Genomic DNA, 286318 nt, shown 5'->3' on the forward strand with positions numbered 1-286318 from the left:
TAACTTGTTAAAGTAAAAAACATAATACATAAGGAATATATTAGATACATTTAGCTTATGATCAACATTCAATAACATAATGCAATACTCACATTTCTTTCCCAATTTTTTTTTACACAACAATAAACTTGAAATTTAAGTATATCACAAAAATTGTTATATAAGTCCACAAAATGTGTTTTGAGAATTCCAAAATTATAAATTACCTTAGACTAGTTTGGTTCTTTTCTAAATTCATTTGAGACATTTAGCTCTCTTTAAATAGAGCTTGTAAAATAAATTTCCATGCCTACACGTAACCTACGTGCGTGTGTTAACTTTTTTTTTTTATGATAAAAAACCATTAAAAATATTATTGTTATAATTATAAAAATAAAGATAAATAATTTTTATAATTTTACTATAGATAATTTTTATTTATTTTGTAGGTAATTTTTTATTATAAAAAGTTATTCTAGTTTTAAAAAATGATAAAATTTAAAAAAAGTGATCAAATTAAAAAATGGTTAAATTTTAAAAAAATTACTTAAAACATATATTTAAGGACGAAAGATAAATGTGTACATCAAAATGAAGAATCACTTTATATATGAGAATGAATATATAAATTCATACATATTTAATGTTATTTACTAAATTTATTATCTTCTTAAATATGTCAATCGAGTCTTACATAAAAGCTAAATGAATATATTTCGAACTAATTCCAACAAGTTTTAATGCAATTATAATGAAGGTATTATTCGGTAAGAAAAAAAAAATAGTTTTCTGAAAATCTGAAATTAGAAATGCCTATTTTTGTTACTTTTTGTTTTTAAAGAAAATAATATTTAATCTGTAAACCAAAGTCGTCAACTTCAACGTCTTTAGCAGAATCCTAGAATAATGGACCAATCCCTTTGTATCAGCACAGCTCGCAAAATATAGGAGAAAGTATCGAAAACTTAAATTTGAGTTTGGATTTTTTATTATGTTTTTTTATCTGTTGTTTATCTGTTGTATTTTCAAATTACATTTATAAATATTAATTTTAAAATTTTAAGATATATTAAAATTATTTTTAAAATATCAAAACAATATACTTTTAATACTCAACAAACAACAGTAAAAATAAAAAAAAGTCAGCAAAGAAATCTTCCCTTTCCTTAAATCTTAGCTTTTTCAAGAACATATATCACTACTTCATTATTTTTGACAATTTTTTTTTTCTTTTAATAACAATATTTTTAAAATAATCATCATTAAAAATTATATTTATTTACAAAATTATCATCGTTGTTTACGACAATAACTCAAACTATTGTTAAAATGGAGTTCGCAAACAAATTTTGAATTAACATATGGCAAAAAGAGACCAATTCTACATTTTGTCGATAAAAACAAAAAACTTAAAGAAAAGTGCGTACGTTGATCGGCCAAAATAAAAAATTTTGCAAAATGGTGATTGATTGAACGCTTTGAATTGCCATTTATCAGCAAACTTGATCCAAACACAAGAGGACAAGGTTTTGTGGATTAAAATAAATGGCAGTAATTGGATTTAACGACATGATAGAGAAACAAATAGAATGATCTTGACTTGTTTTCGTGTATAAAAGGGTATTCAAGAACGCAAGAAAAGATGAAAAAAATTAAAGAGTTAGATTTGTTTGAAGCAAAAATGGTGACCAAAAGTTTGGCTAACTCAATGCTTGCGTTGAGGATAGTTGCTCTTGCAACTTCAGCTGCAACAATGGCCTTACTCGTTACTGACAACTACACATTTCAAAACGGTGCAGAGCTCAAATATCAAGATTTCAATTCATACAGGTAAAAAAAAATTCACCCAAACTATTTTTTTTTATGTATGATAGAAGTCACATCCTAAATAGATATCATAAATAGGTAAAACAATTTTATAGCATATAATGATATCTTTTTAATAAATATTTATGTTTGACTAAAAGAAAAAATGTTTGGTAAAAATACCAGAGCTTCGTGTATCTCATTGTTGTCATTGATATGTAAAATCTGCAGCCTTGTGGTGGCTATTGCAGCAATTTCGTGTGCATATTGTATAGTGCAGCTTCCGTTTTCCATATACTATGCAATGAGACAGAAGAGGCTCATAAACAATGGATTCTTGCCAGAATTTGACTTCTATGGAGACAAGGTATGGCTTTTTCATTATTATTTTATCACATAACATATATATGCTTAATAGTTCAATAATACAAATTAAAGAAGACTTTAGTATATGTATTAGGATTCAACTGTACTTTTGAGTTTTAAGTCTTTAAAGATTCCTTGTTGATCAGATATGAAACAAATTTATAGCGGTGTAAATCTTACTTTCGAGTTTGATAAGGATGAGTTAAATTTAAGATTAAATACGTTTTTATTCGTAAACTTGAACGTAAAATTGGATTTTTTATTTGTTTTTAACTTTGATATAGTTTAGTTATGTATATATATAATTTTTTAATTTAATTATGTGAAATTTTGTTGATATGTTAAATGACAATCAAAGATAACTTTTGAACTATTTGTATAATTTGAAACATTTAAATTAAAACACGTAAAAGAAATTGATGGCATTGAATTAAAATGATTAAATTCATTATTTTTAAATTCAAAAATAAATATATATGAAAGTTTAGGACAGAAGAAAAATTACAATATTTTGTAAAACTTTAGAAATTAAAAATGAATTTAACCCTTAAATTTGAAATCCTCTTCTTAAAATTGTATTAAAATCATTCAAAATCTATATTAACAAAATTTGTAAATTTGTTATTCGATAGATCTATGGTGTTATATATCTAACCATTAAGCTGACATGAACATTTAATTTCATAATCGAGACGTATCGACGTGAGAGAATGAAAGTGTATTTAAAATTAGAAAAATTGGAAGTATCTGATTGTTTTCCCTCGCTCTTGGACATTAATATATAATATGGATGTGAATTTTGCAGGTAATTAGTCTGTGTCTGGGCGTAGCCATTGGGAGTGGTTTTGCACTGTCTGTGGAATTAAAGAAGTTCATCGAGGATCATGTGAAAGCTTCGGATGATTTTAAGGGCACATACAACAAGATTTTGATTCGAGGATTCATTTCTTCTGCTTTTCTTCTCGTCACCTTCTTCTCCATGGCTTTCCTTTCATTCATTTCTTCCAACAATCGACCCAGAAAGCAACCCAACCCCTACTAAACCCTACCTATATATTGCTTCATCAATTTTTGCTGTCAAAATTAATATAAATCTACAATATTGATAAATGAACGAGACATATAGATAACCGGATAACTGCCACGTCATACAGATAATAAAAAAAATCTAATGACAAAAACTTAATTAAAAGTTATTGCTGACCCGTTCTTTTTTTTAAATTATTATTTTTTTTTAATTTTTATGATAAAACTTTTAATGATTAAAAATCGGAAAACTTTAAGAAGTTCATAAAATTAAGTAAAGACTTTGAGGAGTTGGATGATAAATTGATAATTCAACATTTTCATTATATTCATATTCATACTATGACATACACAATGTATTCTTTAAATTTTAGCACATTTAAAAATACATAATAGTTGTCTGTTCTAATTATACAAAAATTTAGAACGTTATTAAAAGAGTTCATAAAAAAATTAATTAATATATATAAGTACAAGTTTTTTTTATTATGCGAACTTGCGGACCGATCCACACGGACTGTAGATTAGTCTGCACGAACTATAGACTTATGCAGACCGGACCATTATAGATCTGCAGAGTCACTATCTTGACCTGTCCCGCATTTTTTTTGGGCCTGCGAGTCGACCTTCCCTAGGCCAAATACTAGTTCAATACAATAAGACAAAACAGTCGACCGATGTGTGAGGTCTTGCAAAATAGAAATTAATGAATCTCAGAAAACGATACCCATCAAGCCATGAACCTAATTTAATACAATAAGAAAAAACAGTTGACCTATCCAAAATTTCAGTGGTTGGAAATTTTCATGGTACCTACAACTCCTATTAAAATTAAATAATTTGATAAAATAATAAAATTTCAAAGATTTTGATGTGATTTTTTTTTGGCTTTTTACTCGTTTAGTTATACCCCTTTGGTACACCTTTGAAAAAAGGGATACATTCTTTATTAGATTATGGAGCTTTTCAATTTAAAAGGTCTATGAGTTTTTTTTTTTTTTCATTAGTAAATGCTATTTTTATGTGTACAGAATTTTGATTGAGAGAGAAATAAATACAATTATAATTATTTAAAAAGAAGAAATCATGCTTGAAGATATTTACTGAAATGAATTAAATTATTTATTTTAAATTGTGAATAATGATGTTGATATTTAAAACATTATTTTCACTCTATGTTAAAAGGTTATGAATGGTGAAAAGTTGAAGATACCAATGTCGAGAATAAGGTTGAGGAAAAAATATGTATCCAATCCAATACGGAGAAATCTGAAGTAAGTTTGACTTGGGTTGTACAAGGAGATAATGTTGATAAATAAAATCAAATAAAATAGATAATTATATTTCAACCCAAATTTATATTAATATTTATAAATTTATAAATTTATAAATTTATAAATATATTTTAAATTTTATGTTTAATATGATACTATTTTGTGAAAATTTAATTGTAATTTATATAAAATCATAGTTTATTATAATGATTATTATTAAAATGTGCATGTTATTTTTTAGTTAAAGATTTATTATATTTATATTATTTATTCAAAATAAAAAAAAATTATTTAAATTTTTTAATTTAATATAAATCTACAATCTTAATTCAATTAACTCGATAAATTAATATATGATCCAAACAACCTTAATTCAATTAACTCGATAAAATAAATGACTAAATATAAATTCAGATCAAATGGAAATAAATGGATTGAATTCGAATCCAAGTCAACACGACCACAACTCCCCAAGTGGATAAAACATAATTTAGTTTTATTTTGAAATGAAAATTATAAATAAAAAAAAAATTAGTATGTGTGGTCCTAAAGGAAGAAAAATGAATGGGGAGTGGTGAGGAAAATGAGATAGGTGCGTGATTGGGTTTGTCTGTAATGGAGTGTGGAAAAAATTGGTTCTAGAGATGTTGATGGCAGTAATTGGATTTAAGGAGATGATAGAGAAACAAATAGAATGATCTTGATTTGTTTTGTGTATAAAAGAAGATAGGAAGGAAAATTAAAGAGTTAGGTTTGTTTGAAGTAAAAATGGTGACCAAAAGTTTGGCTAACTCAATTCTTGCGTTGAGGATACTTGCTCTTGCAACTTCAGCTGTATCAATGGCCTTACTCGTTACTAACGACTACACATTTCAAAACGGTGCAGAGCTCAAATATTATGATTTCAGTTCATACAGGTAAAAGTAACCCATCCAAACTATTTTTTTAATGTATCCAATTAATTATTATACATTATATTTTGTTAAAAAATAAAAACAATAAATTTTGCGTATTCTTAGAAAAATTAAGAGGAACTAGTAAATTTGCTCTTAAAACCTTAATATTTATGCTTGACTAAGCTAATAGTTTGGTAAAAATGACGAGAGCTTCTTGGTATGTAAAATCTGCAGCTTTGTGGTAGGTATTGCAGCAATTACGTTCGTATATAGTGTAGTGCAGCTTCCATTTGCCGTATACTATGCAATTAAACGGAAGAGGGTCATAAACAATGAACTCTTGCGAAAATTTGACCTATATGGAGACAAGGTATGGCTTTTTCATTATTATGTTATCGCATAAAATATACTTAATAGTTCAAGTATAATTTTGAATTCTAAGTATGTATGAGAATAATTAAATTCAATTAAGAGTAATTTCAGTGTATTCTCATCTATTCTACTTAATATTTTATTATAATATTTAAATCTATATTTTTTTTTCTAAAGTAAACTTTCATGATATTATGAACTCTGACGTAGATTCTCAACACTAGTGCAAAAATGGTTTATAACATCACCTATTCCACGTCTGTTCAAGAAAAGTTCAACGTTAGAAATGATCGGTAACATTTTTGTAAATAAAATGTCAAAATTGATGTCGGTTGTCAGACTAACCAAAGTTAATTTAAAAAATAACATCGACCCCTCCACTTCCGAAATCAAGTAACATCGAGCGTTAGTGACAGATGTTGAGTAATGTCGGTCGGTGCACACAAGATCCGACGTCGAATTCAAGTTAAAAAAAAACATGAAACCCTTTTCTAGTTCCTATTCCTTCGCGCTCTCCTTCTTCCACAGTGACCCAACAGCGAGGACGAGTTTTCCACCACCGCAAAAGGTGATTTTTAGTTCGTTTAACTTGAATGAAACTTGATTAACACCTTTGGTTTACATTTTTTGACGTTTTCACCGATCGTTTTGGCCAAGATTCATGTGGCAGCAACGATGAGGTTCTACCGCTCCTCCGACGACTTCCAACAACAACAACAACAGACGAGCAACTCCTTCAACGACCACCCTAAAAACACTTTTCTCAAATGTTAGATCTTCGAATCTTCACCTGTCAACCCTTAGCTTCCAATTAGTAATGGTTTTCTTTTAGGGTTTCAATTTTTTTTTTCACTTTGCCGTTAATTTCTCACTTTGGCATCTTTGTTGTTTATTTTTATGAAGAGATTCAGTTTTAGGTGATGTGTTTCAAAATCTACAATGCATCTAAGACTGACTGCTTTGCCCATTCAATGGCCATGCCATACCCATTTCGGGTTTAGTTGATTATGGTTACTTCATAGTTGCTTCACGTGTTCAAACATAGCAGATTTTTTCCTTCTTTCAACGCAAAAATGCACGTTTGTTGTCCAATCCTCCGATGTTAATCGACGTCGGTATATATTTTCGACCTTAATTTTAACGTCATCCAATACGTTGTTGAAGTTTGAACAAACGTCAAAGGCCAAAAATATCATAAGTTAAAAGCTTTTTTTTTGTGTTAGTACAAGTTCGATAACTGAACTTTGGATTAATCCTTAAATTTAAAACCTAATTCTTATGATGTTAACAATATTGAATCTAGTGTGTTATCTCCTATTGAACTGTTACGTGATCACATTGATATTTAAGTTCATAATTGAGATGTACATATCATTTTATCTCGGTAGGAGGAAATGAAAATGCATTTAAAATATAGAAAAATAGAAAGTATTCGACATTAATATATATGGATGTGAATTTTGCAGGTAATTAGTCTGTGTCTGGGAGTAGCCATTGGGAGTGGTTTTGCACTGTCTGTGGAGTTAAAGGAGTTCATCAAGGATCATGTGAAGAAAGCTTCGGATGATTTTAAGGGCACATACAACAAGATTTTGATTCGAGGATTCATTTCTTCTGCTTTTCTTCTCGTCACCTTCCTCTCCGTGGTTGTTCTTTCATTCATTTCCTCCAACAATTGACCCAGAAGGCAACCCAACCCCTTCTAAACCCTACTTATATATTGCTTCATCAATTTTTGCTATCAAAATGTATATAAATGTAGAATACTATTATTGTCACATGTTCGGGCCAAAGGAACGGGTTCATATGGTATCCCTATATATCCACACCATAAAATAAATTTAAAAAATGATTAAATAAAAAAAATAATTTTAATCTTATTATCACTGTTTTCTTTCATTTAAATGTTGTTAAAAATTAAATATAATTAAATGTAAAGAAATCTCGTATAAACATAAAAGGCAATAAACAAAAAGAAAAGTGTTTGTTTTGGGTTTAGAATAGATAGTAAATATAAAAGACAAAAACGATTTTTTTTTTACATAATCTATTATATGAATTATACTATGTTTATCAGAGTTAATTATTTCAGATTTCAATATAAATGTATTGTAATTAAGGATCATTCTTTATACCTTAAACATGATCATAGATTTATGGATTTATATTATTAAGACATTGGTTAAGGATAATTAATCATATTGAATTTACAAATGTGTATAATTAAGTGTGATATTAAATGAAATCTGATCTAATAATCATTAACGCAAATTTATTTTATTTAAAGGACAAGAATGTCCAATATTATACAATTGTGTTTAATATTTTATTTAATGCTCACCCATCAAAATTAAAAAAACAATTAAATAATAAAATAACTATTTTTTAATGTTGTTAAAAATTAAAATATAATTAAACATAAACAAATTTAAATTAACACAAAAACTAATAAAAAATAATGTTAAACATCTAAAAAGTTTAAAACAAAAAATTAAAGTATTGAGTCTTCATTGAGTTTCTTTTCTCTTTTCTCTTACTTCTCAATAACCTTTTTAACAACATTTCTCGTAACTTAACAAAATCACTTGTATTAAAGAATAAATAGACAATATTTCAATATCTGAAATAATTAATTATAAATGCATAAAACTAGTAATATGTCATATATGTATTTTTTATTATTTTTTAATAGAGCTCTTAGAAATTTTAAAAATATTTGTTTTATATTATAGAGTTATTACTTAAAATTTTCAAAAAATATTTTTGTCTTTATAAATTTTAAAATTTGAAGATTAATAAAATCAATAGGCATTATTAGTTATTCTTTAATCAACCTGTGTCTTTAGGTTAGGACACTGGTTAAGGTATTATTAATAAACATAAAATTCATTGTTAAGTATGTTATTAAATGAATTTTGATTCTAATGATTATTAATGTAATTTTTATTTATTTAGAAAACAAAAATTTTCATAAATATTATAGTAATTGATAATTTATTTGATCTTATTTAATATATTGAAATAAAAGTTAAAATAATTAAATAATAATATAAGGTTAACTAGTTGTAGTGCAGTTAAATAAAATTATATTACAAATGTGAATATTATAACACCGATGTGGTTTAAGAGAATATAATACAATAATATTTAAATTAAATGTATAACTATATAATAATTTTTGTAATGAAAATTACTAATGCATAAATAATATAAAAATCATTAAATAATTTTATTGTGTATTGAAAATAGAATAGAAAGCTAAACTTTTGATGACATTAAATTTTATTATTTAAATTATTTTAATGTTACAACTATGTTAAAATTATTTTATTATTTTTTAATGTTTTTTTTTTGTGTATCAAAGAAATTATAGATGAGATCGTCTAATATTATGGGTAGGTTAGCAATATCCTATTTCAATTAATAGAGTTAATTATTTTATATTTTAAAAAATGTAATGAAACAAAAATCATTAATTATAATTAAACAGTACCTGTTAACGTTCCCCTATATTAAATTCTATTATTTACTACCGTTAAAGAATTTATATTATTGTTAATGATGTAATTAATATTGATAATATGATCAAATGTTATTTATATCAATATAAGGGAAGTTCATCCATTTAGATACATGTTTCTATTTTACTTTACTTAGAACTTTATAATGTGGAGGAGAGTCCAATTATGCTTCATAATGTGAAAGTATTGTGGCCCCATTAACGTTTTATTTAAATTTAAATTTTAGAAGAAACGTTATTTTATTTCAAAATATATAATATTAAAATTAATATAAATATTAAATTTGAACTTATTTAAAAAAAAACATGTTAAAAATGTAGAATAGTATTATGTTTAACATTTAATAAATATAATATATTTATCAAATTTAATAAATATAATGTTTTCTAAATTAAATGTACCTGTTTTTTCTTACCTCTAGAGATATTAAAAAGATAATAATTATTATAAATTTTATTCTTTTGGCTGTATGATATAATAAGACTTGAAATACTCTACTTCACTAAAATTACCTTACTTTAAGCATGATAAAACATAAAGAAACATAATTATATAAATATGTATTTAGAATCCTTCATGCGAAAATTTAAGTTAATACTTTCAAAATATCATTAAATTCTTTATCAACTGATCAATATCATAAAATACTGAGTTACTAATATATATATATATATATATATATATATATACACATTTTTTTTATTTTGAAATATATATTTTATTATCAAATAAAATATTAATGAAAAATAAAAGAGTTTTAGACCCTCATTAATAAAAATTGCAAAAATGTCTTAAGACTTAAATTACATGGAACATACAAAAATAAAATTAAGATCATATTTGTTTCCATAAAAAAAATGTAACATTAATGTATAATTAATAAATCATCAATTCTTCTAATTTAACTCATTATATGTATTTTGATATAAATGTTATTTATTACATACATAAAATATATACTCTCTCATTTTACTTTTACATCTATTTTCAAGTTTATTTTAAATAAATTCAAAATACAATAAATTTTATTGAAACAAATAAAGTAATTAGACACAATTTCATTTACTTAACTTTCTATATATTTGACGTAATAAATACATGTAAAAATTATTTTGAAAATATTATAAAGATTAAAGGTATAATAGAAAAGAACAATTTTATTTTTCAAAACTGAGATAGCTACAAAAATAATTGAAGTATTAATAAATACAGATTGTAACGCTTCATGGAAAGTAATTGTTTCATTGATTTTATATTAGCAATTCTTTAAAAGCAATAAATGTCATCCGTTTATATTAGAGTTTTAAAACTTTGTTTAAATGTTTAAAAATGTGTGATTAATTAATTAATGAATTTTGGTTTAATATTTACCGAAAGAAAATTAATTTAAAATTTAATAGTAATCGATATTAGAGATTAATTTAAACTTTAATTAACAAATTAATTGTAAATATTTATTAATAATAAAGACTATCATATGTATTAATAACTTTTAATTTTATAAATGATGTGTAAGTTAATTAATATAATAATTAATGATTTTATCTTTAAATTAATTACTTTTAATGATTTCTTTTCTGCCTTTGTTCAACTATATAATGTTCGATGGATCAGTGCTGATATATATATCAGTTCTGTCACCCATTTCTTTGTGTTATCTTCTGTTCTTGGAACAGATCGGGTTTAATTCAGTTTCATTAAGGTAACATTGTTTCACAGTTTCAATGATATCCTGTATTAGCCAAGAATAATAGAAACATATATTCTTCCTATGATTTGATCACTTTAAACCTGTTTTAATCTTCTGAAACTGTTTTCTTTGATTCCATTTCACAGTAACAATGGAGGCAAAGACAATCCCAGAAGTGGTGCTAAACTCAGGGCATAAGATTCCCAATTTAGGTTTTGGCACAGGAACAGTGCCCTTACCACCACCAGATGTGCTCATTCCTGCATTCATTGAAGCCATAAAAGTTGGCTACAGACACTTTGACACTGCAGCTTATTATGGTTCTGAGGGACCTCTTGGTGAAGCAATAGCACAAGCACTGGATCAAGGTCTCATTAAAAATCGTAGTGAGCTATTTATCACCACCAAACTCTGGTGCACGGAGGCTCATCCTGGTCTTGTTCTTCCAGCACTCAAGAGTTCATTACAGTAATTTTGTTACCCTTTTGTTTCATTGTTAAATTTTGATTTTTGAAATTCTCTATGTTTTGTTCATTGTATGTGTTGTTGGCTGATATGCACAATTGTCACTATTTCATTGTATGTGTTCATTGTTAATGATTTGAATGTTGCATTTTGGTAGGACACTGGGCCTAGAGTATGTGGATCTTTACCTGATCCATTTTCCAGTGAGGCTGAGGCAAGGAAGTAAGGGAATCAATTACGCCAAAGGCGACATTCTTCCTTTGGACATGAAAGGAACATGGGAAGACATGGAACAATGCTCTAAATTAGGTTTGGCCAAATCCATTGGTCTAAGCAATTTTGGGGTGAAAAAGATTTCTCAAATTCTTGAGAATGCTGTTATTCCTCCTGCTCTTGTTCAGGTACTCTCATGTTACTATCAACATTGATGAACTGCATAAATGAAACCTTCACACAATTTATTTTGTTCCTAGTCCTTTCATTTGAATCCCATGATTAAAAACTAGTTTATGTATGAAATTCTGTGTGTTTGTAAAATGCATCCTGTGCAGGTGGAGATGAACGCAGCATGGAAACAGGAAAATCTGAGAAAATTCTGCAAAGAGAGAGGAATTCATGTGACTGCATGGTCCCCTCTGGGAGCCAATGGAGCTGTGTGGGGTTCCCTTGCTGTTATGGACAGTCCTATTCTGAAGGACATTGCATTGAAATCAGGCAAGAGTGTGGCACAGGTGAGTTAAACGTAAAAGATGATAAACAATATATACATGGATTATGTGATGTGAAACTTAGTGGTTAGTGTGTGCAATTGCAGGTTGCACTGAGGTGGATAATAGAGGAAGGTGCAACTCCAATAGTGAAGAGCTTCAACAGTGAGAGAATGAGGAAAAATCTTCAGATTTTCGACTGGGAGCTGAGTGAGAGTGATTCAGAGAAGATTAAACAAATTCCACAGCACAGGGGTTTCAATGGTGAACGTTTTGTCACTGAGTTTAGCCATTTCAAAACTTTCGAAGATCTTTGGGAATGAGTGCACTTCAATCTCATCAATGCTGTTTCTGCTTTCTCATCCACTGTTTCATGTGGAAAACATTGTTTTGCTTTTTCTAAGATGTTTCCTTTCAAATAAACAAGGTCTTTTTTTTCTTAAATAATAGTTTGATGCTTATACATTTTTAAGGCAATATTCTTATATTATCAAGCAATTGAAAATTTGATAGATATAATTTGTTATATAATTATTATAAAATTGGTATATGAATGGATTAGGGTGGTAACCCAATCTAAAACTTCTTCCAAAGATGTTCCTTTTGCATCAGTCATAGAAAAATAATACATATATAATGTGTCTTTGTTTTAGGGTTTAGGAAACCTAGCTTCCTAAACAGTGTCAGAGAAATTTACGTAACATGCAACAAGAGAAGCAACTGTGGAAGAGGAATTCATGCACTGCCATCTTTTTCCCCCAGTTTAGTATCACCTCTGGCATTCGTTTTACTTCCATATTTTCTGTTGAGATATGTTATAGAATATAAGAAAAGTGTTATTCTAAGTGGTTTGAAGAAAACTAAAACGTAACTCATCAACTTTGGATTGCTAGGTGTACATGAATACAAATTCAATTTGTGTTACTTATCATGTCCGACACGTATTTGTGTCCGTCATATCCGTGTATAATACTTGAAGATACTTTACTAACACTTATCAATGAAAAATCTAATATATAAAACAGTAATACTTTTATTATACTAATAATTTATAAATTTTTTATATAGACAATTTTAATACATATGGTTTTGATTTGGATTTATACAATAATAATCATATATTTATGATGTTTTAAAGAATGATTGTACATTTTTCAATATACTGATATCACTGTGTTGTATCTTATTATTTTCAAAACCCAAAATTTTCACAATTATTTCACAACAAAAATTATGATATAATAACAATTTTAATATGACGATAGTTTAAAACAATCACTTCTTGCAATGCGACAAATTAAAAAATATCATATTTTATAAAATATGATGTTTTTATCCTAATAATGAATATATTAAAACTTTGGTCACTTCAAATCTAAACTTTCAAATTTTTTTTTATATTAAAAACAGTGCAGAAATGGTATTTGACATCGGTTATTTTTACTATTCTACCCTGGTTCTAGAACCGAGGCATATAAGGCCGAGGCAAAAAAGGATAACCTTTTGGCCTTGGGTGTTACCCGAGGCAGAAAACCCCATTTTTGCCTCAGTTTTGCAGAGAACCGAGGCCATATACCGCCTCTTTTTGCTACCATAACGCCACCATAACAGCCACCACTACCGTAAGAAATCCTTTAATAAAGGCGGTCTCGAAGACCAAGCCAGTCCTTTTTTATGGACCAAAACCAAGTCAATGGGCTCGAAAATCATGGAACCAACCTCCCCTAAAGTGACGTGCGTCGGTCTGATCAAGGTCCGACCCAAAATGACGACGTGTAGGAGCTGGCAATTAGTGATGGAAGAAATAGAAAAGTGGAACGCGTTTTCAAAACGAATAAAAAGGGGAACGAATTTTCAACTTACCCCTTGTGAGAAATGGCGACACGATGGTGGCTGGAAGTGGGGAAGAAGGTGCCGCAGAGGCTCGTCGAAGTAGTGGTCGTGTTCATCGGAGTAGAATGGTGGCACTATGGTGGATGCTAGTTTCAGAGAGAGAGAGAGAGAGAAAAGAGAGAATGGAAGTTGCAGGTGCGGGGAAGAAGAAGAGTGAAATGGGTTCACGATTTGAACCCTAATTAAAGGATATGGCCTCGGTTCAATTTTTAACCGAGGCATAAAAGCTTTTTGGCACCAGTTCAATTTCACCCGAGGCCAAACATCACCCTAATGGCATTTTTGAAATACTGGCCAATTTTTTGGTCTCGGTTCAATTTTTAACCGAGGTAAAAAATCCTTTTTGGCACTAGTTCAATTTCACCTGAGGCCAAATATCACCATAGTGACATTTTTGAAATAGTGGCCAACTTTTTGGCACCGATAACCTAAGCAAAAAGGCATTTTCTGCTTCGGATATATGCTGAACCGAGGCGTAAAACTTGGAAAAAATTACAAAAATGCCACTGCTTCATTTTATGCTTCGATTAAGCAACAACTAAGACCTATATCGCGAGTTAAAAAGCTAAAACTACACTAGTAAAATAAGTAAAAGGTTGCCTAAAAGAAAGAAGAAAAAAAAACTTAAGGAGAAAGTCATTGTAGCCTCCTTCTCATCTAACCAAAGAGACCAAAGAGGTATTGATTATAAGCGAAATCACAAAACAACAAATCCAAAACCTTCCATAAATTTATATATGTAAAAACTTCTTTATTAGTCTAAAAACAACAAATAACACAACTCATACTCCATAATATGGTTACCTTTACACAATATCTAATACATGTTGAGCTAAAATTCATTAGTGTAAATATTGTTATCCACGATGTTAATTAATGACACTTATAAGACTACCGTCATTAGAAAGTCATAGTGGTAATATTGTAATTATTGTGAAGTTTTTTAATGACGATTCTCATTCAATCATCGCTAAAAGTCTTGTCAATTTATACGACAACAATTCTATAGAGAACCATCATTAAAAGTCTTACATATGGCGATAGTTTTATAACCAACCGTTGTTAAAAGTCTTGCAAAGACATATGACGACAGTTATATGTCCAATCGTCGTTAAAAGTGTTATTTTTTAAAGAAATACTTGTTTTTTTTCATTTTTCATATTGAATATTTTGTTGTGAGCATTTTGTTAACTTATGTAACAACTTATGGTTGTAGACAAGTAGTTATTTTGTAAGGTGTTGTTTAGAACTATTTTTATTGAATTAATGTCTTGAATGATTATAAAATAAGTTAGTGAAAATTTATGCAATTGTGGTTTTCAAAAAAATCAATATGAATTAAAAAAAACACACACAATTGTTTACAAAAACCGTCATCGTTTCTCATTTTAACAACGATTGCTTACAATAATTATCGTCGTATTACAAGTAATTTTTGCCCTATTTTGAATGACGATTCTTATTGATCGTCGTTTATTTTAAGCTTTGACGATGGCTCCAATAATAATCATCATTAGTTTAAACTTTTAATGATGGCTAAAACAACAATGGTTTAAAAGTTGTTATTACAAGCTTATTTTAATTGTCCCTTGAAAGCTCAACCTGCAATAGAAATTCTTCATAATTATGCAGACCATGTTTATACTCAACACAAGAGAACTTAGTTTCAAAAAGATGTTATAATTACTTTTTAAAAATAATCCAATCTTATAAAGGGTTTATGGTTCTTGTTGATCGTCGTTGTTTTAAGCTTTGACGACGACTCTAATAATCATCATCATTAGTTTAAACTTTTAACAACAACAAAAACAACAATAGTTTAAAATTTGTTGTTACAAGATTGCTTGAAAGTCCAACCTACAATAGTGATTCTTCATAATTGTGAGGACCATATTTATACTATAGAGTACGGGTGATCATGGATTGGATTTTTAATGATCCAATCCACATCTATTTTGGATCCAAATAATTGGATTAAATTTTCGATCCAAATCCATTTTTTCAAAAAAAGTAGATTGGATTTTTTTAAAATCCAGATCCAAATATTTAGATCAAGTTTAAATCCATATCTAAATATTTGGATCAAGTTCAAAATCCAAAATCCATTTTTCATAAAATAAATTCAAATTAAATTTTTGTAGATTTTTTGTCAGGGCCAACGAGGTCAAATTTCAGCATGGGATGAACTTGGATGACTTTCGAACGAATTTCGGTCGGGGACGACGTGACCAAATTTGGACCAAAGTCGACTTGACAAAATTTCAGTCGAGATCGACTTGACTAGATTCGACTGAATTTCGACCAGGGCCGATTTTGCCTAATACGACCAAATTTTGGTCACAATCGACCTAGCCAAATATGACCACATTTGGGCTAGGACTTGGCTAGGACCTGATCAGTCAAATTTCGGTCAGGGTTGACTCCACTAAATTCGTCGACCGGGATCGACTTGACTGAATATGACCAATTTTCGATCACAACCGATTAAGTTGAATGTAGTCAAATTTCGTTCGGGACTTACTCGATCGAATACAGCTAAATTTGGGCTAGTACCGACTCGACCAAATTTTGGTCATGACCAACTCGACTGAATTTGGCCAAATTTAGGTCAGGACCGACTCGCCTAAATATGATCAAATTTCGGTCGCGATCGACTCTGCCGAATACGACCAAATTCATATTAGGACCAACTCAGTCAAATTTTGGTTGAGCCCAACACGACCGAATTTTGACCGGAGCCGACTCGACTGAATTCTGCCGAATTTCGATCGTGGCCGGCTCAGTTGAATATGACCAAATTTCGATCGTGACCGACTCATTTGAATACGGCCAAATTTCATCCTAGGTCGTCTTAGTCGAATACAACCAAATTTGGGTCAGGGCCGACTCGGCCAAATCTCAATCGGATCAACTCGAATTCGACCGAATTTTGACTGAAGCCAACTAGGCTAAATACAGCCAAATTTTGGTCGCGGTTCTCTCGGCCGAATACGGTGAAATTTTGTCTAGGTTGACTTAGCCCAATGCAGTCAAATTTGGGTGGGGGTGAACTCAACCGAATACTTCCAAATTTTGTCTAAGACCAACTAGGCCAAATTTCGGTCGGGACCGACTTGAAAGAATTTGGCCTAATTCAGCCAAATTTTGTATAGGGTCACGCCAACTCAATCAAATACGACTAAATTTGGACTAGTCCGTCTCAACCTTTAGCCTAACCTAACCAAAAATATAAACTGAAAATTTAGATTGGATATTTTAGATTATCCATTTTGAAAATCTAGATTTAGAGTATGGATATACAATCCATAAAATATATAAAATGTAGATCAGATTAATATCCAGATCCAATAAAATGGATTGGATTTTTAATAAAATGAATATTAAATGGATTGGATCATAGCAAAAATGGATTGGATCATGAAAATTAGATATTTTGCCTATCCTTAGTTTAACTTTTCAGATCATCCTCTGCTTCCTTCCGCTCATTTAAGAGTTCAATAAATATAAATTATCGTTGTTATCCTCATAAATTTTATTTTTAGGTGTTAAATAAACATTAATTATTACTTTTACCCTCATATTTTTATTCTTTCACTTTTATATGTATTTAATCTCTTTTTATTAATACATTTTTTTACAAGAATATAATTTAAATTTGTTAGTACAAATTTATGGATACATTAACAATTCTTTTATTAAACTTCTAAAATTTTTCATTAAATTGTAAGGTTTAAAGTTTATGAATATAAATTTCAAGATTTAGTGTTTACGGACGTCGTACGTCGCACGTCGCACGTCGCATATCTCACGTCTAACGTCTCATGTCTCTTGTCTCACGTCTCACGTCGCACGTTTCTCACGTCTCACGTCCCACGTCCCACGTCCCACGTCTCACGTCCCACGTCCTATGTCCCATATCCCACATCCCACATCCCACGTCCCACATCTCTCACATCTCACGTCCCACGTCCCACGTCCCACGTGTCATGTCTCACGTTTCACGTCTCACGTCCCTCGTCTCACGTCTCACGTCTCACGTCCCTCGTCTCACGTCTCACGTCTCACGTCCCACATCTCACGTCACACGTCTGACGTCTGACGTCCTACGTTCTACGTTTCACGTCTCACGTCCTACGTTTCACGTCTCACGTCCTACGTCTCACGTCTCACGTCCTACATCTGACATCTCACGTCGCACGTCCCACGTATCACGCCCACGTCTCACGTCCCACATCGCACGTCTCACATTATTGCACCGAAATACTTGATTCTTTCATAAAATAATGGTGCTTTAGTTTACTAGTTGCAGTATAACTAAGGTTCTTCTTTGTTTTTTATCCTTCTTTAGATAATAGCTTCTTATTGATCGAAAGAAGGAAGAGAAAGGACATTATTTTATCGAAAATAGGAAAGTTAACCTTATACAACAATAGTAATTTGAAGTTTTTGCAGATGTCTGCTATCATTACATGGATGATATTAGAAAAGTGTTTAGATGTCTGCAGACAATATTTTTTTATTGGTTTTCTGTTCTGACATTCAATATGCAAAGAGATGTGTCATAAAATTCTAATCAAGGGTGGGCAAAAAATCCATTTTTTATAATCCAATCTATTTTTTCTATGATCTAATCCATTTAATATCTATTTTATTAAAAATTCAATCTATTTAAAATCCATTTTATTGGATATGGATATCAATCTGATATATATTTTATGAATTGGATATTCATTCTTTAAATCTAGATTTTCAAAATGGATAATCCAAAATATCCAATCCAAATTTCCAGTTTATATTTTTGGTTAGGTTAGACTAAAAGTTGAGACTGACTAGTTCAAATTTAGTCGTATTTGATTGAGTTGGCGTGAACCTATACAAAATTTGGCCGAATTCTGTTAAGTCGGTCTCGATCGAAATTTGGCCTAGTTGGTCCAGGACAAAATTTGGAAGTATTCGGTTGAGTTCACCTCGACCCAAATTTGACTACATCGGGCTTAGTCGACCTAGACATAATTTGACTGTATTCGACCGAGACAACCGCAACCAAAATTTGGCTGTATTCAGCCTAGTTGGCTCCAGTCAAAATTCGGTCGAATTCAATCGAGTTGGCCCAGTTGAGATTTGGCCGAGTCGACCCTGGCCCAAATTTGGTCGTATTCGACGAAGATGGTCTAGGATGAAATTTGACTGTATTCAAATGAGTCGGTCACAATCGAAATTTGGTCGTATTCAACTAAGTACTCTATAGTATAATATAGAGTACTTAGTTTGAGAAAGAAATACGAGATATTATAATTACTTTTTAAAATCAATCAAATCTTACAAAGGTTGAATATTCAAAAAATATATATATATATAATTTAAAAAGAAAATTTGCATTTTTTTTCTAATAATTTCATTAATTAATAATTATTTTTAAATACTTTTGACATCTCAGTTTACCAATTATAAATCAAATTAACTGAAGTTGAGAAATTACAATAACAAAGTATTTAAAAATACGTAGAAATAGGTGGAATAGTGTTTGTATTTACCATAATGATAATAATAATATTAATCGATAAAAATCATTGGAAATAATAATAATAATAATAATATTAATACTAACAATAATTATTATTATAATAATAAAATTTTATTTTATATTAATTTTAACTATAAAAGTGTAATTTTAATATAAGAATTTTATCTATTAAAACATTCTTTTTATCTATAACACTCATCAAATTATTCTTAACACTACAAGTATAAAGTAAATGTCTCGTTAGTAACCAATTTTAATAACTAAAAGTTGTTAGTCACTATAGTGATCAATTTATAAAACAAAAAATTACTATTATAAATGAAAAATTATAAATAGTCTCTAAATTGGTTTTTAAAATTTAGCTACCAAGGTTTTAGATACAAAAGGAAGTTGGTCACTGAATATTAGTTACCTTAGTTTTTGTTACCAAAGGAATTGGTCTCTAAATTAGTCTCTAATTAATTAGTGACCAATTTAACGATCAATTATAATTTTTTACTCATAATAGTGACTATTTTAATAACCAATAATTTTTTTATTTTGTAAATTGGTATTTAAATTGATCACTATAGTGACTAACAATTTTTGGTTATTAAAATTAGTTACTTCTCTTATAAAGTAAATTTTAAAATATTTTACTTTGAAATCTCTTCACTCTCACCTCTTCATCTCTAACAATTAGGATGTCAACAGGACAGGTCAAGTACAGGTAGTAGCTTTCTTATACCCTACCCGCTAGATAAATGAATGTCTCGTACCTATTTTTGTATCCATGCAGATATCCATTATGCGGGTACCTACATATTTTATTAAAAAAATAAAATATTTAATAAAATATTTTGATAGTAAATTCAAATAAAATATAATACATAACATTCGTGAATTTCAAACAAAGTGTAAAAAACCTAGTTAAATATTATTGAATGATAGTTTATAAAGAAATTGAAATTTTTTAAAACCAATTGATAAAAAATAATTTATTCAAGATCAATATATTAATATTTTAATCATATTTTTTTTTTAATTTAAATTAGACTATAACAAATGTGAATATAAACAGATACGAATATTATGATATTTATACCCACCTTATTAATATATGGTATAAAAAATATTTACCAATAATTATTCATTTACATTTACACCATCTATTTTGTATTCATTGTACATTTTATCTGTGAATATTTATTGATACAAATTTTATTAATATCCCTAACAACAAACAACTTTCTTTCTTCCTTCTTTCGATATGCTCGATCTCTTTCAAATATATGTTTCAATAAATACATCACACGTAATTTCACCGCATCCCTAGGTATTTAAAACCATTTGACAATTTCAAGGCATTTACATTAATTAATAATTTTTGGTGCCCTCAATCTGAACACCATACAAACAATGTTGGAATTGGTCCCTCCCATTCTCCCATTCTCGGACAGAACATCAACATTTAAATCGGTCTTTAAAATATGCAGATAGTAAAATCATATATAATTCTTTGCAGATTCTCTGATTTCCTGATATTCCTGTTGTACTTCTATATGCTTCGGTAAAAAAGGGAAATATGACTTAAAGAAGGGGAAGAAAATAAATAGAAAAATTAATTTGATAAAAAAATAATGGAAAAATTACTTTTATTTATATTAATAATTTATTGATTAGTAATATTAGTTTTAATTATTTAATAAAATTATAATAAAAAGTAGGATATTATTATACCGTACTAATTAAGACATAACAAATATGTTATATATATTCTTCTTGTTTTTCTCAGAAAAGTTTATTTTCCCACTCTTAGCCTGTTTGCATTTTCAAATTGGGAGGCTTATCATCTTTCCTATCATCATAATGAAAAGTAGATGAAAAAAAAATCAGAACAGTTGTTATATCATTTTATTATAATAAATGAAGTATTAGTATTTATAATTCATCTTCATTACATATGTTTAATTCAAAGTAAAAAATTATAAAATATTTGTATGAATATTGAACTAAATCGTTAATTATATATTTTATAATTTATTCATTTGATTTCAATTAGAAGCCTACTCTAGCATATTTTCAATTAAGAACAGAGAATTATAGTAATGTATAGTTATTGAAGCAGAGAATCCTTTTGTAGGTTGAGGATTTTAGATTAAATTTTTGTACAAAAATGTTCATAAGATTATGCAAAGATCAAAGAGAAACATTATTTACTAGGAAAAAACTCTAAGAGTTTCTTGAAATAACTTTTTCTTAATTATAAAAATGATAATTTCTATAGAAGTATTGTTGAAATGATGATTAAAAGTATAATGTTTATTTTTTAACACGAACATATCTTATTTATCTACATGTTACAGCTTGTCTTAAACTTAAAAAACTACTTGATACCAAAGTTTAATAATTTTAAAATTTTCAAAATAAAATACAAATTAAATTTTTTCTACTCTAATTTAAGTTAAAAAAATTATAAACAACTATTCAGTTCGAAACATTCACTGATCTCTAAAACTTTCTAATTTTTATTTTTTAAGATATTACTCTTAATATTTTAAATAATTCGTTTACAGTTTTAATATGCTTATTAATTGTTCTGTTGAAATTGGACAGAACACCTGTATATCACTGCAATGTGAGACCACATTATGAGCTCTTGGATTAATAAAACATCAATGTCTTAACTGTTGACTGAAATATATTAAAAGTTGAGAAAGTCAACAATGTTTTGAGCCATTTGCTTATTTCAAGGCTGCTTTCATCTTTACCAATTGAAGTTCTTCATAGTTAATGTTATGACATTGTGAAGAAGAATTATAAAATATAATTTTTTTATGTTGTAATATATATTTTTATAGTTAAGCTTTAGTTGCATATAAAATGATAAATATACAAATATATAATAATTTAGGATTAATAAGGATTATAATTAGTGAATTTGTGTAAATGAAAGTGTGATTAAATTTGAAGAGTGATTCATTAGTTTTTTTTTTATGTAGTGAAATGAATTTTTTAAGGTTACAAGAAAGATGAGTTAAGTTTATGTTAAGATAACTATAGTTGAATCAATTGAGAAAATTGATGAGTGATAGTAAGAATTGAATGAAATAAATTCAGAGTTTAATTATATGATATGGGAGTAGTTTTATGTTGGTGTATTCATACAACGGGTTTAGATTAGGTGCATTGGTTATCAGTTCAACAATGTTTTATGTAATGTATTATTTTATATGATTGTAAATGTGGAGTAAATTTTATTTTGTAGGATTGCAATGACATGTTAATATGTGCTTGTTTGGAAACCTAGATGTATATTTGTGTGTGATGACTCGACGAAAGGTGGTGAAGAAACTTCATCGAGATTCTTAAGGAGAGTGATGAGAAGTGACACTTCTATATTTTATTGAAAAAATTCTAAAAAAAAATGATGAAAAGTGATATTTGTGTACCTTGGAGAAGCTCTCAAACAAAATAATAAAAAATAATACATGTATACTTTATCGAAAAAAATTTCGAGAAAAGTAATGGAAAACGAAAATAAGCTTAAAACAAACAAAAAATATCAAATATTAAAATTTAGATTTGTTACATTAATTAAATCTATAAATAAATAATATATATAATATTGGACCATTTATTGTCTATATTATGTTTGGATGTTTGAAAGTGGACCACTCCATTTATGTGTAGGTTTAGAGAGGGTATTATTATAAGTTATAAGAATATGGCACCAACAATATAGTTCAATTAACTTCTGAAACTATTTTCTTCAATTCCAATTCACAGGAGCAATGGAGGAGGAAAAAACAATACCAGAGGTGGTGCTGAACTCAGGACAGAAGATGCCGATGTTGGGTTTTGGCACAGGAACAGTGCCATTACCGCCACCGCATGTGCTCATTCCTGCATTCATGGAAGCCATAAAAGTTGGCTACAGACATTTTGACACTGCAGCTTATTACGGTTCCGAAGAGCCTCTTGGCGAAGCAATAGCGCAAGCACTGGATCAAGGTCTCATCAAGAGTCGCAGTGAGATCTTTGTCACTACTAAATTGTGGTGCACTGAAGCTCATTCTGGCCTTGTGCTCCCTGCACTCCACCGTTCATTACAGTAATTTTGTTATCCTTTTTATAAGATTGCTAAATTTTCTTTTTACTTTTCTTATTACTTGAGTTTGTTGATACTGATTGCTAGATTACTTTATAATTTTCTTCAGACCTACACTATTTCATTTATGTATAACAAAGCTGTATACATTTTTATTTCTAATATTTTTTATATCTTTTTTTATATATAATTTTTTTTATAAGATTGAAATATTATTATATTTTTTTATATTATAAAAAAAATTGTGAGATTTAGGTTACACATCTTCGATCTTTTATTATGTCTTTTCCATCCGTGTTCATAGGTAATAAATCATGCACAGTTATGAACATATACATCCGTGTTCAATCTTTTATTATGTCTTTTCTTCCTTTGTCCTTCGACACAACAAAGATTTTACGGTCACTTTTTTTTTCTTCTTAATTTAGTTTTAAATTTAGTTTATACTTTTAAGAGAATTACTTAAAAATTGTTTGCAAACTTGTATAATTTGTAAGAAGTTATTCCGTCGGAATGCAACAAACTTTTTAAGTTCACATAAGGTTTGAGTGTTTATTCTTTTTTAATAAAAAATAATTTGATTGTTTTGTATCATTAAAACATATCTTTTTACTTTCATTGTGATGAAATCATTTACAAACTTCTTATTTGTTCTTCTTATATATTTTTTCACGTTTTTAATTTAAATAATTTCATTTTTTATCATTTTCTTTTTTTTTATCTAAATAACTTTACTTTCTATTGTCATTTCTTTTTTCCTTCTTTCTCTTTAGTTTCATTCCATAATCTAAAGAAAAGTTGAGGTCTTTCAATAGCTTAGGATATAATTCATTTTTATAAAGAATTTGATAAAGTTATGTTTAAGGTCAATTGATGTTATTAGAGTACTATTGATTAATGTCACCAAGATTGTTTTTTTAGATGTCAATTAATTCTTTTATCAAAATTTAAATTTAAATTTATTATTAATTTATTTCAAATTATAACTTTTTTATAAATTGCTAAATTTTATTAATTTATTTTATTTTTCTTCTTAAATAAAATAAATTTATGTTAGTATTTTATTTGAAATTACATTTTATCAAAGTTAGTAGTGTCATTTAGTAAAAAATGTTGTATTTATTTGTGGTATGAGTATATTTTCAGTCATTTCACTGGCACTATTTGAATATATATATATATATATATATATATATATATATATATATATATATATATATATACTACATTTGTTTTTCAAATTTACTTTTAATTTTTTTTAACATTAAAATAGTTATTTAACAATTTTATTGTTTCTTTAAATTTAACTACTTTTTTTAACAGTCATTTTTCTAAATTTAACATTTTTTAAATTATAAAACTATTACTAATAAAAATTTTCATATTATATATTATACGAGATTTTTCTTGCAAATTTGTTAAACAAATTTGTAAGATAAAACTTTTTCTTGTTATTTTTTCTAAGAATCTTAAATGACATATATTTCTTCGTGGATAATTATTTCCTATAAAATTATATAATTCGTAAATATTTCTTACAAAATTTGTTGTAAAAATTTTTTTATACAAAATATTTTTTAAAAAAATTGACAGCAATTTCCTGCAAATTTTTTTCATAATAAAATCTATAAATATTTCTTACAAAAAAAATTTCAAAACAAAATTGACATGAAATATGAGGTTTTTTAGTAGTGTATCTATAAAATAAATAAAATTTATCTATAATAATTTATTTATATTTAATTTCATAATTATAATAATAATAATTATATTATTTTTGTTATCATAAAAAAATAAACACGCTAGTAATAAATAATAATTATTATTGCATATGATACTTTAGCACATAAAACATATATAATAAAGTTATATTATTTTTGTTTAAATAAAATATTAAAAAAATATTTTACAATTTAAGTATTTAAATTTAATATAATTAAATTTTTTAAAAATTATAATATTTTCTGTCCAAATCACATAAGATAAGAATATAGTGTGAAGTAATGATATAATTATAGTAACTAATACAAGTTAGTAAATAATCCTCAACTAACATTTTATTATCCAAATTAAAATTATTGACATCAAATATTATTTAAGGATGGTTACTGGTTCTTCAAATCACTTGTTATTGGATAATTCATAAATGTCTTGATATATAGATTTTACTTAACACTCAATAGATTCAGTTCTTGGTAAGAAATATAAGAATCTCTTATATATATTAGTATTGTGATAACAACGTATATAAATGAGGAATAGTTTTGATTCTTTTTACCTTTTCGTATCCTCTCAAATCCAAATTCTAAAGCTTATTGAGAAAAATTTCAATTTAATCAAAGAATAAAAGTTTATAATATTAGTCTTAGATAATTTAGTTTAGAATTCAGAAACTTCTTTTAGTCTTAGTTTAGTTCAAGTCAGATTTCTCCACAACTTGTAATGCTACTGCTGTTTCAGATTTTGCTTCAATACAAGTTAGATTGTGTTCAATTGAACTTCTTCTTTTACTTTATTTGTATTTTTCAATTCAGTTTCTGTCATCATTTTACTATCTCTGAACTTGTTAGTTTAGTGTAATTGCATTCAACCTAATTTTTGTAAGTCTGAGATGAAAGATATGAACTTGTAAGTCTTCTATTTTTTCATTTTTGCGTGTCACACTGCTGTGTTCTAGTGGTTTGATTGATCTTATTCTAAAAGTTCAAATGTTTTGACTTCTTATGAGTTCTGATGATGTGATTTATGCAAGATTCATCCAAAGACTAAAAGTGCAATGATTTGAATGTTACATTTTTTATAGGAGGTTGGGTCTAGAGTATGTGGATCTTTACCTAATCCATTTTCCAGTGAGACTGAGACAAGGAGCTAAAGGAACCAAGTATGGCAAAGAAGACATTCTTCCTTTGGACATGAAAGGAACATGGGAAGACATGGAACAATGCTCTAAATTGGGTTTGGCCAAATCCATTGGTGTAAGCAATTTTGGGGTCAAAAAGCTTTCACAACTTGTCCAGAATGCGATTATTACTCCTGCTCTTGTCCAGGTACTCTCATGTTATCAACTGCATAAATGAAACCTTCACAATCCATTTTGTTCTTAGACCTTTCAGTTGAAATCACATCCTTCTTCAATAGCAGTGTACAATGTTTTGAATTGTTGCCAAAGGAACTAGTTTGTGTATGAAATTTAGCTTATGTGTTTGTAAAAATGCATCCTCTGCAGGTGGAGATGAACGCAGCATGGCAACAGGAAAACCTGAGAAAATTCTGCAAAGAGAAAGGAATACATGTGAGTGCATGGTCTCCTCTGGGAGCCAATGGGGCTGTGTGGGGTTCCCTTGCTGTTGTGGACAGTCCTATTCTGAAGGACATTGCATTGAAATCAGGCAAGAGTGTGGCACAGGTGAGTTAAACATAAAACATGATAGACAATATACATGGATTATGTGATGTGAAACTTAGTGGTTAGTGTGTGCAATTGCAGGTTGCACTGAGGTGGATTATAGAGGAAGGTGCAACTCCAATAGTGAAGAGCTTCAACAGTGAGAGAATGAGGCAAAATCTTGAGATTTTCGATTGGGAGCTGAGTGAGAGTGATTCAGAGAAGATTAAACAAATTCCACAGCACAGGGGTTTCAAAGGTGAACGTTTTGTCTCTGAGTTTGGCCCTTTCAAAACTCTCGAAGATCTTTGGGAATGAATGCACATCAATCTCATCAATGCTGTTTCTGCTTTCTCATCCACTGTTTCCAAGTGGAAAACACTGTGTTTCGCTTGTTCTAAGACCTTTCCTTTCAAATAAACAAGCTTTTAAATAACAGTTTAATTCTCATTAGCATAATTTTAATTTATCAGTGTTGAGAACTAAATAGGCATGAATTTAGTATGCAGTAATATTCTAATAACCACACGTTTCTCAACCGTTGCCATCATTTTCATCATTCTCTCTACGTGGTAGCTGCTTTCTCCAAACGGTTGTAAGATAATGTTTTTTAAGGTACGTGTAATAACAAAATGCCAGTTATAGGCAAGGGAACTTCAGTTGAGAATGTTCCATCAAATGAGGCCCTTGCTTCTATCTTTGTTGATGCCATTGAGGTTGGTTATCGCCATTTTGACACTGCCTCTGTGTATGGAACAGAGGAAACCATTGGTGTAGCTATTGCAAAAGCCATAGATGAAGTTTTCATCACTTCAAAACCTTGGAACACAGATGCACACTGTGATCTTATTGTCCCAGCTCTCAAGACCACATTGAAGTAACCTTAATCTCCTCACTTTGTTACTAATGATCTTAGTAGAGTGTTTTAACATTTGATAGAAAACTTCTATTATCTAGATAACCTGGAGTACTAATGAAACTGCTTGAAAGTTTTATCACTTTTCTGACTATTAATGTTGCTTAAATACTTCATCTGCTACACAATGTTTGTTTAGAAAGCTGGGGATGGAGTATGTGGATCTTTATCTGATTCATTGGCCAGTGGGGTTGAGACATGATCCTGAAAATCCAACTTTTTTTCCAAGGAAGATTTGCTGCCCTTTGATATAGAAGGAACATGGAAAGCTATAGAAGAGTGATACAAGTTGGGATTAGCAAAGTCCATTGGGATTTGCAATTATGGTACCAAAAAACACACCAAAATCTTGGAAATAGCCACAATTTATCCTGCAGTGAATCAGGTGGCATAATGTGATTACACTAAGATGGTTTTGGATAGATTTTGGTTAATTGGCATTTTTGAAAAAATAAAATAATAATTCACAATATTTCTACAAACCTTTTTATTTAATATATAATCAGCCAAACCCCTTCTGAAGAAACTTGCAATCTCAATCATGCTTTGGTCATTAGAGGACAAATGAAACTCAATGATACAATAATATTATCTTGTGCTGGTCCAAGCTCTCAGTAATGCAGCCTGACGTATGGACATAATATAGCAACAACAACAACTCAAGTCTCAAAGTCAACTTGGTAGGCCTGCAATCTGCAGCATAACCTTATCACCAATTTCTCCAACCAATTTGTTATATGTTGAGGTTTTCTTAAAGTTTTGTGACACGTATTTAGTAAAGCTTACATACAACTGATACAAGAAACAACAAAAACAAGAAATGAAGTTGGGTACAAGCAACAAAACAAAGATTTTAGGGGAAAAAATAAGTTAATTTATGGCCGTGATATTTACATGTGTTTGTATTTATGTGGACCGGTTCATCCAAAGTTGATAAGTCTTATTTTCTTCGAAAGCCTTTGACTTATCACTTTTATATGGTCTATAGAACATTTCAAAACACATCAAAACCAGCAGAAAATATGGAAGAAAAAAGAATCCCAGAAGTGATACTAAACTCAGGGAAAAAGATGCCATTGATAGGCCTTGGAACCGCATCAATTCCTCTTCCACCACATGAAACTTTCACCTCCATACTTATTGATGCTTTTGAGGTTGGCTACAGACACTTTGATACTGCTTCTATGTACGGCAGTGAGGAGCCTCTGGGAAAAGCTGTGGAAAAGGCTTTGGAGTTAGGCATTGTAAAGAGCAGAGATGAAGTATTCATCACTTCAAAACTATGGCCATCTGATGCTCATCCTGACCTTGTTCTTCCAGCTCTCAAGACCTCACTGCAGTAAGTACACAGCAGCTTTGTCTACTCACTTGGATACGATATATATAAAAAGGTTTAATTACTCATTTGGTTTGTGTTCTCGTCCAAAAATGTTAAATTGGTCTTTCAGCTTTTTTCAGTTTCAATTTAGTTTCGATTTGTGAAAATTGATACAATTTGATCTTGACTTGTGAAAAATTGATGCAATTCAGTTCATCACGTTAAATTTATTGAAACGGATAAATGATTTTTCATCAATATTGACACTAGGATTATGATAATTATACCAACAAAACAAATCATCCTTATTAACAGCTTCAAATTTGATCAAAATTTTTTAATTCATTTCGAGAAATTTAAACGAAATGACTAAACTGCATCAATGTTTCACAAATCAGGACCAAACTACATCAATTTTCACAAATTAAAACTAAAAGGAAACTAAAGAACTGACTTGACATTTTTGAACGAAAACAGATACCAAATGACTAATTAAACCTTATACAAACTTCACTATTTGACTTTTACATCTGAAAACTATTGTTTTAATTGTTCCAATATACTTTTCAAAACCTTATATGATCATCCTCTTATCCAGTTTTGTTTCTCTTTATGCATGTTATGTAAATTTCCCTGAAACTGCTTAGGAAGTTGGGGTTGGAATATGTAGATCTGTATTTGATTCATTTTCCAGTGAGGATGAAACCTGAAGCCAAAGGGCCATATGATATATTAAAGGAGAATGTGATCCCCTCTTTTGACATGAAAGGAGTATGGGAAGCTATGGAAGAATGTTGCAGATTAGGCTTAGCAAAGTCTATTGGTGTCAGCAACTTTGGCATCAAAAAGCTCAACCAACTCTTGGAAAATGCAACCATCCCTCCTGCTGTCAATCAGGTATGAAGATTTAGCAACTACATGCAGATTTATATTCAAACAGTGATGAAACACTTGTTGATGTTGGTGATTGGTGATTCCTTCCTTTCATTGGTTTTAGGTGGAAATGAATCTCTCATGGCAACAGGCTAAACTCAGAGAATTTTGCAAACAGAAAGGAATCCATGTGAGTGCATGGTCACCACTGGGAGCATACAAAAGTGATTATGGTACAAATGCAGTTATGGAGAGCCCAATCCTTAAGGAAATCGCTTGTGCAAGACAGAAGACCATCGCTCAGGTTCTCTTACTATCTCAGACTTAAACTGTCACCACGTTACAGCTCTACTTTTGTGACCATGAAGTTCTAAATTTAGATAAAGAAAATACCCATGAGATCATTATATTTTCATCACAACTGGAGATATTTGATTTATTGGTATAACTTTGTCATCTTATACCGTAATTGTTGTAGTTATGATATTGTTGTTGATTTTTTAGAAGTCTAAGCAGTCATTAATCATTGAGTCTGATACTACCAATGAGGGATTGATAATATTTTTAACCAAAAACCTCAAGACTTTAGGTTTTGTGTTATTGTTGTTATGGTTATACTACTGTTATTTTTTTTACTCATTATTCCATTACCTTGAAGCATTGGGTTTATAGTCTTTCATCTTATATAGTATTTAACTTTGTTACTTTTAAGTGGAATTTTGACTCATTTGAATTATTTTCAAGAGTTTTGTGAGGGGCAATGACATGCATGGTGATGCAGATTGCTCTAAGATGGATATACGAGGAAGGGGCAAGTGCAATAGTGAGAAGCTTCAACAAGGAGAGAATGAAAGAGAACCTTGAGTTATTTGATTGGGAACTGAGTGAGGAAGAATCACAGAAATTCAGGCACATTCCCCAGCTTAGGATGTTTTCTGGAATAAACTTTGTATCAGAAAATGGACCTTACAAGAGCTTGGAAGAGTTTTGGGATGGAGACCCTTAAAATGTGTCTGTGTATACATATTTACCTATGCAACTCATGCCATAGATTCTTCATTGTTGTCGACCCAGTTTATAAAAATGTATTCTGGATTCATATTAACTTCTCCGAGACTTCAGTTAATAGGATCCATGTGGATCAAAATATTTCAAAGAAAAAGAATTCTTAGAGCATATTTTTCACTTTCTAAAATTTCAGTAGATGTAGGTGGATTAAATGTCCACTGCTACAAATCTTTATTTCTTTTAACTAGTTTATTTATGTTTATTTAATCATTTAACTTTCAAATAAACAAGCTTTTAAAGCCTTGGAACACAGATGCACACTGTGATGTTATTGTTCCAGCTCTCAAGACCACATTAAAGTAACCTTAATCTCCTCACTTTGTTACTAATGATCTTAGTAGAGTATTTTAACATTTGATAGAAAACTTTTATTATCTAGATAACCTAGAGTACTAATGAAACTGCTTGAAAATTTTATCACTAATGTTGCTTAAATACTTCATCTGCTACACAATGTTTGTTTAGAAAGCTGGGGATGGAGTATGTGGATCTTTATCTGATTCATTGGCCAGTGAGGTTGAGACATGATCTTGAAAATCCAACTTTTTTTCCAAGGAACATGGAAAACTATGGAAGAGTGTTACAAGTTGGGACTAGCAAAGTCTATTGGCATTTGCAATTATGGTACCAAAAAACTCACCAAAATCTTGGAAATAGCCACAATTTATCCTGTAGTGAATCAGATAGCATAATGTGATTACACTAAGATGGTTTTGGATAGATTTTGGTTAATTGGCATTTTTGAAAAAAGAAATAATTCGCAATATTTCTACAAACCTTGTCCAACTTTATTTAATATATAATCAGCCAAACCTCTTCTAAAGAAACATGTAATCAGCCAATAATGCTTTTATATGGTCATTAGACCATATCAAAGTGATAATTCAAACAAGAACAAAATTAAAGGTTTGAATTTAGACGATCAAGAAACAACAAAAACAAGATATGAAGTTGGGTACAAGCAACAAAAAAAGGATTTTAGGGGAAAAAATAAGTTATTTTATGGCCGTGATGTTTACATGTGTTTGTATTTATGTGGACCGGTTCATCCCAAGTTGATAAGTCTAGTTTTCTTCGAAAGACTTTGAATTATCACTTTTTTATGGTATATAAGAACATTTCAACACACATCAAACCCAACAGAAAATATGGAAGCAAAAAAAATCCCAGAAGTGATACTAAACTCAGGAAAAAAGATGCCAGTGATAGGCCTTGGAACCGCATCAATTCCTCCTACACCACATGAAACTCTCATCTCCATACTTATTGATGCCTTTGAGGTTGGCTACAGACACTTTGATACTGCTTCTTTTTATGGAAGTGAGGAGCCTCTAGGCAAAGCTGTGGAAAAGGCTTTGGAGTTAGGCCTTGTAAAGAACAGAGATGAAGTATTCATCACTTCAAAACTATGGCCATCTGATGCTCACCCTCACCTTGTTCTTCCAGCTCTCAAGACCTCACTGCAGTAAGTACACAGCAGCTTTGTCTACTCATTTTGTTCCTTCCAGTATTCATAAAATCTTTACCTTTTAATATTTTTCATCTGAAAACGGTCGAAGATCTCACATCGACTAGAGATAAGACAAGTTTATAGTATATAAATGGGTGCAAACTTCACCTTACAAGACAATTTTGTAGGGTTGAATTAGGCTTACAGTTCACGTTTTAACATGCTATCACTATCAAAGTCATGAGTTAGAAACTATCTTAACGAGATTTGTTGTTGTTCTGCCTATTGTGCCACCCCTATCGGGAGATTTATTGTTTGTTGGGCCTATCGTGTCACCTGCTATCAGACCGATATTGAAGTGTCAATTACACATCGACTAGATATAAGACAAGTTTAGTTATAAGTGAGTATAAACTTTACCTTACAAGCGGTTTTGTAGATTACACATCGACTAGAGATAAAACAAGTTTATTTATAAGTGGTTGCAAAGTTCACTGTTTAACAAAAACTATTGTTTAGATTGTTACAAAATATACTTTTTAAACCTTATATGATTATCCTCTTATTATCTAGTTTTGTTCTCTTGTTGCATGTTATGTAAATTTCCCTGAAACTGCTTAGGAAGTTGGGGTTGGAGTATGTAGATCTGTTTTTGATTCATTGGCCACTGAGTATGAAACCTGAAGCCAAAGGGCCAGCTGATATAGTAAAGGAGAATGTGATCCCCTTCTTTGACATGAAAGGAATATGGGAAGCTATGGAAGAGTGTTGCAGATTAGGCTTAGCAAAGTCTGTTGGTGTCAGCAACTTTGGCATCAAAAAGCTGAACCAGCTCTTGGAAAATGCAACCATCCCTCCTGCTGTCAATCAGGTATATAAAGATTTAGCAACTACATGCAGATTTATATTCAAACAGTGATGAAACACTTGTTGATGTTGGTGATTGGTGATTCCTTCCTTCCATTGGTCTTAGGTGGAAATGAGTCCCTCATGGCAACAGGCTAAACTCAGAGAATTTTGCAAACAGAAAGGAATTCATGTGAGTGCATGGTCACCACTGGGATCTTACAAAAATTTTTTTGGTACAAACGCAGTTATGGAGAGCCCAATCCTTAAGGAAATCGCTTGTGCAAGACAGAAGACCATCGCTCAGGTTCTCTTGCTATCTCAGACTTGAACTGTCACCACATTACAACCTACTTTTGTGACCATGAAGTTCTAAATTTAGATAAAGAAAATAATCAAGAGATCATTTTATTTTCACCAGAACTCGAGGCATTGGGTTGGGTTTATGGATCATCTTTTATGGTGAATAACTTTGTCATAGTTATACCATTATTGTTGTGATTATGGTATTATTGTATTTTTGTTGTTGTTATTATAACAGTTTAGTCTAAGTAGTCACTAACCATGATTCAGATACCTATGATCAATAAGAAATTGACATCAACTTGGAACTTAAACTTATATTTGGATTATTTTCGACGATTTTAGTCTTGCTCAATGAGAAAAATGTCTTCCAGAAATAGTTGATGGTTGAAAATGAAGCAAATTAAAAGTGTTTAATTTGTGAAGGGGCAATAATATGCATGCATGGTGATGCAGATTGCACTGAGATGGATATACGAGGAAGGGGCAATTGCAATTGTGAAAAGCTTCAACAAGGAGAGAATGAAAGAGAACCTTGAGCTATTTGAGTGGGAACTGAGCGAGGAAGAATCACAGAAATTCAGGGACATTCCCCAGCTTAGGATGTTTTCTGGAATAAACTTTGTATCAGAAAATGGACCTTACAAAACCTTGGAAGAGCTTTGGGATGGAGAGCCTTGAAATGTGTCTGTCTCTACATATTTTACCTATTATGCAATTCTTGCCATGGATTCTTCATTCTTATCAACCCAAAGGGTGTTAGGTAAACTTGTGTTGGGTAAACTTAGATAGAATAAAGTTATTGTTAATTAGTATACTAGTCGTTTATAGTCGTTGGGTGGTTAATTGGGTGATTAATGTATTAGCTGTCGAATAATTAATGTATTAATCATTAATCGTTAGATAGTTAATGTACTAATAGTTTATAATTATTGAAAGTGCAACAGATAAAAATTGTAAATTATATTGTTGATAACATGAATAACATGAAGAAAAAGAAAAAGTGAATAAGTTGTTCATCGAAGAACCTATTTATCCTAACAATGGAAAGACACACAAGATTTTATAAAAATGTATTCTGGACTCATATTAACTTCCCCAAGACTTCACTCAATAAATCCATGTGGATCACGATATTTCGATGAATAAGTATTCTTAGTTGAACCTACGCATATTTCACTTTCTAAAATTTCATTAAACAAATCTTTGTTTCTTTAAACTACTTTATTTATATTAATTTAATCATTTAACTTGATTCTTTTATATGTCCTTAAATGAAGATAAACTATAAACTTTTATATTATTGTTGAAGAATTTTTATTAAGATAGATGGAGGAGATTAATTACCTCTAAGGTATCAATTGCCAGATTTAATATCACAACGTAAAATCTTAAAATTCAAAGTTTTCGTGGATCTTTCTTTTTTTATATTTCACTTCACTTTCTTATAACTCATATTTAGATTCCTAATATTTGTTACTCTAAAAGAATTACCTCTTATGCTAATCAACAATTAGATCCATAAAAACATTAAGCTAAGAGATATGCTTATTGTTTCTTATGTTTAAATGGGTACATTAATTCGTTTATGATATATACAATTTTTTTATTCTATAAAATCAAGAAGATTAAAGAAAATTAATTTACATTGGTATTTTTAATTAGTGTGAAACTAGATTGAAATTGAGAAAAATATAAATTACTTAAAATAAATACTTTGGGTATAAATAACATAAAATAATAAACATCGTTTTTTAAAAGATTAAATATGTTTTACTCCTTAATTTTTGTTGTGAGATTGAAATTTGTTCTTTAACCTTATATGTAACAAAATTTAACGTAATTGACTTTAAATGAATATATTCATTAATTTTTAAAATTTAAAAATAAAAATATATTAAAATTTTAAAAAAGAAATAAATTCCAATTTCATGTAAAGATTTATAGACTAAAATCATATTTAAACTTTTTTAAATAATCTAAGTAAATCACGCATTTCATGTATTTATATATATTTTGATTTTTATAAAAAAATCGATCATTTTGTTTCTACAATATATATTTTTATTATTTTAGCTTCTTAATCATATTCATGTCATTGCTTAATGGCAAAACCTCGTTGCAGGGACAACTAAAATTTTATATTATAAGAAACTAAAGCAAAAGATAACAGGAATTGAAACGATAAATTACAATTGTTAGAGGACAACCAAGATATTCAAACCTTAATTTAATCATCTTAAATTTAGTATATATTGAAACAAGAGACAAAAAGATCTTGTTACTTCATTTATTTTCACTAAAAAGGACATAAATTTATCATTACTAATATATATATATATATATATATATATATATATATATATATATATATATATATATATAACCAATCTTTTATAGAAATTCATGTCTAATAGGGAAACAAAATAAGATAAACTTTAGTAGGAGCTTGCCATTTTATCCTTTTGTTAAATGCATATATGCATTGTGGAAAGCAAAGAAAGAACATCCCCATGGATATAATTTATAAATCTGCAGAATTTATTGAAAAAGAAATATTTTATTGACAAAATTGATAAAATTACTAAATAAAACAATTTTTTATTTTATTTATGAAAGTTACAAAAATAAAATAATAAAGTTTTAATTTTTTTTTATCAAAAGTAATAAGTTATCAAAGTTTGTCAGACAAAACTTTTTGAGAGTAGCATTCTTTTTATTTGTTTAATACATAGCCAGACAAACCTCTCTTATCTTGTGCTGGTCCTGCCTCTCAGATAGGCAGCCTAACGTATGGACATAATATAGCCACAACTCAAGTCTCAAACTCAACACATCATAATTGTAAACTGTGGAACAAAACAGAACATGGAACCAGTTTCTCCTACCAATTGGTTACATGTTAAGGTTTATTTAAGGTTTTGTAACACATATTTAGTAAAGGTTATATGCAACTGTCACAACAAAATACTTGTTACAAACTCCTTCATGCGTCACAGTTTGACATTTAATAGTGATAAGTCTAGTTTTCTTCGAAAGCCTTTGACTTATCACTTTTATATGGTCTATAAGAACATTTCAAAACTCATCAAAACCAGCAGAAAATATGGAAGAAAAAAGAATCCCAGAAGTGATACTAAACTCGGGGAAAAAGATGCCATTGATAGGCCTTGGAACCGCATCAATTCCTCTTCCACCACATCAAACTCTCACCTCCATACTTATTGATGCCTTTGAGGTTGGCTACAGACACTTTGATACTGCCTCTGTGTACGGAAGTGAGGAGCCTCTGGGCAATGCCGTGGAAAAGCCTTTGGAGTTAGGCATTGTAAAGAGCAGAGATGAAGTATTCATCACTTCAAAACTATGGCCATCTGATGCTCACCCTCACCTTGTTCTTCCAGCTCTCAGGACCTCACTGCAGTAAGTACACAGCAGCTTTGTCTACTCACTTGCTTCCAATATATATAAAAAGGTTTAACCAGTCATTTTGCTTTCTGTTATCGTTCAAAAATGTCAAGTTAATCCTTCTGGTTGTCTGGGTCTCAATTTGGTTCTGATTTTATGAAAAATGATACAATGTGGTCTTGATTTGTAAGAAATTGATGCAATGCGGTACCCACGTTAAATCTCTTAAAATGCGTCAATGATTTTTCATCAATGTTAACACTAGAATTATTGTTAATTACACCAACAAAATAAATCATTCTTATTAATCGCTTTACTTTTGATGAAAACCTTTAATCCATCTCAAGATATGTAAGCAAAATGACTAAATTGCATCAATGTTTCACAAACACGACCGAAATGCATCAATTTTCACAAATTGAAACTAAAATCAAACTAAAGAGCTGACTTAACATTTTTGAACGAAAACAGAGACCAAATGACTAATTAAACCTTATAAAAACTTTACTATTTGATTTTTACATCTGAAAACTATTGTTTTAATTGTTACAATCTACTTTTCAAAACCTTATATGATCATCCTCTTAACCAGTTTTGTTTCTCTTTATGCATGTTGTGTAAATTTCCCTGAAACTGCTTAGGAAGTTGGGGTTGGAGTATGTAGATCTGTATTTGATTCATTTTCCAGTGAGGCTGAAACCTGAAGCCAGAGGTCAAAATGATATGTTAAAGGAGAATGTGATCCCCTCTTTTGACATGAAAGGAATATGGGAAGCTATGGAAGAATCTTGCAGATTAGGCTTAGCAAAGTCTATTGGTGTCAGCAACTTTGGCATCAAAAAGCTGAACCAGCTCTTGGAAAATGCAACCATCCCTCCTGCTGTCAATCAGGTATATGAAGATTTAGCAACTACATGCAGATTTATATTCAAACAGTGATGAAACACTTGTTGATGTTGGTGATTGGTGATTCCTTCCTTCCATTGGTTTTAGGTGGAAATGAATCTCTCATGGCAACAGGCTAAACTCAGAGAATTTTGCAAACAGAAAGGAATTCATGTGAGTGCATGGTCACCACTGGGATCTTACAAAAGTGATTATGGTACAAATGCAGTTATGGAGAGCCCAATCCTTAAGGAAATCGCTTGTGCAAGACACAAGACCATCGCTCAGGTTCTCTTACTATCTCAGACTTAAACTGTCACCACGTTACAGCTCTACTTTTTTTACCATGAAGTTCTAAATTTAGATAAAGAAAATACCCAAGAGATCATTTTATTTTCATCACATCTGGAGGTATTGGATTTATTGGTATAACTTGGTCAGCTTATATCGTAATTGTTGTATTTTGTTGTTATTGATTTTATAACGATCTAAGCAGTTATTAACAACCGACTCTGATACCATGATAAATAAGGGATCGATAACACTTTTAACTTAAAACCTTCGCACTTTTGAGTTTTGTGTTATTGTTGTTATGGTTTTGTTATTGTTGTTTTTACTCATTAACTCATTACCTTGAAGCATTGGACTTATAGTCTTTCATCTTATACCGGTATAACTTTGTCATCTTTAAGTGAAACTTCGACTGATACTTGAATTATTTTCGAGAGTTTTGGTGTTAACAGAATAGAAAAATGTCTTTCACAAAAAAAGTTATCAAAAACCTCTTGTATGTTTGTGTGGCCAATTTTATTCCAATCCAGAAATAGTTGATGGTTGAAAATGAAGCAAATTAAAAGTGTTTTGTGAAGGGGCAATGACATGCATGGTGATGCAGATTGCTCTGAGATGGATATACGAGGAAGGGGCAAGTGCAATTGTGAGAAGCTTCAACAAGGAGAGAATGAAAGAGAACCTTGAGTTATTTGATTGGGAACTGAGTGAGGAAGAATCACAGAAATTCAGGCACATTCCCCAGCTTAGGTTGTTTTCTGGAATAAACTTTGTATCAGAAAATGGACCTTACAAAACCTTGGAAGAGTTTTGGGATTGAGACCCTTAAAATGTGTCTGTTTCTACATATTTACCTATGCAACTCATGCCATAGATTCTTCATTGTTATCGACCCAGTTTATAAAAATGTATTCTGGATTCATATTAACTTCTCCCAGACTTCAGTTAACAGGATCCATGTGGATCAAAATATTTCAATGAAAAAGAATTCTTAGAGCATATTTTCCACTTTCTAAAATTTCAGTAGATGTAGGTGGATTAAATGTCCACTACTAAGATATTCAAACCTTAATTTAATCATATTAATTTTAGTTTATATGGAAACAAGAGACAAGAATACTTTATTCCTTCATTTATTTCCACTAAAAAGTACACATAAATTTATTTACTAATAACGAACCAATCTTTTATAGAAAAATAATTTCTAATAAGGAAACAAAATAAGATAAACTCTAGTTGGAGTTTGCCATTTTATCTATAGTAGTGTAATGTAATTATAAATAACAAGGATACATTTTGGATATTTAAAGAAAAAAAAAATCAATAGACAAGGTTTACAAGTTAGATTTATTTTTACTAATACTCATAATATTTTAAGAAGTATAGTGCCTATTCTTTTAATTATTCAGATTTTAAAAATTGAAGTAAAAAGATAATAGAGTTTACTTTTTAATATAGTCCAAAGTTTTATAGTTTAAATAATTTAAATTAACTATTTTGTTAGTTCGTTTTATTAATACTTCCAACAACAAAATAAGGTGGAGGCTTTACATCAGGCTGAAAGATATAAAGGATAATAAAATATATTTATAATTAATTATTTCAACTTTTAAAATACTTGTTTAGAAAAATTCAATATTTTATTTAACTTAAATTTACAATAAATAGTATTTGTTAACATATAAATCATATTTTGAACTTATGATAAATAATTTATTTGGATGATATTTTTTTTGTTACACGCACCACACAACACATGATTACATAACATTCTCCATGAAAAGATGAAAACAAAATGAAGAAGTGCTTCCAGCAGCAGCGGTTACAACCGCTACCTTCATGTCAGATTCTACCTTTCTCCGGTGGCCTTCAGTTCCAACTTAGCTTCTCTGCGTTCAAAGCCAAGAAGCGCGTTTCGGTCCCCGAAGCAAAGCTCAATTACAAGCCTCAGCTTCGGGTTTCGAAGCGAGCTCCGAAGCAAAGTCGAGACCACCCGAAACTGCTCTCACCCGATGCTGACGTGGACTTCTCTTCCGAACTGAGCGCGGCGCAGTGCAACGCGATTCTGAAACGGCTGGAAGAGAACGCGGAGGACGACGCCAAAACGCTGTCGTTTTTCGAGAAGATGAGGGAAACCGGGAAGCTGGAACGCAACGCCGGCGCTTACAGTGTAATGCTTCGGGTGTTGAGCAGAAGAGGAGATTGGGAAGGCGCGGAGAAGCTGATTTCTGAAATGAAGGTGAGTTTCGGTTCCGAATTGAGCTTCAATGTGTTCAACACTGTTATATACGCATGCTGCAAACGGAACATGGTGAAATTGGGGACAAAGTGGTTCCGAATGATGTTGGATTGTGGCGTGGCGCCCAATGTGGCGACCATTGGGATGCTCATGGGTCTTTATCGGAAGGGATGGAACCTGGAGGAGGCGGAATTTGCGTTTTCCCAAATGAGAGGGTTTGGAATTGTTTGTGAATCTGCGTATTCTTCAATGATAACAATTTACACGCGTTTCAGGTTGTACGAGAAGGCCCTAGGCGTGATCGAGTTGATGAGGAAGGACGAGGTGGTGCCCAATTTGGAGAATTGGTTGGTGATGTTGAATGCTTATAGCCAGCAAGGAAAATTGGAGGATGCTGAGAGAGTGTTGGAGGCAATGCAAAAGGCAGGGTTTTCTGCTAATATCATTGCTTACAATACTATGATAACTGGTTATGGGAAGGCTGGTGAAATGGATTCTGCACAGAGGTTGTTCATGAGGATGCAACAGAGTCTACAGTTGGATCCGGATGAAACTACTTACAGATCCATGATTGAGGGTTGGGGTAGAGCTGATAATTATGAGTATGCCACGAGATATTATAAGGAGCTCAAAGAGTTGGGGTTCAAGCCCAGTTCCTCCAACTTGTTTACATTGATTAAGCTGGAAGCTAAATATGGAGATGATGAAGCTGTGGTAGAGATTCTTGATGATATGGTGGAGTGTGGATGCCAGTATTCATCTATAATTGGTACTCTTCTTCATGTGTATGAGAGTGCTGGAAAGGTTCATAAGGTGCCACATCTGCTGAAAGGTGTGTTTTATCAGCATGTGCTGGTCAACCAGAGTTCTTGTTCCACTCTGGTCATGGCTTATGTGAAGCATCGGCTGGTGGATGATGCCTTGAAAGTGTTGAATGACAAAAAGTGGCGAGATCCTAGATATGAGGATAACCTCTATCATCTTTTGATTTGCTCGGGCAAAGAGGCAGGTTTCCTGGACGATGCTGTGAAGATATACACTCAAATGCCCAAATGTGATGACAACCCAAACTTGCACATAGCGTGCACCATGATTGACATTTACAGTGTCATGGGCCTCTTCAAGGATGCAGAAGTGTTGTATCTGAAGTTGAAGTCTTCGGGAGTTGTATTGGATATGATTGCTTTCAGCATTGTTATAAGAATGTATGTCAAAGCTGGATCTTTGAATGATGCTTGCGCAGTTTTGGATGCTGTTCAGAAGCGATCAGATATTGTTCCAGACAAATTTTTGTTATGTGACATGCTGCGTATTTATCAAAGATGTAACATGGTGGATAAATTGTCTGATTTATACTACAAAATCTCGAAAAATCGAGAGGATTTTGACCAGGAACTATATAATTGTGTCATAAATTGCTGTGCTCAGGCTCTGCCAGTTGATGAGCTTTCTAGGCTTTTTGATGAGATGATACAGCGTGAATTTGTGCCGAGCACAATTACCTTTAATGTCATGCTTGATGTCTTGGGGAAAGCCAAGCTTTTCAAGAAGGTTCGAAGGCTGTACTTCATGGCTAAGAAAGAAGGCCTGGTTGATGTGATCACTTACAATACAATCATAGCTGCATATGGTAAAAACAAAGACTTCGACAACATGTCATTGACAGTTCAGAAAATGGAATTTGATGGATTTTCAGTTTCCCTTGAAGCATACAATTCAATGCTTGATGCTTATGGGAAAAATGGTCAAATGGAGACATTTAGATCTGTGCTGCAAAGGATGAAGGACTCAAATTGTGCCTCTGACCACTACACATACAACACTATGATCAATATCTATGGAGAACAAGGATGGATTGATGAAGTAGCTAACGTGCTTGCAGAATTGAAAGAATGCGGACTCAGACCTGATTTGTGCAGCTATAACACATTGATCAAGGCTTATGGGATTGCAGGAATGGTTGAAGAGGCTGTAGGTTTGATCAAGGAAATGAGAAAAAATGGAATCGAACCCGACAAGAAAACCTACACAAATCTTATCACTGCACTGCGACGAAATGATAATTTTTTAGAAGCAGTTAAATGGTCACTGTGGATGAAGCAGATGAAATTATGAACTTCATAAACTATGGCGTTCCTATAAGTGATTCTGGACCTTCTAACCCTCGTTCTTTGAAGAACAGTTACCTTAAAAGTCATACATGAGTACAGCCTCGGACCCATGGCTTTCTTGTAAGATTTCTCTGTATATCTTGTAGCAAAAATAAAACAAATAAACATTTTGTGTATGTGTAATCTCACAATAATATGATCAACAATATTTTGAAGCATTTTAGACTTGTAAATTATAGATAGGAATGTATTTAAATTATCTCTCTTATGTTGTATTCAACAATTCAAGATTGAAGTTCTTGACCATGATATTCTCTATCATTTATTTTTTCTAATTGCAATAAAGTATTGAATGAAAAATATTATTTAACGATTTCAAGTTAAACTTATATTATACGACTAACATAAAATATATTATATTATTTAATTCTTTGTTTTAATGTATTGCTGACGTAAAAAACTTAATACTATCCACTAATTATAAATTAAGATAATTATGACTACGAAAGTTTACGATAGGATGATAGTGTAAAAACTTATAAGCATAGAAAACTATTAAAACCTACATACATATTGTGTCAAGACTTTTAATTTTTAGACTCGTGAACCCAATTCGTTAACCCACTCATGATTTAATTTTAATCAAACATATATATATATAACTTAAATTATAAATAAACCAAATAAACATTCGCTCTGCACTTGATAACTATTCTGTCACTAGTCCTAATAATTCTACCATTGAAAGATGTAAAATTAACAATCTTGTTTCTTCACTCGTAACGACAAAAAGATACAATATATTCATAACAAACAAAGTACACTCAAAACAAATTTCTAATAAACACTGATTTAGAACTTTTCTAAAATAGATATTAATACCAACAATGCATGGGAATGGATCTAAAAGTGCATAGCAGTATTAACTAGTAACAGCAGAGTTTGCATAGCTACTATGAATGCCATGTTTAGATTGTTATTAATCTTCTCAGTTCCACCTCCTAAAGGTTCATCGCTTGAAACAAATTGAAGTCCTAATGGTGGTGGTGGTGGTGATGGAAGAACCTTACTTGGAGAATCACTTAGAGGTTGACAATACATTCCCGAGAGGCAATTATTTGTTGTGCTGAAATTAGGAAATGGAAGTCAGAAAATGCACACTACCATATTTGAAATGGCAGAAAAGCTGTTTGAAAAACCATAAAGAAGTTACATTCTAATGTTTATTCTCACTATCAAGAAAGCATAAAAAAAATCGACTTACACTAGTTCAATACTCTTATTCTTTAGAGATGTGGGTATGGAACCATTGAACCTGTTGTTAGACAAATTCCTGCACAATGAATTGGAAAAAAAATTTGCTTTCAATGTATAGAGTTCAAAGCACTGATGCATTGGTTGGAACATAATGTGTTCAACAATGAAACTTACAATGTTTTGAGATTAGGGAGAAGACCAAGGAAATCAGGAATGAGACCTTCTATGGTATTGTTTTGCAAATAACTGCAATTCATAGAGAAGTTTAACTAATGAATAGAAAGCTAATGTTTCAACGTAACAGATGCAACAAATTTTTTTCTGGATTTTGTGTCTCACATGATTTCAAGTGCATTCATGGAACTGAAATCAGGAAGTGTGCCTCGCAGATTATAACCAGTAAGATACCTATTTTTTTCCACCATATATATACAACAAAGTTAGCATTTATGCTGTGTATAATTTCTAAACATTGTTTTGATAAAAAAAAAATAAAAATCTAAACACTGTATGAAAGAAGGGTTATCGACTTACAATGCAGTTACTCTAGGTTTGACATCAGTGTTGCATTGTATCCAATCCCAGTTATATGGATATGGTAGACAAGGGTCACCACTCCACTCCACAAGCACTTCAAATGCCAACTGCAGTTGTAACAAACCTTCCACTAAATTGACAAAAGAAAACACAGACAAAAAATACCAAGTTAAAATAACTCATGCTAACTTGTAGAACTTCTAGTAAATTTGTATCAAACAACCATGTATGTAATCAAACAAAAGTTAGTGGTCAGAATCATTTTAAAAAGTAGTGTGCATTTGTTTAATCTTAACCACTTGGTTTGTATCAATAACTCTCATTTCTCATGATAGAGTTATCAAATTATGTGCTCCCTATAGAGATATGTACATATTTTTATAACACCAGAACACACTTACCATCTCTGCTATCAGTTCCTGCTGTTAATGCATCACTTAAGGTATAAACTTCAAGAGCATTGAGAACAGGAGGAAGGGTGGAAGTTTCTGAAGCCTGCAGAATAAATGAAGTCTTTGCTGAAGCTGTCATGTTGGTGATGAACACTTCTTTCACACTTCCAAAAGGAGGAACTATTGGACTTAAAAAGGGCTTGTTGTCTATGTACATCTGAATGGATCTTTTGCCAACTGCACTTTCATTCACTTCTGAGAAGTAAGCAGTGATGTAAATAGGAAGCTCCTTTGTGGATAGCCTATTGATGAACTGCATGTATTGTGTGGTGCTTGAGGAAATAATGGCATTTTCAAGTGCAGCTTGTGGTGGATGATCTTCAGCTGTACTAGTATCAATGCCTGAAGGCTCACTTTTCACTTCAGAAAGGCCTATACCATATGATGGCGCCCATATTCGATCAAAAACATCATATGGGTACCTACCATATTCCAGTTGATGCAACAATAACAATGTCAAACACCAGATCCAATAGCAAACATTTTTCTACTGGAAAGTGTATTACACAATAAAATAAAATGAAGTGATGCACCCAAATGTCATTTAATCTGATTCACCAATGTGAAGAGCTTTTATACTACTATTCAATTACAAATATCATACTGTATTTGTTAACTTTTGTAAATAGTAATTACAACTCTCAACTAACATTGCATTGGTCTCGGTCTACAATTTAAAAGTCTCTATATGAAGATTAAACTCTTCTTAAAGCTATATAAAAACTTTTGGAGTTAGTTCAACTCTGAAAAAAGAACTTTCAAGTCAACAGTTCAAGTTTACCATTCATCAAAATTTATTTAAGGGAAAGAGTGATGGGTCTTACAACGGAGAATTCACTGAAAAGATACAACACCAGACAATCCAACCTGCATAAGGCATTAACACCATCCTAACTCAAAATCTTAAGATAATGAATTTATAGGTCTTCTTCTTTATACAAAGTTCAACTTTCTCATTCTAACTCATACTTGAATTCCCAACAATAATGTTTCAGAACTCCCTGTAGTTAGAATAAGGAAATCCTTCTATGTACTATATAGAGTGAGGAAATTCAAACTTTGAGTTTAAATACCATAATATATACTTCTACTTACCATAGTTCATAAATCTACCATTAAGGGTGTGTGTATCAGTATTGTAATTCCTCATACCTTATAGTTTGATTTCCACCAAAAGCATATCTCCATTGCAAAATCAATGCATGATTGGGATCAACGTGACTGTACATTGTGGGGTCCAAGCTACGTACTTCAAGGGATGATATGAAAGGAAACTGATTAGGCTTTGTTTGAGCAACACATATGCTGGTGAAGTTTCCCTTTGCTACATATATTGCTTCATAATCAACATAATAGTAACTTGAGCTGTTCACAGTGGCCCAGTAGTTGCCATCAAACTGAAGATCAAACACTGGTGGAGAGAATTTGTCGTCATAATTGCCATAGTAAAAGCTTGCTCTTGTAAGAATTTTCTCTCCTTTTCCAACTCTGATGGAATAGCAATTCTTTTTTCTATCTGTGAACACCCTCAGAGTGCTCAATGGATTAGAACCAAGATAGACTTGATGAGACTCACCATGCTGAATGTAGTCATCATCTCCAATCCATCTTATGTTGTTTTCATCAGTGGAAGATTGTGAGGATCCACAATCAATGCTTACAAACACTGTGAGACAAGGTTCTGAGACCAACAGCACCCAAAGTGCTACTCCTAAAACAAAACTTTCTGGAGGGATTTTCATGGATGGTTGAGAAGAGGTTTATGAAAAGGATAAGCTGGTAACTGGTGTGGAGTTGTGTGTTTAGCCCAAGCATGTTGTGATTATATATATAATGATGCCATCATGGCTTCATTAGTGATATGCATGCATGTAGTGACCAGCCAGCGAAGTTTGAGAAGTAATTATTGGATATTCAACTGTTGGTTGTGTTTGCACTTAAAAGGTATTTTCTTGATGTTTGTTGTGTCTTCTTATTTGACTTATGATTTAGATATCATATGTTGAAAGTTATGTAGAGAGCAGCTTCAAAGTGATAATCACTAAAAAAACCATGGTGCAAGAAAAGTGGTGACCAATGTTTGATGGGTTAAGATGATCAATGTAAGAAGAAAAATTAAGAGACTAAATCATACTTGATAAATAATGTTGAGTTAAATATGTTTTTGGTCCCTTAACTTCTAGTGAAAACTAGAATTAGTTTCTCGTCAAAACTTTGACCTAATTTAATCGTCCAATTTTAGAAATGTGTGAATTTAATCCTTTTAACCAAATTTTGTTAAATTATTTGACGTTTCATAATAGCATTTGAGTTGTTTACACGGTTTGATATATTTTCACTTCAATGTTAACTTAGAAAGTGGTTGCAACGTTAAATAAACTTAACAAAATTTTATTAAAATGACTAAATCTACGCATTTTAAAGATAAGAGACTAAATTGGTCAAAAGTTTCGAAGAGAAACTAATTCCAATTTTTACTGAAAGTTGAAGAACCAAAAACATATTTAACCCAAAAATGTCTAAAGAAGTCTTGTAATCTTTCTTGGTTGAATTATTAGCATCACATGTTACTGGTCTTGTAATGTTTGAAGAACTCTTGTAAAGATACTTAATTAGTTGGTTCAAATCCTCGTTGGCATTGTCAACATCATAAAGAGGAAGAAACAAAAGTACTATTACATTATCAGAGAATAAATAACACTTTCATATCATAGTTCATGTCTTTCACATAGTCTCAAACATATCCAGATGTCATGAGCCAGTTAACAACATAATAACTATGGCTTTTTTGAAAAATAAAATAAAAATAGTTTCAACAGAAAATAGTTGTCATAAGATGTAGCATGTGATTCCCTGTTAAAATAATTAGACTACAAAAGTCATGGATGAGAGAAATATTTATTTTACATATATTTTAAGCAAATTAAAATTTTAATTATTGAAATATCTCTTCTAAGAACAAGTATATTAGTAAAGTCTGAAAATTTGTCAACACGCCATTTTTTATATGTAATGTTTTAATTTTTGTTAGTGTGGGGCCTATTTTAAAAATATAGTTCTAATTTGTATTTTTGTATCAAATAAGAGGATATACATTAGTAAATGTATTTTAGAGAAGAGACATATTTCTAACATAAAACATAATGTTGTCCATGTTTAATGCTGAATGAAATTAGAAAAATATATCTTAATACCTTTTTCCTCCCTTTTCGATTTTTTTAAAATGTTGTTGCTAATTTTTAAAATCTTGATATTTTAGCACGACTAGGAGCTTTACACGTGTTATATTTAGTCGTATGATTAGGATACACCTACCACATTATATTGGTGTTAAATTCTTTAAATGATACTTTAATTCATAAAAATAAATGATAATGTAAGCATTGAAAATGAATCAATTTATTTTTAGTCATTGTTTCCTTTTCAACTCCTTGTCATTGACCATTCAATCATTTTGTAATTGTTGTGTTAAAGAATGATTAACTTAATAAATAAATTGTTGCGTAATCCTAAACAATACGTGACGTGCATTAACTCTGCTGTACAACAACTGATTTAATATTTATTAATTGTGATAATATATAGTTTTTGAAAGGTAAATTATCAATTCAGTCTAGAGACAGACCTGTATCATATCAAATTTTATAAAAACCTAAGTTGTTAAAAGACCTTCTAAAAAAATTGGAAAGCTTATCGAAAATTTATGTTAAGTATAAATATTAATTTTTATAGTATTATTATACTAATTTTATAATATAATTGAACAAACATAAGCTAGCAACCTGATATTTAGTTTTTCTTTGAATTCCAATGTTTATTTACAAGTGCATTGCAACTTCAGATATACCCCTAAGTTTACACTTATACTACAATGGTATGAATTCCACAAGCTGTAACCATGCAAGTAAACTTAATCTAAAAAATGTACCAAATTCACACAATATTACAGAAGCACTGGGAGTGTAGATGTCATGAGTCTTGCAGAAGGATCTCATAGATGTCAGTTCTTAGATTCAGTTCCTTATCACGCATAACTTCCTGTAGATCAGATAGCTCTTTTGCAGTAAGGACAGAATTAAGCTTCTGAAAGCCATCCAACCATAACCTTTTTGACCTGGTATGCATATTAACATTAATAATGCCATAATAGTAATATAGTAAAAACAGGAACAAATGTGTATATACAGGACATGGAGGATATACACTAGAACAAATAAAAAGGAAACTAAAATAAATTAACTAAACCAGGACACAATTATACTATCATGAAAACTAACATTACTGCCAATGGATTAATTGTTTATTTTATGTTGCGTAAAGCACCAATCTGAAATATCATCACTATTTGGCGACCACAAATTAAAAACCAACTAAATATGAGTATTTGATGTCGCTAAAAGATTTACCAACTTCCTTATGGAATCGCCAACTAAAAAACCAACTCTTTCAACTTTCTCTATCACATTTCAGCAGGCTCTAAAGCCGTGTTGGCAGCTTGGACAGAGACAAGATTACAACCCTATACATTGCCATGTACTTTGGCGTAACCAAAAAATTCTCATGCAAATCACCTACTTTTGTTAAATGTTTCCCAACAACAATTTATCGGTCAATGCTTTTCTTCTTTCACCCTGTTTTCTACTTCTGGGCTAAACCACTGAGGTACACGACACTCCAAATCTAAAATCTCAAATGGATTGTTTTCAGCTTAGAATGTGGCAAACTCAATTTACTAAGGAAATAGCATTCAATCATTTAAAACATAGTTCTCACCAGGGGCAGGAATGGATAGCCCGGAAGAAGGCACGACGAGCTGCAGAAGGATCATTTGCAATCTCCATCTCAAACATGATGTAGCAACGCCACAGTACAACAGAGCTGCTAAGACTGTCATTACTCAATGCCTTTTCGAACAATCCACGGATTCTGTGTTGTGAACCACCTCTAAACATTTCGAATGACAACGAAAAAAGCCAGAGAACTACAGATGGTTTCCTGAGAATGTACACAAAAGAATAAATTATTTCTTAGTTGATATCCGAGAAAATCTGCAGAAACCAACTGAACATTCAAAATTACCATTCGTATCCTTGTGCGGAAACAGAAAACACGCGTAAAACTGTAACAGCGATAAAAAGGAAACAGGAATCTAAAATAACAGGATATAAAATATTTATTTCCTAGAAAAAAGTGACTTGTATGTCGAGAGTACAAAGCAAATATTACTGCTATTAAAAGAGGAGAAACAGATTACTTAAAACCAAAAACAAGGGGAGGGGGAATAATAGCTTAAGAGATAGGGGTCAATCATTTTCAGAAACAGGACTTTTGATGTACAAAAACCTTCGAAGTGTTTTTAAGCACCCCACTTGCACTCTTTACTACATCATAGTGTAATGCTCGGAAGTAAAAAACTAAAAATTTAACTAACAAACCGATTTCTTGATTTCGCCAAATGTTTTAGGCAGGGTGAGAGTAAAAGGACTGCGCTTTATATTTCCCATCAAGTTTCTGGAATAGTTTTTGAATGTCATTTTTATTTAAAAATTAAAAATTGTAAACATGCATCACACTATTAACATAAGTCTAATTTTAAGAATAAATTCACTGGTTGGATATATAGAAGTTACATTTTTCATTAATTGTCTATATCTTCCCCAAGAAATGACAATTAACTTGTGCCTGTTAACCCGGGCGAGCACGTTTCTGTCTAATCATTATCCACAACACCATTATCTTGAAATTTCTGTCTAATCAGATAATGACATACTTTGAAAAAATGGTGAAGTTACACGGGAAAGAAACATACTTGTAACAACAGTCATCTAGAATCCGCCGCAGTTTATTAGATGTGGTGTAATAATGGCCGATCTCTACTACATCTTTTAGAAGTTCAGGACTGAAGGGATATATCTGGAGGCCATGCAAGATGATTTCCCAAACTTTCATGAGACTTGATTCTCTCTGATGTCTTTGAAGAATCTTTATATGATAGTTAAACAAAAATTCAAGCTGATAACCTTGACTTCTTCTTTCTGCAGGTTGCAAGCATTAGATAAACATCATAAGTACCATTTATGAAGCAGCAAAGACAGGTGACAATACAAACTGCTTCTACAGGATACTATATCAGAGCAATTTAGTACATGGCATTGCACTTCCTCTGCGTTTCGGCCAATGGAAATATTATTTATTAAATACCATTTTTCAATTGCCTTCATGTTTAATTCTTTCCCATTGAAGATACAAAAAACGTCTATTCATGTATCTATAGGTCAAACTGAAATAACAACGTTTAGGAGGAATAGGCATGCAACAGAGCATCAAGATACAGCAAATATCAATTCCATGCAATCCTACCACCAAAAGTGAGCAACCTAAATTTTTTACTTAACTTTACAGATAACATCATGTTCAGGATGTAGACTTAGAAGTTTTGGATGTCTGAATAGTACAATTATAGTTTCTACCGGTTGCCAACAAATGACAAAGACCGTCATGGGGAAAATTATATAATGTTAAGAAAAGTTAAGATCGTCTACTTAAACTTTAAAATAAATCACACTTGTCTTAAATGTCTCATGTTTTCTAAAAAGATCCATTACTGAAGAGGCATAACCTGGAAGCACCATCGAAAAAGCTTGATTCAAAACTTCAATACCCGCATCCCATCCAGTGGTCAGCTCCTCAAACAGTGCAGCAGAACATATTAGAGCAACAGACTGGTCATTTATTACGCCACGAACCCAAGATGACCATACTGTTCTTAGTTTTTCTTTAAATCCTTGATGTGCTCTAAGCAGTTGCACACCTGATGCTTGACTTTTAAAGGGACTGTATTTTGTACCACTTCCTAAGCATGATAATATATGTATTGCACGACATGAAGATTCACTACCATCGGCAGTGTTATTTGCAACCTCCACCTCGGCATACCAGAAATATAGAAGAGGAGAATTGGACTGTAGTTCCTATTCCATTAAAGTGAAATGCAATCATCAAAAAAGATCCAAAACTCAGGCAGAATTGTGACATTAAAAATATGTATTGAAGCTATTTAATTAAAAAACAAAGAGACTGCTAGTTTGTGCTCTTCTTTTAAGTTTAATTATAAGATTTGCTTTAAAAATTTATAATAATCATGTTATGTAAGTTTTTAAAAAGATCAAAAACTTGTCTTAATGCTTTTCTCAAAAGCTAAAAATAGTTTATTCTTAAAAAACAACAACAAAAACTGTATCATATGATCCATTTTTTTGTGTAAAGTTAAACAAACAAACAAAAAATCTTAGGGACTACACACACATGCAAGTACAAATAAGAATGCTAGTGCTACAATTTTGTATGCACAAATGGACGTGACTGTACATATATGCACAGCATGCCTAACTATTTCACCTCTATGTGAAGGTTAGCATCCTCCATATCTTAATTGGATATTGTACCCACTCTTGTTTTAGTTCAAACTTCAAAGGTGGGGAAAAATTAGTAAATCATTATTATGCTGTTATAATAGATGAATGAAACCATTAAGCAGAAGTACTTAAAGTTCACACTAAAGATAATTTAGACAGTACAATCCAGGAACTTCAAGTATTTTCCCTCCCCTCCAAATTCTTCCAATATTGGAGAGGAGAAAAAAAGGGGAGGGGTACTGAATCCCTTGTTTCCCTTCCTTCCAACTTTTTGAACCAAACAATTTAATTTTAGAAAAAATCTTGCCCTACCTTGCTCCCTTTTCCCCTCCAACCAATCACAATGTAAAAGCAAACATCCACACTTCACGTATCTTTTTTTCCTTAAAAAGACTTGTTAATATAGACATAATATGAAAACGGGAAAAGAAGTCAGGAAATCCTACAGAAAAAACAGAAAACAATAGACGGAAAGAGATATTTGATAGATAAATCTTATTAAAAGGGTTATGTAACCAAAGGGTAGCATGCATTTCAAATTGCCACAAAAAAAAAAAAAGACTAGCAAAAAAGCTCTCTCCGAAAATAAAAAGTGACATTGAAGCAGTAAATATATACATACCCCAGGAAGTGCCTCAACAGACAACAATGCCATGTCAAACACTTTCCTTGCGTGATCAATGTTACCATAAGTAGCCTCTCTTCGTGCATATACACCACATAGCAATACATCCTACAGTGACCAAATAAAAAGAATAAAATAATCTGAGAAGCAAACATATCATGACAAAGAATAAGATTAATAGCATCATATGTAAATCTTAATCCGACAAAAATAGTTCTTCCGTCATTTCCTCATAAATGATAGCATAGCAGCAAGCTACCATTTAGTTCTAGTCACTAGATACCTCACTTGTATTTTGTGCTCATGCACAAAAAGTTGTCTATATAGGCACCTATTTCTCTTCTAAACATTAAAACCTGTACAATATCATTATATTCTCTCCATAAATACTTATTACGGGTCTCCAATAAGAATATGCTTATCTTTTATCCTATAAGGATTTATATCCCAAAACTACTCTAAAATATTATATAAAGTAAAATCATCACGACAAACTACACTTATTCCATTTGGCCCTCTCTTTTCCCTCCATGAGACCTTCTCGGCAATTTAAACCATCGGAACAGAAAAGAAATCGTATATTATTTTCAATTAAAATTTCAGAAATGTCAGTAAAGCACTTGCGAAGAAAATTTTGAGAAATATTGTGATATAATAAATGAAAATATCAATTTGGTTATATCACAACATTTCAATAGTTATAGTTGCTAAAAGCGCATTTATTTATCTTATAGATAAGGAGCAAGAGAGAGCAAAGAAAATCAATACCTGGCGATCACTTTTTAGAAGAGATTTTGCTAAAGATCGACACGGCGTAACCATACTGTTAGAAGAATTCATCTTTGTAACATATAGCTCTTCAGAAATAAGAACAGCTTCTTCCAACATGTAATTACGTGGAAAAACAGTTAAACAAAGTAAAACAGCATTCCGTATAAATTTCATGATATCAGCATTCCTTGAGAAACTGTCTGATAGGAATTCAAAACTAAAACCAGTTGGAGTGTTCTGTGTTTTAGTCAAAACTTCATGGATGCGTTTCAACTTCTCTAACACAGAATCTGGCAGATTCTCCAAACTACGGATATTGTATGCAATTGTTGGGCTGTTGGAGGAAAACCTACAAAAGAAAGAAGATACAAAAGCAATGTCATCAATTCAAATAACACAAATAAGTATAAGCCATAAATCACATTGGAAGGATTGAAGAACTAAAAGCATTTGTGACTCTAGCAACACACATTTGTGTTAACCAACTAATTTTGAACCTTTGTCCGCATGGCACATGGACTCCAAGCCAATTAGTATACTAGAACACATACTAATCCATCCTAACTTTTAAAAACTGATTCCTACCATCAACTAGGGTGCACAAAAGGTATCTACATTAGAAAACTCACAATTGAGGCATCTTCCCACCATAGAAGTCAATGAATTGGGACAACAAAGATAGTTGAGCCTCTGTTGTTCGTAGGGAGAATAGGTATTCATTCACATCTTCATACAATACAACTCTCAAAAGTTGGTCATCCTCATCTGTTTTCTGCGCCTCACTAGAGGTTGTATCTGTTCATGGTTAAGTAGCACACTTGTATAAATAGCTTGTTTGCAATGAAATTAAATTGTCTTCCAAAGCCATAAAGCAAAATCCAAGAAAAGCCGTAGACACACAAAAAGTACAGTTAGAGAGAAGAATATTAGTTAATGCAACAACAGATGGTCCTACCTGATTTCCTACGAACAGGCATCCACTGATCACAATCTCTAGAAGACTCTTCTTTTGACCATTTGATCCAAGTGGCAGCGTCATTAACTTCACCACCATCCCCATCATTGATATCAATACCCAGCATCTTCAGAAAATTCTCAGTATCAACTTCTGTCTCAACTTCATTATATTCCTCTTCATCTTGAGTATCCTCCATAACCACATCATTGTTGTCTTCATTTTCAACCATAGTAACATCCTCGTTATCCTTGGACCTAGGTTCTGACCAACCAGTCCAACCACCCCCATCGCTTTCACGTGAGAGTTCCTCGTTTATAACTTTTTGCCTAGTTTCCTCCTCTTTCTCCAACCACGTGGACCAACCAAGAGCCCCTTCTTCCCCAACTCTAGCACCACCACTGTTCCAAAAATGCTCAAACAGTCTGTGTTTACCCTGTTCAGTGAGCAGCAAAGGAGGACAAAACAAACTAAACTCTATTTCAGCCTGAAATAAAGCAGTGGCCAATTCTCTATAACCAGCCTGCCACTCAAATCTGCAAAGACTAAGAAATATATCCACAAGACCAAGTTCTAATTGAACAATTGCAGGATCTGATGAAGAAGAATCAGCACCTTGAAGGACCTGCTGAAAACAAATTCTACTTCCTTTTAGAACAATCTCAGGAGCTCACAAGAAGTTAAATTGAAAAGTGAAAACAGTCACGCAAGTTATGTCTAGTTGTTCGGTTCTAACATATTAACTACGTGACCTATGATTTTATACACATTCAAAATGAAATAAAAAATGGAAGGATTTTTCAACTTTTTTTTGTACAGACAGCACATAAAATGATTGTACATAAGTTTTATTATCAAACCATTAATTCCCTTGCCTTCAAATTCCAACCACTTTAAGAGGGAAGTAAAAAGTCAAAGAAAAGTAGCAGCTTTGTGAACAGGATCCCTCCTTCAGTTTTCTCTCTCGCAGTGCAACTAAATACGGAATCAGATTATTCACTAAACAGAAAATAACATCACATGTGCAAACAAGAAAATACATTATATAAACAGAAAAGATTCACTTCTGTGGACAAACCAAAAAAAGAGGATAAAGCATAAATGTTGAGAACCTGCCTAGAGTGCTTGCTGCATGAAGCAGATAGAGCTTCAATTGCATGAACGTACATCTTCCTGACCTCTGAAACCTTGAATCTGGAGAAATTTCTCTGAACTGTGAGCAAGAATTCTCTCCATAACTTACAACTACCATAGTGTTGCAAAAGTATCTTTTCCCATCTTGCAATTAGCACATCCGAGCTGTCTCTCATCTGATAAGATTTCAAAAGGCAAAGCAATATCTCTTCATTGTCTGGATTAAGCTCGACTGCCTTCTCCAAAATGCTAATCTTCTTCTCAAGAGTTTGCAATCGAGCAGCTTTCTGCCGTTGCATCCCTGCAACCTTATCTTGGAACTCCGCAAAAGCTAACCAAACTTTTTCATCATGGGGGTGCTCCCTTGTTAGTTTGTTGAACTCCCTAGTTTTGTTTAACATTTCATCTTCCCAAGATTCTTCAAGAGGTGCCAAAGTTTTTGAGACAGAATCACTGTCAACAGCTCCATGAGATGACCCAGCATCTGATTCAGATAAAGGTATAAACTCATCTTGCATAGTGACAGGAGACAATTTTGAAGCAACAAGATGAATACGCTTAAAGCTCTTATGTCTCTCCAAAGCCATATACTTTCCAGACCAGTAACGACCAGCAGACTTCAATTTAGCATCTAGTGCATCAACATCACCATCTCTATCCAACAGTGAACCGCTCCTATTCCACCAATACAAACCTCGAGTGTGTAACCCAGACAGTTTCAAGGGATTGTAAGGTTTGTATCGGGCAACATCCATTCTGCACAGTATTTACAAAGAATTGTCATTCATCGCTAATGAAACAAAAAATAATAACCATGAACCCACAATCAGTTTGTAAAGCCAATGAAGCAGGGAGAACCCGTGATCAAGATGTCAAAGTTTAAAAAGAACTAAACTCCCTTTTTTCTGCCACATCACTTAAATCCCTAAATTTTATAAGTCTAAGAACAACAACGACATTAATTGCCTACCCCGTTTCTTCCTCTACTTCAACAAGTAATTTTCTTTAATTTTTAGGCCACAATAACTCAAATTCTACCCAAACTTCCTCTTTAGTCCCAAATGAGGCACTGCAAAAACTCGCTAAATATAACGAAACATCAAATCTTCACAAATGCATATAAATAAATACAGGCCAAGCAATAACCGAGAAGCCATTAGTGTCCAACAACAACTAAATCATTAAATTCAATCCCATTTCAAAATATTCCATCTAAAATACCTATAGATGCATCCAAACGCCAGATTATCGCGATCTCCCTGAGAATCAAAGTAATAATCTTTGGTAACGTTGCTCTCTGAATCCGCCCAAACTCGAACACGCGACTTCCGCGAACCGAAACCGTCGAACCCGCCTCTCTCCGCAGATGAACCACGCCTCCGCTTCTTTTTCTTCTTCTTTTTCTTCCTCTCTCTATCCCTTCCGCCACCGTCGGACTCAGAAGATTCGAGAATCTCGTACCGAGAAGGGAGAGGATGCGCCTCAGCGCGATTTTCGTCGTCCTCATCATTTTGTGGCGGCGATAGCGTCGCTTCGCGGTGGAGTTGTGAGGCAACGGCGTCGTTTATTACGGAGATGTCGGTGGTGAAGCTAGAGTTGCAGAGCCATTGAGGATTCGAAGAAGTGGTGGTGGTTTGGAGAGACGAGGAGGCTGGGAACAGAGGGAATAAAGAAGGCTTTTGTTCGTCGGAGGACGGCGCCGCCGCCGCCGGCGACGGCGGGTTTTGCTCCATTTTGAATTTTTTAACGGCGGATATATGTGAAGAAATTATACTGTCCGAAACGTGATAGAAAGTAAAGCAGTGTATACTAGCAGGAGTGTTGGACTGGAAATGGGTTAATGGGTCGGACTCAATTTTGAATTGAATATCAGAAATTGTTTTACTGCACCTCTATATTTTCTTAATTACACTTGCCACTATTGAAATAATAACTTCGTCTTGCACCTCTATACACTCACATATAAATAAAATTCTGATTTATTGTTTGTGTAATCTGAATTAAAAAAAAATTTGGTTTATAAAATTTTTAAAAAAATGACTTTCGGATATTGCAATTTGAAAGCTAAATAATAACCTAACTAAGTAATATATAAGTTGTTTTTCTTTAACTTTTCCTATCTTAGAAGTCATTTTTACTTTCAGATTATATAATTTAGAAATTAATTTTAGTTTTTGAATCGTAGAATTTAAAAATTAAAAATAAATTAAATAACTTTTAGATTATGCAGGAAGTCAATTCAAGAGTCAAAAATAACTTTTGAACCGTACAATTTAAAATACATTGTCCAAAAAGTGCAAAATGAGAAGTACTTTTATATAGGTGCAAGGAAAATATATAGAAGTGCACAAAGAAACTATCATGGAGAGACATTGAGTTGGAGAATTTTCTCTTAAGAGAGATTCTTCTTGCACTTCCACAACTTTCTTCCTAATCCTCACAATTTTTTTTTCCTATTTTGCTTTTTTTGGGTTGTTTAATTTAGAAGTCATTCTAAAAATCTATATGTTAATTTAAAACTAATGTCAATTATTTATTTAAATAAGTATGTAAGGATGAAAATTATATGGCTTTCAAAAGATATATAACATATTCCATATAAATAGGGACTGATCATTTTTTTTAATGTCTTGCTCCTATTATTCCATGTTTTTTTATTCGCTTTCGATATTGAAGTAATGACTTGTTAATTTCAATATTAATAAAGGAGGTTCTAAATTAGATTAATGAAACATGATAGCCATGTTTAACGTCATTATGAGTTGTAGAAACATTAAAAAAAAAGTGAAATTTTAGTTTTGGATCAAAAGGTAAGTTTCCACCACATATTAGGATTCATGACGAATGATAAATACACATAATTTTGAAATTGTTTCTTTCATTTTATTTTATTTTTGTATATTATGAACAAGGGTTACTTTTCAAGAGAAAACAAACATTATACAGCAAAGTGAATATTTACAAAGAAAATAACGTTAAACAAAAACACGTAGGTCGGTGAAAAGAATGAATGATGGAACAAAAACAAAGGAACAGCAACTTCAGAAGTTGTGTTCCCATTCAGAAGTTGTGTTCCCAAAGGCACCAAAAATGCTTAACCACCACATTCATTCCTGAAGAAGAGATTCACAGATCACACTTTGTTGAACCCATTTGCTACCATTAAACCAAATGAAGCTTCACAACACCATCAAGATACACTTTAGTTGCTTCCAACACAAGAAGGTAAAGGAAAATTTGCATCTCAATTGCCACAAAAGCAAGTGTTCAAGTGAGTCTCGAGTCTCACATTGCCACCAGCTTTTCTTTTAACTGGTGCTTCAACTGTGGAATCAAAACTAATAAGTGCTATGTCAAAAACTGCGTGTTTGGAAACTCACGTGTAGAAGCTATAAGAACCAACTAGCTTCTGATCAACGTTAAAAAATCGCATCCGCAAAGTGAAACCAAATATGCTAAAAATACTACTAATGACTAAATGAATTGTCCCACGTCATGTACAATCAATATTTCAAGGATTCCCTTTTCAACAAGACCAAACAAGGAAAAGAAATCAACAGCATAATAACATTACATCTTACATGCTAAATTACATCATTGATGGGAAAGACAAGTATTGGCCACAAAATCAAACACCTTTCAATGCATCATCAATCATGCAGGAATGTGAGAGTGCACAACTCTTTCCATATCATCTCTAAAATAGATAATGAAAAGCGGCAAGCATGAATATGGTGGTGCCTTTCCCTTTCAGCAACTTAACTTACCCGGCTTAGGGTAATTGGACATTATCACCGAGAAGACAGAAAAACCTGCAAATTCTTTAAGATGATATTGGTTCATAAGGGTATGATAACCATGGGTGCTTCAGGGCCTCAGACGCAGACGGTCGCTTCTTTGGGTTAACCTCGAGCAAATGAGCAACAAAGTCGATGAAGCCTTGGTCTCCCATCGGTAATCTATGCCTCAATGATGTCTTTTTTGGAATCAGGTATTCTAACCTGTTGCTTTCCTGTGTATCATAAACAAATAGTACTGTCAAGTTATTTGAAGAAAGTAGAATGCAAAAGGAAGAGGATAAATAGTATGGTAGAAGTATTATACTAGGTGAGATCACCAAGGTGTGGATCACACGATATCATTTGGTTTAGTTAAAAGCCAAAGTTTCAGATGATAGAAAATACTTTGGTAGAAACATAGGAACCTCTCTCTAGTTTCAAAGACAAGCATAAGAGAAGGTACATTTCCTTAAGCATCAAGACTTCAGATTACTTACCACAAGTTTGTTTCAAATACTAAGAAAATTAGAAATAAAATTCTCACCTGATTCCGTTCATAAAGCATGTGATTTTTTGTGAAGTATTTATATGTATCCCGTCCTTTGGCAAGTAAACTTTGATCAACTGGGCCAATGATCCCGATCACCCGAGCAAGTAGTGTTGCAGGGGAATCATTTTGGAAGAGGACCTATATCACACATGGTTGAGTGAGGAAAGAGAGTAGTATGCATGTATTTGTATTTAGCAAAGAAAATGCACTTCAACAGAAGAGATAAAGTTTATATCAGGTTCCAAAGGTCCCATCATTAGGGAGATTTAGACGTATAGTTATTTGCATTGAGCACATGTGGGATATAATGTTTTGGGGAAAATAACCACTTTTTCTTTTCAAAAGCTCTCCTAAGAAACTAATAAATCAATTATTACTCCAAGAGCTGAACCAAACACCATAATGTGGTTGATTGCAGGGCAAACTCAACTTCGTCAAAATCTAGTACAAAACATTTTATACCTTTTTTATGCACTTCTCACAGGACATTTGGAACACTTTAATTAAGTATGAAAAACTTCATAGCATTTTGAAATGAGTAACATTATCCATATATTGATCTTACGTTGCCAGTACAAAGTTCTGCCAAGATGCATCCAAGTGACCAGATATCAATCTTCTTGTCATATGGAAGCCCCAAAATAACCTCAGGAGCACGATAAGACCTGGACTGAACATACGAGCAAAGGTGATCTGTCTCAAAACAACTACTCCCGAGATCAATAACCTTCACTTCACATCTGCTATAGCTTTTAACCAAAATATTCTCTGGCTTCAAGTCACAATGTATTAGTCCAAGACTATGCAAAAACTGAAGTGCCTCCAAACACTGAATGGTGATTGACTGCACACATAAGTTGAAATGTGTTTATGATGACAGTATTATACTAGCAGAAAGGATGAAAACCATAGATCATATTACAAACAGCACACCACAAACCTGCAACCTTGGCATCGTGAAATAAACTTCCCCCCCTGATTCTCGATTAAATTTGTGAAACTCGTATAGGTTGGCTTTGAGCAACTCACATACTATTAACAAATGTTCCTGCATTCCAAGGGATAGTAAAGTCAGATGATGAAAGATACTTCTCGACATCACTTTGACTATAGATTAAAAGGTTAGGCCCTCATAATGATTTAAATTATTAAAATTTGAAGACAGAGCAGATAGTTATACTAAACATCATATCCTGGAAAGCAATGCAACTTAGCAAAGCTACAAACATTAAGTTCGGAGGCTTTAGTTAAAAATGACAAATCAATAAATGTGTTATCGCTACATAGTGCTCAAAAATATGCAGAAAGTGGCAAATAAATACCATTAGAATCCACTATAAACTAAACCTATTCATGGGTGATGTATACTCTTTATAGTAGTAGAAAGTACCCAGAAATATGCAAATATGCATAAATCAACTATTGATTGAAAGAAAAATTTGATGATAATAAGTAAAAGAATAGCACATCCAAAATCACTTACTCTATAATAGAAATAATCATACAATCTTAGAAGGTGGAACTTGTCTGAAGGATCATGCTTATTGACATACTTAAGAAGCTTGATCTCGTCAAGGCTTTGGTCAAAGAAGTCTTTGTTGTTCTTTATAATCTTAACACAAACATCCATGCCTGTGTGCAGGTCATGAGCTTGTATAGCTTTACTAAATGCAGCAGATCCAAGATACTCAGTGACATGATAGCGCCCAGCTAATACGGAATTTAAAACAACATGGAAATTCTTGTCCTCCTCGAAGCCAGTTCTGAGCAATAATAATTGGGTTCAGATAGCATTTCAAAAGGTCAAAATGAACATGGAACAATGACAAGAAGAATGCTGACTTTGAAACATATTAATAGTATCCAAAATGACAATCTCATTGTGGCCTCATACCACAAAAATTATCACTTATAAAGCTCTGTATACATCAGCACATAACTTTCCATGGGAAGGGGGAAAGAATCTTACCATCTAAACAAAATGCTTGATAGAATTATCAAGACAAAGGCATGTATGTTGTATTGTATGCATAACAGGATTAAAACAACTTCAGGTATTTGCAACAATTATCAATAAGTCTAGAGCATGCAATTAAATGATCAAGCATAGCCAACTAAGAAGACAGCATTATTATACACAGACATTTTGACTGAGTTAATTGCATGACTACTCATGAAGGAACAAAGAGATGTGCACGACAAATAAAATGACAAATAATGCATTTTTTTTCACACAAATCATAAAATATATCCTGTTCCAAATTTTAACAAAGTGGTGGAGATTTCAAAAAGGAAATAGTAGATTTGTTGTCATGGTAATGTTTATTTTCCATTGTTAACAGAACCAAATGTTCACAAAATGTTGTTTGCATTTACTATTACGAATGTCCATGTGTCTAAAATTTCACAAAGATGTCTGTAATGTGACAAAAAAAATCAATTAATATAATAGGAACTCACCAGTGATGAGAGATAGAATGAATAGTTGTCAAGTTAAAAAATAAAATGGAACGATTCACAAAGCTAATAGCATACTTCAATACTTTTAAACTTCTATAATGTATATCATAAAAGAATCTATAGTGCTAATTTCCTCAACTACTTTGTGAGTTAACAAAAATAGTAAGAATGATATATTTAAAACATGCCTGTTTTTCCTGTGCACGATCTTTAGATTGAAGGTTTCAAATTCTTCCTCTTGAGCCTTTATTTGTCTTACCTGCTCTTGCACAGCAGCTGCCTCTTCATCCTCTAGTGATGCACCTATATCGTCTTCCCTTACAACACTTACCTTTTCATCCTTTTCTAGCTTGACATGCTCTCCATCAGTATACCCGTAATTTGAGACTGTAGTTGGAGAAGAGTTTCTGGATCTTACCACGAGAGCATTATTATCATCCCTAGAACTCTTAACAGGTGAAGAATCACTACTCTTCCGCCTCCAAGATGAAAGCATGTCATCAGAGCCCGCAAAGGCATTAAGACAGTCATCTGTTTCATCTACATTACCATTACTCGTCCATGGAGACTTACTGGAGCCAGCCTGAATCATCTGGCCATCTCTAAGAGATTGGGGAAATGAAAAGTTCCCATCAGTATGTGTTTTTATCTGCGAGCATGCATCTTTATTACTGTCTATGACATATTTATTTGATTCATTCTTGTCAGTTTTCTTGTTACTTTTAACTGATTTGTTACAAAAACTCTTGTCCAAATCCTGATGAGTGTGTTTGGTGCCACTGTGCATAGTATCATGATCACGAAAATATTCTAAATCCCCCTCACTACTACCACCAATCAAACTTCCATGCACTTCACTACCAATATCAGCAGCATCACTGTTGATCCCCACTCCAATTGATCTAACTGAACCATGCTGATCATCTTCCATGTCCTCAATTCGTGGCCTCGCACCATGATTCAGAACCCGCCCATCTCCCAGCATGATGAGATCATTTTGGTGAGTAACAAAGCCCTGCCTGACAGGTTCTATATGCATCAGATTCAGTTCTTCAACGTCCATCAGTTGTGTATCATATTGAGTCATTATATCGTTACCATTGGTTCTTCCATACATTTCGGTAATCGTTAGACCAATCGGATCATCTGAAGTGACCGGCTCAACATTTTTTGGTAGAATATATTGCTCACCAGAGAAATAAGAATCCTCCTCAGCAAAAGATTGATCATCCTCTTCATCTTTGGCTGGACTTCTTTCTTGAGGATCTGGAACACTTCCATGCCCCGTCCCCTTTTCATTATCACTGGGGTAATCAATTTCATGTGCCAAAAACCAGGCCTCATCCTCAATGGGTTGTCTCATGTACCCAACATCTTCATCATCATCATATTCATCAGAGTCCCAATATTCATTTGGATAATCAACAGATTCACTCAACCCATCCCCAATTGTTGCAAAACCTGATACAAGATCAGATGTATCTTCAGAAATCCCTTGACTTACAGACAGCCAGCTGCCCCCAATAGACTTCCTCACACCTGAAAATATATGAAAAAGTCAAATATTTGAATATGCACAAATTGTTGATATTAATTCTGGCAAAACAGCCCATGCAAAAGCATTAATGTCATTGCCATTTAGCAAAGAGGGAAAATCTTCCTATCTAAACAGATAAAGGACAAAGAAAAAGTTTCAGAAGATAAAATACGATAATATTGAATGCTTAAATTACTTTGTTCAAATCAATACATTTTGTAACAAGAACAAATGAAATCATTGACATTAAGGCCACTAATCATTTCCACAAGCTAAATATCATTGAAATAGGAGTCCAAATCACATGAACATATTCAAGAGAACTTAAATTTGCAGAAAGGATCCATAGCATGAATTGGACGAATCATCCATTGAATTAAGTCAAGTCAACACAAAGACCATAGCCACACCAAACATTAAATTTATCCTCTTTTAACAGCAGACAAAATGGTAAGGAATAGTCCAAAACCTGATGTGTCAACACTTGTCAAACATACAAACTTAATACCATAAAGAAGCCAAATAGGAACACTCTTAAAGGAACATATACAAGCCAAAAAAAAGACGAAAATTACCACTGAAGATGGAAAACTATCAGCATGATAAACAAACAAATGAAACAGAAAAATTGACTCAGTAAACAACTAATTGAAATGCCAAGAAAACTTATAAGTTAACAATGAATGTAAAATGCTAACCAGTAGTTTTAATGTCCTGTCCAATAGGGACATCCAAATATGACCCTATAAGAAAGGAGTTGTCTGCACCAGTGAGTTTCACAGCCAGTCCGTCAGACTCAAACTTATCTCCCCAGTTAAAAGTCAAGGGCTTATCTTCTGACTTGATTTTTACAGGAGGAAGCCTAGGAAACTCTTCCTTTGGATTCTCCAGATCAAGAGGAAAATTTAAGCTGCCAGAACTGCCTTGCAACTTTCCTAAGTAAAGAGCTCTTCCTACTTCATCCACTTGCTCTTTTATTGATGTCATAACATCACCGTTTTCTGCCCTTCTCTTCTCCTCTTGTCTGTCAGAAAAAGTTGAACCGTTGTAGCTTGTTGACATATCCCCCTTTGAGAAAGGGAAAACAGTCTTCACGGAACAATCTTTCCATAGATCTGTAGATGAATTCACATTCTCATCAGTTCTTGACAAGTGATTATCTGTCAAGTTCTCTTTAAGAGATGAAGCATTATAATTGAGCTGCATATCAAGTTCCTTAGGTTCTTTGTTATGCATAAGATCATACTTTGGTTCTGTAGAGGATCTACCACTACTTCCAAGCCACAAGGCTGTTTTTTCGGCAGGTATACTATTTACCTCCCCTTCCCCAGATTTCACATTACTGTTGGTTGCAGCAGGAACTTCACCAGTTTGATACTTTGATTGTTGAGATACCGGTGCCTTCAAAGCATTACTAGGCCTACTTCCACTATCATTTTGGTAAGGTTCAACAGGACCATTGGTGGGATTAAACTTCCATGAGTACAAATCAAGAACACTGTCCTCCGAACTCTTTGAGAAGGTAAAGTTTTTTTCACTCGTTCCAACCACTTCACTAGACTTATTCCTTTCCCCTGTGGGAGCAACAGTTTTCCACTTGCTTTCTTCTGCAGCATTTCTACCAGTCCCACATTCTATTTCCTTCACAATCAGTTCTTTAGAAACTTCAACCCCGTCACGAGAATTCAACCCATGATTTTCTACAACAGGCTTCCCCTTATCACTCTGCAACCCGCCACGCAAGTCCTTTTCTTCCAATGTAAGCTTTTGCAAGAAACCATTTACATCAGTGCAGTTACTGAGCTCACTACGCAAAGCCGCCTCAGCTCGGGTGAACCTATTCCTCCTCAGAAAATCCAAAATCACTTCAACTGAATTTGTGTCTGCCATTATCAAGCCCCTGCCAACCTAAACTCAACCCACCAAACAAAAACACACAAAAAGCTTCAGAAAAGGCAAAACCCAAAAGAGCTTTCATTCAAAACAAAGACTTCGAAAAAAACAAAAGGCAATACATATTTCCACTGCAACAAACAAAAGAAAAAAAAAATTGAACATGTTGAAGAGAAATCGAAAAGCTTACCTCGTATCAGGCATAACAAAGTGGTGGCATTATGCCACCTTTGTGTTTGTATTATACCTGAATAAAATAGAAAACCGAAACAAAACCGCAAGCATAAGTGTTTGTTTCCTCCAGAACAAAAAATCTTCAGCGACCAAAGCCAATAAATTTGTCAACTTTTTTTGTTCCTTGAAAACAACGAAACCTAGGAGAGATGTTCCCAGAAAATACCGCAAACACCAAAGCTTATCGAGATTTTCCCAATCACCGATCCAAAGCCACTGCAGAAAACCCCAAACACCCAGCACCAATCAACGAAAAGGGCAGCACTAATTTTCACCAAACAGAAGATAAAAACAAAAAAGAAAGGTTTTTGCAAAGTGGGAATTTTCAGAGGAAACCCCAATTGCCAATTGCCATCGAGATCTGGCATTTACGTCCCGGAACAAATTTCCAGGCTCTGCTGGAACGAAAGGGGCAAATGGGGTCCCATTAAAACGGCAAATGAATGAGAATTTAAAAAATAAAAATAAAAGCATAGAAAAAAACACCTGGGAACAGAGGGTGTGTGTTGTTTGTTGTTTTGCTCGTAAAGGGTTTAGAGGGTACGCTGCGTTCTCTTGTCCCTTCCTTCCCTGCTACCTCTGCTGATGAATTGAGGTGGTGAATGGTGATGGTGGACCAAAGCTCTATGTTTGTGTTGTGTTGCTTCTAAATATTTTATATCTTTCTTTTTTTTTCTCATCTCAACTCAATTTAACTTTTATGAGGTTAATTTAAGTTGTTAACCCAAATCTTGCATGCAAAAGGCATATTTGAATTTGTGTTTGTGCAGCCTGTACACATGTCCCACTGCTCCTCATGTGTATACTTTTTTTAATTTTCTTAATAATTTTATTATTCACTTTTCTTCTCCTAATTATCTTTTCAAAAGATTTAGCTTTTATTTAAAAAAATTGCAGATTTTTATTTCTTATGTGAATTTTAACACTTTTATGATGGAGTAAGGTTTTCTTTACTTTTTACCGAATATAATCTTTAAAATGGGTAATGTTTTAACTGTTATTTTGAAGATTGTAGATATTGCTTGTACAAAAGTGTATGAGAAATTATATGGGTGAAAAAGTGGAAGATAATTTATTTCTATTTTCAATGTTCAAACTGAAAGTTTTTATTAAATTCGAAAAAAAAAATCTTTGAGAATTGAAGTACATATTTAAATGTGCCTGGTTTTTATTGTATATCATGATTAGTATGTGATTTTTGTTGTGAATTTGGTTGTCACCATGGTTTTAATTTGAATTACAGTTATTTATTGGCGGTGTTCATACATAAAAATATGATAATGATAAGGTAAAATCTTTGTAAATGTTTTTTTTTAGCTTCAACTTTCGGATTTGATCAAAGTAGTAAAATATTTAAATTCATATGGTTTTCTACTTTCAGATAGAATTAATTAATTTATATTATTTTGAACTATTTACGGTAGCAGTTTGTTGAATTGAGTATTTAAAAATATGAAAAACGTAACTTTAATCTATATTATTGTTTCATTCGATTTCCTGGTTATATTTTTTAGTTTTTTTATTTTTTAATAACTATATTTCTTGTATGGTCACTTAAGTTTTAAAATCAAATTAGTTTACAAGTATTATGTACATAATTATAAAAATAATTATTATAAATTTTATAGTATTATTATAAAAAAGTATACGGAAAATACATCACATATAAGCATATGTATCTATTTATTTATCATGATAAAAATAAAAATATACATTAGTATACAAGAACATTTTTATATCGAATATTTTTGCTTTTTTGTTAGATAATACTATGCCATAAATGTAAATTAAAATTGGACATAAATCTCTTCTTAAATTTATATTGAATCTAAACAATTTTTTACATAGATTTTTTACTCAAACTAGCAATGTTTCTATATCTGAAGATGGCATTACAAGTTCCTAATGAAGTTGGGGCACCGATCATTCTTTAAAAGACATTGTTCTATATGTCTCTATAACACACATACATCACTAAAGATCTTTTCTTTCAATTATTGTATCTTGCTTGCTTTTGTCTCAATGATTTTTAAATTGTTTGGAAGTTTTGATGAACTAATAAAGTATTTGGTGCATATCAACTTAGTGTTATCAGTTCAACTCACTTTTGCGTTTCAGTTTTCTCTATGAATGACTCATAGTATCACTGATGTCAATGAAAGTTTATACAACTAATCTTAAAAAAAAATTACAGTATAATTTCAAAAACAAAATGAGATTATATCGCTAACCTCAATGAAGAATGTCATTGAAGAATAAAAGAAAAACTCTAAATTGTGAAGAAGAAGAAGAAATGTGTGCATATTTTATAAAGAAATATACGTTAGGCATTAATGAAATGTCTATAGTTAAGGGACATAAAACAAAAGTTATGCCTAGGAGGATACAAGAAGATTGGTCATCCTCTGACCATGCTAGTCCCAAGTGAAAATTCATGTGGGCTAAAGAGGATGTGAAGACCTAACCTAGGACTCTATGTGTGTAAATATTAGAATAAGATTTAATTTTGGACCTTGTGGGGCCTAGTAGTATAGAACTTTCTTTGGCCATGTATTTGGGCATTAGAGGATTTGTGGGCCTTAGAAGTAGTTTTGGACCAAGAATAGTTGGGCTACATGTTGGGCCTTGGAGTGGTGCACATCTCATATAGGGTTTTAACCCTAATTTGGGCCAAGCTTGGTGTGCAAGCTTCTCTAAGTAACGCACCGAAGCAAGGAGCATGTGTCTTGCATATGTGGCAACTCACACCTTGCAGATGCACTCTTTTTTACTTTGATTACAACATTTTAGACCATTTTTTTCTCTTTTTAGGCAATCTAACTCTCCTTTTCTCCTATAAATACATAGCTATAGGTTTTGTAAACTCATTCATGAATTTAGTATAGTTATGTTGTTGAAATGCATCCACATTACTCTCTCTTTGTAAATCAACTTAGTGTGTGTTTGGTTTCACTTTTTTCTAATGCAAAATTAATTTTTCACCACATAATCATTGTATGTTTGGTTTCAAAATTAATTTGAATGCCAAAATTTCACGTCTAAACAAAAGCATCTAATTATTGCTTCTCCATCAATAAATCGATTCAGCTCAAAATTAATTATCTGAAGCATAACCAAACACACTATTAGGCTAGATTTTTCTTTAGTAGTTTTTTCTAGCCTACTTCATTGACCGTTGGCTAAACCTCATTTGAGAGTATCTTACCCTCACCATAGCCGAACTACTTCTTCCTAATTCTATATAGCTTTCATGCATTGCATCCTTCTATGGAGTCTCCCATCATTTGTTCATAGATTTCAAGCTTGAAGATGGAATCATTAGACATCATACAACATAAATTTCAAAGTTTTAACAGTACTATAGGACATCTAATGTAAAAAATGTAAAAAAGTTACAAAAAAATACCATAATGATTTTTTACATAAGGTTCTTTCATATCATATGTTAAATTTGTTATGTAAATGGTTTTTTTTTTCCACGATAATTAAAAAGTTAAATATTATAATGATTATTGAAACAAAAATTCGTTATTAAAATTATAAGAAAAATTAATATAGACAAAATAATTCTAAAATCAAAATTTTTATTAACTTTTTATAACGTTTTAATTACAATTGATAATTTAATATATGTAATTCTTTTTATAAATGATAAAGTTAATGATAAGACTAATATTATTAACAAAATGATACTAGAATATTTTCATTAATAATTATAATCCAATACATTACATTGTTAAACAAATCATATATGTAGTGATACTTTTTTTAAAAATTGAAATGTACACGCATTCATTGTTAGTGTGGACATTTATACAGTGTAAACTAATAAAAAGAGTTAGTAGCATAATTTTCAAATAATTGTTATTAATTAAGAAGGGTAGCTCTAGATCATTTAGTATTTAGTGTGGTGGTGAAAATAATTTGAAATAGAAATGCAATCAGCATCAATTTAACGCCGGCCAAGAATTATAATGGTCCAATAATACTATAGTATATAGTAAGTTGAAATAGGGTTACATAATATACTTAATAATAAGGTCCAATGGATACGACAAAATCAAATTGTTTCCCATTTATTTGTTCTCCTATGTTATTATTTCTTACATCTGCCACACATGTGTTCAACTAGGGCTTGGTCCAGTCCCAGAGACACTGCAATTCATGTTTCAACCTTATAATTATTATAAGCTCATATCAAGTTGCAAATAAATATTGATGATTTAGTCTACAAAAAATTATCTATATGTTTATTTTTATTGATTTAGCGTTCTCATTTTCCAATTTTGTTAGTTCGAGTAGTATTCAGTCACTCTTCTTAAACAAAGTACTGAATTCAAACATAGTAAATTGTGACAACCTATAAAATGATTTTAGAGCAGCGCGTGATTTTTATATAAATATAACATGTAATATTTTAGTGTGGTTTTAAACCCATCTTTAATATCCTGCCACCCTTAAATTTTATCTTTTCACACATCTTTTTTTTTTTTAATCTCGCATTTCTGTTTTAATTTTATGTTACGAGTATCTATTGATGTTTACCGACCTCACACCTCTACCACACTTGTTTCATGTTTTACTTTGCATACTCCTTTTCTTTATCTCGCACCGCTATTTTAATTTTATGCTGTGAGTACTCCTGATGTTTACTAACCTCACACTCGTGCTACATTTGTTTCATGTTTTACTTTGCACATCACCATAATTGATAACCTTGCACCCCTGTTTATATTGATCTTGTTTTGGATGTAATTTGTATTTGCTGACTACACCCCAAATTTTCAGAATTTACACCCTCCTTGTATTTTTTAATCTATTTTTAGATTTTTACTCATCGCACCCCACTATGTTTTATGCCTACACCCTCCATGCACTTTTTTAATTATTATTATTATTATTTGTATTTTTTTACCTTCATTCTGAAAAAAACCAAAAAATATTTAAAAATCACAAAAATTACAAAAATAAAAAATCTAAAAATGAAAAATGTTTTCTACCACCTTATTGTGCCTAGAGATGGCAAATAAACCCGTGCCCGTGGGTATCACCCGAACCCGTCCCCGTTTTGACGGGGAATCCCCGCTTTGACTGGGTATGGGTATGGGTATGGGTAATACCCGAAATTTTCAACTGGGGATGGGGATGGGGATATATATATATATATACCCGCCCAAATACCCGTCCCCGCTTAAATTACTAAACTATTTATAATTTATTAAATAATCTAAAAATATATATAAATAAATAATATATTTACACATAAAATATAATATAATATAATATAATATAGTATATATACATATAAATAAAATATACTTTTATATATATATATATATATATATATATATATATATATATATTTACACATATACATGTAATATAATATAATATAATATAATATAATATACATATAATATATATACATAATAATATAATATAATATATATAATATATACGTATAAAACAAATTAATCATTTAACTAGTGAGATCTTTTATAAACAAATTTATAACATTACAAATTTATAAAAATTTAAAAGAAATATATATATATATATATATATATATATATATATATATATATATATATAAAAGCATAAAATATCTACGCATATACATATAATATATATACATAATAATATAATATATATTATTATATTTATATTATTATATAATATAATATAATATATACTTAAAATAAATATATATCTATAAATATATATATATATATATATATATATAAACATAAGATATCCACACATATAATATATATACATAGTAATAATAATATAATATATAATATAATATAATATATATAAATAATTATATATATATATATATATATATATATATATAAACATAAGATATCCACACATATAATATATATATACATAGTAATATAATATATAATATAATATAATATAATATATATATATATATATATATATATATATATATATATATATATAACATATTTCTCATTCTCTTTGTTTTTTGTTATATAACATATTGACAATTGCTTCAGTTTTAGATCCAAGGTACAAGATGGACATGTTAGAATATTATTTTTATAAATTGTATGGTAATGATTTTGATCTGAAACTTAGTAGGATTCGTCAAATGTGCTATGATTTGGTTTTGGAATATCAATCAAAAAAGAATGAAACTTCTTCTTATAGAGCTACATCATTGAAGTTGGGAAAGGATGTTGATAATGATGCGAATGAATTTTTAGAGTTTATGGCAAAAAAGAAAAAATCTAGAACTACAGTTATGAAAACAGAGTTGGATTATTACTTGGAAGAAGATAATTTGCCGGTTACACAAGAATTTGATATCCTATCATGGTGGAAAACAAATGGGTTAAAGTTTCCAACCCTTCAAGCAATTGCAAGGGATGTTTTAGCTATTCCAATAACAACTGTAGCTTCTGAATCTGCTTTTAGTACTGGTGGTCAGATATTAACTTCTCACCGTAGTCGACTTCATCATATTACTATAGAGGCTTTGATGTGTACAAGAAGTTGGATATGGAACTCAAACCATCTAGGTAAGTTACTCAAATTTATTAATATTTTTTGTTAGTATTTTTTGTGAATTCTCATCTAATATTCTACATTTGGTGTTTGTAGGTGTTAAAAAATTAAAAGGAAAAGATGTTCTCATGAGTGAAAATGAATCTGATGAAGAAGGTACATTATATTCTAGTAATTAAAATTTTCAATTTCAATTATTATATCATATCTAATTTTTCATTTTTTTTCTATGTGTAGGTGGATCGAATGCAAATGAAACCACTGATCATTTGTAAAATTAATAAATATTTTGGTTATTATAAAATTTTAGTAATGTGTAATTTTTTAGCTTTTATATAATTATTTGAATTTTATTTAGTTGTTATTTGATACTTTAATTTGAGATTTATACTATTATAATATTTTTCTTAATATTTGACATCATGAAAATCAAAAAGAGTATGCTATTTTAATATTGAATATTTTGATAGTATCATGATTCCGTTGGTGTGATTTTTAAATTTTTTTATAAAAAATATTTAATTGATATATGGAACAATAAAAAAATGGGTATGGGTATGGGTATAAGAAAATACCCGTTACCCGGTGGGGATGGGGATGGGTCAAAAGTTGTATACCCGTTGGGTTTGGGGATGGGGATGGGGATGAATTTTTATTATGGGGATGGGGATGGGATCATGATACCCGTACCCGCCCCGCCCCGTTGCCATCCCTAATTGTGCCTGTCCGGTCGCCTGCACCGTGTGATACTCAATCTTCAAAAATATCGAAAATAGTTTTCTCTTTCAATTTTTGGGTGTCTGTCCGACCACTCGCGTTGTGTGACACTATTTTTCAAATAATTAAAAAACATAAAAAAAAAATTCAAAATATAAAGATATCAACATTTCCAAACAAACAAGCTTCTTAAGAAGTACGTGATCCTTGATTTTTCAAGACGAGATACGTATGAGCAATGTCAGTCCTTATTAGGTTCACCTCAAAAACATTAAATCATTTTCTAAATAGTTTTTCAAATATCTTTAGACCATTGTTTCTCATTTTTAATGAGATAAGTAGGACCAAAAAAATCAAACAAATTTTTTGGTTTCTTTTTAGCACTATTTGTCTTATTATTTTTGGGGAAATTAATGTTTTGAAAACCACATTAACTTTGCGTGTTTAATTAAGGGCACTGCCCTTGGGCGGGTGCTAACACTTTCCCTTCACGTAAACGACTTCCGAACCCAAAAATTTGATTTTTTGCATACTTGTTTTATTTTCATGATTTTTCATAGTTTTCCAGAATAACTATGGTGATGACTCCAAATCTCATTTCAAACTCGTTTTTCTTTTTGGTTCGTCATCCCGTCTCACTTACAAGCCGATTTTGTGGGGTTGAATTAGGCTTAAAACCTACTTCCCGGTATCAAAGCCATTAGCTTATATGATATCTAACAATTTTCAAAACTATTCTTCTATTATATTGCTTGTATTTTAAGGACTCTAGTCTTCATTACATACCGACACATCATGTTTCTTTTTAATAAATGTTTACACACATATATATATATATATATATATATATATATATATATATATTCAAAACTATTCTTCTATTATATCACTTGTATTTTGAGAACTTTAGTCTTCCTTAAAATCATATACTCTTCCTCTACAATACTAAGAGTACTCAAATAAATCAAAATCACCAAAACAATGAATTTTTAAATGACTCCAAAAAGTATGAACTAGATCATCATGTTGATGTACATAACGATGTTTTTATATATATATATATATATATATATATATATATATATATATAACTAAAAGGTCAGTTGCCAAAAAAAAAAACTTGTTTCTTTGCATTGCAAAGGTAAATCAAACATAACATAAAACACAATTTTGTAATCCGACATTGAAAGAAATCTTCTACCGAACGTTCTCTTAATTTTGTTTAAAGCATTTAACATAATTGTGTACTATTTCTAACAATTTTCTTTTTAACATCTAGAAAAATAGCGAAAAACTAAAACAAAGAGAATCTTCCACCATTTTCTTACAAATTTGGTTATAATAATTAAAAAATTAAAAGTAAAAAACAAAATAGTGTATATGCATTCCATCTCTTTCTCACTCTTCTTTATTATATGTTTTTTTTTCTGCCGCATAAGCACTTATCTACACGCGGCTTCGGCAAAACGTGGATCCAAAATCAGATCTGGTTTGGTTCTAAATCACGTTTGTGGTCGTGCCCCAAGAAGTTGACTACGAATCCCACTCCATCACTCACTTTCCCATTTTTATACCTAAACTTTCGCGGTAAAATTCAATAACAATAATAATAAAATAATAAAATAATATAACAACCTTTTTTCTCCGGAGTTGTTTCTATTAATAATTAAAAATCAATTGATGAAAACAGAAGTTTATAATTTAGGTTATTTATTAATAATTAAAACGTAGCAACTAAAAGTAATTGAGTCATAGTGCCACCGAATTTGAGTGAGTGGGAAGCGAGTCAAAACAGATCAGAAAAACAAAGAGTGTACCAAACTGAGAACACAAACAATGGGTGGTTAAAGCAGCATTTGATCAAAGAAAATGAAAGAATGAAAATAAAGAAAAAAAAAAAATAGAAGAATGAATTGTGTGCGTGAGGTAAAACATCAAACGTTACAGTGTGGCGGTGAGTCTACGTCACTTCATACTCATTCGTTTTCCGTTTATTAGCACTCAAACCGCACCTCTTCTCCCTCGTCTCTTCTCTTCTTCGTCGGTGGGGTTGGGTTTTGAGATCCAAACCTCTTCCCAATGAAGAACCTCTTCTCTTCCTCTTCCTCCTTCTTCTGCCTCCTCCTCACCGCCTTCGCCGCGTTCTCCGCCGTCAGATCTGACTCCTCAGATCACCGCTACAAACAAGGCGACGTCGTCCCTCTCTACGCCAACAAAGTTGGCCCCTTCCACAACCCTAGGTACCGAGATCTCAAACCATTTCACTGCATTTCCTCTCGTTTTTTTTTCTCCTTCAATTGTTTATTGTTTTCGTTTTTCTTTTTCTCAGCGAAACCTACCGTTATTTCGACCTTCCTTTCTGTCCTCCAGGTTTGTTTCTCTCTCGTTTTTTTTTAATGCGTCATTTTTTTTTTTATGTAACCAGTTGACCTCGGGTCACTGGCTCGAATTCGGGAGTGCTGGTTACAGTGACTGGACTTTTCATTAAGCTGACTTGAATCTGAGACAATTAGTTTAAAAAAAAAACTTATTTCGATTTTGGTTAAGCTGATTTGAATTCATGACATCTGGTCAACATGACTCTAACTTGAGACCATTGGTTCAGATGTCTCAAATTCGTGACCGTTAGTTAAGCTGGCTTGAGTATGATACATTGGTAACTTGCTTAAGCTGATTCAAATTCATTACATCTGGTTAGGATGAGTCAAATTTTGTTGGATTGGAATAACCTTTGTTCGTTGATTCACTTGCTTGGTGGTATGTATGTATGTATGCATTTTTACTTCATTTGTTTATTAATTTATGATTTGTGATTACTTACCAGGTGATTTGAAAGAAAAAAAGGAGGCGCTTGGGGAGGTGCTGAATGGGGACCGTTTGGTTAGCGCGCCATACGTTTTAGAATTTCAACGGGACAAGGAGTCGGTTCCTGTTTGCAACACTAAGCTTTCGAAAGAGGATGTGGCGAGGTTCAGATCTGCTGTCCGTAAGGACTACTACTTCCAGATGTACTATGACGACCTTCCGATTTGGGGGTTCATTGGGAAGGTGGACAAGGAGGGGAAGGACCCTAGTGACTATAGGTATTACCTGTATAAGCACATTCACTTTGATGTGTTCTACAACAAGGACAGGGTCATCGAGATCAATGTACGCACTGATCCCAATGCCCTCGTGGATCTCACTGAGGATGCTGAGGTGAATGCCGAGTTTCTGTATACGGTGAAGTGGAAGGAGACCAACACGCCCTTTGAGAAGAGGATGGATAAGTACTCACAGTCGTCATCGCTCCCTCATCATTTGGAAATCCACTGGTTCTCAATTATCAACTCATGTGTCACGGTGCTACTCTTGACTGGGTTCCTCACCACCATTTTGATGAGGGTGCTCAAGAACGATTTTGTCAAGTACGTGATATTAGTTCTTTCTGTGTGTTGAGGTTTTAAATTGTAGTCACATTTTTGTCATGATATTTGTTATTGTATGAAACTCAAGACGAATTGTAGACAAATGCGACTACAGTTGTGGTTGCAATTTTGTTGCAATTCTTGTTGCATGAAATCGCAGCTACAATTGCTGTCACAGTTTTGTCCGTCTTGATATTGCTGGGAAGTATGGACAAATTGTTGGTTCAGTTGCATTTGTTGATATTGTGGACAATGCAACCAAAATTGCAGTCACAGTTTTATTGTGACGATGCTTAATATTGTAGGAAATTGCAGATGAATATTGCCACAATTGCTACTGCAATTTCGTTGCTATCCTTGACAATGTGGATAATTGTGGCTTCAATTGTAGTTTTGGAGACCTAAACAACTTTTACATGGCTAGGATTGTGGTTATGGACCTTTTTAAAACCTTGGTTTTTGGGGTTAATTATTAATTATGCATATTGCTTTTGTTGGAATTGCGAATAGGTATGCACATGATGAGGAGACTGCGGAGGATCAGGAAGAGACTGGCTGGAAATATATCCACGGGGATGTGTTTAGGTTTCCCAAGTTTAAGTCTGTATTCGCAGCTGCGCTTGGATCTGGCACTCAGTTGTTTACCCTGTGAGTTTGCACTGGCCTGTTTCAATTGTGTCTATCAGTGAAGGTTGTTTTAGGAAAACTAAATTGTGATAATTTATTATCTATCTGAACGAGTTGCAATTATGTGTGGTTTGCAGTACTGTGTTCATATTCATATTGGCACTTGTTGGCGTGTTTTATCCATACAATCGAGGGGCGTTATTTACTGCACTCGTTGTCATATATGCACTTACTTCCGGGATTGCTGGGTATACCGCAACTTCATTTTATTGTCAGCTGGAAGGAACAAACTGGGTATTTGCTTACGATTTTTTTTTCTCTTCTACTAGGTGCCATGTTCATAAAATTGCGTTTGTTTTCAGAGAATAATGGTTTTACTTTCTTGATTTTGTTCTGACAGGTTAGGAATCTGCTGTTGACTGGATGCCTTTTCTGTGGTCCTCTGTTTCTGACGTTCTGCTTTTTGAACACTGTTGCAATTGCTTACAATGCTACTGCTGCCCTCCCATTTGGAACAATTGTGGTTATAGTTCTCATATGGACACTTGTTACATCTCCTTTGCTTGTATTGGGAGGAATTGCTGGCAAGAACAGCAAGGCTGAATTTCAAGCTCCTGTTCGCACAACTAAATATCCAAGGGAGATTCCACCTCTGCCATGGTATCGTGGATCAGTTCCTCAGATGGCGATGGCAGGATTTTTGCCTTTTAGTGCTATATACATTGAACTTTACTATATATTTGCCAGTGTTTGGGGCCACAGAATTTATACCATCTACAGCATCTTGTTCATTGTCTTCATCATTCTCTTGATTGTTACTGCTTTCATTACTGTGGCATTGACATACTTTCAGCTTGCTGCTGAGGATCACGAGTGGTGGTGGAGGTATGAAATCACCGTTTATTACAATTTTCTTTCTTGTTTCTCATGGCTTGGTGTTTGTATTCCTTGTCGCTGGTTAGTGAATGAGATGTTAACTGACTTGAATTAGCTGCTAGAATCCTGGATGATTTAACTGATCTATAATGGTCGGTAATGGTTAATTAGGTACTTAATAAGTAAATGCTTATCATACAAACGTATTTTTATTAATTTCACTTTTAAGGTAAAATAGTTTATGAAATAAGCTAATTTATAAAGCTTAACTTTCCCAGACAGATATATTGGTAATATTGTTTTTGACAAGCTACTTCCAACTTTAGGACTTCATTTCTGAATTGGCTAATTCTTTATTGATGGTTTTTAAGCGTCTGACTCATGAGCAGGCATGGATAGATATTCTTACTTTCATGGTTTTATGTGTCTCTTTATATATTTATGTTGATGCTACTATTCTGTATTGGAATGAAAGGATTATGAGTAGTGCTGTTTGTTGACTATTATATTATTTCCACTTTATTTTTGGCTTTTAAGTCGCTTGACCTGTGTTGTTATTTTCCTTGCAGATCATTCCTATGTGGTGGTTCAACTGGGTTATTTATCTATGCCTACTGTCTGTATTACTACTACGCACGCTCCGACATGTCTGGATTCATGCAGACCTCATTTTTTTTCGGATACATGGCCTGCATATGCTATGGTTTCTTCTTGATGCTGGGAACTGTAGGATTCCGTGCTGCATTGCTCTTTGTCCGCCACATTTATCGATCCATCAAGTGTGAGTAGGCATTTTGTCCTCTCGAGTCCACTAGAGCTATTGTCTTCATTTCATAGGGCATTCTGTAGAAAATTATAGTAATTTTGCAGTTCTTTTGTGTACTATAAGGGAAGCTGGGTTGTGGGGGGTTTCTAGCTTCCAGAGCAACTTGTTAGATGGCAAAGGGGTCTTTTGGGGATAACGTCTGTGTACTACCATATCTTTAACCAAACTATTGCAATACTTTTTGGTCCTTTTGAACGAACGTTCTTCAAATTTTAAGTTTTCCATAGAGATTATGGTCAATCCATGTTGTAACACGTTTGGAACTTCTCTACATGAAAAGATTTAGAAATCTTATCAGAATTATCTGTGAGTACCTATTTTTGACAGAAAACGCTTATCATTCAATCATGAAATTCTTGCCGTAAACAGGTTCAGACTAAACAAATAATCTCTATCTGGTAAGAAGAGATAGAAAAACAAAAGATTAGATTACAATTTCGGGAAAGAAATAGGTAGCAAATATGCTAGCAAAAGAGGCAAGTCCGTGGGATGTGACTTGCACACCTGATAGAGTTATATGGGCGAGAAATAGCAATTTTAATTTACAAGTTTAAAATTATGGTTTGGCTAAAGGCCAAGAGAATAAGTGTCTGAACCTGAAAAGCTACACGTGCTTTGCATGGCATAGTAAAAGTTAACAGTAAATACAATGTTTTTGATATTTTAGAAAATAAATATAAATATTTTCTAAACAGGGCCAACACATTCTTTAATTTTATTATATTATTAATTGAGGGCATCCTAACTCATTCTTCACCGATTACCTTTAATTATTTTAAAAATTAATTATTTTATAAATAATTTACTTTTAATATTTTTTACAAATCTTTTTTTAAATTTTAATATTTTTTACAAATCTCTTTTTAATTCTCTTTTGTTTTAAATCATTATTTAAATTTTTTTTACATATTTATTTATTTCTAATATTATTTAAATATTGTTTTAAAACCTATTTTAAATATCTTATTTTTTTTAATATTGTTTAAATATTGTTTTAACAATTATTTTACATATCATTATTTAAATATTGTTTTAACAACTATTTTAAAATTTATATATTTATTATTAATTTTAAATTTTTTAAAAATTAAAAAATGCAAATACAGATTTAACGAATGACTGTTCACGAGTTAATTTAAAATGAATATTTTTTCTTATAATTTGTACCAGTAATTTAAAATGAATATTTTTTCAAATGTCTTCTTTTTCTATTTGAATTTCCCACTTCCATGATTATTAATTTAACACTGTTGCTCAATAAAAACTAAAACAATTAAAAGAGAAATATGAAAGATACAAAATAAAAAATGGAACGTTTGTTCAAGAAAACAAAATTTTCAGAAAATAGCGTAAAAATTACTCTTGAAAATTTTTGGCAATTTTGGTGATATCAATATTATGTTTTCCTTAAAAGAAAGAAAGACCGTTATATATGATGCTCCGTTCCATCTCCGAAGTTTGAAATAAAAGAGGTAGAGCGTGTTTTTGGCGCCTTGTAAATTAGCTCAGACTCCTTTTCTGCGGTTCTTGAATCCATTCTTTCACTCTCTTCCCATGGCTGCTCCATCCGAATCATCTCTCATTTCGAAGCTTCAGTCCTCCGATTCCTCCGGCATCCACGCCCTAGTCTCCGATTACCTCCGTCCCCTAGCAGATCTCAAAGCGACAAAGAAATCCAAACCCGACCCAACCCTAATTCGCTCCCTCGCCAAGCGCTTTCTCTCCTTCCTCAACTCTTCTCTATCCGTCCTCCCCAAACGCCTCCCGGAGCTTTCCAAGTCCAACGACGCCATTTTGCTACTCGAACTGCTCCGCGTTTACAGGCTCTGCCTCGATTGCTTGGACACTGTCGCTTCTCAGTTGGCTTCCAAGCCATTCTCAGTCGAATTCCAGAGACTTCGCTTCATGCACTGTCTCGAGTCCTGCGCACTCTTCGCCGAAGCTGAAGTCGAGGGTTTGGGAGTTCTTGAGAGGCTTCGACAGCCGAAGAGGAAGGGCAAGCTTCTCCCTGAAATAGACAAGGGCGGCGGAGGCAGTAAAGACTTATGTTCGTTGATAGTTGACATTGCCGTGAGCCTCGTGAGGTGTGCATCCGCGGGTTTGGCTAAAGAAGATGGCGATTTCAAGAAGGTGCTTCAGTTGATGTTTAGTTTTGTAATTATCATAATTTAATATGAAATAATAGGAAAAAGAATTGTTGACATTGAGAATTGATTATGAAATTAAGCAAATGAAGAAATTACAATTGAGATAAGATTTATGTAAGAAATATAAGTTTAAGTTTCGGACTACAACTTTATATCCACTATAAAAAATGTCCTTGCACACATGAAACACTAAAAAACGTAATTTTCTCCATAAAAGATAATTATTTAGATGCAATAAAGGAATTATAGCAATAAAGATGGCAACTGTTGTAATTAATGTATGAATTTATTTTTATTATTATATTTTATGCACTTTTTATTTATGGTGCAGATTGGTGGTCGGAATGCAATTTTATACTCTGAACATGATTTGTCCATCCTTGTTCGTGTGCTCCCACCCTCATTGGCATGACGTCTCATGGCTTCTCAGGGCAAAAAATTCCATCAATTACAGCAGCGGTGATTGATTATTGGTCTTATGTTGTTCTTATGTTTATTTGTTTCGAACCAATAATTGTCTAACCTTATATGAGTAATGTTGTTATGCTTAGGTGGTTGGTTATCGATAATGACCCCTAATGAAAGACTAGCGCATTTGTCCATTCTCAGTCTCTGTATATTGAGATGATTGACAATTTGTTTAGGTATCATGAGGTGTTGTGTGTTGTGCGTTGTGCGCCGTGTTTTGTGCGTTGTGAACAGAGCCCATTATCTATGTTTTAGGGGTTAGGGTTTCGATAATGGTGTCTAATACAAAAGTATATTACATCTATGTGTACATACTCAGTCTTTGTACATTGAGATGATTGACAATTTGGTTAGGGTTCATGGGGTGTGGTGGTGTGTGTTTTTCTTTTTTGCGTTGTGTATTGTGTGTTATGTGTTATTAATTGTGTTGTGTGCTGTGTGCTTTGTCGTGTGTTGTGCGTTCTTTATTATTAGTTGTGTGTTGTCTACTTTGTTGTGTTATGTTATGTTTTGTGTGTTGTGCGCAGAGCCTATGTGTCCATACTCAGTCTTTGTTCATTGAGATGATTGACAATTTGCTTAGGGTTCATGAGTTGTTGTGTTTTTGGTGTTATGGTGTGCGTTTTTCTATTTTACGTTGTGCATTGTGTGTTATGTGTTATTAGTTGTGTGCTCTGTGTTGTGTGCTTTGTCGTGTGTTGTGTGTTCTTTGCTATTAGTTATGTGTTGTTTGCTTTGTTGAGTTGTGTTATGTTTTGTTTTGTGTGTGTTATGTTTTGTTGCGTTGTGATGTGAGTTTTTCAGTTTTGAGTTTTGGGTTGTGTTGTTTGTTATTACTTGTGTGTTATTAATTGTGTTGTGTTCTTTCTCGTGTGTTGTGTGTTTTTTATTATTAGTTCTGTGTTGTCTGCTTTGTTGAGTTGTGTTATGTTTTGTGTGTGTTATTTTTTGTTGCGTTGTGGTGTTTTTCAATTTTGAGTTTTGTGTTGTTTTATATTACTTGTGGGTTGTGTGTTGTGTTTTGCGTGTTGCGTGTTATTAGCTATGTGTTGTGTGTTGTACATTGTGTGCTATGTGCAGTCTGCTGTGTTTTTTTCGTTGTGTCGACTTTTGTGTGTTATGCGTAGAGCGTATCATTAATGATTTATGAGTTAGCGGGATTTAGGGGGTTAGGGCTTTCAATAATGGTGCCTAATACAAAAGTATAGGACATCTATGTGTACATACTCAGTCTTTGTACATTGAGATGATTGACAATTTGCTTAGGTTTCATGGTGGTGTGTGTTTTTCTTTTTTGCATATGTGTATTGTGTGTTATGTGTTATTAATTGTGTTGTGTATTGTGTGCTTTGTCGTGTGTTGTGCGTTCTTTATTATTAGTTGTGTGTTGTCTACTTTGTTGTGTTATTGTTATGTTTTGTGTGTTGTGCACAGAGCCTATGTGTCCATACTCAATCTTTGTACATTGAGATGATTGACAATTATCTTAGGGTTCATGAGTTGTTGTGTTTGTGGTGTTATGATGTGCGTTTTTCTATTTTACATTGTGTATTGTGTTATGTGTTATTAGTTGTGTGCTCTGTGTTGTGTGTTGTGTGCTTTGTCGTCTGTTGTGTGTTCTTTGTTATTAGTTCTATGTTGTTTTCTTTGTTGAGTTGTGTTATATTTTGTGTGTCTTATGTTTTGTTTTGTTGTGGTGTGTGTTTTTCAGTTTTAAGTTTTGGGTTATGTGTTGTTTGTTATTAGTTGTGTATTGTGTGTTGTGTTTTGCATGTTGCGTCTTATTAGTTGTGTGTTGTTTGTTCTATGTTGTGTGTTGTGTTGTGTTGTCTGTTGGTTATGGGCTGACGCATGCTGCGTGTGCCGTCTGCTGTGTTTTTTTCGTTGTTTCAACTTTTGTCTGTTATGCGTAGAGTGTATCATCTGTGATGTATGAGTTATGGTTATTTAGGGGTTGAGGCATTTAGGGATTAGAAGGATTTATAAGTTAGGAGGATTTATGGTTTAGAAATTTAGGAGTTAGGGGTATTTAGGGGGTTACGACTTTCAATAATGGTGCCTAATACAAAAGTATAGGATATCTATGTGTACATACTCAGTCTTTGTACATTGAGTTGATTGACAATTTGCTTATGGTTCATGGGGTGTGGTGGTGTGTGTTTTTCTTTTTTGGGTTGTGTATTATGTGTTATGTGTTATTAATTGTGTTATGTGTTGTGTGGTTTGTCGTGTGTTGGGCGTTCTTTATTATTAGTTCTTTATTATTAGTTGTGTCTTATCTACTTTGTTGTGTTATGTTATGTTTTTTATGTTGTGCACAGAGCCTATAATATATGATATATGTGTTAGGGGTTAGGGATTTAGGGGTTACGGGTTAGTAGTTAGGCGTTATAGGTTTTCATTGTCATGTTTGTATTACTTTTGTTGTTTTCGGCATTTACTTGAAATAATTGTGGTTTTAAACCTAGACTTCGTAATTCTGTTATTTATATTGATTTTGGCTTTATTGACGTAAAATGTTAAATATTATAGGTTCTTAAGATACATTATCTTTTAATTGTTCGAGTATTATGTACAAGCAGAATTATATCATTTTTGATTTACTGGAGTAGAAGGTCAAGTTTTACGAGTTCGTAAGGTAAATTGTTTTTTTCATATGTGAGAACTATGTAGTTTTTGTCATGAACTATCATTCTTATTTATTTGTATATTTCTTTGTCTTACAAAAATTGTAATTTGAGATGTAGTTTCGCCTGTTGTTGTTATCACCATCGTGTTGAATTTGAAATTGCGTTTAGTTGCAGATTCGAGATGGGGAGGACTTCAATTCAAGAAACATGAGTTGAATTTTCAATAATAAGATGTTTAATTCAACTTTTGATCCAACTTTTTATGTCCTTTGTTCAATATTATGATTTTTTTTCTGAACTCTTTCTCTAGGCATTATTCTAGATAACAAAACATGAACAATGGTTTGTGATTAGCATTTTTCAAGGATGTGGTGTTCGAGGATTTGTAGATCTTCTGAATAGTGGTCGAAAGAAAGGAATTGTAAGATCCAGTATTACATGCTGACTTAGGGTATTATTTTCTTACTATAAATTGTAATTTGAGATGTAGTTTCGTTTGTTGTTCTTATCAAAGTTTTGTTGAATTTTGAAATTGCATTTAGTTGGAGAAGGGGAGGTTTTTTAGATCCAAGCAATGGAAGTTGGATTTTCAATAATAAGGTGTTTCATACAACTTCTGATCCAAAATTTTGTGTACTTTGTTAAAGATTATGATTTTTATTTTCGAACTCTTTCTTTTTGGTCAAGAAAACATTAAAAGTGGGTTGTGATTAGCATTTTTCAAGGATCTGTAGGAGATCTTCCGAACTGTGGTCGAAGGAAATGAATTGTAAGTTCCAAAATTACATGCTGACTCAAGTTATTATAATCTTACTACATTTTTCGTTTCTTCATTTTTATAGGTGATTGAACCATGTTGCAATATATTTGAAGATCTTTGCAAAAAAGCTTTCACACTTCAGGTTAGAATGGTGAAAGTTGAATTCATGGACTCTGAACTTCCTTGGATTTTGCATTTTGTTTCCTAATTCCTGAGACAAGAAATTTTGGTCTTTATTGTGAGTTTATTTTATTTTCATTGTGGAATTGTTCCAGTTCATTATTGCTGAAAATTAATTGAACTGATAAGGTCAGTGAAGAATAAGATACTTGCAGAAGTGGGAATTGTAACCTAGTGTTTGGCTCCACCATTGAATGTTCATAATCAATATTTTATTAATCTTTTGGTTGAAGATCATTCTTAAGGTATTATGTTACATTCAATAACGTATTTCTTGTAATATTATCAGTCGTATATGTTGTATTTGTCCTTTATGATAGATATTTCTTTATCATTTCATTATTTTTTATGTGGTGTAGCTTGGTGGCTTGAATTCAACACTACAAGGCAAACGTTGACTTTCTGTACTTGGTTTCTATGTTTCCACCAACATTATTGCCATGTTTGTATTGCTTTCGCTATTGCAGGCATTGAGTCGAAGCAGTTATGGTTCTCAACCTTTACTTAGTAATTATTCTATTTCTATTCATTTCTCACCATTGAATGGTAATAATCAATATTTTACTAATCTTTTGGTTGAAGATCATTCAGGTATTATGTTACATTCAATTACTTATTTCTTGTAATATTATCAGTCATATGTGTTGTATTTGTCTTTTATGATAGAGATTTCTTTATGATTTAATTATTTTTTATGTGGTGTAGCTTGGTTGCTTGAATTCAACACTACAAGGCAAACGTCAACTTTCTGTACTTGTTTCCTGTGTTTCCACCATCATTATTGCCATGTTTGTATTGTAGGCATTGAGTCGAAGCAATTATGGTTCTCAATCTCTACTTAGTAACTATTCTATTTCTATCCATTTCTCACCATTGAATGTTAATAATCAATATTTTACTAATCTTTTGGTTGAAGATCATTCTTAAGGTATTATGTTACATTCAATTACCTATTTCTTGTAATATTATCAGTCGTATATGTTGTATTTGTCCTTTATGATAGAGATTTCTTTATCATTTCATTATTTTTTATGTGGTGTAGCTTGGTGGCTTGAATTCAACACTACAAGACAAACGTTGACTTTCTATACTTGTTTCCTGTGTTTCCACCATCATTATTGCCATGTTTGTATTGCTTTTGTTATTGCAGGGATTGAGTCGAAGTAGATATGGTTCTCAACCTCTACTTATTAGTTATTCTATTTCTATCCATTTCTCACCATTGAATGTTAATAATCAATATTTTACTAATCTTTTGGTTGAAGATCATTCTTAAGGTATTATGTTACATTCAATTACCTATTTCTTGTAATATTATCAGTCGTATATGTTGTATTTGTCCTTTATGATAGAGATTTCTTTATCATTTCATTATTTTTTATGTGGTGTAACTTGGTGGCTTGAATTCAACACTACAAGACAAACGTCGACTTTCTATACTTGTTTCCTGTGTTTCCACCATCATTATTGCCATGTTTGTATTGCTTTTGTTATTGCAGGGATTGAGTCAAAGCAGATATGGTTCTCAACCTCTACTTATTAGTTATTCTATTTCTATCCATTTCTCACCATTGAATGTTAATAATCAATATTTTACTAATCTTTTGGTTGAAGATCATTCTTAAGGTATTATGTTACATTCAATTACCTATTTTTTGTAATATTATCAGTCATATATGTTGTATTTGTCCTTTATGATAGAAATTTTTTTATCATTTAATTATTTTTTATGTGATGTAGCTTGGTGGCTTGAATTCAACACTAGAAGGCAAATGTCGACTTTCTGTACTTGTTTCCTGTGTTTCCACCATCATTATTGCCATGCTTGTATTGCTTTTGTTATTGCAGGGATTGAGTCGAAGCAGTTATGGTTCTCAACCTCTACTTAGTAATTATTCTATTTCTATCTATTTTGACTTTACTGAAGTATAAGGTCAAGTATTATAAGCTCCTAAAGTAAATAGTTTTTAAAGTATTCGACTATTCTGTAAAATTTATCATGCACCACTAATCTTAACTATATTAATTTTTCGTTGTTTAAGAAAAATTGAAATTTGAGCCATAGTTTCGTTTGTTGTTATTAATGTTTTGTTCAATTTGAAATTATTTTTAGTTGGAGATATGAGAGGGAGAGGGCTTCAATCGAAGAAATGAGTGATGAAACTTCAATTATAAGGTGTTTAATTCATCATTTGATATAAATTTTTAAGTTCTTAGTTGAAAGATATGAGTTTTTATTGATTGGATTTATTCTCTAAACATTATCCAGTGGTTGATTTTTTGTTCGTATGTGATGTTTGAGGATTTATGAGATATCTTTTGAACTGTGGTCAAAGGAAATCAATTGTAAGTTTCCTTTAAATATAATTAGTTTTATATGTTATTTATGATGGAACTTTCTTTCTCGTATCGTTGTTTTTTTATTTAAGGTGTAGATTGGTGGCCTTAATGCATATTATACATTGAACGAGGTATTTCAAATGTTATTTTTTCATGTGCACCCACCCTTATTGGCATTGATGTCTCATGGCTCCCCAGGCAAACAATTTCTTCAATTGCAGCAATGAATGATTAGTCATCTAATGTTATTTTCATGTCAATTTGTTTCAAGTTAATAATTGTCTGACCTTATACGAGTAAGGTTATGCTTAGGTGGTTGGCTTACGATAAAGAAGCCTATTATAAAAGTATTGGGCATCTGTCCATGCTCAGTCTTTATACATTGAGATAACTTACAATTTGCTTAGGGTCCATGGGGTGTGTGCTTGGGGTGTTATGGTGTGTAATTTTGTGTTTTGAGTTGTGTGTTGTGTGTTGTGTTGAGTGTTATTACTTGTGTGTTGATTGTTATGTGTTATTAGTTGTGTGCTGATGTGTTGTGTTGTTGTACTGTTGTGTGCTGATGTGCTGTGTTATGCTGATGTGCTGTGTTGTTGTGCTGATGTGCTGCTTTCTTGTTGTGTTGCTTGTAGTTGTGTGTTGTGTGTTGTTGTGTGCTGCTGTGCTGTTGTGATGTGTGTTGTTTGTCGATAATGGCGCCTAATACAAAAGTATATGGCAAAAGTATATGACATCTATCTGTCCATTCTTATTCATTTTACATTTAGATGATTGACAATTTTCTTATGGTTCATGGGATGTTGTGGTGTGTAATTTTGTGTTTTGAGTTGTGTCATGTGTTGTGTATTATTATCTATATGTTATTAGTTGTTTGTTGTGTCCTTTGTTCAATTGCAGCAATGAATGATTAATTATCTAATGTTATTCTCATGTCAATTTGTATCAAATTAATAATTGTTTGACCTTATACGAGTAATGTTATGCTTAGGTGGTTGACTTTCGATTAAGAAGCCTAATATAAAAGTATTGTGCATCTTTCCATACTCGGTCTTTATATGTTGAGATGACTGACAATTTGCTTAGGGTTCATGGGGTGTCTGCTTGGGGTATTATGGTGTGTGATTTTGTGTTTTGAGTTGTGTATCGTGTGCTATTAGCTGTGTGTTGTGTGTTGTGCATTGTGCGTTGTGGTTGTGTTGTGCTAATGTGTTGTGCTGTTGTGTTCCTATGTGCTGTGTTGTGCTATTGTGCTACTCTCTTGTTGTGCTGCTTGTTGTTGTGTGCTGTTATGTGATATTGTGTTATGCTGTTATGCTGTGTTTTGTTTGTTGTCTATATGACAAAAGTATATGGCATCTATATGTCCATACTTATTCTTTTTACATTGAGATTGTTGACAATTTGCTTATGCTTCATGGGATGTTGTGGTGTGTATTTTTTTTTAGTTGTGTCGTGTGTCGTGTATTATTATCTGTGTTATTAATTGTTTGTTGTGTCCTTTGTAGCAGTGAATGATTAATTATCTAATGTTATTCTCATGTCAATTTGTTTCAAATTAATAATTGTCTGATCTTATACGAGTAATATTATGCTTAGGTGGTTGGCTTTCGATTAAGAAGCCTAATATAAAAGTATTGGGCATCTTTCCATACTCAGTCTTTATATGTTGAGATGATTGACAATTTGCTTAGGGTTCATGGGGTGTGTGCTTGGAGTGTTATGGTGTGTGATTTTGTGTTTTGAGTTGTGTGTCGTGTGTTGTTAGTTGTGTGGTGTGTTGTGTGTTGTGCGTTGTGCTTTTGTGTGCTAATGTGTGCAGTTGTGTTGTTGTGTTTTGATGTGTTGTTGTGTTGCTCTCTTGTTGTGTGCTATGTGTTGTTGTGTGATATTGTGTTGTTATGCTGTGTTTTGTTTGTCGGCTACGGACTGACGCATGTATCATCCATCGTGTCATATATGATTAGAGAGTTATGGTAATTTAGGGGTTAGGGGCATTCAGTGGTAGTTGTAGTGGTTAGGAATTAGGGGATGTAGGGGTTAGGGGGATTTAGGGGTGGGGGTTGCTAGAATTTAAGGGTTAGGAGGTGGGGAGAGGGGGATTTAGGAGTGGGGGGGTTCTTTGTTAAGGGGATTTAGGGGTTAGAGTGTGGGGGGTTAGGGGTGGGAGGGTTAGGGGGGATTTAAAGGTTGAGCAGTTATGGGAGTTTGGGGGGAGGGAGTGTTACGGGTAAGGGGGGATTTAAGTGTTAGGGTTTTCGATAATGGCGCCTAATACAAAAGTATAGGGCATTTTATCTGTCCATACTTATTCTTTTTACATTGAGATGATGGACAATTTGCTTATGGTTCATGGGGTGTTTTGGTGTGTATTTTTGTGTTTTGAGTTATGTGTTGTGTATTATTAGCTATGTGTTATTAATTGTTTGTTGTGTCCTTTGTTTTGTTGTGTGCGTTGTGTCATGTTTTAGGGGTCAGGGTTTTGGATAATGGCACCTAGTACAAGATTGTAGGGCTTCTATCTGTCCATGTCTTTGTACGTTGAGATTATTGACAATTTGCTCAGGATAATCGAAGTGTTGTGCTTAGGGTGTTGTGGTTTTTCAGTTTTGAGTTGTGTGTTGTGTTGTGGTATGTTGCTTTCATATTTTACTTTCTTAATTTGCATCGAATGTTGCTAGGTGTGACCTCCTTTCAGAGTGAATTTTTGAGGTTAATGGTTAATTTTTGGAATACTGATGGTCACAGGTTCAAGAACAGGTTTTTGTATAGTTAGGTGTGTTGTTCCACTTCGTGCTGCAGTTAGGGTTAAATTAGATTTGACCGATGGTGTGGTTGGTTTTAAAAGCAATTTTTTGATCCTGAAAGTGTTTTCAATTTAGATTTAGATTTAGTTTGTTGTTTTAGTTTTATTAACATGTTTACCGGCACATCTCCTTTTTATTAACTTTTCACTGACTTTCTACAATTTACTAACTAAACTAATACTTCACTTTTGTTTGATTTGGTTTTAAGTTTGATCATACAGGAGTTATAGGTTGATTCACGTAACTAATAGCAGTGCAGTCCAATTTTTGAAGACGATCCTTGTAGAGTTACATTATGGTTCTCTTTTCCTTTTTATTGAGATTTCCTATTTGCATATATGATGTTGCGATTTCCTTTGTATTTTGAGTAGGTAATCCTGGTTTTAGGTTCATTTTTTATGTTTTAAACTTGCTAGACAATTTGCTTAGTATTTCTTTTGCTGTTTAAAGTGCAGTTTTCATTTCTTACTCAAATCTTGAATGTTACTTGCAGATTCGTAGTAAGATTTTATTATTTTGTTGTTGTTTGTGGATATCTAACCTTGGTTTTAACTTTCTTTTGTTGTTACTTGCAGTTTCTTATTATTTTTTGTTGATTTATGTATAGCCTAAAGTTGTCCTGCTTTTACTTTCTTCACTGTTCTGTTTTACTCATTGTTTTTATTTGTGGTGTAGCTTGGTGTCTTAAATTCAACATTACAAGGTGAGTGATTAGTGGTTTTATATTATTTTTATGATTGTTTGTTTTGAACCAATAATTATTTAACCTTATTGGAGTAATGTTGTTTTATATTTGAGTAATCTTATTTATTTGTTTCTTTATTTTTTTTACTTAAACCTATTTTTAACCATATTTTGATTTTTTGTTCCAACTTGAATTACTTACATGCTGATCTTGGGTTTTAAGTCTACTTTTGACTTTCTTTTGTTGGTTTTAAGGTGAGTTTTAGTCTTTATTGTTGATTTGAGTTCAGGTTTTAGATTTTGAACTCCTTGTGCTGTTTTAAAACTTGTTACAATATGTTTGAGCCTTATTCTCGCTACCTAAGCTGATTTTACACATGGGTATAATGTTACATTGCCAACTTTCAAAGTTTGGATATTTCAAACTGTTTGATGCAATCATTCATTGTTAAGTATAGTAAATTTTTCATGATAACTTCAGTTCTAGATCAGTATGACATTTTTGACCTTGTCAGACTTGAGCCATATTGTTTCCTTAATGTGTGTGATGCGCTCATGATTTCTAGTTTTTGGCAAAACTTGAATTGACTCTAGTTGACATAGCTTGTTTTCAATTGCAACTCTTGAGATGATATTAGGCCATTGTTGTTTCTTTAGCCACTTGACCAAATAAAGCCTACCTTGAATCATTTACCATTGAACCCAATTTTTGAGCCTGTTTTGACCTGTTTTTGTGACTGACCTGCTCATTTCAAGCCCTTGGACCAGAAAAACTCTATGTACCTTGCTATTGAGCTGTGAAGGGGGCTTTGGAAGTGTTTTGGGAGATTTTGGTAAAATTCAAGTGTGTGGTGCAAGTTGCTGTAACATTGAGATTGTAACACCTCATTTAATTTATAAAGCTAATTAAAAGGGAATTTCACACGGTATAATATAAGAAGCAAGATCAACGGAGTATAATGCCACTCCTATAGATATCCCAAGGACGATAATAGAGGCACACCACGATGCCATATACAAAGTAATGTAAGAGAGTGATAATAATTTAAATAAATTCCAAGAGAAGACAATACATGGGCCTTAGCCCTAAATGGAAAGTCCAAAAACAGAAGCCAGTCCAGAGGCTAAGCTGGGGAACCATCACCTACCCCAAATCAGTTGGGCCTAGGGCTGGCCCAAAGGGAAACCAGACCCTAAGTCTGCCCTAACACACTCATTCTACTCACTTTCAGAAGCAACCCCCTCTTCCTTAGAGTTGTAGCCGTCTCTCTCTGCTAGGGTTTGGTACGTCAAGCAAGTTCAAATTCAGTTCATTTTTTCCACCTCCTTAAGTTGTTCCTTGAGCTGCCTTGCCCCACTGTCTAGAGTCGAGGTCCTATTCTAGCCATTTCCAGGTAAGGGAAGCTAGGGATCTTTTGTTTAAATCCGATTCTTGCCCATTTGCCACTGTTTTCATGATTGTATGGTTGTTGTGCTACTGTAAAATGTTGAATGGACGTGTATTGCTGTTTGGGGTATGATTGTATGGTGGCTGTTGCTTCAGTGGCGAGACCTGACGTTCTCGCCCAAGTGACCTAGTCTCACCTAGGCGAGACTTGCAGAAACAGGTCCGAGCTCGCGCTCGAGCTCTCGCTCAAGCAGAGTGCTCTCGTTTTGAGTGAGACACCATCTCGCTCAGGCGAGAGAGGCTCGCTTAAACGAGGACGCATGGGGCTTGAGGCACGTTGCTGCATGTGTAGCCCAGGCAAGCAATACACGTCCATTCAACATTTTACAGTAGCACAACAACCATACAATCATAAAAACAATGGCAAATGAGCAAGAATAGAATTTAAACAAAAAATCCTAGCTTCCCTTACCTGGAAATGGCTAGAATAGGACCTCGACTCTAGACAGTGGGGCAAGGCAGCTCAAGGAATAACTTAAGGAGTTGGAAAAATTAAAGGAACATTAGAGACATAAGTTACCCAAAGTAACAGTAGCAGGAAAAATGCCAGCACGGGATGAGGGAACAACTTATGTGGAAAAAATGAACTGAGTTCGAACTTGCTTGACGTACCAAACCCTAGCAGAGAGAGACGGCTGCGATTCTAAGGAAGAAGGGGTTGTTTCTGAAAATGAGTAGAATGAGTGTGTTAAGACAGACTTAGGGTCTGGTTTCCCTTTGGGCTAGCCCTATGCCCAACTGATTTTGGGTAGCCTTTTAAAATAAGGGCAGCAATGTAAGTGGGTCTTACAGAGATCATTTGTAATGTGCTGAAAAGTTTGAAAGTGGCTTGAGAAAGAAAAAAAAAAGAAAAATGAAAGAGAAAAATAAATTGTTTGATTGTACCTGAAAAGAGAGAAAAAAAATAGAGAATGAGAAGGGCAAAAATGAAAGTAAGAGAGTGATGTCTGAATCTGTGTGATGTCTTGAGGAGCATGACCTTACACTTGATTTTTTCAAATTTCTACCCATTGTTCCTTCACTTCTCTTTAGTGCTTAGCCTTGAATCTTTTTCCATATCTTACCCTTTACCTTGGCCACATTACAAGCTGAAAATAAGTCCTATTGATCTTGAGTTGTATTGATGATGAGTAGTGTGTTAGAGGCTCTTCAAGCCTATGCTAGAGCTAATTCGTGATGTGCTTTGCTGAGAGATAAACACTAGCCTGAAACACATGAGAGGATGAGTTATATACTGACTATGAGGTTGTTTGTGCTGATTTATAAACTGATGTTTGAATGAATACTGCTTGCTTGATATGTTTGACCTGTATTCAACATGTTTGGAGTTTTAAAGCTTTGATTGGTTCTTTTTTCTGGTTCATAACAGTAGCAGCTGGGTAGTGAGATAAGGATTCAATCCAAATCTGTAAATTGTTTCATAGTTTTTGTTTTCATTTGTGTTTGTCCAGGAGTGCAGAGGTTCTTTGAAATTTAAGCTGTCATTGTTTTGGTTATTAGTTGGTAATTCTATGTTATCTTGTTGCATAGTGGGGTTGATCGGTTCAAGAGACCGTTTGCACATCTTGAGGAGCATTATGGGAACAGTGAACGAAACACTCCATTGCAGAGACAACATGTCTTCTTACCTAGGCAAGTCTTGGTTAAACATTTGGTTCAAACTTGTCCAACATGTCCAAATACTGGATTACCAACTTACACATTAAACAGTATTTGTCTTGTTTTTTTGTTTTTTGGAGATTTCGTTGGTTTCATATTTGTTATTACTCATGGATTTTAATCTTATGTCCAGTTTATTAGTGTCTTTTCTTAGATGAGATTGGTAGACAAGTCTGTGAACCTTTTCTATGGTACTGTGGGAGTTATATGCAATTTCACTTTATGCAGAGAGAGAGTTTGTGCTCCCAAGGATGAAAGTAAACAACAGAACAATATTGAAAATGTTCCAGGGTCTGATGCGATAGGTTCTCAAAATGGAACCTCCAGATCAAACTACAGTACGCGTAGCTTGTTAAAAAGTGCTAGTATTAGTGCTTCCAAGTGTGTAGTGGTGAAACAAAATAAAGATCCAGAGGTAGTATCTAACTCTATCTTTTCAAATGCTTGGCTTTATTAAGTGAGAAATTGTTAAATGATTTAAAAACATGAGATTCCAACCAATCTTCAGTATACTACACACATGTAAACGCATTCTTCACTTTAGAATTGGAACCTCATGGTTTTGGACCTCATAATAGTTTCTTCCTAGTTAGATATTTTGAAATATATGGAATAATTGGTTGCAATTTGTGTCGTGAATAAAATATATTGATGTAATTGTGTATTTGTTTTGCATTAGCAAGAGGCAATCAAGGAGATAAATGATGAGACGATGGATGGAGTGACATGTTGCTGCCCTCCATGCTTGATTTTGATTTTGGTGTTGCTTCGTACCTTCTTCCATGCTCTGATTCTTTGAACAACGAGAGAGAGGTGGTGATGGTGGTTTGAAACACTGTTAGTGCTTCTATTGCCTTTATAATTTTATTTATAGGATGATTAGTTAAAGTTTTTGTCCTATATCTTCTATTGCACATTTTGAATGATATAGGCTTTTTTGTTTATTCGATATTACCTTTTAAAATACTTCATATTACTGCTTTAGTTATGGGTAGTAGCAATTTTTGTTTAGTGATGCTTAGTCCCGTCAGATTTTGATTTGGTGAGGAGGCAAACAAACTGTTATTGTCTTTTTCTGTTGTGGTTTCTACGTCCCTGAGCAGTCTGGATTGTTTGAAAAATGTTTATTTTCCACATTCATTCATTTCGCATTTGGAAGTTACTGATAACAAGATCTGATGTGTTGAATTTGAGAAGGTTGGAGTTCAGAAAGTTACTGAATTATTACATTGAGCATTTATCTTCATAACTAATAATATTGATTTCTGCATTTGTTACCATATAGGTTGTGTTTAGATCAGTTTTTCTTTGGGTGTATAAATTACTTTAAAGTTAAAGCTGAAAATAAGAGCTATGTTTATTTCTTTTAGGTTTTAAGAAGGCCAAGCAAAAGCTCCTTAACTCTGCACTCGTTTGACACATAAACCCATGCACGACACTTGAAGTGTTGCTTCACCTGGGTGCTGTTATAGACCTTTCGGGCAAGGGTGGTCTTCCCCAATCCCCCCATGCCAATGGTCGAGACAGCGTTACGATCTGAACCACCTTCCAGGAGTCGATTGATGACAACCTTGGATTCTTGGACAAAGCCAACCACGTCATCTTCCTCCACATTTCTTCTTAGCTTGTGCAGTGCTTTTGCTCTTTCCTTCTCCTCCTCTTCCTCTTCTTCTGCTGCAGATTGATTATTGGTTTCTTTGAAAGCATCATATTTGCTTTTGTTGTCGCGTATTTCGTTGAGAGTGGCTTTGATCTTGTCTATTTTTTCGGCTACGTCATGGAGCAACCTTGTTTGGCCAAAGCCAAGGAGCATCCTCCCCAGAATGGTTCTCCTCTTGAAAATGGAAACTTTGGCCACGAATATGTCGATGACATCCTCGGCTAAGTGGGACACATCTCTGATTTGGTTCAACACTGTATGTTCCATTCCCTTCTTGCTCTTTGTGCTACTGAGCAGCTCTTTCATCATTTGCCGTAGAATGTTTATATTTATGACAGTACCACCGTGTTCAGTTTATTTCCTCTTATTAGATGTGATAGAATCATTAATATATTTAAGTCAAAGACTCAGTGTTGAATGAAAACGAAATTGCTTCAACACCACATTCAAATATAGTGTGTGTTTCGCTGGGGCTTTACTTAGATATAAGAGGATCCAACCCCTTAATAATAACTTTCACCAAATATGTCCCACTCTAATACTTTTCTTTGATTTTTATGAAGAATTAAATTGCTAAAATTATGTTTTACGAATGCTAAAATAATGTTGTATATGAATTTTGATAATGTTAATATCTAGTAGGAAATCGTATTTATTATATATTTTTCGTAGAAGTAATAATTAAATAGGATTTTGATACTTTGAAAAAAAATTTGTTAACAAACTTTGACAAATCTTTCATCAAACATTTGTCTTCTCTTTTCAAACCATAATAAATTATTTAAAAAAAAAATATTGATCCAATTGAGTGGTTCATGTGGATATTGTTAAAACTTTGTCCAAAAATCTTTATCCAATTAAATGATAATATAAACCCTATATTAAGTATCAACAAATTTCGTCCCCACTTGGACAAATTCATTGTTGTCTATTTATTCCCGCCTGCATCATAATTTATCACCTACTAATATATTAACACACATATTTTAAAAATGTATATATACAGGCGTGATAGTCTCTATGTTTACACTACATAATAAACACATGCCCCTAACCACATAATAAATACTAGTATGAGACCCGTCCCTATGCACTGGTCATATTTTTTGTTTTGTTTTTTTTATTCGGATAAAAAATTTAATATAATAATTATTATATTTGAATAAATTATTTATTTATGTAATTATATTCTACTATTATATAATTAATATAATTATTGTTATATTAAAAATAATAAAATTAAAAAATAATAATTAAATATGATTTTATTTATTTTAAATCATAAAATAGACAGTAATTAATTAGTAATTTGTAATAAAGTTACATGATTAAAATTTAAATTATACGTTTGAGTTATATACTATATTAAAATAAAATGTGTATGCAAGGTCATTGTTAAAATAAAATGTAGATATATTGTGTAATATGTTCCCGTACAAAATAAATATAACATGAAATTGATGTTAAAATTTTTAAATAAAAATACATGTAGAATAAATACATGTATATTATATTAAAAGGAAATGCATATACACATGTTGTTAAGGTAAAATGTAGGCATAGTGTGTAATATAGTATCGTACAAAATAAATACAATATGGAATTGATGTTAAAATTTTTAAATAGAAACAGGATATACATATGCTTGTATGTTTTTATTAAAATAGAATGTGTATGCATGGATTATTGTTAGAGTAAAATGTATGCATATTATATAATATGATCTTGTACAACATAAATCCAACATGAAATTAATATTAGAAAAGTGAATACAAAGTTTAAGTTAAAAGTTGAACTCTTGTATCAATTCAAAGTGACGACTTATAAAAAAATTTAAACTAATAATAATAATAATAATGTTAATATCAATGCTAATAATAATAATAATAATAATAATGTTAATGTTAATAATAATAGTACTAACATTACTATTACTAATAATAATAATCTCAATAATAATGTTATTAATATTATTGCTCATATTAATTCAAATAATAAAATGATTATGTAGAAAATATGCACATAATCGAAATATGGTCCGTAAAAAATAAAAGTAACATGAAATTAATGTTAAAATTTATAAATAGAAACACATATAAATATCGACAAACACATACAAAAATATTAAAATATATTGATATATAAAATCAAACATAATAGTACTAACATTATTGTTACTAATAATAATAATAATAATGTTATTAATATTATTGCTCATATTAATTCAAATAATAATATAATCATGTAGAAAATATGCACAAAATCGAAATATGGTCTTATAAAAAATAAAAATAACATGAAATTAATGTTAAAATTTATAAATAAAAACACATGTAGATATCGACAAACACATACAAAGATATTAAAATATATTGATATATTAAATCACAGCTAATAGTACTAACATTACTACTAATTTATAATAAGAATGTTACTAATACTACTGCTATATTAATTAAAATAATAATATGATCATGTAAAAAATATGTACATGATCGAAATATGGTCCCGTAAAAAATAAAAATAACATGAAATTAATGTTAAAATTTATAAATAGAAACTCATACAAATATCGACAAACACATATAAAGATATTAAAATATATTGATATATAAAATCAAAGATAATAGTACTAACATTATTGCTACTAATAATAATAATCTCAATAATAATAATGTTCCTAATATTACTGTTTATATTAATTCAAATAATAATATGATCATATAGAAAATATGCACATAATCGAAATATGGTCCCGTACAAAATAAAAATAATGTAAAATTAATGTAACACATGTAGATATTGACAATACAAAAATATTAAAATATATTGATATATAAAATCAAAGGTATTATTTTTTTTAGATGATAAATATTAAAATTAAAAAGTAACAATTGAATCAACAGTTAAACAGTAAAATAGTTAAAATTAAATGCAAAACTACCACTATAAATCATTAGTTACTAATTTCTGGGTACCATATATGATTTCTGCTTTAAAGATATTGTTCCTTGTGGAGCCTTTTACTCAGAGAACTCTGAAAGGCAGTTTTATGCAAGTGAGAAGAGATATGATGTTGCGAGTGATCAGAACCTTGATGTCTTTTTACATTATTTTTTTACCTTTCCCATTTTACATGCTATTTGAATATTATAATGAACTTTTTTTTTTATATTTTAGGAATATGGATCTTTCTTATTGCGAGATTTACCATTTGATGACATAGAATTGTGCATTTATGAGCAGCTTGGTATTGGGTATAAATTAGCGGTAAGCTTGCAATTTGAAGTATCAATTGATTTTTATGAAATTTTATTAAAAGTTGTTTTTGATTTTAAACCATCTATTAAAAGATGAAGCTTTTGTTTCATGTAAAATTGTAAATCTCATTTTGAGATGAAGAAAAGAAGTGCATAAAATTAGTTATTATTGTAGTTAACTCAGGAATAAGGATTTCAAGCATATATATTAATACTATCGGAATTATTACAACCGGCTCTTTCTCTTTGCTTGAATGAGGTTACAACAAAAGGCTCGCTAGAGGTATTTTATTGTTCCTGAATTTTCGTTTCTTTACAGGCAAAAAGAGATCCTAATGATCCATAGAATGCTATGCTTGGGGCAGTGACTGATACTACATATCTCTTAAGGTTAAATATATTTTTTATCTCTCAAGTTTCAGCGAAATTTGAAATTAGTTTCTCATCAAAATTTATGACCAATTTAGTTATTCATCTCTCAAAATGCGTGAATTTAGTTTTTTTAACCAAATTTTGTTAAGTTTATCTGACGTTTCAAGCACATTTCATGATAGTATTTAAATTATTTACACTATTTGACACATTTTTTGATTCAATGTTAACTTAAATACTATCATGAAAGGTGCTTGAAACGTCAGATAAACTTAACAAAATTTTGGTTAAAAGGACTAAATTCATGCATTTTAAAAGATGAAATACTAAATTGATATAAAGTTTTGATGAGGGACTAATTCCAAAATTCACTGAAACTTGAGGGACCAAAAACATATTTAACCCTATCTCTTAAAACCTCTATGTTCTGCCGAACTTGATTTGTTTGAACTGAGAATGGTGAATTTGATACCTGATGACAAGTGCCATAACTGGAGCAGTCACAACTCCTCTTGATGTGGTAAAGACCAGATTGATGGTTCAGGTACACAAAGATACAACAATTTCATTAAGCTCATTTAAGAAATAAGTGATACAACAACCACCTCACCCCTTAATGGTTCAATGAAGCAAAATCCCACCTTTAGTTTTCTCCTCTACTTCCTTAACTTTTATTATTTATAAGCAAATTTATAATTTCCTCACAACTTTAAAAAAATTTAGGATCATATTTTATATTATCGGTTGTCCAAGTCAGATTCACCAACACCATTCAAGATCAACATCGTCTAGAATAAATTATAATACAATAATTTTACTACATACAAACTCTTCACTGATATGTAAAAATAACAAAGTAAAGCAAGACAAATGCCACCTCCTTCCAAAATGACTCAAGGCCAAAGTTTTGTAAACCTAACTATAATTCTATCTTTCCATTGTGGGACTCAATCCCATCACAAGTACATCTTACACATTGGCTATGAGTTGCAGATTTATTAACTAAAATCCAACCAAAATTTGAATGTCAAAATGATAATGAAAAAGTTTGTAGAATTCAAAGATATACAAATAAGTAATAATCATCATCTCATCGTTACAATCAATTGCGGTGTAAAGTATATTTCAATACCATGACTTACCTACAATGTCCCATGACTTAGACATTTGAAGCAGTTGCTCATCGATTTTGGAATTCTCCATGCTGAAAACACCAATAAGACTTCCATCTTGTGACAATCTGCGTATAAACATTATCTGTTGCATTACGAAGGAACATCAAAATCAGAAATCAAAACATAAAACTATGTGGATTGTAGAGAACAACATTCTTTGCAAAACATCTTTTTACATAAACTACTCACAAATTCTCATGATATTTCTTTCTGTTAAGTAATCACCTAGAGCCTTCACACATCTTCAGTTCGAAGTACTAAATAACATGCATTTCCTTCCGGACAATTTATTATATTGTATCAGTTTTAAATTTTCATCCTACATTACATTGGAAGCAAGTAGAAAAATAACCTAAGATTCTGAAATTTGCCATGTGCATTCTTAATTGCAATAGACCTTGCTTTCAAATGCAGAAAGATTCCCCTGATGCAATAAGGATCAAGCTTTTATAAGATAACAATAAGGATCAATTAATAATTGAAGCATTAATTTAAAAATATTAAGTTAACCATACTCATTGCATAACAAACTATCTAAATGAATCATGACTTCAACATATGAAAAAAGCAAAGTTAAAATCATGTCAACAGTGACAAAATTAAAAAACCAAATTTTAGGAAAGCAAAGAATGAAAATTGCAAATTTATAATCATCTATATCAATTACAATAAAAAAAATGAAGTTCAATAACAAATAGAAAGGGTCTTTACTTAAATTCCAATACCAAAAAACTCAAAGTTTGTTCAATATTAAAGTAGCCAAATGGCCTTGGATCTTAGATGATGAAACCTGGAACACCATAACCACAATAAACGAAGATGGGATAAATCACTCCCATAATATGTCCATGGGATGAAAAAGTTATTTCTTCAAATAAAATAATTGAAAAATGGACATGTTCTTTTTACAGAGTGCAAAGAAAGTTACAGGAGAAGATATATTACCTAGAAACATGCCCTAACAAATTCCCGCATCAAGATCGCAATCCTCACAAAAAGAAAAGGAAGCAGGATCCCGAGCACCACCAAGATTGGAGCCAACGCATGTTCTTGTCTTCGTCCTCGATATCACAACTTTCCTTGATATGTAGAACTTCTCCAAAAAAGCCCAATGAACCATGAAATAAAATCAAATAAGGAAACAAAACCTAGAAAACCTAAAAATAAAATCAAGCTTACCGTGAAGAATAAAACCTATTTGTGCAGGTGTTTATTTAAATTGCTGCAACATTTCACTTGAAATCACCAACAACATTTTACCAAAAATAAAATCACCTTACAAAAATTCCCATCAACAGAAAAAAAAAATTTACTTCAACAATCCCCTATGTCAATGGTGACTACAAAAGTTTAGAAAAGGGAAAAGATGAAAAGCATTTGAAGCATAAAAATAAAAATAAAAAAAGACTAAAAATCGAATTTTTTTAATTCCCTTCTACAAACCACCTTAAATCCTTACCTCCAAGCCTTGTTTTTCCAAACCTGAAAAATTCAAAACCAAAAGTTCCCAAAAAATTAACAGAAAACTTTCGGTTGAATCTGGGAAAAAACAAAAGCCCCAAACTTGAAAAATATTCCAACAATCTCCTCTGTCAACAACGACCTACAAAAGTTTAGAAAAAGGAAAAAATGAGAAGCATTTGAAACATAAAAGGAAAAAAAAAAGGCTAAAAATTGAATCTTTTTTAATTCCTTTTACAAATCACCTTAAATCCTTACCTCCAAGTCTTGTTTCTCCAAAGCTACAAAATTCAAAACCAAAAGTTCGTAAAAAATTAACACAAAAATTTTAACGGTTGAATCTGGGAAAAAACATAAATCCCAAACTTGAAGAAATTTGAAATTCGTAAGCCATCGTCGAAAGTCACAAAACCCAAAAGATGAGCGGGAAGGGAAGTTGAAAGGTTAAAAGAAGAGAATGACAAAAAAACCAAAAAATTGGACAGATGTCGAAAAATTAGATATGGGTATAAGAGTACCTTCCAGAGGTGTTTGTTTTCATATAATTTAGAAGAAGAGTTTGATTAACAATTAGAACATGATTTATGATCTCTTAGAGAGTAGAAAAGCCACATACAAGAATAAATTATATTGCTTCGAAAAAAATGGGTAAAAAATAAGTACTTTTAAAAATTAGAGCATGATTTTGTGTCTACTTTTAAAAATTGGCCTTACTTTTACAAACTTTTTATAAAATTGGATGTCTCTATTTCTTCTCTTTTTCTTTATTTATCAATGATTATTCTTTTATCTGTTTCGATATATTTTACTTTATTTTTAATAAATATAATTTTAATTTATATATTAACTTAATAACAATATAATATTATCATTTATAATATAATATCATATAATATCATACGTATTTAAAAAATACATACACATGCGCGATCACTTAACGTAATTCGATTAAGAGAATGTATTTCATATATTATATTACTAAAGTATATGAATGAGTTTTATATAAATTTTCTGATATTAATGGATTTCAATTTCGTATGTAAATTGAGAAATTAAAAATATATTTATTTTTTAATTAAAATAGTAAATAATTACGCCTGACTAAAATTGTACCACAATGAGAACATTCATTAATTTATAAAAATGTTTAGTAATGTTAACTAATAATAATTAAAAAAGTAGTCTGATAAATCATATCAAAAGACTCATCATTTAAAAAGTACACTTCTTATCGTTTAAATGTAAAAATTATATTGGATGTCCATAAAAAATATTCAAACAATAAATTTTGTTATTCATGGTAAATGAAACACGATGAAAACTTGATAAAAAGTTAGAAAAATCAAAATAAAGCTATATCACTGCGAATTCCAAGTAAAAGAGACACAATCAAAGGTAATATCATTCATTCTTTAGAATGTAATAAATAAACAATGAATAAAAATACCGAAAAAGGTAAAAATAATTAAATATGTGTTTTATAAATAATTTAATTCTATGATGTTAAGATTGAATTTTCTGATGAAAAGATAAAATACTTTGAAAACATGAATAAAAGAGAACACAAAAATATGAGTTTTTTAACAAAATAAAGGTTTTTCAAGTGAAAATAAATAAGACTTAAAAGAGAAGAAAAAAGATAAATTTTTTCTTTTATATTAATTAATAAACTAAACAAAGAGTTCATGTAAATTCAAATTAAGAGTGAAACATTTTAATTTAAAAAAAATAATAAATATTGAAATGGAATATAAATAATAATATGAGTGTCTATAAACAATTTGATTTAATAAAATGAAGGTTTGTATTTCTTAAAATATAATACATCGTCCGAACTTAGACAAAACTATGCAAATGAAAAAAAAATATATAATAAAGATTATAATGAGAGAAAAAACACCTCTAAAATTCGAGTGAATTTTATAAATATTTAACAAGTCAAAAAGAAATAAAGTAGACAAAACAATAATTCAAGATGAAACAAAAAATTATAATAAAAATAATTTTTCTAAGTTATCTTATAAACTATAAATATTTTAATAAATTTAAAATAAAATACAATAACCAAAATCGTATGCAAAGATATGATTTAATATATGTATAAAGTAATCTTTATTCTAATGCCCAATTTAAATAATACAATATTACGTAGATTCTTTGACAAACAGAAGACACCACTTGGACATAGGAATAGGGGAGGGGATGAGTTTCGCTATCTTATATCTATTCTCTTAAAAAGAATTATTCTCATCTACATACCCAAACTCAACGGATATCAAACTTAACAGGTATAATTAAAATGTCACGGGTCTCGTGCCCCTAACCCAATAAGTTTATGAATCGGGAGCATCCTAACTCATTCTTTAATTTTATTATTAGTTACTTCTTTAATTTTATTATTAGTTACTGCTCATAATAATATTGATAATAATATAAAATAATAATAATACTATTATTATTATTATTATGTATTATTAGTAATATATTATTAATTAAAATGATAATAATAAGGTTGTGGTTGGGTAAGTCAATTCATTTACTTTTTTATTTTAAATGTTGGGCTTTTAACTATTTTTATTTATTTTTGAAATTAATTGTAAAAAATGCGGACTAAACCGATACTAGTATTTTATTTTATGTAAAAAATGAAAAATACATGACGTATTGGTTGTCACGTCGGGTCGGATAAACTTGGATTCCATTAAAACAATAGGAACCAAAATTAATTCTTTTAAAAATCCAAGAACTAAACCGAACACAAGTTTTGACAAAGAATTATTTCAATTTTACGTATAAAAAACAATTTTTTTCCTAAAAAATAATATACAAGTTCGGTTTACCGATAAATAAGGATAAAACAAAAATATTGATTATTTTACTTTATAGATGCACCAAGACACAACTCCCATTTGCTTAATATGCTTGTCGGTGTTTCTGTGCTCTCAATTAAAATTTAAAGGGTTCTATATTAATATGATTTTTTTTTTCGTAAACTTTAATTATGAATGATTTTCCGTGAACAATTAATTTTGAGAGATAATATGAATAATGTTGACAAAAATCTAGTATTTTTCAAAAGCAGATGTGTTAAGAGAACTTAATATAACTAGTGTATAATTAAAATACAGGGAAGATATTTTTTAATACGTTTTCATTCATTAATTAGTGGTGAAAGAATAGACAACACTATTAAATTGCATTTAATGAAACAAACAACGACATTGAGTTTATTGAGGACTTTCTTCCAATTGGCCGATTGAACCAAACTCAGTGTAATTACAATGAAGAATATGATATTTTGACAAATTGATGAAGTTTATTTTTTAATATACATCAAACTTTTTTTTTTCTCTTTCCAAATTATATCACACTTTTCTTTTATTTATCGAGGTACTATCACGTGTATTTTTAAAAAAATTTCAACAAAATTTGTTAAAAATAATTTTTCATTCAAATTACAAGAAGAAATCCAAAGAATGCTTAAATTAGATTACACCAATCTAGAAATAAAAAGAGTTTGTTAAAATAAAAAGGTGTTTCTTTTTTATAAAAATAACATACATATTAGGGGAAATAGGAAATAAAATTATTTCCACATATTATTTTACTTCAAAATATTTTAGGATGAAATTGTATTCCTATTGATAGTGTATTTCTGACAAATACTTTTAATCGGTTTTATTTTTTTATTAATTACTTGAGAAACTTGTTTGATTTTGTTAATCTTTTGTTTAATAAGTTTCCAATACTTTGTAATAAATTTTTGAGACTTCATTTTAAGTCATTTTAGAAAAAAAAGAGTGTCTTACTTTTTTATGTTTATAGATTTTTTGTACACAAGGTAAAGTTGTTTTTTTACTGTTTATTTTAATAACTAATTGCACCATTTATATTATTCTATAGTTACTGGTTTTTTCTTTTACTTTTTTCAACCCTTCATTTCTATTTTTAATATTTAATCAGAACTATGTAGTTATATATTGTTATTATTATTAATCCAAAATTCGTACAATCACCAGCTGGTATAATATTCCCTTAGTATGTGTGTGTGTTTTTTTTTTAACTTTTACTGCTGGTATAATAGGACTTCTCTTCTTTATTAAGTTCATTAAAAACCATTAAAAATTGATTTTTGCCTTAATTTTTTGTTTTTATGATAACTTTATATTTATATATATATATATATATATATATATATATATATATATATATATATATATATATATATTTGATAGGGCAATTATTACATTTAATAGAATAGTCCTAGATTTTGAGATAAAAAAATTTTGTAAAGAAAAACTTTAAATGCTTCTAACTTTTGATAAGAAGCTCGGATTGAAACTCTTCATTTACTACTATTTTTTTTATTTTGTTTTTATATTTTAGTCTTTTAGTTGATATACCTATACTTATTAGAAAATTTAGAAAATTTTTGTGATGTGTTATTTTATTAAATAAAGATTTATCAAATATTTACATTTAAATATTTCATACTAAATAAAAATTGTGATGTGCAAAATTTACTATTTTCTATTTTCTCAATTTGTATTAAAGTATTACGAATTTAGTATGATTTCAGTTTATATCAAAATATACTGAAATTGTGTTATGCAAAAACAACTTAAATGAAAATAAATAAAAAAATTATAACACATCGAAATTGTACCAGGCAAGTACAACTTTAGTAAGTTAAAAGCCATGCTAAACTGGTACGACTTGTTCACAATAAAACTCTACAAAGTTGGCTTGACCTGTCCATTTTCGTTTTTTTTTAAATACGTTCATTTTCATAATTCAAAAATAATGCACCATTTGGTTTTTGTCCAATAAAATGATATAAATCATTATATATATATATATATATATATATATATATATATATATGTGTGTGTGTGTGTGTGTGTATCATTAAAAATTGTTGTTGATTAAATTCATACCTCAATTCCTTTAGCTAGATTTAAAGTTTGATATTAGGTTAAGAGATAGTTAATTATATATTTGACTAGTATCCAATATCCAACCCCACATGTTGTCCCTAACCCAATTCATAACATATAATCTTTGAAGATGCAAGCATCTATGGAACTTGTGATTTTCTTTCGGTTTACATGATGCAACATTTTGATGATTTTGATGCATGGAGCTTCTCATAAGCCTTTTTTTACATGTTATAAATGTACATGTCTCCTTAAATACGTTACTCTTTTGTGAATAATAGAGAAGGAAGTTACATGAATGGTTCTAAAGTCGAGATATTGTTCTCGATGGTCAGGCTGAAATGATGATAGGAGAATAATGGGTAATTAAGGTTGTCGCAGTTGTGTTAGCAGGTTCCAGAAGACAAAAAATCAATGAATGGAACACCAATGTTCTTCAGTTCCACACCATCTTCTTGACTCACTTCCTCTTCGTCTCTTCTGGCTATGTCTGTCACTTCACTTTTATTGGAATCGGTATTTACTTGAAGAAAATCATAGAACTCCACTGATTCACTCTTCTCTGCAACATTATCACATCAACATTCTCATCATTAACTCATCACCCCAATGCAAAATATCAGTATTCACTTCAATGCATGTTTGTTGCAAGAGAAATATTGTTATAGTACCCTAATAAGGACAAAGAATAAGACAACAAAAGAAAGTTGCATCGAAAACTATGATATTCTACTTGTCTGATTTCTAGTGTAATCTTCGAAGGAAACTTTATACTTAGAACAACCCTTGGATATAAATATATATCTTGCTTGGATATAAATATACAGAACATATTTTCATAGACTTCTTGTTTTATTGTATTGGTCAAGAGCAAATTTAAATACCCATTTTATTCAAAATTTTGAGGTGTCATTTGTGAAAGAGTTCTAAATTTTAAGAGGAATAATATATCGATTGATCCAAAAATGTTATCTTCTCGACTCATATATATAGTAAATATGTTATTAAAATAAGGGTTAAATATATTTTTGTCTCTCAAGTTTCAGTGAATTTTGGAATTAATCCTTCTTCAAAACTTTATACTAACTTAGTCATTCATCTTTAGAAATACGTAAATTTAGTCATTCTTACTAAATTTTGTTAGGTTTATTTAATATTTTAAACGCATTTTATGATAATATTTGAGTTAACATTAAAGCGAAAATGTGTCAAACTGTGTAAACAATTCAAATACTATCATGAAATACGCTTGAAACATCATATAAACTTAACAAAATTTGGTTAAAATGACTAAATTCACGCATTTTTAGAGATGAAGGACTAACTTGGTCAAAATTTTTGAAAAAAGACTAATTTCAAATTTAACTGGAAATTGAGGGACTTAAAAATATATTTAATCTTTAAAATAAATTTGTGAGCATTGTGAACTTAGTTGATAATTAATACTAATAGATAATTTTAGTTGCTACATTATATCAGAATCACAAATCTATACGTTTTTTCACGTAGTTTATGAACCGATTTGAATGAAGCAAATTTGTCTGACATATACGAGTTTATTTTGGTAATTTTAAACTTAATTTTATATATAAGCTATTTAAATGAGTAATCTCATAAACTATATTTTAAATATGTTTCTTCTAGTTTTCTATTTCTTAATTTATACAAAATTTAATTTTAATCTGTGAACAAACTAATAATTTTATTCTTATCCACTAGAAATTTTTAAAAAGAAGCTTCTCCGAAAAAAAAAAAACTTTCAACTCAATCAAATAGTCTACAAACAAACTTTTAAACTCTTGATGACATTTGTAAATCAGCTTTATCAACCACGTCCTCATTATAATATATACATCTTTTAATTTGATTTATATTTTCCCGAAGAAATGTTGAATGAAGTTGCAGAAAGCATACCTGGAGGCAGTGTGGAAGCAGAAGTTGGATCTTGAAAGTGAAACTTCTTGGGAAAGTGAAAAGGTGTGTGTGTGACACAAGGGTGGTGGTGGTGGTGGTGGTGATGACTGAACTTTTCATAATATTTCTCAACAAAAGAAGGGATAGAATCAGTCTGAAAATCGGTGTCAAGGTTTGGAGGGAAAAGTGGGTGTTTGGTGTTATAAACTTTGGACCTTTCTCTCCGAATCCTCGCCATCATCACATGCCAATGGTTTTTCACAGCGTTATCAGTTCTTCCTGGGAAGTGTCTTGCAATCACAGCCCATCTGTTCCCATGAATCCTGTGAGAAGCAAGAAGCCTCTCTTCTTCTTCCTCCGTAAAAGGACTTCTGTTTATTCTTGGATCCAATTGATTGAACCATCTCAACCTACAGCTTTTCCCTGCACAACAACAACAATTCATCATCTTTATCAATGTTAGTGTCTCACAGATCTTTAATCAACCCTAGAACATTCATCTTTTTTTCAATCACTCACAGTCTATTTGTGTTATAACCCTAATGGGTTTGTCAAACAGAATAATCTGAAGTTTAATAGACTAATAATGGTTGAAAGCTCATGACTAGATATAAGAAAATTTCATAATATATAAATCAGGTGAAAATTTTACCAGTTAGGTTGTGCTGTAACTTTTCTAATGAAGGTGTTTGATTTGGATGGATATGAAAAGTTGATTGAGCAAGAGGAAGATGACAAGGTGTTTAATACATGGCATGATTCTTTTACCTGATCTTCCTCGAAGCTTCTCAGCTATGGCGTTCCAATTATGAGGTCCATAGCGTTCCACCAATTCTCGGAGCTTCTCATCCTCAGCTGGCCTCCAATGGCCTCTACTGCACATATTACTTCTGTCTAGAAGCTAAAACACACAGAGAAGAACAGAAAGAGGGAAAAGAAAAACCCTAATTCAAGATTAGGGTATGTTTAATTTCTCTGTTGTGTGAAGATCTTTATATCTGAGTATGGAATATTGAAGGTATAAGAAAGAAAGAGAGAGAGATAAGAAAATAAGAATAAAGACAAGGAAGTAGAAAGAGACAGAAGAAGAGAATATATGGTGGGGGAAGATGGGAAAGTGTTTTCCGTTAGAGAGTTGGAGGGATTGGACAAACCTCTTACACCTGCGACTGATGCAAACGTTTTGGCTAACAAACCCTCTTATAAGTAACACTCAAACACACAAATAAACATAAATTATTATATACATATGAGAGGTTGCTTAGAGAAGCGAGTTTGGTTCTGCTTTCAACATCTTTCTAAGTTTCTAACCTACAACGTCTACTTATAACCCACCAATCGTGCTTATTTTTTTTTCTCCATATTTTATGTATTTGCTAATGGAATTACATTGACATTGGAATACGGTTTTCAATTTTCCACAAAATGGGCATGTCTTATATATGCGACAACAATCAAGATAAAACGTGAATCACTTTGCCATCCAGACTAAAAAGTGCTTTTGGAGAGAATTGTTGTAAGTCCTAGGTCATAAAATTTTATAATATACAAATAAGGTACAAATCTCACCTTACAATCCGATTTTGTAGGGTTGAGTTAGGTTTAAAATCCACTTTTAACATGTATCAGAACCAGGTTAGAACCTATCCTAGCGAATTTTCTTGGACATTTTGTTCCACCCGATATCGAACTACTAACGAATCACCCACTAACTTCTAATAAGAATAAAATTAATAATGGTTTAATAATTTAATAATTTTAGCCGTGCATGTACGTGGAAAAATTCAACTCAGGGGACAGATACATAGTATTCACCTAAGAAAAGTAGTTTTGACATATACAAATGACTAGGTTTTGTTTGTGTGACATGCAAAACAATAACAATTTGGAGGAATAGTTTATATTTTTACATGAAAGAAAAGATTAATCTTTGGGAGAGGTTGGTGTTATTGTTAGGCTATATTTGGAAGTTACATACATAGGGATGGATATGTTTTAGGTTTGATTTGATTAACTTTTGTGGGGCATAACTAACTACATTATTTTGCTTTGGAATCCTTTACATATATATACATGTGCACGTGTTGAAGATTATTCCATCATTTAATAATTAAAACTTTTTTTTTTCTTTTGAGTCAAACATCTGGTCTACCCTCTCTTGTCTCCTAACCCTATTCACATAAAAATATACAACAAATAATTATATCCGTCTCTCTACATATGAATGATTCAATTATCTTCTAGATAACTAATAAAAAAATTCTCTTGCTTTTCACCTACAAAAGATATTTCTAAGTTAACCTTTGTGAATATAATATTTATCTTGTGGAAATTATTTTTTTATTATATATATAATTATATTTTGTAACTAATTATTAGTAACAAAATAAAATAAATAGATCCTTAACTATTACTAACTTATATTAAGTTGAGTGTGAAGGACAAAAATATTGATTTTCAAATTTAAAAAAAGAAATTACAGACATATATATAAATACAAATTCATTCACTTACATGAGCTAAACTAAAAATAGAGTTTTTCAAATTTTAAAACGGTAAAAAAAAAAAAAAAAAAAAAAAAAAACTATAACTACCATACGAAAGTTTTTTTAATTTACAGAAATTTAAACCCCATCTAAATGACATATATTTGTGTTTATATATACATTTTATGTGTATTTATCAGAGCATTAAATTAAAATATTAATATAGATTTATATCAATATAATATAAATTTAGCTAAACCTAAACTATGATAAACGGTGAAATTAATTAATATAATAACTGTGTTTGTTAGTAAATAATATTTATATTTATGTTTGTAAACAAATTAGAAATCAATCTCTTTCTCTATGTAATTAAATATCACCGTGTAATTGCACGATGATGTCAAGCATTATTTTAGAGAAATTACATCATGTTTTATCCATTTTCTTTAAGAAGGGTACAAAAGTATGAAAATAACGACAGATATTTGAAATAAAATCACATTGACGTGAGGAATCATGCTTAATTATATGAGGGAGTAGTTATGCATTGACATTTACGTATAAATATTTCTATTCAGTTGATTTTTTTTTAAGGTTATTATATATTAAAAATCTAAAAATAATAGCAAAAATACATATATATCATTTGAAGTAAACACAACAAATTAATTTGCCTAACCAAATTTATTAATTAGAAAAAGCTTTATCGAATTGAATAAAAAAATGATAAAATTAATTTAAATTAAACTTCTAATGTCCTATAATAAAAGGTAACATTTCGTGATCGTAACCTCGTGATGACGTAGAACAAAAAAAAAAACGCAGTTGTGATGTGATAACCAGTTTGCTTAATAATAGTGTCACGTGTATTTTTATTAATTATAATTATTTTAAAAAAGGTAATATTCGCAAGTAAAATTAAGTTTTAGAGTCATAATTAAAAATTTTACTATCAACTTTGAATCGACCCTAATTGTATGTTGGTAAGAAAAAATGTAATAAATATAATAATAAAATAAACCTGTTTAGTCTTAGAAAAAATAAATAAAAAATAATCTGAAACTAGAAAAGAATAAAAATAAAATAGAAAATAATTTTTAAGCTTATGATAATTATCCGACAAAAGCATTGCCTATTATGTTACATATGCTTTTATGATAAAAAAATTGATTAAGTTAAATATATTTTATAAAATTTACATAAAGTGGTATTCATTTATAAATTATATTTGTGTAATCCATCTAATTTTTGAATATTTATTTATAATTATACTCAATCCAACAATCAAAATATTTCTCAACTTCAATATTTTTCCTTTCTTCTCCTCTTTTCCCCCTTACTTTATATGTTTCAAATACAGAATATATAAGAGACAAAAATTATGGAATTTAGATTCTTTTTTCTTTTTTCTTTTTCCAGAAATATGATTAGTAACTCTTAGAAACTCAAAATCTGAAAACATGTAAATTCTGATAACTTTTCAAGATCACTTTCTGCAAAATATTTTTATGTTTAAAACGTGTTACAAACACCAGGCCTATATCTTAACTTTTTCAATGTTTTTTATTTGCATAAACTTTTATAGTTTTCTTAAATGTATTAATAAAATGTGTGTGTGAGAGAGACTTCAAATACTACAGTTACACAGAGAAATTATGTAACTATATATGCTCTTAATCGTCATGTATATGTCACATTTGGTCTCTCATAAAAATATTTAAAAATAAACACATTTTTGTTAAGACAATGAAATCTTATTTTTCTGGTGTACAACAACTTGAAATTTTATTAATTAATATTCTGTCTTTCAAATTAATAAAATTATTTCCGGAACATATTCCCATCACTTATATTTTAAGCTAGCAAAATGATATATAAATAAAGAAATATTTTTGATGATGATAATTAACATTTGTTGGGGATAATTAAAGAAATATGCAATGCAAGGAAATGAAGTTCAAATTGGAACAGAAAATAATATAGGTGAAGTGTTTAACTAGGCAATTGCAAAGTGAAAGTGATGTGTGTGATAATAATAGTTTAATAACTAAATTGCTTGCAAGTGTAGCGTTATTATATCTAATTGTCAGATATTTTTTAATTATAAATTATTTTATGGCAGCCTTTTCAAATTTCAATTGCGACTTGTATGCTTGTGCTACATGTCGTCACGTCACAGAAAATATTTTCTAATGGTAAATAATTGACAATTTTAAACCTGTTTAAAGTGTTGTATTCAGCTGTAAAAAAAACATAAAATAGATACAATTAAAATACAAGGAACTATGTTTTTTTCTGAAAATTATAAATATAACCATTAAAATGGTATATTTTTTCTTTTTTTTATGTAAGTGATAAATACTCCATGATAAAAAAATTCATATTTCTTTCCAATTTTGTTTTGAAATTTTTTTCGTAGAAAATATTTACAAAATTTTGTTAAGAAAAAAATTTGCAAGAAATTACTACCAATTTTCTTGCAAAATATTTTGTATAAAACATTTTTTACAAAAAAATTTGTAAAAAATACTTGCAAATTTTATAATTTTATAGGAAATGATTATCCATGGATTAAAATTCTTAGAGAAATGACAGAAAAAAAAATTTCTTACAATTTCTTTTAACAAATTTACAATAAAAATCTTATATAATATGAGAATTTTATGTTAGTATTTGTTGAAAGGTGAATAATGTTCATTGATATTTGACATGTTGTCGGGTTCATAATCTTTGTCACACTTATTTTAATATATTAAACAAGTTTTTAATATATTTTAAAATATTAAAATTAACATATTTTGATAGCATAATAGAAGAAAACAGTATAAAAATTTAACCAAAATTTGAATTCCATGTCCGAATTGAATTGTATTGAATTTAAGATTGGATTATTTACATATTATTGCCAGCTCAAATATCTTTTTATTTTGTTGATATATATAGAAAAATATGAAAAAGAAAAAAGATAGTATATTAAAAAAAATCTATTTATATGGATAAAAACATGAAAAAGTAAAATTTTTTATATCAATGAAATAAAGATAAAGCTAAAAAAATAATATCTCTAATCTTGCTATAATTTTTTTTTTTCATTTTTAAACGTCCTTTCACTGTCTGGAGATCTATATTATTTGTTTATATTTCACTCCATGTTGCACAACCTATAAAGTGAGATATTTCAATATTTACTTGAAAAGAAACAAAAACTTAATTTAAGAAAGCTAATAGAAAAGTTATGTTACAAAACTTATTCGTGAAATTTGTTTAAAACATGTATCAACTGTACATGGATATCTGACCAATATATGGTGTAACCCACCATGGAAAATGATGTTTATTATATATATAGTTTAGAGAAAATTGAAAATGATTATATTTGATAAATAGGTGCCACAATTCGGTTAAGAAGTGATTGAGAATGTGTTAATTGACTAAATTAGTGTTCATAATTACTCCCTTTTCTTGATAAACAGGTTCCAACAACTCCTTAATATTTTATTTAAATTGCTTTTTAATTACAATTCTTTCTATATTCACACATAACATTGATCATGTTAATTAATCACTCATCACAATAATTAGTATGTTTTAAAGACACAACAAAGCGATAAAAACGAAATTTCCATAACAAATTTAGACTCATTAAAAGTATATTTAATCCATAGCACCTTTTATAATCAAATAGTAATATATATATAGATATCCAAGTAAAAAATTATGTTTACTAGTATATATATGTTTTAAAAAATTTAAAATTATCATAAGTTTTTTAGATCTATGAATATTTATTTTATTAAAATTTTTTGAAGGCATTTATGTATGCCGATGCTATTTGTAATAAAGTGTCTTCTAAAAGTAAAAGCTGAACTCATTTTTCTTGATTTTGGAAATAAATGTAGAATAGTAATTCAAAATTGAAATTAAAAGGTTTTTTCGCCAAAAACATTTTGCTTTAAAATTATATTGAAAATATAAAAAACTAAAAACCCACGTTCATTGATAGTGAATTGAATAAGTTTGTGGCTGATTAGCTAATTAATTAAAATTACCTGAGGTAATTAATATGTAGGGTAGTGTATATGTTGATTTTTAAGAGTCTACATATATTTTTTAAAAGAAAATAATTTGGGTAGAATAGAACAAGGGATCAAACTATATTACGGACACAAAAATCTCATATCCAAGTATTTTTCTCTAATAATAAAAATAGGTTATTTCTAGAGTAAATTTTGTAAGCAATTTATTTAAGCAAAATTTGTATTCAATCATAAATTTCGAACAAATATAGACAGCAGAGTTGATATGGAATTGGAAGTATGATAATTTCGTTATCAAACATATTTTTAATTAAAAAATAAATGTCATTGATGGGATCATTTTGGTTAATTCTTAATAAAAGCAGTATAAATCATCACAATATCAACATTATATTAACAATATAATACGAGAGGAAGTAAACAAGCTGATGAAATAAAAAAAATTATATCACCAATTAAGATAATATATATATATATATATATATATATATATATATAATAACAAAAATTCTATTAAAAATATACAAATTTTAAGTATGGAGATTAAAAATAATAATAATAAATGAATTAAAAATATCCAAATATGTCATGAATTAAAACTTAATTAAGCAATTTTATTTTTGTTTTCATAAATTTTGTGTAACAAGATGATAATATGAAAAATAGGAATGTGAATTATTTATTTGTTTTTTATGTTGTTTCTCTGCTGTGATTTTTTAAAATGGTCACTGATTTTAATTTTTGAAAATATATTAAAATAGTTTTTACCATACAATTTTTAACATAGGAAACAAAAAAAAAATTGAGTAGACAATCTGAATTTGAAAAATAATTATGGATAAGAGTTAAGTTATATTAATAATAATAATAATAAAATAATGTAAGATGTGATTTAGGGCACATACAAAAGACTTAAAGTGAAGGTAAACATTCCGTTATATTTAATGAGAGTTTTGACCGTTGGCCTAACTTTCCCTCTTCTTCCACAATTATTGCTTCTTTAAAAAGTGACCTAAATCTTTCACCCACCTTCTCTTCTCCAAAACATTTCTCTTTAGCCGTTTTCTTCAAATCTCAACAAAACCCTCTCTCTCTCTCTCTCTCTCTCTCTCATCACACACACTTCAACCTAATTTCTCTTCCTTCCACATAACAACATAACATTCTCTTCATAAAAACTTCATATAATTATAATCATTCTCAATTACATATTATCATGCTCATATAATTTCCTTCATCAACTTATAGTATTTACATCTGTATATATATAGATAGATATATAGATATACACATGGCAGAGTGATAGAGTATGTATATGGAATAGTCTGAACTTTCATGAAGAAAGTAGATTATTGACTGTTCACCTGTTTTACCTACTTTTTTTTTTTTTCCTTATAAAGTGTGGCAACTTTGCTGCTACATGGAATTGGTTTTGGTAGTACCAGAACTTCAATTCTGATGTACTTCCATGCTAATTTTAGAAATATCATTATAGGACTTTCTTCTGTCATTAGTCTCTCCTAACAAGGAACATAACTCATCAACAAACATAACAACCAAATGGAGACCAAATTAATAACTTTTCATCCTTCTTTTTTCATTCCAACCAATTAATTAACAAATCCCAAATTCAGGTCAATGTAGATTGTGATGCTTAAATGCTCAAGCTTCTGCTCAAAGATTATCCATGCCGGTTCATCAACTCAGAAAACTCTACAGTCATTCTTTGCTTTTTAGGAGAGAATATACTTCTCACCACTTCAATTTTTTATCAACCTTACATTGACATCACCTACCAAACCAGAACATAACTTCCTTGTCCCCTAAGAAATTTTTGTTAACTCAATTTTCTTAAACATTGCAGATATCTTCTTCAGATGACAATCTTCATTGAAATGAATCATACATAAAACTCACTCTTTCAATATTTAGATTATTATGTGTCAGCTTTTATGTAATATATTTGTTAAATCGACTTGTAAGATGATGTTTGCATTCACTTATATAGGTGACATGATAAATCTAACCGTTGCATGTGGCATTGATTGTCCCGTGACAGAGTCCAAATGGATTGGGTCACAATCAAATGAATCGTGACACTTGGACTTGTGTTACACTCTTAAGTAAAAAAAGTTGCGCTTTGACTAATGGCTAAATCCTAACACCAACAAACAAATTTCGTCATAATAGACTCTAACTCATGACATACCATATTAAAAAAATGGATTTTAAGCCTAATTTAACCTTACAAAACCGGTTTATAAGATAAGATTTAACTTGTCTTATCTCTGGTTAATGGTTAATGTGAAATCTCTAACAATATTAAAAGAAAATACATATAATTTTGAATAATAAAACAAAGAAAGTTACCCTTTGTAATTATCAAAGAAAACAAAAAAGATTAAGGGAAAAGAACACATTTTGTTGAACTAAAACTATGTTTCATTTTCCCTGCTTGGTTCAGATGTTTTGATTTGATGCAGTCACCTAAATGTAGAAGAAAGTGTTTCTGTTTTAGGAAGTTATATCCACCAACGAACTGTTTCTGAATGCTGAAAACTGAAAACCAACTTTCTAAATGTTGTAAGGAATTTCCTTTTTATCATGTCATGACCCAAGAATGGTGCACCCACCCATCATATAGTTGGACCTCAATTTTCCCACTTCCTACATCTCTAGTTCCATTTTTAACTTAGAAATATCACATGGTTGTCTCTTTCATCGTTATTTTGATTGATCTGCATTTAATTAACTAATAGTAAAAAAAAGCTTGCTAGTGAAATGAAGATTAAATGAATGCACTATATTGAGTGCAACTTACTTATAAGGTTATGGATATTAGGTATAGGACAGAGATATCAATGTCCATGTAGGACAGGTTTACATTCTATAGGTCTATACATCGACTGACGGGAATATAACACCTTTGTAATTTTAATCACTATATATATATATATATATATATATATATATATATATATATATATATATATATTTATTTATTTATTTATTTATTATAATGATATAAGCACACAGTGACGTGTAACAACCCAAATATGAGAAAAAGAACTGTTCCATTAAATAAGGAACTCCCACTGTTGTGTAAGATTTGTAGTTAACAGAAAGTAATGAAATTTATGAGTAGCATATAGAACATATAAACTCCATTATGACCATATCTTTAGCCTTAAGTGTTGAGTGATGAAATAACAGGTTTAGCATGATTGCAACAATTTCTTTGTAATATATATATTGGAGTCATAGAAAGCTCAATTTCTTTGTAACAACCCCACTAGGATAATCATGCTGATGTTAACATCAGATACAGTGTTGCAGTCACTGAATTTGTTCCACGAACTTGTTCACCAAACATTATTTTCCACATGTTAGGAACTTGAAATTGAATTCTATGCCATGTTGGAAAGCACAAAGGGAGAAATTATTGAAACCTAGAACGCAGATGAAGGAATGTTCACGGATTTATACTGTGATCCTGAGGGATATTTTTGTTCTGATATCATATAGCAGTCAAAGTTCAATAATACTAAATACAAAAGTTCTTACGCAGTGTATTGAAAATTTACTTTTGTGAGACTTGTCTGTAATTCCTATCATGCATGCACTGAAACAAAGCTTATATTCATCACATTATCTTTGACTACAAACTCATAGTGCAGTTTAATGATCCTAAGTGCTGTCAAACTGTACACCTCATCCGTTGCATCCAATATTTACTTTTTTGCGTTAAAATCTTCAAACGATAACATTATCTGATTAGATATTTTATCATATAATCTCTAACTAATAACTATTTTCTACCTTACAAATTGGAAGAAACCAAACGTGCACTCAACCGGGGATAACTCATTACTAAAAATTCTTATATTACATAGAATTTTTTTTATAAATCTGTTAAAAAAAATTGTAAGAAAAGATATTTTTTTGCTATTCTTTCTAAGAATTTGAATTAACAGGTAATTCTTTCATAGGTAACTATTTCTTACAAAATTATAAAATTCGTAGGTATTTTATACAAAATTTGTTACGAAAAGTGTTTTTATATAAAATATTTTACAAAAAAATTAATTTTTTTTCATAACAAAATTTATAAGTATTCCATATAAAAAAATTTTCAAAACAAAATTAGCAGAAAATATATATTTTTTAATAATGACTTATGTAACAAAAGTAGATCATAACGAAATGAGTCAGTAATAAGTGACAAATCTAAGATCTGTAAGGACAAATTAAGTGATGTATTTGTATACTCTTAAATACAAACATAAGTCTATTGTAGGATAGCGGTCAACAAGTTAAAATACATAAAATTAGAGAACAAAATATTTTTTTTCAGATACTCAATAATAATTTTAACAAAATCAAAAGTGATCTGTACACCTGATGTACACGTACATCCATCACTTGCCATATAAAACTGTTCTTTATTCATGGAGAATCACCAGTAGCTTTTGTTTTGTTGTGTTAAGATTGTTTAGTTATTGAATTAAATTTTGATTATTATGAGTCACAATAATTAAAATTTTAATCAGCGGTTGATTGACTTTTACCTGATGCTGAAGATATATGTTTAAAATGGGCTATGTAAAAGAATAGGTAGGTGATACTTCAGATTATTTTAGGTAACAGAAAATTTGGTAATAGATAACACAACATTGTTGGATGGTGTGACGTATTGTGTGGGTTCTTGAGTGTTGTGGCAAATGATAGAAAGAGGATTGAAATAAATGGAGTCACAGATGACAAACATAGCAAGCCCAACAAAGAAACATGGAGGCCCAAAAGAAATATTGTGTGGGCCTATAGGCCAGGTGCTGGTGGGGCCGCCCCAAATTGTCATCTTTAATTTTAATTTAAGACCGTTTCATTAGGACTCCTTTCTTTGCCGCAGGGAAGATAAAGGTTGTATTATATGAATCTCATTTCAAATTTTGACACAAAATTATTGGATATAGGTATGACGGAGAAAGAAAACAGAGAAAAAAAAAATTATTCATCAAATTTCAAAATAATAATTATTCTTAAAAAAAATGGTTAACAACAATTATACTATAAAGTTAAAATAGAAATATGAATTATTTTATACGCAAAAGAGAAGAATCCTATGTGATAACAGTCATTATATACATATTTATAAATAAAACTGAAATAATATCCCGACAATAATATATCGTGTTAAGATAATGATTAATTAATATTTTAAAAGAATTAGCCTTTTATTGAATATGATGAATGAATATGAATTTTAGCCTTTTATTTATCACAGCCAACATGGTTTTGTTGCAAATGATTCGTTCAAATATTTGTTTTGGTATTAATGCTTTTAAGAATTTACTTGATCAATCTAGCTTAGAGTTATTTGAAAAATGTAAAAGGTCTTGAAATATTGACAAGTCAGTGCCGATTGCATGTAATCAAAGTCTGAAGAACTCAGTCATTGATTTTGCAAACCTTCCTATTGATCTAGGATCTATTATTATTTAAAATATATTTAATAATTTTACTTGAATTTAATAAATCATATTTGATATGCTATTAAATATTTAAAAATGAACTTAAGGCATGTGTATATTTTCTAAATAAATACTACACACATATATATTTCGGAAATATTACTCTTACTTACACATGTAACATACGACAAAAGATTTCAAGAGTTATATTAGGAAAAAAAATTATAAGAAAGTGCAAAAAAAGAAACCTATTTCTAAATAAATGGTATGTGACCATTAAGCTTGTGCAAGTCATCTTCTTGTTCCTGAATTAGGGTTTTCAACAGTTATTTGGCTCCAATTCTCCCCCACTCGCCATGGTTCATTTTCTACCAGGTTGCGATTCGAACATTTCCGACAAGGTACGAATCTGGAAGTTTCGATTTTTATACCAGATACCTGTTGAAATTCCTTTTTCTCTTCTTTTTGTTGTTTAGGTTCTTAGGCACCTTTTCTTTCTTTCTTTTTTCTTTTCATTATATATTTTAATCAACTATAATTCTGGGAATTGGCAAGGGTCTAGGGTATTCGTTATACAGTAGTGACTATGAAATAGATTACTTTTGTTTTTTATTCATTCACCTATTGTGGAAGTGCTGTTATCGTGTTGATAATTGGCGTGTGCATTTTTGGTTAATTCATGTGATGTGTTGTCGTGATTATACTGTAAATTTGTGGGTAATTTCATTTTTTAAAGCTGTTTTAGATAACCCTTGTTAATTTCTAGGAAACGATGTTTTTTTTACCGAAAGAACGAGGTAAAAGTAGAAATTGATGCTACTGAAATTTGAAAGTTGATTTATTTAGCTTGTCATGAATATTTGACGAAGTTCTAAGTTGGTTGGGCACTTTATAGAGAGCCCTTTTCTTTTGTTGGTGGTTGTGATTGAATATTATGGCATGACATATGTTGAAAAATATATTTTTCTTTCATAGAATCGTGTATTGTTGTTTGATCTGTTCATGCAACCCTTCCTTGTGGAGTAAGGTTTGGTTTCCTCTGTTACAATTTATCTGGCTTAAGAATCTGTTGATAATCGTGGTAATGCCCTCCAAACACCATGACAGTATTCTGAATTTGGAACCTGTGTCTTTATATTTTGCATAAACTACTCCAGAAACACTTATAGGAGAAGAAAAATTGAAGTTAAAAACTAAAGTGGGTACATGCATTGCAAATATTCTATCACACTAACTTCTCCAGAAGTTGATTTTTAACATACGCATTTTTTTTTTTTCATGCAAGTGGTTTTGCAGAAGTTTATCTTAAAAGATCCTGTCTTCATTGAAACAAACCCAGAATTTATTGTTTGAGAATTAACTCTATTGTTTTGATCCATCCTTATCTAATTTTTTACAGATGCCCTACTTGAAGCATTTTCTTGGTGATGGAATTGAATTTCCAATACTGATTTTACATTACAAATTGCATTTTTCAGGTCTGACTTGTACCTCATCAGCCAAGTCTTTTTGTGGCATATCAAATTACATTTAAACTAACCAGACTGCAAACAAGCTATAACTGATTGACTCTGTTTGAACAAAATGACAGAAATCCTTAGCTACACGGCTTGCAGACAGTTATCTCAAATGTTCTTTGCAATTGTCTTCTTTCACAGTTCTGAGTATTTTCTAGCAGCTATCATTCATGGGAGATCAAATATAACTCTGAGGTCGCTTTTGCTTAGCAAACACTACGTTCTGGCGATGATCTTTTCGGTGCTTGAATACAGCATTGAGATTGTTTTGGTACCTGAGATGAAGGAACACTGGGTGATCAGTGACTTGGGTCTGGCACTGGTTGTGATTGGGGAGATTATAAGGAAGATGGGAATTTTGACAGCTTGGAAAGCTTTTACACATCTTATAAAGATATACCACGACAATGATCACAAGCTGATTACCCATGGTATATATGGATATATTCGTCATCCAGGGTACTGTGGGTTTCTAGTTTGGTCTGTTGGTACTCAAATAATGCTTTGCAATCCCATATCAACTATTGCATTTGCAGCTGTTGTCTGGCGTTTTTTCGCCAAGCGAATACCTTACGAAGAATTCTTTTTGAGGCAGTTTTTTGGAAGAGAGTATGAGCGATATGCTCAAAGAGTGGGGTCAGGGGTGCCATTTGTGAAATGAAGACTGGTAAATTCAGTGTGCCGAGCGATATTCTGTCACCATGTATTCCAAGTAATGAAGGAAGTTTGAACCATTTTTCTCTCGGAACAGTTTTGATCCTTGTTTCACATAGGTGGAGGTGTAAAGTGCTTGCTTTTCAGCTTGTGGCTATGGCAACATCCCCTTTCACTATATGCAGCTGTTCTTGTGTGCAGCATCTGAAAATGAAAGTCAGGATTGGGGTTAGATAGTGTTCCATAATAGGTTTTTCGTGGTCTGGACTAGATTGTTGCATGTTATTCATGGGGCTTTTTGCAAGCCTACTGATTTTATCGCTGGCAATGATTATGAGATTCTCTGGTCAGCATGTTCAATCAAATGTGTAAAATTTAGCTTAGCTACTACTTACAAAGGATTCTGTTTTTTAGGTATCGGCTTTTGACTGCGTCATGCTTCAACATTTGCAGTATTGCAAGGTGTCACTGCAACAAAAAGGCTAAAAGCTAGAGAAATAAATTGTCACTAATGAGCAGCAGTACTACCATTACATTGTATATCATGTATCCTCTGCTGCATCTCTTCTAGGATTTTCTTGCCACCAAAATCTCTTCCTGCAGTCACAATCTCGAATTACTGTCAAACTGTAAAACTAATCAATCAATTACTCGGAGGATTAAACTTGTTCAGAATACATTGATCTGATTAAAATTCAAAATATAAACGGAATGGTTTGTTCTAGAAAATAATACTCCATTAAGGGGTGATTTAACACGAAAAAAAACTATATTAAGTGTTGTGCTAAATTTTCAAAGAAACATTAAATTTATTATTTTTTTGTCTTAAATTATTCATTATGTGATAAAAATCAGTCCTCGGAATGAAGCTATGGGGGACTAGTTTCCCTTGTTGGTTTCTCTTAGGGGACAATTTTTCATAAGAACAATCCACCCTTTATTCTGATCCTTGTTATACGCATCTGATAGAGAATTATTCTTAATTTTAAGTAACGAAATACATTTATGATTTTTCTTGATTTAATAAAACGAAGATATTAAATTATTTTACTCGTCATAGACATGAATGCAAAACTCGGGAGTAATACTCACCGAAATTGTTAATTAGCATAACTTTGAAACTACTAATCAAAACAACCCGGAAAGCTTGAGAATTATCTTTTCATAGTGACGATGTTGATGGAAATTATGTCATGGTCGTCTACCTATTGGTATAACGTTCAAGCTGAAATTCATTTCACTAGGATTGAACCCAGACCACATGAGAATGATCAACTATTTAATTCAACCATTCTATAAAAATGCTCATTTTAAATATGTACGATAAACAAAATATACATTATCCAAGAGAACCTACAATTACTTAACCACGTCCAAATTGATCGGATTCGAATCCTAGTCTTGTCAATGAAAAATACAGCTGGAAAAAGAATATTCACCTTGTAATAATACTCAATACATGAGAACCCACGTGGCCTTCAAAGGAAAGAAGACGTAAGCTGGTAGCATCGCCATGTCCGAAAAAACTAGTGTAACAAAACAATTCATCGGAAGAATAATCAAAACTTTCAAACTAGGAATAAGAACATAACATGCATACTGGAAAGCTTGAAAATTATGAGGATGATGGAAATTGATGAGTCTGTTACCAAGCTATGCCTGTGAACAAATCATGAAATAATTGGTTGATAACTCAACAATTACATATCGTAGCTAAGTCTATATATATAAAACACATCTTCTGTAGTATGCACTAACAAGTAGTATCTATCTACATAAAAATTCACAGCTTCAACTAGATCTAGATTAGCAGACACCTACCATACAACAATTTTGCCTGGTTAACAATGTAATTTATATGATACAATAGAATTACAGCTTACGGCTGTGAATTCAATCTTCTCAAGTGGAAAAGGAAGCAATTCCAGATTTCCAGCTTTATTAATGGTTGTATGTCTCACGAAAGAATAGCAAAGCCCGCATGTCCGAGATGCTAATGATCAGAGGATGAGACCAACAATAACTATGCCAAGTTTACTACAAGGCTGACAATTCAACTTCTTGAGAGCAGGGACGATATGCCACAAACGTGCTGTCAATAGAGAAGGAACCAGTATTAAAACAAGTGATTCCTGTGTACTTGAATGCTTTCTGCTGACTTCTGTCACCCAAAACTATCTGGATCAAGATATCACAACCACACATAATCAGCATAAGAACATTCTTTTATGGCTTTGAGACAAATCAAGATAAAGTAAACCAGTCGTTTTTGAAAATGTCAGATTACGGTCAACATTTCTTGCTTTATTACGAATTATTTCAAGGTCTAGAGATGTGAGATGCGAAATGCCAAATAGAATAGACCAGTAAAGATATAAAAAAATTGTTAATACTTCCAGTTTTGGGGGGGTGAATTTTGGCTTTCCTCTCTCAAAACAACAAGAGTTTAACTATTCAAATATACTATTCCCTTAAGTTAAAAAATGTAGTGGCTCAAAGATAAACAGATATCCAGAATTTACCCACTGCATTCTAACAAATACCCCATGAAGAAAAAAAAATGAAAATGAGTTTAGAGATTCAGTATTGCATGCAAATTTGATCTACGACCTTTCATTTCCGACACTACCCAAAAACTGGAATATGCAGTCAGCTTGCAAAGTAGACTTGTATGTTCCTAACATGATTTAAATATCTTTGCCACAACAAAATTTCAAATATGAGCAGTACCGTGTGAGGAGTTGGATAAAGATAAAGACAATGGTCATAATTCCAAATGATAGGTTGAACAGTTAGGGGCAGTGGACAGAGATGACTTTGATGGGTTATGGTAGCAACAAGCTGCAATTTAAACCAAAATTTCGTGAGTTGGATTTTAGAAGCTAATATTGTAAAAAATTCCAGAAACTAAAACCTATAAGAAAATAAAGTAGAAAACACCCGAGTGAAAAACTACATGTTGGAAAAGATCATCAGTTTCTTCCGTAGAAGGAGACATCAGACATGAGCGACGCATTCTATGCAGCATATCCTGGCGGAAAAATACAATTTCTTGGGTATAAAATTTGACCCTGTAGCCAAACAGATGCAAGTTGTTAAAATCAGCTTCCCAAGCAACTATCGAGCCCAAAATGCACAATTAATGAATGTCTCATGAAATAATATTTAAATGTAACGTTAACCTGCAAGGGTTGCTTGAAAATATCGCATTGGGTATGTGCTTTTGGAGCTCTTCAGTTAAATATTTTGGTAGAGCGCACCTAGGAAGAGCAGTAGAAGGACCTGGAAGAAGTTGCTAAAAGTGATGAATAACGCATAAAGGAAATAGCGATGAGAGCAATAACTATCAACAATGTCAATACCTGCATCATCAGGACCTGGGATGAACAGGAATTTACTCTGCTCTTTCAGCCGTGTACGGGCAGCAATCATTTCCCCCAGCTTACCAAACTGCATTCTGCATATTAGTTTTCTAATTATTTATATCCTTACGTAATAATAAATATCCCTTTTTAAGTAGTAACAACAATGCTTTTATTAAAACTAATTATAATGACACATGACACATCAAATAATGTGATCTGCCTAACTATTCAACATCCTAATTCCCGACTTCTAGTTATCACTGTTACGGAATGAAATACAAACATAGGAAGTGAAATTCACCTGAGGCTCGAATAAGAATGAAATGAAAGGTTACATGGCCTAGAACAGAAGTTTCCCATGAAAACAAATAAGGAAGGAACCACTTCCACACTCTCAAAACCATCCAGAACAGTCTCTAGCTTTGTCAAAGCCTTCTCTAGGAAAAAAACCATCAAGATTACATCAAGTTTCATATTAATAACAAGATGCTAGAGGAAATGAAGAAAAGAAGAGAAACAAATCTACGTTGCAAAGTACCTCTTCATTGTCTAGCCAAACGTCAGAAAGTATGACAAACATGTCATTTACTGCTCTTTTCTCCATCTCTTCCAGTCTAATCTATTAAAAAGGTTTAGGAAAGATGCAATTTCATTGGAGTATGATACCATAAGAACTTCAAGTTTCATAATAATAATAATAAACTTGATGAATTGAATACAAGGAAGGCATCATAAGGATACAGTTTCCTCTTTCGTTAAAGTACCACCACAAAAAAAGTCATGCCCTGCAAGTACTTTCAGCGACTTATCTCTATCCTCCAGTGGAGGAAATCCACATGTTAAGACCTGCAGAGAAAAAAAATGCAATGATTATGCAGAAATCAGAGTGGAAATATCAGAAGTCAGAATAAATTGGTCTAAGTTCTCGTGATTAAAAAACTCAAACAAGCTCAGGAATTTAAGCAGTTTTTATCAAGATTTAAGTTAAATAGGCAACAATTTCCTAAGCCTCTTACATAGGTTTTGGAATGCCAGAACGGAAGTTAAAGTAACTAATTCCTTAGCTTTTAGCATCTTTCGAGTACAAAAACTATAATTTTTTCCTGTTTGATGTTTACCTAATATTTATATGCGAAGTTCTGTTTTCCTAAATATGACGAGTTTAAATTCTCCAAATAATAGATACAATTTACAAATCATTGCTTTCTTAGTTACAAAATAATTGATACATTAGTTTTACAAAATAAATATATCACGAAGCACATAATGAGAAGGGCGTGCTAACAAGAACCTGAAAAATACCCTCCACGAGCATCTCCCCTTCAACCACAACTATAGTGTTCTCTGAAAAGAGTCCTGTAGTTATCTTGTATTGCCAGTCAAAGAAACAGATGATTATAGATCCAAGCTCATGTAAAATTTGAGCTGTTATGAGTTATAGCATACAAAATCAGCAAAAAATTAATGAAAATATGACATTTATACTTTTAGCTCTTTGCACCAAGGTCCTTCGATTACTTAGATTTAAGCATCTCTCAAGGAAGAAAAATGCAATTTAGTTTAAAGCATTTAATGAAATTGTATAGCTCTTACAAAATATATACAAGAAAATATTGTCAAAACGCTAAAGGATATTGCACTGGACAAGTTAATTTTAACTGCAGCTGTAAGGTCTTCCAAATAGTAATGGCCATCTTCCAGCTGAGATATTACGCCCATCACCCATTTTCTACCTGTTTGCCCAACCAGAGATTGAATAGGAGATATCTGATGCAGCATAACAAAAAATCGCATGTTAATTCTCCTCAAAAAGAAAAACTGGATGTAAGAATTTGAAAACACAATTCTCAACCATGGATAAACTCTGACATACAGATTGATTTCATAGCCAATTGAAACACCCACAGTACCTCACAACTCCCGAAATGAGAAAATTCAGATTCAAAAGCAGGTTTGGAAAAATGCTGGTCACGAGAGAGCCTCTGGGACAACAACAGAAACCTATCCCTGTACAAAGCTGCTTTTGCAGATGCTTCTCCGTGAATAGACAAGGTGCCCGTGTGCCTGGAACAAAAACAAGAAACACAGAAGCATGGCCCTAATCAAGTCCAAGTGCAAGACAACAACCAACAAAAAAAACTTATAAATTGCTTAACTGTGGTCATCTAAAATATACAATCAAACTACAACATGCTCTGCAATAGGATGAAGATGATGAGTCGTACAATACACGATAGAACTCATCAACATGACATCTATTTCCCCAGCTTTTGGTTAAATATCCAACTTCTTTTTCCACCAAGCTTCCATTTTCTGGAATAAGAGTTCAATAAAACCAACAACCACCAAAGCTAGTACATTCCAATTCAATCACAAGGCAAATATAAAAGAAAACCCAGAAAAAAAAAAAAGAACATACCGAATTTTCAATAGTGCTTTTGCTGCGATTTTCTGTTATATTTTCAGTTTGCAATCAAATTATTAAACATTCTTATTTCACTTATCGATGTACCTTTAAATGTAAAGCTCTATTTCGCTTGTATGAAAACCGCAAATGCATCTTCAAATTTCTTTTAAAAAAATCACGTTAAAGGAACTTCCCGCCAACCTTCGATTCCTAAGAGCAAACCAAACAAGGAAAAACTAGAACGAAAAACCTTACTCGTAGAACTGCTTTCTGATAGTGTCGTATTTATACTTCGGGAAGTCAAACGCATCGACAACGCGCAAGGCGGAAGAAGTGCTGGTGCCAGGATCGGAGCTATCCTCCACGTCCGCCTCAACTTCCAGCAGTTGGCTCACCACACGGTGCACTGTCTCCTTGTCGATTATGGTGGATTTCACTGCAATTTGTTCAGCATTTCAGAAATAGAATCGAAATTGAATAAATAAGTTAGAGAGAGAGAGAGTGATTACGAGATTTTTCGAGCTCTTTGAGGAGGACATCGATTGCTTCGTCCTCGTTGCCTTCGAAGTGAGATGCGAAGGAGAGGATCTCGTCGAGAGCATCGACTTTGAGATTGTATCCTATTATCTTACACTTCCTTTGAACCTTTTTCCTCATTGAAGCATTCATTTCTCTGTCACACACTCTTTCTCTCTCTGGAATCCCAGTGTTGAACAGAAGAGGAGGGTTAGGTTTGGCGCTAGAAAATCCTTAGTTTGGAAGAAATGGGGGGAAAATGAAAGAAACGAATACTAGAAAGCCCATTTAAAGCCACGCGCGAGCCCATTTCAATTAACCTAACTAAATGTTTCGAGAATGGGAGAAAAATCTCTCACATCATCTATTTGCCTTTAAAATATTAAGTTATTTATAAGTTTATTGATTAAAATAAATAAATAAGTAATCAATTTAATTCTTGAATATGTAAAACATAGTAAATTTAATCCTTAATGTGTAAATCCTTAAATAATATAACCTAATAATACATGGTTTTAGTGAAAAAATAATGCTAAAATTACATTTTAATGATAAAATAGTTTCATTAAAAAACATATATTTGATGTTTTTAAATGTAAATTATATTTAATATATATTATTAAATAAAATATTTACATACTGTTCCCAGTATTTTTTTTTTCAACTTAAATACTTCATAAGTTCCTAGTATCGATCTCGACGACACCAAAAAAAAAAAATCCTAATGGTTTCACCAATGCACTCTTAGATTACATGAATAGTTTGTTTATTAAATTATAATTTGTTTATTTTTTAAATTTATTGTTTAATTGTGCTACTCATTTATGATTTTTTTTTACTAATACAAAATGTGTTTTTTTCAAAATAAAATAAGAAAAATGGTGCAGTTCAAACGCTCAAAATTGACGCAACTCAAATGAGTGTTAAATTTAATTAAATTTATAATTTTTTATTTTGAAAAAAACTAACAGCTGGGAAACAAATTTGTTCCTTAATATGACAATTTGGACAACTTTTTCCATAAGAACTTTTAGAAAACATAAAATAATTTTCTCTTAAAACATATTTTAAGAAACTTTTTAAAATATTATTGTTAAAAAACTATCTTCAACAAACATTCTCATTCAATAGAGAGAGCACATCATTGTCCCCATAGGTTAAAACACATCTATATCTCTTTGATTATCCTTATAACATTTTGAAATTGACATTGGATTACTGTGAAAATGTAAGAGCTAAATTAAGAATGGCTGCTACATATTAGCTTTCAACAAAGTTTACAACATGATAGAACGATTAACAATACATTCTAATGTACAACCATATCTTTGTGGTATGGTTTATAAACACTGAAAACATTCACAGAGAATGATCTTAATCTTAATCACATATATCAAATCACTGGCCAGACATGTTTTAACAAACTCCACCCTTTACCACCACTGGATCTTCAGCAAAACAAACAAGCCTCCTAGATGAAAGAAACATCAAAACAAACGGGGACAAGTATTATACAAGAAGAAAATAGAATGTTACAAATAATTTTACAAGACAATATCTTACGATTGTACTTTAAAAAGTCCAAGTAAACTATGGCTTCCCAAAATGCAATGTAAAATCTCATAATGGTATAATTTTTATGCTGAAGGTAATAAAGTTTACCACATCATGCAGAAGTGTAACCTTTGTCCTCAAATGTAACAATAAATACATACATGGATCTTCCATCTTTAGGCTGCATCAACTAACCAACATTGTTCAATAAAAAATGTGTCTGTGGCAGCTTCCATTGTTTCTCTAGATGAATTAAAAATGAGAGTAGAAAAGATAAAGAGACCTACAGTTCTTCGTGCAAAAATTATCGGTACCAAACAGCATGACCAATAGAATATGTTCAGAGATGCAACTAGTTATCACAATGAATGAGTCCAATATGTAATGCAAGGCAAGCTTTAAGGCAGTATCTGCAATAGTGAATGCTATTATAACTTGCCATGCTTGCAGAAAATCTTTGTCTGACCTATCATGAGAAGAACCCTCTTAATTTTGCCCCTTCAGTTCCTGACAGATAGCACAAACTCAAGAAAGAAAATTTTAACTATTATCTCCCTCTTAAACTCATGCTCTTGCGCTTCTGGCTTAGAGCATAACGTCTAGCCATGCCATGATTATAGAATTTCCTCATATGTTCTGAGAGCCTTTGAATCGCCTGGAGATCACCAATCACAGACAATTGCATCAAAAAGGAGTCAAACTTTTTATATGGCAACTTTATTCCCCTGTTTATCACTTCTTCCAAAAGAAAACAAGCATCTTCCATCTTATTGCAGCTAAATAGCCCTCGATCATCACACAGTATGTGTCACTGTCTGGTCTGCAACCCCTGTTATCCATTTCCTGCCAAGTCTCAAATGCCCCATCAGGATCATCCATCTTAAAAAACATTGAAATCAGCATATTGTAAGTCTGAACACTAGGAATGCAACTCGATTCAATCATTCTTCCATATAATTTAAGTGCTTCCTCAGATTTCTTATTGTCACAAAGGACCTTGAGAAAACAATTATAAGTAACAATATCAGGTCGATAACCTTTGTTTCCCATCTCTTCCAAGAACTTGTAAGCTTCATCTACCTTTCCACACACGCACATTCCCTCAATTATTTCCTTATATGTTGTGACATCAGGAAGACAACCACTGCACATCATATGCCCTATAAGTTTAAAACACTCCTCCATTCTATTATTTTGAGCAAGAGCCACAATTATAATCGTATAAGTCTTGGCAGTGGGGGAAGACATAGTTGAACCTTTTGTTCTCATGAACTCAAAAAGATCAACAGCCTCTGTTATCATACCAGCTTTGCAGTATGTATCAATGGCTGTGTTGTATGTGAAATTGTCAGGTCTATGACCCAGTTGAATCATTTCCTCCAGTAGTTGCATCCCTCTAGTTGGATTTCTAACCCTACACCACCCAAAAACCAATATATTATACGTTTCTGCATTAGGCTTGACCGTTTTCCTCATTTTCTTGTATAGAGCTTCAGCATCCCCAACCAAACAACACTTGCATAGAGCATCCAATAGCAAGTTAAATGCATTTATTTCCGGTTGTGTCTTCACCCTTATCCTCCTCTTCTTTGCAAACTTCTGCACATGAGTAAGATACTTCTCAGTATACTTTCTCAAAATAGTCATCAGAACTTCAACCGGAACAGTAATCTTGTCATTCCTTTTCATATATTCCAACATATCACAAACTATCCGAAACTGTTTCACCTTGTACCTAGTACTAGATAGGATGTCCATCATATCATTATAAGCACAAGGCTCGTGTGAATAATTCTCCTGATGACCAGCCCAAGTGAAGAACCTAAATGCAATTTTTTCATCATATCTAAGCTTATGCAGCACCCCAATGACCAAAGGAGTGGACAATGGGATCCCCAATTGGCCAAGAGCCTCCTCCAAATTGTTAAACCCAATTAAATTATCCATTATAGTGTTATAAACCTTATCAACATCACTTTCTATACCACTACCCTCCACCATCGTGCTATACACCTTGCCAACATCACTTTCTATACCACTACCCTCAACCATCGTGCTATACACCTTGCCAACATCACTTTCTAAACCACTACCCTCCACCATTGTGCTACACACCTGATCAATTTCACTCTCACAACAACTAAGATCCTGATTCATGGAAACAGTTTCTGCACAGTAATGACGTTTAGGGATATAACAAGCAATATGATAGTTCAAGGGCAATGAGTATTGAATGAAGCGCACACAAGAAGTTTTATTATCAGATAAAGATGGCCTTTGGCAATGAACAGAGAAATGACAGGGTGAAAACCTTGTTGAGTGAAGTGTGGATTCAACTTGTGCGAGAACTTTGTTTCTGAAGATGTGACGATAATGGTGGATGCACAGTGAAAATGAAGGGGTTTTCAGAGAATTTATGTACCTACGAAACATACCCATAATTGTAATCTTGGTGTGGGAGTTGAAGACAATGAAAGGAGAGTGAGAGGGGGTTCAGAAACAAGTAGTAGATGAAAAAGATGGAGTTTTTATATCTGGGTATGTGTGGAATTGCCGTTCAGTGATTATTAGGAGCAGAGGGAACGAGAGATAGCAGAGCCTACTGCGGAGGATGCTTGTTGATGCTTCAAAACGGCATCGCTTCCACGACAAGAAGGGGGCGACGGAAATGCAAGTGTTAGAGCAATGTTTTCTGACATTTTATTATTTTAATATAATTTTGATTTTGTACGTGAGTTTGTGATTTTTTTTAAATAAAGAAAAAATTAAATATGTTTTTATCAATTTTCACTAAATCAAAATTTCTTCTTATCTTAAATTTAGTATTTCATTTTTTTAAATATGTAAATTTAACTTTTTTTAATTAAATTTTTAAATTTATTTAAAATTTTAAATATATAATTTAGTTATTTTAATTAAATTTTATTAAAAATTAAAATTATACTTGGATCATATTTATTGTACACAGTAAAAAATGACTTACTCCATTCACCTATAATCAACTCAATTCAAGTTATGGATTATAGTTGAGTACAAGGAAAATTAATTTAATTTGAGTTTCTAAAACAAAAATATAGTCTTATAAATTTTTTTTTAATTTTTGCATATAATATATATTCACATGCCTAGACTCTAAAACTAAAGTATAGGGTGATTCTTTTACTTATTACTTTTGACATCACTAATTAGACTTTTTATAGAGAAAAAAAAACTCACAAAATAGCATACTCAATCTAAATTTTTAAATAATAAATTTATATTGTTTATAATATTTATCTTCATTCAATTTGAGATTTTGGAGCTATCTTAGATCTCTGAATATGAACATGTGTTATTACCTCTATATCTAAATATTTTCTTTGAACTAATATTTTTCATGCAAATTCTATTTTTTATTGCCTACACCTCACTTGTTAAATCTTAATGTATGTTTGGAATTTCGTTGACCATGGTCAGTTTTGTTGAATGCAACAAAAACGTAAAAATAAAAACATTGTTACTTCGAAGGTACAGACTATTTTAAACATTTTAACATTCAATGAAACAAATATTTTTATAACAAACAAATAGGTTTAACTTTTAAGACTTTTTAACTTATGTTTCAAATCTCAAACGGGAATCCAAAAACACCCTTAATCAATGGAGTCATTCGATTATTTTTTAAATAGGTTATTTTGTCTGATGATTATCATGCGAAGAAAAATTATGTTTTGACTCTCATTTTTTTATTTATATTTTTTGTTTTTTGAGATGACTTAATATGGGTTGTTAATTCTTTTAAAAGAATAAATATTAATATATTAATAAAGGACTCAAATTAAATCACGAAGTAAATAATGAGAGTTATCATTGTACGTGAAACTAGCCACATCTAACAAGAAATACAGTCTTGGAACAATGATAAGCACATTTGAGAGAGCAATTATTATTATGTTAAAAAGTGTATATAGACTTATAATAGTGGCATTTTATTATTAGAAAAGAGAAAGTTGTCTTAGGCAAGAACAACACAGACTATTAGAATATGTCATGCATTGACATTGCTTATTGTACATAGCCATTACACACTCAGAAACAACAAGAACATCGATAATAAATCACCACCTTAACTCACACCACATCAAAGTGGCCAAAAGTCTAGCATGCCCCAAGTTTCTTCCCCTCCACAAATCTCTTCCAGTAGACAGCAACTTCTCTCTGAGTCTCTTTTTCACTCTTCTTGACCTTCTCATTAGGCTCAGCGGGGATGGGTGTGACATGAGCAGCATTGGTTGTGTTGAGGCTAGGAAGTGTGTCTAAGAGCTTCACAACCCTGTCTATGTCTGCAGCAAGTCTCTCAGCCAAACCATGGTTGAAATCCTCCCTCACCACCACCCTCAGAATTGCAATCTTCTCTGCATCTGGTGGCATTGTGTAGGCTGGAACTATCCACCCATATTTTCTCAGCTCGTCTGATATCTCAAACACTGTGTGTTTGCTACTGTCTTTCAAGGAAAAGGCCAGCACTGGAACTCCTATGTCCTTGGAAATGATGTTGAACCTCCCTATTTTCTCAATTCCTTTCCTCAGAGTTCTCGCATTGGCCCAGCAATTTTCCATGATGTTTTTGTAACCCTTTTTTGTCAACAAGAATAACAAAAAGCATAAGACAAAATAGGATTCTTTTGCTTGAACTGCATAAAAAGATTCAGCACCAAGAGAATGATAACATGGTTACCTCAAAGCCAAGCCGAATAAATTGGTAATATTGAGCAATGATTTGACTGGATCCTGTTAAAAGAAACACACTCAAATGAGAAACACTACAGAAAAGAATATTACACTGAAACATTCAGCATTGAAAATCAAATAACTCACACTACCTTTGGAGAAATTCAATGTGAAAGTTGGCTGATCAGAACCAAGATAATTTATGTGAAAAATAAGTTCATCTGGCAAATCTTCCTTAGTCTTCCAGACAACCCAACCAACACCAGGGTACACAAGACCATACTTGTGGCCACTAACATTGATGCTTTTCACCAATGGCAAACGAAAATCCCACTCTAGATCAGGGTAGAGAAATGGGGCAATAAACCCCCCACTTGCAGCATCTACATGAATTTCGGTACCCCAACCTGTCTCCTTGTTCTTTTCTGTGAGAAGTTCATTGAGAAGTTTCACATCCTCAAACTCTCCGGTCATAGTTGACCCCAAAATGGCTGCAACACAGATAGTGTTCTCATCCACCAGTTCAACTGCTTTCACAGGGTCCATGACATAGTAATCCTCACTGAGTTTCACTTCCTTCAGCTCAACCTCAAAGTACCTTGCAAATTTTTCCCAACAAACCTGTGAAGAAAATTTCAAAGAACACACAGGATTACATATTTTTATGTGTGCCTGTTTCCCATGATATGATCATGCAGCTATCACAATTTAAAAGTTGTTTGAAAGTTCATAGCATCAACCCACCTGCACATTAGCCCCAGTAACTATGTTAGGCTTGTCATATGGTTTTCCTTCTGCTTTTCTCTTGGTCTGCCATTTTCTTTTGAAAGCCAAACCTGCTAACATTATTGCCTCTGATGATCCCACAGTTCCCACACCTACTGCAGTCTCTTGTTCACTTAGAGGAGCATGAAATAGATTTGCTATTATATTCACACACCGATTCTGCAGAATCCAACAAAACTTTTAGTGTACCAGTCATTGCAAAAGACTCCAAAAGCACTGATGTTGCAGTCCATTCAAGATTTTGGTTGCAGAACATATCTTAAAGAACAAAACTTTTAATGTACCATGAAGGCCAATGTGTTTTGATCACATGAAGGCACCAAATTACTAGGAAAAGTGACAGACCTGAAGCTCAGTGGTGACAGGGTACTCATCCATGTCAACATAGTTCTTGTTGAGTGAGGCCATGATGAGCTTTTCACACTCAGGCTCCATCCAAGTGGTGACAAACGAGGCCAAGTTGAGCCTCGGTAAGCCATCCAACATCAACTCATCGTTTATTAACTGATAAGCAGCATCCTTTGGTACAGAATTATCTGGCAGCTTGTACCTGCATTAAACATTTCCACCCCATCACAACAAAGAAACCTCGTCTAGTAGACACATACTAAATGCGAAGTTCCAAGAAAAAGACACATACCTGGGAATAGGTTGTCGCACATATCTGGAAGCAAACGTTGATGATAGACACTCATCTTGTTCATCTGGGTGTGTGGCAGCGGATGTGATAACCATTTTGATTCTGGTTTCTTCTTACACACTGAACTCTGAGAGATAGAATCTCCATTTATATTTGAAGCTGGGGATTTTCTCTTCTTTTTAGTTACTATTTACACGAGGATAAATTCCCTGCTGCTATCATGGTAAGATATTTTTCTTGCTTTAGTTGTACCTGTTCAACTTTGTGTGGTCCATGCACATCTACATATGTTTGTTTGCCACTTGAATACAGTACGATGATATTGCTGACCTTGTATTTTTCATCTAGCTTTAACTTAACCCTTTTTCTGTCTTTCTTATTACGTTATCTCATTTATTACATTTTCTACTTTTTCTTTTCTTGTTACCCTATCTCTTAGCAAGCATACACTATCACTATAAAAGTATCACTCTAACATATAATCTAATTTTCAACACGAAGCTGATCCTCTATCCTAATAGATTATTATTCACTTTGGCTTAAATTTCTATATCAAATTACATATATCTTGTGCATAAAATTGTATATTAATAAATGATTTGATAATCAGTGAATGACGAGTATAATGATATTCTCAATCAACATAAATTTTATTAGAATATATTTTAACAGATTGATATTATGTTAAAAAATAAATTTTAAGTTTCACTCAATTAAAAAAATTAACTTATTTTGTTTAAAACTTCTGACGCTTGAATGCAAATATAATATTTTAAATTATATAATTATATTTAATATTTCATGGTCAAAATACATGAGCCGTAGGTATACATGAGATATTTTAGGTTTTTTTTATTTGGGAGTTGATTTTAAGTCGAATTTGTAAAAAAGTTCCTTCTAATTTTTTTTTTGTGAAATAAGGTTAAGTCGTCACAAAAGACGATATTAAAGGTAAAGTCGTCCTTCATCCAACCGGTTTCTTATTTCTTTTTTTCTTAAAAAAATAAAGTCGTCATATAAATGTTTGGTTACTGTTCATGTGAACAGTGAAGTCATCATCATAAATGACGATTTCAATTTTAGGTTTTTTTTTTATTGGAACAATAAGTGGTAAAAATAAATTGGAATAAAAATAAAAATAAACATTAATATAGTATTAACAAAATTTTGTAAAAAATAAAAACTGTTAAAAAATTGAAAAATGAAAATTTTGAAAAAAAAATATAAATTTGCAACATTTAAAAACAACTTAAAAGTGAAGTCGTTATATAAGACGACGACTTCAGTTCACACTAATAGAAACTGTCCCCTACTTCGACAATTTTTTTTTTTTGAAAAAAATAAAAAGAGATCAACTGAGTGGATGACGACTTTACATTTAATATTATCATCCTTTTCATGATGACTTAACCCATTTTTACAATAAAATTTTCAAAGAATCCTATTTTATAAATGTATATTTTACAAATTTATGATCAAAATGACCCAGAAATAAAAAAAAAAAAGTCGATATTTTAAGTTCAGAAATATGGAGTTGAGTGAAAATACAGGAAAGTGAAGTTTGTGACTGATAATGTCGCTCATGATTAGTGTGAGTCATGGTGCATCATCTATTATGATAAAAACAAACGACATACAATTTACATGCGTTTATTGATTGGTGTTTTCTTGTTTCGATCCAGATATTTTTGAGTCGTGTGGATGAGAATAGTTCTTTTTCGCAGTAAGGTACTTTTCATCTATAAAAATGGTCCTTCTATTACAACTATTACAACCAAGTTTTTATAGCTTCCATAAATATTTTGATGTTATCTCTATGGAAGCAAGACTTATGTATATGGGTCAGTGTCGGTCCAATGGAACATTGTCCTTTATGACTTTATAACTTTATTATTGTTGATCACGTGCTTTTTGATCGAAACAATTGTGAATTCAGATTTTTTTTATTACATTTTTTTTATTATCTGTATTTTTTGTTTTTGAAATATATTAAAAAAATTAATATATTTTAAAATATTAAAGTTAGTGTTCATAGTTACATTTTGAAAGCATAATAGCAAAAGATATAAATTTTTTTAATGTACCTTGAGGAACTTTTTAGCCTAGAAGTATGTTGTTTAGTTTTTCTTTAACATTTACAAATTATAATTAAATAGTCACATAATTGTAATTTTTTATGTTAAAAAATATCTTATATTTACAATTAAATTTAGTTGATAAGTATTAAATTATTTATAAATTTAATACATCATTTATCTAATAAAACTCTTTTTGGGAAATACATGCATTCATAGTACCATTTTTTACGGTCTCATTTTAATCACATGTGTTTGGGAAATTGTTAAATTCATTATAATATTCATTACTAAAAATTCTTATATATAGACTTTTTCCTGCTATTTTTTTTTAAATCTTAATTGGCAGATAATTTTTTCGTGGGTAATTATTTCATACATAATTATAAAATTTATAAATATTTCCTACAAAATTTATTGCGATAAGTGTTTTAAACAAAATATTCTGCAAAAATATTGACAGCAATTTTTTTTTTCATAATAAAATTTGTAAGTATTTCTTGCAAAAAAAAAAAATCAAAACAAAATTGGTATGAAATATGAGTTTTTGTAGTAGTGATTCCTCATAGTAAACATTTATCATTTAAAGAATATAATATAAAAAAATCTTAAACCAATTTTTTAGTTTAATTTTTAATTAAAAAATGAGTTAGCAGTAGATTCTACTTTTGATTTGTCATATTAAAACTTGTATTACTAAAAAAACTCATATTTCCTATCAATTTTGTTTTGATTTTTTTTAGAAAATACTTATAAATTTTGTTATGAAAAAAAATTATAGAAAATTGCTATCATTTTTTTTACAAAATATTTTGTATAAAATATTTTTCATAATAAATTTTATAAAAAATACTTACAAATTTTATAATTTTATAAAAAATAATTATTCATAAAAAAAATTATCTATCAATTAAAATTCTTAGAAAAAATAAAAAAAAAATATTTTTTTAACAAATTTGTAAAAAAATTCTCCTCTAATATAAAAATTTTCAGTGAGATATTTATTCTTCGACGTATCCTAAATGCCCTTGTTTCGTAAAAAAACACAGTTGTATGGTATGAAACAGGTTTAAGGAGAATCTTTTGTGAAAGATAATGGTGTGCAATCAGATCACAAAGTTTCAATCAGAAAAAATATAGGATCAATAATCCCGAATTTATATGGTTATGAATTTAGAGAAATACTTGATAATTCTCAATAATTTAGGAAATAATTTAAAAAGCAAGAAAATAATTAAACCCTAATCTTAAAACATTTCAACCATATGAAAACTAGCGTAAAAAAGGTATATAAAGTTTGGTGTGAAAACGACATCAGAACTCTTTGTACCTCTGTTTCTTTCTTTCTCCACGTAAAGTTATTTTTAAGTATCCACTGCAGTGTTTACAAGTGGCAAGCTCAATGATTAACACTCAAAACCTACTTTCACTAAGCAAAACACTTCCGAAAAGATGTAGGGTAGAGATACATTTTTCAAAATTGATGGTCTTTCGAGTGAACCAAAGTAATTGAGATAGGGCTTCTCCCTCCACCTCCGAATACTTTTCCTAAAATTTATTTGAATTAATTAATAACATTTTTTTCCTCTCTTAACTAATTAATTTTCAATATTTTGTTATATGGATGTCAATATTCAATATTTTAATTCTTTTAAAGATTTTATTTGTTACGGATATCAATATTCAGCGTTATGTATTTTTTTTTTTCATCTAATATCAACATCTGATATTTAGTTTTGTTATATGAATGTCGTCGATACTTTATTTCTTTTGTTAATTTTTTTCATGTTACATATGTCAACACCTAGGATTGTATTTTTCTTTTTCATTTACGACGGTAAACATCCAATTCAAATACATATTAAAAGAATTCATACAGTTTTATATATATATATATATATATATATATATATATATATATGTATACATGTATTTTCTTCTTATTTAAATTTTTTCATTATTATTTTTTTTAACTGATTAATATTTTAATATATAATATAAGAATAAAATAAAATATTAATACATATTTATATAATATATTAAAACTAAATAATATTTTAAATAAATTAAATTTAAAAGAAAGAATATATATATATATATATATATATATATATATATATATATATATATATAATCTCAACATTCGTATATGAAAAAAAGACATAATACCAGATATCGATATTCGTAATATATCGATATTTGTAACAGTTAAAAACTTAAAAATAAAAAAAGTAAAATATTACGTTTGTAAAACAAATCAAGATATCGGATGTCGACATCTATTAAAAAATGGATCGGTTAGAGAGAAAAATAATATAATTACTTTTAATTAAGAGATAAAGTGAGAATCTTTTTTTGGAGAAGTGTTTGGAGGTCCAAGAAGAAGTCCTTAAGTTACGTAGAGTGGCAAATCACACTCGGTTTTGTCCGCTAGAAAATATTGGATTGGACTGACTTGCTATCCAAAAATGAGTCAAAATTACGATCTGTTTGATCACAGAATAGTTTGATAGGTTGACATGTTATTATTATTATTTTTATTTTTTAATTAATTTTTATTTATAAAATCTGTTTAGATATATAATTATAAATAAATATTCAAAACATATTTAATTAAATAAATATTTTTAAAATTTTTAATTGATCAATTAATATTCTTAATCAAATAAATTAAAATAAATGGACCGAACCAGTTAAGTTGACCGAACCAGGTGGGTTTGAAAATTCCAACATGTTCGGTCCTATTTTGGCGGGTTGTCCCGCGGTAAGATACGAGACCAATTTAGGATTCATAATATTTTTAATTTAAAATTTTTAAAAATCAAATTTATAGTTTTTTTCATATCTGATTAACTTTCTTAATTTTTAATTTAAAACTTAAAAAATATATAGTTTTTTTTATATCTAATTAACTTTCTCATTTTTTTCATAACATGAAACTTATATTTACATTTAGATACTCAATAACCTCTCATTCAAATGTAAGTTCCACAAAAACATTTCTGACTACGAATACTTATCTCTGTGTTGTCATCCATCTTAACAATATACTTGTTTGGCCCTTCATCAAAACAACTTCTGAAACAGGAACTCACCGTTACAACACTAACCATCACCATAAATGTCTTCACAGTTCTGATATTTCTCTTACTGTATTGTAACTATGAAAGATTCATCAGGTTCATAACTAAACACCATAATAAAAGTTAGCCACCTCTACAAGTGTCTGTTTCTAATAACTCTTTTTTATCTTACAAATTTTAATCCAAAATCTTATAGAGACTGTTCGTGCACTATTATGGTACAACAACTCTAATTTTAATCGGATAAAAGCACAAATATCATTCATAAAAAGTGTATATAAGTCTTGGTAAGAACAGATACAGAAAATCACCACCACCTCAAAAACCAGATAGAGAAAATTTTCTCAGACAAAAACAGCAATGACAATAAGAATCTGTCATGCATTGCCATTTCTTATTGCTACATAGCCATCACAATCACAAACACACATATGTACATAAATATGAAAGCACCACCACCATCACTCTCAACAGGGTTATCAAAAACCAAGATTTGGTAACCCTAGCATGCTCCAAGTTTCTTGCCATGCACAAGTTTCTTCCAGTACAAAACAATCTCTTTCTGAGTCTCTGTTGCACTCTTCTTTATCTTCTCACTAGTCTCATTGGTGATGGCTGTGACATGAGCAGTTTTGTTAGAGACAGTGCTTGGAAGTGAGGCCAAGAGCTTCATAACTTTTTCTATGTCAGAAACAAGTCTCTGAGCCAAGCCACAGCTGAAATCCTCCCTCACCACCACCCTGAGAACTGCAATGTGTTGTGCATCTGGTGGCATTGTGTAGGCTGGAACTATCCACCCAAATTTTCTCAGCTGGTCTGATATCTCAAACACTGAGTGTTGGCTACTGTCTTCTTTCAAAGAGAAGGCCAAAAGGGGCACCCCTATATCCTTGGAGATGATGTTAAACCTCCCTGTTCTCTCAATTCCCTCTTTCAGAACTCTTGTATTCTCCAAGCAATTTTCCATGATGTTTTTGTAACCCTTATGTTCACAAGGATAACCAAATGTAATGACAGAAAACAGAAAACAGATAATCCAAGAAGTTGCACTGAAGTACTAATTTAACATGAAGTGCATGATAATTCACATAATGAAGCAATTATAGGACATTGTTAATGTCATGTATTATCATGCAGTTGTTATTTCTGTAATTTTGTCTAGCAGTTTAATTGAGGAAACTTCTTGGTGATTTTTGAAACTCCTGTTCAAAGACATCTTCATTAGGACAAGAGAAAATGGAGAAACAACCAGGAAAACTGATACATCACTGCATGGATATAGAATATTGATGTTGATTTCTATATATACATAGAACCTCTTTTTTATGGTAAATTATGTCTTTGTATATGTCTTGGAACTTAAAGTAAAGATGCTGGACTAAGATTATAACATGTTCACCTCAAAGCCAAGCCGGATAAACTGGTAATATTGTGCAATAATTTGACTGGATCCTGTCAAAAGAAATACAAAGAAATGGGAGGGACAAAAGAAAAGAAAAGTATCATAAGATATTTAGATGATTGGAATAAGAACCAAATAACATTAATTGAGGTCCCAATGCTTATTATTACAAACATCTAATGATCAAAATACTTAAAGAATTGGATCAATGTACAGAACCAACATTAGCACTTTATCAAATTCAAAATTATCACATGCAACTTCATCAACAATTCCCTATATAGCATCATCTTTTTCAGACAGCAAGGGGTAATACTGAATCAGATACATAACATAACACTTAGCTGAATAAGGTAGTTGCTGCTCAATTCATTATACCTTTAGAGAAATTCAATGTGAAAGTTGGCTGATCAGAACCAAGATAATTTATGTGGAAAACAAGTTCATCTGGCAAATCATCCTTACTCCTCCAGACAACCCAACCAACACCAGGGTAGACAAGACCATACTTGTGGCCACTAACATTGATGCTTTTCACCAATGGCAAACGAAAATCCCATTCTAGATCAGGATAGAGAAATGGAGCAATAAACCCCCCACTGGCAGCATCTACATGAATTGGGGTATCCCAACCTGTCTCTTTGTTCTTTTCTGTGAGAAGTTCATTGAGAAGTTTCACATCCTCAAACTCTCCAGTCATAGTTGACCCCAAAATGGCTGCAACACAGATAGTGTTCTCATCCACCAGTTCAACTGCTTTCACAGGGTCCATCACATAGTATCCCTCACTGAGTTTCACTTCCTTCAGCTCTACCTCAAAGTACCTTGCAAATTTTTCCCAACAAACCTGTGAAGAAAATTTCAAAGAACACACAGGATTACATATTTATGTGTGCCTGTTTCCCATGATATGATCATGCAGCTATCACAATTTAAAAGTTGTTTGAAAGTTCTTAGCATCAACCTACCTGCACATTAGCCCCAGTAACTATGTTAGGCTTGTCATATGGTTTTCCTTCAGCTTTTCTCTTGGTCTGCCATTTCCTTTTAAAAGCCAAACCTGCTAACATTATTGCCTCTGATGACCCCACAGTTCCCACACCTACTGCAGTCTCATCTTCATTTATAGGAGCGTGGAATAGATTTGCTATTATATTTACACACCGGTTCTGCAGAATTTAACAAAATGAAACTAATCAGTCTTTAACTCTCACACTTCATCCCAAAAATAACCATGAAATGATACAGTATCTTCAAATTTATAGTGAACATCAGAAGCTCATAATATCCAATAAGTTGGCATCCGAGACACAAACTTTTCAGAAGAAAGGGCTATAAAAACAGTAGAATCTTATGTGGGGTACTCCTTTGTTTCTTAACATCCCTACACGTTCTTAGAAAAAATCCATTTTATCGAAAAGACAACTTGATCAGAGAATGATAATTTTAGGGAGCAAGGAAGAGTCATGATCGTGAAGATCCCAAAAACCTCAATATTGCAAGGAACACACAAACCTGGAGCTCAGTGGTGACAGGGTACTCATCCATGTCAACATAGTTCTTGTTAAGTGAAGCCATTATGAGCTTGTCACACTCAGGCTCCATCCATGTGGTCACAAATGAGGCCAAGTTGAGCCTTGGTGTGCCATCCAGCATCAACTCATCGTTTATTATCTGATAAGCAGCATCCTTTGGTATTGATTTCTCTGGCATCTTGAACCTGTTGAATTCATTTCCACCCCAAACCCATCAAAACAAAGAAACCTCAGAAATCAAAACCAAACCTTCCTATTTTCTTGTTCTCTATGTTTTCTCCCAACTAAACTAAGTGTGAAGTTCTAAGAAAAAGTAGGGAAGATATACCTGGGAATAGGTTCACGCACATATCTGGAAGCAAAGGTAGAAAATATACTCTGTGCTTGTTCATCTGGGTGTGTAGCAGTGGATGTGATCACCATTTTGGATGTTTTCTTCTGAGAAAATGCTCCTGTACAAAGTGTGAAATCAGAACTATAAAGAGATAGGATCACACCGCTTACAGTATAAAAGAGTGGAGTTTTCTCTCCTGTTTTAGTAACATTCAATAAATAAGGAAGAAAAGGCACTTTTAACAGTTCCATTTGAGTAAAATCTAGAAGGAGAAACTCCCTTCAATCATGGTAAAAAAAGTTTCTTGCTTTTAACATTACCCTATTTGCTATATGTCTGCCACTTTTCAACCATGTTGATGATATTCATTCTATATTTTCATGTAACTTTCACTACTTTTTTCACTCTTACCTCATTCATTCCATTTTCTACTTCTTTTCATTGCATGTTTTATTTATCTTTGAAATGCTGCTCAAAATATTTTGACTGTGAAATATAATATGCAGAACTTGCTGGTAGGTAACGAAACTGATTATATTATATTATATTCAAAAGATATCACACACTATTATGCAATGCATGTTGAATTCGGGATCAGAAATTGCACCTGTGAATTGAGGAAAGGACCCAGATGGGTGACAGGTGAACACATAGTTGTCACTTTTATGCATGATTTTGACCTTCAGGTTCATCTATTATTCTGACACATGTATGATGAGTTCTAAATTTAGAAAACAATTTTTTGGTAGTGGAGTAGATTTTCTTTTCTACAGAAGCAGTAATTAATAATTATTTTGTTCATAATGTGAGTCTTCAATCAATGAAAATTGAAAAAGATTTTGTTCTAAATACTGTTCAAGCAGAAGGATTAAAAACGAAAACATGAAAATTAAAATTAAAGTTACACGAATGAAGACAAGTTTTAGAAGATAAACTTTCTCTTATAAAATGAAAAAGAAGGTTAACAGTCAATTATATACGTAAACAATAATAATGTCAATAAAAAAATATTTAAAATATAATTAATTAGATAAAAAAATATTATCTTAATTATGTGTATAAAGTATAAGTATTGATATCCAAATTATATTTAAAAATTTTCTACATCAAATTATATTTAATTTTTTTTAATAAATATATTAACATATAAAATATTTTATTGCACCAATCACGTTAATTACAATTTTTTGCTTATTTTTCCTTTTTAATTCTCTTTCCTTTAATTTAAATAATTCATTTTTTTATTATTTTTCTTTTCTTCTTTCTTTCTAATCCAGTCCAAAGAAAATCCCCAATGCTGAGGTAGCAAGTTTCTTTCATGTATTTAGGATGTTCACATTTTTCCAAAACTTTAATTAAATCTACATCACATTAAGCAATTTATAATCAATATGTTTTTTAACTGATTTTTAGCCATTCCTTTCCAACTTTGTTATCTCTTTTGTGTAACGTCCCATTTAATTTAATACGTAAAATTAAAGGAAACGTCACGTGATAAAGGCATAATAACGCAGTCCAGGGTTCCTTAACATTACCCCTACGAAACTAGGCACACCACGATGCCGATAAAGGAAAGCTGAAATACGGGTACACGTAGAATGAAGTGTAGAAATACGGAAAGAAAATACATGGGCCGTGGCCCTGAATAAACACGAGGACACTCCAGCCCAGATGGCTAAGCTATTGGATCGCTGCTCCCTTGCTGACCACGAGGAACTCGCCCATCTGCTCCCATCAACCCGAGTTGATGATCATCGCAAGAAGAACAGCCACATACATCACAAACATACAACAAAACGGGTAAGCTAGAGCTAACAACATGCATCATGCAGTCAAACATATTTTCATCATCTCATATTCACACAGCAACCAAACATGTTATGACTCTTCATCCATTACACTACGACTCGACTCGACTCATCCGGATACGTATAACTTGGTCGGATTCAGCGGATGCTTGCACTTGTGTGGGTACCCCTGCTCGAACCTGAGCTGCTCGATCCTGAGCCATGTATTACCAGTGTTACAATAAATCAAATCTCTCCCACCACAAGGTTAGCCCTTAATGAGTTTCAGGCCTCCTGCTACTCCCACCACAAGAGTCAGTCCGCTCTAAGTGAGACTAACTGACTCCTCGGAGCGTCAGGATGCAACCTTACCTTGAATCCTTACCTAGTTATACAGATGGGGCACCACCATGAACACCCACTAACAGGGGCCATGGAATTACGTCCCGACCACTGAAGCGCAACCCCGGAGGTCTCACCTAGAGACCCCAAGGAATTATACGCTGACACGGACCAACGTTCATACATCAGCAATTTGCGAATATTAAATTATATTTTTCCAATTCCATCTCAACCTTTGAAGTTCAATCCTCATATCAATCCTCTCACAATCCCTACCTCTGATCATTACCACCCCGATGAGTCTGGGGCCTAGTTTCACATCAATATCATGTTCCTTTAATTTCAAACCACCCATTTTAATTCGCATGTTAAGCCTCATACCAACTCATTCTTCCACAATTCATGAATCATGCCAAACATATATTTCATACTCCATTATATACCCATACATCATCACACAATCATGCCCAATCAAAACAGATCACACGGGAAGCATTGAAAGTCCAAAACATAGCGCAGCCTCGCCCAGCATCTCGCCCAGGCTGAGGGGCCTCGCTCAGGCGAGATGTCTCGCTCAGGCGAGCCTCCCCTCGCCTAGGCGAGAGCACAAAAACAAGGGTGTGGCAATTACGGGATCTCGCTTAAGCGAGATCCCTCTCGCCTGGGCGAGTGGCCAGCTCGCTCAAAAGGTGAGCGAGTCGCCTGGGCGAGATTTCGTGCAGAGATCTCCCTGTTTCATCTCGCCTAGGCGAGATTGACTCGCTTGGGCGAGATCTACAGGTCTCGCCACTGTTCACCACTGTAACAGTCAAGTTTTCTGATCAAACAACGCATGCAAAGTATCTCCACACATCAAAACAACAGATCTAACCACGAAATCAACAAACGACGCATAAACAGTTCCAAAGGACTCGAAAACTAGAACCCTAACTTTCCGTACCTGAGATTCGAGCTAGCGAAACGTTCCGACACTCCCCCGACACCGAACACACGAGCACAGCAGCTCAAGGGGCGAATGGAACACTGAAAGGATAGAGAAACAGGAGCACAAATGGGTTATTTGGAAACTCTAACGGAAAGAAACGAGAAGGATCATGGAGACGAGGATGGCTAGCATAGTACTTACATGGGGTAGAGGATAGCTTCGAACGGCTCAACGACGGTGGGGGCGGAACCCTAGCAGAGGGTGTGGCGGCTGCGGCTCAAGGTAAGGGCAGGGTGTCCTTCTCTGAAGTGTAGGGTACCCTGGCTTAGGGCAGACCTAAGACTTATATACCCTGGGCCAACCCTTAGGCCCACTTAGGGGCAGCCCACTAATCTTTGTGGCTGGAAAAACACAACAAAAAAAAAAAAGAAAAACAGAAAATGGGCCTTACATTCTCCCCAACAAGAAAATTTTCGACCTCGAAAATAAGGACTTACCAGGTAAACAGATGTGGATGTGATTTTCTCATGTCCTCCTCTAACTCCCAAGTCGAGTCACCCGTCCTCCGATCCCAGATGACTTTGACAAGATTGACGGTCTTTCCACGACGTTCCTCCACCTTGCTATCCTCAAGAGCGATGGGTGGTACTTCCACTGTGAGATCTTCCCTGATCTGTATATCCTCAGCTTCCAACACGTGAGCCGGATCGAATACATACTTCCTCAGCTGTGACACATGAAACACTGGATGAAGGTTCGCCAACTGCGGGGGTAAGGCTATCTCATAAGCCACTGGTCCAATCCTCCTTGTGATCTGATACGGGCCAAGGAATTTGGGTGAAAGCTTCCTTGAGCGGAGAGCCCTTCCCACGCCCGTGGTTCGGGTCACCCTCAAGAACACATGATCTCCTGCTGCAAACTCCAACGGCCTCCTCCTGCGATCCGCATAAGCCTTCTGCCTGCTCTGCGAAGCCAACATCCTATCTCTCACCATCCTCACCTTCTCGGTGGTCTGTGCTAACAACTCCGGCCCAACCAACACTGCCTCTCCATCCTGATACCAACAGAGAGGAGTCCTACACCTCCTGCCATAAAGAGCCTCGTATGGCGCCATGCCAATGCTCGCATGAAAACTGTTGTTGTAGGTGAACTCTATCAAAGGCAACACTTCATCCCAAGCTCCCAGATGATCCAATATGCAAGTCCTCAACAAATCCTCTAACGACTGGATCGTCCTCTCAGACTGGCCATCTGTCTGAGGGTGATATGCTGAACTCATGGTGAGCTTGCTACCCATAGCACTCTGCAGCGTCTGCCAAAACCGGGATGTGAACCGTGGGTCTCTGTCGGAAACTATGCTCGAAGGTACTCCATGCAACCTCACAATCTCTTTGACGTACAGCTGGGCCAACTTGGCCATAGACATTCTCAAGTTCATCGCCAGAAAGTGTGCACTTTTGGTCAACCGATCCACTATCACCCAGATAGTGTCATGTCCTCTAAAAGTCCGTGGAAGATGAGTCACGAAATCCATGGAGATGCTGTCCCATTTCCACACTGGTACCTCTAACGACTGTAGAACGCCACCGGGTCGCTGATGCTCCACCTTCGCCTTCTGACACGTTAAACAAGCTGATACAAACTGAGCCACATCTTTCTTCATCCCCTGCCACCAGAAAGTTTCCTTGAGGTCCTGGTACATCTTAGTCATGCCAGGATGCAAGCTAAGACGACTCTTGTGTCCTTCCTCAAGGATCAACTTCCTCAACTCTGCGTCATCAGGTATGCATACTCTGCCTCGAAACCTCAGTATGCCATCATCACTCACAGCAAAGTCTCTAGCCTCATCTGATCCAAGCTGCTCTCTAACTCTGTTCAGACTAGCATCCAACAACTGTCTCTCTCTGACCGAGCCCAAGAAGTCACTAGATATAGTAAGGGTACTACACCTAATAGACTCGGACTCCAACTCCACCTGTAGTCTCATGTCTCTGAACTTCTCTAGTAGCTCTGCCTCTTTTATCATGAGATGTGCTGCGTGTACCGTCTTCCTACTCAAAGCATCTGCCACTACATTCGCCTTCCCTGGGTGATATAGGAGTTCAAAGTCGTAGTCCTTTAGGAATTCCATCCACCTCCTTTGCCTCATATTCAGCTCCTTCTGATCAAACAAGTACTTTAAACTTTTGTGGTCGCTGAACACCCGAAACTGAGCACCATACAGATAGTGCCTCCAGATCTTCAAGGCAAAAACTATCGCTGCCAACTCAAGGTCATGAGTGGGGTAATTACGCTCATGCACCTTAAGCTGTCGCGAAGCATATGCCACTGCCTTCCCTTCTTGCATCAAAACACATCCAAGTCCAAGGCGGGAGGCGTCACAGTAGACCTCAAACGGCTTTCCGACATCCGGGATCACAAGTATCGGTGCACTGGTCAGTCTCTTCTTTAGTTCCTGAAAACTCTCCTCACACTTATCCGTCCAGGTGAAGGGTTGGTCCTTCCGGGTAAGCAAAGTCAGAGGTGCCGCAATCTTGGAGAATCCCTCTATGAACCTCCTGTAGTATCCTGCTAACCCCACAAAGCTCCTGATCTCTGTGGCTGTTTTAGGACTTTCCCATCTTACCACTGCCTCGACCTTCGCTGGGTCCACTGCAATCCCCTGGGCGGATATCACATGCCCCAAAAACTGAACTTCGTCCAGCCAGAACTCACACTTGGACAGCTTGGCATACAGCTGCTTCTCTCTCAAAAAACCAAGCACCAATCTCAGGTGTTCTGCATGTTCCTCATGCGTCCTGGAGTAGATAAGGATGTCGTCTATGAAGACCACGACAAACTTATCTAGGAAAGGTCGGAAGATCCTGTTCATGTAGTCCATGAACACTGCCGGAGCGTTGGTCACACCAAACGGCATAACCACATACTTATAGTGGCCATACCTCGACCTGAAGGCTGTCTTCTGTACATCATCAGCCTTTACCAAAATCTGGTGATAACCCGATCGCAGATCTATCTTCGAGAACACCGATGACCCATGCAACTGATCCATCAAGTCATCAATCCTCGGGAGCGGGTACTTGTTCTTGATAGTCACCTTGTTCAGTTGCCTGTAATCCACACACAGGCGTGAACTCCCGTCCTTCTTCTTCACCAACAACACTGGTGCTCCCCAAGGTGAAGTGCTGGGTCGGATGAACTGTTTCTCCATCAGGTCTTCTATCTGTTTCTTGAGCTCTACTAACTCTGCTGGAGCCATACGATATGGGGCCATCGAGACTGGGCCTGTTCCTGGGACTAGATCAATGGAGAACTCCACTTCCCTACTGGGAGGCAACCCTGGTACCTCCTCCGGAAACACATCCACAAAGTCCTGGACGACTGGTATCACAGACGTCGTCTCTTCTCTCTCCACCTCCATGTGTGTGAAGATCACGTAGCACTGCGCACCGTCCTTTAGCTCTCTCATAACGTCCTGGGAGGATACCAACTCATGCTCCTCCGAGTCGGGAAACAACAGCTTCTTCTCCCGACAATCTATCAGAATGCGATTGGCAGAGAGCCAATCCATCCCTAAGATCACCTCCAACTCCTGTAGAGGTAGGCAGATTAAGTTCACCTTGTACCTGCGCCCCTCTACCTCCACTGGAAGCCTAGCACACAAGGACGACGTCCTGACCAAACCCGATGCCGGAGTAGACACCGCAAGCTCACACTGCAGCTCGCGCACCGGCAAACCCAACCGTTCAACACAAGCAAAAGACACAAAAGAGTGTGTCGCTCCAGAATCATACAACACACAGCAAGAAGAACCAGCTATCATGCAACTACCCATAACCAAGTTACCTGAGCCTGATGCCTCTGCCCCTGACATGGCGTACACTCTGCCCGTCACCTGAGGCCTGTTGCCTCTGTCTCTCCCCTGATGCTGCTGGGGTGCCTGAACTGGAGGTCGTGTCGCCGCCCTAGCAAGGTTGGGACAATCTCTCCCGAAGTGCCCTTCCTTGCCACAGTTATTGCACCGACGGTAACCCTCCCTACGCGGACACGCATACCTCGGGTGGGGTCCTCCACACGAGTAACACCGGACTCGACCCTGCTGCGGAGGAAAGCTCCTAGACTCCTGAGGCTGATGGTGTGGTCTATCATACGGTCTCCTCCGCTCCTCCTGTCTGGGCCTGGACCCAGATGGTCCACCAATCCTCTGGGGCGGCTGTGGCTGCTGTGGGCGCTGGCCTTCCACCTCGCGCTTCATCTTCTCCATCACCCTGGCCTTCTCTACCAGGGCGGCAAAGTCCTTGATGGACAAAGGGGCCACCATCAAGCGGATGTCACCGCGAAGTCCATTCTCGAACTTCCTGCATCGCCACTCCTCATCGAGCGGTAGGGTGTAGAAACGGCTGAGGTGTTTGAACCTCTCAGCATACTCTGCCACTGTCTTCCCTCCCTGGGTCAACTGGAGGAATTCCACCTCCTTGGCGTACCGAATGCTGTCTGGGAAGTACTCGGATAGAAACCTCTCCCTGAAGGTTTCCCATGTCACCGGCTCATCCCTCTCCTCCAGGATGGATCTGGTGCTGCTCCACCAATGCTCCGCCTCTCCCGTGAGCATATAGACCGAGAACGCCAACCTGTCCTCTGCAGGGCACATCTTGGCGTCGTAGATACGCTCCAGGTCCTTCAGCCATTGGTCTGCGGCGTCAGGACTAGCCTTCCCATCAAACTTCGCCGGGTGGTGTTTCAGAAAGTCCTCCAAGCTCCACTCCCTGACCGCAGGTCGTGGCTCAGGACCAAACACAGGTGTCGTCGTCCTGCTCTCCTCCATCTGGCGGAGGGCCTCCATATGCTGCCTATGAGCATCCTCAGCAGCTACCCTTGCAGCCTCCATCTGCTGCATCACTGCCTGCTGCTGCTCGAGCGACGCCGCCTGTCGCTGCATGGATGCCTCATGCTGCTGCATCATCACAGCACTCTGCTGCGTCATCGCTGCTACCATCGCCTCCATAGCTCTGGCGATATCTGATGTGTCCCCCTGGGATGACTGAGAAGTCCGGCGAGGAGGTGCCATAGTCCACTGGCACAGAGAAAATCACTTGGTTAGACTCGACAAAGGCAAGAATTTAACTAAGAATACTCAGAAGACACAGAGAAAGCTAAGCGGACATCCAAGTCCACAGACCTAAGGAATGACCGCTCTGATACCATAAATGTAACGTCCCATTTAATTTAATACGTAAAATTAAAGGAAACGTCACGTGATAAAGGCATAATAACGCAGTCCAGGGTTCCTTAACATTACCCCTACGAAACTAGGCACACCACGATGCCGATAAAGGAAAGCTGAAATACGGGTACACGTAGAATGAAGTGTAGAAATACGGAAAGAAAATACATGGGCCGTGGCCCTGAATAAACACGAGGACACTCCAGCCCAGATGGCTAAGCTATTGGATCGCTGCTCCCTTGCTGACCACGAGGAACTCGCCCATCTGCTCCCATCAACCCGAGTTGATGATCATCGCAAGAAGAACAGCCACATACATCACAAACATACAACAAAACGGGTAAGCTAGAGCTAACAACATGCATCATGCAGTCAAACATATTTTCATCATCTCATATTCACACAGCAACCAAACATGTTATGACTCTTCATCCATTACACTACGACTCGACTCGACTCATCCGGATACGTATAACTTGGTCGGATTCAGCGGATGCTTGCACTTGTGTGGGTACCCCTGCTCGAACCTGAGCTGCTCGATCCTGAGCCATGTATTACCAGTGTTACAATAAATCAAATCTCTCCCACCACAAGGTTAGCCCTTAATGAGTTTCAGGCCTCCTGCTACTCCCACCACAAGAGTCAGTCCGCTCTAAGTGAGACTAACTGACTCCTCGGAGCGTCAGGATGCAACCTTACCTTGAATCCTTACCTAGTTATACAGATGGGGCACCACCATGAACACCCACTAACAGGGGCCATGGAATTACGTCCCGACCACTGAAGCGCAACCCCGGAGGTCTCACCTAGAGACCCCAAGGAATTATACGCTGACACGGACCAACGTTCATACATCAGCAATTTGCGAATATTAAATTATATTTTTCCAATTCCATCTCAACCTTTGAAGTTCAATCCTCATATCAATCCTCTCACAATCCCTACCTCTGATCATTACCACCCCGATGAGTCTGGGGCCTAGTTTCACATCAATATCATGTTCCTTTAATTTCAAACCACCCATTTTAATTCGCATGTTAAGCCTCATACCAACTCATTCTTCCACAATTCATGAATCATGCCAAACATATATTTCATACTCCATTATATACCCATACATCATCACACAATCATGCCCAATCAAAACAGATCACACGGGAAGCATTGAAAGTCCAAAACATAGCGCAGCCTCGCCCAGCATCTCGCCCAGGCTGAGGGGCCTCGCTCAGGCGAGATGTCTCGCTCAGGCGAGCCTCCCCTCGCCTAGGCGAGAGCACAAAAACAAGGGTGTGGCAATTACGGGATCTCGCTTAAGCGAGATCCCTCTCGCCTGGGCGAGTGGCCAGCTCGCTCAAAAGGTGAGCGAGTCGCCTGGGCGAGATTTCGTGCAGAGATCTCCCTGTTTCATCTCGCCTAGGCGAGATTGACTCGCTTGGGCGAGATCTACAGGTCTCGCCACTGTTCACCACTGTAACAGTCAAGTTTTCTGATCAAACAACGCATGCAAAGTATCTCCACACATCAAAACAACAGATCTAACCACGAAATCAACAAACGACGCATAAACAGTTCCAAAGGACTCGAAAACTAGAACCCTAACTTCCCGTACCTGAGATTCGAGCTAGCGAAACGTTCCGACACTCCCCCGACACCGAACACACGAGCACAGCAGCTCAAGGGGCGAATGGAACACTGAAAGGATAGAGAAACAGGAGCACAAATGGGTTATTTGGAAACTCTAACGGAAAGAAACGAGAAGGATCATGGAGACGAGGATGGCTAGCATAGTACTTACATGGGGTAGAGGATAGCTTCGAACGGCTCAACGACGGTGGGGGCGGAACCCTAGCAGAGGGTGTGGCGGCTGCGGCTCAAGGTAAGGGCAGGGTGTCCTTCTCTGAAGTGTAGGGTACCCTGGCTTAGGGCAGACCTAAGACTTATATACCCTGGGCCAACCCTTAGGCCCACTTAGGGGCAGCCCACTAATCTTTGTGGCTGGAAAAACACAACAAAAAAAAAAAAGAAAAACAGAAAATGGGCCTTACATTTTGCACTGGATAATTTTGTCCTAATTTGTTTCATCACAGAAGAAAAATACAAAACAGTTTAGTAATTATTTTTAAAAATTAAATTTTAATATCATTACAAAATAATAATGAGCTGTATAAAATAAAATAAAAATGGGATGTCAGTTACCATTATCATCTTACAACCTGCTTGGACTTTAAAAGTAGACAGACCTGAGTAGCATAATTTAGGATTCCCAAAGAAACTTTAATGCAATGCATACCATATTAATAGATGAAAATTATATAAATTTAAATATGAGTTAAAAAATTTAATACGGGTAGAAATAAGAAAGTTAAATATTTGATAAACATAAAGTGGTTGTGTTAGAAATTATGTAAAAAATCTTTTATATAGGCAATTTATGTTTTAAAAAGTTTAATCTTCCAAATTTATTTAAGGAAAAACTTTCTTATCAATATATTAAAATTATTTGTTTTTATGTCTAACTGATACGAAAACAAGCATATCATAAGATTCAAATGCTGTATAAGAAAAACAAGATACATAAGCATTAAGCATCTCTTATTATGAACAATTTATATGTTAGAAGTTGTCAATTTTTCCTTTTATCCCAGTAAAAAATTAATATTGTTTAAAAAATAATAAATAGTTATCTCGTTAAACTAATATGTATGAATGTTGAAAATTTAACCGATCATAGTTAAAAAAATTAAAATTAAATTTTAAGGTTTTAATTTGAAAATAATATCTAATTTTTTACGTAAACAACTTATATATTAGAGGTGATTAATCTTAATAAAAAAAATTCCAACAATGTTATTAAAACCAACGATTTATCTCGTTTTCCGACTCAGGTAGAGATAATAATGTTACATTAGGGTAAGACTCGATCATTATATAAGAAAAATCAAGATCAATAAATATTAAATCTAAAAAAATTATGTTATAAGTGGGGTCGAGTATCTTATTTGAATAAAATAGTGAATCTTTTAACCTATTCCTCTAATTATACATATAGATTATTTGATTATAAATAATAAATAGTTATTTCATATGAAAATTTAGCCAATTTAGTTGAAAATAAATAAACAAAAGTTAGTAAGTTAAGTGTTGTGTAAGCCGAACACATAGTTTGTGTATTTATTGTTGCTAAATACAAGAAAAATTAATTTATTATGATTAAATTTGAATGAGTTTTATTTTATACAAGATGTAGATATTTGCATTAATAAATTCAATTCATTCTCAATATTACTTTTATTAAAAATGTAATATCATATTCTTGTCGTTGACCTTTTAAGTTCGAAAACTTTAAATCAATGTGGTATAGAATTAATTAATTTTTAAGTCACTGAACTTTTTAACTAGTGTAGTATATAATTAATTGAACTTTTGAGTCTGATTATTTTATTGCGAATATAAATATTTTTTCAACAAATAATATCAAACAAACCTATTTCAAAATTATAAAATTCAAACTAACGGCAAAATTTTGTTACAAGTGTTTCTTCTATTGTTTTGGATAATTTTTAATTCAAAATCGAACTGAATCACGTGATCAATACCTCTTTTAATTCGTGTATGGATTTAATCTTATATAAAATGAGCAAAGATCTCAATTAAGTATTTCATCTCTCTCCGATGCATATTAATATTTGATTCTTTTAAGTACATAGTATTATAATCAACATGTTATAGTTTGTATTTATTGTCGTTAAATATGTTTAAACGTTTATTTTTATCATTAATATCTAAATCATTCAAGCACATAATATTTAGGAAAACTATTCATCCATTTGATCTTTCGATCAATGGATGTAAATTTTTTTATTGAAATTGTTGCCTTATCATTCAATGTTTGTATCCTTTATTTAATTTTGGAAACTAAACACATCATAATTAAGTTAGAAAAGAAAATCAATTTTAACTAATTTTACACAACTTTGACAGAAACTAAATATTAGAGGTGACAAAAAAAATGGACCCAATCCAATTTTGCTCCGATCCAATCCATTTAAAATACATTTTATTAAAAATTCAATTTATTTAAAATTTATTTGAATAGATATGGATTTCAATCTAATCTACATTTTATATATTTTGTGGATTGAGTATTCATTCTATAAATCAAAAATTTCAAATATGGATAATCCAAAAAATTCAAAATTTCAATTTAAATTTTTAGTTGGGTTAGACTAAAGGTTGAGATGGACTAGGCTAAATTTAGACTCGGATGGGCCTTGCTCGATGACCTGTATAGACAAGACAGGCCCGACGACCCTGAAGGGTCAGGCGGGCTTGACAACCAAAACGGGTTGGGCGGACCTAAAGACATGAACAGGTTAGGCGGGAACGACAAATCTAATCCATGCCCACCCCTACTAAACACGCACATTTTTTATGTAAGTAAATCACATTATCAAAAATAATTTGTAACTCAACTTAGTCATGAAAGACCAAAAGGCAAGAAAATAGTAATTAAAAGTAATTACACAATAAAAACATGATTAAAATATGCTTATAATGAGTGATTATTAAGAGAAAATGTTAGCTTTTTAGTACAGTTAAATTATCTACCAAAAAGGAAGTAAAGAAAATAATTAGAGTTATTTAAATAAAAAATAAAATAAAATAAATTATGTTGTTTAGGTAAACATAATAATAATATTTTTACGTTACTAAAATAAAGTGATAAAGGTTGAATAAACCCAAACCCTCTTCCCCTTTTGCCATGAGCATGTCATCGAATATTTGATCAGACATCACTGAGAAGAGTGAGTGAGTGAGGGTGCTATGTTCCACGTCCTCTCACAATGTCTGTCGTCTCCGACGGCCACCCTGTCGCAGGCGCGTCAAGCCCACGCCTTGATCCTCAAACTGAACCTCTTCTCCGACACCCACCTCACCACCACCCTCCTCTCTCTCTACGCCAACACCCACTCTCTCTCCACCCCCCAACTCTCCCTCACCCTCTCCTCCCACCTCCCCCACCCCACCCTCTTCTCCTTCTCCTCACTCATCCAAGCCTTCGCCCGCTCTTCCCACTTCCCCCACGTCCTCACCGCATTCTCCCACCTCGCCCCCCGCGGCCTCGTCTCCGATGCCTTCCTCCTCCCCACCACCATTAAGTCATGCGCCATCCTCCGCGCCCTCAACCAGGGCCAACAGGTCCACGCCTTCGCCCTCGCATCTGGGTTTCTCTCGGATTCCATCGTCGCCTCCTCGTTGATCCAGATGTACCTCAAATGTGATCGCATTCTCGATGCAAGGAAACTGTTCGACAGAATGCCTGAGAGAGATGTCGTTGTCTGGAGTGCCATGATCGCTGGCTACTCGCGCCTTGGACTTGTGGATGAGGCCAGAGGGCTTTTTGGTGAGATGAGGAGTTCTGGGGTGGAGCCCAATTTGGTGACGTGGAATGGCATGCTTGCTGGGCTTAGTAATAATGGGTTGTATGACGAGGCGGTGGGGATGTTTCGGGTGATGTTGTTGGAAGGGTTTTTGCCTGACGGGAGTACTGTTTCGTGTGTGCTTCCTTCTGTGGGGTGCTTGGAGGATGTGGTGATGGGATCTCAGGTTCATGGTTATGTGATCAAGCAGGGGCTGTTATGTGACAAGTTTGTGGTTAGTGCTATGCTTGATATGTATGGGAAATGTGGCTGTGTGAAGGAGATGAGTAGGGTGTTTGATGAAGTGGAGGAAATGGAAATCGGGTCTTTGAATGCTTTTCTTACTGGCTTGTCGCGGAATGGTATGGTTGACGCCGCGTTGGAGGTGTTTAACAGGTTAAAGGACCAGAAAATGGAGTTGAATGTTGTGACATGGACTTCGGTAATTGCTAGCTGTTCCCAGAATGGCAAGGATTTCGAGGCTTTGGAGCTTTTTAGAGATATGCAGGCTTATGGGGTGGAGCCTAATGCTGTGACAATCCCAAGCTTGATTCCTGCTTGTGGGAATATTTCAGCCTTGACACACGGGAAGGAAATTCATTGCTTTTCTCTTAGAAAGGGGATTTTTGATGACGTATATGTAGGTAGTGCGTTGATAGATATGTATGCCAAATGTGGGAGAATTCAGTTGTCCCGGCGTTGTTTTGACAATATGTTGGCCCCAAATTTGGTTTCGTGGAATGCTGTTATGAGTGGATATGCAATGCATGGAAAGGCTAAGGAAACAATGGAGATGTTTCATATGATGCAGCAGAGTGGCCAGAAGCCGGATTCGATTACATTTACGTGTGTTTTATCAGCATGTGCGCAAAATGGCTTGACTGAAGAAGGATGGCATTATTATAATAGTATGTCCAAAGAACATGGCATTGAGCCTAAAATGGAACATTATGCTTGCATGGTGACTCTGCTCAGTCGTGTTGGAAAACTTGAAGAGGCTTACTCTATCATTAAGGAAATGCCATTTGAACCTGATGCTTGTGTATGGGGAGCCCTGCTAAGTTCTTGCAGAGTTCACAATAATTTGAGTTTAGGTGAAATTGCTGCAGAGAAGCTTTTTCCGTTAGAACCAGCAAACCCTGGGAACTACGTTCTTTTGTCCAATATCTATGCTTCAAAGGGCTTGTGGGAGGAAGAAAATAGAATACGTGAAATGATGAAAAGTAAGGGATTGAGGAAAAACCCTGGATATAGTTGGATTGAAGTTGGACACAAAGTGCACATGCTTCTTGCCGGTGACCAATCACATCCACAGATGAAAGATATCTTGGAGAAGTTGGATAAATTGAATATGGAGATGAAGAAGTCTGGTTACCTCCCCAAGACTAACTTTGTGCTGCAAGATGTGGAGGAACAGGATAAGGAGCAAATATTGTGCGGGCACAGTGAGAAGTTAGCTGTAGTATTAGGGCTACTCAACACAAGTCCAGGACAACCTCTTCAAGTAATTAAAAACCTGAGAATATGTGATGACTGCCATGCTGTGATAAAAGCAATAAGCAGATTGGAAGGAAGAGAAATTTATATAAGGGACACAAATCGTTTTCACCATATCAAAGACGGTGTTTGTTCATGTGGAGATTTTTGGTAAATGGCCATGGTTTTATCGGAACTTATATTCAAGAGGGGTCAAAATTCTGCCGTGGATCCACCCTGTGGATGAGAGAATGTATTATAATCATGATTATTTGCAGCCAAGAATTTGATGCCATCCATGTAGTTAAGCATCTCGAGAATGAAGACACGTGTGCTTCATCTTTTGGTGGCTGGAAGCTGAATAATTCTCAGTTGTTTTCAACTGGTAAAAATTTATCTTCTCTTCCCTTTGTTATTGTAATCAAGATTTATAGTAGCCGGATGGAGAGGAGACAACTTTCAGGACTCAGGATGCAACTATGCGAGCAGAAAATTTGAGGAACTCTAACATTATAACTGCCTAATTATATATTTTTCTATTATTTGAAGTCTCTTATGGTTTGAGACTTGAACATCTGTAAAGCTATTGACATGTTAATGCAGATGGCTCTCTTCCTTTGACACGGGCCCTCCTTTTCAAGGCTTAATATGTTTTTATCAGCTAGATCGAGGAAACAGGTGATGAAGAAGAATTCCAAGAAAACTGTATACGGAATTGTCAAACAGATCATCTAGGATTTTTTCTGACAACTCGTGGTCTGATTCCCTAGACTTTCCTTTGCAAGGGTCGCTGTGTCCATGTCAGTGGTAAATACCTGATTTCACATCAATTAGTAGATTCAAACACATGTTGATTTGTGATACTTCTCAGAGTCTTCATAGGCTCAAGACCCCCTTCCAGAATGTTTTTTTCTCTGGAGCAGAGCATATATTTCTTCTGTTTACGTTAGGTTCTTGTGACATTGGACTAAAATATTTATCATAATAAATGCGGGTTCTTTAAGTGTCTGTAATTTTATGTGGGTATGAAGGCACCTTTTACGGATGCCTTGTGAATTTTGGAGACGTGATTCCTTAACTTCTGCTGCATGACAATTTCTGGAGATTTTGTTCATTTTTTTACTGAATCTTTTCACCTGCTTGGCTGCAGTTGATTTTTGGGCTTTGATTATTCATTATGCGGTTTATTAGTAACACTACTCTTGACTAGTATAAGATTCTGCATTCAAGAAGCATACTTGTTTTTTCAAGAACTAAGGCTAATAATGCAGGTGCATTTTTTCCATGTAAAACTTCTAAGTTATGGTGTCTAAGAGTGTGATAAGGCCAAAATGTCTCTAAACCTACTTGGTAAAGGATTTTTCTTCCTTCATCCCTATAATTTCTAGTTGCACCCGATAGTTTTTAAATAACCATTTTATCCTCCGTAATTTCAATATTGGTCAAAATTCAGAAAATATTGAAGCAATTAGCAATTAACGTTTTGTTGAATTGTGCATGCATTAAAAGAATCATCTGCAGTTGGCAAAAAGCATTTCCCACAAAACTGATACCTCATTATAATTCAGAACAAAAATTATGGATGATTAAAAATGAAATTACCAGAAAAAATTAAAATTAAGGATTTCATAAAATATAGAAACAAAAAATATAATTAAGCCGATAATAAAAAAAAAAATCATAGTATCAAAAAGCACTGTAGATATGGTTTCCAATCAAAGTAAAAAATGTATTTTCATAATTTACACTTTTTTACTTCCAAAAATCCTCAAACCAACCCTTCTACTTCAGTGTTTTGAAAGGATAATTGGAAATGAAAATTATATTTCAAATAATCACTTTTACAAAGAAAGAAGTTGTTGTTTGAATACACAATGTCACTTTAATTTATTGCAAAAAGAACATATAATTGAAAGAGAAAAAATAATAATAAATAAAACAACTAAAATATGCAATTGAAATGCACGTAGTTGTCGATAATAGATAATGGAGACTATGATGATATTGACAACAAAGGTTATCCCATGTAAACAAGTTTTCTTGGTAAATTAATTAAGATGTCAATTAAATTCATCGGATTTTAGTGACAAAGTTTTCAAAGTATAACCTTCAAAAGAATTCTTCTTATAAATAAGAATAGACTTGTAAAGTTCGTTTTTATATAATGAAAGTTGTCAATGGTGCACTTCCAACAACCTTAAAAAGATAAGGTTATTTAGATTTTTTTATTTTTTCTTTGTGACGGAACATTTGTCGCAAGCGAGTGTAATCTTGCGGATATTATCTTTAGAAAATTTAATAATAGGACTGATATTGAATAGGAATTATTTATGAACTAGTGTGTTGCACGTTTAATTTTGTTACAAAGTTAACATGATATAAATTTTTATTCATTGCTCTTTATTCATTTTTCGTTGTGGTCCTTTATTGGTTTAAAACATATTGTCATATAAGAAATGTTTTGCTTATTTTTTTTTTAATCAAGGTAGCGTTTTTTTCTTTTTAATTTATCAAAATGGACAACTTTTAAAAGAAAGATGATATTTTCGGATTTAAAAAAAGACCTTTAATTTTTATTTGTTCAAAATGTAGTCTTCTAATTTTTAAAAATGTTCAATTTGTTCTTTTTTTAGATTGACATTAACGTCATGTCTGTATATTTTTACGTGTCATATTATTGTTATATGATAATGTTTGTTTTCAATTTAGTCTTCTTATTTATAATTTTGATTTAATTTGATTTTTTTTAAATGAAGCAATTTGGTCTCTCTCAAATTTGAGATCAAATTAGTAATTAAACTTAATTACAACTTATATAAACATGTTAAAATATTTTTAATGTGACAAGTGTCACTTTATATTTATATTTTTAATATTTTTAAAATATTATAAGTTTAAATAGGGATTTTTTATGTACAAATGTAAAAAAAAAAAGTAATTTGAATATGTTGGAGTGATTTGCTATATATATATATATATATATATATATATATTTTTTTTTTAAATTTAACATGAATATATAAATATATGTATAAGTTGTAATTAAGTTTAATTACTAATTTGGTATCAAATTTGAGAGGGGCTAAATTGCTTCATTTTAAAAGAAAAAAATATTAAATTGAATCAAAATTATAAATAAGGGGACTAAATTAAAAACTAGTCCAACGAAAATGATCAAATTGAATATTTTGAAAAGATTGAAAAACTAAATTAAACAAATAAAAAACTAAAGATTTTTTTAAAAATTCAAAGAAAATTAGAAGACTAAATTTGATATTAAACTTATAAACATGAATAAGTTATGCCAAGAACCAAGATAATACAATTTCTGAAGAAGTTTTGTTACATGAACAATAATGATATTATCATGGTACAACTTTAATTTAAATACACTAAATTAAAGTCAAAAGTCGTATTACCATAACACAACTTCAACTTAAAATGTTCTGTACTAAAATTGTATATTGTAATAAAGTGATACAACTTCTCTACGATCAAATCATTTCAAAGTAAAATAGATTTATTTATATCTAATAGGATTGTGTAGGATGAGAAACATGGACCAAACACATGTAGATGCCATATCCATCTTCCATTTTCTTCTTAGAACAATGTTATAATTACTTACCTCAATGAAATGAGAAATCTTCATAAGGAAGACTTGACTTTAAACGTCACAAGGAAAGGAAATGTTTGAACGTATGAATCATGATTCATGAATCCCCACAATTATTTATTATGTTCTACCAAATTTTGGGACAATTTCTTGGAACAGAACCCCTTTTTGACTTATGGACATTATTCTTGTCAAATGTAAACACACCAAAGTCAAAGATTGTGTATCTTTTGACACAAACAAAATAAATAAATGTGTACCTCTTCTATAATGAAAACAAAAGAAATAAATTAGTTTCGAAATAAAGATAAATTATATTTGAATAATTAAACGATACTAACAAATCATCTTTAATTAGAGACTTGATTTTGTTTTTATATTTGAGATAGAAGAAAATAATTACATGCAAAGTAAATAATATCGTAAAGTAAAATAGTTTCACATCTCATCAAATTATGTACATTTATTATAAGATAGATTTATTAACTTTTTCCATAATATATTGTACTGTATGTCCCATCGGTTAATCGGCCAAAGTCAATCCTCAGGCCATCGGACAAGATTGGAAAAACTCATATATAAAACACCATCGGTCGAACGGCCTGGTCAATAAATTGCGTATGACCATCGGTCAATCGGTTCTACAAACAAACCATCTAGCAACGTTAGGAGACCATCGGTCGAACGACCTGGTGAACAAGTTGTAAGACCATCGGTGAAACAGTTATACAAATAAGTCACTATATCGTCAGAAGCAATCGGTTTATCGGTTTCGCAAACCACGTTCAGGCCTATCGGTCAATCGGTAACGCACAAACGAGTGACATTCTGGTCCCCAATGTGACATCGGTCGATCAGCCCCACACGAACAACACCTTAACCTAATAAAGGACAATCAGTCGATCAACCATCGGGTCGATCGGTCGATCAATCTCTTTAGATTCGCGTAGTCCTTTACATACGTCCATCGGTCGATCAGCCATACACGAATCGTTCACTTGTTAAAAACAGGGTATAACTAATCCAGTCAAGCGGCCATCGGTCGCACGGTCAAACAACCAGTCAGCCGGGTTAATTAACGTTAAACAAGTCAGTAATCTTGATTAAAGGATTATTGGGCCGTAATTAAGGAACCCTAATCATAGGCCCACACCGTAGGACCCAAAGGTAGGTTGGTGAGAATCTTAATTTCGCATTTATTACAGCAGTTACACTGATATACCGATCCGTCCTTTACTGACTTAAGCATCGGAGCCCCTTAGACACGTACCCCGATCGTCATCCCAGCCGATCGAGCTAAGGAGTGGATTTTCTTGGAGAAGTTACAGTTGTCGTGAAAAGTGGAATAAGCTTAAAGAGGTTCTTTAGTAGGCTCTTGGTCCCTATACCCGAAACACATATTAACGTATTCCTATTAAATTCAAAAATTTTACATTATTAAGCTATGAAAAATAACTATCAATACCATTTTTTTTAAATACTTGTCCTGAATATAATCTAGGAATTGTAGATTAGTTTTACACAAGTAAGTGTAAATTACATTTTTTTTTTCTTATATTTAAAATGAATGAGAGTAATTATCAAACTAATTTATAGTTTGTTCTCTTTTTAACTTGTATTCATTACCCTCTTACTTTTTATGTCATTTTGTTTATCTATTTTAACAAAATTATGACTTTAATACAATTCTCAATTTAATAATTAATAATAAAAAGTAACAAAACACTGTCAGCTTTTATAACAGTAAAATAAATACACCGCGTTAGCGTTAGACTGTGTAAGGACAAGTATGTTATGAAAAGCCATGTGTCTTCTTCACGTTACTTTGACCATTTCAGAGGATGGAACCCACATGAAAAATTATTAAATAAATATAAATTTAAATATACATACATATATATATATATATATATATATATATATATATATATATATATATATATATATAAAAGTAATGATATGGTTGTATTTTAAGCTTTTTAAAATTAAATAATTTTTATCTAGGTTAAATACTAATTTGCTTCAGTTTTTGTTGAGTTTGTTTAATTCAACTTTATTATTTTACTTATAGTTTTAATTTTTTTTCCAATTTTTAATTTAGTTCTTTTATTCTTTTTAAAATTTTCTTAATTTAAAGTATGGTTATGTATGAATGTACTATCAAATTAATTTAATTTTTATATTTATTATTTTTATTTAATTCAGTCTATTTTTTTAAATAGAATATTTAATAATAATATTATTCATATAGTTAGAGAGGATAACAACGTTTTTAAATTTTAATATTAACATTTAAATTTTTCGTGAATAAATAATTAATACTAATATTATTAAAAATACAAAAACATATTTTTATTAATAATTATACGATTAACAGCGGTCTAAAATTACTTAATTACAATAATAGTGTTGGAGTCACCGTAACTAGTTTATATGTAAAAAATAATAATTATAATATTTAATAATACTATATAAAATTTTCCTAATTAGTAAAATTAATGTATTTAAAATTAATTCATTTTACTTAAAAATATGATGAATTAAAAAAACCTTAGAATAAATAAATTAGAAACCTAATTATTTAACTTATAATAATTATTCTATATATAATACTTAAAAAATATAATTAATACTGTAAACTATTTACCCTACAAAAATTACTCTCATTTAATCATAACTACTTTCATCTTTGTTAATGACAATTGTGCGAAAAAAAAGTACTAAATCTAAAATAAATAAAAAATTGGATATGCAAAATGTTAGATGTTACTCTAAGCAAGAGCGATAGTTAGTAATACAATAAAAAGAAAAATAATTAATAATAAAAATTCTTTTATGATCTTACTTGATTAGTGTAGATTTATTTACAGGATTAATCATAAACTAACCATGGTGGTTCTTAAGGTAATATGTGAAAAAATACGTACAACTTTTAGTTCTGGAAACTATAATTAGTAGTAAAAAAATATTAAAATTAACGGTTAAGTATATTTTTAATCTCTGAATTTTGGTTAAGAATTGAGATTCGTTCCTAGTCGAAACTTTAATAAATTTTGATCCCTAAAATTTAAAAATGAATGAATATACTACTTTTAACCCAATTTTATTGACTTTTTTCAACCCGTGAAATGTGTTTCATGTTAATAGTGGAGTTATTTACGCCATTTGACACATTCTCGACTCAATATTACTGAGAAATACATTCAAAACCTAAGAAAATATTAACAAAATTGAGTTAAAAGGACTATATTCATTTTTAAAGTTTAAGGACCAAAAATTATCAAAGTTTCGACCATGGACATTTAGGGACAAAAATATACTTAATTCTAAAATTAAACTTTAAAAGTATATATATATATATATATATATATATATATTTTTTTTTTTTTGGTATTCAATCAAATACACTTTTTAATACTAACATCTTACCTTACCGAAATTAACAAACTTTCTCGTGATATTTGATTTTGATTTGACAAAAATATTAGGTTGTTTTAGAACTAAGTAGTTGGAGAAATAGGATATCATTAAAAATCGTTATCTAGATTTTGTCGGAAAACTTAACAAGGTCGTAGCCAAAGGTGCAAACTTGTTCAAAGGAGCAAATAGGAAAGTGTGTGGGAAAAACACACACCAAACAACACTATGCTTGTTTATTTTCTACTTTCTGCTACCTTGGTTCACACCGTTCTTTCCTCAGAGTTGCCTCAAAGACTAAAACTCAGTCACCTTTTCTCTCTCTTTCTCACTCATGACTCTTATTTATACCAGTGAGAATCTTCTTCTCCTCTCCTCTCCTCTTGTGCCATTCCGTATTTTTCAAATGGCTGCATTGTGACATTGTCAACAGTTAGTGGGGTTCTGACTTCTGAGTATTCTGATACCTTAAACAGGTCTCACCCTTAGTTTTGTTGCTATTCTATACTTGGAAAAATCAATCTTTTATTCATTTACTTCTTCATACCCTTTTGCTTGCTTTGGTCACCCTTTACTATATCATGTATGGATTCTTCCTGGAGTAGTGCCAGTTACCATGTTCCCTTTGTGTTTGATGAAAGAACAGTGTTTGAGTGCTTTTCTTACCTCTCTGTATGTTTTGTTTCCTTTTCACTTATTCATTGTTTTCTGCATATGTTGGATTCGTTTTGACTTTGATATCACTGTTTTGACATAGAAATCGAGATGATGAATTTTCCTTTCTAATTTGCAGACCACATGGCTAATTTTGAGAGAGATGATGTGGCAATTCTATCAGATTGTCATCCCCAAGTATCAGTTGAAGTCGTTGATTCTGGATTCCCAAGGCATGTATCTAGGACTCGAAGTGTATCAATTTCTATTCCCGCGACACTCACAGAGCCATATGAAAGAGATACTAATCTTGTGGGATACACTGGTCCCTTACGGATTCAGAGAATAACTCCATTTAATCAGATGAGTGGTCCATTGCATGCTACTAATAGACCTGGAAACCTTTCTCGGCAGAATAAAGTGGCACCCGAGTCACAAGCAGAAGAAAGTAAGACAGAAAATTTTTCTTCATGCTGTGGCGTCATGGGTGAAAATGATTTGCAGAACTATGCTTGCAAGAATGAACATTTAGTTAGGTCTGGTCCACTGGGAATGTGCAGTGATCCATATTGTACAACGTGCCCAACTTACTTCAAGGCTATTCAGAAAAGTAGTTCAAATGCTTCGGGTATATTTAAACATGAGGTATAAATAAATTATAGTTTCCTTTCTCTTAAGAAGCTTATGACTGCTACATGTTGAAGTTTCCTTAGATTACATTTTGTGTCAAGGTTCTTTACTTTTTGCATCTATCATAATCAAGAATTTTATACATGTGTATGCCTCTGCTATAGAGTTTAATTATAAGAATTGCTTATGATTTAATATGATGATTTTCTAATGATGCCTAGGTAATCGTTTGAAACTACAACTTCTGAATCAGACAACGTTTTCTATGTTTATACATAATATCATGGTGTATTTTCTTCTTATTGTGGACTACTTTGTTGTTTCCATAAAATATTTTTTCAGTTGTTACTGCAGTTGGACCTAAAATGGAATTACATGCTATTTTGTGATGCATGTATATGCATAAAAAATATATGTTGCGGTTCTAATTATGGTCTATTTTTTGGTTGTGTAGGCAATAATCTTTCACATTTTGAAATCTCTTTTGCCATTTGTGGACATTTGATCTTATGAATCACTTTGACAATATTAGCTTCATTTACTCAACGATTTTCAACTCTTAATGCTTTCAGTTTCGGAATACTCTTTACGAGGATGCCAAGAATTGGGCGAGAAGACTTTTTACTTTCTTGATTCCCCATGTTCCTAGAGTTATGAATCCTCACAATAAACTTGTACAACAATGGAATCAATTTTTTGCAATATGTTGCTTGGTGGCAATTTTTGTGGATCCGTTATTTTTCTTCTTGCTCTCTGTGCAGAAGGTATGGTTTAAGCCCTTTATTATGATTCAAAATATTGCTTGCTGTACTATTTCCAATGTGATTCTTGTTATCTCTATGAAGTGTCTAACGTGCTCTAAGTTTTCTGTCTTTCTTATGCAGAAAAATAAATGTATTGTTATAAACTGGGGTTTTACAAAACTTCTTGTTGCACTTAGAAGCATGAATGATTTCATACACTTCCTAAACATTATTCTTCAGGTAACTTTTAAGGCTTTTCTAACGGTTGTTTATTTCTTTGTTGTTTAACTAGTTTTCTTATATTAAGTCGGAGTAATATATTGTTACTTTGAGACATGTATTTTCAAGTTTTCTCTCTGTAAGAGACTAAGAGGATATAACATAATCTGCTGAATGCAACAGAACTCAATTAATTCTTTCGCATTGATTCTCCGCAGTTTAGGTTGGCTTATGTGGCTCCTGAGTCTAGGGTGGTTGGTGCTGGGGAGTTAGTTGATCATCCAAAGAAAATAGCTCTTCATTACTTTAAGACATCTTTCTTCATTGACTTATTTGTTGTTCTTCCACTTCCTCAGGTAAATTTCTCTCCATTTCCCTTTCTGCTTATTTTCACAGCAGTATCCTTTGCATCTAATGTGATTTTTTCTTGATCAAGTATACAATCTACACCATGTTTTCATTCCTTGTCTCTAACTTTGGGTTTATACCATTTTATGAAGATGAAAGCAATTTTGGGTGAATAATGGTATAATTCTGTGAAATACTTGCAGATATTCATATTGTTTGTCCTACCAACGCACTTAGGGACAGGGTCAACAGGAGCAAACTATGCAAATAACCTTTTGCGTATTGTGATTCTCGTTCAGCATATCCCTAGACTATGTAGATTTCTTCCTATGATATTTTCTCCAGCTGGATTTGTATTTGAGTCTCCGTGGGCAAATTTCTTTATAAATCTTTTCACCTTTGTACTGTCTGGCCATGTTGTTGGATCCTGGTGGTACCTCTTCAGTTTGCAGGTAGGTTAAGGCCTTTCCTTTACATACCAACTAATAATGAAATGATGATGAGAGATTCAATTAAAAGTTGGGAAATTTCAGTTAGGTGGCTACATCAAGTAAAGGTTCATATATTCAGTTATTAATTTCTGCATTCTCTCTATATCTTCTCCCAGAGGGTTATTCAGTGTCTACGAGACGCCTGTGGAAACACACATATTCCTGGATGCACAAAATTCATTGATTGTGGACATGGAAAAACTGAAGCATATCAAAATAATGAAAGTTGGAGAAATTGGACAAACAATGCTGTTGCAAGTGCTTGTTTTACTGAAGATGGTTTTCGTGATGGTTATGGTATCTTTCTCAAAGCTGTCAACCTTACCGCACATCCTAATCTGTCTACTAGATATTTCTATTCATCGTTTTGGGGATTTCAGGTAACTGTGTTCATTGTCTTCAAGTTTATCATGTTACCAGTATATTTGTGAGGTGTGTTTTTGTTAGAACTTAGGAGACATAAAGCTTTCCCAGTGTTGAAAATTGAGGCAAGATAGCATGCACATTGCTGTCTTCTAGAGCAAGAAATTCTAAAAATGAATATCCATGAATCTGGAAAAGCCTCATTGAAATTATATTGGCAACAAGATACTTTGTTTTGCATATAAATGGCATGCCTTTTAATTCAATATTTGATTTTTCAAATACATGAAATCCTACTAATGCTCTATGCCTGTGTTTTCTGCAGCAAATTAGTACACTGACTGGGAATTTAGTCCCTAGCTATTTTGTTCCCGAAATTCTTTTTACTAAGGCCATTCTTGGGTCAGGACTGTTGCTGTTTGCTCTTCTCATTGGAAACATACAGAACATTCTTCAGGCTCTTGGACGCAGGTAGAATGCCATGCTTCATATATGGAAAACCTCTTGAGTTTACACCTAAAACACAGCATAATGACTAACAAGCGTTGTTTGAGGACGTCATTGTCTTCTCTCCTCTTCTCTTAAATAAGTGTTCTTTTAGAGTTCCTTTAAGGAATAGTTTACAAAGTTATCTAATGATCTACCTTGAATACTGAAGGATTTGTGAGCTTCATAGAGGGAAATAAGTTGCACTGCTTTCTCTCCCCTGTATCTAGTTGGGTTAATACAGAATTTTCTGAAGTTGTTGCCTTTACTTTGATCTAAATGTAACTGAATATAAGTCCATCACCGGTTTCATGATTTTGGAATTGGGACTTTTTGGGGTTGATGGTTTTAACTATGATTTCTGGACTCCAAAGAGCCCTTGTATATTATATTCTAGTAGTTTTTCTAGAGTAATTATGGCTAATAAATTTGCCACTTGTTATATATTAAATATTTAACAACATACATATATATTTATGTATATTTCATCTTCTTACTTTCTCTTAAAGGAACCTAGAGATGTCACTTAGACGACGTGATGTTGAGAAATGGATGAGCCACCGGCGCTTAGGAGACAATCTAAGAAGGTACAATTCTTTCCCATTATGGTCAGACTTGTATTTCTCTCATAAATTGGTTAAAATTTTCTTTTTATATCTCTACTCCTTTCCAAAGCACCATTTTTGGCAATGTATATATTAACTTCAAGTAGAAAATATTACTACTCCACAGGTCAAAATAGATGGACTCAAGTTAACAACTATTAGAGAATCTTTTACTGAGTGACCTATGATAGTTTGTTTTTCTTTTTTACCCGGATAATTTTAATTTTCTTGAATCTCCATATATGTGTTTCTTATGCTTCCACCTGAATGCATGTTTTGTTTTGCTAAAAAGCATTATGCAGTGTCTAGGAAAAGAGTGTTGATGGAAAAGGGTTATCTACAAAAAAGAGACTACTTACCAACCTTAGTACTAGTGTATATAGTATAGAACTGCCATACACTTTTGCATGATTATTTTTCCAGAAGCCTAATTCCTTCCTCTGAATTAATGTCATGCCTCCACCAATGTGGAATATGATCAAAGAAAACTATGAGAAGCTACTAATCATTGCCACACTATAGGAGGCTATTGCATGTTTGTTTGAGCTAATGCTTAAAATGGTTTCACAATCTGTCACTTTTATACAGGCACTGAAATCATATGATTTGTTTGCATGATATAAAGGAAGAGAGATTCCATTCCACTTATATGTTTGGTCTGTCATGTAGGAGAGTGCGACAGGCTGAACGATATAACTGGGCTGCAACAAGGGGGGTGAATGAAGAAATGCTCCTGGAGAATTTGCCAGAAGACCTCCAAAGGGAAATTAGACGTCATCTCTTCACATTTATTAAGAAAGTTAGTGGTTATATAGATTTTGCAAGTGATATACTTCTATTTTCATGAGCTCTAGAATTTGATCCTTATTATTTTCATATATGATGGACAGGATACGTGTATCGGATAGAATACACTATAAATTATTGTTATCATAAAAGTGTTGCTATATATATTAGATACTTTATTAATGAGTATCGGTAAATATCATAAAGTATCGGACACAAATACGCAAATCGGTTGAGTTTTATTACAAGATAAGGTGATTTTGTGCATTGTCCACACTTCAAGCTTAAATGGATCTTACATTGTTTTTCATATGCTGCAGGTTCGAATTTTTGCCTTATTGGATGAGCCTATCTTGGATGCCATATGTGAGAGGCTAAGACAGAAAACATATATCAAAGGAAGCAAAATTTTGTATGATGGTGGTTTGGTAGAGAAGATGGTTTTTATTGTGCGTGGAAAATTGGAGAGCGTTGGCGAAGATGGAATCAGTGCTCCCCTTTATGAAGGGAGTGTCTGTGGCGAAGAACTTCTGACATGGTGTCTTGAGCATCCCTTAACAAGCAAAGGTACATTTCATTTCTAGAAAGCAAACATTAGAAAAGTAAGAACTGCTCTAAGGTACTGTTTGATATAAAAGTACAAACTGTCATGAAAAATTGGAACTATTTATCATATGGAATATACAATAATCATTCAATGCTTACATTTTTACCTACTTTGAACTATTCAGCCTTATTTGGACTTTTGATATCTTTTCCTATCATCATTTTGCAAGTTTTTGGTCCATGTAACTTTCACTATTAATAAGAATGTTGACTTGTCAGCATGAATGTGTTGATATAGCAAACAATAGTTGACTTGACTTAAGGTTCTCATTGGCAATATCATTTATAGAATAGGGGCATGTTCCATGGTTAGAGTAGTGGCATGCTCAACTTGTTTGAAATTTGTCTTGCAGGTTGCAGAAAAGCAAGGATTCCAAGGCAAAAGCTGGTTAGTAACAGAAGAGTAATTTGCTTAACAAATGTGGAGGCATTTTCTCTCAGAGCAGCAGACCTTGAAGAAGTTACAGGCCTATTTGCAAGATTCTTTAGGAGTCCCCGTGTTCGAGGAGCCATAAGGTTATCATCTTCTCCTGTTTTATATCTGATTTTTTGTTTCTTCGTACATTTGTTTATGAATAATGATATTTTAATCTATTTTTAACTTATTACTTCGATCATAGATCATTTACTTTTATAATATTGCTGTCGACCCTTTATATGTTTATAAAATCTGGTTCATTCTGAATTAGTCTTTCTGTGGAAAAAAAGTTTTGACAGAATAAAAGTAAATTGTCCAGTGTAGTGCAGTCTTTCATGTTTGAATTTTGATTTCACAAAGTCCAACATATTAAACTTGTTCCCCTTGTCCATGAACTTTGTCAAAAGTCACTATAGAACTAAAATGATATAAAACACAAATAAAAGATTACATAATAAAGGGGAAAGACCTAGGCTTAAATTCTTACTAAAATAAATGTTTATATTTAATGTCTTTTCATACCTCCTATTTTAAAATTGATAGTGAGGAAAAAAATGTGGAAGAACATAAAGTATAAACACTTTTTACATACTTTTATTATTTTGCAAATTTATGTAACTCTTATTAAATAATTTATGTACTTATCATTTAATAATATAAAAATGTATTTATCAGTAACAATATATATAAAAAAAACTGTCAGTGTTAACATTTTTCATACTATAAACAATCAATAGCTATAATAGTAATCGTCTTTTTTATAAAAATTAGTCAATTGTCTTAAAAGCCATATAATGATGAATGCTACAGCTATTAGCTTATGAAAATCACTCCAAGAAATTAAACCTTTTTTTTTTTTTTATTTCTTATAGTTTTTCCCTTTTTTCTTGTTTTAAGCTATTTTTTTATCGTTAAATGCCATTATTTTTTATGCCCTAACATAAAAATAAAATGTTTGATAATGTTAGTCCGTATTAAATAATGGGAATTAGATAGATTTCCCTAAACATGCATTTAATTATGAAATTAATTATTCTGTATTGTTGATTATATGATGATAGGTATGAGTCACCTTATTGGAGATGCTTTGCAGCAACAAGCATTCAGGTTGCATGGAAATACAGAATGAAATGTCTTCGTCGTTCTAAAACTGCATAATCAAATGAAGTATGAACATTTAGATTTTAATGTAATGTATAAGGTGCATTATATTTGTTTTATTTTCTTGTTTTTTAGTTTTTAAAAGTTGTTGTAAATTAAAATTTAATAAAATTACTCCACCACTGATCTTATCTCACTCCACCAAAAACTCACTTAATACAAAACTATATTAAAATATAATAATAATAATAATAATAATAATAATAAGTAATAATGACAATAAATATTGATCATAAAAGCTATAAAATGGTAAACGTATGTCACGTGAGCAATTGTGACAACATTATAATAATAAATGTAATGTTTAAATTTCTATTTAGTTCTATTTAGAAAAATTACACATTAATAAATTGTAAAAATATTAATAGAATAACATATTCTTTCATTAATACTATAAAGTGTAATGATGGTGGGAGACAGGCACCGGTGAAAAAGTCGTTACATATTTTTTAAGAATTAAAGTCAAATTACAAATATTTTGCTTTTTTTTGTTTTATCGAAAACAGATATTCATAATGCTTTTTAAACTAAAATCCTATAATTCAAAGGACAGTTAATTTTACATCGGGATATTTTCCTTTTGATTTGGGATACGACAATTATAACTAGCGAAATCGTGATTTATCTAGTGGTGAAAATTTCAGGCCACCTTCCTAAATATTGGGATATCTAGATATTTATGCTAGAGTATGGGCTTATGAGCTGAGGTTGGGTTTTGTTGTGTGATTTTCATATGTTTCGGCCTTCGTTATGAATGCATTTTGGCTAGTCTCATCTTCTAGTCGAGGTGCTCTCCCGACGCTTCATCTCTTTGAGGTTGACCTTGTCTTTTCGACGGACTGTTCCCTAGTTATTTCACCTCGTGTCTAGGATGAATACCTCATCCTTTGGATGAGCTACTCCTCAGATGCCTCACCTTGTCACTAGGATGAAAACCTCATCCTCTGGATGAGCTGTTTCCCAGAAGGCCTCATCCTCTGGATGAGCTGCTTCATAGGTGCCTCACCTTGTCTCTAGGATGAAGACCTCATCCTTTGGATGACCTGCTTTCCAAGTGCCTCACCTTGTCATTAGGATGAAGACCTCGTCATTAGGAGGAAGACCTCATCCTTTGGATGAGCTGCTTCCCAGGTGTTTCACCTCGTCTCTAGGGTGTATATGAAGTATGCGATCAAATTGGGAGATTGTGTGGTGAACGTTGTCATGGTCAAGTAAAGACTGAGAGGTAAAATGTAAGTGAATGGAAGAGAAGGAAGAATGATTGGGAAGTAAAGGAAGAAACTCGGAAATGGAAGAAGAAAGACAAATCATTCTTTGTGAGATTGACATATGCAAGAAGACGAGTGCAAAGGGAGGATAAGTAACGTTCCAAGACGAGTGCCTGTGTTTCCAAGAGACCTACTCGTCCTTGCTAGGGCTGGGCAAAAATAACTTAATTGTACTGTACTTAAGTTAACTGCACTGTTTTAAACTAAAAATAACTGAATTATTAATAGTAAAATTAAACTGTACTACTTTTAAGTTAAAGTTTAAAATACTGTACTGAAAACAGTTAACTGTTTAGACCAGTACAGTTAACTGTGGTTTCATTTCTCTTAGAATCTCATTCGATCCCTTGAATCAAATTGGGTCCACAAGCAGAGTGACGCACATTGATTCGATCACCACCGAGACAGATCTTGCCTCGCCGCCGTCGAAGGTCGCCGTTGAAGGTTGTGCCGCCGCCGTCGAAGGTTGCGTCGTCCTTCCTGAGATATCTCTTGTTGCTGTTCATCTCTTTCTGGCTTTAGGTTTTCATTTCACTTCTCTTTTTTCTCCAATTCGATTTTTCCCTTCAACCATTCTGTATAATTTTGACCCATCAATGAACAAATTTGATTTTTGTGTGTACACACAGAATTGTGAAGCATCAAAAGTTGTGAAAAATTGAGCTTGATCTGAAAGTTTAATGTTAGGGTGATGGTGATTAAAGGGATTGATTACAAGCAATTCCACTTTATGTATATGTGAATGGAAAATGGATAAGAATGTCTTTTTGTTGTCTTGTACACCTACCCAGAGACAAGAATGTTTGATTGCTAGTATGATGATGTTTAATGATGCAGGGATTTGAGTGGGACTTTGGTGTGTTTTCTGGTCTTGAAGGCGTTGAGAAACCAAACCCAAAAATTTATGAGATTGCACTTGAGAGGTCTGGAAACATTGCACCTGAACAAACTTTGCATATTTTACTATAATAGGTGAGGTAAGATAAAGTAGGGTAGGTGAGATATGTTATCCTGTTTTGTCATTGCAATTATAGGCTTGTTATTTATTTGGTGTTGTTGGTTTAGTTCCCTGATCGTGGTTTTGCTTTTGTTCAAGTTTTGGTGTGATTCTTTGTGTCTGTTCTGGAGATGTTTTGTTCAAGTTTTGTTCAAGTTCTCAGAAACTTATATATTTGGAGAACTATTGGAGACAGGTGAAGTGGATTTATGTTTAGATTGGCAGGCAAAGCTTGTTTGGGTAACTGTTTGCAGAGCTGAAAATACAATGAAAGTATGTAGGATGAAGGAAACTCTTGGTTACTTTTGAGTTAAAAATAATTCTAGCAGTGTTGAAATAGTTATTCAAATATAGACCAAATCTTCCTTATGCTGCTGGGAAAATTACCGTATCCAGCATTGCGGAATGGGATGATATTAATAGATGTCATATACTTGGCTTATAAGGGAGCATTTTTTTTTTGAAGGTTTCAAGTCATGTTTGACTAGGGTGTTATTTCTTCCCTTTTACTTCTAACATCTGCTGGTGTTATTTCTCCACACACTGTTGAAAGGTTGGTGTTCGCATTTGAGTTGGATCTGATAATGCTTATGCAATGGCCGGTATTTATTAGTCAGTATGTTTCCTTCTTTGACAGGCATTGGGAAATGAACATCTTTGTACTGCTTTCTCAGATACCCTACTAGACTCCCGAGAGGTTATCTTTCTCTGCAGGTTATTGTCAAATATTAAACCAAAGTTTGTCAAAGTCTGCATAAAAGAATGCATATCAGACACTAACTTCACCAGCTTTTGTGAATCATGATAGAAATCAAGGGTTCCACGACCTTGAAAACCTAGCTAGAATCAGGTTCACATATATACTTGCATCTCATTCCTCACGTATGAATCATCCATCTTAGCTATATTAATTACCATTGACCAATCCTCACGAGACTTACCTTTCCAACATGATCAGAAGACACTAAGTTTAGTTAGAACATAAAAGAAAATTATTTGCTTATAACCGAAACAAGCAATAATATTCACTGTGCCTTTGAGTGAGTCCATGTGCCAACATAAAAGTCCAATTTCTCGAAAAGAGTTGGTGTTTGATTATCCTAGTGGTTTTGCTGCTGCATGTTTCTGGTTTCTGCACCTTTTCTATTCCCTCCTAGTTTTACAGTGCTGAACGATGAACCTTTTATGACCCAGCATTTTACTATACACCAGACCCTTTTCCATTGACTCTGAAAGCAACCTAACATCCAAACAAGAAAACAACCTTCACCATAAACCCCCCGAGCCTGAACCAGTTAATCTTGCCGTGGAGACTTCTGTTAAGAAGAATACTCAAACCCCCAGAAAAAGTGAACATGTGAAGATAGAACGTGAATCAAAAATCGGTTATTTTCATAAAAGTGACGGTTCTTCCAAAAACCAGCTTCGGTCTAAGTTACGCCTTGTTCGTGTGGGTTCAAAATTTTCGCATTCAGTACCGTTGGCACCTTCTTCTTTTGCTAGGTCAACGGTAAAGTCTGATAACACTCAGAGAATCCCTGCTGAACATGAAAGCATTGAAGTCCAAGGCAGAGGATGCAAAAGGAGGTTTTTTGGTAACTTAATTGTTGTTTTGGTGTAAATTTGGTTACTTGTATCGATAACTAGGCTCACTTTGGCATGTAATTCATTTTCTTTTCAGAACAGAAAGAGGCTGAGGAAGTGATACCGTTGATATGTAAAAGTTCTTCACCAGAATCAGTGCTTTATCAAGCAAGCAATCACTTCTCTAGTCAACACAAGAGGAGAGTGCGATGTATTGCTGTGTGTCCTGTAAATGATCACCAATTTGTCACCAGGTTTAAAATAATATCATTCTTCGTGAAAGCATTTTGCACATGTTTTTCATTTGATTATGGTTTTTTCATTTAATGAAACTACTATGTGATATGTTAAGAGAGAAAGAAATGAAATTGACATGTAGAAGTTCTCTAGTTAATAGAGAAGTCAATTTATTTTTTTCTTCCTATTTTTTTATCTCTTAAAAGTTTGTATAGAGCTCCTTAATGGAATCATAACTTTTTGTCATTTCTTTATCATCTGTTTAACATTTTTCTTGGTAAAAACAAGTCTGTTACATAATTTGATGCTTGCTTCTTTTTTTTTGTGAATGATTGCAGTGCTTTGGATGGAGTGGTCAACTTGTGGGAAATTCATTCGTCACAGTATGTCTTCGTTTTTCTTTTGAGCCTTTTTGTTTTAAAATTGTTCTTGTATTGTTATAGCTACATAGTTGTCGACTATCACAAATCAAATAATCTTGTATTGTTCCATTCTATATATGAAGTTTTGTCGGAATTTTGTAGGTCTGGAGCTTGTCTTCTCCGAAGTACAAATTGTATATCCCCACAGCAGAGATGGCCAGAAGACATAGTTTGGCACCCAGACGGAAACACCTTGCTCTCGGTATATAGTGCTGATGGTCGAGACTCTCAAATATCAGTTACGGATTTCGGTAGAGTAAAAACTGACGGGGTAAGAAATTTGGATTCTCTATTTAGTTGTTCTGTACTGTTACCGTATAGGACATAACCCAGTAACTTAGTTTAGAAATATCAATTTAGAATTTTGTTTTCATAGAGATTGTTGATGTTATGCAAAACATGGATGTAATTGACAGAGAGCGAACCATGTAAGTTTCTTAGAGGACAAACCTCACGTGACGGGTGTCATAAATAGCATTGCTTTTCTGCCTTGGGAGGAGAATACCAGTTTTGTAACCGGAGGAACAGACCATGCTGTCGTATTGTGGCGTGACTATCTAGCCCGTTAGAAATATCATGTTTCATAGCCTTGCCCAGATTTCACTAGTAATTGTGTGTTTTACTTGAGTGGATGGGTCTCTTGGAATATTTTTTTTACTGATATAAATATGTAATCAGGTTGGAGAACAAAACAGTCAAGTTTATAAGCTGCAATCTTGGATCAGATGGATTTTACATTGCCAGAAACTGTCGAAACTCTTACACCAGCTACTTCTGGGATTGATCCTTTACCTCCTTACATGGCTACATCATCAACTGAGCATAGTAAAGGTCGGTCAGATGTGTGGGAGCATTTTACCAAACAAGATCCTTATTCTGAGAAGAAGGCTAAGTGCAATTACTGTGGTGATTTGATTAAATATTTGGCTGGAACAAGTGGGATGAGGAATCATTTGATAAGATGCAAGGAAAATCCAAATAGAGAAGCATTCAAAAGGAAAAAAATGTCATCATCAACTACAGAAGGGGCTAGTGCTGGCCCTTCACCAACAATTTCTAAGTTTGACCAAAATGCATCTCGAATGAAGTTGGTGAAGATGTTTGTGAAGTCCGAGCTTCCTTTTTGATTTGTGGAAGATGAAGACTTCCGTGACTTTGTACGATCCTTGCAGCCACGGTTTGAGGTCCCATCCCGCACTACATTGAGGCGTGAAATGTGGGAACTCTATGAAGAGGAAAAAGCAAAGTTAAAAATTTTTCTATCAAAGCAGTGTGGGAGGGTTTGCTTAACTACATACACATGGACTTCAATCCAAAACCTAAACTACATGAGTTTAACAGCTCACTTTATTGATGAAGATTGGAAGCTTCATAAGAAAATTTTGAATTTTTCTCAAACAACAGGTCATTCAGGGGAGCTCATTGCTAAACATGTTGAGGCTTGTTTAAATAACTGGGAGTTGAAGCGAGTCCTTAGTGTCACTGTGGATAATGCTACAGCAAATGATGTTGGGGTCCAATACCTCAAAAGAAGGATGTTATCATGGAATTGTCTTGTCTTAAAGGGAGAATATGTTCATATGCGTTGTTGCGCACATATATTAAGTTTGATTGTGAAGGATGGGTTAAAAGAGATAAAAGATTCAATTTCAAAAATTCGAAGTGCAGTTAAATATGTCAAATCTTCTCCAGCTCGATTTGCTAGATTCAAGGCCTGTGTTGAACAAGAGGGAATTTCTTATAGAGGTCTTGTCTGCCTTGATGTTGAAACCAGATGGAATTCAACTTATCTAATGTTAGAGGCAAGCTTGAAGTACAAAGATGCCTTTGTCTTGCTAGATATGCAAGATAAGAAGTTTGGTGCTGAAATGGCCAAAAGTAGTGGTGTGCCACTAGAAGAGGATTGGGAATATGCGAGGTCTGTTCTACCATTCTTAAAGATGTTTTATGACTCTACCATGCGGATTTCTGGTTCTTCTTACGTCACTAGTCATATGTATATGAAGGAAGTGTTTGGAATTGGTAAAAAGATTCGACAATATTCTGAGAGTAGTGATGTGAGCATAAAATTGATGGCAATGAGGATGAAGGGTAAGTATGGCAAATATTGGGGAAATCCCAATGGAATTAATATCTTATTATTGATTGCTGTTGTGCTTGACCCAAGGAGTAAGTTGGATTTTGTTAATTACTTCATTGACTATATATTTGAACCTAGCATGGCCAGTGGATTGAAATCAAAATTATTGTCATCTTTAAAAACACTTTATGATCAATATCAAGGGGTTGAGGAGGGTTCTCAAAGTAGCCAACAAGAATCCCAACTAGATGATGAAGATGATGATCCTCATGGCATGAGCTTCTACCTAAGAGCTACAGGACGTAAATTTGATTATATATCAGAGCTTGATAAATATTTGAGAGAGGATCCTGAACCTTATACAAAGTCAGTTGAGCTTGATGTTTTACATTGGTGGAAGGTCAACTCAACTAGATTTCCTATCCTTGCAAACATGGCTCGAGAGGTGTTAGCCATTCCCATCTCTACCGTAGCATCAGAGTGTGCATTCAGTACAGGAGGAAGGGTGGTTAATCCTTATCGTAGTTGCCTAACGCCTAAAATAGTGGAAGTACTTGTTTGCACACAAGATTGGTTAAGAGGAACACCTTTCTCTATACTTTTTAATGAGGATCCTAAAGAGCTTGATGAATTTGAGCAAGGTGAGTTTATATGAAAACTTTATATACTTTTTAGTTGATACTTTATATGAAAGCCTAAAATATTTTTTTTTTGTAGATATAACTTCTCAAGACGAAGTGGGACCTTCAAGTGCAATTAATTTAGATGATTGAAGATGTATTAAGATGTATTAACATTTTGATGTTGTTTATGGGAGAACCTACTGGAGAACCTATGTATTAAAATGTATAAATATTTGATTTTGGTGTATTGAAGTATGAGGCTTATTTCAAGTATTATTTTCTAAGCACTTTCAAATTATAAACTTTATATTATTATTGCGTATTACAATCATATGTAATTAGTGCAATTCGGTTCAAAATAATGTAATTCAGTTCAAAAACAATGCAATTCAGTTCAAAAATAGTGCAATTCAGTTCAAAATCAGTGCAATTCGGTTCAAAAATAGTACAATTCGGTTCAAAAATAGTGAAGTTTATTCAAAATCAGTGCAATTCGATTCAAAAACGGTTCAAAAATAGTGTAGTTAAGTTAAAAATTAATGCAGTTCAATTCAAGAATAGTGCAGTTCAGTAAAAAATAGTGCAGTTCAGTTAAAAAATAGTGCAGTTCAGTTCTGATATAGTGCAGTTCATAAAACAGTTCAGTTCATAACAGTTCAGTACAGTTCATATTATAGTGCAGTGCAGTTCAGTACAGTGCAGTTCAGTCCAGTTTATTTTTCAGAAAAACAGTTCAGTTCAGTTCTTCCGAATTGTTTTTCAGTTCAGTGCAGTTCATACGAACTGTTTTTTAGTTCAGTGCAGTTTTTGGTAGTTCAGTACAGTGCAGTTATTTTTGCCCAGCCCTAGTCCTTGCCTTGAGCTTCATATGGCTCTCCCAGGAGACCTGGTCGTCCCTACGCCGAGCTTCCTATCTTTACTCCAAGATATATGCTCATCCTTACACCGAGATTCTGTGGCTCTTCGAAGGGACCTGTACACCCATATGACGAGCTGTTTGTCTTCTTTACGAGGCTTTTTGTCCCTGAGGTTTCAACACGTCCTGTGACCTATGTTTAGGGTGAGACGGTATATATATATATATATATATATATATATATATATATATATATATATATATATATATATATATATATATATATATATATATAATGAAACATCTTATTAAAAATACTTATTAAAAATACAAGTTAATAGTGATATCATAATAATTTAGTTATACGAGTTCATAACTAAAGCAGTTGTATATTTCAAATTAATTGTTATAGTTTCTTTTTAGATTATTTGAATCATTACCATTACATTTTTATCACAATAGAGATTTTATCTTAATATTTCCACACTCTTAATCATGTAAACTATCTATATTTAGATTTAGGTTGATCTACCATAATACCTTTTTTAGTTCCACCACATTTAATATCCATATATTAAGAACGAGAAACAAATCTTTTAGAAATCATTGAAAAATACATATACAACTCTTTAATACTTCTATTAATATTTTATAGGGTTTATTTAACAAGAATTTTGAAACATTTTAAAATATGATTGACAACTTAAAGCATCGAAGTGAGTTATAAATAAACCCACTATGTTTTAATGTTTTAACTTAAATTCAATAGTTTATATTATTTTTTATGAATGACATATGTATTGTTACATATATGTTGACATACGTTACTATTGAGTTTAATATTTATTTAACCATAAAGATATTAAATTAATAAACGACAACATGCAATTAAAAATATTAGTTATGTGTCCTATATGAGTTTGGTGAATGTGAAAACAAAACATCATATTTATTTGGAAGGGAATTTTCTTTGCCAACTGTCATTTTTTTTTTATATATTCTTTTTCTTTATTCTGTGGGGGAAAGCCAATTAGAAAACAATCGCATGCTGTAAAAGTATAGTAGAAATATCACAAAATTTTGTACAATTGATAGATAATTAAGCTCAGTGTTATAATCAAATATTGAATAAATGTATCTATTATTTTATTTTGTAAATAGTTATAACCTGGATAATTTCTTAAAACATTAACAGAAAAACAAAATAATAATTTTTTATAAAGTAAATTTAGTTTATAAATAACTAACTTGCAGACACAATTTTTTTAAAAGTTGATTTTTAAACTATATAAAAATTAATTTTGCAGTATTTTTGTTTATGATGATTTACTATTCATGTGGATACAAAATAGATAAAATAAAATTGAAAATAAAAAAGAAAATAATGTTGAACAATAAACTTTCCATCCTACAAATTCCGATTCAAGATTATATTTTTATTATTATTTATTTAATTTTTTATGATAATAGAAAATAATAAAATTATTATTATTATTATAATTATAAAAGATAATTTAAATGATTTTTATAATTTTATTTTAGGTATTGTTTTTCTTTTTTATATTTTTTATTATAATAACTATTTTAGTTTAAAAAATAATTAAATTTTAGAAAAAAAATATCAAATTGAAAAATATAGTTAAATTAAAATTTGTTATCTTTATAGTGAAATAAAAATTAATAAAATGATTAAGGTTAAAAGAGCGGTTAAATAAAAATGACTAAATTAAAAAAATTACATTTAAAGGATAAAATTAATAAAATAATTATTTTAATCAAAAAAAATTATTCAACCGATAAAATTGAAAAAAAAATATGGACATGAAAAGAAAAATATCCTTCATAGTATAATAAATATTTATCTATATTAAATTATAAAATATTTTTTCAATAATTATATTATTGATATATTATAATATTATGTATTAAAATATAGAAGTATAACTTTTCTTCTACTATAGAAATATACTAAAAATGTAAATGCAAATATAAATATGAAAATAATAAAAAAATAAAATAGTTTAAAATTTGATATTTTGCAAATAATTTATTTAATATATTATTAGTTTAAAATATAATTTTTACTGAGATTTGATAATATTTTTTTAATTATAATTTATATTTTTAAAATGATTTTTTTACATTAAGCCATTTAAAAAAAATATTATATATATATATATATATATATATAAGTTTTTTTTTATTTCAATAAAATTGACTAATTTACCTACTACTCTGTGTATAACAACATACCTTAACTCTAACTCGTTGCTTTGTTGGTAGGCAAGTTCTAGGAAAAGAACCAAAGAATCAAAGAACCAAAGACAAAGCAATAAAGTAGAAAGTTTGGTGCTGGATTTTGATAGAATGTGTATAATAAGGTAAAAGATTCTACTTTCATTGGGATTGCTGTACAAAGGAAGTCTCAATTTATATCAGTTTTTAACTTTATACTTGGTAGAATCTTAGTAATACTTATTTTATTTTGTTGATTTCCTTATTTTCTAAATTATGTTTAATCATCTTTATTAGAAACTTTCTTCATATTTAAATATACAAATATTGTATACAGATAAATAAAAGTTAAAGTTAAAGTTAACGAGAAAAGGAAAATCAATGTGTTCTGGGAGAACACATTTGAAAAAGATAGAACTTTGACATGTTTCTTTGCCGTAGCGCACATTCCAAGGACTAATAAACAAATCTGAAATAAAATCAAAGAAAGCCATCCCTCTCACAAATGACTGTCCAATTTCATTTCCAACTCTAACTTCAACTTTCAATTCTTCATCACACACTGCTCACTTCACATCAAACTCACATTTTCAGTCTTACACCTCTCAGTTTGGTGTTTACCTCTGTTCATTTCTCGTTTTATCCTTAAACTGATTTCACCCTTTTGTGAGAATCTCCTCTCCGGTGCCCCCCATGATGAAGAGGCTCTCAAAAGTTAAATCTTTCTCTTAATTGGATGCAAAAAAGCTGGTGGGTGTTTTGGGTTTTGACTCTTCACCGGGAAATTCGCTCCTCACCAGGTGGTGTCTGACTCTGATCAGTGTTGTTTTCCTTGATTATTGCTTGATCATTGCCTTTGCACAATGTTGTTGGCCTCGTTTCATTGTGCTAGAATTCTTCTACTGATTCCAAAGCTATTGCTATTTTTCAATGCTGTATATTACAGTATGTATATGTATGCTAAGTTTTTGGAATGCATGTAGAGGTTGCTGATTCATGCATCACTGTTTTTGTATCATTGGTTTTGGTCAATGGTTCATTATCTAGTTCCTTTCAAGCTCCAGAGGATTTTAGATGAGGGAGTTGATTATTTTTATCTTGAATAAATAAATTTTCTATTTCTAGTGAGTTAGGGGGAGATATAAATTCATAACTAGATTTCACTAGTTGTTTTCGTAAGTTGCAACACTAGATTAATTACCCCTTTTAATCGCTGTTTGATCACACGACTTTATCATCTTGTTGCTGTTTAATAGTCCTGAAATGAAGTCTTCTTCTGGAAAATGAATTGCAGCCTACTGAGTTTTGTTAAAGAATCAATGTGGAATATAAATGCAAGGGAAAGTTAATACTGGTACCCTTATGCTGCACTAAATCACTTTTCAGTTTTACATTCCCCCTTTTCACATTTCAAGTTAAATTGCAGTATTTGATTTAGAGTTGCTGATATGATGCAGAAACATATATGTATTGGATGTTTTGCTAACATTGTAATAAAATGCAGAACTATCAAAACATGGCTAATTTTGAGAATGACAAGCGCCCAATGCTGTCAGATACAGATGCACAATCATACGATGAACCCTTGGATTCTAAATTCCGAAGGATGGTATCCAGGACTCAAAGCGCTTCAATTTCTATTCCTATGAGCTCCTTCGAGTCATATGAGAAAGAAACTAGCCTTGTGGGACATACTGGTCCACTTCAGAGCAAGAGAAAAACACCCTTTATGCATATGAGTGGTCCATTATATGCTACCACTGGAACTGGAAATCTTTTGCAGAAGCATGTTGTATCGGGAAACAAAGCAGATGACAGAAAGACAGATAATTTTGCTACTCTCCATGGCTCAAGTTCAAATTACCAAAATGGTGACTACGATAGAAAAAATGAACACTTACTAAGGTCTGGGCAACTGGGAATGTGCAATGATCCTTATTGTACTACTTGCCCTACTTACTTCAATGCTTCGCAGCAAAGAAATCCAAAATCTTCTGCTAGATGGGATCCAAAGGTTTTTATCCTTCATCCTAAAACAGATTATAATTTCAGTTGCTTTCAATTATTTAGTGCATAGACAAACATTTTACTTTAGATGCTTGTTTTCATGTTGTAGACCTTTATTTTGGCAATGATCAGGAGGTCACTATGGTATAATAATAATTTGTAGGTATTTGGTTCAGTTTTACTAATGCAATTTCTAAGTAGGCTGTTAATAGATAGACCTGTAGTTAAACAGGTCTACTTTAGGAAGAAGGGGAATGGGCCAGGAGCTACCAAGGACCAAACCAATGTAGCACAAGAGTCAGTTTAGCTATTGGTAGTAGTAATTAGAAGTTTAGGTCAGAATTAGCAGCAGTTGCTATTTGTATTTGTTGGGAAACATCACTTAATATCAATTGGTTTTGAGATGACTTTTTCATGGTATCAGATCCTATAGCACATCTTGGTCAATTACTTATTCTAATAAGCATCTATGGAAGGGGGGTGTCAGGAAGTTTCACATTGTTTGTGTCAATTCTTGGAGTGCTACTTACATATCTGTTGGAGAACTTAAAATCAATTGGTTTTAAGTTGAACTCTGGCAAAGTATCACAGCATATAATCCATCTTGATAAATCAGTCATTCTGGTAGGCTAGCCTATTCTGACAAAAATCTGTGGAGGGAGTGTTAGGAAGTTCCACATATGTCTGTCTCAATTTTTGGGTGTTGCTTATATATTTGTTGGACAACTTCACTTAATGCCACTTGGTTCTAAGCCCATCTCAGTCAATCACCTATTCTGGTAGAGTATTCTGTTCTGGCGGACATATATGTGGCAGGGGTGGGTGTTGGAAACTCCTGAATAATTGTGATTTACTAATTTGTGGTGCCTTACACTGACAATTGGTATATTTATAGTATACTATCATATGATCCTTATATCCTTTTAATCTGGGTACATTGCAAGAAACCACTCTCGCAATCCTCAAGCTTGTCCTTATTACTATACTTTTAACAAAATTCTTATTTTCAAGCTATGTCAATGAACATTGTTTTGCTACCACTTAGGCTATTACTATTTGTCCTGGTTCACTTTGAGGGGCAATCAAAGTATTGCCAATTAGCAACTTTAAGTTGTCTCATTATTTATCCAATACTTGTTATTTGCTACAAGCTTTACTGTATCATTATCATTAATCTTATTGTTACATTTTCCATTTCTTTTGTATACATTCGTCATTGACAATTTTCTCATAATTAAGTCTACTTTTGTTCATATTTTGAATGCAGTTCCATAATGCTCTTTATGGGGATGCCAAGAGTTTTGTGAGGAAACTTCTTTCTTTCTTTTCTTCTTATGTTCCTGGAGTTATGAACCCTCATGCTAAAATTGTACAAAAGTGGAACAAATTTTTGGCCATTTTTTGCTTAATTGGTATTTTTGTGGACCCATTGTTTTTCTTTTTACTATATGTGGAGAAGGTACGCTTATTTTCTACCATTAACTACAAAGTAGCAAGTTCTAGATGTCACTCTTTCTATTTACAAATTTACTCTTCATTTTTCCTGTTCTTTATGCAGGATAATAAATGCATTGTTATCAACTGGCCATTGGCAACAGCACTTGCTTTATTTAGATGCGTGAATGATTTTGTTTATTTCCTTAACATTCTTCTCCAGGTATCTCTCATTAATTACCTTTTCGTAAACCCTTTTTCCTACCCCCTGAATTTTAATTTGTTCAAATCCTTTTCCTCATATAATGGTCAAACTCTGTCATTGATGCCATGTTTTTATTAATCTTTGTTCTTAGTTTTAAGAAGGTATATATTCTGATGGTCCTTCAGCATAAAAACAGAGTTTAGTTTCATATAAGCCAACTTAAAGGAAGTTTATTCTATTCAAATAAGATGTTACTATCTCATTCTGCAAGTATGTCTACATCCTGTTTGGTTACCTATCCGTAATTTCACTTAACCACACCCCGTTTAAGACAATTGCTCCATATATCTATCAGGTATAGAGCCTTGTTCTTGCATTTTCCAAATCCAATAGTATATATATTATTTGATGTTGAATAAACCATACAGTGTCATGATAGCCATGAGGAATCTAAGAGATAAGCAGAAACATGCTAAGAATCAAAGCATGGAGGAAAAGTTTCAACTCATACCATATTGGAGCGAGAGAAAAGAATGTGGTGAATTTTATTGATCAAACTAAGGTTTTATATACAACTGTAACAAACAGAAAACTATCTCAACTAGTGATTACAACAGAAATGTAATAGAATTATTTATCTCTAATAATACTAGATGAGAATAAAAAAATTTGAAATGATTAAAAGGCACAAATGCTAAATAGACTTTACTGTGTCCTTGTTGATAGTGTAAGGTACTCGCATGTGTCTTGTACTTTGTTGTCTATTAGTTAAGTTCAAAAGGAAAAACAAATAAAAATAGCACTGTCCTGAATCTTAAACATGGTTAAGTTTTTAGCCTAGTTTGTTTCGTTTTCAAAATTTAAAGCTTCAATAACTCTATGAAGTTGCCTGTTTACAGTTTAGGTTAGCTTATGTTTCTCGTGAGTCGAGGGTGGTTGGTGCTGGAGATTTAGTTGACCATCCAAAGAAAATTGCTCTTCATTACCTAAAGGGTTATTTCCTCATTGACTTATTTGTTGTATTTCCTCTTCCTCAGGTAAAGTTCTTCCTGTTTTTGCTTTTTCCCTATGGAATTTGTTTTCATTTTCTTTTTGTTTCCTCTGAGTTTGCTCGTCTAGATTTAGTATATCACACATTCATTGTAAAGGCCACAAAACTTTTATTTTGAATTACATGGTAGTATACTAGCCTAGCATCCGAATATGAAGATTTACTCGTTTTTTCTTTCCTTTTCCTGGCAATCATCAAATTCTGTTTTCTAGTCATCTCGTGAGATTTATGCTTTTGCCAGATCTAAATTTTCAGTTGTCATACAATAAGGGAAAACTGGAGGGTCTTCGGTGTCTGGAGCCATTTTACCTATATTATCTGTTTAGATTGGGATTTTGTAAATAAAATTCTGCACTCAGAGAATTCAAGCATTAGGTTGTCCGTATAAATTTGAGTTTTCAATTCTATCTTAAGACATGAATTATTATATGTTAAATAAGGGATCTGGGTAAAATGCTATTAGGGTTTTCTATGATTGTGTCATTGTACTTATTGTTGTCACGAGCCAATTCTTTTTACAGACGTGCCATAGTCCCATTTATCTCTTCACAGTTCACAATTATTCAAAGCTGACACCTTCTAATCAATTAACCTAAAAGCTTGAACTTCTAGTTACATTTGAATTATAAATGATTCTTATCATTAGATTTATATCGTCTCGTTTCTATCTTTATGCTTAGTGTTCTAAAATCATGAAGCTGGTTTGGTTGTAAATCTGGTTTCGGCCACTATGGATGTGAACCAGTCAAATTATGCCCAATGGTCACAGTTCAAACCCGTTGAAATCAATCTAATTGAACAATGTTAAATAAGGTGTCAAGCATAGGTCTCCCAAAGCACAACTGTCTCCACATCAACCAACTATTGTTGGTTGTTTTGGCAGTGCTAACCTTTTACATTATACTAAATTATGTATTAATTATTTTTAATTAAGAAACATTTAAATGTATAATATTAAGATAATATCAATATATATTTCATTACTATAATTAATTGATACTTTATTTTAATAATCGTACTGTAAAAAGAAATGATTTTCACTTTCTCTTGATATTATATTCAATTTCATGCTTTATATGCTATAATAGCCTGCTGTTATTCTATATGTTAATAGAATCAGTATTATGGTTTTAAATTAATAAAAAACTTGCTTAAAATGTTAAAATACTGTCTATAAGGATTCATGATAACATTATGTACAAAAAGTAGCATGATAAGTTTAACACATTCACTCATTAATTATGCACTGTGTCAACAATATTCAACTATTAAACTTTGAATCCAATTTCACCGATCGAATTACTGGTCTTACATCAGAAGCTTGTCTTTGTTATTAAACTTCTCGGTTTTTATGATATCATGTGTGATTGGCTTGGAGTTGACCAAAATGGTTTCTCCTTTCTCTGTGTCTTCCTGAGGAATCATCTGCTATGGATATTAGCACGTGCATGGCATTACAAATGAAGAGCTTTCAATCTGCAAAACAAGATAAACCTATTAGGAGCTTGTGTACTCACCAAATTCCTTGACATATGTGGTAAAATATGTGCAGATAATGTTATTATTCGTCCTACCAAATTCTTTGGGGGGAGCAAATTATGCCAAGAATCTTCTGCGTGCAGCGATATTAGTGCAATATTTTCCCAAGTTATTCAGGTTTCTGCCACTCCTGATCGGCCAATCTCCAACAGGATTCATTTTTGAGTCAGCCTGGGCAAATTTTATTATCAATCTTCTCATTTTTATGCTTGCCAGTCATGTTGTTGGCTCTTGCTGGTACCTCTTCGGTCTTCAGGTGAGGGACATAGCATTGAACTTTCTTTTTAAAAAATATTGAATTTTGTCCTCAGTATATGATAATGTAATGTCCATTAAATTCTCACCTTTCCTTGGAGAGGAGCCATCTCCCCAATGATGTTGTTAATGAGTAGCATAGGCTACAAATTGCATGCCTGCCCTCGGAACATGATAAGAGCAAAAGGAAAAGGCAGAAGAAATAAAACTCGATTCACTTGAATGCATATTTCAATGTGGTTGTGTATTAATATAAAACAATAATAACAATAATCATAACCATAAATATTATTATTATTATATGCTATGAGATTTATCAAAACATATCAATATAAATATGACATCCTTCTATTGTTATTGCAATATCTGAAATGAAATTGATCTACAAAATATATTATGTCTCCTAGGATGCTTTAAAGTGGCTGGTTCAATTAGAATCAGGAATTTAATTTCGTAAATGAAAGTTAGCATTCAATTTACTTTCTGCTTTTCTTCCTCTTTCTTCTTCCAGAGGGTTAATCAGTGTTTGCGGAATGCCTGCCATAGTTCTAATATACCTGGATGCATGAAGTTCATTGATTGTGGACGTGGCCATACTGACTTCACATCAGATCTGTGGATCAACAATACTGATGCTGGTGCTTGTATGGATTCCTCTGGTTTCACTTATGGGATTTATCAGAATGCTGTACCACTTACTATAGAAACTAGTGTAGTCAACAAATACGTGTATTCTCTTTTTTGGGGATTCCAGGTTTGCATCTCTCTCTCTCTCTCTCTCTCTCTCTCTCTCTCTCTCCCTTGCGTAGAAATTATACAAAAAGTTGAACTCCTTGCTAAATAGGTCACAGAAACTCTAATTTGTACTGATACTCCTAAATACTAAAGCAGCCACATCAATGATTTAATATCTAATCTAATAGTTATGCCCTGGATGTTCTTGATACAGCAAATCAGTACTCTGGCTGGTAATCTAAATCCTAGCTATTTTGTATGGGAAGTCCTTTTTACTATGGCCATCATAGGATCGGGACTCTTACTCTTTGCAATTCTCATTGGTAACATACAGAACTTTCTACAGGCTCTTGGACGGAGGTAGAACTTACCTAATGCTGCAAGATTAATCTTTGATAGTTAGTTCTATTGCTTTTATTATTGTAATATGTTTGATATGTTTTCTTTTATTCATTTCACAGGAAACTGGAAATGCAACTTAGAGGCCGTGATGTTGAGCAATGGATGAGCCATCGGCGGTTACCTGAAGATCTGAGAAGGTGCAAAATTTTCTCATTCTTATTATGAATTATGACAGCAGTGCCAAAAGGTGTATTTGTCAATTATTTAAGTCACTGCTTGGTTGCTATTTTCCATCCTCTTCCAGCCAATTATTGAAATTTTAAACGTCTCTGTTGCACATTTTCAAAGATACAAAGGCTCTTCTACCTGCCAAAGTTAAGTTAGCAGGTTCAGAAGGATTTTAAAGAGACACAATGGAAATTTGGAATTTTTTGTATCTGTCTGTATCTGTTCTTAATATGTGTTTATTAGATATTATTATTCTGTACATTAGTAGTACATGTAATCTTGCAGAATAGGTAAAGTCTGAACATGTTATTGGGTATCCTGTTGAATTATGTGGTGATTTAGACCGTCAATCAGTATAATATATAAAAGGAGAACATGGTTTATAAATTCTACGAAGTGGTAACTTTTGACACTAGTGTCTTCCCAAAATTTTGACACATCTCAGTTTTCCTGTGCCATGCCTAATAATTATTCCAAAAATATTAAAAGTTTGAAATTATATTATTGTCTTATTACAAACAATTCAAAATTCGAATACATCAGTATCTTGGCAGAAAGAACTCATCAACATCTTATTACTTAATGTAGATTTAAATTTAAATAATTTATAATTTTGATTTAATGTCTTTCTGATGGAAATAATTCATTAATATAATACATAATTTAAATTTTTAAATATCAAATTCTTTTTTTAATATAATATAACTCAGTGCAGCACATGAATGTTAATCCAGCATGCATATATGTGGAAGCAACCAATTTTCTTATAGTATTACATGTATATAGGCTTCAATGCTTAGAAAAATAGTATGTGCACTACTTTCATTTTTATTCAGGTATCATGTGTATCTTGGGACTTGAAATTATGGATCATATCTTGTGCGCAGGAGAGTAAGACAGGCTGAACGGTACAGTTGGGCTGCAACAAGGGGGGTGAATGAAGAAATGCTTATGGAGAATTTACCAGAAGATCTGCAGAGAGACATAAGACGCCATCTCTTCAAATTTGTTAAGAAAGTATGCGCACCTATGTCTTAAATGAGTGATAACTACTCTATTTTATCATTCTTGCACTTCTAGTATATTATAATTTTGAGGTTTAAATGTAATGCAAACTTCATAATGTCAGTCACTGATTTATTTAAATTTTAGTTTCCATTAGGTCTCTACGTGTAAGCTGCTAGTTCTGGGTAATAGTTTGAATGGAAAGCCAGTTTAAAGGAAAAGTTTTATGCATCTTCATCATGAAATTCAATCCATGAATAGCAAAAGCCAAACCATGTCAACCAAGTTCATTATAGTGATGGTTTAATTTTCTTTTAGATTTTGCACCAATTTGAATCCATAATCTGAGGATCTGAATTATCTGCAGATTCGGCTTTTTGCTCTGATGGATGAGCCTATATTAGATGCCATTTGTGAGAGACTAAGACAAAAGACACACATCAAAGGAAGTAAAATTCTAAGTCATGGTGGTCTGGTAGAAAAGATGGTATTCGTGGTGCGTGGTAAATTGGAGAGCATTGGAGAAGATGGAACAAGAATTCCTCTATCTGAAGGTGATGCTTGTGGTGAGGAACTTCTGACATGGTATCTTGAACATTCTTCAGTCAGCACAGGTATATCAATAAGCTATGTCATAATCCCTGTTAATATTTGAAAGTAGACCAGAAGGATTGGCAACAATCAACAACCTAGGCCTGTACTAAATAAGAAACTGAATGGTTCAACGATTGATCTCTCTTGCAGATGGTAGAAAAGTAAGGCTTCCAGGACAGAGATTGGTCAGCAACAGGACAGTAAGGTGCTTAACAAATGTGGAGTCATTTTCACTCTCTGCTTCAGACCTTGAAGAAGTCACAATCCTTTTCACAAGATTCTTGCGGAGTCCATGCGTCCAAGGAGCCCTAAGGTGAATCACTCCCTTGTCTTCTTGTATCTATATGGATTTATGGTTCAACTTCATCTTCTTAACTTTTTTTGGCTAACAAAAATGAGAGTAACCAAACCAGTTATAGTAATTGCACACATTTTATACTCACAAATCCTTCACAATCTTTGTGATTAAAAAAGTTATTTAAACCACATGTAGCAAGTAGTAACATCAAACAAGTTTGTGATTTTCAACCATAAAAGGTTCAATATCTGTTTTCAAATCAAGGAATTTCTTAATCGTTTGAAATTGTGTTACATTAGGTATGAGTCACCTTATTGGAGATCCCTTGCTGCAACCCGCATTCAAGTTGCATGGAGATACAGGAAGAAACGTCTAAGTCGTGTTAATTCCTCCCCAGCAGATTGAACATTGAGGTTTTGGGTCCACTTTTATGTTTCATTTCATAGAGTTTTTATGATCTTCAACCCAATATAGTAGTTTCACTAGGCTGTTACCTCATACAGGGGCCTCATTTTTCATTAAAGCAACGAAAGTGTAAATTAATTTCACCTCCAAGTTTATTGTGTATACACTCAATACATTGTATTTTGAAAAAGAGAAATGTGTTGTTAATCACAAATAGATATAGCACATTTGCACTAGGGGATTTTGGAATTTGAATTTTCTGTTTGATTGTTCTGTATTGTTCTTTTGCTGTATCTTTAAAATAGATTGATAGATACTAACTTTAATGTTTTTAAATATATTAAAAAGAATTTTAAAATATTAATATCGGTGTATTTTGAAACCACATAGGATAACAAAAAAATTTAATAAAGAATCTGAGCTCGAAATGATGTAAATGAGATAAGGAGAAGGAACCATTTTATTCTTTGTAAAAGTGGCTTTTAAATAATTTATTCTGAAATACTTTTGGAATTTTCAGAAAATGATTTTCATTATGAGATTTCCAGAATGAAATTTTTGAAACACATGAAGTATATTTGAAAACAAGCTTTTTGGAAAATGCTTTTCAGAATGTATACAATATCTTCTAAAATGAATTTTCTGGAACTGACTTTCTGAAATATTCAAAATACATTTCAGAAAGAATTTTTTAGAATGAGATTTTCTCCACAAAGAATTCTCTTTTTTCTTCTGTATAACGTTCTCCTTTGTCTTCGAGGACAATAATGACAGCAGTGATGCGATAATGAGAAAGGGTATTTTAGTTTTTTCACTATTATAGGAGTGAAGTTAATAATAATAGGGTGCAGGAAGCAAAAGCCATTATTAAACTGGATTTAAGACTCAATTTTTTTTAATGTTTTTAATAAATTTTGTTCAATAAAAAAAATATGTGTTCAAATAAATATTTTAATATGTTCCTAACTCTTTCTTGTTTACATATTTATATGGATTAAATAGTATCAAACATGCTCACCCTTCAATCTAACACAGCTTGCATTTATATGATAAAATAACAAGCATCAGTAATTAAAATTAAAATTGATTTAGAAAGTGAAATGGAAATAAAAAAAAAAAATTATTTTTAAGAAATTGTAATTATAACGTAAGTTGTGTAAGTGATCCAGGTATTAGCTGATACGGTTTCATTCGGTCAGGCATACATATAAAGTGTTTGTCCATAAAGCTTTGCACCAATAATCACGATGGTTAAACATATTTTTATTTCTTGCAAAAATATTTTTAAATATAAATCAGGATACTTTTTAATAATTTTTTTAGTTCTTATTCTTATATATAATTAATTTAATGTTTAAAATGATTAAATTTTTTCTTTAAAACATAAATTATTCAAACAGTATAAATTTTTACCGAGAATAAAAACGAAAGTATGCGTTAAATATACTTTTAACTTTTGAATTTTGACGTAAAATTAAAATTTATTTATATGAAAAAATTTAATATATTTTGTTCTCAAACTTTAAAAATAATATATATTTTTTTAATTCAATTACGTTAATTTATGTTCAATGTATTTCAAATTTGTATTTAAATTTTTGATATAAATAAATACTTTCTCGCTTCGACATTAACCGAAACAACCACCCTTTGCTCCAAAATATACAATCTTTCCTTCTTCTACGTTACTTCTATCAAATCTTTAGAGAGAACAAAACAAAGTTAGACAAATAGAAAAATTATAAAGTAAACTAAAAGCTTTCATGTTGAGTTTTTAAATTCAAAACAATCCACACTAATGCTGCAAGTTTGAACACATAATCTATTCCAACTCCCTTTCATTATCCTTCACAATCTCATGTCAGAACTGACATTTTCAAACTCTTCAACTCTCATCTCCAATGCAAGGGTTGCTATTTTACTTTATCCGAGTACCATTATATCACATCATTTGAAAGACCCTTTTATAATTCTTTTCCCACAGTTCTACAAAACTCATGTCATAATAATCATTTATTCAAACTTCAAGTTTTCAAAAACTCAAAGAATAGTTTTTTATTCATTTGACGCAACGATTTTATTGAATATCTGAGATCTTAAATTTTATGGTATATTAGCATGCCCTAAGGTAAGGTGTCTTGTAAAATTGTGTTGACTTTGAGAAATGCATGCTGTAATGTAACCTTGACGGGATCAAGGTGTTGACTTTTCACTTAGAAAGCTTCAAACTGGTCTTACCACTGTTTTTTGCTGTTCCTTTGTTATTTTTCTTGGTTATATTTAGTTTAAACACCACCTTGTTGATAAAATTGTGTTCTATAGTTTTGAATAGGCGAGTTCATTATCAGCAAAAATGTTAGCAGTAAATTTTAGAAATGGTTCAAGAATCTTAGTTCCCTTATGTTGTATTAAAATCTATCAGTCTTTGTAACAGTTGTAGAGTTTTTGGCTTGCTGAACTATGTAGTTACAGACTTATAGTTTGTATTCTCCTCTTTCAAGTTTCTAGCTGAATTGCATTATTAGATTTTAAAATTGTTATTGTTCATAATATATATACTGAATGTAAGAAAATTACAGAATTGTCAAGGAAGCATGGCTAGTTTTGAAAATGGTGAGCTGCAGAAGATATCAGAAGAAACTGATGTACAACCATATCATGAAACTTTGCATTCTAAATTTCAAAGGCTTTTAAGTGCATCAGTTTCTATTCCCATGGAGTCATATGAGATAGAAACTAGTCTTGTGGGAGATAGTGGTTCATTGTATGCTACACCAGAAACTGATAATCTTATGCAGCATAGTATAGTTGTAACAGGAAACAAAACAGAGGAGAGCACAGATGAAAGCTATGATAGCATAAATGAACATTTACTGAGATCTGGGAAACTGGGAATTTGTAATGATCCTTATTGTACTACTTGTCCTTCTTACTTCAAGTCTTCTCAGCTAAGAAATCCAAAAGCTTTGAATATACCTGATCCGAAGGTGTCTGTCTTTCTTCCTATAATAAATTATTGTTTCAATTGCCTTTGATTACATGAAACATAGTAAAAGAATTTCCTCTAGATGTTGGTCTTTGTGCTTTATATCTTACTTTCTTACCTTTCTTTGAGTTCATTACAAAGATACCACTCTATGCACTCCCTACTTTCGTTAGTATTATAATCTTATCAAAATTATTAAGTTCTTTAGAGCATTTCATTCACTTTACTGCTAAAATTTGTATACTTTTCCATTTTCCTTTGTAGACATATATCATTTGCTATCATTTTCACATTACCAATTGTACTTCAGTTTTCAATGTTTACGGTTTCAGAATGCTCTTAATGGGGATGCCAAAGGATTCACCAGAAAATTTTACTCTCTATGTTCATCTTTTGTTCCTGGAGTTATGAATCCTCACTCTAAATTCATACAACATTGGAACAAGGTTCTTGCCAGTTTTTGCTTGGTTGCAATTTTTGTGGATCCATTATTTTTCTTCTTACTCTATGTTCGGCAGGTATGAGTTATATAACTATTTTCCTTTCATTTAATTACACAAATTTTATAAGTTCTAATGACATATCTTTCCCTGCAACTGTGAAAATAAAATTTGCATTTCTCTGGTGCAGGATCATAATTGTATAGTTATCAACTGGAAATTGACAAAAGCACTTGTTATAGTTAGAAGCATGAACGACTTCATATATTTCCTTCACATTCTTCTCCAGGTAACTTCCCAATAAGCATCTTTTTAGAAGTTCCCCTTCTCTAACTTTTTTCATATCCATATATTCATAGAATAACAGTTCTTAGTTTGAAAAACATTTTCTGTTAGTCAATGTTATTGGCTTTTGCATGAATGAATATTCTGATAAATGAGTCAGAAGAGTTTTCTATATTAGGACTTTCTCAGTTTTTTTACCAGGCATCACAATAGTTATTAAGTTAGTTTTCTTCCTTTGCAAAATTTCAGGCTAAATAACTCTACCAAGTTGCCTTGTCACAGTTTAGGTTGGCTTTTGTTTCTCCTGAGTCAAGGGTGGTTGGTGCTGGAGATTTAGTTGATCATCCAAAGGAAATTGCATTTCATTACCTGAAGGGTTATTTTCTTATTGACTTGTTTGTTGTATTTCCTCTTCCTCAGGTAAATTTGAGGTTTCAATTTCCTTTCTTGTGTATTTTGAGATATCAGTTATTCAGTTATGATATGCTTCTTCTAATGAAAAAAGCTGATACTATGACAGAATCTGCAGCAACTACTGTTAATTGTTAAAAACTTATAGCTATAACGCACACACTTGAATAACTTCTATCTCTCTCAAAATAAATGCAGATAATGTTATTGTCTGTACTACCAAAATCATTGAGGGGAGCAAATTATGCTAAGAATGTTCTGCGTGCAGCGATCCTAGTGCAGTATATTCCCAGATTATTCAGATTTCTGCCTATGCTGTTTGGTCAATCTCCAGCAGGATTCATATTTGAGTCAGCATGGGCAAATTTCATTATAAATCTTCTCATTTTCATTCTAGCTAGCCATGTTGTTGGCTCTATCTGGTACCTATTTGCTCTACAGGTGAGTGATTCAATCAGAATCAAGGATTTTGATACAGTAAATGGAGGTTAACATTTGACTTGGTATGATTCTTCTTCTTCCAGAGGGTTAATCAATGTTTTCGAAATGCGTGCCAAAGTTCTAATATCCCTGGATGTCTGGCATTCATTGATTGTGGACATAGCCATGTTGGGGAAAATCAGCTTGGCTTATCATCAAACCAGTGGAACAACAATGCAGATGCTATTGCATGTTGGAATTCCTCTTCCACAGGTTCTTTTGCTTATGGGATTTATAACAATGCTGTTCCTCTTACTACACAAACAGACATCGTCACCAAATACATATATGCTCTATTTTGGGGGTTACAGGTATGCACTTCTTTTTATTCAGCTATGTAACTCAATGTAGAAATCTCAAATGCATATAAATGGTTTACTAACTCAATATCAAACTAGTGAATGCATATGAATGGTTTAATATGTATAGAAATTATACCCAATTGATCTTTATGCAGCAAATCAGTACTCTGGCTGGTAACCAAACACCAAGCGACTTTGTGTATGAAACCCTTTTTACTATAGCCATCATAGGAATGGGACTTTTGCTTTTTGCGCTTCTCATTGGAAACATTCAGAACTTTCTTCAAGGTCTTGGACGGAGGTAAAACTTACCTTATACTGCAACTTTTAAGCAAACCTTGATGATCAAGTGCTAATGTGTTTGGTGTTGAATCATGCTTGATTTTTTTTTTCTTCATTCTCTTTTATAGGAGGCTAGAAATGCAACTTAGACGCGGTGATGTTGAGCAATGGATGAGTCATAGGCGCTTACCAGAATACCTCAGAAGGTATAATATTTTCCCATTTTTCTTTGGGTTAAATATGTTTTTGGTCCTTCAAGTTTTTGTGAAATTTGGAATTGGTCCTTCTTTGAAACTTTTGACCAATTTAGTTCTTCTTCTTTAGAAATGTATCGATTTAGTCCTTTTAACCAGATTTTGTTAAGTTTATTTAATGTTTCAAGGACATTTTATGATAGTATTGAATTGTTACCCATTTTCGCTTAAATACTAACTCAAATATTATCATAAAACGCGTTTAAAACTTCAAATAAATTTAACAAAATTTGATTAAAAGGACTAAATCCACGCATTTCTATAGATGAAAGACTAAATTGGTCAAAAGTTTTGATGAGAGACTAATTCCAAATTTCACTGAAACTTGAGGGACCAAAAACATATTTAACCCTTTTTCTTTTCATGAATCACTTCAACATTATCAATGGACTATTTGTCTATTTTTTGTTTCAAGTCATTGGTTGTTAACTCCCACCCCCTCCCACAACTCCCTTCTTGGCAATGTCTCATGACCCAAAATCTAAGTTGTTAAAAGTTAAACAAACTGAAAAACATCACAGTTCTATGATGTAGAATGTCTATAGGCCAAAATTTCAGATGGTGTAACCTACTGTTGTCATTTTAGTATGTTTTAAGAATCCAAGTGTCAGTCTTGAGTTTCATGTGAAAAAAAAGAAGGTTGAGCAACATACAACAAACTTAAGGTTTTGAATTGAATGTGGTGTTATTCTCTTATGTGGTTTGGCTTGAGTATCATTAGTGTTGTGTCTCTCTAGTGAATCTTCCTATCCATCATTGTCATATGAAATAATGATCAAAGGAATGTAAAAGTGAATAAAAGATATGTTTGTCACGCAGGAGAGTACGAGAGGCTGAACGGTATAGTTGGACTGCAACAAGAGGGGTGAATGAAGCAACACTAATGGAGAACTTTCCAGAAGACCTCCAAATGGATATAAGACGCCATCTCTTCAAATTTGTTAAGAAAGTAAGCACTAGAATATCTGTTTCATAGATGACTAGGTATCATGCTTACACTTGAATGGTTTGCAATATGTAGTTTAGAACAATTTTGATGGAAAACATTATGCCCTCATGATGAATCCATGTATTGAGGCAATTGTGTGAACAATCATGAAAGCTTTTGAAGATGGTATATTTACATTCTTACTCTAACAATTTTGTAACCATGACATGAGGATCTAAATCTTCAGGTTCGAATATTTGCTCTGATGGATGAACCTGTCTTAGATGCCATTTGTGCGAGACTGAGACAAGCTACTTACATTAAAGGAAGTAGAATTTTGAGTCAAGGTAGTGTGGTAGAGAAGATGGTATTCGTGGTGCGTGGCAAATTGGAGAGCATTGGAGAAGATGGTATTAGAATTCCTTTATCTGAAGGAGATGTTTGTGGTGAAGAACTTCTGACATGGTATCTTGAGCATTCTTCTGTCAGCGCAGGTATAACAATATATATCAATATACCTTCTTTCTTTTGTTTTTCACCTGGATCCTCCTTCAGAAACTACTCTGTTAGAGACATGTTGTAGCATTACTTGGTGCAATGGTAATGTGCTTGATGACTTAACATTCTAAATCAGAGATCAAAAGTATAGACAACAAACTCTACATTATGAAAAAACTTGATTCAACTCTGGTTGTTTATGCAATCACAAATACAATTTATAGACTCACATGTTTGTTTCTGACCGTCGAACTCAAAACATATAAAAACAGCTATAAACTGGTTAATTCATTAACTATCCACAACAGTTAATACATTTATCACACTCAGCGGATAACCTACAACGGCTAATACATTAACTACTCATAGTTAAATCATTTAAGTTTATTCAAAATCCAACAAAAAGTTTTATAAGAGCATAGTTCATCAATTTGAGTATGCAGATGGCAGAAGAGTAAGGCTTCCAGGACAGAAGTTGCTTAGCAACAGAACAGTAAGATGCTTAACAAATGTAGAAGTACTTTCACTGAGAGCAGAAAACCTTGAAGAAGTCACAATCCTTTTCACAAGATTCTTGCGTAGTTTGCGTGTTCAAGGAGCCTTAAGGTCATTCCCTTCTCCTATATCTATGTTTGTGATTCAGCATAGTCTTCTCAACTTTTCTTTTCAGAACAATTAGTACATTATGTGCATTATGAAGTTTTAAGTCTGGCTCAGTGTTTGTACTTCATAAGTTTGAAGTGTATGACTAACATATCTTTGATAATTGTGTTATTTTAGGTATGAATCACCTTATTGGAGATCCCTTGCAGCAATCCGTATTCAGGTTGCATGGAGATACAGAAAGAAACGATTAAGCCATGTTAATTCAGACTTTCAAAATAAACATTGAGATGATTGTGGATTAATATTAGATTAGATGGAGATATGTGGGAAACTGGATGTGTGAATAAACGATAAATATGATAACATGATTCTTTAGCACTTTCTCCCCAAATTTGCAAAGGTTAAATTGGATTGGCTATTTCTTGCTAAATTTATCATATTTCAGAGATGAATAATGCTGATTTGGTTTCCATTAACAGCACAAAAATACTACAATTATTTTTTTGAATAATTTTTATCTCTCACTATTCTCATATGATTGAACTCCTTTGTTTTATTTCAATTGAATAATATTATGTCATCTTATTTATTTATAATAAATACAATATACGTGATGAGCAACAGTAAAACATTCTTATTCTTGACCATTCCTTACATTAAAACATTAATCTATTTATGGAAGTAGAAATAATTCAAGTCACCAAATAATAAATCTCTTTCTTGATTTTAACTTCTTAAACCAATTAGTATCTGTATAGTTTTGCTTTGCAATGTCAATGGTGAAAGCAACAATTGAATTCAATGATGGAAAGATAGTCATAGGTGTTCACAATCCAGTCACTTAAAAAAAAATCGAAAATTAATAATCGATTAAAAGTGAAGTTTTTTCGGATTGATTTAGATATTTCTTTCATTCTAGCATCGAGAAGTTTGGATCCCGGTTTGAAAATTTCAAACTAATTTAAATCAAATCGAACTAAAATCGGCTATTTAAATATTATCATATTATTCTATTATTTCACTTTGTTGGGTTTTTTATATTTTTTTCATATGAATTATAGTCAAATTGGTTATATATATATATATATATATATATATATATATATATATATATATATATATATATATTGTACTGTATGATCTATCGACATCTCTAGCTAGACCATCGGTCAGGCAACCAAGAATAAGCGGTCGAAGACTGCTCACTACAGGCGGACAATTCCTTGGGTTGTTGATGTGTCAATCTTTCCATAGTGCTTTAAAGGAGGTCGATTGAATGGTCTCCGCGTTCATTCCAATTGAACTTTGTCTCCACAATTATGGGAACCTCCGCTAGGACGTATGACCCTCCGGTCAGGCGGCCGCACCAAAACTGAATCAGTAAATTAAAGTAATACAAGTCAGTAATCAAGTTTAAAAAGCAATTGGACCATGATTAAGAAAACCCTAATCACGGGCCCATGTCAAAAACGATAAATAAGAGCCCAAGGTAAGTTGGTGAGGACTTTTTCTTCGCATTTATTACAACATTAATTGTACTTACTCGAACGGACTTGAACTGACTTAAGTATCAGAACCTTATAGACAGGTACCCCGATCGTCTGGACAACTGAGCGGGTGAAAGCTAGAAGAAATCGAACGAGAGAAAGGAGGAGCGATCGAACGGTGGAAAGTTGTACAAAAGACTTAAGGATAATTTAAGTGTTGGAGATAGGTGCTTGGCCCCTATACCCAAAAAATTTTGGCGCCCACCATGGGGCCGAACAGTTATTGATAAACAACATACACATATAACATGACAAGCAACGTTGAAGGAAGAGGAATGGCCAACGATCAAGTAGATACCAGGGAGATGATTAAGATGCTACAACAGAGGATGAATGATATGTAGAGGAATTATGAAGTGCAATTGCGTATCGTGCAAGAAGAAAACTTCACTCTTAGGCAAAAAGGGATCCCATTCCTTCAACCCCAACCATGTCAGATCCCGCTCGACTGAGCCGGGTGCAATCGAGAGTGGAAGAGGAGCATCAGGTGAGTCGCCTTCATCTTACTAGGATCGACTGATCCAACGGCCGCAAGTGGAGAAAACCTTAGTTTCTCGGGGAATCTCAATCCCCACCGTAGTAGAAAGCTTTAGAGCCAGGGCGGGCACTCGTCTCGGGTGGTAGTGCATGCAGAAGGTCGTTTCCCCTTCACTCCATTCATCCTTGAAACCTCACTGCCCGATCGATGGAAGGTGCCGACTTTTGACAAGTACGATGGGACAACCAACTCGAATAATCATCTACGGACTTTCACCTATCAGATGATGTTTCATTCGGTGAGCGACCCAATCTGGTGCCACATTTTCTCATCGTCCCTGACAGGGGAAGCGTTGGAGTGGTTCTCTGAGTTACCACCCAACATCATCGATTGTTTCGCTACGCTGAAAGCAAGGTTCAACACCCAGTTTGCCCCGCTCCGACCGGCCACTCTCATGCCGGAGGGCCTAGTTAACATCTGTTAGGAGGACGACGAATCCTTAAGGAGATATCTGGATCGATATAACTGAATGTCAGTCAAAATCAAAGACCTTAGCGACGAGATCACCCGACACCACTTCTCTTATGGCCTGCAGCCCGGTGTCTTCGCAAATAAGATAAGTTGCAAGAAGCCGAAGACCATGAAGGAGTTGAGGGAACGAACGACATAGTTTATCCAGATGGAGGATATGCAAAACTTTAGGGCCCGAAATAAGGAAATGGAGTACACGATCGTCGAGAAGAATGCCCCGAGGCCAAGCAAACCGACTGCCACACCAGCCGAACGAAAGGGCCCTAAATTCACCACTTATACGCCGCTAGCCGTTCCTAGAGATAAAATATTACAAGAAGCATTCAACATTGATTCTCTTTCACCTCCAAGAAAGAAACCACCACCTTTGGACGCCGATGGTAGCAAGCATTGCCAGTACCATCGAATGATCGGTCACACGACGGAGGAATGTCACACCCTCAGGGACAAAATAGAGGAGCTTATCCAGCAGGACAGTTGAAAAAATATGTCAAGCAGGACCGCTCTAAGCGTAGCCTGGAGAGGAAGAATAGTCCAATACGAGCGTCCTTTTGGTCAAGCAGGAATGACTGACCAAGGAGAGAGTCCGAGCAGAAGAGGGAGAGTTCCTCTAGAAGACGACACCGCAGTCGGAGCAGAAGCAAGAACAGAAGTCGAGACAAACCTCTGTGAGGGTACATTAACACGATCTTTGGAGGATTCGTCAAAGGAGGATCCAGCTCATCCACCCGGAAGAGACATGTCCGAGCGTTGAAGTCTCTACACTTGATGGAGAAGAAAGTGCGATCCATGCCGCTAATCACCTTCACCGACGATGACTTCAAGGCGCCTGATCCGGACCATGATGACCTGATGGTTATCTCCATCGAGGTGGTGGAGTACGAAATAGGGAAGGTTCTGGTGGACCAGGGAAGCTCCGTCAACATCTTATATTAGAAAACTTTCCAGAAGATAATCATATCCGAGGATCTGATCGTCCCCTACAACGAGCAAATCGTTGACTTTTCGGGCAAACGGGTGGACACACAAGGATACTTAGATCTACACACCAGAATCAATTCGAGGCACGACGACCGAGAGGTAAGAGTCTGATACCTGTTGGTTGAGGCTAACACCTCCTATAATGTTTTGTTAGGAAGGCCGCGTCTGAACGCCTTTGGAGCCATCATCTCCACTTTGCACCTGACAATGAAGTTCCCATCCGATAAGGAGACCATCTGCACAGTACATGCCGATCAATAGATCATGAGAGGATGCTATGCGACCGAATTGAAGGTTGTCCCATACACCCGACCGAGGAAGCATCACCGATTGGAAGTCGCGATGACTGATCTGGACCAGCGGACCAATACGGGAAACTAAGGATCTGTCGATTGGAACGAAAGCGGAGCAGGCAACAAAGTTGGGTAGTCAGTTGAATCTTGACGAGGAGAAGCTCCTAGCCGACGTGATCTACAGAAATAAGAATCTATTCGCTTGGACAGCCGCATATATGTCGAGCATCCATCCGGATGTTATGTCCCACAAACTGACAATCTTCAAAGAAGCTCGACCGGTGGCTCGGAAGAAAATGAAGATGGGCGAGGAGCGAAGGCAGATGATGGAAGGAGAAGTGAAGAAGCTCTTGGAGGTAGGCTTCATCTGGGAAATCAAGTACACCACCTAGTTATCCAATGTGGTGATGGTGAAGAAATCTAGTGGGAAGTGGAGAATGTGCACAAACTTCACAGACCTCAAAAGGCGTGCTCGAAGGATGCCTACCTGTTGCCGAGCATCGATCGATTGGTCAATGGGGCTTCTAGGCACAATTTTCTAAGTTTTATGGATGCCTACTCGGGATACAACCAGATCCCAATGTATGCCCCTTATTGATCCAAAACCGCGTTCATCACCGATCAGGTGAACTACTTCTACGATGTAATATTGTTCGGTCTAAAGAACGCAGGGGCCACCTATAAAGTCTCATGGATCGGATCTTCAACGATCAGATTAGTCGGATCATGGAAGTCTATGTTGATGACATGGTGGTAAAATCTTAGACAATCGGCGAGCATGCCCGCAACCTAGAGGAAATCTTCCACCAAGTTCGAAAATACAACATGCGGCTGAATCCAGAGAAGTGCGTGTTTAGGGTGCTAGCCGAAAAGTTCCTCGGGTTTATGCTCACCGCTCGAGGGATAGAAGTCAATCCTAAAACGTGCATAACCATTATAGACATGAGGAGCCCGAAAAACCTCAAGGAGATCCAGCGATTAATCGGTCGATTCACGTCGCTCGCCCGTTTCCTACCCAGGCTGACAGAGTGGATTAAGCTTATCCTTAAGATGATGAAGAAGCAAACAACTGACAAATGGGACGAACAATGTGAGAACGCGTTTCAAGAAATCAAAGCCATGATTGTCAGCCCTCCATTATGTGTCGATCGGTCGCCAATCTCCCTTTGTAGCTATACCTATCGGTGTCGGATGACATCATTAGTGCATCATTGGTACAAGAAAACCCAGACCAACGACCACTGTACTTCATCAACTGGATGTTGCAGGACTTGGAGACAAGGTACCAACTTGTAGAAAAAATTGCACTGTCCTTGCTGACGGTCGCTCGACGTCTCTGCCAATATTTCCAAAGTCATCATATCGTCGTCCGAACCGATCATCCTATTGCTAAAATCCTTAGAAAACCCAATCTGGCGAGAAGGATATTAGCCTAGTCGGTGGATCTCTCAAAGTTTGGCCTAAAATATGAGCTACGCGGGTCTATAAAGGGTCAACACGGACAACGAATGTCAGTTCATCGATAAAAAGCTGAGAGACTTCTATAAACAAGTGTGAATCAGACACTTGACAAGCTTGATCGAGCATCCTCATACGAACGGCCAGGCGGAAGCCATGAATAAAATCATCGTGGCAGAATTGAAAAAGAGGTTAGGAAAAGCGAAAAGAGCATGGGTTGACGAACTACCGCACGTACTATGGGCTTATCGTTGCACATCGCACTACACAACGAGAGAATCTCCATTCAATCGCACGTACGGAATAGATGCCATGCTACTGGTCGAAGTAGGAGAGGAAACAATAAGGCGGGGAATACAGGATATGGACGTCAACTCCAAGCAAATAAGGCAAGAGCTGGACCTGCTGGTCGAGCGACTGTACGTGCAGAGGCTTGCAAAAGAATGGTGGCAAGGAGGTACAACGAGAAGGTCAAGCCAAGGAGCTTCGCTAAAGGAGTTTTGGTGTGGAGAAAGACCAACGGTGCGAGGAAGAAATTCGCCCACAGGAAGTTGGCCCCCAACTGGGAAAGACCATACCAAGTGACCGAGGACCTGAGCAATGGAGCCTATTGGTTGGAGTACCTGAGCGGGAAGGACATATCAAACACTTGAAATGCCACGCACCTGAAAATGTATTATAGTTGATGTTGTAACCAAGCTATTCGAATCAATAAACGAGGGTATTTCTTCCAATTGACTCACACATTTAATTTGAAGTACAATGAAAGATAGGCCGAACAAGGGTCTCTATGGGACCTCACCAAATAAGCCTATTCAATCAAAGGGTGAGCTTCCCCGAAAGCCCTGGTCGAATAACACACACCCGAGCGGTCAAAACCCTGATAGGGTACAATAGTGACACGCGCTGTCAAACTAACGCCTCTATTGGGCTTCGAAAAAAACTTAGCCAAAAACATCGGCACTCGAGTATAGTTTATATTGAGCCGTTCGAGTGGCTAAGGTACCAATAACACCGAAAAACGAGTGGTCCAACGACTAAATATCTAAAGCGCAAATTGAGGTTTGGAAGGTTTGGAAGGGCCCGTCTAGGTCGTCGAGCACGTCGGGTCGTCGGGTCGTCCGGGCCATCAAGACCGTCCGGGTCGTTGGGCCTGTACGAGTTGTCAAGTTCGTCCGTGTCGTCGAGACTGACGACCCGGATAGTCTCGATGCTCCGGACGAACTCGACACCGAGGACAGGCCCGACGACTCAGACGGGCCCGACGACCAAGATGGGCCAAACGATCCATACATGCCTAACAACCCTGACGTGCTCGATGACCCTGACGTGCTCGACGACCCTGACGTGCTCGACGACCTAGACGGGCCCGACGACCCGAACGGTCCCAACGAGTCGGACGAACACAACATCCTGGATGGACACGACGGCCCAGATGGGTCAGAGGATCCAAACCGGTTCGACGACCTAAACGGGTTCGATGATCTGTACAGGCTGGACGACGTGGATAGGACACACAACCCGAACGGACCTGACTACTCGAACGATCTCGACAACCAAAACGAGCCCGACGATCGATACGGGCGTAACGACCCCGACGACCTAGACAGGCCCAAAAACCAGGACGGTCCTGTCGACCCGGACATGTCTGAAGACTCATACGGGCCAAACTATCCAAACGGGCCGTAAGGTTTGGAGTCTCCCGTCAAGGACTTCGGGCCCATCAGGGTCATCAAGACCGTCGGGGTCGTTGGGCTCGTACGAGTTGTCGAGTTTGTTCGTGTCGTCGGGACTGTCCGAGTCGTCATTCCCGTCTAGGTCGTCGGGCCCGTTCAGGTCGTCGGACCCGTTTGGATTGTCGGGCCCGCCCGGATCATTTGGACTGTCTGGATAGTCTCTCCCGTCATGGTCATCAAGGTCGTCCGAGTCGTAAGGACCATCCTTTTCGTCGAGGTCGTCGTGCCCGTCTGGGTCATCGGCCGCTTCCAAGTTGTTGGGTTGTCCTGGTCGTTATGCTTGTCCGGGTCGTCGAGCCTATTCGGGTCATCAGACCCGTGTGGATTGTCGGACCCGTTTGAATCATTAGGCTCGTCCAAACCGTCGAGCCCGTCTGGGTAGTCGCGCTTGTCAAGGTCATCGGGGTCGTTCGGATCATTAGTCCCGTTCGGGTCGTCATGCCCATCCACATCATCCGGTTGTCAAATCCGTTCGGGTTTTCGGGCTAATCCGTGTCGTTGGGCATGTCGAGATAATTAAGGTCTTCTGGATCGTCGGGCCTGTCGTTGTCATCAGCACGTCTAGGTCTTCAGACCCGTCCAGTTTGTTGGGTAGATTTAGGTCTCTGGGCCTATTCGGGCCTTAGGGCCCGTTCGGGTCATCGAGCCCATCTAGGGCTTCAGACTTGTCTGAGTGATTGGACATGTTTGGCTCATCGGGCTTGTTTGAGTCTTCAGACCCGTTCGGGTCGCTCGGCTCGACTTGATCTTTGACTCTGACTTATTGTAGCATTATTTGAGGGGACATCACCAGATAAGCCTATTCAATTAAAGGGTGAGCTTCCCCGAAAGCCCTGGTCGAATAGCACACACCCGAGCGGACAAAACCCTGATAGGGTACAATAGTGACACGCACTGTCAAACTAACGCCTCTATTGGGCTTCGAAAAAAACATAGCCAAAAACACCGACACTCGAGTATAGGTTATATTGAGCCGCTCGAGTGGCTAAGGTAACAATAACACTGAAAAACGAGTGGTCCAACGACTAAATATCTAAAGCGCAAATTGAGGTTTGGAAGGTTTGGAAGGGCTCGTCTAGGTCGCTGAGCACATCGGATCGTCGGGTCTTCCGGATCATCAAGATCGTCCGGTTCGTTGGGCCTGTACGAGTTGTCGAGTCCATCCGTGTCATCAAAACCGACGACCCGGATAGTCCTGACGCTCTGGACGAACCTGACACCCAGGACAGGCCCGACAACCCGGACGTGCCTGACGATCCAAACGGGCCCGACGACCAAGATGGGCCAGACGATCCATAAATGCCTAACAACTCTGACGTGCCCGACGACCCGAACGGTCCCAACGAGCCGGACGAACCCAACATCCTAGATGGACACGACGACCCGAATGGGTCAGACGATCCAAACCGGTTCAACGACCCAAACGAGTCTGATGATCTGTACAGGCCCGACGACGTGGATAGGACACACAACCCGAACGAACCCGACTACTCGAACGATCTCGACAACCAAGACGAGCCCGACGATCGATATGGGCGTAAAATCCCGACGGTCCCGACGACCTAGACGGGCTCGAAAATCCGGACGGTTATGTTGACCCGGACATGTCTGACGACTCATAGGGGCCAGACTATCCAAATGGGCCATCCGGGTCATCAAAACCGTCGGGGTCGTTGGGCTCGTACGTGTTGTCGAGTTTGTCGGTGTCGTCGGGACCGTCTGAGTCATCGTTCCCATCTAGGTCGTCGGGCCCGTTCAGGTCGTCGGACTTGTTCAGGTCGTCGGACCCATTTGGATTGTCGGGCCCGCCCAGATCATTGGGACCATTTGGATAGTCTCTCCTGTCAGGGTCATCATGCTCGTCCGAGTCGTAAGGACCATCCTTTTCGTCGGGCTCGTCGGGGACGTCGTGCACGTCTTGGTCATCGGCCCCTTCCAAGTCGTTGGGCCTGTCCTGGTCATCATGCTTGTTCGGGTCGTCGAACCTATTCTGGTCATCAGGCCCGTCTGTATCGTCAGGCCCATTTAGGTCATCAGACCCGTCTTGATTGTCGGGCCCATACGAGTTGTCGAGTTCGTCCGTGTCGTCGAAACCGAAGACCCGGATAGTCCCAACGCTCCGGACGAACCCGAGACCCAGGACAAGCCTGACGATCTGGACGGGTCCGACGATCCAAACGAACCTGACGACCAAGATGGGTCAGACGATCCATACATGCCTAACAACCCTGACCTGCTCGACGACCTAGATGGGCCCGACGACACGAACGGTCCCAACGATCCGAACGAAACCGACATCCTAGACGGACACGACGACCCAAATGGGTCCGACGATCCAAACCGGTTTGATGACCCAAAGCGGTCCGATGATCCGTACAAGCCCGATGACGAGGACAAGACCAACGACCCGAACGGCCCTAATTACCCGAACGATCTCGACAACAAAGACGAGCCCAACAACCCGGATCATTGGGACCATCTATATAGTCTCTCCCGTCAGGGTCATCAAGCTCGTCCGAGACGTAAGGCCCGTCCTTTTCGTCGGGCCCGTCGGGGTCGTCGTGCCCGTCCGAGTCATCGGCCCCTTCCTGGTTGTCATGCTTGTCCGGGTCGTCGAGCCTATTCGGGTCATCAGGCCCTTCTGTATCGTCGGACCCATTCGGGTTATCAGACTCGTCTGGATTGTCAATCCCGTCTGAATCATTGGCCCCGTCCAAACCGTTGAGCCCGTCCAAACCGTCGAGCCCATCTGGGTAGTCGTGCTTGTTAGGGTCATCGAGGTCGTTCGGATCATTAGGCCCGTTCGGGTTGTCGTGCCCATCCGGATCATCCGGTTGTCGGGCTGATCCGTGTCATTGGCCATGTGGGGATCATTGAGGTCTTCTAGATCGTCGGGTCTGCCGTTGTCATCAGGCACGTCTAGGTCTTCAGACCCGTCCATTTTGTTGGGCAGATTTGGGTCTTTGGGCAACTTCGGGCCTTAGGGCCCGTTCGGGTCATTGAGCCCGTCTGGGGCTTCAAACTTGTTCGGGTGATTGGGCATGTTTGGGTCTTCGAACCCGTTCGGGTCGCTCGACTTGATCTTTGACTCTTACTTATTCTAACATTTGGGGGGACCAAGCTATTCGAATCAATAAACGAGGGTATTTTCTCCAATTGACTGACACATTTAATTTGAAGTACAGTGAAAGATAGGCCGAACAAAGGTCTCTACGGGACCTCACCAGATAAGCCTATTCAATCAAAGGGTGAGCTTCCCCGAAAGCACTGGTTGAATAGCACACACCCGAGTGGTCAAAACCCTGATAGGGTACAATAGTGACAAGCGCTATCAAACTAACGCCTCTATTGGGCTTCGAAAAACACTTAGCCAAACACCGACACTCGAGTATAGTTTATATTGAGCCACTCGAGTGGCTAAGGTAACAATAACACCGAAAAACGAGTGGTCCAACGACTAAATATCTAAAGCGCAAATTGAGGTTTGGAAGGGCCGGTCTAGGTCGTCGAGCACATCGAGTCCTCGGGTCGTCCGGGTCATCAAGATCGTCCGGGTCGTTGGGCCCAGACGAGTTGTCGAGTTCGTCCGTGTCGTCCAAACCGACGACCCGGATAGTCCCGACGCTCCGGACGAACCCGACACCGAAGACAGGCCTGACGACCCGAACGGGCCCGACGATCCAAACAAGACCAACGACCAAGATGGGCCAGACGATCCATACATGCCTAACAACCCTGTCGTGCCCGACGACCCAGACGCGCTAGAAGACCTAGACGGGCCCGACGACCCGCACGGTCCCAACGATCCGGACGAACCCGACATCCTGGACGGACACGACGGCCCGAATGGGTCCGACGATCCAAATCGGTTCAACGACCCAAACCGGTCCGATGATTCGTACAAGCCCGATGACGCGGACAGAACCAACGACCCGAACGGTCTCGACAACAAAGACGAGCTCGAAGATCTATATGGGCGTAACGACCCCGACGGTCTCGACAACCTAGACGGACCCGACAACCCGGACGGTCGCATCGACCCGAACATGTCTGATGACTCATACGGGCCAGACTATCCAAACGGGTCGTAAGGTTTGGAAGCTCTTGTCTAGGACGTCGGGCCCATCTGTGTAATCAAGACCGTCGGGGTCGTCGGGCTCGTTCGAGTTGTCGAGTTTGTCCATGTCGTCGGGACCATCCGAGTCGTCGTTCCCGTCTAGGTCGTCGGACCTGTTCAGGTCGTCGGAGCCGTTTGGATTGTCGGACCCGTCCAAATCATTGGGACTGTTTGGATAGTCTCTCCCGTCAGGGTCATTAGGCTCGTCCGAGACGTAAGGCCCATCCTTTCGTCGGGCCCGTCGGGCTCATAGTGCCCGTCCGGGTCATCGGCCCCTTCCAAGTCGTTGGGCTCGTCCTGGTCGTCATGCTTGTCTGGGTCGTCGAGTCTATTCGGGTCATTAGGCCCTTCTGTATCGTCTGGCCCATTCAGGTCATCAGACCCGTCTGGATTGTCGGGCCCTTCTGAATCATTTGGCCCATCCAAATCGTCGAGCCCGTCTGGGTAGTCGTGCTTGTTAGGGTCATTGGGGTCGTTCGGATCATTATGCCCGTTCGGGTCGTCGTGCCCATCCGCATTATCCGGTTGTCGGATCCGTTCGGGTTTTTGTTCTCATCCGTGTCGTTGGGCATGTGGGGATCATTGAGGTCTTCTAGATCGTCGGGTCTGTCGTTGTCATCAGGCACGTCTAGGTCTTCAGACCCGTCCATTTTGTTCGGCAGATTTGGGTCTTTGGGCCTGTTCAGGCCTTAGGGCCCGTGCGGGTCATCGAGCCCGTCTGGGGCTTCAGACTTGTCCGGGTGATTGGACATATTTGGCTCGTCGGGCATGTTTGGGTCTTCGGGCCCGTCCGGGTCGCTCGATTTGATCTTTGACTCTGACTTATTGTAGCATCATTTAGGGGGACCAAGCTATTCGAATCAATAAACGAGGGTATTTCTTCCAATTGACTGACACATTTAATTTGAAGTGCAGTAAAAGATAGGCTGAACAATGGTCTCTACGGGACCTCACTAGATAAGCATATTCAATCAAAGGGCGAGCTTCCCCAAAAGCCCTGGTCGAATAGCACACACCCGAGCGGTCAAAACCCTAATAGGTTACAATAGTGACACGCGCTGTCAGACTAACGCCTCTATTGGGTTTCGAAAAAAACTTAGCCAAAAACACCGACACTCGAGTATACTTTATATTGAGCCGCTCGAGTGGCTAAGGTAACAATAACACCGAAAAACGAGTGGTCCAACGACTAAATATCTAAAGCGGAAATTGAGGTTTGGAAGGGCCCGTCTAGGTCGTCGAGCACATCGGGTCGTCGGGGTCGTCCGGGTCATCAAGACCGTCCGGGTCGTTGGGCCCGTACGACTTGTCGAGTCCGTTCGTGTCGTCGAAACCGAAGACCCGGATAGTCCCGACGCTCCGGACGAACCTGACACCTAGGATAGGCACGACAAATCGGACGGGCCCGATGACCTAGACGCGCTCGACGACCTAGACGGGCCTGACGACCCGAACGGTCCCAACGATCCAGACGAACCCGACATCCTGGACGGACTCGATGGCCCGAATGGGTCCGACGATTCAAACCGGTTCGACGACCCAAATTGGTTCGATAATCCGTACAAGCCCGACGACGCGGACAAGACCAACGACCGGAACGGGCCTCACTACCCGAACGGTCTCGACAACCATGACGAGCCCGACGATCAATACGGGCGTAACGACCCCGACGGTCCCGACGACCTAGACGGGGCCTACAATCCGAACGGTCCCGTCGACCCGGACATGTCTGACGACTCATACGGGCAAGACTATCCAAACGGGCCGTAAGGTATTTAGTCGTTCCCGTCTAGGTCGTCGTTCCCGTCTAGTTCGTCGGGCCCGTTCAGGTCGTCGAACCCGTTTGGATTGTCGGGCCCGTCCGGATCATTGGGACTGTCCGGATAGTCTCTCCGGTCAGGGTCATCAAGCTCATCCGAGTCGTAAGGCCCGTCCTTTTCGTCGGGCCCGTCGGGGTCGTCATGCCCGTCCGGGTCATCGGCTCCTTCCAATTCGTTGGACCTGTCATGGTCGTCATGGTTGTCCGGGTCGTCGAGCCTATTCGGGTCATTAGGCCCTTTTGTATCGTCGAGCCCATTCAGGTCATCAGACCCGTCTGGATTGTCGGGCCCGTCTAAATCATTGGGTCATTGGGGTCGTTCGGATCATTAGGCCCGTTCGGGTCGTCGTGCCCATCCGGATCATCCGATTGTCGGATCCGTTCGGGTTTGCGGGCTCATCCGTGTCGTTGGGCATGTCGGGATCATTGAGGTCTTCTGGATCGTCGGGCCTTTCGTTGTCATCGAGCCCATCTAGGGCTTCAGACTTGTCTGAGTGATTGGACATGTTTGGCTCGTCGGGCATGTTTGGGTCTTCGGATCCGTCCGGATTGCTCCACTTGATCTCTGACTCTGACTTATTGTAGCATTATTTGGGGGGCCTAACCCACCTAGCCCTAACCCACTAGAGAGGGGGCTTCGGGGGTTGGGGCTTTTTCTTGGCCCCCTCATTTGAACCCCCTAAAAGAGGAGTTTATGAAGAGTGTACCAGAGCTGACCTATGGGCTAGGGACCAAATTGACACCTCTAATCCCCATACCAATTTGCATCTGAGTATCCAACCATTTCTTCATTTCCCCTTAACAGCAAAACTCCAAAAGTTTCTGTCCCATGTAAGTATCTAAAGATTCGTTTCACAGCTGTGAGATGTGAGACCTTGTGATCTTGCATGAATCTACTAGCTACACCAACACTAAATCTTAAATCAGGCATTGTGTTACACAATTACCTTAAGCTACCAACCATGCTTATGTACATGACAAGGTCAACACCCTCTTCTTCAGAGTTGCTTTCCAACTTTAAACCAGATTTAACAGGAGTGGTGGCAGTGTTGCTATGCTGCATATTGTATTTTTTGAGCAAGTCACGCGCATATTTAGTTTGATGCATAACCACTCCGCTATGCTGCATATTGTATTTTTTGAGCAAGTCACGCGCATATTAAGTTTGGTGCATAACCACTCCACTTGATATTTCAGTGAATTCAATGCCTAGAAAATAATTCAGTTTTCCAAGGTCATTCATTTCAAACTCCTTCATCAGCTCCTCCTTGCACTCTTTTATTAAACCCTCATTGTTCCCCGTGATCAAAAGATCATCAACACAGAGACATATGATGACTCTTCAATCAACTATGTTGTTCTCATAGTTTTTCACATATAACCCATATTTTGACATGCATTTCAAAAACCCAACTTTCTCAAGAAACCCATCAATCCGCTTGTTCCAAGCCCTTGGGCTTGCTTCAACCCATATAAGGCCTTTTTTAGCCTATACACTTTATGTTTTCCAACTTCGTTCACAAAGCCACTAGGTTGGTGAACATACACCTCCTCTTGTAGTGGACCGTTCAAAAACACAGATTTTACATCTAATTGATGTAAAATCCAACTCTCATTCGTTGCCATAGCCACAACTAATCTCACAGTTTCGATTATGGCCACAGGCGCATAGACTTCACCGTAATTTACACCAGCTTTCTGCATGAAGCCTTTGGCCACAAGCCTGGCTTTATGCCTCACCACAATGCAGATTTTACATCTAATTGATGTAAAATCAAACTCTCATTTGTTGCCATAGCCACAACTAATAATCTCACAGTTTCGATTATGGCCACAGGCGCATAGACTTCACCGTAATTTACACCAGCTTTCTGCATGAAGCCTTTGGCCACAAGCCTGGCTTTGTGCCTCACCACATCACCATTTGCGTGCACTTTGACTTTGTAAATCCATTTGAGTAATGGGCTTCCTGTTTGGTGGAAGCTCCACTAACTCCCAAGTTTGATTCCTTTTGATAGAATCAATTTCCTCCTCCATAGCTTTCCACCAATGACCATATCTTGCTGCTTCTTTGAATGAAATGGGTTTAGATTTTGCAATTAGTGCAAAGTGAACAAGGTTTCCCTCTGTTGTTACCGTTGCATCATGAGACATGTCATAATCACGAAGATAAGAGGGAAGTTGTCATACCTTCCCTGATTTTCTCGTGGTCTGCGTAGTGGAGTTATCTTGACCTGCCGAACTTTCTTCTTCCATCATGATTTTTGAACCACTCACTTCTTCTATGTTAGTTCTCTAACTCCAGCCTGATGACTCATCAATGTAAACATCCCTACTTGCTGACACCTGCTTCAAAATGGGGTCATATACCTCGTAGCCACCTGTCTCATGATAGCCAATCATAATTTGCAGTTTGCTTCTGTCATCTAGCTTTTTCCTCTACTGTTCGGGTACGTGTTTGAAGCATAAAGAACCAAAGATCCTTAGGTGTGCAACATCTGGTTTTTCTCCTGACCACGTCTCTTCATGAGTCATCATCTCCAGCCGTTTAGTGGGAGATCTGTTTATCACATATGTGGCTGCATTGGCTGCTTCTCCCCAGAAATAGTTTGGTAAGTTCTTATTTTTCAGCATACACCTTATCATGTTTAGGAGCGTCCTATTCCTTCTTTCCGCAGCTCCATTGTGCTGAGGGGTATATGGTGGGGTGAACTCATGAATAATTCCCTCCTTTTCACAAAAATCAGCAAATTCAGTTGAGGCATATTTTCCTCCTCCATCAGACCTCAACACCTTCACGTTACATCCACTCTACCTTTCAACCAATTTCTTGAATCTTTTGAACACAGAGAACACCTCATTCTTCCTCTTTATCGGGTAGGACCACATTTTCCTGGTAAAATCATCAACAAACGTTATTATATACCTGTTTCCACTAGGTGTCTCAGCCTGCATTGGTCTACACACATCAGAGTAAATCACACCAAGTTTCTCAGTGGCTTTGGTTGGAACAAACTTTTTGAATCTTGGTCTAGTCTGTTTGCATTGAATGCCTCCTTTGCAAACTTCATTTGGAACTCTGACTTCTGGCAGCCCAATAACCATTTTCTTTTGGCTTAGTTGGTGCAGATGTTGAAAGTTCAAGTGTCCAAATCTGTTATGCCACAACCACTCATCTTTATCTATTGAAGTGGCAAAACATTGGTGCCTTCGAGTGTTCATAGCAACTCGGAACGTTCTTCTTGCTATCATATACACTCAGTCCATTCTCCTTCATCTCCATAATGAAACCTTTCTACTGCAGTTGGCCAAGGCTTCACAGGTTTGTCTTCAAACCTGGCACATATAGCACATCATCAATAACCACTTCTCTATCATTAGAGTCTCTCAACACCACACGACCAACACCTTATGAGTTTAAGCTGCTGTCATCTGCAAATCTAATCTTGCATCAATCTTAATGAACTAATCTCTTCTACCTGTCATGTGTGTGGAACATTCGGAGTCTAGGTACCATGAGGATTTTTCATCTGTACTAATATCATTGGTCTTGACCATCAACATTACAACATCTGAATCTGAAGAGGCAGCCTCATCTTTAGCCAAATTGGCTTGATTCTTGGACTTGTTCTTGGCACCTTCACCCTTCCAACACTCTCCAGGACTGGTTTCAATTATGTTGCTTTGCTGCCAAGCTCTCCAGGACCGGTTTCAATTATGTCTGCCACATCTTGGAACTGAAACACAGCCTTCATCTTTATTTTCCAATCATCAAACAGTGGTAGTGCACCTTGGATTGTGCTTCCATTCCCAGCCATCTGGACTCTGTGAATGCAAGAACCTATCAATCTTTGATACCTACACCGCTTCTTGATATTCTTTAAGATTGCCTTTCGCAGGACTATGCACTCTCACAGGACGAACTGTGCTCTTGATACCATATTCAACATAAAGACAAACTATTGAGAAAAGTAAAGAAACAGAATCTTGAAACTGTGATAAGAACAGAAGCTCTAAAAGGTAATAATATGAGACGTACACCTCGTTTTATTCATCTACTTCTCTCTTTTACTTTTCTTTTAATATGTTTTGGGTCTTTACTTTTCTTTTTCTCTACTAAGTCGCGCACCTCCCTTTCTTTTTTACTGCACTACATTTTTCCTCTTTACACCCATTATTTTATATTTTCATAACCCTATTTTCACTCCTCATATCACTATCTTTTTTACCATGGTACCTCACTTTTTCATATATACAATTTTTTTTAAAATAAAAATGAAAAAGTATATAAGACATTAAAAATGAAAAATGTTTTTCTTTTTTGACTTTTTCGTGTCTATAGGTCTATTTTTAAAAATTAAAAATTAAAAAAATTAAAATTAAAAAAATCAAATCAATATCCAAACAAACCATAATTCATTAATCTTACACATATTTTTGATATTTTATATATTTCACATCATTTTTAATCTAAAATTTATTAAAAACTTTAACACAATGATAGGTATTTCAATTTTGTCTATTTTATCTCTATATGACTCATATTTGGACTATTTCTAATAATTTTTTCTCAAAACTAGTCATCTTTTTTATATCTTCAATTTTATATTTGTTCCATGTTTATTATTGTTTTCAATTTAAATTATTAAAACAATAGCTTTTATTTTTCTTATTTTTGTACCTTATTATTAAAGTTATTAAAATTTTCCATAAGGTATTATATGAGTTTCTTCCAAAAATCTACCCTTAAAATATGTTTCGGAATATTTCACGCATTTTGAAAATTTTATTTCGAAAATTTTGTCTCGGAAATATATATATATATATATATATATATATATATATATATATTATTGACTCAGTTTTTCTTTGGTTATTCATTTAAGAAGTGACATTCAACGAACCATTCCTTAATTAAGCCATTTAAGAAGTGATTCAATCAGAATCAAGGATTTTGATGCAGTAAATGGAGGTTAACATTTGACTTGGTATGATTCTTCTTCTTCCAGAGGGTTAATCAATGTTTTCGAAATGCGTGCCAAAGTTCTAATATCCCTGGATGTCTGGCATTCATTGATTGTGGACATAGCCATGTTGGGGACAATCAGCTTGGCTTATCATCAAACCAGTGGAACAACAATGCAGATGCTATTGCATGTTGGAATTCCTCTTCCACAGGTTCTTTTGCTTATGGGATTTATAACAATGCTGTTCCTCTTACTACACAAACAGACATCGTCACCAAATACATATATGCTCTATTTTGGGGGTTACAGGTATGCACTTCTTTTTATTCAGCTATGTAACTCAATGTAGAAATCTCAAATGCATATAAATGGTTTACTAACTCAGTATCAAACTAGTGAATGCATATGAATGGTTTAATATGTATAGAAATTATACCCAATTTGATCTTTATGCAGCAAATCAGTACTCTGGCCGGTAACCAAACACCAAGCGACTTTGTGTATGAAACCCTTTTTACTATAGCCATCATAGGAATGGGACTTTTGCTTTTTGCGCTTCTCATTGGAAACATTCAGAACTTTCTTCAAGGTCTTGGACGGAGGTAAAACTTACCTTATACTGCAACTTTTAAGCAAACCTTGATGATCAAGTGCTAATGTGTTTGGTGTTGAATCATGCTTGATTTTTTTTTTCTTCATTCTCTTTTATAGGAGGCTAGAAATGCAACTTAGATGCGGTGATGTTGAGCAATGGATGAGTCATAGGCGCTTACCAGAATACCTCAGAAGGTATAATATTTTCCCATTTTTTTTTTTCATAAATCACTCCAACATTATCAATGAACTATTTGTCTATTTTTTGATTCAAGTCATTGATTATTAACTCCCACCCCCTTCCACAACTCCCTTCTTGGCAATGTCTCATGACCCAAAATCTAAGTTGTTAAAAGTTAAACAAACTGAAAAACATCACAGTTCTATGATGTAGAATGTCTATAGGCCAAAATTTTACTGTTGTCATTTTATCTAGTTATTATGTTTTAGAAATCCAAATGTGAGTCTTGAATCTCAGGTGAAAAAAAAGAAGGTTGAGCAACATAAAACAAACTTAAGGTTTTGAATTGAATATGGTGTTATTCTCTTATGTGGTTTGGCTTGAGTATCGTTGGTGTTGTGTCTCTATGGTGAATCTTCTTACCCTTCATTGTCATATGAAATAATGGATCAAACGGATGTAAAAGTAAATAAAAGATATGTTTGTCACGCAGGAGAGTACGAGAGGCTGAACGATATAGTTGGACTGCAACAAGAGGGGTGAATGAAGCAACACTAATGGAGAACTTTCTAGAAGACCTCCAAATGGATATAAGACGCCATCTCTTCAAATTTGTTAAGAAAGTAAGCACTAGAATATCTGTTGCATAGATGACTAGTTATCATGCTTACACTTGAATGGTTTGCAATATGTAGTTTAGAACAATTTTGAAGGAAAAACAATATGCCCTCATGATGAATCTATGTATTGAGGCAATTGTGTGAACAATCATGAAAGCTTTTGAAGATGGTATATTTACATTCTTACTCTAACAATTTGTAACCATGACATGAGGATCTAAAATCTTCAGGTTCGAATATTTGCTCTGATGGATGAACCTGTCTTAGATGCCATTTGTGCGAGACTGAGACAAGCTACTTACATTAAAGGAAGTAGAATTTTGAGTCAAGGTAGTGTGGTAGAGAAGATGGTATTCGTGGTGCGTGGCAAATTGGAGAGCATTGGAGAAGATGGTATTAGAATTCCTTTATCTGAAGGAGATGTTTGTGGTGAAGAACTTCTGACATGGTATCTTGAGCATTCTTCTGTCAGCGCAGGTATAGCAATATATAGCAATATACCTTCTTTCTTTTGTTTTTCACCTGGATCCTCCTTCAGAGACTACTCTGTTAGAGACATGTTGTAGAATTACTTGGTGCAAGGGTAATGTGCTTGATGACTTAACATTCTAAATCAGAGATCAAAAGTATAGACATCAAACTCTGGATTATGAAAAAACTTGATTCAACTTTGGTTATTTATGCGATCACCAATACAATTTATAGAGTCATATGTTTCTGACCGTTGTACTCAAAACATATAAAAACAGCTATAAACTGGCTAATTCATTAACTTTCCACAATTGAGCCTAATTCATTAACTCTGGCTCAATGTGTTTATGACTGAGATATCTTTGATAATTGTGTTATTTTAGGTATGAATCACCTTATTGGAGATCCTTTGCAGCAATCCGTATTCAGGTTGCATGGAGATACAAAAAGAAACGGTTAAGCCATGTTAATTCAGACTTTCAAAATAAACATTGAGATGATTGTGGATTGATATTAGATTAGATGGAGATCTGTAGGAAACTAGAGATGTGAATAAACGATAAATATGATAACATGACTTTTTAGCACTTTCTCCCCAAATTTGCAAAGGTTAAATTGGATTGGCTATTTCTTGCTAAATTTATCATATTTCGGAGATGAATGCTGATTTGGTTTGAATAATTTTTATCTCTCACTATTCTCATAGGATTTGAACCATTTATGTGTTTGTCATTTTAAGTTTTGTTTGCGAATAAGAAATATAGGGCGGAAGGACCCCACTTTTTTTTTATTGGATGCTTTACTTTGATGCACTAATCTGTTGTCTAATTTGAAGGCTTTTAGGCTCAATTGTGAGTGGAATTGTGATGATTAACGCGGGGTTTTATGTATTTATTGGATTAAATTAGTATGGTGGTGAGACCCACGTTTTATTCGTTTTATTCATCTACGTCTCTCTTTTACTTTTCTTTTAATATGTTTTGGGTCTTTACTTCTCTTTACTAAGTCGCGCACTTCCCTTCTTTTTTGACTGGACTACATTTTTCCTCTTTACACCCATTATTTTATATTTTTTATAACCCTATTTTCACTCCTCATATCACTATCTTTTTTACCATGACATCTCACTTTTTCAAATATACCTTTTCTTTAAAAAAAATGAAAAAGTATAAAAGACATTAAAAATGAAAAAATATTTTTTTTTTTACTTTTTGGTGTCTGTAGGTCCATTTTTAAATAATTAAAAGACATAAAAAATTTAAAATGAAAAAAAAAATCAAATCAACATCCAAACAAATAGCAATTCATTAGTTATATATATATATATATATATATATATATATATATATATATATATATATATATATATATATATATATATATATATATATATATATATATATATATATATGAGATATTTGACACCATTTTTAATCCAACATAGTGAGTTCATGAGTATTTTTATCTTATGTAGTTTTTAGCTTTAACTATTTTATCTAATGTGAGACTTTGACTCACATTTAGACTATTTCCAACAATCTTCTTTTAAGGGGTGAGTATTTTTTGTCGTATGGCATATTCGTCTTCAGGTATACGGTAACCACCATTTTTTTCATAGTTATTGTTTCTGAAAAGAATATCCAAATACCTATTCTTATCTTGTTCACAAAATAAAGAAAATTGAAAAATATTTTTAAATAATTTTTCATATAAAACTACGCAAATCTTAATTTCTTTACGAATGAAAAATAGCAATGATCAATTCTTGTCAAACCTTTTTAAAAAAGTTTATATTTTTATTTCTTTTTTATTTTCATAAAAAATAAATATTTTAAAATATCATATCTGTATTCTATTATTCCAACCATTAAGTTTACAGTCTTTTTTAAGCATCTACATTTATGAATATCGATGTCAAACACTTTGCAAGAATAAAATCAATAAAAAAAGTGAAAATTTTTAGATGAATTTATAGTATATAAATAAATACAAATTTTAAACACAACGAAAATGATTGAACTAGATAATTGGTCGATTTACATAAATTATGGGTACTACACATAGTTGTGAGCTGTGAACCTTTACATTTTTTAAGAGAAATTACAGAGTTAGATGTGCATCACAGTTTAATTTTTGTTTTTTTCATTCAACATTTATCTTAAGCTTTTAACTTCAATTTCAGACATTCACAGTTCTTCTTCCTAGACATTTTTATTCACGCACCTCCATATATAGTTTCAATCTATACTTCCATGAATTTAAAAATTTAAAATTTATCTTGACATCTGGGGTTATGCAATGTGAAATGTATTATCTTATTCACGCACCTCCATAGTTTCTAAGTTTTCTCTATAAATATATTTTACTCTAATTTTTTTTTAAATTAAAAAAGGAAAATTCTACAAAATGATAACAACATCAATTTAACATAGAAAATTAAATTGATTCTTTTTAAAGAATTAGAAAATCAAATTATAAAAGAACTAAAATTTAAAAAAAAATTATAAAATTGTAATAACACAAATCCTCACACATACCATTATTCAAAAAATATATAGTTCATGAGAAGAAGCTGCCCAGGTGCACCGAAAGAAGAAAGAGCAGATAAATTGTGAGGGAAGGACCCACGCGCAAGTAATGTACTTTCTTTTCACTGTTATTTCCTCGAAGACGAAGACGAAGAAGAAGACTCCCTCATGAACCCTTCACACTCTTTTCTTATATATGTCTTGGTTTACTTTCAATATCTGCACTCTGAAACTATAAACAATTTGTGGTGGTTCCTTCTCACAGGTCACATCTCTTACCCCTCTTTCTATAACACCCTTGCTTTACCTGGAAACCTTTTTCAGGAAAATATGGAGGCACCACCACAGTCCCAAACACCAGAAAATGATTTTCTCAACAACTATGATAGCAACAATAAATATTTAGTTAAGTCTGGATCACTGGGAATGTGTCATGATGCATATTGTTTAACTTGCCCAATTTACCTCCAGGCTACCCTGCAAAGGAATTCAAACCCTTCGGATATGTTCAATGATAAGGTACACCATCTATCCTTTTTTCTCAACTTCCTGTTGAAGTTGCCAACATTACACTTTGTGTGTCATGGTTCTTAAAGCTTTTGCGTGTATCATGCACAAGATGCTTCTGCGATCGAGTTTAATAATGATTTTATCTAGTGAATCACTTAGACAAAATTAACGCTTGTTGCTCAACATATTTCAACTTTGAAAACTTTCAGTTTCCCAATACCCTTCATGGGGATGCCAGCAGGAGTAGGGCAAAAAGGCTCCTTTTGTTCATTAAAAATCTTCCAATTATGAATCCACATAATAAACAGGTTCAACGATGGAATAAGTTTTTTTATATCTGTTGCTTGGTGACAGTTTTTGTGGGTCCATCATATGTCTTCATGCTCTATTTGCAGAAGGTATGGTCTCCTCTTTATTTTTTATTTAAAATATTGCATGTTGTATCTAGTTGGTTACTAATCTTTGTTTGAATGATACAAACTCTGATCACTTCAACAAATACTTATAACAATGGCATAAATATTATGGCCTAAAATAATTTATTTTTTTAAAGATTTTATATTTCTTTATAATGAAATGTTTTGTTTGAACAGATTTTTTTTTTGAAGTATTTCAATTAGTTAAATTAGTAAAAATTCAAATATCTTTAAAATAGATAGAATTTGAAAGTTTTCTCACTCAATCTCATACTATGGACTCTTTGGTAGAGTTTTCAATTTGACCTAATGCACGGGACTTGACACTAACCCACATGGGCTAGGGCCAAAAAAGTCCACATAACCAAAAAGTCACACATTAAAGAAGCCCATAAAACCAAAAACTCCACAAAAGCCTTGTGGGTCATGGACAATACATGGGCTTTTTTCTTAAACATGAAAAATATATTATTGAACCTTCTGACGCCAACCCAGGTCATCTCAGTTCGGCCCAACATGACTTGACCATCATTCGAGCCCGATGACCAGGACGGGCCTAACTGTCCTGACTACCTAAACGGGCTAGCTCAGTCAGACAATCCAAATGGACCTGGCAAGCCCGACAACCTAGTAGGGCCAATCCGGGCCAAAGACCTAGGCTAGGTCTATGAAATTGACGGGCACGACCGACCCGTATGGGTCGTTGGGCTAGTCATATCTGTTTGGATCGTCGGATCGGCCTAGCCTGTTTGGGTTTCCTGGTCGGCCCAACTAGGTCATTGGGTCGAATCATCCCGACTAGGTCATCAGGTCGGTCCGACCTATTTGGGTCGTCGAGTCCGTTTTCAAATTTATCATGAACTCAAAACATAATTAAACCTAAAATAAATATTGTTAAAATGAAATTTTATCTCACAAGAAATTTAATTGTCTTATCCAAACAAGAAATTGAAATGTAAGGTATTTTAATTTCTTTATCCAAACAAGTTATTTAAAAAATGAAGGGAATTAAATATAAACAATTCAAATAAAATGTATTTCAATTTTTCAACATTGTTGAAATGCTTCATCCAAACACATAGGTTATTTTTTCTAGCTTGTTGAATGCAGGAAAATATGTGTATTTCTGCGGACCTAACTGATTCTCTGCTTTCTGAAACAATTTGGAGGTTGAATACTGCCATGCAGTGGGTAAACATTGTTTTGCAGGTAACTCTTAAGAATTCTCTCATGGTTGTTTATTTCTTTCAATCTTATAACTATATTGTTACTTTTGAGACATATATTTAAGCTGCTTTCTCTGTTAGTGTATATAACATAATCTGCTGAATTTTCGTTTAAACAGTCTCAGAATCATGCTTTTGTTTCCTTTTTGCATCATACCTAAAATTTGTCCATTATAATAAAAATGTCTATTGAATTTAAAACTTGGCTTCCATTTTTATCATTTTTTTTTTCTTGTAAGGTTCGTGTAACAGTCACGACTATGATCACGGAATAACTTTTTAACTGTGGTGTGCTGTTATGCTGTTATGTTGATACCTAATAATATCACATGTATGAGAAAAATTATATTGTTAGACTCATGATCAACCATGGTAGGTGATGAAGTGTGAGTGAGAAGAGAGTAAACTAATGAAAACAATTAAATGATGGGGAGTAGGATATTTTTTCGCTGTACTTTGCTTCATTTTCATAATTTAAAGCGTAAATAACTCTGTTAAATTGCTTCTCTGCAGTTTAGGATGGCCTACGTTTCTCATGAGTCATCTTCACGAGCTGCACATTTAATTGACCATCCCAAGAAAACTGCGCTTAAGTATCTGCAGACTTATTTTTTAATCGACTTATGCATTGCGGGTTCCCTCCCTGACGTAAATTTCTTCCCTTCTTTTTTTTTTGTGAATTTTCAGTTTTTTAAATTTCTTTAGCAGAGTTTGCTCGCTGCAATTTCTTTATGGTATGTTTGGATGAGACAATTCAAGAAAGTGATTCATTTATTTGGAGAATTTGAAATTCTTTGTAATGAAATGCTTTGTTTGGATAGAAAAATTGAAAAGCATTTAAAATGCATGCATTTCTTTGAAGTATTTCAATTAGTTAAATTAGAAAAAATTCAAATACCCTAAAAAAATGTGGAATTTGAAATTCTTCTTACTCAACCTCACACTCTTGACTCAATTCCAAATGGACTCGGCAAACCTAACAACCATGACAGGTTGGGTTGGCCAGATGATCAGACGGATCGAACCAACCTAACGACACAAACGGGTCAAGCAGGCCTGACAACTCAGACAGGTCGAGCAGGCCCGACGACCTAGATGGGTCGAGCGGGCCCGAGACGCAGACAGGTCAGGCGAGCTTGATGACCCAAACGGGTCAGGCGGACCTGACGACCTAGATGAGTCAGGCGGCCCAATGATCCAGACGGCCCGACGACTCAGACGGGTTAGGCGGGCCTGACGACCCAGACGGGTCAAGCAAGCCCGACGACTTAGACATGTAAGAGGGCTCGACCTAAACGAATGGGGGGTGACTTGGTGACACATATGGGTCGGGCGAGCTTGACAACTCAAACATGTCGGTCAACCCCAACAACCCACCCTGCCCAGGTAGGCCCGATGACTAAGATGTGTTGGGCTGGCCCAACGGCCTAGACAGATTGGACTGACCCTACGACATAAACGGGTCGGGCGGGCATGACGACCCAAACAAGTCGTGTGGGCTGGAAGACAGAGACGGGCTGAACCAACTTGACAACCAAGACGGGTCAGCGGGTCTGATGGCCCAAGCAGGATTGGCGAGCCTAGTGACCCACACGGTTTTGGCAGGCCAAATGACCTAGAGGTGTCAGACGGGCCTGACGACCCAAACGTGTCAGGCAGGCCCAACGACCCGACTGACATGTTGACCCGATAAGCTTGACTGACCCGTTTCAAATTTATCATGAACTCAAAACATAATTAAACTTAAAATAAATATTGATAAAATGAAATTTTATCTCACAAGAAATTCAATTATTTTATCCAAAAAAGAAATTGAAATGTAAGATATTTTAATTTCTTTGTCCAAATAAATTATTTAGAAAATAAAAGAAATTTAATTGCAAGTAATTCAAATACAGTGCATTTCTTAGCATTGTTGAAATGTTTCGTCCAAATAGAAGGTTAACTTATATCGTCATTATTGTTTAACATGAAAGCTTAATATCAATGTTTTCTCTACAGATAATCATGTTATTGAAATTTGAAATAAAAAAAAAAAAGTCTAGAATGTATTTTGAGTTTTCTTAAATAAAGTCTATGAAAATTAGAAAGTTTATAACTAAGAAAGATGTAGAAAATTCCGTACTGAAATCTTAATCAAAGAAACTCCTAGTAAAGAGTTTAGATTTTCAAGCAAGAAAATTAAGTTCTCTCTTCTAATTCTCACATCTTCTTCTAACAAATCATACACAATCTGCTATTTTTAATACAATATTTGCTCCCGATTATTTTGTATTCTGCATTTTCAAACCTGACAATTGGTATCAACTGTGTACGAGAAAGAAAGTTAAAAAAGGATTTTAAGATAACCAAGTTTATACTATGTGTTTTGTATTGTTATAAACCCAACACAAATCATAAATAATGTGAGGAAGGAAAGACTTTTCAATAGTGAATGTACTCTTGAAATTCCTTAACATATATAGTGAAATATTTGCATGCAGTTATTGCTAGGACCACTTTATGACCTGGGATTTTTTGAAGAAACTAGCATCATATTTGATCGGGGAATAGAAATCTTTACGATGTATTTTCTGAGATTAGTCAGGTTGCTGCGAATTCGATGGTTTACAAGGGAAACGTCAACCCCGGCTAAAATCTTTAAAAATCTTCTCATCGTTGTGCCATTCGGCTATGTTGTTGGTTCCATCTGGTATGTATTTGGTATAGAGGTGAGTGTTTGAAGCCTCATTAAATTTCATACCTCTGCTTTAAATATTGGGTTAAATATGATTTTGGTCCCTCAAATTTCAACCAATTTTAGAATTAGTCTCTCTTTAAAATTTTATACCAATTTAGTTATTTATATTTAGAAATGCATGAAATTAGCTTTTCTTACTAAATTTTATTAAGTTTATTTGACATTTTAAACGCATTTTATGATAATATTTGAATTAACATTGAAGCAAAAACGTGGTAAACGGGATAAACAATTCAAATACTTTCGTGAAATACGCTTGAAACGTCAGATGAACTTAACAATGGTTAAAATGACTAAATTCACACATTTTTAAAGGACTAAATTGGTATAAAATTTCAAAGAGAAACTAATTCCAAAATTTACTAAAACTTAAGAGATAAAAACATATTTAACCCTTAAATGACGGTAATGCGCAGTTGCTTCCTGCACCCTATCAATTTCTACCCGCACTCTCATATTTTGGAATTTCAATTTTACTTTCAGATTTATTTGAAACTGATCTCTTTTATCGGAAAAAACACTATTCTAGTACAATTTTAAAGATGACCGAAATGGACAGGTTTGAAATACTTATGAAAGTGATGAAGTTATATAAGGTCATACTAAAATAACACGATTTTAGTTTATAATATTTTAAAAGTTGAAGCTGTATATGAATTTAGTTTTGAATATTTTAAATTGAAGTTCTCTTTAAATTGAAGTCGTAGAATCATGAGTCGACTTCGATTTTAAATATTTTAAATATTTTGAAATAAATAATTTCAACTTAAAATTACTATACAATGTGCTGCCTAATAAAAAAGAAATGAAAAATAGAATTACTTTGGGATAAAATCATAGGAAGTAGGGGGAAAGGAGAGATGAGAACGGAGAAGAGAGATAAAATTTATGATTAAATTTGAAACACGTAAAATTATTTATCATATTTTACACATTTGAGATGCAATTCAAGTTCGAGGGGTGCAAGAAGCAATTTCCTAACGGGGTGGGTTATACAGACTGGTTTGTTTTAATAAAATATGGGGTGGACTAGACATTTATGTCCGTTCTAGATGATTTGCAGCGCAAATTATTATGTTTTATTGATTGTGTCTTAAATATAATAAATATTTTTAATTATTATTTCATTACTGTAATATATTTTTAAATAAAAATTTTTATTTTCATTTATAATTTATTTAATACATAATTATATTATAAAAGGTAAAATTAAAATATGAAAGTGAACAGAAAATAAGAGTGAATAACTATATAATTATAAATGATTTTATTAAAGAAACCCATATCGATCACTGTTGACAGAAGGGCACTGTTTTCCTTCTTTCATTATTTCTTTCTTCTCTTTCTGTGTTCTCTACAGTTTTTTATGTATATTGAAGATAATTGTTGAGATGAGTTGTGATGTCTCTTCTTTTTTTCTTCATCTTCTTTGTTGCAGAGAGTTAATGAATGCTTGCTAAATGCCTGCAACAATATCAATTCCATTAAAACTACATGCTTAGCATTTACTTATTGTAGCAGTAGCGATGCACCTGGCCTCTGGAAAGATAATGAAAATGTCACTGCTTGTTTGAGTTCCTCTTCCGCTAGTCACTATGGGATCTTTCAAGATATTGTACCACTTTCTACTGAAACTAGTCTCACAAAAAAAATTTCATTTTCAATGTTTTGGGGCTTCAAGGTACGTTGTTTTCTTATTTCTTTCTAACTTCTTTTCTACCTTGAGTGTTACCACTTCAATATACTGCAAACTAATTCTCTCTTATATGTATATAGTTTTTATATCCTACTGTAAATTTCCTCTCATCTACTGATAAGCATACCCTCGTGATCTATGATGCAGCAAATCATTACTCTAGCAGATAATCTAACTCCAAGCTCAAAATTTCCGTTGGAAGTGTATTTTACAATGGCCATCATGGGATTGGGACTTTGCTTTTTTACACTTCTCGTTACAAACATACAGAACCTTCTTCAGGCCGTTCAAAGCAGGTACAACTTATTGCTATAATATTATAATATAAGTGAGTGTAAGTTTTATATCGAGTAAAAATGAGTAAATAAAATACTATATAAGAATAAGACCGATAAGTCTATTGTTTTAAAGTTTTAGATCGAGAACGATGTCAATATCTTATTTGGTTGAACTCAAATCTTATTGATATCCTCGTAAATCTCTTCCGTCTAAAGACGTAACAAACAGCATAAACTTGTTTTGACAGATATCCCCATGGTGCTCCTTTTTCTAATCTCGGCTTTTGCTTCTTTCTTTTACTTTTTCATTTTTGCCAGAATATTGATAGACATTTTGGGTATCCATCAAACTTGTAACAATACTCTTGCTTGGTCATAATGTGCTTCACATGTTTCTTTTCTTCCATAACACTTACAGGAAGACAGAAATGGAATTTAGAGATCGTGATGTCGAGCAATGGATGAACCGTCTTAGATTACCAGAAGATTTAAGAAGGTATGAGATGTTTGTTATATTTTATATAATTTTATTATATAAAGTTATTATTACTATAATGTTTTGTCTTTTGGTTAACATGATTATAACATCTTAACGGATACAATATCTGGATTAAGTTTGTTATAAGCTGTATTATCTGTTTATAGTATTATAAATATCATCTTTTTCCTGATTTTAGGAAGATTAATATTTCATATAAATTTTACAGTTAGATCTCATGTTTCTGACAATAATAATATATTTTAATTTTGTACTTAGAATATTTGTAGGTTGTAGAGAAATCACAAAAGACTCTCAACACTTCGAGAAAAGAAAATCTGAGAAACATTTTTAGTTTGTATCTAAACAGAGCCTATAAGAATTACGGATAATAATCAACTGAGAGATATTGTGTCTGCAATGCAGGAGAATACGAATATTTATACGGTTTGATTTGCCAGCAACAAGGGGTGTCAATGAAGAAACGATTCTGGAGACTTTGCCAGATGATATCCAGACAGACATAAGACGCCATATCTTCAAATTTTTGAAGAAAGTATGCCCTAGAAATTTGTGGCTTAAATGACTATTAACAATTAAATAAAGTATGATTAGTTGTTGAGTGAAATATTTAAGATCTGTGTGATTTAGAAGTTAACATATGTATGGTGATTTTACTTTCTGAGGATTTAAAATATGTGCAGGTTCAAATATTTAGCCTGATGAATGAGGCAATGTTAGGTGCCATTTGTGAGAGACTAAAACTAAAGAGATACATGATGGGAAGTAAAATTTTGAGTGAGAGGGGTTTTGTAGAGAAGATGATCTTTGTTGTGTGTGGGACGTTAGAGAGCGTTGCAGCAGATGAAACTAGAATTCTATCGGTTGGTGATGCTTGTGGACTAGAACTTCTCGCGTCGTATCTTGACCCTGATTCTGTCAGGACAGGTTTGCCAATCCTTGATTATAACGATCATCATTTCCTCTCTAAACTACAAGGATCTATAGTGATAAATTCTTAATTGTTTTTTTGATTAAATATGTTTTTGTTTTTTTTAGTGAAAATTAGAATTAGATCTTCTTCAAAACTTTGGCTCAATTTAGTCTTCTAATTTTAGAATTTTGTAAATTTAGTCTTTTTAACCAAATTTTGTTAATTTTATTTGATATTTCAAACAAGTTTCATGATAGTTTCTTAATTAATATCAAAACGGAAATGTGTTGAACCATGGAAACACTCAAATGTTATCATGAGATGTATTTGAAACTGTCAAATAAATTTAACAAAATTTGGTTAAAAAGAGACTAAATTTATAGAGTTCTAAAATTTGCGAACTAAAATGGACCAAAATTTCAAGGAAGAAATAATTTCAATTCTCACTCAAAGTTATGAGACCAAAATCATATCTAACCTTGTTTTCTACAAGAAGTTATTAAATTACTGTATGAATTAGTTTTTGTACAAAGTAAGATATAGAAATAATATTTACATAGAACATTATCTAGGATTTCTGATGTTGGTGTCCTTTTTTTATCTCATTTTTACTCCTCAAATTATTATTTTATTTAAATTAACTTTTTTTCAAATTTAACTATTTTTCTAAATTAAATAAAAAAAATCATCTATTAAATAAATAAAAACTATCTATAATTAAAGTGTAAATATTATTTATATTTATTGTTATAGTTATAATTTCATTATTTATTGCTATCACAAAAAAATTGTACGTTTTCATAGTTATAGTAACAACATGCATGACTCACTAATATGCTTTCTCTTGCAGATTGTGAAAAGTTAAGCAACAGTTCAATAAGGTGCTTAACAAATGTAGAGGCCTTTACGCTTGGGCGTGCAGACCTTGAGGATGTCTTTAGTCTTTTCTCAAGATTCTTGCAGAACCCTCGTGTTCAAGGAGCAATAAGGTCTTCTATTATTCTTTATCATTGCATTTAAGTTTATGTTCCAACCTAATAATATTCACACTTTTCATCTTTCTTCCTTAAAAATGATGTTAACTTACACTTAAGTAACATGGTTCATTGAAAAACACATGAATAAAGAGAAATGATGAGTGTTTTGAAATTGCTTTTCTACTTTTTATGCCTTATTTAACTTCTATTCTGAAAACCATGGATTGGAGATAATGTTAGGTATCAATTGCCTCATCGGAGATTACATGCAGCTAAACGGATTCAGTCTGCATGGAGAAACAGGAGGAGAAGAAGCTCTGTTGAAACAGATAGCATTAGCATTCAAATTGAAAGAAACTCTGAGGGTTCATCATGAATTTGATTGATAGGACCTACTCCATGTTAGCCAGAGAATAAATTTGGAATTCTTTGGATTTAGATTTTCTATCTATTGTTAGGTTTCTCTGTGTTGTTCATCTGATGCGTCTTCAAAAGATTTTGAAATCAGTATATTTATTTTATTTATTTTAGTATTTTGTTTGGATAAGATATTAAATTTTAATTCTTTTTTCAAACAAAATATTTCAATTATCATTATAACTTATTTTTAATAATTAAAAAAATGTATGTCTTCTACTTAACCATTGATGTTATTATTTTGGCTTAAACATGTTTGATGTCAAAGTTTTCTATGATTGAATGACATTATGTTTAATTAGTGACAACCACAATTAATTTCAACTCTCATAACTGGCATAAGATTGGTTTAAAAATTTTCTCATGACTAGCATTAAGATTGGTTTAGAGTTTTTCTAATCAATATAGTGAATAAATTTGGACCCACTTTGTACAAAAAACTAACTTTGGTAACATTTGATAACAAAAAACACTTACAAGCATTGAAAAAATTTAATTGATCTGTATAGGAAATGATTTTACTAACACTGATAAAAAAATTAATTAATATCTATCAATAAATAACTCTAACCTATAAGTAATGATGACTGAAAAGTAATTATAATTGATTTTGATCTAAAAAGAAATTCTCATAAATATCAATCAACAAAATGTAATTCAACTAAATTCAAGTCAACCAAAACATAATCGAAAAGAAAGAAAAATATGCAAGAAAAGATAAAACACTAGGATTTCATATAAAATTTGAAAAGCCCTCTATAAATTAATTTATGTTATAAAAGAAAAATCTTCCACACAGTTTGGTTGCTATTTATTATTATTATATGTCCTTCATTTGACTTATAATTATAATTTTGTTTTTCTTATACTATATTCTTATAAGGGGAGATTTTTTAACTCGAATATAGGGATGAAATATTTATTTTCAATTTTATATTTGTTTCATGTTTATTATTGTTTTCATTTTAAATTATTAAAACAATAGCTTTTATTTTTCTTATTTTTGTACCTTATTATTGAAGTTATTAAATTTTCCCATAAGGTATTATATGAGTTTGTTCTAAAAATCTACCCTTAAAATATGTTTCGGAATATTTCACGCATTTTGAAATTTTTATTTCGAAAATTTTGTCTGGGAAATATTATTCAAAAGTCTTGGAAATATTATTCTAAAAATTCTAAAAATCCTATTATGATTAAAATGGTTATTTTTTAAAATAGATGGAGTGCAAAAAGAAATTGATGGGTTCAGGAAACAATTAACAACTCACCTTCATCCAACCCACCCTGGTTGCTATCCATCTTGAAAAATGCCGGCAAAACATGTACCAAAGACATTTCTATTCACACCCCTATTTTACTGTTCACATTGGCACATATATAAATATATTTAGCATTGTAAAAGAATAAATATGAAGTAAAAAGTAATTTATTTTCCGATTTTTCGAGGGATCTTTTATTAAAAGCAGAAACATGTTTTAAACACACTTCATTAAATTAAAACCCGATAATGTATCGGTGTAAATCTGGAACTCTTATACAAAAGAATTTCATGTAAAATTGGAACTATGATTTTTATGAATAGTTACATTTGGTTTGATGTTGTTAAAAATATTTATACAAGTTTTATTTAAAATCATAAAAATTATGTATCAAAATTTTTAATTAGAATCTTTAATTATTGTTGGGAAAAAAAGTGATATATATATATATATATATATAATAATGAAATGGAATAACATGATGAACCAATTCAACTTAAATAAATTAATTAAGTTAAACTTTTATAATTAGGTCAAACGTAATCCAATTTTTCAAGAGTTACATAATTAACTGGGTAAGTACTATTTGAAATTCAATCAAATTAAAATGATTAAATAGTAAGATCATCATTAGTTAATTTATTTTATTATTGTATTAATTAAATATATGTTTTTAAAATATTAAATTATAACACCCCATTTAATTAAGTACGTGAAATTAAAGGAATGTCACAATAAAGATAACATAAAAATGCGGTCTGGGATCAACTCCATACAACCCATGGCATATCACGATGCCTAAAAGAAACTAGAGGAAAAGCTAATCAGAGTGCATAAAACTAAGGACGAACAGATACATGGGTTGCAACCCTAAATGAACTCATACAGGAATAGCAACCAGTGACTATGCAGCAGAGTCTCCACTTCCTTGCTGACTCCTGGAACCTCGCCCATCTGCTCCCATCAATTAAATTGATAATCATCGCAAGAAAGAAAAACCACATACAAGACAACCATACAATACACAGGGTAAGCTAGAGCCAATAACATAATCATCATATAGTCACTCATATTTCATCATTCAGTATCCATATAACAACCAAGCATGTTATGACTCTTCATTCAATACACTACGACTTGACTCGACTCATCCGGATACGTATAACTTGGTCGGATTCAGCGGATGCTTGCACTTGTGGTGGATACCCCTGCTCGACCCTGAGCTGCTCATCTCCGAGCTATGTGTTACAAGTGTTACGATGAATCAAATCTCTCTCACCACAAGGTTAGCCCTTAATGAATTTCAGGCCTCCTGCTACTCTCACCACAGGAGTCAGTCCGCTCTAAGTGAGACTAACTGGCCCCTTAGAGTGTCAGGATGCAGTCCTTACCTTGAATCCTTTCCTAGTTATACAAATGGGGCACCACCATGGACACCCACTAACAGGGGCCGTGGAATTACGTCCCGACCACTGAAGCACGACCCTGGGAATCTCACCTAGAGATCCCAAGGACTTACGCATTGACACGGACCAAGCTTTCTTAATCAATCAAACAAATTCAGCATGCATACACACAATATACATATACATATACATCTCATACAATTTCTCATTGTCCGCATCTTTCGTATTCCCAACCAAACCTTGCCAACTCGTTATTCTCGAGCCCAGAATATGGAGCTCTGTCTCATACCATTACCATGTCACATTGATACCAACCCTTTCATATCTCATGTTGAACTCATACCAAACTCATCATTTCATTTTCATGAATCATCTCATACAATCGTCATGCTCACATCATGTTAAAGCCCACAAATCATAACTCATACACCACCTCATTCACAAAGGCCATCCAGTTCATAAACTTAAAAGAATACTCATACAAGCATGTTGTCCACTTTTGAAATCAAAGAAAATATCAATTCCAGCCACCTTCTCGCCCAACATCTCGCTCAGGCAGAAGAGTCTCGCCCAGGCGAGGAGGACCCTCACTCAGGCAAGCTCCCTTCGCCTAGGCGAGAGCTCGACCTCCAGAATTAGAACCATGCGCGCGTTCTCGCTTAGGCGAGACCCTCCTCGCCTAAGCGAGACGTTCGCTCGCCCAAAAGTGCAATGGGTCGCCTGGGCGACCCTGTGACACCCTGACTATTATACTAAATAATTATTATTTGATAAAAAGATATGGAATCAATTTTTTTTTTTTAGAGATTATCCTTGAGAGAACATTAATAATAACATAACTTCATATTCATATATGTAGTTTGCATCTATGTAATTGTTCATGAAATATTACAAAAATATATATTTGTTAAATATTAAGAGTCCTACATCAGAATAGAAGATTTTCTATATTTTTAACATCTCCTAAAGATATTAATAGAAATTATCCATGAGTCAATCTTCAGAAGATCCACCAATAATATCCCGAACAACTCTCACTGAGCAGGTTCCTCTTCTGCTCATGCAACAGGTACATATGAAAGAAAAATATGAAAGGAGTGAGGTCTTTATAAGCCTTAAATATCAATCTTAATAAACTCAACAAACAATACAGACACCGGGGGCCTAGATTTGAAAAGTTTAATTGGTCTGTATTAGGAAATGATTTTACTAACACTGATAAAAAAATTAATTAATATCTGTCAATAAATAAGTCTAACCTATAAGCAATGTTGGTTGAAAAGTAATTATAATTGATTTTGATCTAAAAAGAAATTCTCATAAATATCAATCAAAATGTAATTCAACTAAATTCAAGTCAACCAAAACATAATCGAAAAGTAAGATAAATATGCAAGAAAAGATAAAACACTAGGATTTCATATAAAATTTGAAAGTCTTCTATAAATTAATTTACGTTTGAAAAGAAAAATCGTTCACACAGTTTGGTTGCTATATTTATTATTAGATTTAATTATTCGGATGATACACATTTTGGTAGGAGTGCGTTAATTTTTTTAAGAAATTTCAAATTAACACACTTCTATTAAAGTGGGTACCACCAGATAATTAAATCTTATTATTATTATTATATGTCCTCCATTTGACTTATAACTATAATTTTGTGTTTCTTATACTATATTCTTATAAGAATCTTAATCATAAAAAAATATTAATAATTTTGTAAAAAAATAAAATAAAATAGTTATGAGGAAAATATTTTTTTTTTTTGCATGGACACATTAGTTGTTTGAGTTCAAACATGTCTCATGTTGACTTTTGTCTCGAAGTTGCGTGTACTAAACCAATAATGAAAGTGTCTCCATTCGTATACTTCAAATTCGTTTCAATTTTAAAGGGAAATTTTTGTATTAAGTGGAGATTTTTTGACTCGAATATAGGGATGAAATATTCATCTTCAATTTTATATTTGTTCCAATGTTTATTATTGTTTTCATTTTAAATTATTAAAATAATAGCTTTTATTTTTCTTAGTTTTGTACCTTATTATTAAAGTTATTAAAATTTCCCATAAGGTATTATATGAGTTTGTTCCAAAAATCTACCCTTAAAATGTTTCAGAATATTTCACGCATTTTGAAATTTTTATTTCGAAAATTTTGTCTCGGAAATATTATTCAAAAGTCTTGGAAATATTATTCTAAAAATTCTAAAAATCTTATTATGATTAAAATGGTTATTTTTTAAAATAGATGGAGTGCAAGAAGAAATTGATGGGTGCAGGAAACAATTAACAACTCACCTTCATCCAACCCACCCTGGTTGCTATCCATCTTGAAAAATGCCGGCAAAACATGTACCAAAGACATTTCTATTCACACCCCTATTTCACTGTTCACACTGGCACATATATAAATATATTTAGCATTGTAAAAGAATAAATGTGAAGTAAAAAGTAATTTATTTTCCTATTTTTCAAGGGATCTTTTATTAAAAGCAGAAACATGTTTTAAACACACTTCATTAAATTAGAACCGGATAATGTATCGTTGTAAAACTGGAACTATGATTTTTATGAATTATTACATTTGGTTTTATGTTGTTAAAAATATTTATACAAGTTTTATTTAAAATCATAAAAATTATGTATCAAACTTTTTAATTAGAATCTTTAATTTATTGAAAAAATATCATTCCATAAAGTAATTTTGTTTAGGAACATTGCTGGGAAAAAAAAGTGATATATATATATATATATATATATATATATATATATATATATATATATATATATATTATTGACTCAGTTTTTCTTTGGTTATTCATTTAAAAAGTGACATTCAACGAACCATTCCTTAATTAAGACATTCTTATCGCTTTGCAGGCCACACAGTATTATATATATGATAATGAAATGGAACATGATGAACCAATTCAACTTAAATAGATTAAGTTAAACTTTTATAATTAGGTCAAACGTAATCCAATTTTTCAAGAGTTACATAATTAACTGGGTAAGTACTATTTGAAATTCAATCAAATTAAAATGATTAAATAGTAAGATCATCATTAGTTAATTTATTTTATTATTGTATTAATTAAATATATGTTTTTAAAATATTATACTATTTAAATATCAGTAAATAGATTATATTATTGTAAAAAATATAATTTAAAATTAAAATTTTAATTATAATCTAGAAATTTATTTATCTAACCCTTTCAAAAATTGAATTAAATATAGTTAAAAAAATCAATTAAATTCAACTGTCAGATTTTTTTTTATTTGATTGGAGAATAAATTTATCTAATCCTACCATAATTCAATAAAACTCAAGTCAACCTACATAAATCTATATTCATGTTTTGGTGAAAGATGTTCCCATATAGTTAGACTTTTGCTTTGTAGATATGATTTTAAATAAACTATTATATATGCTAAAGTTGTTAATTTTATGTTTAAAAATTATATGTTGGTAGAAAATTTATACCATGATGGTATGGAACATTACACTCCTACTATTTCAACCATATGTATTTGGGAGTAATTAATTAAAAATAAATATTGAGATATTGACAAGGTTTCAAATATTGATAAAAGAGACATATACTGTACTTTATTATTTGTACTGCATAACATTAATGCTTGCCTCATATAAGGATTCTTATAACAAATAACAAATTTAAAATATAAGTTATAATAATATAAATAAAATATTTTAATTTTATAAAGAAAATGTAAACCATGATATTTTAACTACTAATAGTTTTTTGAAAAAAATGATAATTTAAAATAAAATAAAATAGATTAAAAATAATATGAAAAAGAAATCCTAGAATTTCATGGATAAAAACTCTTAAAACTCTTCTTTCTATTGTCCAACACCTAATAAGGTATCCTATACGTTATAAAATATGTATTTAATATGTCGATATATTTATTTTAAAATTATGAAATATAATATGTAATATTAAAATTATTAACATAAATAAATTATAAATTATTATTTTTATAAAAATATTACTATTTTATACATTAAACAATTTAGTAGTATCATAATAATATCTTACCCAAATACAATATCTTACAAAACTACATATCGAAAAGACGCAAATTAAAATATCGATAGATTAAAATATCTCGATAGATTACCGTCTAACAGTGACATCATTATCTAAAACAATGGTATTACGTATTTTATTATTAAAATGAAACTGCTACTTATTTATGAACATAAAGTTTGCAATGTTTTGGTCTGTTGAAAGTAAAACATAAAACACGCACAGACAAATTCACAATTGACTTTGTCAAGCACTCAAAGTCTTCCTCTTCACAATCTCTTTCTCATACGGTTGTTCGTATTTAAGTGTTCACTTTCACACTTCATTTTCTTTATTTTCTGAGCTCAACTTCTCTCTGTTGGAAACTGCTTTCTGCTTCTCCCCATGATCACCAAGCTCCCAAAATTGCATTTTTCAACTTGAATTCTTGGTGGGGTTTTCACTGGGAATTCAATTCCCCTTGAATCAGCTCTTGCACTTTCTGGGTTTGTTTTCTCTCTTGCTTTTTTTTTTTTTTTCATTATTGTTCATGGCATTTTCTGCAAAGTGGGCTTACTGATTATTATTACATTATACTGGAATTCTTCAACTGATTCCTGATCCCAGTTGCAATTTGTCACAATAGGTTATGGTGCTTCATATTGTTTTTAAGTTGGTGTATATGTGTTAAATTTAAAGTTTATACACAAGCACTTATGTGTGCATAGGTAGGGACATTGTCGAAAAGGTATAACTGTGTTTGGAAACTGTTAAATTCTCTTAAAACTTGGATGGTAGATCAATTTCAATGATTGTATTGCCAGTTTAGGTCAATTTAGTAATTGGTTACTTCCTTTAAGATAAGGGGATTTGTCACTTGTCTGTTGATATAAGTTATTCAGAAAATTTCAAAATGTATAGACAAATATATCATTTTATAATTAACCCTCAGCCTTATAGAACAAGAATCTTCCTTGTGATTATGCTTAAGTTTGTTACTTTAGGAACAGTATAGTCTTTGGTCTTTCATTTTCTGTTTTCTTTTTACATTAATTTATGCTTTGCCCTTTCAAGTTTGGAGCTAAATAGGATTGTTTTGCTTTAAAATTGCTGATGTGTTGCAGAAATGTATATATTGATGTTTTGTTAGTTTAATAAAAAAAGGACAATCACCAGGGAAACATGGCTCGTTTTGAAAAAGATGAGGTTCCTATGCTGTCTGAAACACGTGGTCAACTATCTGATGAATTCGTGGATTCTAATTTCCGGAGGCTAGTATCTAGAACACGAAGTGCTTCAATGTCCATTCCTATGGCATCATTGGAATCATATGAGAAAGAAACTAGTCTTGTGGGACATACCGGTCCCCTTCGTAGTTTGAGGAAGACCCCCTTTGTGCAGATGAGTGGTCCACTGTATGCTACCAATGGAACTTCAAATTTTTCAGGACAGAATATAGCTGCGACAGGAAACAAAGTAGTGGAGAGTAAGACAGAAAATTTCTCTACTTTCAATGGCACAAATGAAAATCGTTGGGATAATGACTATGACAGAAAGAATGAACACTTAATGAGGTCTGGGCAACTGGGAATGTGTAATGATCCTTATTGTACTACTTGCCCCACTTATTTCAAGGCTGCTCAGCCAAGAACTCGAAAAACATCAGCTATATTTGATCCCAAGGTACTTTTCTTCCTAAAATATACTTCTATTTCTCCTTAAATTTAAGAAAACATTGTCTTCTATGTTTTGAAGTTGACTTTAACAATATGCTGCATAACCATGTATTACACTGATGTGATTTTGTACTGCATATTCATTTTTCTTTTCTGACCAAATTCAGGTGTTCAGGATAGATGATTTAATTAACCTAATGATTTATAGACATTTGATTGAGTTATACTGTAACTTTTTTGCTTCTTAAGTAGCATTTGTCATACTTATGCACAACTTCACTATGTGTCCTTGTATAATCACTTAGTAAAATTAAATGCTTATGATTTTGCTCTTCAAATTAAAAGAAAATGTATTCAAGATGAACTATGTATATTGTTCTTTTTGTTGATGTCATTGTCCATTTTGGGGGCAATAGAAGTATTTTCAGCAGACAATGTTTCATTACTTATGCAACACTTAAATTCTGAAGACTACTATCAAGACTTTTCTGTATCCTTACACTTCATATTCTTGTGACCTTTCCATTTGTTTTAATAGACACTTGTATGATGTCATTCTCATAACCAAACTCACTTTCATTTGCAATTTGAATGTTTGCAGTTCCCCCATGTTTTTTATGGGGATGCCAAGGGTTTTGGTAGAAAATTTCTTTCCTTCTGCTATTCTTATGTTCCTGGAGTTATGAATCCTCATGCAAAAGTTGTACAACAATGGAACAAGATCTTGGCCATTTTTTGCTTGGTGGCAATTTTTGTTGATCCATTATTTTTCTTCTTAATATATGTGAAGGAGGTCTGGATTCTTTTCCTTTTATTTAATTAAATCTTCCTAGGTGCAGATATTTGTCTTGCCCTGCTACTATTTCTGCAATTTTATATTTTTCCACTTATTATGTGCAGGATGATAAATGTATTGCAATCAATTGGACAATGACAACAACGCTTGTTTTTTTTAGAAGCATTAATGATTTGATATATTTCTTTAACATTCTTCTCCAGGTAATTTCTCAGTAACTACTTTTTAGAATTCCCCTCATACCCTTATGTTCAAATACAATAATGATGCCAATTCGTTGGATTGAATTATTTGATAAGATCCTTCCTTGTCAACAAGTGTTTATTATTCATTTTTTCTGTTTTTGAGAAGGTAAATATACTGTCAAATGTATTCCAGAACAATTTTCTAGCAACAGAATAACAGGGTTTAGGTTCTTTGTTGCTTTGAATCATACATAAATATTCACTAGAGGAATAATAAGATCATTGGAGATCCCTCGTGTGTGCTAAGCATTTCCTGTTAAAGATAGAAATTATCTTTTGTTTTTGTATACATCACTTTTAACTTAAAGATACAGCGTTGTTTACAGAGTGCTTCATGTTGTAGTTTGTACTCTCTTTTTTGTTTTTGGATAAATGCATGCAGACAATCTTAATAGATAGAGAGTGCAAGAACATGTATCTGGTGGAAGTAGAGTATATTTAGTAGACTTCATGAGAAAACACAGATATAAATGAGCATGTGATGATTCATGGATAAAGATTCTCTTGAAGTAACTGCTAACCAATGCATGAGATTGTTTATGATACTTACTCTAAATTTCCTAAACTTTCAGGTTAAAATGAACAACTACGAGCACATTTATATTTAAACCAGAAAAAAAATAAACTAGAATTCCATCTTTTATACATTCAGAAAATGAAGGTCATACACTTACTCTTATCTGGTGGAGGACCAAGTACCAAAGATATATATTGTAATTGTACTAATTAATTGTACTGCTGCAATTCCGGACATACTTTAGGGTATTTGGCATTAAACTTCAATATTTCCCTGTCAAAATTTCACCCATTCACCCTATTGCCACATTTGTTGCAGAAAATCTTTTAGTTGCAGGAGTTTTTTCCACTTAGATACGAACCCCTAAAAGTTCTTTTTTTTATATATTTTTTAATGTTTGGCAATTAGCAATATGGTGTCAAATCTGGAAGACAATGACTTAGATGATATAGAATGCTGGACCTTGACCTTATTGATAATATATCGCTGCATCTTGTGTATGTCTTACCGTTTTTTATAATTAGTTCAGGTCAAAATGAAAAGAAAAGTACATGCATCCTAAATCTTAAATATGACTTTTGAGTTTTATAGTCTTGTTTGCTTTTTACAGTTTAGGCTTGCTTATGTTTCTCCTGAGTCAATGGTAGTAGGTGCTGGAGATTTAGTGGACCAACCCAAGAAAATTGCTCTTAATTATCTGAGGAGTTATCTTTTTATCGACCTATTTGTTGTATTTCCTCTTCCTCAGGTAAACTTCTTACCTTCACCCTTTTTGATTTGTGGTAACTTTTTTTTTATATTGTTTCCTTGCCTGAGTTTGCTCATTGTAACTTGCTATTTTGGGTATTTAGTTTTATGTGCCACAAAGCGAAAAGTTTACTATGAAGTATAAGATGTTCCATCCATACAATTGATTATGAATGCTTGATGTTTCTCTTCATTTCAGTAGTTCTGTATCTTTTTATTAATTAGAAAACATGAAGTTCTTTGATGTTGCCATTCACTGAGATGATGAGTTTGGATTTCATAAGATATTTTTATATTGAAATATTATTCAAATCTCCCCACCCAAAAGAGAACACAATACTGGGATTTGGATTTTGTATGAAGTTGAGTTTTTTCTTGGTTCTTTCAAAATATCAGTTGTTTACTTGTGTTTTTATTATTCAGATTAAATATGGAGTGCTTGAAACTAGCTATTAAGTTTTCTATGATAGAATCTTTTGTAATTAATTACTGTTGCCAGGTAATAAGAACATGAGAGCATTGTAGATCTATCTTTTACAGTTTCTCATAAAGGCTATTATGACTCGCTAATATCCAATTACCTTGAAACATGTATATTCCATAGGCCCACTTATTATTTTGTTGAAATTAAAATTAAGAAACGAGAGCATTGAGGATCTAACATTTATAATTAGTTGTAAAGGCTGTGATAACTTGTTTAACAATCAACTATCTTAAAAGCTTAAGCTGCTAGTTGTAGGGTAGAAATGATATTTATAGCAGAACAATGTTTTAAGTGCTCTGAAATTTTTTTGTTGTCATGTCTTCTTTATCTTTATAAACTGCTTTGTTCTATGCTGTCTTGTTCAAATTCAAATGAACCAAACCTTTTGTTGTGTTCTGATGAATAAATAGTCTGTGGAGAATTGACATAAAAATGTACTTGACAATTCGTGAAAAGGATTAATGGTTTATTGTGTACTTTTCAAATTCTTTGTTTTGACATGTAGTGAAATATTTGCAGGTAATGATATTATCTGTCCTACCAAATTACCTGGGATCATCTGGAGCAAATTATGCTAAAAATCTTCTGCGTGCAGCAATCCTTGTGCAGTATTTTCCCAGATTATTCAGGTTTCTGCCTCTGCTAATTGGCCAGTCTCCAACAGGATTCATTTTTGAGTCAGCCTGGGCAAATTTCATTATAAATCTTCTCATTTTTATGCTATCTGGCCATGTTGTTGGTTCTTTCTGGTACCTCTTTGGTCTACAGGTGAGTAAAATTGTTATTTAAAGCTTCATTTTTCAGAAAGTACAAAATCTCATCTTCCTATCTAACTTTCATAATTTACTCTGAATTCATGTTGCATGGAAAAGGAGGATTGGTTGTAAATAATATGGTAATATGTTACAGGGAGTATGAGCAAAAATAGAGTATGAAAGTAGTATGTTCTAAGAAATTTACTCCTTCTAAACTTTTGTAATGTTGATAATGGCATTCAACTATCAGAATTGTTGTCTCCCTACATGCTAAATGAACTGTTTAGAATCAGGAATTTGATTCCGTAAACGAAGGGTCATATTGAATTATAACTTTCTCTTTTATCCTCCTCTTCCTTCTTCCAGAGGGTTAATCAATGCTTGCGAAATGCCTGCCGTGATTCTAATATTCGTGGATGCTCAACATTTATTGATTGTGGTCGTTTATCTGGCCGTAAGTCAGATATATGGAGCGAAAATGTGAATGCCACTGCATGTTTGAATGGCACTTCCGGTGCTTTTCAATATGGAGTCTATGTAAATGCTGTAGCACTTACTACAGAAACTAAGGTGATCAACAAATATGTATTTGCACTGTTTTGGGGCTTCCAGGTGTGTATTTCATTCTTCTCTTTTATTTTTTTACTTTTATGGTAATTGTTTACAGCTATGAAAATTCAAATAAATTTAATAAAATACATACATACATATAGGGGGCACATATCAAGTGAGAGCTTGAAATGAATTAATATTGACTATTCAATCTTACATGATGGTTAAGAGTATTTCCTCTAATCACTGACGGTCTCACCTGATATATGTCAATGTTTGTCTATCTATGAAGATACTACTTGTCAGATTATTAGAAATCCAAGAGTGAATTTAAGTTATACATTAGGTAAAAATAAGAAAGTTGAGCATCATATAAGAAAGAAGACCTAGAATGGTGTCAATCTTTTACGTGGGTTGAGTTCAGGTCACAATTATGTAATCTCTCCCTAATGAATCCTCTTTTATGTGAATCCAACATAGATCAATGTATGTGTATGTCAGGATCAATTCCTCTAAGATTACCCATGTAAGATCAATTGATCTATGTCTGTTGAGATCTAAGAAGCACAAAGTCTTGTATATAGTGGTTTTTAATATGATATTCCTCAACAGTTATACATTTGTCATATTTCTTACAGCAAATTAGTACTCTGGCTGGTAATCAAACCCCAAGCTATTTTATATGGGAAGTCCTTTTTACGATGGCCATCATAGGTTTGGGACTCTTACTTTTTGCACTTCTCATTGGTAACATACAGAACTTTCTTCAGGCTCTTGGACGCAGGTAGAAATTTTTGCCATTTTATTTGCCATACCCCGTGTTGATGACAGTTTTTCTCTTAATGCATGTTTTTAAATGGATTATATTAACTTTTTCCCTCAAAAGACTTCTCTAAAAGCCAGAAAAAAATATTTGTTTCTTCAAAGTAAGCTGGATAAAACACACTAAAATAATCTATTTCCATAAAATAAACCTCTCTTTACCATTTCTTTCATTTGAAAATTTAAAAGTAATGGGATGGAGGGATGTGTCAGTGTAATTATGACATGTTACCCATGGTAAACAGACGCGTTAATATTTGTATGTTAATCATTAATTTGGGATTTGATTGTGTTTATGATTAATTCTCTTTGTACAGTACATGTGTGACACACGGAATCACAACATCTAGATATCCTTAATTTCTGTAAGGATCATAATGTGCTTGATATATTTTCTTTCATCATGATTACAGGAGGCTAGAAATGCAACTTAGAGGTCGTGATGTTGAACAATGGATGAGCCACCGTCGCTTGCCAGAAGATCTAAGAAGGTAAGAAATGTTCTTATTCTTTTCACAATTCAAAAATTCACATTTTCAGAAAGATATCTGTCTACTGGTTGATTCAATACTTTGTCTTCCATACAGGAGAGTACGACAAGCAGAACGATATAACTGGGCAGCAACAAGGGGTGTAAATGAAGAGATGCTTCTGGAGAATTTGCCAGAAGATCTCCAGACAGACATAAGACGTCATCTCTTCGAGTTTGTTAAGAAAGTATGCCCCCAGAAAATTTGTTGCTTAAATGAAAATATGATTAATTGTTATGTTGAAACTTTAAAAGGGGTGTTTCTTTCTAAATTCTGTTCTTTTGTAGGTGTCTGTCTACTGTAACCAACTAGATTTTAACTAGAAGTTGAATATGAAAAACTTAAACCTCTTTGAAAAAGCTTTATTCTTATTCATCATGAAACCAGAACTGTGACTCATCAAAAGCCAAAGCATTCAACACACTTGTAAGTTCTGTTATGAGAATTTAATTTTCTGAGGATCTGAACACTTCAGGTTCGCATTTTTGCGCTGATGGATGAGCCTATCCTAGATGCAATATGCGAGAGACTAAAGCAAAAGACATACATCAAAGGAAGTAAAATTTTGACTCAGGGTGGTCTTGTAGAGAAAATGGTCTTTGTTGTTCGAGGGAAATTGGAGAGCTTTGGAGATGATGGAACTAGTGCTCCCTTATCTGAAGGGGATGCTTGTGGTGAAGAACTTCTGACATGGTATCTTGAGCATTCTTCTGTAACCACAGGTACAACCATACTTGGTACAATGATAACATGCATGTTAAAGTAGACATCAGCAGAAGTTGCAATTTTCAACAACTTGGCCTCACTACAAAATGAGAAACATGTTTAACCAATGTTTTTCTTGTCTTTTGCAGATGGGAAAAAAGTAAGAGTTCAAGGACAGAGGTTGCTGAGTAACAGGACGGTAAAATGCTTAACAAATGTGGAGGCATTTTCACTTCGTGCCGGAGACCTTGAGGAACTCACAATTCTTTTCACAAGATTCTTGCGGAACCCTCATGTTCTAGGAGCTCTGAGGTATTTTCATTTCACTCCATTTCCATGTTGTATTCTGGTTTATCTTTCAACTTAACCTTGAACCTTCTGACATACAAAAATGAACATCATTCCAAATAAGACTATATAATTATTAGGCATCACTATGAACTTTGATATCTTAGTTATGCTGTCGCCTCAAAATGAATATCATTCAACTGTATCATTTCTTGAAGAGCATTCTTCCATTACGTTTTCTTGACATGTCTAGGAAGCATTTACAACTTTGTTACATAGCTTGAAAGTGTTCAAATCCATATTTTTTTCTTAGAATGACCATAATATGCATGTAACTAGGATGCTTTTTATGCCTCATAAGTTTTCAAAACAAATGATTTGAAAATTGTATGATGTTAGGTATGTATCACCATATTGGAGATCCCTTGCAGCAAGTCGTATTCAGGTTGCATGGAGATACAGAAAGAAGCGTCTAAGTCGTGCCTATACCTCTCAATCAGATCAAACATTCTGATGTTTAGGTTGTACTCATTAGCCACACGAGGTCATAGGTTGTACTCATCACTGTATATACTATTTATTCTTTAGTAAATGCTACTGCAAGATTAGAGTTGTGTTATATAATTTGAACAATATTTACTTTATCTTAAGAAAAAAAAAAAAAAAGTAGAGCTCCCAATATTAAGTGAAGATTAGGGCCAAGATCAAACTATAGTTTGAACAATATTTTATTTCCGAAATCATTACTAGTACTCACAAGTTCATTCTTCCATGTACATGTTGCATTCATTTCAAAATATATGATATGACAAATAAATTCATATCTGTTGTAGATATTGTTTGAACTCATTTCAGCTGATAGAGAATATCTTGATTGATTTCAAGATTTTTTTTTTTTAATTTAAGAATTTATTTTGACTTTATTGACTACTTGAAACGAGGTAATTTAAAAAAAAATAGATGAATAAGTTGAGTCAAGTCAGTCACTGGATAAAGTTATCCTATATGTAGTCAAACGAGTTGACTCAGTCAACTTGGTGTTACAGTCAATGAAAGAAAGAAAGAAGAAGTTTCAATTGTACGAGGATTTCTTGAAATGGCATGTTATGCAGTAAAGTGCATCGTAAGATTATTGTAATATTAATTCTGTGAAAGGGTTAAATTGGTCCGTGAAATAAAATGTAGTGTATGGTGTGACACTATATTTTTCTGTATTCAAGATTACAAAATAGGGGCACTTGTTGTCATAGAAAAACAGTTAAAAAAATGATTTTCCAAATACTGGTTATTGTTCTAATTTTTGTGGACATGTCACAATTTTTCTAAGTTTCATGTCTTATTTAATAAGTATTTCTCATACTAATGTAATTTTCAACCTTTCTAATCAGCCATAAATATTGTGTTCGAGAATATTCGCCTCAAATAAATACTTTGGCTCGTAATGTTTTAAGATCCAATTAACTAATTCGCCAAAATTAAAGAAAATAACTAGTTTAGTTAATATTATTAATCAGTTTTGTAAAAAAATATGTTGTCTTTCTGAAATTGCCTTTGATAATATCGATGAAACATTGTATTATTACTTTTTAACATTGTTTTCTATAACCATATATACAAAAATTTCTCAGATTTCGTATTCTTATTTATTCTTAGTTATATTTTAAAAATAAGAAACATAACAATATATAAAGAAAGTATAATATTTTATAACTAATTATATTTTAAATTAAAAAATAAAAATAAATCAGTCAAATACTAAAAGTGACTATTATAAAATCATTTTTTTATATAACCATTTTATTAATATATTTTTCTTAATATATTTTTCTTAAAGTTATTCATTCTCTTAGAAATTTACTTGTATGTTTTACTGATTATTCATTTTTAAAATTGTGGTTGTGGTGGTGTTATTCATTAAGAATATAACTTTTTTAATAAGTTAATATTGTATTTGTCTTAAAAACTAAAATGACACTTCTTTTAAAATTTATGTGTTTATGAGGTGTATTAAATATTTTCTTTGATCAGACCTTATTAATACTTCATGCATCAAAATATTATATTAACAAAGTAAATGAATAATCGATTAAAACATTAAAAATCTTAAGAAATTACACAACATCATTTCCTATTGTAGTATAATTTTTTTCCCAAAAATTAATAATAGTAATAATAATAATAAATATGTCTCCTTTTAAAATAATTATATCAATGTTAAATACAGTATTTTTTTTATTGAAGCAGAGAAATTGATTAATTTAAAAAAGAATTAAGAACAAAAAAATTCATTAAAAATCGGGAATATTAGCTGCTTCATAATTTTTTAAAAAAAATACTAAAATTGTAATAACTTTAGAACAGAGAAGATAACATATTTATTGAATCCAAAAAAATATTAATGGATTTTTTAATCATTCATAAAACCTAAAATATTAATTAACTTCTTATTTCATGTACCAAAAGCTTACACGTGCATTAAAAATAAAAATGATAAGTCTTTACCCCAAAGTCAGAGAGTAATTAAAAAGTAGTGTATCTAATTACCTTTCATTTTTCCTTAGCATTTAATTTCGCCATAAAGAGTTTTTCGCTTCTTTTCAAAATTTCTTACTGCATTCCTTACACAGAAAGCAAGTACTGCTGATTAACCTTTTCTTCTTCATTCTGCTTTTTTTTTTTTTCCTTTGACTTCACAACTTAGAATAGAAGCATTTGGAACACAACACAAAGGTACGAGGAACGCGTTTTTCTGTATACACAGAAAGAATCTGCAACTGTTAGTGAAGTTTCCACACACCCCTTTTGCTTTTTCATGACATTTTAAACACAGATTTGAAGTTTTGGAAGTGAAAAGAAAAAAGTTGAGGAAGAACTCTCTTAGGCCTTTGTGAAGGTAACAATTTGAATATTTGCATTTCAACATTCCCATGTTTTTCTTTTCAATATTTGTGTGTGTAGAATGTTGGGTCTCTGAATCTTTGTCTTTGGTCGTTGCTTTTTGTTTTGCCATTATTTTTAATTTGATGTTATTTAAACCCAGCGAGTATTTAAAATATGGTAAAATATGTTTTTGGTCTTTAATTTTAATTTTAAGTGAAAATTGTAATTAGTTCTCTTCGAAATATTGGCCTAATTTAGTTTTTCAACTTTAAAAATATTTGGATCAAGTCTTTTTAACCAATTTTTTTAACTTTATTTAACGTGTTTTAAACGTAATTTATGAGAGCATTTGAGTTGGTTATCCCGCTTGACACATCTCCACTTTAAAGGTAGCTAAAAAATTATCTTGAAACACGTTTGAAACGTCAAATAAACTTAACAAAATTTTGTTAAAAGAACTAAATCCAAATCCTTCTAGAGTTGGAGGACTAAATCGAACCAAAATTTCTAAAAGGGATTAATTCCAATTTTTAACTAAAGCTAAAGGATCAAAATCGTATTTAACCCTTTAAAATATGCTAATTGAATCATAAGAGAAGTTCATGATCATGTTTCCCTGATTCACCTTGTCATACTGAAGATGCCTTGAACCTGAACCTGTTTGTATAATAGCACGAATGTATTTACATAAAAAAATAACATGATTATATATATATATATATATATATATATATATATTATTCTATATATATAGTTGAATGCTTTTGAATTATATTATTAACAATATATAATGTTATACTAAGTTGAGTTAACTTATCATGTTTCACATACTGTTGGTCTTGATTGAGTTGAATTGATGTTTGAATAAATAATCTGATCAAACATTTTTTTATTTATTTTGAATTGCCACAAAGGCTCTTCCATAAACATCCCTATCTACCATGAATTAAAATGTTTAAAAATAAAATAAGGAAAGCATTTTCTGTTTAGTTGTTTTATTTGGTTTATGGTCTCTGTATGTTGTGACTGGTGGTATTTGTTTTTAATACCATTTCTTTATTTGGGTTACTTTCTTTTTTTAACTGTTATTTCAAAATTACTTCTCATTAAATAGGATTAGTATATCAATGGTTTTTTCTTGATTAATTTTAAAATATATTAAGTACTCTTCATACTCCAAAAAATAAATAGCCTGAGCAACCATGAATAGATGTTTAAAAAGGAAATGAAATTGATTAGCACAAGGGATCATCATAATTAATACTAAAAGATGTATAAAAATGTGTCATTTTTATTTTAAGGAAAAAAGATTAAAAAGAGACATTTTTTTTAAATTACAAAGATCATATCTAACATATGTATTAAAAACGAAACAGTTATTTTGAAGAGTAAAACCAATATTCTTCTATTTACAGAAATAGAAACATATTCAAATCTAGAAACTTTTATTTGAAGGATCAAGTTTAAATGAGAGAAAAATCCATAAGCATTAAAAACACTTGAAAAATCCATAAACATTAAAAAAACTTGAAAAATCCAAATCCATGCTAGCTATTATCTATAACTCACTAGCTTTGTTGCAGTTTCGTTGATAACTAAGTGACATCCAACAAAGATGTTTTCTTGCTCCGTCCTTGCATTACAACTCAACTCACTTTGTTGCATTATAAGTCATGAACTTGTTCATATTTACACACATTAACCTCTCCATTTTTTCCATAATCACAAGCTCACAAGAACACATCCTTTAACTTCAATGGCAAAAACATAGTTGGTGGACTTTTCACTGGGAATTTCTCTTCAGTCAGGTCTTAATTACTCTCTGTGTTTCTTTTCTCTGTTGTTTTTCTTAGTTATTCCTGTTCATTCATGCATATATCCAGAATATTCCAATATCTAAAGTTATAGATAGACTAAGAAAGATTTTAAGTAAAATTATTGAAGTAGTACACCAGAATTCAAGGAAGTTTCCCAAAGTACTGGCTTTCGACAAAACACAATGGCATCGTTTCATTCATGCATATGTGAACAACTCCATCTAGTTTGAAAATGTTTTGAGCATTGCTGTGTTAATCTTTCTTTATAAAAACTTGTAGAAGAGAAAAATAACAGAAAAAGTTTAGGTGTATTAATCTTTCTCACGTATATGATACTCAATTTGCATATTTCTACTGGATGTAGAACTTTTTTACTTACACCTGTTACTTCAACAATTTCTTAATTGTTTGTTGTGAATTATGATATTCCTTGACATGCATTGTTCCATATGGTATAATCTTTGACTTTTCATACAGCACTGGTTATATAGTAATATTGGTTGTTTATGGTTTACTTTCTCCCCTTTCAAGTCAGCTTACATTGAAGTGTTTGATTTTAAAACTGATATGGTGCAGAAATCAACAACGAAACATGGCTAATTTTGAACAAACTGGGGAGCCTAGTTCATGCGAAACACATGCACAACATAATGGACATTCTAGGTTTGTAAAGGTTGTATCAAGGACAAGAAGTGCATCAATTTCTGTTCCTGTGATCTCCATGGAGCCATATGAGAGAGAAATTAGTCTTGTGGGTCATACTACTACCAATGGAACTGAAAATCCTTTGAATCACACTATAGTTGTGGAAGGAAACAAAGTAGTGGAGAGCAAGACAGAAAAATTTTGTAATCTCAGTGAGAAAGATGAAAATCATTGCAATAACAACTATGATAGAAAGAATGAACACTTTGTGAGGTCTAGGCTACTGGGAACATGTAATGATCCTTATTGTACTACTTGTCCAACTTACTTCAAGGCCTCTATGCAAAGACTTCCAAATGCTTCTTCTGTGTTTGATCCTCAGGTAATAAACTACTACTACCTTTGTTTAGAAATCATGGACTTTCATATTTTCAAGTTCATTGTAATACATTGTGTATGATAAGAGAAAATTTTCATGTAATTTGGAAAGTACAAGGATGTTTTTTAAACAAATTTGTTATTGTCTGTATCCACCAATGAGTCAATGCATGCATTGTCGATTGACAATTTTCAGTTGTCTGCTTGTTTGTTCAACACTCACTGAATGTCACTATGACAAACTTTACTCTATCAAAATTCTTGATCTTACTGTGTGAACTTTTCTATTTTCTTTTGTATCAAAATTCTTGATCTTACTCTATCTAAATGAAGCTTGTTTTCATTCATGCTTTCAATGCTTACAGTTTCACTTCCGCAGTGCTCTTTATGGGGATGCCAAGGGTTTTGGGAGAAAGATTCTCTCTTTCTGCTCTTCATGTGTTCCTGGAGTTATGAATCCTCACTCAAAAGTTGTACAACAATGGAACAAGCTTTTGGCCATTTTTTGCATGGGAGCAATTTTTGTGGATCCGTTATTTTTGTTTTTAATCTATGCACAGAAGGTATGATTATTTTCCTTTCATTTAATTGAAAAAATCATATATGTTATATAATGAGTAGTACTGACATTTTCATGTTACTGTGTTTTTCAAATTTACTTTACATTTTCCCATTCATTGTACGCAGGATGATAAATGTATAGCTATCGACTGGGGCACCAGAAAAATACTTGTTTTTCTTAGAACATTGAATGATACTGTGTATTTCTTGAACATTCTTCTCCAGGTGATTTCTCTCTGACTAAACTACCTTCCCAAAAAGTGTGCTACTGCATATGGTCCATAGTTTAATTTTATAAAATTTTTGTGCTTTTTCATAATTTAAAGCTTAATAATAATAATAACTATCAAGTTTTCTCTTTGCAGTTTAGGCTGGCCTATGTTTCTCCAGAGTCAAGGGTGGTTGGTGCTGGAGATTTAGTTGATCATCCCAAGAAAATTGCACTTCATTACCTGAAGGGTTATTTTCTTTTTGACTTGTTTGTTGTATTTCCTCTTCCTCAGGTAAAAAAGTGTTTTAATTATGTGAAAAAATTAATCAAATATGGTGTTTACTAAATGCTCATAAAAAATCCTTGCCATAATGAAATATGTGCAGATAATGATATTTTTTGTCCTACCAACCCGCTTGGGGGCATCAGGAGCAAACTATGCAAAGAATCTTCTTCGTGCAGCGATCCTTGTGCAGTATGTTCCCAGATTATTCAGGATCCTGCCTCTGCTAATTGGACAATCTGCAACAGGATTTATATTCGAGTCAGCTTGGGCAAATTTCATCATTAATCTTCTCATTTTCATGCTTGCTAGCCATATTGTTGGTTCTTGCTGGTATCTCTTTGGTCTGCAGGTGAGTCAAACAACATTTGAAGTTTATTTGTTTGTTTTGAAAACATAATTTAGTTTTTCTCTTTTAACTTGTTTCCTTGACTTCTCCACTCTTACTTCAAACCACTACTACAGTTTCCTTAAGCTCTCAACACAAAATTCACCAAACAAGTCTTATGATATTTTTATTCTGCTAAATGTTCTTCAAAAGCAGAAAAAACAATAATGAATTTCTTCCTCGCCGAATTTCATTATTTGTACCCTCACTGTATAAAAAACAAAAGAAATACTACTGGATTCACATGAATGAATCTGATTTCAAGTGATATTGCACACAGTACAGGCAAAATGAAGTGTTACTGTCTTATCAGTATGATATCAGTATATGCTATAAAGTTTAATCCTTCCAATTAATTTATTGATATTGATTTTAAAATTCAACTACCATATATAGTCTTGGATTCTTTAAAGAGGAGTGGTCCATTAGAATCAGGAATCTGGTGTTATCTTACTGTCTCTTTTTGTATATCTTCCTTATCATAGAGGGTTAATCAATGCTTGCGAGATGCCTGCGGAAAGTCTCATATTGATAGATGCATGACAGTGATTGATTGTGGAAGACGAGGTTATATCAGAAACAACTATTCTGACCAAGCATCAGCTCTATGGAACAACAACACAGATGCCATTGCTTGTTTGAATTCCTCACCCGGTGGTTTCCCATATGGAATCTATCTCAATGTTGTACCTCTCACCACGGAAATTAGTTTGACTAACAAATATATTTATTCCCTTTTTTGGGGGTTCCAGGTATGCATCTCATTGGTAATTGTAGTATAATACCTGCATGATGTTTACCGCAGCAAATTTGAAGTCTTGCCAATTGTACCTGCATGATGTTTAATGCAGCAAATTAGTACTCTCGCTGGTAGTTTAACCCCAAGCAGGTTTTGGGGAGAGGTCCTTTTTACAATGGCCATTATAGGATTGGGACTCTTGCTTTTTGCAGTTCTTATTGGAAACATACATAACTTTCTTCAAGGTCTTGGAAGAAGGTACACACATAACTTATCTTCTTCTACGTGTTACTTTTTCTAGTGTTGTTTTATACAATGCATTTGATATATTTCCTTACATATCACTTGCAGAAGGCTAGAAATGCAACTCAGAGGCCGCGATGTTGAGCAATGGATGAAACATCGTCGTTTACCAGAAGATCTAAGAAAGTACAAAATTTTCCAATTTATTTAACAAATTATATTAATATACCTTGCGAGGAAGTAAATATATATATATATATATATATATATATATATATATATATATATATATATACACATAAGTTTACATTTGAATAGATAATAGATAATAGATAATGATTAGCTTATGCATATAATTTTGTATCTTTATTTAGCCTGTCACCGGAAATTTAGGACCACAATTAATATATAAGTGATAGATATTATGTTTCTTGTGCAGGAAAGTACGAAGGGCGGAACGATATAATTGGGCTGCAACAAAAGGAGTGAATGAGGAAATGATTCTGGAGAATTTGCCAGAAGATCTCCAGAGAGACATAAGACGTCATCTCTTCAAATTTGTTAAGAAAGTATGTACTACAGTACTTGTGCCACAATAATTTTATTATAGTAACACCATTATCATGATTGCTATGAGAATAATTGTGGTTAACATATTGGATGAAGTTCAAAGTCAAAGCCACACAAAGTCTCAGTTAAAGTTCTATAGCCCTTGGGTCTTTTCTCTCTATGAATAAACTAGAAATGAAGGATGGAACTTAAATTTAAAATCCATTTTGAAGGCAAAGAGTCATGTATCTTCATGGTCAAACCAACACTATACACAAGATCCAAATTATATTAGACTCTTTTCCTTTATATCAATTTGTATGCATACCTGAGGATTCAAAGTGTTGGTAGGTCCGAATTTTCACTCTGATGGATGAACCTATCTTGGATGCCGTCTGTGAGAGACTGAGACAGAAGACATACATAAAAGGAAGTATAATTTTGAACCAAGGTTGTCTAGTTGAGAAGATGGTCTTTATTGTGCGCGGAAAATTGGAAAGCATCGGAGAAGATGGAGTTGGAGTTCCCTTGTCTGAAGGAGATGCTTGTGGTGAAGAACTTCTGACATGGTATCTTGAACATTCTTCTTCTGTAAGCACAGGTATATGCTTATACTTGGTATAATGGCAACATGCTTGTTAACCACACTTAACTAGGAAATGAGCAAAAACACTAAATGAGAAACAACACAAGTAATCAACATTTTTTCACTAGCAGATGGTAAGAAAGTAAGGCTTCCAGGGCAGAGGTGGCTTAGCAACAGGACAGTAAAGTGCCTAACAAATGTTGAGGCATTTTCAATTCGAGCAGAGGATCTTGAAGAAGTCACAAGCCGGTTCATGAGATTCTTGCGGAATCTTCGGGTTCAAGGATCTCTAAGGTAATTTATTTCCTGGTTTTGGGATTTTCACAAGTTTCAGATTTTCACTAAATTCGTGGTTCTGTCAATGATCATTTGATCTTTTGTCATGCCAGGTATGAATCACCTTACTGGCGATCCTTGGCAGCAACTCGAATTCAGGTGGCATGGAGATACAGGAAGAAACGTAGAAGTCATTCTATGACCTCACGATTAGATCAATCAATGAGCTTATAGAATATTCACCATGCTTCCTACTGTTAACTCCATCCGAACATGGCAATTTTCCGAGAAATTTATGTCTTTTTTGTTAGACTTTTTTCAAATTTTCTCTTCTGTTAATATTTTTGTTAACCATGATACCTTTTATTACTTGATAATATTTTGGTAAATAAATGTTATAAATTAAAAAGATATTTTTTTCTTGTGACTACTACCACAATAATAAGATAAATTATACAAACTACTATTTTCTCTCCACAAAACTAGGTCTCAATAATTTAAATACATTGGTAGTTTTGAAAAAACAATGCAATGAGGTAATAAATTTAATATTATTAACTAAAATAACCAACTTCTTTTAATAATCTTGAATAAGTGTCCTATTTATATATGGGCAGAGACTCTATTATATACAATTTTTCCTTTCAAAAGTAAATAATGACCAAATGCAAGCAAATGATTTAGCAGTGCTTTGCTGGAATGTTTAAATCGAATATTGAATTTAGAATCAATGAAATAAAATAATAGTAACTCTTACGAAAGAGAGAAATAAAATTGGTAAACAAGATTCCATATAATATAGTGAAATTGGCAGGCAGCCATTATGCCTTCAAATGCTAACCTACCCCTTTGACTATTATCCTTCATTGACCCTACATTAAAAAGTTATACAAATCTGAAACACTAAGAAATGAAGCATTCCAAGTAATCATGTTCATTTCAGTGGTTGATATTTAAATACAATGTGCAGCGACTGAAAATTTCTTGAAACCAGATGAAGCAGAACAATGGTACATTGAGTAAAAACAATAATGAAGCAAAATCACAAAAAACATGACCATGAATATCATCACAATTAGAAAATGAACTTAATAACATACATCACTTTCAATGAAAATAAAGTGATAATGAACCCAATACACAGTCCATCTTGTTATGTTAAACTAGAATAGCTCCTAGTAATCATTTGAAGAAGAAATTTCTCGGCCGTATCATTCTCATCTTTGGCAAAAACACAATCCTTAATCGACTATACACTATGTCATGGGATATTTACAAAGTGATTATATTCAAAGCATCAACCTAAAGTATTGATTCCAAATCATTAAAAAATTGGCAATAACAATGTAACGAGAAGAACAAAGAAGTTTACAAGTAATTATACAGTTTATAGTCAAATGTTAATTATAGGTACACAAGCAAGTCTGGAGAATCCTAAAATGGATGCTTTTAAACTTTCATTCATCAAAAAACCATCTAAGCGCTCACACGTACCAACGTATAATTCAGCAGGAAACCCCTCACATTTAATTGTGTCCATGGACTCTAATGACAGCATTCTGACAAAACTTGATTCCACTGTGGCATTTCACCAAACAGGAAATGGACAGCTGATATGAATAAGAATTTTATAATAATAAAAATAGTCGCAGCTCTCTTGTTAAGGAGATCCACAAACAAAAATTAGTAAAATTGAAGAAAACCAAATAATCAAGGACCAAAACAAACCTGAATGATGGGAACCACGACCTTCAAAGAAGATGAAGGTATGAGCATTCCAAAAATGATGTCATGAGCCAGTGAAGATAAAGCTACAAATATGAACTGATTGTAGAGAAGATAGAGGTTTGAGTTCAAGGTTACTACAGCAGGCACAGTGAAGATGGATTCATGGAGAAAAGGCAAAAGTTGAGGTTGGGTTTCGTTTTAAGAAGAAAAGACAAGGAGTTCTAAAAATGTCCATTATATCAGTGTAATTCTCAATGCTTCATTTTGGTTAAAAGAAACACCTGGTTAAAAGACACAAAGAAGAGAAAATTAGTAAACAAATTTTCAATTTCACATCTAACCTTGCATTGAATATATAAATTCAGTCCTCAACTATCATGCCTTTTAAATGCTAACCTTCAATCCTTGACCCTTTATTCATTAGCAAATCCTGCATATCTGAAAATCAAAGAGATGAAGTATTCCATACCAAATAATCATAACAGATTCAGCTTGGTTTGATATCTGAAGCTCTAATATCATAAAATCGCCATTAAACTTCAAAATAACTTTAGGCAAAAGAACGGATCTCACCTAGTTTAAATCCTACAATAAGCCTCTAGCAATCATTTCACGAAGAAGTTTCTCAGCCATATCATTTTTATTTTCTTCAAAGAGATGACAAATAACAGTTTCATAAGTTACAGCATCAGGGTTGTAACCACTTTCTTCCATTTCTGACAGCATGGCCAAAGCTTCATCAAACAAGCCCCAATTACAAAGTCCATTGATCATAACATTATATGTCCTCACACTTAGTTGATATCCTTTAATCAAAAGATTCTGGAAAATCTCTCGTGCTTTCTTAAGTCTTCCAACTTTGCAAAATCCATCCATAAGTATTGTGTATGTATACTCAGTGGGCTGAAGTCCACTGTCTTTAATTTTGTTGAATAGTTCAATTGCCCTATCTATATCATGGTTTTTGCACAAAGCATGTAACAAACAATTGTAGGTGACTACATCAACATGTTGACCATTATCATGTATCTCATCAATAAGCTTCCAAACATAAGATAGTTTTCCTGATTTGCACAAACCATCAATAAGAGAATTATAAGTCACTGTATTTGGAACAATATTTTTCTGATGCATTTCTTCAAACATATTGACCGCCTCATCCACCATCTTATTCTTACATAATCCATTAATCACGATGTTGTAGCTCCGAACATCTGGAATCACTCCCCTTAAAGTCATAGTGTTAAATACATCTTTGGCCCTCTTCACATCCTTGACTAAATAATACCCATCCATTAAAGAATTATAGGTAATAACATTAGGTTTTACACCCGCTTTCACCATCACAGCCAACACATGTTTAGCTTGTTCCACCTTTCCTTCCTTAAAGAAGGCATCAACCAATATATTAAAGGTATACACATCCGGGCTGATGTTTTTCAGTACCATTTGACTAAACAAATCAATGGCTTCCTGCAATTGATCCACAATACAGAAACCATACATCAAAGCAGTGTAAGTGATGACATTGGGAGAAACTCCCTTCACAACCATCTCAGAGTATAAATCATTAGCCTCAGCAACAAGTTTATCTTTGCATAGGCTATCAATGATTGAGCTGTACATTACCACATTAGGCCTGACCAATCGTCCTTCAATATTTCTCAGCAACTGCACAGCAGCCCTGGTTTCTCCACTCTTGCATAACCCATTGATTAAGGTTCCATAGCTAACTTGATCCAACCGAACTCCCTGAGCTACCACATTGTCATGAAAGATCAGTGCTTTCTTGACCTCACCACTGATGCAGAGACCATTGATGAGTGTGTTGAAGGTTACGGTATTAGGGTGATGACCCATCTTGAGAATTCTGCCGAACACAGAGAAAGCAGAGGCCATTTGACGGAGGTGGCAGAAGCAATTGATGAGGATGGTTAAAGTGCAAATGGTGGGAATAATTCCACTGGATTCTAACTGCTTAGAGAGGGAAATGACTGTAGGGTAGTGATTGATCCTCATAAGTGATCCTAGAATGCGATTGAACTGAATGATGGGTGGTGGTTGATGCATCTGAAGCATGCCATTGAACAAGGTAACGGCGTCTTGGGGATTGTGAAAGGATGAGGGGTGAGATTGTGAATGGAAGTGATGAAAAAGAAGAAAAGGAGGAAAATTGTGAATAGAAAGAGGGCAAGAAAGAGAAAGGGGAAGCTTTAACCTTAGCATTTGATTGTAAGAAACGAAAGGAGAAAAGATTAGACAGAAAGAAAGAATAGAAGTCACAAATTAGGGCTAGTGAAGGTTTTACTCCTAGTTTCTCTCACTCAAATGGAAAAGTTTGTCTCTTGATATTTTGGTTTTCAACTAGAATCTGAACTCTCCCAACATAAAAGCAAACATACACTTAGCTGAAACAGAGGAGAAGATAATGGAAACAACAGGATAATGTAGTGACTGTGTGCCACATCTCAAAGTTAAGACTAGTTTGTTGATTTAACTTTCAAAAAGCTGCAATGGCATTTTTAATAAAATTGAGCTTTAACACCTAATTCTTAACATAAAACTTTTTACATAATCTCAATTTGATTTTCACATTAATTACGTGCACGAACATAATGTAAAAAAACATTATCTCGCTCAAAATCTAAATAGAATTAGTTTCCTTGTTTTTATCTTTATTGCATTATAATACACTATGAAAGGCTCCTAAAAACTCTAATCGTAAAGCATTCTATAATCAAACTTAAAATTCCAAATTTAAAACATTCTCTACACCCAACTAAACCTTTTGAGTTTTGAGCCGTAGAAGAAGAGAAAAGATTATTAATTACTTGCATCTCCATAATTATTAATTACATCCCATAATTTTTAAAACAACTTTTTTACTTTTTTATCGCATTCATGGTGATTTCTGCTTATTTGTTCAGGAAACATGCATATTTATTGAACGTGATTTTCAAAACATCATCTCTGAAATTGAATTTTCAGGATAAGATTTTAAAACATGTGAGATATTTTTAAACTTTTCAAAACATATAAAATATTCTTCGGAGTGAATTTTCGAGAACTAACTTTATCAAGATATGAGGTATTTTTTGGAATAAACTTTCGATGTTTTTTTTTTTCTCCCTTCTTTGTCGCAGGAAACGATGATCCTTGAAAGAAATCTTCCGATGTTCATTAATAATGTATTACTTTGTTTTAACAATGATTAATAATAATAATAATAATAATAATAATAATTTAAAAATAGTCCAATAAAATTTGAATAATGAAGGAAATCAAAATTAAGGAGGGTAATTAATAATATCCATAATTTTGAATTTTGTGAAATGAAATCCATGTGTTTGGGTGTTGGATTGGGCGTGGACCTTGACACGTGCCAAGTTGCAAATCTGATCCAATCTTAATCTCACCCTTATTTTCTCTGTCTTTTTCCTTACTCATTTCTCCTAAAGCCACGTGACCCCTCACGTGTCACCTTTCCATCCTCTAAGGGATCTCTCTCTACCACTCTTTCTGCCTCCTTCACGCGCCTTCTCCATCCCACCGTCCATTCCTCACCCGTTTCCGAATCAGCCACGCAACCAGCACACACGTGGCACCAAACCAACGGTTCTCCAAATATTGTTATTTTAACCTTATCCTCATTTCCCTCCCTCTTTCCTTATAAATTGGCCTCCCCTCCCTCCAATTTTTCCCTCACTACATTCACTAAACCTTAAACAACTTTCTATCGAAAAAACTTTTCTTTTTTTCTCTCATTGTTGTTATTTTCTCCTGCCATTTTTTTTTCAGGAGAATTCTAATAACAAAACAAGATTTCGATCTATTGTAAATCATAAAATCTAAGAGAATTTCAATTCAATCCAATCGTGAATCGCAAAACTGTCCAAGGTTTTAATTCCACTGTTCTTTCGAGAATGGCGTTGAGCATGACTAACCAGATGGGGAGCTTGGCCAGCGCGGCGGCGGCGGCGATGGACTCTTCCCTGAACACCGGCGATTCGCCGGCGGCGGTGGTGTTGAAGACGCCGGCGGTGGGTATGAAGTGCAAGGCCGTGAGGACGGAGGGTGTGGAGGGACTGTCGCCGCCGTCGAGTCCGTGCAGGTCGGATCTGTCGGCGGCGTGTCAGGCCTTCGCGACGGAGGTGGCGGAAGAGAAGGAGTACGGCGTGGGAGCGAAGAAGGGAGAGGGGAGTGGCGTGCCGGTTTTCGTGATGATGCCGCTGGACAGCGTGTCGGCGGGGAACACGGTGAATCGGAAGAAGGCGATGAACGCGGCGATGGCGGCGCTGAAGAGCGCCGGAGTGGAAGGGGTGATGATGGACGTGTGGTGGGGCCTGGTGGAGAGAGAGAAGCCTGGAGAGTATAACTGGGGCGGGTACGTGGAACTCATGGAAATGGCTAAGAAACATGGCCTCAAGGTGCAGGCCGTTATGTCCTTTCATCAATGTGGCGGTAACGTAGGAGATTCTTGCAAGTGAGTAATGCCATCTCTTCGTTTTTTTCATTTCTGTTAATTGTTAGGGTTTCAATGTTTATTAGTTCTGGGTTGAATATGTTTTTGTCCCGAAATTTGGATTTAGTCCCTCATCAAAATTTTTGACCAATTTAGTCCTTCATCTTTCAAAATGCGTGAATTTAGTCCTTTTAACCAAATTTTGTTAAGTTTATTTGACGTTTGAAACGTATTTCATGATAGTATTTTATGATAGTATTTAAATTATTTATACTGTTTGACACATTTTTGTTTCAATGTTAACTTAAATACTATTATGAAATGCGCTTGAAACGTCAACTAAACTTAACAAAATTTGGTTAAAAGGACTAAATTCACGCATTTTGAAAGATGAGGGACTAAATTGGTTAAAAGTTTTGATGAGGGACTAATTTCAAATTTCGTTAAAACTTGAGGGACCAAAAACATATTTAACCCATTAGTTTTTAGTATTTCTTGTTTCTTATGTATGAGAAAGATCGAAATCTAATTTCATGTCAATAGATTATTAGGATTAATATTTTTTGATTTGAATTAATCTGTTAGTTGTTATATTGTTAAGAATCTTTGTATTAAGTTTGTATGTAAAATATAGTGACTGATCTGGAAAAAGAATTTTAGTTTATGACAACTTGAAAGAAAATATAATTTGTGATAGTGACTCGATCAATTGCAAAAGAGTTCTACATGGTTCTGGAATCTAGATATTAATTTCACATGAAATAAGATAGAGACGTAATATTTGAATAAAAAGAAAATTGCAGAGTTTCTTTTTTTATTTTTTGACATAGAAGCAATGGTTTTTAAGGGCTCAGATTTAAGTTTCTTTACGTTTTTCTGAAATTACGTAAAATCTTCATCCGAAATTTTCGTTCATCGTTATTCGGTGCAACACTTTTCTGGAAAAACAAAATAAACTAGTAAAAGGGGTTTTTTGATAGGGAGATGAACCCATGCCATGTGAGGTGGACTAGTATCACTTTGCTTCTAAGTTATTGGTTTTTTTCTATTAAATGAACTAGGAACTTAAAATAATTGAGTCTTAGTATTATTTAGTCTTTTCTCTTTAGATGAATTATTAGTGTTTTATTTTCATGATGATTGGAAAATTAAATTATAATCCTTGTATGTACTCTTTGGAATGAGTTGACATTCTCTTAAAATCAGGGATAAAATCAATTTCAATTTTTAAACATGATTATTATATTTTTATTTAATTACAATAATTCAAAAACAATTTTAAAAATATTACTATTCAAAGAGGCGTGGTGAATACGGTGCTGCTAACCTTATTTGATTTCGTTCCTTGTGGTTCTCGAGAAAAGTATCCAAAATACATGAGAAAAGTGTGTGGCTTAGCTATGGGAAGGTCCCAAAATGGGACCACGTGAGGCTTCTATTTCCTCTGTTCAAGTCGTATCGCACAAAAAGTAGACAAAGCTTTTAGGATCTTCCTATAATTTATTGTATCCGTATCCGAGATCTTACTTTTTTTTAAAATCATTTTTTAAGAAACAAGTATTTTAAAATTCTCACTTTTTAAATAAATTAATCTATAAACGTGACAAGTTGAAACTTCGAACTGGATCCCTGAATAATATACTTCTTTATTACTGGTGTGATTTTCTAGCTACTAGTATTTTTTTTCTTATGAGATTGTAGTTCTTGTGTGTAGTATTCCCTTGCCAAAATGGGTTGTGGAGGAGATTAACAACGATTCCGATCTTGCATACACCGATCAATGGGGAAGAAGAAATTATGAATATGTATCACTGGGATGTGATACTTTGCCTGTGCTCAAGGGTCGAACCCCAGTTCAATGTTATGCTGATTTCATGCGAGCTTTCCGAGACACTTTCAAGCACCTCCTTGGTGACACTATAGTGGTAAATAACTGTCACACTTTGTGTACAATTTTTCTCTTACCTGAAAGTTCCATAATTTCTTACCTCACTTTGTGTACAATTTTTCTCTTACCTGAAAGTTCCATAATTTCTTACCTGAAATCCTGTTACTGCCATGATTCAGGAAATCCAAGTTGGGATGGGACCAGCCGGTGAGCTGCGCTACCCTTCTTACCCGGAGCAAAACGGGACATGGAAATTTCCAGGAATCGGTGCTTTTCAATGCTTTGACAAGGTATACTTGTTTGTTTTTTTTTCTTGTACTGTTTTGCCCTCTGTATATAATTGCTTTTGTTTGTTCTAAATATCTTAATATTTGTCAACAAATTATTTTAGCCCTATATTTCAAAACTGGTAATTTTGATCTTTTGTATGCTTTTTTGTAGGTTGATATTTTTATAAATGTGGTTGATCTTCATTTCTAACCTTATTTTTCATATCCATTTGGCCTGGGACCACATTTTAAGTAATACAAGAACCAAAAATATTATTATTTTTATATGAAAATAATGCTCCCAAAACACATTTTATCATAAACCCGATTTTTCTTATTTATATTACTTGGGACCACCTTTTCAGAAATACAAGAATAAAAGATACCATTTTTTAATGTAAAATTAATGGATCCAAAATACATTACAAATGCTGATAAATTATATAGATTTTTCTTTGCTCTGTATTTCTAATGCTTAATGATGCGCTGTGGTGCAGTATATGCTGAAAAGCTTAAAAGCTGCTGCTGAAGCTCAGGGCAAGCCAGAATGGGGAAGCACAGGCCCTACCGATGCTGGCAACTATAACAACTGGCCAGAAGACACTCAATTTTTCCGCAAAGAAGGTGGAGGGTGGGATGGTCCATATGGTGAGTTTTTCCTCACATGGTACTCTCAGATGCTGCTGGAGCACGGTGATAGGATTCTGACATCAGCCAAGTCAATCTTGGACAACACTGGAGTTAAGATCTCAGTGAAGATTGCTGGGATTCACTGGCACTACGGTTCAAGGTCTCATGCTCCAGAACTCACAGCAGGCTATTACAACACCCGTTTCCGTGATGGCTACCTCCCCATTGCTCAAATGTTGGCACGCCACGGTGCCGTTTTCAACTTCACCTGCATCGAGATGCGCGATCACGAGCAGCCACAGGACGCCCTCTGTGCTCCAGAGAAACTGGTGAAGCAAGTGGCTCTGGCAACACAGAAGGCGCAGGTACCACTTGCCGGCGAAAATGCACTGCCACGCTATGATGATTATGCTCACGAACAGATCATACGGGCATCACAGTCTGGTGACAGAGAGATGTGTGCCTTCACATACCTGAGGATGAACCCTCATCTGTTTGAAGCAGATAACTGGAGGAAGTTTGTGGCGTTTGTGAAGAAGATGAAAGAAGGGAAAGGGGCAAACAAGTGTTGGGAAGAGATGGAGAGAGAGGCAGAGCATTTCGTGCATGTTACACAGCCTCTTGTGCAAGAAGCTGCAGTGCTCATGCACTGAGAATTTTGGAACATGCTTGTGTTGATGATGATGATGATAGGGTTTAGAAAACAGTCACTACTAGGCTGTGTGAAAGTTTTAGTGAACAACCAGCCCAGGTTTTTGTGGCTACGAAGATATGAATTTTGTATTACATTGTTGTTTTCTATTGTATGCACCTAAAACTTCTATTTCTGTATCTAATATAAATGGCTATTCCACTTGTACAAACTGGTTACTTATCTATGTACAATTCAAAGCTTCTTCTTTTTAATGTTTTTGTTGATATTGTTGACATAATCTGCCTTATAAATCTACTTCTAATGTCTTTCTCCATTAATTTCATCAAACAATGAAAACTTGCAGAAAATTTCAGTGCCACAGAAAACTGTTTTACCACTTAGGTACAAGACAAAAGCATTTCAAGATTTTCTGCAGGGAGATTGTTGAATCAACCTCTTAATTTGTTATTTTATTTGAGTTCATATTTGATACAATGATAGTTGCGTGTCTGCTACATTATACAACACTAGAATTAAATTAAAAGAAAAAAAAAATGTCAATTTTTGTAGATGTACAAAATGTTTTGAACACTGATTCTTATGGGTGAGCTAAGGTTTTGGCAAAGGAAAAACTTGATGATTTTCATGACTAACATGTAAAAAGATAAAACGTGTCCACTAGAAACGGTTTTGATCATGATTGGTGTGAAAATATGACTGAAATGTGCGTTCACATGTTTATTATCTTAGAAATTATAACACCAATGATTCTCCCTAAATCTTGTGAGTGTTGCTCACTAATTGCTTCTCTTTTAAGACTTTTCTTTCCTATCATCATCAAAGTATTTTGGAAAAAGAAATTTATACAAAGAAAAAAATGTCTAAATTAAAATTGACTAATGTGTATATTAATTTTGAAACAATTTTTTTATACGAACTTCTCTAAAAAAATTATTTATAAAAAAATAATTTCAATCTATTAAATATATAGTTTCCTCTCTTATCATTGTAAAATGTCTCCATTATAGTATTTATTTAAGGGGATTACGTATCTTTACTTATTCAACTTCCTAAACATTATATATTTTGACTTTGGTTGGGTATTTAATAATAGCTAAATATTTCTAATTAATTAGTTCAAAAACCCTTTTTGAATTAATTTAATATTTATACAAATATATATATATATATATATATATATATATATATATATATATATATATATACACTAATATTGACTTAAACTTACCTTATTTCATACTTCTAAAGTTTCTTTCTTTCTAAAGTTATCAACTTTTGTTAGTTTGGAAGTTTCAAATGACTTGATTATTACATTATGCAAATGAGTTCTTAAAAACCAATGTGAATTCACATGTACTCTTAAAGCAAATTTATTAGTAATCATTTGAGTTTGTGAGAACATTTTCTTAAATAGCATAATTAAAAAAAAAACTATCTAAATGACCATGAAATAATAATATATAGAGGATTGAAATGGTGACCTAACCATAAATTTTTCTTCAAATCATGTTAAAATTCAACTCTTTAAAGATTACATGTGATGAACATGATTTTAGGTGCCCCTTTCATGAGGGAATTATCCTCTTCTACACATGATGAATGTGTCATTAGGGTGTTTTAGAAGTTGAGACAACCTGTGAATTTTCTTATTATGATCCAACCTAACTTATAAAACAAGCATGCTCATGTTGGATATCAACACAAATTTGAAACATATAGGAAACCCACAAGATGCATGTGTTGTTGTGTGTAAGCTTTAATGAATTCAGTTCACCCACTTTATTATTAATGATTTAGATTTTGTATTATTATCTAATAATGAGATTTGTTAGAAAATTTGTATTGAAAAAATGTTATGCCTTCTTTAAAATGGTTGTGCAGTAATACGAATTTAAAGATACTGAATTAAATTAAAGGGTTAAATATGTTTTATTAGTTCCTTAAATTTCAGTTAATTTTGGAATTTGTGTCTTTTATATCAATTTAGTCATTCACCTTTATAAATGCGTGATTAGTCTTTCTTATCAAATTTTGTTAAGTTTATTTATATTTTAAACGCATTTTATTATAATATTTGAGTTAAATTTGAAGCGAAAATGTGTCAAACGGTGTAAACAATTCAAATACTATGACATGTGCTTGAAACGTCAAATAAACTTAATAAAATTTGGTTAAAAGAACTAAATTCACGAATTTTTAAATATGAATGACTAAATTAGTCAAAATTTTGAAAAATGACTAATTTCAAATTTCACTGAAACTTGAGAGACCAAAAATATATTTAACCATAACTTAAATTACAAATACTTATTTATAACTTCTTAATGTGAGTCTTGTTGCAATGAAAGAAAAATAAAATGTTTGGAAGAGCACACGTTTTAAAATTTGTAATAATAGTGATTTTTTAAATTTACTTTTTCAAACATTTTCCATTTTTCTTTTTGTTAACTATTTATTTTATTTTATTTTTCAATTAAACACCTTCATATAACTTGTCATATTCTTTATGACTTTCATATTATTACCTACGGTCACGCAACTATTTTAGTCACCACTACAAATTTTGGTGGCGATAGTCCCTTGTTATACAACACCTTATCCATAAAAATAATAAAAATTATTATCGTTTTATATTAATTATAATGTAATTTTATTTCAAACATAAAATGTCACATCTTTTTAATACCTAGAGAAATTACACAAGATGACGAAATAAGGTAATAATTAGGTTAGCCACTTAGTACAAAATTAAATACTCCATTCAAAAATACAAAAATTCTAATATTCAATAAACCAGAAAATTTAATATACTCAATTAAAAGTATCCAATTTTATATTCAACTTACAATTTAATTAAACCTCTAATAACTTATCCAATATAATTTGCAATTAAGTAACAATTAAATCTATTTACTTATAGGTTCTATTAGGCTATTTTTCTATTTGTCATATTTTTATTGGGCTTTATTGTCTATGGATGAGAGAATTTCTTCCTACACCCCTTATTTTATTCCTGAACCCCCTATTTTTTTTTAATTTCAATTATATTTTTGTCAAAATTAATAAAATTATATTTTCGTGTTTTAATCGTAACAATCCGTAAATATTTTGGATTATACAATTTTATTAATTTTTTGTTGAATAAAGCAAATTATACCTACAATATTATCCGGTCATAACAGAAAGTTTATTTTATCTTTTGAAACTTTAGATTATGTAATTCGAAATGCATTTTTATTTTGTATTGTAGATTGTATAATTTGGATACGAAATTTATATTCTGAGTTATATAATATAAAATACAAAAAAAAATTGAAGTATATAATATGAAATATAAAAAAATTCTATTTTAGACGGTATAATTTGAAATATATTTTTTATTTTGTATTATGAATTATATAATCTAAAATATAAAAAGAAAATCGAATTATATATTCCAAGATAAATAAATTCTAGTTGTTCTTTTAATAAATATTTTTAATTTACTTATTCGAAATTTGAATATTCTGGTCTAATATATTGTATTTTTATCTTATTCAATCTGTATGACCTTGATTATATGTATCCTTTTATATTTTTGAGTTTTATTTTATGTGTTTAGAGTTTTATTTTAAAATACTCTTTTGACTTTCAGGTGGATGCTCAAATATATTTGTGGAAATGGAATACTCGTATAATGATATTATATGTAGATGGAACAATTACAAAGTGAGGATATATCTTATTGAAAAGGAAACAATTTTGCAAATAAATATATACTGTACTCTGACAAAATTATGGTTACTATTTATTCTTATAGTAGTTTCTTTCCTTTTCACTGCTAATTTGATATAGCAAATAAATCATACTTGGTATCTTCTGTATTTTTCTTTTTTGTAAAGTTTCATATTCTTTAGTCTACTTTATAGTTTTCTATCTGTTTCCGGATTTCATTGGTTGGTATCCGAAGGATAGAGGTTTTGTGCATGTTGTTGAGAGGCTTGGTGGACAAGAAAGTAAGTGCAACTCTCTTCAAGCATATACTGTTTTTTTTTTTCTTTTTTATGTACAATGAAGACAATGTGTTTGAACTGAAAACCTTAACTCAAACTTTGACTACTTGTGTTGTGTTACATAAGGTTACTAATGTTTGTTCTTTTTAATTTCTGAAAGATTTTTTGCAAACATTCCATAATCTTACATTTTCTTTGATAATTTTGTGTACTGGAGCAACGCCCAAGTTGGTTCTCCAGTTGATGAATGTGAGAGGACTTAGCATTGCACATGTAAAGAGCCATTTACAAGTATAAATATACAACATTTGTTGCTTTATTCTACCCCAGCGCGAGAAACATTCCACCCTTACGATTAAATTTATCTTAATGTCAAAAAGTGATTGTTGACCAATTTTACATGCATGAAACACTGTTACCATGACATCTTCACAAGGCACGCTCTTCAATGAACAAGTAGTCGCAATCAAAAGGTTATGTAGCAACTCTGGCCAAGGAGATATTGAGTTCAAGAATCTGTTAATGTCAAGGCTTTAGCACAGAAGTTTAGTTAAGCTCCTTGGTTTCTGTTTTGAAAGAGAAGAACGGCTCCTTTTCTACGAGTTTCTTCCCAACAAAAGTCTTGACAACCACATATTTGGTATGCTTGTTTTACTTAATACTGCTAGTAAAGCACAACAAAAGTCTACGAGTTTTTTAGTTTCCTAGTGAATATGTCGTTGTTGTTATTACCATTATTGCTTCAAATTCTGAGTTTTGGTAATTTTGTTATTTTACAGGCCTTTCTCCAGGCCCTTAGTTCTCTAGCTTTTCATCTGGAGCACTTTAGGCTACCATAAGTTTCAGAATTTTCAGGTAACCTTATAGCTACTGAACTCGTTTTTTTTGTTTAAAGGTTTTATTCTGTAATTGAGAGGTGTACTTAGGATTCATCATTCAAACTTTTTTTGTTGTTTACAGAATTTGGTATTTTTGAATACTTATCAGTTTCATTTTTTCTACCCCTTCCCTATTTTCTACACTTCAGCTATATAACACCTGCTATTGTTGTTCCCATCGTACAAGTACTTATTAAATCGGAAGGTATGGATTAATAATTACTAGTTTATGTTGGTGGATTAATAATTACACGAATTGAGCAACACATTACTGTACTTCTGTTCTAGACCAGAATGTTTTCTGTTTTATTTTATTCTGTTCAACTAGCGATTTGGCTAGCTCTTGATTTATGCATTTCTTCAACTTATTGTATTGCATTTCCTATTATTGGTCACTTTCCCGGAAGGCAAATAACAGTTATGATTATGCAAATTCTATCCTTTAGTATTTATAGAAAGCTATATACCTATAATTTGTTTAACATTTTTCATCTCAATGTAACTACTTGTGTTGTTTAAATACTAATGATTAATTTAGTTAGACTCAAACTATTTTATAATGTATAATTCACCTAACAAATTATTTTGGACCCATATATAGGTTTAATTGAAATCATGACTGGCAAATTAAATAAGGAAAATAATTACTTGGTTCAAGCAATTATATATTATATATAACTAATAAAAAATTGTAGTTAATTTCAAAACAATTTTTTTATTGAATATTAGTTTTATCAAGCACAAAAAATGTTGACATTCTAATTTTATAGGTAATGGAAAATCCTTCAGGAGAGATTTTAAGAGTATTTATCGTTATATATGTAAGGGGTCATGGGCCCTGGCAGATAGAGACCAAGCATGGCAAGTTTCTGATACTATTGCAGAATGTTACAGTATTTTAGATATGACGTTAAAGTTAATAATAATTATATAACAATTTATGAAAAAATAATAATATAAAATATTTGTGTTATCGATCTATATTAATAGCATTTTAAAGTTAATGATAAACATAATGAAACTGTTTGAGTGAGCCTTGCATCCTGTGGTCACCTCTGTACAAAGTTTCTGACAATGTGAGGGTAATATATTGGACCAACAGAAAATTTGCCAATCTCATTATATCATATGTACATGTAAGCTTTAAATTATAGATTAGATTTTTCCAGTAGAAGCTAGAACATGATTGCTATATCATAATGAGTTGCCATATTTTTGACCTAATATTCTCTTTTCTTTTCTTCTTATTTTTTCTTGATGACTGGTGCATATTGATCGTGATTTCATTTTTACACATCTCAATTCTAGAAACTTATCACGCAAAAAAAAAGAAGGCATAATTATTATAAACTAGCATTCTCTAATTATGTTGTCATAAAAGATCTAGAGTAGATGAAAATAAGAAAAATAAAGTATAAATTAATTAATCTTGTCAAACACTGTCATATAACATCAACCTTCTTCAAAGTTTGAAGGTAAAAGTAGTTGCTGCTGGAAAAAGTTACAAAGACTCATTTATATCTTCCCTTATCATATAATATAACTTTTTCAGGAGCAACCAAATCAGTTTACGGCCCTGAGCCTTTTGATGTTGGACATGTATTGCAAGCTGATGTTATTTCAGAAAGTGAGCATGTCACAGTTTCAACTGCTGGTCCAATAGATCCAGGTCTGCTTTCAATTTGACATATCCTCATTTGCATTAGTAGTAGTCACTGACAGACATTACTTCGGTACACGTTTCTATTTTAAAAATATAAAGTTGTTTTCTTATATGTTCTTTTAAGATATTGAGACATGTTTTGCTGTGCAGTCATGTTGAGCTTAAATTTCTTCTGTATTCTCATGCAGCTGCTGGTTTGGAAACCTATGTTGAGGCACTTGTGCGCAAACATGATACTGAATTTAACGTATGTTGTTCTGTTCCTTTTAAATTTTATTTACATGCGCGCCTTGTTATGTTGAACTGTTTTTTGACCCAAAGGTGTATGGTTTCATAGGTTGTTGTTATCTTGTCCTTTGTTCTTCACATTTCAAAATAAAGTTTAGAAGTCAAATCTAGTCAGATTACGGTACATGATAATAATATTGTAGTTTCCTTTATTACTTTTTCAGGTAGTTGTAACTCAAATGAATGGTTCACCCCCAACTGAATCTATTCATGTGCTTAATGTTGGAAAGATGAGGATAAAACTCTGCAAAGGAAAGACCACAATTGCCAAAGAATACTATTCAAGTTCAATGCATGTATTTAAAACTGTTGATACCATCTATGTTTAGATTGTGAAAAGCAAAGCAACTCAATGCTCCAACATCTTTCTTGCACTCATTCTGTACATTATGTTAATCACTGTGCTGATATATATACCTTGTGCATTGAATTATCCGATTCCATCTGTGTGCACATGAAAATGCATTTATTTTTGTGCTCTTATCTTCTTCTTTTCTACTTCTAACTTATGTTAAACTGAAATTTGGTTGACCATATTTCTTTGATCTTGTTTTCTTTAGCTTTGTGGTGTTAGAGGGGGTGGACATGCAGCAGCACAGGGAGGTTTTTGGCAGCCAAAGCAAGGACATTCTTTTGTATTAGCTTTTGAATCAAAGAGAGAAAGGAATGCTGCCATCATGCTTGCAAGCAGATTTGCATTTGACTGTACTGAGAGGGAAAAGAGAAGTAAATGAATTATAAAGGATTGTATACTTTATGCTCTGAATTTATGAATGGTTAAAATTATACATTTTGTTTTTTTTATCTTTTTATGAATGTTATAGGAAAATTATAAATAAATAAATTTTAAAATTTTGCCTTTTATACTTTTTCATTCATTTTAAGATTTATGTATTATTATAGAAAACGTAACAATCATAAGGATATTAAAAGCAACATGTGGTTTTAAATTGTAGGCAACATTGCGATTTCAAACTCTTGCAATTATCGGGGATTTTGTAAACCTTTGCCATTATTAAGGGTTTTATAAACCTCCTCCATTACCAGGGGTTCTGTAAACCCCCGCTATTACTTGGGGTTCTGTAAACTTCCACTATTACCAGGGGTTCTGTAAACCCCCGCCATTACCAGGGGTTTCGTAAACCCCCACCACTATCAGGGGTTCTGTAAACCTCCGGAAAGTTGTGCTAATACCAGGGGTTGCTAAAAACCCCCGGTAATATCTTAGCTACGGTGACTCTTCCAGGGGAAAGGAAAACCCCTGGTAAAACCATTAGTGGGGGTTAAAACCCCCAGAAACGCCAAAAATAACCCCTGCTAAAAATAATTATTTTTGTAGTGAGTACCACAAGTATATCTTCTAAAAAAAACATTCGATGAAACAAAAATTTTCAAGTGCAAAATTTAAATTCAAATTCTAATAAAAAGAATACAAGATTAATTTTATTTAGAACAAAAACTGTTTTGTTTTTAAATAATTTATAATCATTGCTTGTAAAATTCAACCATATTAAACGCTCAAACGTGATGCGTATACAATATACTTATATATAAAAGTTGGATTTTTTTTTTTCACGTCCGTTTTTCAATTTATCTTTTAAATATAATTTTCTTTAAATTAAAATAATTATTTTATCAATTTTACATTTAAATCATTGTTTCTTTTAAATTAAGTCAATTTGATCATTTTTTTATTTTAACCATTTTATTGTCATAAATAAAAAATAACACACATGTACTTTTACTAGTTATGGATAATTTTGATTATATATATATATATATATATATATATATATATATATATATATATATATATATATATATATATATATATAATTAGCAGTATAAAATAATTTATAAAACTACAACTTTAAATTATTTTTAATCATAAATGATCATTGACAAGTCTTCATTATCGAATTAACTATATAATCACTGTTTTGTGTTAAAATAATTTTTTTATTTTAATACGTAAAATGCAATATCTTAATCTCTTTTCAATCATGTAATGAAATAGTCAAAATTAAAATTTTACTTATCCTATACCACCAATAAGCATCATGGGATTTATCTTTAAATTTAAAATCTTTTACTAAATTATAGTTTTAGTCTTTTTTAAAAATTTTATTACTAGTTTACTTTTTCCTAATTTCAATATTTATTTTTTTTAAATCATAAATTCATTTGAATTTATATCTTTTATTTAATTGATTATTTTTTTATAGTATCTTAAATGAGTGTGCTAATTCTAGAACTCAGATAAACTAAAATAACTTGTATGAAAAAAAATAGTTTTTTTAAGTATAAAAACAAAAAATGAATATGAATCAGTAATCTAAGTAACCAAACTATAATTTATTCCAAAAACTACTATTCTACACGTCATTCTAATTAATGTTTTGAAGATAAAAACGTGTAACTATTATTAGCTATATTAAATTTTGTGGAAAATTATCTTAAAAAAACAGAGAAAAAAAATGATCTTATCATAGTGTGCCTAATAAAGTGTTACTAAGTCCATAAGTGATAGTAAACAATGAACTCATGTTTCAAAAGGCCAATTTTGGGTTTCTCGGTTTGGGCCTATCGTGAAGTTATTTTTATGTTTCGAAGCCCAATATTACAAGATTTTTCTTTTTAAGCAACATCATGAGCATGCCAATAGAAACATGTAAGACCTAAATAACACTTTTAAAATAAAATAACAATTTTAAATATGATGAAAAAGATGTTAATTGGAAGAAGTTTGAATTTGAACTATTTTTTCAATTACGTTTTTCTTATATGCTAAAAATTATTTGGAATTTTTTTTTAAAGAGATATACCGAATAGCTCATTTAAAAGTGCATTGCAAATAAAAAATTAAATATTTTTCTAATTTGAATGAAAAAATCTTAAGGGAATATTATATAAGAATTGAGGGAATATTATAATAGTTTATGCTCCATCTTTCATATCCCATATATAAACCATTAAACGAGTAACTACTTTTAGAAATAAATAAATAAAAATAAGGGTTAAATATGTTTTTGGTCTTAACTTTAAGTGAATTTTGAAATTAATTTATTTCGAAACTTTGAACCAATTTAGTCCTTCATTTTTTAAAATATGTGGATTTAGTCATTTTAATCAAATTTTGTTAAGTTTATTTGATGTTTCGTACGCATTTCAGTACTGTATTTGAGTTGTTTATACTGTTTGACACATTTTTGCTTTAATGTTAAGTCAAATACTATTATGAAACGCGCTTGAAATGTCAAATAAACTTAACAAAATTTTATTAAAATAATTAAATTCATGTATTTCGAGAGATAAATGACTAAATTGGTCTAAAATTTTGAAATTTACTAATTTTAAAATTTACTAAACGTTAAAGGACAAAAACATATGTAACCCTAAACATGAAAAGGAGTATATATTTTTAATTAACAAAATTTAAGAGGAGAGAAGTTTTCCCATATCAAAGTCAAAATATAGGAACTGAGGGATTCAAACGAATTATTGATTTGTTTTACCAACAAAAAGATAATTGGAAAAAATAACCAAAATTTTACTCTGTTCGGTTAATTTACAAGTTGTTGGGGTCATAGTTTAGTTGATTGAAAAAGAAAAGATGAAATATTAAGTACAGAAATAAATTTAATTTGTAAATTTTAGAAAATTTCAAACTTTTATGCTGATACAATTATACTCTATTAATAAGAATCATATTTTTTTAGAACAAAACACCCTTTTACATAATTTGTAAACACCAATCTTGTAAAATCAATAATCTAAATAGCTAATTTACTTTCCCAACTTGTATTTTACCATCAATTTTTGTTTCTTAAAAAACCTCAAATAAATTTCGGAACTCTTTAAAAAGTTTGACTTAACTTCGTTTTCATCTCTAGACACACATTGTCATTGTCCCTCAATTTATCGAAAATAAAAAAGTATCAAAATAAAATAAAAATCACTAATTACAGGATCTTAAATCTTTAAAAATAAAAAACAGAAATTTATTTAGGTTTAAAAAAGTGACGTGACAACTAAATACAGTTTCTGAAGGACTACGAAAATTAATTGTACCAATATAAAGTACCAAAAAAATTGGAAATTGGTTGAGTTGAACGTGATTCGATATTTGTTATACAGTTGTGTGTGTATATATATAATGTAGGAAAAAAATAAGGTATAAATATTACGGTGCAACATAAATTAAAGAGGTAGTTCAACAATAGGTGTTAATTAATTACCAGCCAATTATAAGGGTGCACTACTCTCCGTACATACGTATTAATATGTATACTATACACAAATACGTAATATATATATTTATTTATATTGATGGACATAGTTAACAGTACAACAAGAAACATGCATGCAGTTGGGAACACGACAGAACCAAACATAGGTTACATATATAATGCTATTAGCTATCTGTTTCTTGTCAGTTGAACTACTTCAATTCAATTTCATCCTTCCTCTTAATGCTGCTTCTTCTGCCCATGCATCATCGATCCATCCATATACAATTACATTTTTTTTTCTCTTTATGTTAATTATATATATATATATATAAGAATTTTGATTTTTGAGTGTGAATAAATATATCTATGAGATCTCGTATCGATAAATATTAGTTATTAGTGTGAGAGTTTGTTAGGTGTATAGAACGAGTTTCACTGAAACCTTAAGTACTCCTTTTCTGCACCGCCGTTCTTCTTAACGGACACACTTACATGAAACCCTTGTCATGATGACTTTCGATACAAAGATCATACTGCACTCGTCTAAGCTGGTTTTAACCATCGGCTCTGATACCACTTGTTAGGTTTATAAAGGGCTTTCACTGGGGAGAACAACACTAATGAGACATGAGTTCAACCACATAAAGTATTGACACTACTCTCAGCCCAAAACCTTAAGACAATGAGTTTATAGGTCTTTATCCTCATATAGTACTTCACTTTCTCATTTCTAGTCAATGTGAGACTTAGACTCACACTTGACACTTAGACTCACACTTGACACTTGAATTCCTAACAGAGGTAAACTCAAAACCTATTCTTTTTTTTTCAAATTCTTCAAATCAATTTTATATTTTTCGAATATTAATGGGAAAAATTAACTCACAACCTTTCTCGACATCTAAACTTTTACCATTCATCAAGTCAACCTTAAATTAGAATTATATAACTAATTTCTAAAATTAATTTTCATTTAAGAGATGTCACGAATGAAGTTTTAAATTAAATTAGATCTAAACTCTAAAAGAAATTAACATGACATAAATAAGCATGCCTTTATGAACTGTACCATTTTCTTTAGTAAGTAGAACCATAAAAGTGTTTTGTAGAAGACATTGATTATAATCTGTTTATTACAGGAATGTAAATGATCTAATTTATTTAACCACCACCAGGTGAGATTCTATGTTAGTTAGTGATCATTTAAATATATTGTCTAGAAGCTACTCTTCTAAAGAATAATATAATAAAAAAATAAAATTATATATATTTTTAGTGATTCTGCACAAGTTAAATAAATTATGTTATATTAAGTTAGAATTAAATCCTATTTCATAGTATAATAATCATTGTCTTTGTCAGAATTATGTAATAATTAAATTCAAGTTATGCATGCATCCTAAAACATAAAAAAAATCTAATCAAATGAGTTTATTTATAGGTCAAAGTGCAATATTCTTAGGTTTTGAGGAGGAGATTTCGCGGAGTAGAACAAACATCAATAAGATCTGAGCTCAATAACATAAGACATTGACATCATTCTTAACCTAAATTTTTAAGATAATAAATTTATGAGTCTTTATTCTTACATAGTGTTTTACTGTCTCTTTTCTAATCAGTGTAAAATTTAAACTCATACTTAAATTCTTAACGGATATTAATATTAATATTAATATTGATCGAAACACCTCGTAGATTTTATAAAAGAAAGTATTTAAGAAAAGATATATATTTTAGTAAAATTAATTTGTAAAATTAGTGAAAAACAAACAGAAAGATCTCTTAAAAAGATAAGAATGATGATAAAGAAAAGAAGACAATGACTTAAAGAACAAGTTTGATATGAATTAATGGTGAAGAAGAAGATTAATTTAGATTGATGACCTAGAAGTAGCATGCAGGGTGAGTGGTGGAGAAAAACTAAGATACGTTGCAATTTGAGAATTAAAAGTCAACTCAAAAAGAGACAACACGCAATTCATAGTTTGTTTCTTTCTCCTTTTTCATTTTTTCTCTTCAACTACTTCATTTTGATGATGATGGATTTTGTTTTTGAGAATGCAGATAAAAAGAAAAAAAGAGAAAAAAAAAGTGTGGACCATGAAACTTAATTGGTTACTGAATTTAAGAAGTGTTGTTTAAGGCACACGGTGATCACGACCTGCCTCTCAAACTGCCATAGTCAGAGGTTGCTCCCCAATCTTCTCTCTCTTAAAATAAGAAAAAGACCTTTTTAATATAATTAACTCTGCATCTATAATTTTCTTTTCTTCTGTGCACTCAATTTTAAAAATAAATAAATTCATATTTTATGTCATCAATATATTTTATTTTTAAGATTAAATATGTTTGTTTTTCTTTAATTTTAAGTAAATTTTAGAATTAGTCGATTTTAAAACTTTAAATTAATTTAGTTTTTTATCTTTCGAAATTTGTTGATTTAGTCATTTTAATCAAATTTTGGTAAGTTTATTTGACATTTCAAGCGTGTTTTATTATAGTATTTGACTTAACATTAAAACAAAAATGTGTCAAACAATATAAACAACTCAAATACAATTTTGAAATACGTACAAAACATCAAATAATCTAATAAAATTTGATTAAAAGGATTAAATCTACGTATTTTAAAAGATGAAGGACTAAATTAGTTCAAAGTTTTAAAATAAACTAATTTCAAAATTCACTGAAAATTAAAAAACAAAAACATATTTAACCCTTATTTTTATTCATCTTCCACACACACAAAAACCAGTGTATGTAAAGAAAATTTTATAACTTATTCGATAAATTTGTTAATTTTTAAGTACCTAGAAAGTATAATTCCTATAAAAGGCTTATGAGTGGTATATAGGTTTTCATTTGACCTAATTCGTTCACTACGGTAAAAAAGGGTTTATCTAATTTAACATACCAACGTAACTATATATACATGTATATAATAAGTATAATAGTGGAAACACATATTTTATGTGTAAGGTGTTTTAATTTTTTATAACAAAAAAATATTATCGTTATAATATCATTGAAATAAAAATATTATTGAATGTTTTTTATAAAAAATAATTATACAGTAAATATTTTTTAAAATTTATTATTAGTTATTAGAGTCTAATAGAATAATTAATTAAAAATAAATTGGAAAAGGTGTATACACACCAAAAAAACAACTTTATTAATAGTATAGATCTAATGAATGTTACACGTAATAATATAAAACTAATAAGTCGCATACTTTTTTAGTAGTCTTAAACAAAATAGGTTCTTAAGCATGTTTATAAACAAGGTTATACCTATGAAGTTAAATATTTAAAAAAAGGCTCAAATATATTTTTTTCTCTTAAATTTTAGTAAAAATTGAAATTAGTCTATCTTTAAAACTTTGGATCAATTTACTATTTCATTATTTGGAAATATATGAATTTAGTCATTTTAACTTGTTTTGTTTATTTGACATTTTAAACGTGTTTTTCAATATAATACTGAAGCAAAAATGTGTCAAACAATATAAACAACTCAGACGCTATAATCAAACGTATTTGAAACGTCAAATAAACTTACCAATTTTTTTTTTAAATAACTAAATCTATATATTTTTAAATTTAGAGACTATATTTGACAAATATTTAAAAAATAAACTAATTTCAATTTTGACTTAAAAATTTAGGATAAAAAACATATTTAATCCTTTAAAAAAACTTTCATGTCCGTACTCATTTTTTCATAAATTAATGTTAGTTTCAATAAACTAGTTTAATCGGATCTACTCTCACCTCTATAATATTGATGGTACATAAAAAGCAAACGAACAAAATAATTAGGTAAGTTTTGAGTATAGATTATTACTAATGTTAATGTAGCTCATATCAATCAGACAATTAAATTTTATTTCATAAATTATAAGTGTGAGAAAAAAATATATACCTTTTTCCTATATTTTTTTAATTTTCATCTTTAAAAGATTTTTAAGTTTTTTTTATCTATTTTTTATTGAAGATAATACTTATTACTTTTTTACAAAATAGAAAATTTATTTAATTCATTGATTTTTTGAGAAAATCTTAAACAAGATTGAAAAGAAGTATGAGATTATGTAAAATCATGCAATATTAATTGAAAAAGGATTCTTAATCATTAATATGTTGTGGTTTTTAAAGGAGTGCAAAGGAAAAGTAAATAGATGTAGGAAGAGTTATGAGTGATAGCATATATTTATGTAGTGTTATAATTTGTATTGGTGTGTGCATATATAAGGGTTAAATTTGTGAAACCATAGGGTTTTAATGCTGAAAATGTTCTTCACCAACTGCGTAAATGCTACATTGCTTTTCATAAAAATTATTGAACCAAAAATGGGTGCTGCTTCTGGAATTTGAACAACCAAATGAATAACTCTATCTTCTCCCTCACCACTAAACTTTAAACTGCAATGATTGTCTCTGCAAATCTCTTAATGAATCGTTGAAATTTTCTCTTATTTCTTAATTCAACAGTTGAGTTGATCTTATCAATGTTTAAATGAATCACTTTTTTTGCTTGACCCCTTTGATTAATCATGTCACATGTCAATTAATCTGTTCATGAGATTATGAAGTGAATAAAGTTCTTTCAAAAATATTGATTAATTAAGGCTAATTTCTTATTACTCAAAATTATTATAATTATAATATATAGGTTAGACAAATTTTATATTATATATTAGATCAATTTTATAAGAATAAGATATCTAACTTTTATGTGAATCACATATATCAGCTACATCGATATCTCAAAAGTATATTAATTTTATATTGTTTTGATTAGTAATTTAGTTATATATTTAGGTTTTTAAATTGTTTTAGTTTTCATATTTTTTTATTCAATTGAGTATCTATTTTATAATAGAAATTTAAATAAGTCCTTATTTTTGTAAAAAATAAATAAATTAATATAATTTCTTTTTTTAAAATTGATATTAATATTTTTAGTATTATATATTAGATCAATTTTATAAGATTAAGATATATAACTTTTATGTGAAGCACATTATTTATATCGATATATAAGCTAAATCGATATATGAAAGTATATTAATTTAATTAGTTTTTTCAGTTATATATTTAGGTTTTCAATATGTTTTAGTTCGTATATTTTTTTATTTAATTGAGTATCTATTTTTATAAAAGAAAATTTAATTGAGTTTTCTTTTTTCTGTAAAAGATAAATAAATTAATATGGTTTCTTTTCTTAAAATTGACATTAATATTATTTTTTAAAATACCATATATCAAAATTTAGGTTTTTCACATAAAATAGTGTTAAGGTTGATTTAACAAAACAGACTATATCAAATATTTTTATAAAAATAGAAATTTAATTTAATAAAAGTAAATATTAAGACAAAATCAAATAAAAAATCTAAAATATAAGACTAAATTATTAAGTATCCTTAATTCATTCATACAGTTTTAATCATTAAGTATATGGTTTTAAAGTTGTTATAAATTATCAAACATAATATATAAAAATTTGTAATTAGGTGGTAGGGTAAAATAATTTTAATTATAAAAATTTAGAAAAAGAAAATGAAAGTTTTTTTGTATTACCTTTACCAATATAATAAATTTTAATTTTAAATTCTAAAGATTGATGATATTTAAGGTTTTGTTTTTGTATGTATAATTTTTGACCCACAATGCAAAATGACATGAACAAAATTTTTATGATTATGCATTCATTAATCGGTATTATTTCCATTTTCTCTTTACTATGTTGTCAGACAAACACCGAAAGCTGGTTTATTGAAAACATAGTCACAGGTATAAGTAATTTCATGTCCTTGATTAATTGCATACTAAAGTTTACCAAACACATTATTTTGATTTGACAATATATACTTTTACATGATTCTAAATTTATCAACAAT

At 32.9% G+C, this 286318-nt stretch overlaps 27 protein-coding genes, 2 long non-coding RNA genes and 1 pseudogene across 59 annotated transcripts; 19 read left to right on the forward strand and 11 right to left on the reverse strand.

Annotated features, from left to right (window-relative positions):
- Positions 1 to 1644: 1644 nt before the first annotated feature.
- LOC114182032 (CASP-like protein 4D1) lies at positions 1645 to 3193 on the forward strand. Its single transcript, XM_028068775.1, has 3 exons — positions 1645 to 1809; positions 2017 to 2152; positions 2957 to 3193. The coding sequence occupies exons 1-3, from the start codon at positions 1661 to 1663 to the stop codon at positions 3191 to 3193; spliced, it is 522 nt and encodes a 173-aa protein (XP_027924576.1). The 5' UTR covers positions 1645 to 1660.
- A 2026-nt stretch (positions 3194 to 5219) lies between these two features.
- On the forward strand, positions 5220 to 7398 carry LOC114182033 (CASP-like protein 4D1). The gene is made up of 3 exons (XM_028068776.1): positions 5220 to 5368; positions 5582 to 5717; positions 7186 to 7398. The coding sequence occupies exons 1-3, from the start codon at positions 5220 to 5222 to the stop codon at positions 7396 to 7398; spliced, it is 498 nt and encodes a 165-aa protein (XP_027924577.1).
- Positions 7399 to 10882: 3484 nt separating this feature from the next.
- Positions 10883 to 12553, forward strand: LOC114181939 (methylecgonone reductase-like). The gene is made up of 5 exons (XM_028068624.1): positions 10883 to 10942; positions 11077 to 11398; positions 11553 to 11796; positions 11947 to 12126; positions 12210 to 12553. Exons 2-5 carry the CDS (start codon positions 11082 to 11084, stop codon positions 12423 to 12425), a joined length of 957 nt encoding a protein of 318 aa, XP_027924425.1. The 5' UTR covers positions 10883 to 10942; positions 11077 to 11081; the 3' UTR covers positions 12426 to 12553.
- A 10707-nt stretch (positions 12554 to 23260) lies between these two features.
- LOC114181938 (methylecgonone reductase-like) lies at positions 23261 to 27529 on the forward strand. The gene is made up of 4 exons (XM_028068623.1): positions 23261 to 23612; positions 26413 to 26656; positions 26836 to 27015; positions 27097 to 27529. The coding sequence occupies exons 1-4, from the start codon at positions 23293 to 23295 to the stop codon at positions 27310 to 27312; spliced, it is 960 nt and encodes a 319-aa protein (XP_027924424.1). The 5' UTR covers positions 23261 to 23292; the 3' UTR covers positions 27313 to 27529.
- Positions 27487 to 28304, forward strand: LOC114182035 (annotated as a pseudogene).
- Positions 28305 to 28877: 573 nt separating this feature from the next.
- Positions 28878 to 34732, forward strand: LOC114181936 (methylecgonone reductase-like). Of its 3 annotated transcripts, none has more exons than XM_028068620.1 (4): positions 28878 to 29249; positions 29876 to 30125; positions 30226 to 30405; positions 30883 to 31277. In XM_028068620.1, the coding sequence occupies exons 1-4, from the start codon at positions 28888 to 28890 to the stop codon at positions 31105 to 31107; spliced, it is 1017 nt and encodes a 338-aa protein (XP_027924421.1). In that variant the 5' UTR covers positions 28878 to 28887; the 3' UTR covers positions 31108 to 31277. The 3 variants fall into 3 exon arrangements, with proteins under 3 accessions (XP_027924421.1, XP_027924420.1, XP_027924422.1); XM_028068619.1 differs by lacking the exons at positions 29876 to 30125; positions 30226 to 30405; positions 30883 to 31277 and adding exons at positions 33241 to 33490; positions 33593 to 33772; positions 34225 to 34732 and having other exon boundaries at positions 28882 to 29249; XM_028068621.1 differs by lacking the exons at positions 28878 to 29249; positions 29876 to 30125; positions 30226 to 30405; positions 30883 to 31277 and adding exons at positions 32288 to 32634; positions 33241 to 33490; positions 33593 to 33772; positions 34225 to 34700.
- Positions 34733 to 36651: 1919 nt separating this feature from the next.
- On the forward strand, positions 36652 to 39340 carry LOC114181937 (methylecgonone reductase-like). The gene is made up of 4 exons (XM_028068622.1): positions 36652 to 37191; positions 37818 to 38067; positions 38170 to 38349; positions 38957 to 39340. The coding sequence occupies exons 1-4, from the start codon at positions 36875 to 36877 to the stop codon at positions 39170 to 39172; spliced, it is 963 nt and encodes a 320-aa protein (XP_027924423.1). The 5' UTR covers positions 36652 to 36874; the 3' UTR covers positions 39173 to 39340.
- A 763-nt stretch (positions 39341 to 40103) lies between these two features.
- On the forward strand, positions 40104 to 42920 carry LOC114182383 (pentatricopeptide repeat-containing protein At4g30825, chloroplastic). The gene has a single exon (XM_028069257.1). The coding sequence runs from the start codon at positions 40148 to 40150 to the stop codon at positions 42704 to 42706; it is 2559 nt and encodes an 852-aa protein (XP_027925058.1). The 5' UTR covers positions 40104 to 40147; the 3' UTR covers positions 42707 to 42920.
- A 555-nt stretch (positions 42921 to 43475) lies between these two features.
- Positions 43476 to 46734, reverse strand: LOC114182624 (uncharacterized protein At1g24485-like). The gene is made up of 7 exons (XM_028069526.1): positions 46101 to 46734; positions 44898 to 45370; positions 44494 to 44626; positions 44299 to 44367; positions 44134 to 44205; positions 43967 to 44035; positions 43476 to 43828 (listed from the first exon to the last, which is right to left on the reverse strand). Exons 1-7 carry the CDS (start codon positions 46688 to 46690, stop codon positions 43606 to 43608), a joined length of 1629 nt encoding a protein of 542 aa, XP_027925327.1. The 5' UTR covers positions 46691 to 46734; the 3' UTR covers positions 43476 to 43605.
- A 1973-nt stretch (positions 46735 to 48707) lies between these two features.
- Positions 48708 to 57638, reverse strand: LOC114181892 (protein NRDE2 homolog). Of its 3 annotated transcripts, none has more exons than XM_028068538.1 (10): positions 57070 to 57637; positions 55827 to 56604; positions 54715 to 55342; positions 54389 to 54554; positions 53757 to 54108; positions 52986 to 53096; positions 51568 to 51919; positions 50758 to 50983; positions 49722 to 49943; positions 48708 to 49062 (listed from the first exon to the last, which is right to left on the reverse strand). In XM_028068538.1, the coding sequence occupies exons 1-10, from the start codon at positions 57579 to 57581 to the stop codon at positions 48918 to 48920; spliced, it is 3492 nt and encodes a 1163-aa protein (XP_027924339.1). In that variant the 5' UTR covers positions 57582 to 57637; the 3' UTR covers positions 48708 to 48917. The 3 variants fall into 3 exon arrangements, with proteins under 3 accessions (XP_027924339.1, XP_027924341.1, XP_027924340.1); XM_028068540.1 differs by having other exon boundaries at positions 48796 to 49062; positions 51568 to 51910; positions 57070 to 57638; XM_028068539.1 differs by having other exon boundaries at positions 48796 to 49062; positions 54715 to 55339.
- Positions 57639 to 59289: 1651 nt separating this feature from the next.
- Positions 59290 to 66985, reverse strand: LOC114182697. 3 transcript variants are annotated; one of them, XM_028069615.1, is made up of 10 exons: positions 66788 to 66985; positions 66468 to 66517; positions 66258 to 66314; positions 64873 to 66082; positions 62826 to 64176; positions 61661 to 61940; positions 61118 to 61225; positions 60743 to 61021; positions 60172 to 60315; positions 59290 to 59860 (listed from the first exon to the last, which is right to left on the reverse strand). In XM_028069615.1, exons 4-10 carry the CDS (start codon positions 66062 to 66064, stop codon positions 59672 to 59674), a joined length of 3543 nt encoding a protein of 1180 aa, XP_027925416.1. In that variant the 5' UTR covers positions 66065 to 66082; positions 66258 to 66314; positions 66468 to 66517; positions 66788 to 66985; the 3' UTR covers positions 59290 to 59671. The 3 variants fall into 3 exon arrangements, with proteins under 3 accessions (XP_027925416.1, XP_027925417.1, XP_027925415.1); XM_028069616.1 differs by lacking the exon at positions 66258 to 66314 and having other exon boundaries at positions 66315 to 66517; positions 66788 to 66963; XM_028069614.1 differs by having other exon boundaries at positions 66258 to 66517; positions 66788 to 66963.
- An 8476-nt stretch (positions 66986 to 75461) lies between these two features.
- LOC114181852 (transmembrane 9 superfamily member 3-like) lies at positions 75462 to 79531 on the forward strand. The gene is made up of 7 exons (XM_028068459.1): positions 75462 to 75795; positions 75885 to 75925; positions 76380 to 76962; positions 77473 to 77610; positions 77727 to 77883; positions 77990 to 78474; positions 79035 to 79531. The coding sequence occupies exons 1-7, from the start codon at positions 75635 to 75637 to the stop codon at positions 79252 to 79254; spliced, it is 1785 nt and encodes a 594-aa protein (XP_027924260.1). The 5' UTR covers positions 75462 to 75634; the 3' UTR covers positions 79255 to 79531.
- A 1215-nt stretch (positions 79532 to 80746) lies between these two features.
- On the forward strand, positions 80747 to 95889 carry LOC114180404 (mitogen-activated protein kinase 9-like). 4 transcript variants are annotated; one of them, XM_028066722.1, is made up of 7 exons: positions 80747 to 81421; positions 81770 to 81897; positions 91296 to 91323; positions 94282 to 94383; positions 94639 to 94825; positions 95090 to 95223; positions 95781 to 95868. In XM_028066722.1, the coding sequence occupies exons 1-6, from the start codon at positions 81405 to 81407 to the stop codon at positions 95207 to 95209; spliced, it is 582 nt and encodes a 193-aa protein (XP_027922523.1). In that variant the 5' UTR covers positions 80747 to 81404; the 3' UTR covers positions 95210 to 95223; positions 95781 to 95868. The 4 variants fall into 4 exon arrangements, with proteins under 4 accessions (XP_027922523.1, XP_027922524.1, XP_027922521.1 ...); XM_028066721.1 differs by having other exon boundaries at positions 80755 to 81421; positions 95090 to 95247; positions 95781 to 95889; XM_028066723.1 differs by lacking the exon at positions 95781 to 95868 and having other exon boundaries at positions 95094 to 95196.
- LOC114180405 (putative disease resistance RPP13-like protein 3) lies at positions 95743 to 96564 on the reverse strand. The gene has a single exon (XM_028066724.1). It carries the CDS (start codon positions 96377 to 96379, stop codon positions 95777 to 95779), a length of 603 nt encoding a protein of 200 aa, XP_027922525.1. The 5' UTR covers positions 96380 to 96564; the 3' UTR covers positions 95743 to 95776.
- Positions 96565 to 100016: 3452 nt separating this feature from the next.
- Positions 100017 to 102045, reverse strand: LOC114180982. Its single transcript, XR_003603713.1, has 4 exons — positions 101823 to 102045; positions 101230 to 101301; positions 100845 to 100942; positions 100017 to 100213 (listed from the first exon to the last, which is right to left on the reverse strand). It is a non-coding gene; the product is annotated as an uncharacterized LOC114180982 (long non-coding RNA).
- A 5263-nt stretch (positions 102046 to 107308) lies between these two features.
- Positions 107309 to 110476, reverse strand: LOC114181494 (transcription factor MYB52-like). Its single transcript, XM_028067963.1, has 3 exons — positions 109958 to 110476; positions 109190 to 109612; positions 107309 to 107837 (listed from the first exon to the last, which is right to left on the reverse strand). Exons 1-3 carry the CDS (start codon positions 110070 to 110072, stop codon positions 107662 to 107664), a joined length of 714 nt encoding a protein of 237 aa, XP_027923764.1. The 5' UTR covers positions 110073 to 110476; the 3' UTR covers positions 107309 to 107661.
- Positions 110477 to 121409: 10933 nt separating this feature from the next.
- Positions 121410 to 124032, forward strand: LOC114181981 (protein-S-isoprenylcysteine O-methyltransferase B-like). Of its 2 annotated transcripts, XM_028068709.1 has the most exons (3): positions 121410 to 121587; positions 122586 to 122664; positions 122778 to 124032. In XM_028068709.1, the coding sequence occupies exons 1-3, from the start codon at positions 121543 to 121545 to the stop codon at positions 123362 to 123364; spliced, it is 711 nt and encodes a 236-aa protein (XP_027924510.1). In that variant the 5' UTR covers positions 121410 to 121542; the 3' UTR covers positions 123365 to 124032. The 2 variants fall into 2 exon arrangements, with proteins under 2 accessions (XP_027924510.1, XP_027924511.1); XM_028068710.1 differs by lacking the exon at positions 122586 to 122664 and having other exon boundaries at positions 121419 to 121587; positions 122665 to 124032.
- A 987-nt stretch (positions 124033 to 125019) lies between these two features.
- LOC114181980 (DNA polymerase epsilon subunit B) lies at positions 125020 to 129900 on the reverse strand. The gene is made up of 13 exons (XM_028068708.1): positions 129639 to 129900; positions 129385 to 129565; positions 128633 to 128786; positions 128358 to 128489; positions 128014 to 128091; positions 127464 to 127568; positions 127261 to 127341; positions 127024 to 127154; positions 126720 to 126814; positions 126540 to 126639; positions 126314 to 126428; positions 126088 to 126198; positions 125020 to 125535 (listed from the first exon to the last, which is right to left on the reverse strand). Exons 1-13 carry the CDS (start codon positions 129796 to 129798, stop codon positions 125395 to 125397), a joined length of 1584 nt encoding a protein of 527 aa, XP_027924509.1. The 5' UTR covers positions 129799 to 129900; the 3' UTR covers positions 125020 to 125394.
- Positions 129901 to 130885: 985 nt separating this feature from the next.
- Positions 130886 to 133886, reverse strand: LOC114180335 (pentatricopeptide repeat-containing protein At1g73400, mitochondrial). Its single transcript, XM_028066630.1, is given in 3 exon segments — positions 130886 to 131116; positions 131308 to 131988; positions 131991 to 133886. Coding segments are annotated over 2 exon segments (1890 nt in total). The 5' UTR covers positions 133639 to 133886; the 3' UTR covers positions 130886 to 131116; positions 131308 to 131746.
- Positions 133887 to 135146: 1260 nt separating this feature from the next.
- On the reverse strand, positions 135147 to 137591 carry LOC114182739 (glutamate decarboxylase 5-like). Its single transcript, XM_028069673.1, has 6 exons — positions 137336 to 137591; positions 137041 to 137245; positions 136654 to 136854; positions 136062 to 136530; positions 135917 to 135969; positions 135147 to 135813 (listed from the first exon to the last, which is right to left on the reverse strand). Exons 1-6 carry the CDS (start codon positions 137428 to 137430, stop codon positions 135337 to 135339), a joined length of 1500 nt encoding a protein of 499 aa, XP_027925474.1. The 5' UTR covers positions 137431 to 137591; the 3' UTR covers positions 135147 to 135336.
- Positions 137592 to 142726: 5135 nt separating this feature from the next.
- Positions 142727 to 145973, reverse strand: LOC114182353 (glutamate decarboxylase-like). The gene is made up of 6 exons (XM_028069218.1): positions 145759 to 145973; positions 145411 to 145615; positions 144864 to 145064; positions 144274 to 144742; positions 143893 to 143945; positions 142727 to 143475 (listed from the first exon to the last, which is right to left on the reverse strand). Exons 1-6 carry the CDS (start codon positions 145851 to 145853, stop codon positions 142996 to 142998), a joined length of 1503 nt encoding a protein of 500 aa, XP_027925019.1. The 5' UTR covers positions 145854 to 145973; the 3' UTR covers positions 142727 to 142995.
- A 12838-nt stretch (positions 145974 to 158811) lies between these two features.
- LOC114182345 (pentatricopeptide repeat-containing protein At1g20230) lies at positions 158812 to 162033 on the forward strand. The gene is made up of 2 exons (XM_028069206.1): positions 158812 to 161323; positions 161542 to 162033. Exon 1 carries the CDS (start codon positions 158867 to 158869, stop codon positions 161111 to 161113), a length of 2247 nt encoding a protein of 748 aa, XP_027925007.1. The 5' UTR covers positions 158812 to 158866; the 3' UTR covers positions 161114 to 161323; positions 161542 to 162033.
- A 6151-nt stretch (positions 162034 to 168184) lies between these two features.
- LOC114181878 (probable cyclic nucleotide-gated ion channel 20, chloroplastic) lies at positions 168185 to 182965 on the forward strand. 15 transcript variants are annotated; one of them, XM_028068502.1, is made up of 22 exons: positions 168185 to 168447; positions 168765 to 169270; positions 169828 to 170019; positions 170140 to 170238; positions 170436 to 170573; positions 170769 to 171017; positions 171173 to 171436; positions 171745 to 171890; positions 172415 to 172492; positions 173180 to 173309; positions 173617 to 173863; positions 174256 to 174418; positions 175382 to 175487; positions 177081 to 177271; positions 177587 to 177726; positions 178213 to 178299; positions 178384 to 179341; positions 179428 to 179584; positions 179906 to 179950; positions 180092 to 180260; positions 180668 to 182710; positions 182787 to 182965. In XM_028068502.1, the coding sequence occupies exons 2-13, from the start codon at positions 168770 to 168772 to the stop codon at positions 175476 to 175478; spliced, it is 2304 nt and encodes a 767-aa protein (XP_027924303.1). In that variant the 5' UTR covers positions 168185 to 168447; positions 168765 to 168769; the 3' UTR covers positions 175479 to 175487; positions 177081 to 177271; positions 177587 to 177726; positions 178213 to 178299; positions 178384 to 179341; positions 179428 to 179584; positions 179906 to 179950; positions 180092 to 180260; positions 180668 to 182710; positions 182787 to 182965. The 15 variants fall into 15 exon arrangements, with proteins under 15 accessions (XP_027924303.1, XP_027924304.1, XP_027924298.1 ...); XM_028068503.1 differs by having other exon boundaries at positions 177587 to 177721; XM_028068497.1 differs by having other exon boundaries at positions 177587 to 178299.
- Positions 182966 to 186230: 3265 nt separating this feature from the next.
- LOC114181876 (probable cyclic nucleotide-gated ion channel 20, chloroplastic) lies at positions 186231 to 196108 on the forward strand. Of its 3 annotated transcripts, XM_028068493.1 has the most exons (13): positions 186231 to 186583; positions 187288 to 187797; positions 189058 to 189249; positions 189349 to 189447; positions 190329 to 190466; positions 192033 to 192275; positions 192786 to 193028; positions 193224 to 193369; positions 193471 to 193548; positions 194467 to 194596; positions 194952 to 195198; positions 195329 to 195491; positions 195776 to 195881. In XM_028068493.1, the coding sequence occupies exons 2-13, from the start codon at positions 187300 to 187302 to the stop codon at positions 195879 to 195881; spliced, it is 2283 nt and encodes a 760-aa protein (XP_027924294.1). In that variant the 5' UTR covers positions 186231 to 186583; positions 187288 to 187299. The 3 variants fall into 3 exon arrangements, with proteins under 3 accessions (XP_027924294.1, XP_027924293.1, XP_027924295.1); XM_028068492.1 differs by having other exon boundaries at positions 186232 to 186583; positions 189058 to 189447; positions 195776 to 196108; XM_028068494.1 differs by lacking the exon at positions 189058 to 189249 and having other exon boundaries at positions 186234 to 186583; positions 195776 to 196108.
- Positions 196109 to 198021: 1913 nt separating this feature from the next.
- On the forward strand, positions 198022 to 203783 carry LOC114181881 (probable cyclic nucleotide-gated ion channel 20, chloroplastic). 3 transcript variants are annotated; one of them, XM_028068512.1, is made up of 13 exons: positions 198098 to 198112; positions 198461 to 198868; positions 199200 to 199385; positions 199498 to 199596; positions 199875 to 200012; positions 200202 to 200444; positions 200528 to 200794; positions 200941 to 201086; positions 201196 to 201273; positions 202141 to 202270; positions 202497 to 202743; positions 203170 to 203353; positions 203528 to 203783. In XM_028068512.1, exons 2-13 carry the CDS (start codon positions 198476 to 198478, stop codon positions 203637 to 203639), a joined length of 2223 nt encoding a protein of 740 aa, XP_027924313.1. In that variant the 5' UTR covers positions 198098 to 198112; positions 198461 to 198475; the 3' UTR covers positions 203640 to 203783. The 3 variants fall into 3 exon arrangements, with proteins under 3 accessions (XP_027924312.1, XP_027924314.1, XP_027924313.1); XM_028068511.1 differs by having other exon boundaries at positions 198022 to 198868; XM_028068513.1 differs by having other exon boundaries at positions 198023 to 198868; positions 203191 to 203353.
- A 17496-nt stretch (positions 203784 to 221279) lies between these two features.
- Positions 221280 to 235454, forward strand: LOC114182036 (putative cyclic nucleotide-gated ion channel 19). Its single transcript, XM_028068778.1, has 19 exons — positions 221280 to 221285; positions 221323 to 221589; positions 221737 to 221882; positions 221992 to 222069; positions 222549 to 222678; positions 222906 to 223152; positions 223530 to 223567; positions 225768 to 226193; positions 226394 to 226582; positions 227711 to 227809; positions 228340 to 228474; positions 230310 to 230537; positions 232005 to 232247; positions 232410 to 232558; positions 232959 to 233036; positions 233445 to 233574; positions 233723 to 233966; positions 234803 to 234941; positions 235170 to 235454. The coding sequence occupies exons 1-19, from the start codon at positions 221280 to 221282 to the stop codon at positions 235303 to 235305; spliced, it is 3108 nt and encodes a 1035-aa protein (XP_027924579.1). The 3' UTR covers positions 235306 to 235454.
- A 6814-nt stretch (positions 235455 to 242268) lies between these two features.
- Positions 242269 to 260101, forward strand: LOC114182037. The gene is made up of 25 exons (XM_028068779.1): positions 242269 to 242561; positions 243232 to 243738; positions 244333 to 244524; positions 244632 to 244730; positions 245900 to 246037; positions 247040 to 247288; positions 247642 to 247887; positions 248466 to 248611; positions 249063 to 249140; positions 249237 to 249366; positions 249655 to 249901; positions 250034 to 250196; positions 250572 to 250679; positions 255446 to 255896; positions 256258 to 256455; positions 256580 to 256678; positions 256819 to 256956; positions 257051 to 257299; positions 257821 to 258087; positions 258187 to 258332; positions 258426 to 258503; positions 258757 to 258886; positions 259218 to 259467; positions 259584 to 259746; positions 259842 to 260101. The coding sequence occupies exons 2-25, from the start codon at positions 243238 to 243240 to the stop codon at positions 259960 to 259962; spliced, it is 4587 nt and encodes a 1528-aa protein (XP_027924580.1). The 5' UTR covers positions 242269 to 242561; positions 243232 to 243237; the 3' UTR covers positions 259963 to 260101.
- On the reverse strand, positions 259327 to 263955 carry LOC114181882 (pentatricopeptide repeat-containing protein At1g12775, mitochondrial-like). Of its 3 annotated transcripts, XM_028068515.1 has the most exons (5): positions 262030 to 263955; positions 261853 to 261894; positions 261457 to 261737; positions 261223 to 261306; positions 259327 to 259455 (listed from the first exon to the last, which is right to left on the reverse strand). In XM_028068515.1, exon 1 carries the CDS (start codon positions 263680 to 263682, stop codon positions 262042 to 262044), a length of 1641 nt encoding a protein of 546 aa, XP_027924316.1. In that variant the 5' UTR covers positions 263683 to 263955; the 3' UTR covers positions 259327 to 259455; positions 261223 to 261306; positions 261457 to 261737; positions 261853 to 261894; positions 262030 to 262041. The 3 variants fall into 3 exon arrangements, with proteins under 3 accessions (XP_027924316.1, XP_027924317.1, XP_027924318.1); XM_028068516.1 differs by lacking the exon at positions 259327 to 259455 and having other exon boundaries at positions 260098 to 261306; XM_028068517.1 differs by lacking the exon at positions 259327 to 259455 and having other exon boundaries at positions 260098 to 261338.
- A 1195-nt stretch (positions 263956 to 265150) lies between these two features.
- Positions 265151 to 269611, forward strand: LOC114182192 (beta-amylase 1, chloroplastic). The gene is made up of 4 exons (XM_028068993.1): positions 265151 to 265939; positions 267633 to 267843; positions 267986 to 268096; positions 268573 to 269611. Exons 1-4 carry the CDS (start codon positions 265380 to 265382, stop codon positions 269356 to 269358), a joined length of 1668 nt encoding a protein of 555 aa, XP_027924794.1. The 5' UTR covers positions 265151 to 265379; the 3' UTR covers positions 269359 to 269611.
- Positions 269612 to 272997: 3386 nt separating this feature from the next.
- Positions 272998 to 277047, forward strand: LOC114181660. Its single transcript, XR_003603885.1, has 6 exons — positions 272998 to 273992; positions 274132 to 274207; positions 275783 to 275899; positions 276082 to 276140; positions 276350 to 276477; positions 276742 to 277047. It is a non-coding gene; the product is annotated as an uncharacterized LOC114181660 (long non-coding RNA).
- Positions 277048 to 286318: the final 9271 nt, after the last annotated feature.

The sequence above is a fragment of the Vigna unguiculata genome, chromosome 4 (genome assembly GCF_004118075.2).
Source record: "Vigna unguiculata cultivar IT97K-499-35 chromosome 4, ASM411807v1, whole genome shotgun sequence".
NCBI classification, from domain to species: Eukaryota; Viridiplantae; Streptophyta; class Magnoliopsida; order Fabales; family Fabaceae; genus Vigna; species Vigna unguiculata.

Bases quoted from the DNA above. Each gene is read 5' to 3' on its own strand.
- LOC114182032 (XM_028068775.1), top strand. From the start codon at position 1,661: ATGGTGACCAAAAGTTTGGCTAACTCAATGCTTGCGTTGAGGATAGTT. The intron at 1,810-2,016 runs GTAAAAAAAAAT...TAAAATCTGCAG, and splicing joins CAAGATTTCAATTCATACAG to CCTTGTGGTGGCTATTGCAG. The intron at 2,153-2,956 runs GTATGGCTTTTT...TGAATTTTGCAG, and splicing joins TTGACTTCTATGGAGACAAG to GTAATTAGTCTGTGTCTGGG.
- LOC114182033 (XM_028068776.1), top strand. From the start codon at position 5,220: ATGGTGACCAAAAGTTTGGCTAACTCAATTCTTGCGTTGAGGATACTT. The intron at 5,369-5,581 runs GTAAAAGTAACC...TAAAATCTGCAG, and splicing joins TATGATTTCAGTTCATACAG to CTTTGTGGTAGGTATTGCAG. The intron at 5,718-7,185 runs GTATGGCTTTTT...TGAATTTTGCAG, and splicing joins TTGACCTATATGGAGACAAG to GTAATTAGTCTGTGTCTGGG.
- LOC114181939 (XM_028068624.1), top strand. From the start codon at position 11,082: ATGGAGGCAAAGACAATCCCAGAAGTGGTGCTAAACTCAGGGCATAAG. The intron at 11,399-11,552 runs GTAATTTTGTTA...GCATTTTGGTAG, and splicing joins GCACTCAAGAGTTCATTACA to GACACTGGGCCTAGAGTATG. The intron at 11,797-11,946 runs GTACTCTCATGT...CATCCTGTGCAG, and splicing joins TTCCTCCTGCTCTTGTTCAG to GTGGAGATGAACGCAGCATG.
- LOC114181938 (XM_028068623.1), top strand. From the start codon at position 23,293: ATGGAGGAGGAAAAAACAATACCAGAGGTGGTGCTGAACTCAGGACAG. The intron at 23,613-26,412 runs GTAATTTTGTTA...CATTTTTTATAG, and splicing joins GCACTCCACCGTTCATTACA to GAGGTTGGGTCTAGAGTATG. The intron at 27,016-27,096 runs GTGAGTTAAACA...GTGCAATTGCAG, and splicing joins CAGGCAAGAGTGTGGCACAG to GTTGCACTGAGGTGGATTAT.
- LOC114181936 (XM_028068620.1), top strand. From the start codon at position 28,888: ATGGTCTATAGAACATTTCAAAACACATCAAAACCAGCAGAAAATATG. The intron at 29,250-29,875 runs GTAAGTACACAG...GAAACTGCTTAG, and splicing joins GCTCTCAAGACCTCACTGCA to GAAGTTGGGGTTGGAATATG. The intron at 30,406-30,882 runs GTTCTCTTACTA...ATGGTGATGCAG, and splicing joins GACAGAAGACCATCGCTCAG to ATTGCTCTAAGATGGATATA.
- LOC114181937 (XM_028068622.1), top strand. From the start codon at position 36,875: ATGGAAGAAAAAAGAATCCCAGAAGTGATACTAAACTCGGGGAAAAAG. The intron at 37,192-37,817 runs GTAAGTACACAG...GAAACTGCTTAG, and splicing joins GCTCTCAGGACCTCACTGCA to GAAGTTGGGGTTGGAGTATG. The intron at 38,068-38,169 runs GTATATGAAGAT...CATTGGTTTTAG, and splicing joins TCCCTCCTGCTGTCAATCAG to GTGGAAATGAATCTCTCATG.
- LOC114182383 (XM_028069257.1), top strand. From the start codon at position 40,148: ATGAAGAAGTGCTTCCAGCAGCAGCGGTTACAACCGCTACCTTCATGT.
- LOC114182624 (XM_028069526.1), bottom strand. From the start codon at position 46,690: ATGAAAATCCCTCCAGAAAGTTTTGTTTTAGGAGTAGCACTTTGGGTG. The intron at 44,036-44,133 runs GTAAGTTTCATT...TTCATTGTGCAG, and splicing joins CTCCCTAATCTCAAAACATT to GAATTTGTCTAACAACAGGT. The intron at 43,829-43,966 runs GTAAGTCGATTT...TCCTAATTTCAG, and splicing joins AATAAGAGTATTGAACTAGT to CACAACAAATAATTGCCTCT.
- LOC114181892 (XM_028068538.1), bottom strand. From the start codon at position 57,581: ATGGAGCAAAACCCGCCGTCGCCGGCGGCGGCGGCGCCGTCCTCCGAC. The intron at 55,343-55,826 runs GTTCTCAACATT...ATTTGTTTTCAG, and splicing joins GCAGCAAGCACTCTAGGCAG to CAGGTCCTTCAAGGTGCTGA. The intron at 49,944-50,757 runs GTATGTTTCTTT...GTACATTCTCAG, and splicing joins CTAGATGACTGTTGTTACAA to GAAACCATCTGTAGTTCTCT.
- LOC114182697 (XM_028069615.1), bottom strand. From the start codon at position 66,064: ATGGCAGACACAAATTCAGTTGAAGTGATTTTGGATTTTCTGAGGAGG. The intron at 61,226-61,660 runs GTAAGTGATTTT...CTTGGAATGCAG, and splicing joins ATGATTATTTCTATTATAGA to GAACATTTGTTAATAGTATG. The intron at 61,022-61,117 runs GTTTGTGGTGTG...TTATGTGTGCAG, and splicing joins TCACGATGCCAAGGTTGCAG to TCAATCACCATTCAGTGTTT.
- LOC114181852 (XM_028068459.1), top strand. From the start codon at position 75,635: ATGAAGAACCTCTTCTCTTCCTCTTCCTCCTTCTTCTGCCTCCTCCTC. The intron at 76,963-77,472 runs GTACGTGATATT...AATTGCGAATAG, and splicing joins CTCAAGAACGATTTTGTCAA to GTATGCACATGATGAGGAGA. The intron at 77,611-77,726 runs GTGAGTTTGCAC...TGTGGTTTGCAG, and splicing joins GGCACTCAGTTGTTTACCCT to TACTGTGTTCATATTCATAT.
- LOC114180404 (XM_028066720.1), top strand. From the start codon at position 80,846: ATGGCTGCTCCATCCGAATCATCTCTCATTTCGAAGCTTCAGTCCTCC. The intron at 81,422-81,769 runs GTGCTTCAGTTG...TTTATGGTGCAG, and splicing joins AAGATGGCGATTTCAAGAAG to ATTGGTGGTCGGAATGCAAT.
- LOC114180405 (XM_028066724.1), bottom strand. From the start codon at position 96,379: ATGATGAAAGAGCTGCTCAGTAGCACAAAGAGCAAGAAGGGAATGGAA.
- LOC114181494 (XM_028067963.1), bottom strand. From the start codon at position 110,072: ATGTGCAGTAGAGGCCATTGGAGGCCAGCTGAGGATGAGAAGCTCCGA. The intron at 109,613-109,957 runs GTAAAAGAATCA...GTTGTTGTGCAG, and splicing joins GAAGCTTCGAGGAAGATCAG to GGAAAAGCTGTAGGTTGAGA. The intron at 107,838-109,189 runs GTATGCTTTCTG...ATAATGTTGCAG, and splicing joins TGCTTCCACACTGCCTCCAG to AGAAGAGTGAATCAGTGGAG.
- LOC114181981 (XM_028068709.1), top strand. From the start codon at position 121,543: ATGGTTCATTTTCTACCAGGTTGCGATTCGAACATTTCCGACAAG. The intron at 121,588-122,585 runs GTACGAATCTGG...AATTTTTTACAG, and splicing joins ATTCGAACATTTCCGACAAG to ATGCCCTACTTGAAGCATTT. The intron at 122,665-122,777 runs GTCTGACTTGTA...ACAAAATGACAG, and splicing joins TTACAAATTGCATTTTTCAG to AAATCCTTAGCTACACGGCT.
- LOC114181980 (XM_028068708.1), bottom strand. From the start codon at position 129,798: ATGAATGCTTCAATGAGGAAAAAGGTTCAAAGGAAGTGTAAGATAATA. The intron at 129,566-129,638 runs GTAATCACTCTC...AACAAATTGCAG, and splicing joins CAAAGAGCTCGAAAAATCTC to TGAAATCCACCATAATCGAC. The intron at 125,536-126,087 runs GTACTGCTCATA...ATCTTGATCCAG, and splicing joins TTTATCCAACTCCTCACACG to ATAGTTTTGGGTGACAGAAG.
- LOC114182739 (XM_028069673.1), bottom strand. From the start codon at position 137,430: ATGGTTATCACATCCGCTGCCACACACCCAGATGAACAAGATGAGTGT. The intron at 137,246-137,335 runs GTATGTGTCTTT...TGTTTAATGCAG, and splicing joins GTGCGACAACCTATTCCCAG to GTACAAGCTGCCAGATAATT. The intron at 136,531-136,653 runs GTGGGTTGATGC...TTTTCTTCACAG, and splicing joins TTACTGGGGCTAATGTGCAG to GTTTGTTGGGAAAAATTTGC.
- LOC114182353 (XM_028069218.1), bottom strand. From the start codon at position 145,853: ATGGTGATCACATCCACTGCTACACACCCAGATGAACAAGCACAGAGT. The intron at 145,065-145,410 runs GTTTGTGTGTTC...TAAATTCTGCAG, and splicing joins CTGTCACCACTGAGCTCCAG to AACCGGTGTGTAAATATAAT. The intron at 143,946-144,273 runs GTATAATGAATT...TTCTTTTGACAG, and splicing joins CACATTGAATTTCTCTAAAG to GATCCAGTCAAATTATTGCA.
- LOC114182345 (XM_028069206.1), top strand. From the start codon at position 158,867: ATGTTCCACGTCCTCTCACAATGTCTGTCGTCTCCGACGGCCACCCTG.
- LOC114181878 (XM_028068495.1), top strand. From the start codon at position 168,770: ATGGCTAATTTTGAGAGAGATGATGTGGCAATTCTATCAGATTGTCAT. The intron at 170,020-170,139 runs GTATGGTTTAAG...TTTCTTATGCAG, and splicing joins TCTTGCTCTCTGTGCAGAAG to AAAAATAAATGTATTGTTAT. The intron at 171,891-172,414 runs GTAGAATGCCAT...TTTCTCTTAAAG, and splicing joins CTTCAGGCTCTTGGACGCAG to GAACCTAGAGATGTCACTTA.
- LOC114181876 (XM_028068492.1), top strand. From the start codon at position 187,300: ATGGCTAATTTTGAGAATGACAAGCGCCCAATGCTGTCAGATACAGAT. The intron at 187,798-189,057 runs GTTTTTATCCTT...TTTTGAATGCAG, and splicing joins CTGCTAGATGGGATCCAAAG to TTCCATAATGCTCTTTATGG. The intron at 194,597-194,951 runs GTATGCGCACCT...AATTATCTGCAG, and splicing joins TCTTCAAATTTGTTAAGAAA to ATTCGGCTTTTTGCTCTGAT.
- LOC114181881 (XM_028068511.1), top strand. From the start codon at position 198,476: ATGGCTAGTTTTGAAAATGGTGAGCTGCAGAAGATATCAGAAGAAACT. The intron at 199,597-199,874 runs GTAACTTCCCAA...GCCTTGTCACAG, and splicing joins TCCTTCACATTCTTCTCCAG to TTTAGGTTGGCTTTTGTTTC. The intron at 202,271-202,496 runs GTAAGCACTAGA...CTAAATCTTCAG, and splicing joins TCTTCAAATTTGTTAAGAAA to GTTCGAATATTTGCTCTGAT.
- LOC114182036 (XM_028068778.1), top strand. The intron at 221,590-221,736 runs GTATGCACTTCT...ATCTTTATGCAG, and splicing joins CTCTATTTTGGGGGTTACAG to CAAATCAGTACTCTGGCCGG. The intron at 233,967-234,802 runs GTTTGCCAATCC...TTTCTCTTGCAG, and splicing joins CCCTGATTCTGTCAGGACAG to ATTGTGAAAAGTTAAGCAAC.
- LOC114182037 (XM_028068779.1), top strand. From the start codon at position 243,238: ATGGCTCGTTTTGAAAAAGATGAGGTTCCTATGCTGTCTGAAACACGT. The intron at 244,525-244,631 runs GTCTGGATTCTT...TATTATGTGCAG, and splicing joins TCTTAATATATGTGAAGGAG to GATGATAAATGTATTGCAAT. The intron at 247,289-247,641 runs GTGAGTAAAATT...TCCTTCTTCCAG, and splicing joins GGTACCTCTTTGGTCTACAG to AGGGTTAATCAATGCTTGCG.
- LOC114181882 (XM_028068515.1), bottom strand. From the start codon at position 263,682: ATGCTAAGGTTAAAGCTTCCCCTTTCTCTTTCTTGCCCTCTTTCTATT.
- LOC114182192 (XM_028068993.1), top strand. From the start codon at position 265,380: ATGGCGTTGAGCATGACTAACCAGATGGGGAGCTTGGCCAGCGCGGCG. The intron at 265,940-267,632 runs GTGAGTAATGCC...TCTTGTGTGTAG, and splicing joins AACGTAGGAGATTCTTGCAA to TATTCCCTTGCCAAAATGGG. The intron at 267,844-267,985 runs GTAAATAACTGT...GCCATGATTCAG, and splicing joins TCCTTGGTGACACTATAGTG to GAAATCCAAGTTGGGATGGG.